At 42.3% G+C, this 288358-nt stretch overlaps 6 protein-coding genes across 10 annotated transcripts; 3 read left to right on the forward strand and 3 right to left on the reverse strand.

Moving 5' to 3' along the window:
* The first annotated feature begins 8724 nt into the window (after positions 1–8724).
* Positions 8725–47097, forward strand: LOC133424281 (palmitoyltransferase ZDHHC3-like). 4 transcript variants are annotated; one of them, XM_061714785.1, is made up of 7 exons: positions 8725–8785; positions 13720–14135; positions 14245–14369; positions 21126–21222; positions 21976–22057; positions 24935–25065; positions 43238–43580. In XM_061714785.1, exons 2-7 carry the CDS (start codon positions 13794–13796, stop codon positions 43442–43444), a joined length of 984 nt encoding a protein of 327 aa, XP_061570769.1. In that variant the 5' UTR covers positions 8725–8785; positions 13720–13793; the 3' UTR covers positions 43445–43580. The 4 variants fall into 4 exon arrangements, with proteins under 4 accessions (XP_061570769.1, XP_061570792.1, XP_061570785.1 ...); XM_061714808.1 differs by lacking the exon at positions 43238–43580 and adding an exon at positions 30324–31068; XM_061714793.1 differs by having other exon boundaries at positions 8764–8838.
* A 2059-nt stretch (positions 47098–49156) lies between these two features.
* On the reverse strand, positions 49157–57865 carry LOC133424306 (transmembrane protein 42-like). 2 transcript variants are annotated; one of them, XM_061714820.1, is made up of 4 exons: positions 57703–57865; positions 55573–55719; positions 53481–53574; positions 49157–51897 (listed from the first exon to the last, which is right to left on the reverse strand). In XM_061714820.1, the coding sequence occupies exons 1-4, from the start codon at positions 57838–57840 to the stop codon at positions 51722–51724; spliced, it is 555 nt and encodes a 184-aa protein (XP_061570804.1). In that variant the 5' UTR covers positions 57841–57865; the 3' UTR covers positions 49157–51721. The 2 variants fall into 2 exon arrangements, with proteins under 2 accessions (XP_061570804.1, XP_061570813.1); XM_061714829.1 differs by lacking the exon at positions 49157–51897 and having other exon boundaries at positions 51908–53574.
* Positions 57866–58768: 903 nt separating this feature from the next.
* On the forward strand, positions 58769–65107 carry LOC133424319 (uncharacterized protein KIAA1143 homolog). Its single transcript, XM_061714842.1, has 3 exons — positions 58769–58971; positions 61258–61405; positions 63611–65107. The coding sequence occupies exons 1-3, from the start codon at positions 58858–58860 to the stop codon at positions 63916–63918; spliced, it is 570 nt and encodes a 189-aa protein (XP_061570826.1). The 5' UTR covers positions 58769–58857; the 3' UTR covers positions 63919–65107.
* Positions 65108–65841: 734 nt separating this feature from the next.
* Positions 65842–133369, reverse strand: LOC133424328 (dolichyl-diphosphooligosaccharide--protein glycosyltransferase subunit STT3B). The gene is made up of 16 exons (XM_061714855.1): positions 132841–133369; positions 102112–102220; positions 99392–99679; positions 94353–94418; positions 90550–90649; positions 84504–84602; positions 83809–83955; positions 81340–81388; positions 79895–80049; positions 76636–76847; positions 75106–75293; positions 72675–72846; positions 71511–71684; positions 70526–70639; positions 69402–69611; positions 65842–67841 (listed from the first exon to the last, which is right to left on the reverse strand). Exons 1-16 carry the CDS (start codon positions 133074–133076, stop codon positions 67761–67763), a joined length of 2400 nt encoding a protein of 799 aa, XP_061570839.1. The 5' UTR covers positions 133077–133369; the 3' UTR covers positions 65842–67760.
* Positions 133370–171627: 38258 nt separating this feature from the next.
* On the forward strand, positions 171628–197070 carry LOC133424332 (acidic amino acid decarboxylase GADL1-like). Its single transcript, XM_061714868.1, has 15 exons — positions 171628–171735; positions 176364–176551; positions 176631–176757; positions 177999–178089; positions 178747–178856; positions 179892–180007; positions 181511–181590; positions 182113–182167; positions 183200–183316; positions 188093–188157; positions 188242–188323; positions 191155–191354; positions 193902–193953; positions 194077–194166; positions 196283–197070. Exons 1-15 carry the CDS (start codon positions 171723–171725, stop codon positions 196454–196456), a joined length of 1560 nt encoding a protein of 519 aa, XP_061570852.1. The 5' UTR covers positions 171628–171722; the 3' UTR covers positions 196457–197070.
* A 21542-nt stretch (positions 197071–218612) lies between these two features.
* On the reverse strand, positions 218613–274248 carry LOC133424374 (TGF-beta receptor type-2-like). The gene is made up of 10 exons (XM_061714928.1): positions 273998–274248; positions 257517–257661; positions 256346–256536; positions 239631–239926; positions 239294–239542; positions 239064–239177; positions 237106–237243; positions 232704–232845; positions 222021–222148; positions 218613–219786 (listed from the first exon to the last, which is right to left on the reverse strand). The coding sequence occupies exons 1-10, from the start codon at positions 274095–274097 to the stop codon at positions 219553–219555; spliced, it is 1737 nt and encodes a 578-aa protein (XP_061570912.1). The 5' UTR covers positions 274098–274248; the 3' UTR covers positions 218613–219552.
* Positions 274249–288358: the final 14110 nt, after the last annotated feature.

Genomic DNA, 288358 nt, shown 5'->3' on the forward strand with positions numbered 1-288358 from the left:
CTCCAAGCTATTACCATACAGCAACAGCTTCACATTCTCATCAATTTTCTTTCTAGTGAAGAACATAGCTTTTGTTTTCTCCACAGAGAATCTGAAGCCCCACTTCCTTCCCCACTCCTCCACTTGTGCCACAGCTTCCTGCATTTTCCTCACTATAAATGTCACATTCTTTCCCCTCTTCCATAAACTCCCATCGTCGGCAAATAACGACCTGCCAATCCCCGGCTGGACATTCAGAAAAACGTCATTTATCATTATGTTAAATAGCAGCGGGCTTATCACGCTCCCCTGGGGGGTCCCATTCTCCACCACACATCTTCTAGATATGTCCCGGCCTATTTTAACTTGGATACTTCTATTGTTCAGAAAGTTCATTATCCAGTTAAACATACTTCCTCCCACTCCTAGCATGTGTAGTTTAATTAAGAGACCCTCCACCCATAACATATCATACGCTTTTTCCACATCCAGAAAAACTGCCACCACCGTTTCCTTTCCCATTTGAGCTTTCCTTATTTCATCCTCTAAGCATATTATTGAGTCCGTCGTACTTCTCCCTTTCCTAAAACCACTCTGACAATTAACCATCAGTCCTCTCTCTTCTATAAAATGCATCAACCTTCCATTAACCAACCTTTCCATTAGTTTTCCCATATGCGATGTTAGAGCTATTGGTCTGTAGTTTCCTGGCTTGCTTGCATCCTTCCCCGGTTTCCTAATGGGAATAATAACTGCCTCCTTCCACCCTAAGGGAATTACTCCTTCTTCCCAGACTTTATTATACAGCCTCAAAAGTTTCTCCAATCCTTCGTCACTTAAGTGTCTCAACATAACATAGCAGACACTGTCTTTCCCTGGGGCTGAATTCCTACAATTAGCCAGTGCACTCTTTAGCTCCCTCATTGTAAATGATACATTATATTTATCATTTATCCTTCCTTTCTTCTGGATTGCTTCTGCATGTGCCCTTTTGGTTTCTTCTCTACTTCTTTTCTCCTCTTCTGATAAATTATCGAAACTGTGTATTCTACTCAGCGTGTTCACCATCATTTCTGCCTTCTCCTCATTTGATATGGCCACCTGTTCCCCATCTGACAGGATTGGGTAACTCCATTCTCTTCTATTTCCTTCCATTTTCCTTATCATTCCCCATACTTCAGTTATAGTGGTTGTATTCCCTATGGAGCTGCAGTAGTCCCTCCAGTATGTTCTTTTTGCTTGCCTTATAGTTCTTCTAGCTACTGCTTGCAGCTTCTTGTACTCAACCAATTGTTGAAAGTTATGGGTCCTCTTTAGTATCCTAAAGGCTCTATTTCTGTTTTTGACTGCCTTTTTACATTTGTCATTCCACCATGGAACCGCCTTCCTCTTATTTTTTCCTGAACTTTTAGGTATTGCAACCTCTGCAGCCATGCATATACTCTGTCGTACTTTCACTTCATATTCATTAATATCATTTCCTTCTTGGATTTCCCTGAGATGCTCATCACTCAGTCTCCTAAATATTTCCCAATTTGCTTTCTTAAAAATCCATCCTCCACAACCATTCTCCATTTGCAAAACCACCTCAATACCCATTTTACACATAACAGGATAGTGATCACTCCCTATAGTCCCTCTTCCATATACCTCCCATTCACACCTTGGCGCCAATCTACTGGACACCAATGTAAGATCTAACACCGACTCTTTTCCAGTTCTTACATCTATCCTCGTCTTTCTCCCATCATTCATACACACTAAATTCCTATCATTCAGCATCTCTTCCATTACCTGCCCATTATTATCTGTCTTCTCTCCTCCCCATAATGTGCTGTGTGCATTAAAATCCCCGCACCATATAACATTGTCTGCATCTTGGCCTTCTACTTTCTCCAGGTCATCTAATCTCAGCTCTTTACACGGATTATAATAATTTATTACCACCACCTTCTTTCTGTCTGCCCATATTTCCACTACTATATACTCTTGTCCCTCCCCTGTACCCACCACTCTATATGGCACTCCCCTCTTTACAAAAGTAGCACACCCCCCTCCATTCCCCTGATCTCTATCTCGTCTAACACAAATGTAGTTTAACAAAACAAAATCCAAATGAGGTTTTAGCCATGTTTCCTGGATACAAATTACATCAGGTTTCACCCTTCTGCTATCAATAAACTGTTTAAAATCTTGGCCATTCACTAACAGGCTTCTTGCATTCCACTGTAGTAACAGCATGATCAGGAGGAACATCCTGCACTACATCCTTCCTGGCTGGGTAGTGCCCCTGCACTTAACCCATCCCGTATCATCTCCCACTTTAATCCCACCATATCCAAGTGCTGGATTGCTGCTTTTGCAATAATTTGGATCCTTTCCGTCTTAGACTTAACCTCTGTTGTAGCATTGATTACCCCTGCAATAAAGATTACGAGATCCCTCTTCTTTCTCCATGCCTTCTCCTCCTTCTCTCTGAATGTTTTTTGTCTCTGATTCCACACATTTCCAGACACTACTTCCCCACGGCCATTTCCTCCTTTATCCATCACTGTTACTTCCATCCTTTTAACTGCTTCTGCATGTGAGACTTTCTCCTTCACTTTAATATTCTGTACCTCAGCCTCCTTCCTCATTACTTCACAGCCCCAATACGCTGCACTATGGGCTCCCCCACAATTACAGCATCTTGGCCTTACTCCCTCTCCACACTCCCCATAATCATGGTTTCCTCCACATTTTGCACACCGTTTGTCCCCTCTACAGAACTTTGCCACATGGCCAAATTTCTGGCATTTGAAACATCTCATAGGTTTTGGCACAAACTCTCTTACCCTATATCTCATGAATCCAAAATACAGCTCACTAGGCGGGTCCTTAACACTAAATTGTACCAAAACAGACTCAGATTCCTTTTTCTCCACTCCCTTAGTCAACCGCTTTGCACTCTGAACTTCATCACACTTCTCCTTTAAGTTTTTCACCAGCTCCTTCATATCAACAGACAAGGGAATCCCATAGATGACTCCCCTACTTCCCTGCTCCCCCACTCTCACCACCTTCGTCACCACCACTTTTCCCATACTTTGCAGCTTTTGAGCCCTTGCAACCTGTTCTTCCGACACACATCCTATTAATAAATTACCATCACTAAAGACTCTAGCAAACTTCACATCCCCTACCTGATTTTTAATAATCTTCGTTAGTTTTATTGGATCTATATTCTTCACCCCCTCCCCATCAAACCTCACCACAACTTTCCATTTTTCCTCCATCGCCTGCTCTGCCTCTACTCCTCTAAGCCTCTTAGTTCCCCTGTTCACTGTCCTTACCTCCCAACTACCACTCCCTTCCTCCTCTTCCTCAAACTCCTCCATACTCCAACTACTTTCCCCCTGAGCCCCCGCCATAGCCAGCAAAGAGAGTATACGAAAGCGAACCGTATACCGGACCTATACAGGCCGGCTTGAAGTATTTTGTCATACCAGATCATTTTATACTGATGCTTCACCTGCTCTAATTTAGGTCATTAATCACACCTGGTGGGCCACATTTTCTCCTCTGCCAGCCTTCTGCCCCACAGCTGAGTTAGTAAATGGTAAATGGCTTACACTTATATAGCACTTTTCCAGCTGTACTCTTACAGCCCCAAAGCACTTTACACTTTTGCACTTTACCACTAGAAAAACTTGTGCCTCAAGCCCCACAATACGTATATGCACGAAAATCGGTACAAACCTGTATCATGTCGCGCTTAAAGAAAAGTCTCTTGGCGCCATGGCCGAAACCGAACAGGAAGTCGGCCATAACTTTTGAACGGGTTGTGATAAAGACAAGTGGCATGAGCGTACTACAGACGCTATATAAATAAAATTGAATTGAAGAGAAGGGAGAAGAGAGAAAGTTGTGTCCAATAGGAGAGAAGGTGGTGGAGGCTTAGCCGACTCTTCTCCTTGCACATACACATGCACAACTCCATTCACATACACAATGAATGGAGTTGTGTGTGTTTCTGTGTGGATTATGTGGATTCTGTTCTCACTGCAAACGAACCGCTCCAGGTCTGGAATGGAAGCGAGCTGAGACCACCTCTCCTAGGAGATCTCAGCTCACTTGTTTTGTCCCGCATCCCAGCGCGATTGCTGTGTTCATATATACCAAACGAACCGATCTTTAGGGGGAAACGCCCTGTTTCGGAACAACTGCTCCAAACGGGACAGCTGTGAAACCACCCTTAATATAAGTCAGCCAATTCTGGGAGGAGTGGGGTCTGTTTTAAGTTAAAAAGTGTTTAGCTGCTGGCATTCCCTTGTGTTTTGTAGAGACCACTAGCTACACCAGCACACCAGCTACCTTATGTTGGTGTTGGTACACCCCTACAACAAACGGTCCAATACAATGTCAGTAGTTCTCTAAATGTTGAGTAAAAGGAGATCTGAAGTTGAGTCATTTCAGAAAGGTTCAAGAATACTGACATTGAGCACTTTCCAACTCTGCACTAAAACTGCCTCCCTCAGCACAAGGCTGCAAGACCAAGAGTTCCCTCTGCTGCAAAGGACTGTTTCAGCAACCATATTAATTAATAATTAATGCCACTCCTGGCTGCAGCCCACATCACTGCATCCCAGAGTTCATACACCAGACAAGTCTGAACTTCAACTTTTCCCTGGAGGCTGTGTGAATCCGAGCTTTAAGGTGGGAGTGCCTTAAAGAAACTACTGGTGAAGTAGAGCAATAAAGAGAAATAATCAATACTGGGGCCTCTGATGGACTGGAACTACCTCGCTGTATCCCTTCTATTGTCTTGCCTCTTAAAACCCAAGTTTAAACTTGGGCTTTTTTTAACAACCTGTGCTTTTTATTATTTTACCTCTTTTCTTATCATTTTATTTCATTTTATTTGTTATTTAAGCGTACTCTTAAATTAAATACTCGTGATTTTCAAAAACCGCGCAAAGTTATGGATAAGCCCTGAATGCAGGCATTGTGACGTAGAATTGTAAAATTGGTTTAATTCACCGCACGAATCGGCACAGATTACTTTTGTAATACTGTATTTGACCCGGTCTTTGTACGTTTTGACCGTATAAGATAAGAAATAAGATAAGAAATCCTTTAATAGTCCCACAGAGGGGAAATTTGCAATATATAGAATATATAGTATAGAATAGTATATATAGTATAGAAACGTAATTATTGCCATTGGAAGAATGACATGTGAACCTGCTGTACTCTACTCCCCTTACTTTTTAGTGCTTTTTATAATTTTACCTCTTTTCTTATCATTTTATTTCATTTTATTTGTTATTTACTGTTTAATTGTGTCTTGCCGCTTTTAATGTTGATGTAAAGCACTTTAAATTACCTTGTGTTGAATTGTGCTATACAAATAAACTTGCCTTGCCTAAACATATATCACAATTTGCTTTTAAGTAAACTGAAAACCTTGGATACAACAGATAAAAATGGCATGGACAAAAACCATGGTGCCTTTAATTTGATATCCTGTTGCACGATCTTTAGCTGAAATCGCTGTCAGCATCTTGTGAGAGGACATCTCTCATAGAGGCCTCTTTCATCTCTTTCCATGTCCCAATTCTTCCTGAGCAAAAACAGCTAGTTGATTCATTTACACACCGCAGTTTAGATCTTTCCATAGATAGTCGATAGGATTACATCTGGGCAAATAAATGGCTATTTAAGAATAATGCATTTCTTTTAAATGACCTTTTCTTGAATTATTTTACCGTAACTGCGTATTTCGGATCATTATCTTATTTGAGGACAAAAGACCTGTGACATTTACCCGTTCTAAATGAATGGGTGTATCCAAACTTTTGATTAGATTCTATCATCTATCAATGGGACAATTTTGGAAAGGTCTTGTGATTTATTAAGAAGCAGTTTTACAAACCTCAGATGCGCTTGCATGTTATTTTCAGACAGAAGAAGCTTTCTTCTGGAAACCAGACCCGTTTAGACTTCTTTAGTTGAGTCGTCATGGACTTGACCTTTTAACATATTTTTCCATTTTCATCCCGTCTGAGATGTCATTTTTAGATTTCTTAGAATTTCTCTGAAAGTTGCATGGTCTGACCTTGGAGACAACCATGATCAGAGACGCCCTGCAGGAAGGACTGCCAGCTGTCTCGAATGCTGAACTGTTGATTTTGATATAATGTCTTTTCAGAAGGAGTTCAATGCTCCAATGAGTTGAAAACCAAGACATACAAATGACTATGAGGTAACGTTTTGCGGAGGAAAGAAGAAGAAAATTTCATCAGTCATTAGACTGATCCAGGACGGTTTTCTGGTGCATGCAGATGGGAAGCAGAGCAGATGTCAGATTTTTAAGTTGTTTTTTTTCCCCCAGGTTTTTAGGATGCACAATTTCCTCTGATCTGAAGTGGACCATCCACATAGACACTGTTCGCAAGACGGTGCAGCAATTCTGAAGACCTCTTGCACATTCATTGGACACAAACTTTTCAAACTTCTCTGTCTGCACTGCAGAGCACTGCACATCACAGTTTCTTCCCTCAGTAGTCAGATTCTTGAATATATGTGGAACATCTTCATGTCTGTAAATATAAATTCCTTTTTTTGTTTGCAACAAACCTTGAAAATAAAGTAGATTTTAATTGTGATTTTGATTTGTGTTACAAAAGTGTTAAAAAGTCAAAAGGCGTTTGAAAACAGTCTATTAAAAGTGTTCATAAGTGCCTACATGTCAGAATCCAGGTTTAAGATCATCTCCAGACTTTATAGAGGACTTTAAGACATTAAAACAGCAAATACTGTATACATAAAACAAAAATGGGATAGGGAAACCAACAGCTGTCTTGTAGAAGATACCTGGGAAAAATCCAGTGAGTTTCAGTGGACGATCACAAGCTCAAATACATGGAGATCATTTGGCTGGAAGTGTCTCATTAGATATTTTATCACTGCAGCTCAACATGGTCACTATTCTGGTTCCTCCAGTTGCTGGAGGACGTGTCATTCCCAGGAAGACAATCATTACCACCTGTTCTCGGTCTGTCCAAAAATAAACATTTTCTGGCGTAACATTCACACAGAACTAGTGATTATATTTGCATTTAATTGGGACGAACTCTTCCTTGGGCTTGTACGTTCAACCACTGTAAGTTCTGAAACTAAACACATATTTGGAATACTGAGCTGAGCTGCAAGAAAAGCAATAACAAAGAAATGGCTTAAGCCAGACACCCCATCTATAGATGAATGGTATAATATAATTTATGATATATTTGTGATGGAAAGAATTACCTTCTCAATGAGGCTGCAGCAATCTAAATTCAAAGATATCTGAGAGCAATGGAAAATGTATATTTCCCTGAAACGCCCTGCTTTTGTTTAATTTTCTTTTCTTTTACCTCTTTTAAACTAGATTTGTTTAAGTATCTATTTTCTTGTATCACTTTAATATAAAACGCCCCTTGTTCATGTATTCTGTTATAACATGTTTTGTGAATGGAAAAAAAAACAAAACAAATTGAAGCACTGTGTTGAAACAAGTAACTATGCTGTAAAAATGTATGTATTGTTGACATGTGATCCCAAACAAAAATAAATAAAAACAAAAAAAAACTACAACATTTGAGCCTAGGCCTCAAATCAGGAATGAGATTCCCTCTTTTCCTATAAATATATTGTCTAGTTTGTAACTTGAAGGTTTTGTGGCATACAGACTGAAAAAATGAAAAAATACTTTTTTTAAAAATTGAAAATATCTTTATATACAAACAACAAGGATTCAAAGCTTTACGAAACAGGTGCATTTGAGAGAAAAAAAGAAGGAGAAGAAAATAAATGAAATGAAAAGGAAAATAATTAAAGGGGCTAGGGCTTATCCAATAAATTATGTTTAACAATTATGTTCAAAAGTTGTATTGCATTTCTTTTTGTCATGAGTTTAAGGGCTTTAGGAAAGTGGAGGAATTCGTTACGGAATACACAAAATCAAGGTTTCACTTTCATATACTTGGACTCGTGGATATGGAATTTACCCAGAATTATAGTATTATTAACAGAGGTGGGTAGTAACGGGTTACATTTACTCTGTTACATTTACTTGAGTAAGTTTTGGGAAATTTTGTACTTTTTTTTGTCACATTTACACAGACTCAGATACACACACAGAGTTTCTATGAGTTCATGGGCTTGTTCTAGTTCTGCCTGCGGAGCCTGGTTAAAAAAGAAAAGTACAAAGGATTGAAATTTTGTGCTACTTCTGCCTATTTTTTTTTTATTTCATTCTGTTATTATTTTATTTATTTTATTATTTATTAAAGTAAGAAAGTAAGATTATTTTAATTTAAGATATTTTTTTTATTAATTCTAATTCATTTTATTATTTTATTGATTTAATTTGCCTGACGATGATTATTTTGTACTTTTGTCTGTTTGAATGGTTGTGTTAAAAAATAAATCAGACTTTGCTCAACAGTTACTCAGTACTTTAGTAGTTTTTTTCACCAAGTACTTTTTTACTTTTACTCAAGTAATTATTTGGATGACTACTTTTTACTTCTACTTGAGTCATATTATTCTGAAGTAACAGTACTTTTACTTGAGTACAATCTTTGGCTCCTCTACCCAGCCCTGATTATTAATAAGAAAGTCATCATTGAAAGTATGAAAGGAGGAAGAGCGCAGGCCACGCCCCTCGGCGCTACGTCCTGACGTGTTGCATGTGGGCGGGGCCATCGGCCTACGTGATGACGTGTTGTTGTGGGCGGGGCCAGAGCAGCAGCAGGGAGAGGAGAGGATGCTAACCTCGCAGGTGAGATCAATAACAACCACATCTACAGGAGATACAGCATAACAATGGCCCAGGTGAGGGGGGCTTTTCCTGGCGAATGAGGGACAGAAGTGACAGAAATATGGCCGGCAGTTCAGGGCAGATGCTCCCACATGCTAGCTGAGCAGCTAGCTCGAGCTGGCGTCAAGGCTGATTTATGGTTACGCGTTTAATCGACGGCGTAGGTGACGCGTCGCCGCCTACCCACGCCGTAGGCTCTGCGTCGGTGTAACGCGGAACCATAAATCAGCCTTTAGTAGGTCAGTGTTGTGTCAGTCCGGTTTCCTGATTCATAATAATAGCTAATAAACAATCAAACAATCAAACGTGATTGACGCGGTGACGTTACAACCTAACTTGACTGTTTTTATCCTGTTTCCACCCACCTTTGATGAAAAACCTCATGGATCCCAAATGGAAGTATAGTTTATTCATTTTTTTCAATTATATTTTTATTTGTTTTTACCATTTTAAAGACATGCAGGACAAAAACAACACAGCAAAATCAAAAGAAGAATAAAAGAAGAAGTGGTTACTTAAAGTAAAAGAACAACTTGTAAACCAAATAGGCAAGGTAAGTTTACATGACTGTCTCAGAAAATTAGAATATTGTGATAATGTCCTTTATTTTCTGTAATGCAATTAAAAAAACAAAAATGTCATACATTCTGGATTCATTACAAATCAACTGAAATATTGCAAGGCTTTTATTATTTTAATATTGCTGATTATAGCTTACAGTTTAAGATTAAGATTCCCAGAATATTAACATTTTTTGAGATAGGATATTTGAGTTTTCTTAAGCTGTAAGCCATGATCAGCAATATTAGAATAATCAAAGGCTTGCAATATTTCAGTTGATTTGTAATGAATCCAGAAAGTATGACATTTTTGTTTTTGTAATTGCATTACAGAAAATCACAATATTCTAATTTTCTGAGACAGTCCTGTATTTGTATAGCAGAATTCAAAACAAGGTAATTCAAAGTGCTTTACATCAACATTAAAAGCAGCAAGACACAACTAAACAGTAAATAACAAATAAAATGAAATAAAATGTTAAGAAAAGAGGTAAAATAATAAAAAGCACAAGTTGTTAAAAAGTAAGGACAGTAAAGTACAGCAGGTACATCTCATTCTTATAATGGCAAGAATTACGTTTCTATACGGTCAAAACGTACAAAGACCGGGTCTAATACAGTATAACAAAAGTAATCTGTAACAATTTGTACGGTGAATTAAACCAATTTGACCATTCTATGCCACAATGCCTGTTTCCAGGTCGTATTTCACACAACTGACGAGAATTACGTTTCTATACGGTCAAAACGTACAAAGACCAGGTCAAATACAGTGTTAGAAAGTAATCTGTGCCGATACATAAATAATCAAATCAAATGAGCCATGGTCACAGTGCATATATGTCTCTTTTGTACACAGAATCCAGGCATGGCCAGCCATGCTGGATGAATGTCAGAGGTCCATAAGTGGTTGCCATATTCTCAGAAAAACATCCCCCTTATTTTTTAGAGTGTACGTGCGTTGTTCCAAACGCAAAGTGTCATTCAAAGTTTGTTTAAACAGGTTAAATGTAGTGGGTCTGTGCTGATTCCAGTTGAGTAGAATGCATTTCTTCGCTATGTAGGATATTATAGCAATCCTCTTCGTGTGTGTGGGATCCAGTGTCTTGTCCAGTTCTGTACCAAAACGCTAACGTATTGGTGTACTGTCTAGTGGGGTCTCTACAACCTTGACAGTTAAGTCATGTACAGCCTTCCAAAAGTGCTTTAATTTTCTGCATTCCCAAAAGATGTGTATAGTTGACCTTATACATGTTTTGCAGCGATGACATCTAGGGGATGAGTTAGGAAACATCTTACTTAGACGGAGCGGCGTGACAGGGAAATAAAGACATTCTGACACATACTATCCCACTGGTCCTCACTAGTATAGTTTATTTTAACCCTGTCTTAAATATAATGTAGTCATTTGGAGTTAGCGTCCCGAGGTTAAGGGTTAGGTAAAATCAAAAGAGCAAGGACTGAGTTATGGATGAGTACAGTTTCTTGGCAAACCCTATTCGTATTATCAATCTTTTTCATAGATTTAAAGTAGTTGGTAAAAAAATGTAAAAAATATAGTAAAGGAGGGAGTATTTCCACTCCACTTACAAGTGTGAATATGATATTTACCCAAAATAATCACCAGGTTGATGATGTTTGAATATTTAGGATCCAAGTTATCCGTATAATAAATAACATCATTGTAAGTAAAAACAGGAATTTCATCAATTTTTAAAGATAACCAAATATGAATGTCAGACCAAAAGGACTTTGTAAAAGAGCAATTGAAAAAAAGATGTTCAATGGTCTCGGCCTCAGAAGAACAAAATATGCAATATGCAATATCAACTTCCAATTTAAAACCTTCTGTGTAACAAATCATTAACAGGATATATAGCTGATGCTATTTTAAAGTGGGTTGTAAGAACTGATCACCACAGACTGAAGGTGTGGTCTCACACCATGAAGGACAGGATAACAATGTCCTGTCAGTGAATATCAGAGTATTAGGATGTTTTCCAGTTCTGTGTAATATGTTGACACATTTGTATCCTGGTTTGTGTTGAGCAAGGTTCGGTGCAGACACCAACAACAGGATTAGTTGCAGAACAGGTAGGTTGAGCGTTTCCTGTAGGAGGTTCAGAGTTGCTTATGCTGTTCTGGTGATGTTAGGAATTCAAGATGACTTATTCTGATTCAAAAGATGTATTTTGTTGTTATTTTGTATAATAGAGACACAACTGTGTGCTGTTATAGGTTATGCTTTCTTCAATATAATTTTAACCCCTAAAGGCTTTGATGCAAAGCTGTTTTAACTGTTGGGTTAAGTTTGTTGTTTTGGTGTGAGTGTTTATTTAGCTGCAGTTTGTACTCATTTCTTTCACCACACACCAACACGTCCACCACACATGTCTCAGGAAGTGCTTTATTATGATGTCTCCTGACAATGAAAAGAGTTTGGCTTTCGCACTATTATAAGCTTCTAAGAGGTTTTGTTGTAGCCTCATTATAATTTCATTTTTGAATTATATAATTCTAATTTGTCATCGTAATTTGTTTACTTTAATTTTCAAGTTACATTTGGTAATTAAAAAATATTTTAATTGATCTGTTTAATTGAATTTAATTTCGTAAATAATTTTTTTTAATTTTGATTATTTTTCTAAATATGTTTGATATTTTTCTTCTACTTTAGTCCAGAAACACATTTTTCAAGACTTTCCCTGTGATACATGCTTATAGTGCATATGCGACATGCATGAATTGCACTAATTTAAGCATCTGAAATCCAATATAATTTCTATACAGGAAACATACCTATATATAAATATATATATATATATATATATATAAACACCAAGCTTTTGCACAATATAACTGTGCAAAAGCTTGGAGTGAACATATTAATCAAGTTTGTTAGACAGCATTTTTCCATCTCCGTAATATCACAAAGATTAGGAAAATCCTCTCCCAGATTGATGCGGAAAAACTAGTTCATGCGTTTGTATCTTTTAGACTAGATTACTGTAATGTGTTATTAGCAGGATTTCCATATAATTCTCTGAATATCCTCCAGCTGATCCAAAATGCAGCAGCAGCGAGTGCTGACAGGAATCAGCAGGAGAGACCACGTCTCCAACGAGTCGCTCCATTGGCTACCCGTAAAATTCAGAATACAACTTAAAATTGTATTACTTGCGTATAAAGTCCAAAACAGCTTAGCTCCACAATATTTGCAAGACCTGATAGTGCCTTATGTTCCTAACAGAGCTCTCTGTTCTCAGAGTGCAGGTTTACTCGTAGTTCCTAGAGGATCCAAATGTAGATTTGGAGGGCGGGCGTTCTGCTATCAGGAACCGTTACTATGGAAACAACTTCCAATCTGGGTTAAGGAGGCTGAAACCACCTCCACCTTTAAAACCAAACTGAAAACCTTTCTGTTTAGTAAAGCCTATAGTTAGTGTTTAGTAAACCTCTAGTTAGTGTTCAGTAAACCTCTAGTTAGTGTTTAGTAAACCTCTAGTTAGTGTAAACTCTAGTGTGTTAGGGTTAGTAGTCGTAGCTGCAGCTGCAGGACCAGACTAGAGCAGCTGGTCTGAAACAGAAGCTGCGTCTGAAATTCCATCCTTCCACCCTAATGAGTAGCAAAAACAGTATTTGAGATTTTTTAGGGCCTCCGAAACATTAGTATGTACTCGATAGTATGTACTATCCATACTCATTCCGGAGAAATTTATTACTATGGATTGATGGACAGGACACTAGCTAAGCAGAAACTTCCCACAATGCAATGCAGCGGTGTTTGGTTGCTAAGTGCTGCGCATGACTTATGTCATAAGTATAATATTAAGTATAATAATATTATTAATATAATATTAATATCATATTAAGATTATAATATTCATATATAATATTAGTATATAATGTCATCTTGTTTGGGCCAAGATAAATGGGAAATAGCGGAGCAGTGCTGCTACTGCTGCTGTGACAGGAGTTGTTACCATGGTAACAACTCCCCCTCCCAACGGCAGGAAGTGCCGTGTGGCTCTGAGTAGTACGTCGCAATTAATGCAGACTACTGATATTTACTCAAAAGTGTGCCGAACTTAAGTATACTTTTTGAGTATATACTGTTTAATATGGCATTTTGGATGCAGTGAGAGCTTCATCCTAGACATGCTGCTATAGAGCTACGCTTGTTTGTTTGTTTTTGTTTATTTATTACTGGTCTTCAGCAGGAGGGTCCCCCCCTTATGATCCTGATCATGGTTCCCTCTTAAAGGAAATATTTTGACAACATCTCAGCAGTTGTCTGTGATTTGTGGTTAACGCGGTCCATTCCTCTTCCTGCAGCATGTGATGACTGAGTCCTGAAGACCGTGGGGGGTCTGGTGGCACTTGCAGCAGGCGCCCAGCTTAGATGAAGGATGAAGAGCCCGGTGCACAGATGCAGGGACGTGGAGCATGGACGTGGACAGAGCGGGACCGGGACGGTGTCCACCTTCCTGCAGGCTGAGCAACGCATCCCCATCTCCAAAGATGTCATCACTTCCTCCTCCGCCTCGGCAATGTGGTTCATCAGGGACACCTGCGGCATCGTGTGCGCCGTCATCACGTGGATGCTGGTGTTGTACGCCGAGTTCGTGGTGCTGTTCGTAATGTTGCTCCCCTCCAAGAATCTGACGTACAGCATCGTGAACGGGACGTTGTTCAACACGCTGGCCTTTCTCGCCCTCGCCTCACACCTCAGGGCCATGTGTACTGACCCTGTTAGTGAGACTTTTTCTTTTTTTTTGTGTGTCAAAAACTATTTTCTTATTTTTGATCAATGCCCAGCAACTTTATGCTAATTTTCCTCGTTTCTTTTTTTTCTGTTAGGGTGCCGTGCCAAAGGGGAATGCCACTAAAGAATACATAGAAAGCCTTCAACTGAAACCAGGACAGGTGGTCTACAAATGTCCAAAGTGCTGCAGCATCAAGCCTGACCGAGCGCACCACTGCAGGTAGGAGATCTGACCCTCTCACAGTGGCCACGGTTACATGATGGTTTTTAATTCGGAATAAATTATTCCGGATTAAATAATTCAGAATTAAACTATTTTCCTTCGAGTTTACATGGAAATAGTAATTCTGAATTGAGGTTTACATGGATCGGCTTTATCCAATTCCTCTACAGGTCTGGGGGTTGGGAAGGTTCTGATTGGATAGGGGGGCGGACCGGAAGTTAAACTACCGGAAGAAAAACAAATTTAGCCGATTAGCAACAACATGGAGGACCACATTATTAGATCATTATTAGCATCCTTTTGTATAGCTGCTACAACTTTGAAAAGCTCACAATTTTGATGTTTCCTGTTTCCATCTGTTCTTTTAATTATTTCCAGGTCCTCCAAGCTATTTATTAAAAAAAATGGTCTCTGCTCTTGACCAGCGTTTACTGCGTGTTGCATCTTGAAACTTTGTTTGGAAAACCAGCCCAGTGGAATATAAGTGTCATGGAGACAGACGGGCGAGGGAACGAGCAGAAAGAAAGACCGGAATTAATTTAAAGAGGAATGAGTTTATACATGATCTGGAATTATTCTATTCGGATCTAAAATCGGAACAAACCAGCCACTTACTTCGGAATTAAGTTTAATTCGGAATGGCCATTTTCATTCGAATTAGGTGTTTACATGGTCATTTTTACTTATTTTAAATCAGATTTAATTTTAATTCTGAATTAAATTGGAATTACCCATGTAAACGCACTCATTGTGGGTTAATCTGAGCTCCTGACTTTAAATAAGTTGGAATATTTAAATGAAAGGTTGAGACTATGACTGGGTTTCCATGCATCAATAACCCTTTTAAAACCCGAATATTAGCAATAACCCAAATTTGCACGGCCATGTAAACACCAATAACCCCTTTGAATAACCCGAATTTGCTCATATTCCGGTTTTTAAAAACCTGAATATGATCCCTGGGTTACTCCTTTTATAACCCGAATATTGGGTCATGTAAACGCCAAACGGAATATCCCCATCAAACGGAACATGAATTTGTTTTCTGCGCATGTTCTGTTCACAAGGAATCCTGGTCTTTTGAGTCCAGGAAGTTCTTCTAAACTTGGGGAAACGCAAGATCACGCCACACTTTTGGAGTGAGGAAGAGACTAATCACTTCATAAATGTAATGAAGGATATGAACATTTCTGCATTTGTAGACGGTAGAAAGTACCGGGAGAGAAGATTTACAAGAAGGTGAGAGAAAAGTTGCGCAAAGTAGCATTTGTTTTGAATTTGGATACAGGAAGAAGAAGCGGAAATGACGCTAATTGCGTCATCACGTTCTCCGCGCGTCGCTGGTTTGATCGGGATATCCCGAATGATTAATCACCATGTAAATGGAATATTCTGAATGTTTCAGTAACCGGAATATTAGCAATAACCTGAATTTTGACTGCATGTAAACGTAGTCAATGTCATTTAACCAAGTGTGCTGGTGCCAATTAGATAACTGGCCCAGGGATGAGCTTACACAAAAATATAACAGTTACTGTATTTTTCACACTATTATTTAACATGCTTAATTTTCTCAAAAGTCGGCAATGGGCCCATATAATCATCACCTTATGTATGAATGTGCTTACTGACCTTGAACCAGTTTTATGTGGTACACTGAACTCAAGAATCTGTGCAACTTTGGTAGCGACGAAGCCGCTCCACGTAATTCATGGTGACACATTAAAGTCTGTCCTTGGTCAGACAACGGTAGATAACGTATTATGTAGTGCTGCCAACCAACCATCATCCAATTCTAGTCAGTGTTACTTTACTGTAATTAAACGTCAAGCCAACGTCAGGTTTTTAGCGTAAACCCAATTTTCCAATCTGTCATAATCCAGTTATAATCAAATGTTGGAATACAACATTGTTCCAACCTCACACTAACTTCAGGTGTCTGCTATCCCTGGCAACGATGAACCAATCAGAAAACAGGACGTAGTACGACACTAACCTCAACCACTTATTTCTGGATTCATGGAAGACGAATGATTTAAAATGTGAGAGTATTTTTCTGTTTTAGTTACAACTGAATATCGTTCAAGTTGAATAAAGTTCAACTTACCAGACCTTTTGTTTCACTTTATATGTTTTACCGTGGTCCTTATAACCCACCTTGTGTATGAAAACAAACCCATTCGTTGATATTACACCCTATAAGGCGGTACTATGGCCTGATGGTCCACAAAAATACGCAATTTTAGGATGCAGCTAAATGCTGAACCTTTTAGGAAAAAGGTACATTCAACATTTTTGTAGTTATAGTTTTAAAATAAAGATTTAAAAACATTTTGGAGGGGAAAATAAGCAACATCTGTGTGAGACTGCGTTTCTGAATCATCCACATCCACAGTGTTTAGAACATTATGATTTATTAACACGGATAACTGCAGGACACAAGCGAGGACGCTGCAAGGAGTCTGACCTCGTCCAGACGGAAGTGCCATGTAGTCAGAAATAAAATGAAAAAGTCAACCAAAACAACTACTTAATGTCCTTTGTTCCTGATGTTGTGCCACACAGCAGGCGCTGTTTCAGTTATCAAGAGTTATTAATAATTGTCCTTCGACAATTATTAATGATTAATAAAGTAGATTATTTATCAAATTGAATTCTCAAAATGAATTAATCAAAACGGGGCACATCCTGATGTAATCAGGAAAATGATAACTACAGCAAAATCAGTCTCAGGATGAATTATTTTACAGAATAATAGTTGAAGGAAGGAATACGAACACAGGCCCTGGCAAACCAGCATTTGTAACAAAATATGTGTAAAATAAACACAAACAACTTCTCTCATTCAAATTAATCAGAATTTATTTACATAAGTGTCAAGTTGGCAAGACGACACTTCGGATAAATTCTGATGCCTAAACTACACATAAAAAAACATTAACTACATAAAAAGGGACAATAAATAGTTTTGCCACACAGCAGATAGGGGGCGCTGTTTCAGTTATCAAGAGTTATTAATAATTGTCCTTCAACAATTATTAATAATTAATAAAGTAGATTATTTATCAAATTGAATTATTCAAAATGACTTAATCAAACGGGGAACCACCTGGGCTCTAACCAGGAAAATGATAACTTTGACAGCAGAATCAGTCTCAAAATAGGGAATATTCTACCAGAATAACAGTAAAGGCTATTATATCTGCAGAATAATGTTAAAGGCTCTTACGAGTTCGGCACTGGCTTTGTCAAATCAGCCACTGTGACAAAATATGTGCAAAACAACACAAACAACTTCTCTCATTAAAATCAATCAGAATTTATTTACATTTAGGTGTCAAGCAGGTGGAAAAGCGACACCTTGGATAAATCCTGATGGCACTACATTAAAAACATAAAAAACACTAACCATAAAGTAATAATCAAAAATCAAACGTTAACTACATAAAGGAAAAGAAATCAAAGACAAAGCACGTGATGCAAATCTTCCGATCATCCGTGTCTCAAAACAACGTGGCTCAATAAAGATGGCGGCGCCCTCATCACACCACGTGCAATAAGGGAAATGGCGATCACGGTGTTTAAACCGTGAATAACTGGCGAAACGGCGCCACAAAATGAACAAACAACAGTAATATGCATAGAGTAAACAACGTTGAACACAAATTTAGCTCTAAACTGCTCTAAATTAAACTGATTGCCCAAAACCATAACCTCACGCCTTCCGGGCTCTGGATCTGGGGGGACTGCAGGCTCTTTCAGCTGCTGTTCATGTTTCTGCCAGGGTTTTTCAGTCGGAGTCTCTCGGTTTCTGTCTCCTTCTCCCTGAAACGAAACGGGACAGCAGTGGAGCCCCGTCTTGGGCCGGGCCGTGCTTTCGGATCGAACAGAGCCTCTCACGCGGCTTCGAGGCACGGCGGGGGCCGGTCACTTGTAGACGTGCGGCTCTTCTCGTCGGTCGCCGAAGCGCGGGCGTCACGGATCCAGGAAATGCAGCTCACAGCTGAGGCGGACGCCGTGCGTGCGTGTGGGTGCGTGTGTCTCAGAAGAACGTCTCGTGGACCGATAGCCAAGATGGCGGCCCAAGATTTAACCTTTTAGTGCATCTTAATTAGTGGTGGGGAAAAAAATTGATATTGCAATATATTGTTGCGCTCTCTGTCCCAATAAATAATCGATAAACTGACGGCAAATATTGATATTTTATTACAACACACATCATGGATTTACGCGGTTGTCACCGCACTATTGTTCATGCACTTTAATTTGTCCAGCTGTACAGTGTTTACATTTACAAGCCTAGGAGGCAGTGAGGAAATATACAAATGCACTTTCTTTGTACATTGTATGAAGTTTTGGCTTTGAATAAATGCATAACTACAGACGTTTTCCTTTTTATGGGTATTTTTCCTTTTTCAGTCACATATATTGTGATATATCGTTGATGAAATTTCCTACAATATATCAAATATCGTAGATATCGTGTATCGTGATATTATCGTTATCGTGGGCCACATATCGCCACAGTATTGAATTATGAATTACCCGTATCGTCCCACCCCTAATCTTAATCTCATTTTCAGAGGTGACACAGCGAGAGCAGAGACGGGGAGTTGAGGGAGTCTCTGTAGCTACGTTATAATCAGGGAGGGGATGTGATAGATAAAACTCTGCTGTGGATGCATCTACAGCCTACATGTGTGAAATACACGTGTGAAATATGTCTGACAGTCTTGTACAAGATGCATCACTTGTCCACATCAACATTGTCATTGGTGAGTCACAGTGATTGGTTTCATAGTGTCAGACTAAAGGTGAACAGCAGCAGCTTCATGTGCCACTTGTATTTAAGTGTTTCCATGTTATGTTGCCTTCTTCTTTTACTGGTATGTATTTGGGCTGAAAGATGTACTTTGTAACCCTCATATTTAAGTGTTAATAGCTAGTTTTTACATCTAGATTATTATAATTTAACATGATCTCATTAATTGTATTACGTTATTGCTTAAAGGAGCCGTGTGTAAGAAATGTCCAAAACTGGTACTGCAGTCACTTTCAAAATATTGTTGAGCGGCGTGTACCCTCCCCCTCCTCCCCCCGACCAGAGGTTGCCAGGTAGGCTGCAGAATGCAGCAGGAACGTAGGCTGCCATGGCTGCGATAATTAGAGCCGAGCTGGCAACCCGGATGCCGAAACAATACTGACTTGGTGATTGGGAGATAGGTGGAGGGTGGAGCTTCAGAAACAATACTGACTTGGTGATTGGGAGATAGGTGGAGGGTGGAGCTTGAGAAACAATACTGACTTGGTGATTGGGAGATAGGTGGAGGGTGGAGCTTCAGAAACAATACTGACTTGGTGATTGGGAGATAGGTGGAGGGTGGAGCTTCAGAAACAATACTGACTTGGTGATTGGGAGATAGGTGGAGGGTGGAGCTTCAGGCCAAAACAAAAAATGACAACATCAACATCAGTTGAGGGCTGCAACTCCTCTTTTTAAACTGGAATATCCTGGCTTGAGTGCTGTTGTCAGTGACATAAGTATCTGAAATGATCATGATTTTTAATCTGTTGACATATCGGGGTCATTTTATGATTCGTTTTATTATTGCTCTTACATACAGCTCCTTTAAGCTACTCTGAAGTTTGACTTGTTTTAACACTTTCTTCAAGATGGGCCATGCTTTGAAACTAGAGAAAACAAAGCATTCCATGAGAGGCTCTGCTAAAACCTTTTCTAAATTGTGGAACCCTTTCCTGAAACACATTAAAGATAATATCCAATTGTCTGCTGTCCCATAATCATTGAATCCTGCCTACCAATTAAAAAAAAACCCAGGCTTCATTTCTTCTGATCCTTATGCGTCTTGTTTGTTTTGTTGTTATCATACTCTGTGCTCTGACTTTACATTTTGCTGATACATACCATGTTTTATATTGTAGTTCATATATGTTCTGCCTCTACCTAGATATTGACCATAATCTTGTTTTTTGTCTTTGTACCTGTCTTTATGAAAAATTGAAAATCTTAATAAACGTAGTTAAAAAAAAAAAAAGAAGATGGGCCATGCTCCACTTTGGTAAAATCTTTACACAAATCCATCCTTCACCATTGCAGTAACACTGTTAACAGACTCGCGCCTCATGCTCTGTTGCAGTTAAAATTCAACAATATTAAGTCCAAATGATATTTTTCACCAGCTGCACTCTATCCTGTATGGCATCAAACCCCAAACCAGGAACCTCCTCTGACACTAAATGCATTAAAACAAAATCTACTTTATCCGTGGAAAATAATGGTCCTGGTTTTCAGAACAGATTCAAAATTCTTTGAATGTTTGTTTTCCAATCGCTATTTTATTTACAGCCTTTGTACGTTTTGACCGTCTAGAAACGTAATTCTCGTCAGTTGTGTGAATAAGGCCTGGAAACAGACATTGTGGCATAGAATTGTCAAATTGGTCCGATTCACCTTACGAATTGTTACAGATTACTTTTGTAATACTGTATTTAACCTGGTCTTTGTACGTTTTGACCGTATAGAAATGTAATTCTTGTCATTGTAAGAATGAGATGTACCTGCTGGATTATTTTTATATTATGATTATTTTACCTCTTTTCTTATCATTTTATTTAATTGTATTTGTTGTTTACTGTTTAATTGTGTCTTGCCGCTTTTAATGTTGATGTAAAGCACTTTGAATTACCTTGTGTTGAATTGTGCTGTACAAATAAACTTGCCTTGCCTTGTAGTGTCTGCAAAAGGTGCATACGGAAGATGGACCACCACTGTCCGTGGGTCAACAACTGCGTCGGGGAGAACAACCAAAAGTACTTTGTGCTTTTCACGGTACGTGCACTGAGAGAGTGAGGCCCTGTTTACACGTAGCAAAAACTGTGGTGTTTTCATGCGTTTTGGCCGTTCGTTTACACGAAAACGAAGCTCAAAGTCACCAAAAACCATCATTTCTGAAAACTCCGGCCAAAGTGGAGATTTGCAAAAACTCCGTCTTCACGTTTGCTTGTAAACAGAGAGAAACGGACATTTAGGCTTCAGAACGTCACATTATGAGACAGAAACGTCACCAGCGTCATGAGTGCAACCTGTGTTTACAATTAGTTTGGCCACCGTCAATATTTACTTGTATTTTACTTGTTTTATATTCTAAAGTCACACTTAAAAGTAACTCCACTTCTCTGTCACTCCAAACCAAAGACTCTCGTTCATCTTGGAAGTAACTGGAAGTTACTCGTGTCATTTGTTGATGTTTATTTCCAGGATTCTGATTGGCTTTATCTTCTCGTTACACTGCCCCCTGTAGGTTTGGCTGCTCATAGCACCTTAACAGGTCCGTGTAAATGATGGTATTTTTCAAAACGTAGATGGGGAAATATCCGTTTTTGTAAATTCACATACCCGGCTATGTGTAAACGTGGCCTGAGTCTCTAAAAACGAATACGGGCTGAGTGAACACGTTAAAACAGCTGAGAGATCAATGTTCTCCTTCTGCTGGAGTGTATCAAGGCTTGGTTAAATCCACGTCAGGTTGTTGTTGCTCTGCGCCGACAATTGTTCCACAATTTGTTCTCTGTCTCGACCCAGATGTACATCGCACTCGTCTCTCTTCATGCTCTGCTCATGGTGGTCTTCCATTTCCTCTACTGCTTTGAAGATGATTGGACCAGTGAGTATTTCTTATTTTTAGTGCTCAGTTTGACTAATCTAGAAAACAACAGTGCAGATCTGAAGTGATGACCCACCTTTGAGATGTGTTGGTCCATCGTTTTTGGAATTTAAATTTGAATTTACTTGCTCTTATGAAAGCAGCTTGTAATGTCACCATTTCATCACCAACATCATTTATTTCTCGTGTTGTCCTTCGGGTCATTCTGACTCCAAATTAAATCTTGTTTCAACTCAAAAAGCAATAGCTTACTTTTATTTATTCTTTTAATTTTAATTTTATTTTTTTTTTCCTTTTTCTTCCTACTTCCTACTTTGTCTGCATATATATTAATGGTTAATACCATGTTGGTAAAAGCCTAAGGCATATAGGCATGCTCGAAATAAATATGAATTGATATATATATATATATATATATATATATATATATATATATGCATTTTTTATATATCATATATATTTAATTTATTTATATATATATATATATATTCTTTTTTATGTATTATTTATTTTATATAATATATATGTATTTTTTTATTTTTTCTTAATTTATTATTATTTGTTTTATATATATATATATTATATATATATATATATATATATATATATATATATATATATATATATATATATATATATATATATATATTATTTATCTATATATATATCTATATATATATATCCATATATATATATTATTTTTTAATTATATTATTAAAAAATAGTTTACTTTTATATAAGCAAGGTCTGTTGGCCCTAGTTGAGAAAAACAAAGGGAGGCACAGAAATGATTGACAGCTGCAGTTATGTGCCAGTGTCTCAGTCGGGAGTGGATCAAACCATCCCAGAACGGGGACGACTCTGGGATCAAATTCAGGATACTGACATGAAATACTGAACAAAGAATATTGCTTATAAATGTACATTTGATAAAACATATTTATTATACAATAGCTTTGGCCAAAGTCAACTCCAGTTTTCAAAGTTATTCTTCTTAAATCTCACGTTACGTACCCGCCTGAAGTATTGTGTGTGTTTATATATAGTTTATATAGTGTTATATGTTATGAGTGTCAGTGAATCCCAGCAGGGTCATTTCAGACTCCAGAGGACAAAAGAGACATGGCAGTCGGGCTGACTTTATTGGCGTTTTTCCACTAGTACCTACTCAGCCTGACTCGACACGCCCTCGTTTCTTTTCAACACCCAGATGAGAAGTAGGAGGTTGGAGAGAAGCTGCAGTGACGTATTTGATTGTGTATCTAAATGAATAAGACAACACTAAAGATGTAGAACCTGGAGGAGATGATAGATGTGCTGCTGGGTCTGTGGCTTGTGTTTGATATCAAGTTAAAAAATGAGAGAGAGAGAATCTTCAAGCAGCAACGCTTTTCTTTTAGTTTGTCTCGGCGCTGCTGAAAAGTCAGCTGGAGCCGTGAGCAGCTATGAAGAGACAGAGCTCCTGGTAGATCTGGTCGTTCCTTATCGTCTAGATCCCTTTTTAATTCTCTCCTCAGCACCAGGTTTATGAACATCTGCACCTCAGAGTTGGATCATGAAACAGACTTTTGCTGCCTTTGCTGGTCGAATAAAATGAATAAAATAAAACACATAAAAAAAATACAGCCGCTTAGTTCGCTTATGCCTTGGGCCGGCTCTGTTTCAGCATGTGGCCTTTAAAATGTTGTCTGTAATTGTTTTTTTGAAGATTGGTCTATAAAAATACAATTAATACATTTCAGGTTGGAGAATTACAGTTTTTATTTGGATTACCCAGCGTGGCCAGGTGGTGGCTTCACGGTCGGGCCCTTCTGTGTGGCGCTTACACGTTTTCCCCACGTCTGCCCCGGTCTCATCCAGACTCTCCAGGGCCTGCTGATTTGGTTTATTGTCGTCTTTTGATTTTCATGTAAAAGCATCTCAGTATCATTTGGATTGTTATACTGACTGATCTCAGTGTGTGGTTGCACAGCTGTTTTCTTTTTCTTAAGTTGCATTCGTTCTTCACTACAACTAGGGCTGGGGATCCATTCAAATGTCAAGAATCGATTCGATTCCAATTCTTAAGATTCAGAATCGATTATCAAGATTTGATTTGATTCTGATATTGTTTTGGGTTAGTGTTATTAAAACTGTTTTTTCAGCTGTTGCATAATTATATGACTGTAGTTCTGCAACATATACTAGTATTATATTGAGATTCAACAGCAAGTATTGTCAGCTAATGATGCTGTAAGGACCAATCAGCTCCCAGAATGCTGATAGAACTGCTTTCAGAAACATTTTGTGGAGCAGAATTATCAAACAGATCCAGGGAGAAAACAGAGACGGATGAAATTACTTTTATTTTTCCCACATGCCGTTTAATTTTTTTTCCATTTTTGGTCTATTTCGGTTTTACATTTTTTTAAATTTGGCTTTTAGCATTTTGTAACCAAATGTAACCCCAAGACCGTATATAAAGTAATGAAATATAGACAATTTATGCAATTATAACTGAAAACTTTAATGTTTTCATACCTTTAAACATATTTAAAGGTAAAAAAAAAAACATGGCACCAGTTATTCTCGTGTCCAACCAAAATTCCTTTTTTGGGTATAAACAAAAAAATACCAAAAGTTGTAATGATGAAAAAAAAATCGATCTTTAAATATACAAATCGATTTTTGGAATTAATATGAGAATCGATTTAGAATGGGGAAAATCTATTTTTTTCAACACAGGCCTAACTGCAACAGAGGTGAAGCGGTGCACATTTCCTTCCCTGCCTCCTAGAGCTCCTTCACTGTTACATGTGCTGCTCCTAGAACCCAGTAGTCTGTAGTTTTCTCAAACTTCTTCGTGGCCTTTTACTTCGATGTCCCTCCATCCCCCAGAGTGCAGTTCCTTCTCTCCTCCAGCAACAGTCATCCTCCTCATACTCCTGTGCTTTGAAGGCCTCCTCTTCCTCATCTTCACCTCTGTGATGTTCGGCACCCAAGTCCACTCCATCTGTACCGATGAGACTGTAAGTGACCCGTTTAGTGACCTTTTGCATTGCTCCTCTACTCCTCTTTGAGTAGATCCTTTCTCTGCTCAAACCTCCCTCTGTGCTACTCATACACTTTTATTTCACTCAAACCCGTTTTAACCTTCAACCTCGGACGTCTGGCTTCCTGCAGCCAGACGAGCGGAGCGTGAAAAGAGTAGCTCACAAGTTTCTGCTCAAAACAGTGTGTAAAGTGTGTAACTGCCAGAAAGCAAACCACCTTCAGTCTGGCAGACACACCCAGGAAGCAGAAGATTGCAGTTTTTAAGAGATTGCTATGCTGTCATGCTCTGTTAGTGACTGTTTACTTCTGTAAACGCTGCTTCTAAACGGAGGTTTGGTCTGATATCAGCACTTTTACATCCATTTCCACCCAACAGCCCTTTTCCCCATCTTCCCTCCTCAAATGGGACTCTTATATATCTCTCTGTTTTTGCTTTTCTGGTGAAATTGCATTCATGTGTTCACTGTCGCCAAGGCAACGTTCCTGCCTGCATTTTTTTTAGTGCAGCAGCCAATTATTACATTTTAATTTGTAAATAACTGTAATCAATTCTAATTCATGTTCTTCTGTTCATCTGTGCAACAACTGCAATTAAAGTTAAATAATTCAGATCATTCTTATAAAGAACAACACGCTGTTTGTTATAGTCTCAGAAGGTTGACTTTATTCTGGAAATTTTGACTTTTTTCTCAATATTTCAACTTTATTCTCGAAATTGTACTTTAACATTAATTTCGACTTTTTTTTTGACTTTTCGACTTTTTTCTCGAAGTGCATAATGATAAAAAATCTTCCTCTTCTAAAATATTAGTATATACTGGTCCTAATACTCTTCCGTTTAAAGGTTATGGTTCAAAAAATTCCCATCCCCATTTATTTGTATAGCACAATTCAACACCAGGTAATTCAAAGTGCTTTACATCAACATTAAAAGCGGCAAGACGCAATTAAACAGTAAATAACAAATAAAATGAAATAAAATGATAAGAAAAGAGGTAAAATATTAAAAAGCACGAGTTGTTAAAAAGGGCTGGGTGATATGACCTCAAATCAATACCACGATAAATTAGGCAGTTTTACCTTGATAACGATAAATGCACAATAAACTTTTCTTTTATCATAACACCAAATTTACTGACATGGGAAAATTGTTGTTGGTCATCAATTTTTGTGTCGCTAACAGTAAATTTCCAGGTTTATCAACCTATGTAATTATGACATAAATATTCCTATTGTTGTGACATAGTAATGTAGAATAAGATGCAGTTGCTTGCACAGATTTGCAGTTGGCTAAATAATGGGGATATTCTGGAATGATTAAAACATTTTACAACTAATGAAGGGTTCAATTAAGGAGTAGAAGGCTGGAAGAGCACACCCCAGCCAGCGTGGCCGATTCTAGTCCCCCGTTGAAGCCTAACCCTTTGCTCGGATGTCTGCTTTGCACCCATTCTTTCATGGATATTTATGTCACACTTGATTACACTTTTGAAAATCCAGAGTTTGCAACCACGGCTTCGTTTGAATTACAGATTCACATCTGTCGTGCATGAGCATTTTCATACCTTCATTTTAACAGATAAGAGAAGACGGTAATATTTCTGATTGTGACATATTATTGTGCTGATGATGCCACTAGTGCACACCCCTGCCCGCCAGTACTGATCTTAAATGTTGTAAATACAGCCGTTTATGGAAGCTGTCAGCCCTGAACAGGGACAACCTGCCAACACCTAACCATGAGGTTTCTGTTTTCAGAGGGGTTGGTCGTGTGTGAGGACAAACTTCTGCTCTTCCTAAAGGGCAGAAATAAATCTGTTTTCAATCTAGAGATGCATTTGTTAATGAATCAGTTGGAGAACGAACCTATGGAAGAGTATTAGGACCAGGCAGGAAAAAAGATATTTGAGAGGGGAAGATTTTTTTTTTTTATTGTGCACTTCGAGAAAAAAGTCGAAATGTCGAGAAATAAGTCAAAACGTTGAGATTAATGTTGAAATACAATTTCAAGAATAAAGTCGAAATTTCGCCTTTTTATTCTCGACATTTCGACTTTATTCATGAAATTTTGACTTTTTTCTCAACATTTCGACTTTTTTCTCAAAATTGTACTTCAACATTAATCTCGATATTTTTACTTTTTTCTCGATATTTCGACTTTTATTTCCACATTTCGACTTATTCTCGACATTTCGACTTATTCTCAACATTTCGACTTTTTTCTCGACATTTTGACTTTTTTCTCGAAATTATACTTCAACATTAATCTCGACATTTCGACTTTTTTCTTGAAGTGCATAATGGCAAAAAAATCTTCCTCCTCTAAAATATTATTTTTATTTTTCTCCTGCCTGGCCCTAACACTCTTCCGTAGGAACCCCTGTCCTGAGATGTTTGGTGTTCCTTTGCGCTTGTCAACTGAAAGTCAACCAAACCAAACTCCTTTCTCTGCCTTGAACTTCTTTTTGTCTGCAACTCTAGGTCAGATGTAGAGAAAAGTTGTCACCGTGTCACTCAGTACGTGCACATGCAGCGATTCAAGCTGGTTGCAGATAGGTTTGAGACATCTGACAGACTTTTAAACTGCATGTGAACACCATAAGCTGGTCAAGTCAACCTGGTCAAACCGGATTCATCAACCCGCTTGGAGCACCTAGATAAGCCAGTCGCAACCGCCTTGTTAATGCCATGTGTACGGGACATGGATATTACAGTCTGCGCATGCTCGAGATTTTCCCCCGGGTGGGGTTTTCCCCCGGGGGAGGGGATTCACCCGGAAGTGAAAGGAGAGGACGCGACGCTGCTCAGAAGTAGCACCCTGGGGTGTCGTTTGACTGCTTCAGGGGTGTCGTCAAAATATTTCCTATTCTGACATTTCATATATAAATACTGTATTTTCGCGACCATACGGGCGCCGTGTGGAAAGGCATAGCCTCAGTCTTGTGTCATTTCTGTATTTAAAACACACACGGCGCACCGACCGAAAAGGCACACACACAAGAACACACACACAAGCGTGCATATTTAAAAATACAGCGGGAGCAAAACTTTGTTTGATTGTAGGCTACTTTATTTCAGTTTTTACATTAATCAAACCCATCGAAGTCTCATCCTCTGTTTCTGCATTAAAGACCTCCGCTAAATCAGCTGTGCCAGTCCGAATTCCTCGCTGTCAGAGTCACGTTCCGTGCCGTGCGGCGCCTCGGAAATGCACGCTTTTGCAAAAGCTCGCAAAATAGTCCCAGCAGACAAGTTAGCCCACGCATCAACAATCCATCTGCAAACTGTGGCAGAACTTGGCCGGCGCTGCCTTCCTTTCCTGGAGAAACTCTTCTCCCTCAGTCATCCGTCGCTCACACGCCGCTGCAGCCTTAAATCTGATTTATGGTTCTGCGTTAACCGACGCAGAGATTACGCCGTAGGTTATGCGGCGACGCACACGTACGGTGCGCTTTGCCGCGTACGTTACGTAGGCGTAGGCTCTGCGTCGATTTAACGCGGAACCATAAATCAGGCTTCACTTTGAACGGCCGGTTCACACCGCGGTTTTTAATTGTATTTTACTCTGGGGTGTCGTGAGATTTTATTCACTTTTGAAAGGTGTCATGACTGAAAAAAGGTTGAGAAAGGCTGTTTTAGACAGATTATTAATAGGAAAGCAGTGAGAATGCACTTTTTCCTTTCCTTGTTGTTAAGCGGAGGTCAACCGGAAGTGGCTCTTTGTTGAAATGGTTACCTTGGGTACAGCGCCACCTAGCGTCACGGAGTCAGCCATGCTCTGGTTACAGTGGCTTATTCAATCTGATTCAGTCTGATCTCAGAACAGCATGTGTGATCAGACAAGTGATCCAATCTTCTGCATGTCATTATCTGATCAGATCTGCAACCATGTTGAATCGCTGCATGTGTACGTACTGACTCAGACTTTGACGAAGTCAGAGTTGTACATCTCATTGGGGGAGGGGAGAACTAAGGCCTGCAAAAATCTATATTATCCCTGTACAGAAAACACCCACAGTTGGAATTATAGAGGGAATGCACATGACGTCACAGATGCGACTTCACAGCGGGTTACGCCCACTGAGTGTCAGAAAGACTGAGTGGCAGAAAGACTGAGTGGCAGAAAGACTGAGTGGCAGAAAGACTGAGTGGCAGAAAGACTGAGTGGCAGCGTAAACTTTCAGTTTGAGCAACTGGAAAACATCTAAAATGGGAAAGAGCTGTTGTGCGATCGACTGTACTTATAGATTTAGAAGATTGTAGTTATCGTTTTACAGGCTGCCGAAAAATAAGCTTAAGAGAGACAAATGGGTCGCTGCAATTCACAGAAACAACTGGAGGCACCGAAACGTTGATTTGTGGTTCCCATTTTGTATCAGGTAATGTTGGATTTTTGGGTAGCTAACGTTAAACGGTCAAATCATAAAGTTCGGTGTCCTCATCACTTTAATTTCACCAACAAATCCTGCCTTGAAGTCGGACCAAGCGTCAAGACTTTTGTAAGCCTTCAAGCTTTGCTTCGTGTATTTCCCCGGCGTAGAAATTAAGTACATATAAATATCAGGAAACTGGATTCATGGCCAAATATTAATGTCCGTGGACCACTGGTTCTTGGTAACTGTACCAAATATTAATGTCCATGGACCACTGGTTCTTGGTAACTGTACCAAATATTAATGTCCATGGACCACTGGTTGTTGGGGTAACTGTACCAAATATTAATGTCCATGGACCACTGGTTCTTGGTAACTGTACCAAATATTAATGTCCATGGACCACTGGTTCTTGGTAACTGTACCAAATATTAATGTCCATGGACCACTGGTTCTTGGTAACTGTACCAAATATTAATGTCCATGGACCGCTGGTTCTTGGTAACTGTACCAAATATTAATGTCCATGGACCACTGGTTCTTGGGGTAACTGTACCAAATATTAATGTCCATGGACCACTGGTTCTTAGGGTAACTGTACGGGTCACTGTCAAGTCCAACTGCCTTTAATTTATCCCGTCTTCTCCACTAGTTGCAGCCATTTTTGCTGATTTTTGCCACTCAGTGAGAGTAAGATGGCGTGGTCCAGTAGGAATGTGACGTCAATGCATTCCCTCTATCGACCCAGATTCTCTCTTGGTGTTTATTAAAAAGAACGGGCATTTGGATTTGGTTTGTGAATAACTCAGTGGGTTCAAGAAAAACAGACCAACTGAAGTTTGGTTGTCTCTCATTTTCAGGGCATAGAGCAGTTGAAAAAGGAAGAGAGAAGATGGGCTAAAAAAACTAAGTGGATGAACATGAGGGCAGTATTTGGACACCCGTTCTCCTTGTTGTGGTTTAGCCCCTTCTCCACCCCCGACCACGGGAAGGCTGAGACCTACCAGTATGTGGTGTGAGGTCTCCAGTCCAACCGCACCCAGCTCAGCTATGGAAGCCCCATTGCTCCCACTGCTCCCACTGCTCAACGGGATTCACTCTGTATATCTGACTTTAGCCATGGACCGCTTTTCACATGCTTTTATTTTTCTTCTGTGTTGCCAACTAAGTGCGCTATATGTTTATTTTGTGTTGCCTTGAGTGAGTCGAGTTGCAGAGAAAAAGAAAACACTGTCAGCCTGAGTCTTGTTTGCCAACCATGTGATGAATCTGTTTTATCTGATCCTCTTTCTTTTGTATCAAAATCTCTTATCCTTTCTTGCTTTATTGTCCAGCTTACATTCATGTAAGGGTTGCCCCCCCCCAAAAAAAAGAAAAAAAGGAAAACAACAATCACTTTGTCTTTCCTGACAGTGTCTGGCCATGCCGATTCGTTTTGTAGTATTAACAAACGTATATCCCTGGAAAATATTGTTAATTTATAACGGAGTGAGTGGAAAAAGCCCCCTACTCTGCAAAAACTCAAAATCTTACCAGGAATATTTGTCTTATTTCTAGTTAAAATTTTCAGTCCAAAAAATCTCATTACACTTAAAACAAGAGTCATTACCAGAAAAATTACTTATTTGACAATTTTCACCTGTTTCAAGTAAATTTTCACTTGAAATAAGTAGAAAAATCTGCCAGTGGAACAAGATTTATCTTCTCATTACAAGCAAAAAAATCTTGTTCCACTGGCAGATTTTTCTACTTATTTTAAGTGAAAATCTACTTGAAACAGGTGAAAATTGTTGTTTTTTTTCAGTGATGAGTCTTGTTTTAAGTGTAATGAGATTTTTTTTTGACTCAAAATTAGACATTTTAACTAGAAATAAGACAAATATTCTTGTTAAGATTTTAAGTTTTTGCAGTGTAACATGATGAAATCCCAGCTCATTTGCAGAAAAGGAGGAAAGCTTAGAGCAACAGGCTGGAGGATAATCGAATAAAGGATTAAATCAGTGAATGGACGTGCCAAACATGGGAATAGCATACTTATCCATCCATCCATCCATCCATCCATCCATCCATCCATCCATCCATCCATCCATCCATCCATCCATCCATCCATCCATCCATCCATCCATCCATCCATCCATCCATCCATCCATCCATCCATCCATCCATCCATCCATCCATCCATCCATCCATCCATCCATCCATCCATCCATCCATCCATCCATCCATCCATCCATCCATCCATTAGTCCTGTGCAGGGTCACGAGGGTCTGCTGGAGCTAGGGTTGCCAACCGTCCCTTGAAAAACGGAATCGTCCCGTATTTATAAACTAAAGTAAGTCCCGTATTAAGCTGAAAAGGGACGCACTTTGTCCCGTATTACTGTGAGAGTCAAAACATAGTCATAAGAAGGCATTGAGCTGTTGAGTTCACAAGTTATTATTTTCTGTTTTACTCCAACTGTAGCTACAGTCATGGCCTTTGAGGCACAAATATGTTTACAAGTTTTCTACACACTTTCTGTTTGCACTTTTGTTATTGCATTAAAAATGTGCACTATTACAGAATGGATGTTCTGCTTTCTTTCTATTGTTTTATATTTAAATTTTTGAAGGTATATAACAAACAAAACAAAATAGTCACAGTACCAGAACAGTTGTTGCCATGTCTTCAATAAGCCTATGTTGTAGGTTACCTAATCCCCACTCACTCCCTTACTTAACAAGAAAGCCGTCCATTTTGACCATCTTGCTGCTAATTTATACAATTTAAAGTTAAGCAGGACAGGTTTCTGTTTAAGAAAGATACTTATTTTATTCAGTTCATTTTGTTATTTTGTATTTAAGTGAATTGCTGGATAATAATTTGTTTTCCATGTGTTCATGGCATTCAAAAATATGCATCTAATTCAATTCAGGTTCGAATCAAATAGTTAAAAAATTGTTTCACTCACAAAAAAGGGGCTAAAAAAATGTACCACGCCAGGAAGGTTGAAGGCAATCTGGTTGATGAGGTGTCCCTTATTGATTGTTCAGGGAGTTGGCAACCCTAGCTGGAGCCTCTCCCAGCTCATTCCAGGGCCACATTTGTAGACAGACAACCATGCACGCTCACACACATGCCTACAATCAAGCTAACATGCACGTTTTAGGACTGTGGGACGAAGCTGGAATATTTCTGAAAAAGAGGATCGTTCTCAAACCGACCCTTTCTACGGTGCCCAATGCATCAACGGTGGTGGTTTCATCCAAACTGTTTCATGGACAGGCCAAATCTGCTGAGAATAAATTGAAGACGATGGAAACAAATTTGACGCTCAGTTTTTCACTTCAGCATGAAGATGGAACGGAAGAGTATCAGGGCCATGCAGGAGAAAAAATATTTGAGAGGGGAAGATTTTTTTTTCATTATGCACTTCGAGAAAAAAGTCGAAATGTCGAGATTAATGTTGAAATACAATTTCAAGAATAAAGTCAAAATTTTGTGAATAAAGTCGAAATTTCGCCTTTTTTCTCAACATTTCATCTTTATTCACAAAATTTTGACTTTTTTCTCAAAATTGTACTTCAACATTAATCTCGACATTTCGACTTTTTTCTCGACATTTCGACTTTTTTTTCTCGACATTTTGACTTTTTTCTCGAAGTGCATAATGAAAAACAAATCTTCCTCCTCTAAAATATTGTTTTTATTTTTCTCCTGCCTGGTCCTAATACTCTCCCGTATGTCTCCCCTCTGTCGCTGATTAGTTCTTTCAGTTTTGTGTCTTAGTATAGATGTCCATTGCTCCTTGCATGACATGCATTCCATTCATTTTCCTGCGCTAGGGATCTTGGGAAGACAGGGCGTCACAACGTTGAGCTGTGCTTTATGCAAATGAGGGCGTGGAGCGTGAGGCAGCCATCAAATCGATGTTGACATCGCTCTCTGCGTCATTGCAGTGGGAATCTCGGCCTGCTGCACATTAACGTGAATATTCTGGCTTGGTAACAGGATGGTACACGTCACATATTCCTATATTGTATCCATCAAGCCTTTGGTTGAATAATCACGAGTCACATGAGATTAAAAGTTTATTTTTCTCTGGCCATGTGCTTGAATTGATATTTATTTAGTTTTTTTGTATTGATTCATTGCATTAGAATTAGGGATGCCGCGATACCGATACTGGTACCGTTACCGATACTGCTCTCATATACTCGCAAAAATTCTCCGATACCAGGCACCGATACTTCATTGTTGCTGTAATTACTGGTTAATGACTCTAGGGGGAGATGTTGCGCTGCAGTCAGCGTGGTGATGAGAAGAGAGTGATACATGAGTGAGAAGAGAGTGATACATGAGTGAGAAGAGAGTGATACATGAGTGAGACTGGCAGCTCCGTTTCAGGCAAGTTAGCAACAATTAATGCAGTGGGACGTCAGCAGTTGGACATATTTCAGAATAAGGGACGACGACAGAAGCAAGACAGACTGAAGCTACTGCTGCTAAGGTGACAAGAGGAGGGAAGGAGAATACGTCGTTTAATACCAGCAACTTGATAAAACATCTCAAAACGCATCATAAAGCTGAGTATACAGAGTTTGCTAATAATACTGCAAGACCACAACAGTAACATTAGCTCCGGTTCTGCAAAAGAGAAGGATTTCACAGTCTTCTCGACGCAATGGAGCCTCGATATGATGTTTCATTGATATGTTATATGTTTGATATTTTCTTAAATGTGAAGACAGTTCAATTCAATTATATAGCGTCTAATACAACAGATGTCTCTAGACGCTTTCCAGAGATCCAGAACATAAACATAAACATAAACCCCCGAGCAATTATTACATAAACAATGGCAGGTAAAAACTCCCATAGTGGGATAAAAGCCTTAAGCCAAACTTAAGCCCAAAACTCCCCTTTAGGAGGGAAGAAACCTTGAGCAGGACCAGGCTCATAAGGGGGGACCCTCCTGCCGGATGCCAGACTGGGGGGTCAGGGACTTCAGCAGCGCAGCAGGCATGTGGAAGCAGCAGCGGGATGACCGGGGGTGGGGACCGCAGGCAGGCGGAAGCAGCAGACAGTGCAAGTGTGGAGACTTTTTATTTACACAGAAAGATTATTTTTTGTTTAAAATAGTTATTTTACTTATTTTATTTATTTTTATTGAATTTATCTGTTGCAAATAAAACCTGTCTTCCAATTCATTGCATTTTTAGCCTAGTTATTTTTGTGCTAGAAGTATCGTATCGGTACTCTGTATCGGCAAGTACACAAATTAAAATACTCGTACTTGGTGTGAAAAAAATGGTATCGGGGCATCCCTAATTAAAATAAATGTAAACACGGATGAGGTTGAAATATTAAAGTGCACGCCTCCACGCGACCAGATGGGGGAGCGATGCGACATCAGGCCTCGGTTGGCTTTTATTCCAGCTTTGTTCCTTCAGGCCGGCTACGTTTAGATGGACGGGTCAATGTAAGAAACGGTCAAACATTTGGGAACATGAGGTGCAGGTCTGATGATGATGATGATGATGCTTCTGCATCTTCAGAGATGTACTGTGAATGTGATCATGGGTCCGCATGGTGGTAAAACAAATGAATATTATGTCAAACTGTATACAATTATGTAATCATGTACTTATAAATTTACATTCGCTCTTGCTAGTTGAAATTCCATTGACTGATTCTTTAAATATTTCCCTCCACCAACTTCTAATTCTGACCTCTATGCTGCAATATCATGGTAGTTGTAGTGTGTAGACACTACAACTAATATGTAATATCTGGCAACATGAAATCTTTGTATCGGACTGGAATGTGAAAAGGACAACAGATGGGTAGGGAGGGTAAGTTGGGACGGTATGGACATCCAGCTGCAACCAACAGAAACTCCTTAAATCTTTAATTTGTTTATTTATTCCATGACAGCCCAAACCCAATATGTTCCCCGTTACTTAATAAAGGTGGGAGGGTAAAGTTTAACCCGTCAGTAATGACGTCAGGGATTTCAGGTAGGCTCGGGTACTACGGGAAAGAAAAATGATATTTAGACATACGGTCATATTATATTAGTATTTTTCTGAATGTTTGCTTCGTCAGAGCTGATGATGATCTAAGGAAGACTGATTGTTTGGGGTTTTGAGGGTTTGGTGTGGAGGCCCAGAGATCCAGGTTCAGGAAACACGTTTATTTATAAAAAAAACTCAAAGTGAAATAGTTGCAAAGGACTTTTGTTTCCAATTAAATATCATTTTGTTTACATTTACAACCCTGAGTTGGGACGTCTTTCCTGAAGCAAAGTCCTGGCTAACTTTGTCAGAGCATTTACTGTCGAGTAAATAACCTCCGTCTGTCCCGGTCCTTTACCTGATAAATAACCTCACACCACCCTCGGCCCAGGAGTAGTAGCCCAGGACTAGTAGCCCAGGACTAGTAGCCCAGGACTAGTAGCCCAGGACTAGCAGCCCAGGACTAGTAGTTCAGGACTAGTAGCCCGGGACTAGTAGTTCAGGACTAGTAGCCCGGGACTAGTAGCCCAGGACTAGTAGTTCAGGACTAGTAGCCCAGGACTAGCAGCCCAGGACTAGTAGTTCAGGACTAGTAGCCCAGGACTAGCAGCCCAGGACTAGTAGTTCAGGACTAGTAGCCCGGGACTAGTAGCCCAGGACTAGTAGTTCAGGACTAGTAGCCCGGGACTAGCAGCCCGGGACTAGCAGCCCAGGACTAGTAGCCCAGGACTAGTAGCCCAGGACTAGTACCCCAGGACTAGCAGCCCAGGACTAGTAGCCCAGGACTAGCAGCCCAGGACTAGTAGTCCAGGACTAGTAGCCCAGGACTAGCAGCCCAGGACTAGTAGTCCAGGACTAGTAGCCCAGGACTAGTAGTTCAGGACTAGTAGCCCAGGACTAGTACCCCAGGACTAGCAGCCCAGGACTAGCAGCCCAGGACTAGTAGCCCAGGACTAGCAGCCCAGGAATAGCAGTCCAGGACTAGTATCCCAGGACTAGCAGCCCATGACTAGTAGCCCAGGACTAGTAGTCCAGGACTAGTAGCCCAGGACTAGTAGCCCAGGACTAGCAGCCCAGGACTAGCAGCCCAGGACTAGTAGTCCAGGACTAGTAGCCCAGGACTAGTAGCCCAGGACTAATAGCCCAGGACTAGTAACCCAGGACTAGCAGTCCATAACTAGTAGCCCAGGACTAGCAGTCCATAACTAGTAGCCCAGGACTAGCAGTCCATAACTAGTAGCCCAGGACTAGCAGCCCAGGACAAGTACCCCAGGTATAGCTGCCCAGGACTAGCAGTCGAGGACTAGTAGCCCAGGACTAGCAGCCCAGGACCAGTAGCCCAGGACTAGCAGGCCAGGACTAGGAGCCCAGAACTAGCAGCGGAGGTCTAGTAGCCCAGGACTTGTAGTTCAGGACTAGCAGCCCAGGACTAGCAGCGGAGGTCTAGTAGCCCACGACTTGTAGCCCAGGACTAGCAGCCCAGGATTAGCAGCCCAGGACTAGCAGCCCAGGACTAGCAGCCCAGGATTAGCAGCCCAGGACTAGTAGCCCAGGACTAGCAGCCCAGGATTAGCAGCCCAGGACTAGCAGCCCAGGACTAGTAGCCCAGGACTACCAGCCCAGGACTAGTAGCCCAGGACTAGCAGCCCAGGATTAGCAGCGCAGGACTAGTAGCCCAGGACTAGTAGCCCTGGACTAGCAGCCCAGGACTAGTAGCCCGGGACTAGTAGCCCTGGACTAGTAGCCCAGGACTAGCAGCCCGGGACTAGTAGCCCGGGACTAGTAGCCTGGGACTAGCAGCCCAGGACTAGCAGCCCAGGATTAGCAGCCCAGGACTAGCAGCCCAGGACTAGCAGCCCAGGATTAGCAGCCCAGGACTAGTAGCCCAGGACTAGCAGCCCAGGATTAGCAGCCCAGGACTAGCAGACCAGGACTAGTAGCCCAGGACTACCAGCCCAGGACTAGTAGCCCAGGACTAGCAGCCCAGGACTAGCAGCCCGGGACTAGTAGCCCGGGACTAGTAGCCCTGGACTAGTAGCCCAGGACTAGCAGCCCAGGACTAGCAGCCCAGGACTAGTAGCCCAGGACTAGTCACTGTCACCTTGTCTTCTTCGACGGTGTGAGTCATGGTAACGTTTCACGTTTCTGTCTGTTGTCATGGCAACAGTGGCCGTGGTCTACTGTGTTTCTATTTTGTTTCTATGAATGTTGGACAACGTTGACCGGTGACAACAAACGTAATTTTCTGCTCTGTGCTGATTTTACCATCTTTAAGTAGCTTTGAAATCCTTTGTTGTTTTGGTGTCGGATTTACTTTTACTTGCTGACTATTTTATATATTAAGGTGATTCAGGATTGTTTTCCTCTCTTCCTCAATGATCTTTCTTTACCTGTATTTTAATACACATTCATTCCTTAAAAAAAGATTTTATTTACATGTTTCTTCTGAACTGCACATGGGCTAACGACATGAGAGGATGACAGAAAACACCAAAATTTGAGGTTTATACCTTCTGCAATGAATAATTTGAATAAATCTGTAAACTAATTATAAATCCATACTGTCCTAACATTTCTGTTGCGTATTTCTTGGGAGACTTTGTTTGAAGTGTTGAGACGTAAGTTTGGTTCAGAGGAGCTTTGACCGCATGTGGTTGTCAAAGTCTTTTATTTACACCAACTTCTTTTTCCTTCCAATTGTACATTTTGGATTACATTTTTTATATATATATATATATATATATATATATATATATATATATATATTCATCTTTGCACTGCAGATATGAATCCTGTTGTTTTTCCTATATATCTGCATTTGATTTTACGGCATTTCTACCTTAATACCAGCACTCCCTGCTTTAGTGTGACGGCTGCGTGTCGTCCGAGCGTTCCTCTCTGTTCAGCAGCTCCAACGCCTCTGGGAGAACACAAACATTTAAATTCCCATCAGAACAGATTCAGCCGGCTCGTCATAAACTTTTTTCTAAATTATTCAGCTGAGAGTAAAGGCCATCGGTGAACTTGAGCCCCTGTGAGCGGCAGAAGGAGCGCGTTGCGACGCCGCGCTCCAGTGCGGGAAGGAAGGCCTCGGCCCGTCGGCTCTGTACGGACGAGTATTACGGCTGAAAATATTGGAGAGAGGAAGATTTATTTTTATTGTGCACTTCGAGAAAAAAGTCGAAATGTTGAGAAAAAAGTCGAAATTTCGAGATTAATGTTGCAATACAATTTCAAGAATAAAGTTGAAATTTCGTGAATAAAGTCAAAGTTTCGCCTTTTTTCTCAACATTTCAACATTCACGAAATTTTTACTTTTTTTTCAACATTTCAACTTTTTTCTCGAAGTTGTACTTCAACATTAATCTCGACATTTCGACTTTTTCTCGACATTTCGACTTTTTTCTCGACATTTCGACTTTTTTCTCGACATTTCGACTTTTTTCTCGAAATTGTACTTCAACATTAGTCTCGACATTTCGACTTTTTTCTCGACATTTCGACTTTTTTCTCGAAATTGTACTTCAACATTAATCTCGACATTTCGACTTTTTTTTCGACATTTCGACATTTTTCTCAAAATTGTACTTCAACATTAGTCTCGACATTTCGACTTTTTTCTCGACATTTCGACTTTTTTCTCGAAATTGTACTTCAACATTAATCTCGACATTTCTACTTTTTTTCGACATTTCGACTTTTTTTCGACATTTCAACCTTTTTCTCAAAACTGTACTTCAACATTAGTCTCGACATTTTGACTTTTTTCTGGACATTTCGACTTTTTTCTAGACTTTTCGACTTTTTTTCTCGAAGTGCATAATGAAAAAGAAATCTTCCTCGTCTAAAATATTTTATTTTTGTCCTGCTTGGCCCTAACACTCTTCCGTAGCTCTGGGCCCTGAGGCTGCTGTCACGTTGAGAGCGCGGGCTAGGACCGGGCCAGGATCAGGCCAGCGGTGACTACTTGATATGAAATCCTGCCGGGAGCTCGGTTTGAAACGTTTCCTCACGAATTCAAAGCATTTAGTGAAGCGTACAACGTTCATATTTACACAAGTACGAAGAGGGAAAAGTTGCACTTTGATTTTTATTCTTGAAGAACTTCTTCTGTGTGACCTGCTCTGCTCCAAATGTGCATTTTGTTCTCCTAACTTTGTTTACATGATATTGTACATATCCTTTGTTCTCTGAATGCATGGCCACGGTTGGTTTAACCATGTTTGTGAAAATGCTGCAGGTTTATTGTTGTTGCTGGTGCGTGTGACAGTGGACCTTCTTCTTTTCAGTATTGTTATTTATTTCATTTTATTTTTACAGAAATTTGAATTCTTTTTAAAAGTTCAGCAGATATTTCAGCACATGCAGAGAATAAAAACTTCTCAGCTGCAAAGCCAAACTGTTGTTGCCTTTTTTTCTGGGGCTGCTTTCACTCTTTTCTGTACGGAAGAGTATTAGGGCCATGCAGGAGAAAGAAGATTTGAGGAGAAGATATTTTTTTATTGTGCAAAAAAGTCGAAATGTCGAGAAAAAAGTCGAAATATGGAGAAAAAAGTTGAAATGTCGAGAATAATGTTGAAGTACAATTTCGAGAAAAAAGTCGAAATGTCGAGAGAAAAATCAAAATGTCGAGATTACGGTAATTTGAAATACAATTTTGAGAAAAAAGTCAAAATGTCAAAATTTAATGTTGAAATACAATTTCAAGAATAAAGTCAAAATTTCATGAATTACGTCGAAATTTCGCCTTTTTTCTCAATATTTCAACGTTATTCATGAAATTGTGACTTTTTTCATGAAATTGTATTTCAACATTAATGTTGACATTTCGACTTTTTTCTCAAAATTGTATTTCAACATTATTCTCGACATTTTGGAATTTTTTCTCGACATTTCGACAAGAGGGGAAGATTTTTTTTTATAGTGCACTTCGAGAAAAAAGTTAGTGTTGTAGATTAGTGTTGAAATACAATTTCAAGAATAAAGTCGACATTTTGACTTTTTTCTCGATTTTTTTCTCGAAATTGTACTTCAACATTATTCTCGACATTTCAACTTTTTTCTTCATATTTGGACTTTTTTCTCAACATTTCGACTTTTTTGCACAATAAAAAAAAAATCTCTCAAATATTTTTTCTCCTGCATGGCCCTAACACTCTTCCGTACTTCTGACTCGAGCCTGATGATCGTCAACGGTGTAGAACTCTCCCTGAATGCAGCTCTGTTCACTTGACCTCATGTCCTCTACTGTCCCTCCATCCCTGTCTTCTATTCTACTCCTGGTTGTCTGTAATCTGCCTCTTTCCTATGCAGTGTCCTCTCCACACTCATGCATTCTGCTTTGGTTGATAACTCACTCTGCCAAAAGCTTTCCTAGGCAGGCGACTCATTGTAATCTGGACAGAGGTAAGCCTGCGACAGAGCCCCCGCTAGCCCCCGCTAGCCGTCCCGTCCGGCTTCACGCGTCCCCAGCATGCAGGTTTCAGCCAGAGACCCGACGCGTCTCACTTCTTTTGCTCCAAAGTCTGAGTCAACCAAACATTGTGAATGAATGGATGAGTGAGCTGCGTGCAGCCTCATGCATGCATGCATGCAACCTTCCTTTACCTGAAATGCATGTCACAGTTTCATGTTCATAAATAAATGGCATGTTTCACTGCAAACTAGGGGTGTAACGATACACTAATCTCATGGTACGGTACGATACACGATATTGAGGTCACGATAACGATAAGATATTATATTATAGCAGTATTTTTTTAACAACCTTGAATGAGGACAGGAAAAAATTGTCTTTTATTTGAAAGACACAAAATACAAAACAATGCTGTGCGTTTGCCCTATTGTTACAGTTTGTAATGCTTTATAACTGTTTAAGTTTTAAAGAGAAAGCCAGGCCAACCATTTTCCACAAACTGAACTAAAAGTAAATGTCAGGTTTGCATTATGCATCTTCAGTTTCATACAAGTACAAATATTTTGCCACAAACTGAATAGTTTCTCTCATGTCTGACTTGACTTTTTTCTTTTCCAGAAATTTAACAACTAAAATTTAATAAATAAATAAAAGTAAATAAATAAACTATGAAAATTCCCAAACTCCAAATGCAACATGACTGTTATTGATCTTGTGCCAGAGCTCAGAGCTTCACCTGCTCCAGCCTGAGGCCGTAAGGTGAACCCCGGTATCGTTTCATCTTCTCGCCTTTGGGGACGACACAATCTTTACATCATAAAAAACATTGATTCATGCTCACCTTAGGAGTAAAAGTTCAGATTTATTCATGCTCACCTTAGAAGTAAAAATCCGGATCTCAAAACCCCCCTAGAGTCCCGTGATCGGGACCAAAACGGTACTAGTTTCTTCTGAGCGTAGTCAGATTTTGGTCCGCGGGTCGAGGTCGTCACGCGATCCCGCTGCACCAATAGGATGTTACTAGTAAACACAATATATTCATATTATAACCCAATATCACGCTACAGTTTGTCACCTCCACGACACGTATCGTGACGTTTCTGTATCACCAAATTTCGTGGCACGATATATTGTTACACCCCTACTGCAAACCCAAATTGATAACGTGTTAAACTGATGAAACAACGATCTCCTGTCCGTACTGGCCATGAGGTGACTGGTCCACAACCAGGTCCGGTCCTGGGACCAGGCCGAGTCCAGCCGAGCTGTCAGACTCCAGCTGCTGGGGCCAGACAGTCGAAGGAAAACTCAATTAAATTTTTCACTAATTCAGTTTTTGACTATAGCTGGGAGGGAATATGTCAAGAATCATAAAGATTGTGCACTTGGTGACAAGATTTTGATATTTGGCATGGTGTTAGTTATGGACATAAGGTTTTCAAAAACCACCGCAAACAAATTGGGACGGCCCCCTAGTGGCCGGTTTGCAGAAAATTCAAAATAGCTCTCGCCGAAAACACCAAAGGTCATATCTCAGCTTCTCTTAGTCCTAGATTGTTGTATATTGTCACTTTCTCTACTTTTTTGGTGCTAGGAATTCAATTCTGAGATAAATTTCCTATTTCAAGGTCATGTTGAAGGTCAAATTTAATTTTCAAGGTCATTTTTTGCCTCCATATCTCTAGAATTAAGTCACATAAAAATTTTGTATAGGGCTCTAGACCCATATTTGCACCCCCAAGGAATGCAATTTTCTGTTTATTGGACAGGTCACTATCGCTGTAGTGTCAATCTCATCGGGTGAGAACAGTGGCCTTCATTCAGGTTTAAGAGTCACAGTCAAAGTGAAAGAATAGGATTTTATTAAAATAACACACAAAAAACATCAGCTGTGCATATTTAAACTCACTCAACACCTAAAATGCTGCCTCTATCGCCTTATTGCTTATTGATGCATTTTGATTTTTCTGCAAATCGGCCACTAGGGGACCATTTTCCCAATTTGTTTGCGGTGGTTTTTGAAAACCTTATGTCCATAACTATGCCAAATATCAAAAACTTGTCCCCAGGTGCACGGTTTTCATGAATTCCCTACCAGCTACTAAAAGAATCATTAAAGTGTATCTCAGGCCAGTGTGAACAGCTGCTCCAAACATCCAACCCCTCCTTCCTGTTCCATGTCGGGGCTTCTCCTTGTCTTCAGAGAGGTGTGTAGTGTGACGTAGCTGCCAGGTGAAGCTGCTTCCTGCTGCTGCCGTGTTGGTGCTCATCAGTGCCGTGACGTTGCTTTGGTGCAGTAGCTAGTGCATGACCCCCGTCCCACCTGTCCGTCCTCAGAACCTGACTTTCCTGTCCTCCCCAGGGCATCGAGCGGCTGAAGGGGGAGACGGGGAAGTGGGGGAAGGTTCCCTGCTGGGAGGCCATGAGGACGGCGTTCGGCGGGCCCCTCTCCCTGTCCTGGTGCAGCCCCTTCTCAGGCCTGAGCTGCCGGCGCGGCCCCCCGGACCACGTCCCCGTCCCGCAGGGGGACATCGTGGAGGAGGACGTCATCACCATCCCGCTGGACTGACCGGTCCGGGTCCGGACCCGGGTCTCCTTCTGGATCTCCGTCAGGTCACGATCACTGACCAGAAACCACCGAAGAACTCGTGGTATCTTTCCTCCGTCTGCAGGATCTGCAGATATTAACCAAACTTTAGTGTCTTTGTTTTCTACGGAAGAGTATTAGGGCCAGGCAGGAGAAAAATAAAAATAATATTGGAGAGGAGGAAGATTTTTTTTTTTTATTATGCACTTCAAGAAAAAAGTCAAAATGTCGAGATTAATGTTGAAGTACAATTTTGAGAAAAAAGTCAAAATGTATTTCAACTTTATTCTCCAAATTATATTTATTCACGAAATTTTGACTTTATTCACGAAATTTCAACATTCACAAAATTGTATTTCAACATTATTCTCGACATTTCTATTTTTTTCTCGAAATTTCGACTTTACTCACGAAATTTTGACTTTATTCACGAAATTTCGACTTTTTTCTCGAAATTGTATTTCAACATTAATCTCGACATTTCGACTTTTTTCTCGACATTTCGACTTTTTTCTCGAAGTGCACAATAAAAGCAAATCTTCCCCTCTCAAATATTCTTTCTCCTGCATGGCCCTAATACTCTTCTGTAGTTTTCATGAACATCCAATGAGGGAATGTAAATGTGCGTGGAGAGCAGTGACCCCTGAACCCCGGTTCATGGGGGTAGACACCACAGCGGAGATCCCATCCACCTGAAGGGTTGGTTCAGCAGCCGTCCAGGTTACTGTCTTCCAGACGGCAACAACACGTGTGTCGGCCTCTGTACCCGGCAGCTGTTCAGTCTCCTGCTGAAGAGGAGTCCCAACCAGAACAATGCAGACGACATGGCGGCTCTAGTGGCGCTTTTCCACTAATACCTACTCACCCTGACTCGCTTCCACTCGGTTTGGTTCTTTTCCAAAAGATTGGTCGGGGGGTTGGAGTCAGACGTCTGAGTCAGGAGGAGGAAATCAGAGAAAGAGACTCTGACGGATTCTTGTTCATTTTATTCCACAGGCAAAGGCAGCAAAAGTCTGTTTCATGATCCAACTCGGCTCCAGCTGACTTTTCAGCAGCGCAGAGACAAACAAACAAAGAAAATTAAAAAGCGTTGCCACTTGAAGTTTCTCTCACTCTCATTTTTTAACTTGATATCAAACACAAGCCACAGACCCAGCAGCACATCTATCATCTCCTCCAGGTTCTACATCTTTAGTGTTATTGTCTTCTTCGTTTGGATACACAATCAAATACGTCACAGCAGCTTCATTCCAACCTCCTACTTCTGCTCCAGGTGCTTAATTGTAGTGGAAAAGAAACCAGGCAGAGTTGAGTAGAGCCGAGTAGGTGCTGGTGGAAAAGTGCCACTATTGGCGCTTTTCCACCAGTACCTACTCAGCCCGACTCGACTTGCCTTGCCCTCGTTTTCAATACGCAGATCAGAAGTAGGATGTTGGAGCGAAGCTGCTGTGACGTATTTGATTGTGTGACACAAACGAAGAAGTAAAGGCGCTAAAGACATAGAACATGGATGAGTTGATATATCTGCAGCGTTTTCTGTGGCATTTATTTGATATAAATTTAAAACAATGCCATTGGTCTTCGAAAAGAATGAACAAGAAGCCGTCAGAGTAGGGCTGGACGATATGGCAAAAAAAGTGATCACGATTTTTTTTTCCCATATTGAACGATCTCGATTTTTAATCACGATTTTTTTTAAATCAGAAGATCCCCCCTCCCTTCTGGAATAAAATAGAAAGAAACCAGAGATTAGTTTTTTTTTCTATTAACAAATAAAGCAAATAGCATGTTTTAACAAGAGCCATATAGAAAATGGCACAACAAACAGGTAGTTTTAAGCAGTTTAAAAAGGTTTCAAGTAGTTTTAGCAGACAAAAAAAAATGTCATGATCATTTAAAATGTAAACCAACCAAAAAATGCGGTTGTTCACAGTTTTTCATTTATTTTGCCTTTTTTTTTTTCACAATTGCATAGATAAAATTACAATGACATTATTAACAACAAAAACAGTAAACTCATGAGTTGAGCCACTGTCAAGCAGCTAGCGATGCTGTTGCTTAAATTGACCAAAAGGTGGCTCTTTAACATCACAGTTTGTGCACTGTGCGTGACTCTGACGCTGGTTAGTAATTAAGAAGTTAAAACTCACTTAGCCAGCAGAAACGGCAGTAGGAGCATTTATTACATTTATTAACTGTACACCGCTATTATGAGAGGTTATTTCTCACAGTATTAGCCTAAAGGGACTTAAGGCTGATTTATGGTCCCGCGTTACACCAACGCAGAGCCTACGGCGTAGGGTACGCGGCGACGCACACCGTACGGCGCGCGTCGCAACGCGGTTGGGCTTTCTTTTTAATACGAACTGATTAAACTGATTACATTCTGTAGTGGATAGCCTGAGTAATAAGGACGTACCGTTTTTATGGTGACAAAAGAATCATCTGCTGAGCTCTGCTTGTTGCCTCCGACACATTCACTCCGCTGAGCGCGCACACACACACGCACACACACACACGCACACACACACCCATGTCGGGGCCGCGGAGTTTCTCCCGGTGATCAGTAATTTGTGTACAAGCAGAGCGAATCACAACTTTAATGAGTGCGGTTCAGTTTGACATTATTGTCAGTCTATGAGAAAAACATTTCATTTTATTAAAATCGAAAAAATAATATTTATAGGCTAAAAAAATAAGCGTCATTAAAGTAGCCGGCTGGAACTAATCGAGTAGTCGGCTATATGGCCGGCAGCCGGCGCTTGTGGAAAGCCCTGCTTTAAGGAACGGACCAGAATTATGCATGGAATGGTGAATAAACGTAAAACACAGAGCTACGTACGTCTCCCGTCTGGATCCTTACCGACTGCCGCGGCATGTCATGCGCATGATCAATTAATGCAGACAGCGCGGTGCCAGGAAAGCGGGTTGCGATTGGTTGTCGTGCACTTTGCTGCAGCATGTTTTGCACGTGATCGAGAAAGTAGACCCACAGCTGATCACCGTGATCGAACTTGATTTGATCGCAATCACAAATCGAGATCGTATAATCGCCCAGCCCTACGTCAGAGTCTCTTTCTCTGATTTCCTCCTCCTGACTCAGACGTCTGACTCCAACCCCCCGACCAATCGGTGGCCTGTAGTGTGATGATGTCAGATACAGCCGACTCAGCAGCTTAGAACCTCGGCAGAATAGATACAGAAAAGTATCTACTCGGCACGTTAGACCCCTAGTGGGAAAGAACCAAACCGAATAGAGGAGAGTCGGGCTGAGTAGATACTAGTGGAAAAGCACCATATATGTGTTCCGACTGCTTTCTCCAGGACGACACCAACACCTGGCTCTTCAACTCACCCAGTGCCTTATCCTCCTCGTTAGTGTAGTTTGTGATGTCTCATTCCCCCGACCGTATTCAAGTAGTCACTTTTATGACATCGTACCAAGGGACCGTGTACGTGTGCAGGACCTGGTGGTGATTAACTCTGAACCGTTGGAGCTGCTGGGAGCAGCAGGACCAACCGTTTAACAAACCGCCTCCTTGTTTGGCTTCTGTTCTTCTTTGTATTTTTACGTTTATATATATATTTTTTCCCATCTGTACTTTTTTTTAACTACTGTTCTTAACTAAGGAAATTACACAATAAAATGTTATTTTAGTAATCTTGGTGTTTTGTATCATGAGGGATGGATGATGGCGCCACTTCATCAGTGACCTGTGATCTAATTGGTTTGCTGGTGTTTTTAACAAAGAAAACAAGGATCCAGAAACTGCTCCTTTTCTCTCTCCTGGGTGGAGAAGTGGGTCATTTCAGTCTCTTTCTCAACAACAGCAATAGTTTTTGTTTCATGAATACAAACCTGATTCCCGTCAAACATCAACAAAAATAGATTGCAAATCTTAGAAACCCTTAAGGCAAGTTTATTTGCATAGCACAATTCAACACAAGGTAATTCAAAGTGCTTTACATCAACATTAAAAGCGGCAAGACACAATTAAAGAGTAAGTAACAAATAAAATGATAAGAAAAGAGGTAAAATAATAGAAAGCACAACTTGTTAAATAGTAAGGGCAGTAGAGTACAGCAGGTACATCTCATTCTTACAATGGCATGAATGACGTTTCTATACGGTCAAAATGTACAAAGACCGGGTCAAATACAGTATTACAAAAGTAATCTGTAACAATTTGTAAGGTGAATTAAACCAATTTGACAATTCTACGTCACAATACCTGCATTCAGGGGTTATCCATCACTAGTGTAACTTTGCGCGGTTTTCAAAAATCATAAGTATTTAATTTAAGAGTACGCTTAAATAACTAATAAAATGATAAGACAAGAGGTAAAATAATAAAAAGCACAAGTTATTAAAAAGTAAGGGCAGTAGAGTACAGCAGGTAAGTATTTAATTAAACAGTAATGTTTTTAGGCCTGATTTAAAGGATCTACAGTTGGAGCAGACCTCAGGTCTACAGGAAGTTTGTCCTTAAATTATATACAAAAAACATAACACATCACGTTTAAACCAATCAGAAATATCAGAATGAACGTGACGGCATCATCGCATGTTGAAGTTGAAGTTGGACTCCGGTACTGGAGTCCAGAAGAGAAATGTCATCGATCCGTCTTTGCTGCAGTTTTCCTCTCAGGGTTTTTAGCAGACAGACTTCTCCGGGTGCTCCGGTCTCACGCTCTCATGTCTCGTTATGGACCGGGGCCGGACCCTGAACCCGCCACCCGGAGGTCATGGTCGCGTTACTAAAATACCTCACTTTTAACATTTTATAAAATTTATAAGAAACCAGGTTTAAGAGATTTGCTCAGCAGTGCTTTCTAGTTTCTACTTACATTTTACAGATTACACATCAACTGGGGTCTTGGCCAAAACGGGCCGATTTTGATTTTTAAATTTGGCTCCAACTTGCCTTGTTTGGCATCATTTTCAACACCACCTCACGTGTGAATGTAGTTATCTTTTAAATTCCAATAAACTGTATTAGCATTGGACCAAAAATGACACAAAAACTTAAAATCAAGAGAATGAAAACTTGATTTATGTTTTACTGTGAAAATATATAACGAGTAATTTTTCAGATTCAGATGACTTTATTAATCCCTTTGGGAGGTTCCCTCGGGGAAATGGACATCTCCATCTCCCACACAACACGGTCATTTACAACTCAAACACCCATATAAAGATAAAAAGATAAGAAAATTACAAATAAAGATAAAAGTAAAAGGTAAAAATAAAATAGAAAGTGCAGTGCCATAAAAAGCTTAGCTTTTATAGCTAAGTATGAAAATATCAATTATACATTTAGCAAAGAGCAAAGTTAGACTATTCAATTCAATTCAATTCAATTTTATTTATATAGCGTCTAATACAACAGAGTTGTCTCTAGACGCTTTCCAGAGACCCATACCCAGAACATGAGCCCCGAGCAGTTATTACATAAACAATGGCAGGTAAAAACTCCCCTAGTGGGAGAAAAACCTTAAGCCAAACAGTGGCAAGGAAAAACTCCCCTTTAGGAGGGAAGAAACCTTGAGCAGGACCAGGCTCATAAGGGGGGACCCTCCTGCCGAGGGCCAGACTGGTGGGTCAGGGACGGCAACAGCACAGCAGGCAGGTGGAAGCAGCAACGGGATGACCAGGGGTGGGGACCGCAGGCCAGCACGCAGCTCCCGAAGCTCCGGCCCAATCAGCAAGTCCCAGGTTGGGGTGCAGGGTCAGGGAAAGACTTGTGCTCCGTAATGCAAGCTACAAGCCACCCACGACCACCTGCAGAGAGAGACCTTTTACATTAAAATGCAGGCATTCTCTGGTTTTCTGGCTTTCCAAACAAATCAAGTGTCCAAATAAAACGCCACTCAAACTATTTTTGCCACAATAAAAATATTTTTATCGTCCAAAACACAGATGCACATTCTGTCCTGACACCTCCAGGGAGGGGCGGATCTAGGGGTGGGGCCATGGGGGCCGAGGCCCCACCTGTAATCTGATTGGCCCCTGTTCTGTCAATCAACGGGCAAGCTGAGAATTTGATGATCATTGCTGCAGTTCCACCCCCAAACTAGTGGTGACGCCTGTTGCGTCAATACAAGTGAATAGAAGAAGAAACAGCTCGGTGCAGTCTAGGTGGGACGCCAGGGGGACGCCCTGGAGGCTCCAGGGCGTCGTGTCTCCCATCCACCCGGGGCATCCGTCTACTTCACTCTGCTCTCCCCAGCCGCCGATGGCTGCAGCTGCAGGAGAATATTTTAATCTAAACATGATGGCAATGTGCCGAAAACACCAGCTGTATAGCAGTTATTAGAACTCGGGTTTTACTTGACCTTAGGGTTGCCAACGGGTTTTTTTTTCTGTTTTACTCCAACTGTAACCTACAGTCATGGCCTTTGAGGCACAAATATGTTTACAAGTTTTCTACAGACTTTCTGTTTGCACTTTTGTTATTGTACTAAAAATGTGCACTATTACAGAATGGATGTTCTGCTTTCTCTCTATTGTTTTTTATTAATTTATACAATTTAAAGTTAAGCAGGACAGGTTTCTGTTTAAGAAAGATACTTATTTTATTCATTTTGTATTAAAGTGAATTGCTGGATAATAATTTGTTTTCCATGTGTTCATGGCATTCAAAAATATGTATCTACCGGTAATTCAATTCAGGTTCGAGTCAAATAGTAAAAAAATCGTTTCACTCAAAAAAAGGGGCTAAAAAAATTAAATTAAATAAAACCACGCCAGGAAGGGTGAAGGCAATCGGGTTGATGAGGTGTTCCTTATTATATATTATAAAATATATTATAAAATGAAGTACTTTTTTGGGAATGGAACTGAATTTTTTTTTTTTTAAATGTAAAAACTGACTTCAGAATAGTTTAAGTAGCATATTTCTGAAGGAACGACGGTGCATCCTAATATCCAGCACAACAGTTAGCAACAATAACCGTCGTCTCAGATAAAACATTATAATCTTGGCCTAATGTGACACATTCTGGACCCATCAGTGATGAAGGGACATTTCCAGCTCTTCATGGTTTTGGAGGTGAAGTCTACTATGATGTCATACCTGAAACTACCACCAGATGGAGCCAAAGAAAAAACCCAAACAAAGGTAATTTAAGCTTATGCTCAATGTTCTGGTTCCACCACTTTTTCTGCATTAAATTCAGGTGGAGTTGATTAGTACAGATATAAATTGTCCTGTTACAGGTGTCATGGAAATAATCAACCATGCCGGGATTATGAAATGCATTTTTGTCATTTTATTCATGAATGTCTGTTAGCAACAATATTTGTTTAGGCTATAAGAAAACTGGTGATAATCAACGTATGAAAAGTTACTTTGACAATTTTGAAGATCCCAAATCATTTTGAGTGCATGGAAAGAATTCAAAGTGGAAAAAATAAGAAACTAAATCACATTCAATTCAGCAATGGTAAGTGTTTAGAATTTGATTTGATTTGATGAGAAGATTTTATTTTGAACATGCAGAAAGTGTACAAATAAGTAATAAAACAGAATACAAATATATAATAAATATATATATGTACAGCACTTGGGCAGACCTTACGGATCCACCAAGATTAGACTTGACTGTATTCTCATACCAAAGTTTAACCATCAGTGTAACATACTGGTGCATATAGGGCATATTAGAACATTGTGATTTTCTGTAATGCAATTACAAAAACAAAAATGTCATACATTCTGGATTCATTACAAATCAACTGAAATATTGCAAGCCTTTTATTATTTTAATATTGCTGATCATGGCTTACAGCTTCAGAAAACTCTCCTATCTCAAAAAATATATATCCTATCTCAAAAAAGTTAGAATATTCTGGGAATCTTAATCTTAAACTGTAAGCCATAATCAGCAATATTAAAATAATCAAAGGCTTGCAATATTTCAGTTGATTTGTAATGAATCCAGAATGTATGACATTTTTTTTTTTTTTTTTTTTTTTTTTAAATTGCATTACAGAAAAAGAACTTCACAATATTCTAATTTTCTGAGACAGTCCTGTATAGTTTGATATGTGTATATTGTTCCCTGTTATAAAGGCAAAACTCTGACAGTCAAAATAATGATTTAAAAAAGGGACATTTGCTAAGGAATGAGAAGATTTCCATCGAAGGATGAGTCAATAGTGATAATAAACGTCCATTACGGTAACGTAACCATCCACAGGCCCTAGTGAACAACCAGCCAGTGGAAAAGCTGCACCTGAGTCCAGGGTTTTTCTTTTTAACCCGACAGTAAGAGCCCGGCTTGAGACGTCACTGTTCCTTTTTGCTGTGCACTTGTGGAGGAGTCTGCGGCGTTGTACCGTGAAGCACCAGCAGACCACAGAGCGTGAGGGCGATGCCGGCCCACCACAGAGCAGCGTGGGTCTCCCCGAAGATCAGCCTCCCCAGGACGCCCTGCACAAGCAGCACAGAGGGGACGCTGAGTGGACGGTACGTTGTACAGAAGCAAGGAAATGATCTCATCATAGTGGGTCTCAGTAGTAAGGAAGAGTATCAGGGCCAGGCAGGAAAAACAATATTTGAGAGGGGAAGATTTTTTTTTATTGTGCACTTTAAGAAAAAAGTTAAAATGTCGAGAAAAAGGTCGAAATGTCGAGATTAATGTTGGAATACAATTTCAGGAATAAAGTCGAAATTATGAGAATAGAATTGAAATACAATTTGGTGAATAAAGTGTAAATGTCTCCTCTGGTCCATCAAATCCAGTTAGCAGAGCAACTGACAGCTCTGCAGCAGCAGCCGTAACTAACTAACTAACTTACTGTACTTCCTTGGAGTGGAATGTAACGGTACGTGTCTGAAGTTATGCAACGGCATATGTGTGATTCCCGAAATTTCAACTTTTTTCTCAACTTTTCGACTATTTTCTCAAAATTGTACCGGGATTATGAAATGCATTTTTGTCATTTTATTCATGAATGTCTGTTAGCAACAATATTTGTTTAGGCTATAAGAAAACTGGTGATAATCAACGTATGAAAAGTTACTTTGACAATTTTGAAGATCCCAAATCATTTTGAGTGCATGGAAAGAATTCAAAGTGGAAAAAATAAGAAACTAAATCACATTCAATTCAGCAATGGTAAGTGTTTAGAATTTGATTTGATTTGATGAGAAGATTTTATTTTGAACATGCAGAAAGTGTACAAATAAGTAATAAAACAGAATACAAATATATAATAAATATATATATGTACAGCACTTGGGCAGACCTTACGGATCCACCAAGATTAGACTTGACTGTATTCTCATACCAAAGTTTAACCATCAGTGTAACATACTGGTGCATATAGGGCATATTAGAACATTGTGATTTTCTGTAATGCAATTACAAAAACAAAAATGTCATACATTCTGGATTCATTACAAATCAACTGAAATATTGCAAGCCTTTTATTATTTTAATATTGCTGATCATGGCTTACAGCTTCAGAAAACTCTCCTATCTCAAAAAATATATATCCTATCTCAAAAAAGTTAGAATATTCTGGGAATCTTAATCTTAAACTGTAAGCCATAATCAGCAATATTAAAATAATCAAAGGCTTGCAATATTTCAGTTGATTTGTAATGAATCCAGAATGTATGACATTTTTTTTTTTTTTTTTTTTTTTTTTAAATTGCATTACAGAAAAAGAACTTCACAATATTCTAATTTTCTGAGACAGTCCTGTATAGTTTGATATGTGTATATTGTTCCCTGTTATAAAGGCAAAACTCTGACAGTCAAAATAATGATTTAAAAAAGGGACATTTGCTAAGGAATGAGAAGATTTCCATCGAAGGATGAGTCAATAGTGATAATAAACGTCCATTACGGTAACGTAACCATCCACAGGCCCTAGTGAACAACCAGCCAGTGGAAAAGCTGCACCTGAGTCCAGGGTTTTTCTTTTTAACCCGACAGTAAGAGCCCGGCTTGAGACGTCACTGTTCCTTTTTGCTGTGCACTTGTGGAGGAGTCTGCGGCGTTGTACCGTGAAGCACCAGCAGACCACAGAGCGTGAGGGCGATGCCGGCCCACCACAGAGCAGCGTGGGTCTCCCCGAAGATCAGCCTCCCCAGGACGCCCTGCACAAGCAGCACAGAGGGGACGCTGAGTGGACGGTACGTTGTACAGAAGCAAGGAAATGATCTCATCATAGTGGGTCTCAGTAGTAAGGAAGAGTATCAGGGCCAGGCAGGAAAAACAATATTTGAGAGGGGAAGATTTTTTTTTATTGTGCACTTTAAGAAAAAAGTTAAAATGTCGAGAAAAAGGTCGAAATGTCGAGATTAATGTTGGAATACAATTTCAGGAATAAAGTCGAAATTATGAGAATAGAATTGAAATACAATTTGGTGAATAAAGTGTAAATGTCTCCTCTGGTCCATCAAATCCAGTTAGCAGAGCAACTGACAGCTCTGCAGCAGCAGCCGTAACTAACTAACTAACTTACTGTACTTCCTTGGAGTGGAATGTAACGGTACGTGTCTGAAGTTATGCAACGGCATATGTGTGATTCCCGAAATTTCAACTTTTTTCTCAACTTTTCGACTATTTTCTCAAAATTGTACTTCAACATTAATCTCGACATTTCAACTTTTTTCCTCGACATTTCAACTTTTTTCTTGAAGTGCATAATGAAAAAAAAAAATCTTCCTCCTCTAAAATATTATTTTTATTTGTCTCCTGCCAACATAACCAAAGGATTCAAGCCAAAATGTGGTTAAACTTTGGTCGTGCAGCTAACCTGGAAATGTGGACGTACCTGCAAAGCAGGTTAAACTTGCTATGCCGGTACGTCTCGCTACCGTCCGTTGGAGCTCGTTAACTATGTCCAAAAGTCATTTCCAGACCCTACATCTCTCTAGATCAGTCAGCAGGACACCAATCCAAAGTACCCCAGCAAATATACTACAAAAATGGATTAAAAAAAATACGAGTTTCTAGTCCAATCCCAGACCTGTTTCCACCAGAGCTGCTCTGGCAGGACCCTAAAGGACACGGGGGTGGCCAACATTCCTCCAAAAACATGGGAGAAAAGATAAAGTCACGACTTGAGGTTACTCCTGCTGGGAATTAGACCTTTGCTAGTTCCAGAAAACTCATGAACAGGCGGATTACGAGCCTTTTTCTGGTACATGCACATACATGCTTCTGCCAACTTGATGTTTTCTCACTTTTGTCTAATAAACAATGACACGATGAGAAGGTTGTGTGTTACTGTCCAGGCTGTATTTGCCAAACTGAGATCCCCTTAGGTCTGATGTATTTTCAAAATGAAAAGTTACTTATCGTGTGTAGTGATGCACCGAATGTTCAGTAACCGAAATTGTTCGGCCGAAAATAGCAAAAAAACACTTTCGGTGTTCGGTGGAATAAGTGGGGAAAAAAACAAACAATTAGTAACGGCGTGTTTAGATGACGCAATCAAACAGTGAACAGCGGGGAGTGAGGGGTGTGTGGTGTTAAATGCAGCAAACATGTCAGCAGTGTGGAAGTATTTCAAAGTGGCTGAGAATGATACTAGAATGGCTGTTTGCAATCAATGCCCAGGACAATTATTCATTTGTTGTGGGTTTATCCACTTCTTTTGCGCTTTTTTTTTTACAATGCACTTTAATGCATTCAATGCATTTTTTTTTTGTTTTAAGGCCTATGTTACAATTTTTCAGCAGCCAGCTCAAAAATGGCCAAAAAATGTATTTTGCTAATTTATTTATTTTAAGTTATTGTGCTTTGTTGGTATAATGTCTGCTGGAAAATTTTAAAAAATGCTGGGAAATTAAAAAATGTTCAGTTGTTCATGTTCAATAAATATTTCTACCTTGTAATTTAGTAAAAGATGTTTTTCTTTGAAAGGCATGCCTGAAGCACATTTATTTGATTTATGCAATGGTGAAAAAATTGGGAAAATAAATGAAAAACTGCGAAGAACCATGTTCGATATGTTATTCGACAAAGTGTTTATTATCATTTTTGGTTTCGGCCACAAATTTTCATTTCAGTGCATCACTAATCGTGTGCATGTTGCATGTCAAGCACCCGTGCTTCCGTGCAACAGAAGGGAGGCTGCAGAGGCTCACCGAGCAGATGAAGGTGGAGGCGGTGGTGGTGACGGTGGCTCTGGCTGAGGAGGAGCAGTGATGGAGAGCTCTGGAGAAGAAGGTCCACATGACGGTGTTGCAGGTGAGCAGCACACCTGCACACAGCAGCCGCAAGGGGACGTGCAGCTGCAGGACAAGCTCTGTCACAGCGGGAACTCCTCACATTACTGCACAGCTTCAACAAGCACCACTTACCCCCAACCCCAACCCCAAACCCTGAACCCCGAACCTCAAACCCCTAACCCGGGACTAGGGGCTGTGGGGGAGGCGGTAGTTACCCGGTGTTCTGTCGATTTCTGCTGCTTTGCCAAAAAATGCTACCTAATGGTTTTTTCTACCTTTGTAGAGCTACAATGTTACTGTTTTACTCCCTAGCCCTCTTCCTTTCCCCACAAGTGATCCTTGTCTCTTGCCAGGCCGTTATTGTAAATAAGAATGTTCTTAATGACCTGCCTGGTTAAATAAAGACGAATGACTGAATGAATATCAAATAAAGCCATATAATAGTTTTTTCCCTCTTTATCGTATAATGTTCACAAAGTGTAATGCAATTCATGTCATGGGTCGTGTATTTTGAAGGATCAAATACTCAACATCCCATATTATCAATTTTAAATCAATATTTCAGGGGTAGCATCATTTGATAGTCCAGTAACGTCCTATCAAATAATGCTCCCGTCACTTAATGCATTCAGGTAAGATACTAATCACCTCACTGCCACTGCAGGAGGAATGTCAGCTTACTTATACCTCAATTTATCCATTTTGTAATCACTATTTTTGGATTGATAATAAGTATAAAGTAATAAGAAATAAAAGTAAAGGCAAAACAAACAAACAAAGTGTCTCAATTTCTCATTTCAAAAAACATTTAAAACAGTAGATGAACAGAGGGCAAAATCTAACATCACAATATTTTTCAGCGTGGACTGAAGGGATGCAAGAAAAGATGGGCAATCAAACTTTGAAAATCAACTGTGCGCATGCGCAGAACCACAAAGTAGCAGTTCTCGGCGGGTAGCATGGATCGACAGAACACCGGGGCTGCGTCCGAAATTGCATCCTTCCACCCTAATGAGTATGCAAAATTAGTATGCGAGATTTTTTAGTGTGTCTGAAACATTAGAACGTACTCAATAGTATGTACTATCCATACTCATTCTGGAGAAATTTATTAGTATGGATTAGTATGGACACTAGCTGAGCAGAGACTTCCCACAATGCAATGCAGCGGTGTTTGGTTGCCAAGTGATACGTATATGTCATAAGTATAATATTAATTATAATAATATTCATATATAATATTACCGTAATATTATAATATTCATATATAATAATATTATATAATGTCATCTTGTTTAGGCCAGGATAAACAGGAAAGAGCGGAGCGGTGCTGCTACCGCTGCTGTGACACGTTACCATGGTAACAACTCCCCAACAACTAGGAAAATCTGCCAGTGGAACAAGATTTATCTTCTCATTACAAGCAAACAAATCTTGTTCCACTGGCAGATTTTTCTACTTATTTTAAGTGAAAATCTACTTGAAACAGGTGAAAATTGTTGTTTTTTCCAGTGATGAGTCTTGTTTTAAGTGTAATGAGATTTTTTTTTACTAAAATGAGACATTTTAACTAGAAATAAGACAAATATTCTTGTTAAGATTGTGAGTTTTTGCAGTGATCCATGTTACTTATCCTGTGAAGGACAGAGTCATATTGATAAGTTCAGAAAAGTGTTTTTTATTGTTGTGTTTTGATGTATTTGATGTAAGCCCAGTGGATATTTAAAGCTTACAGAAGGCTGCATTTAACTGCTGCTATGTCATTCCTGCAGTATTTCTGCAGGTGTTTTGGTCACTGCTATTATTTGTAATATACTATATCATTTGTAATCAACACAAATTATCTGTCCCCATATGATAAAATCCACCATCCCCACTGATTTTTCTTTTTTTTACAGCTCGAGTACTGCTCTTAAAAGTACGTCCGAATTAATGCATACTACTGATATTTACTCAAAAGTGTGCCAAATTTAAGTATACTTTTTAGTATGGCATTTGGGACGCACCGCGGGACTCGGAGCCGTGGTGGAGGCGGTAGTTAGTTACCCAGTCGCAGGCGGGTCCTCCGTGCCAGGACTGGCACATGTCCCGCAGGTGGTCCGGGCCCAGAGACAGCTTGGCCGCCAGAGAGGCCGCGGCCCCCAGGAACCCCGCCAGACACGCGTACACGGACCCCGGAACCATGTCCACCACAACCACGGTGATCCACGGTGGATCAGCTGGAGCCGCCGGAAACACACGGGGCACCTTCACAATAAAAGCTCCCTCTACCAACTCGGGACGTAATTATTGAACATGCAGAGAGGTGGGTAGAGCAGCCAAAAATTGTACTCAAGTAAAAGTACTGTTACTTCAGAATAATATGACTCAAGTAGCAGTAAAAAGTAGTCATCCAAATAACTACTTGAGTAAAAGTAAAAAAGTACTTGGTGAAAAAACTACTCAAGTACTGAGTAACTGTTGAGTAACGTCTGATTTATTTTTTTAACACAACCATTCAAACAGACAAAAGTACAAAATAATCATCTTCAGGCAAATTAAATCAATAAAATAATAAAATGAATTAAAATTAATAAATAAATAAAAAAAATAATTAAAATAATCTTGAAGTAAATTCAAGTACTTTAATAAATAATAAAATAATAACAGAATAAAAAAAATTAAGCACAAGTAGCACAAAATTGCAAGCCTTTGTACTTTTCTTTTTTAACCAGAAATATGGAACACGATTTTTTTGCGTGTAATGAGAAGATAAATCTTGTCCCACTGGCAGATTTTCCTACTTATTTCAAGTGAAAATTTACTTGAAACAGGTGAAAATTGTCAAATAAGTTATTTTTCTGGTGTTATTTTTCTGGTGATGACTCTAAATATTGAAATAGCAGTAAAACCACATTCATTGATGACATGACATAAGGGATGGAAAGGGGGGATGGCAGTTTTACAGGGGGGATGATTTGGACCGTTTTTATTTCAGGAGGGGATGCCATCCCTCCTCATCCCCCCTCAACTCCAGTACTGATTACAGTTGTATTTTCCACGACGAATTTGAAAGGCTTTTATTTTGAAGACGATCTCATTTCAACCAATGAGAGCAGCCGCTTCAGTCACGTGACTCTGCGCGGCTGCTGTGTGTTGTGCTCGTTGTTCCAGCTCGTTGTTCCAGCTCTTTGGACTGTTGTGTGTCGTGTTTTCCTCGCCATGAGTAAGAGCAAGGCGAGCGGCGTGGCCTGGGTCAAGCCGGCGGAGCCCACCTTCCTCAAGAAGTTTAAAAGCGATGTTGGCTACAAGGAGGGGCCCAATGTGGACACCAAGGTGAGCTGGGGCCGCGCCGGAGCACAAGCCTGATTTATGGTTCCGCGTTACATCGACGGCGTACCCTACGGCGTAGGCTACGCGTTGGTGTAACGCGGACCATAAATCAGGCTTTACAGCGGCTACATGAGCAGAACTGATGATCGACTCATCGATATCCAGTTAACCAGAAACACCAGAGCCCAGTCCGCCTCGCAGGTCAATAGTAGTTACTTCCCGGTCAGGATGGAGATGAGCTGCTGCCGTATCGGAACATAAACTGATCAGTTTGTGAAATCGAGCTCATCCATCCGCGTTTTGAGATTTGTCAATAGAATAGAAATAGAATAGAAATCCTTTATTATCATTAAAATAGTATAATGAGATTAGGCAGAAGCTCCATAAAAGTGCACACATGTAAAGACTATGTAAAAAAACAAAATAAGAAACAGGAAACATAAATATATATATACTATGAAAATGAATGAATGAGAGAATATTGCACATGAATGAATGGAAGAATATTGCACATGAATGGATGGATGAAAGAATGTTGCACATGAATGAGTGAAAGAATATTGCACATGAATGAGTGAAGAATATTACACATGAATGAATGGGTGAAAGAATGTTGCACATGAATGAGTGAAAGAGTATTGCACATGAATGAGTGAAAGAATATTGTACATAAATGAATGGAAGAATATTGCACATGAATGAATGGATGAAAGAATGTTGCACATGAATAGATGGAAGAATATTGCACATGAATGAATGGATGAAAGAATGTTGCACATGAATGAGTGAAAGAATATTGCACATGAATGAATGAGTGAAAGAATATTGCACATGAATGAGTGAAGAATATTACACATGAATGAATGGATGAAAGAATGTTGCACATGAATGAGCAATGACCTGCAGTCCCACCCTCTGACCACCTCAGTCTGACCTCCGGCAGGAGGTTCCCCCTTATGATCCAGGTCCTGGTCCAGGTTTCTTCCTCCTAAAGGGGGGTTTTTCTTGCCACTGTCTCTTTTTCTCCTTTCATCTTTGATGCACACAGCAGCCCCCCTGCACAGAGACCCCCAACCCCCTGGTAATGACACCGTACCAGGAAAGTGTGAGCAGGTCCGTTTGCAGGATTAATGCACACAAAGCTCTGGGTCCTGACCACATACCGGCTCATGTATTGAGACAGTCAGTACGTTTACATGGAGCAGTTCAATCAGGTTTCTGATCATATAAGACACAATTCAGACTTTTAAACTGCATGTAAACACCTCTCTCCGATCTATTTCGGACCTATATCGGACATTTAATAATCGGATAGCAACACCTAGATTACCCGTTCACAGTTGGAATTGGCAGAGCATGCTGGAGAATTTCCTCTGGGACTTCACCCGGAAGTGAAAGGAGACGGCGTGTGTTAAATAGTTGTTTAAACACCAACATGGCTTCAGCAAGTTCAACTCACTTTTGGACGGACGAGGAGACCCGGTTCATGCTCCATCAAATACAAGAGCTAAACATTTTAAAATATATGGATGGGCGCAAAACTAGTAACGCGAACTGGAAGTGGCTCTTTGTTGAAATGGTTACCATGGTTACAGCGCCACATAGCGTCACGGAGTCAGCCATGCTCTGGACATTTATCCCATTCTCTGAACAGCAGGTAAACTCAGACAAGTGATTGGGTCTTCTGGATGTTTATCTGATACCATCAGAAATCCCATTTCTTTGCTGCATGTAAACGTACTGACTGTGCAGGGGAACTCAAAGATGTCTTCACGGACATCTTCAACACCTTCCTGGGTCCGGCTGTTGTCCACACGGCTCAGAGCCGCCACCTTCATTCCTCATTCCTGTCCTGAACAGCCGTCTCCCTCATGTTTAAGCGACTAGCGTCCGGGTGCCCGTACCCCCCGCCCTAAGGAAGAGCTGCAACAGCCAGTCCTGCAGCTCATCTACTCTGACCCTTATTGCCTCATGGACATATCTGCACTGCACTCCGGGGGTTTATACCCACTTAGTTTCATATAGTTTGTATATGTCGATTTGTTTGTTTTGTTTTTATATTGCACTGTGGGCCGAAGGAAATGCTATTCAATTTCTCCGTAACTGCTGGATGTAAAGTTGAAATGACGGTAAAGTGGACTTAGATATACAGTACAGACCAAAGGTTTGGACACCCTTCCCCATTTGTTTGAATGAGAAGGCGTGTCCAAACTTTTGGTCTGTACTGTACTTGCGAGATAAATGAATTTGAAACATCTGAAAACTTGTGTGTTGCTTGTGTCTTGTCAGCGCCAGCTGATGCCGACGCTGGACGACGACAGCGGCAGCGACCGAGAGGACGAGCTCCCTCAGGTGGTGGTGCTGAAGAGTGGAGACCTGACTGCAGAGGAGGTGAAGAAGGTGAAGGGGGAGACGGGAGCAGGAGGAGCAGAGAAAGGTCAGTGGGAGCACTAACGTTTACCGGTAATTAGCTCAAGGTCTGTTCAGGAACAAGGCAAAGAGCCCATATTTTGGGATTTATTTGAGTTGGCAGTAAATTCCCAAACGTACCCGTCTACTCAATCAGTTTTTTTAATGTATTTATTTCATTCATTAAAAGAAAAACAAAACAGTTCAATATAATTATAACAAATCTCTTTCCTTGAATGAAAGGGAACAGAAAGAAGACTAAGGCCCAGTCCCAATCCCCCCCTAGTCCTACTTTTCAGCCCTACCCCTAAATGTTGCGCGTTCCCGTGAGGGTAGTGGTGTCCCAATTCCTCTTTTCATCTCGGGGGAGTGCGGAAAACGAGGGCGAGTGGGTATCAATCTAGCCCTTCATAGCTAGAAAAATATCCCAGAATGCTTTTCGTCGTCATTTGCGGCCTGAATAAAAAAAAATCAAAAAAACAACATGGCGGACATTTCTTATTTTTTAGTGAATAAAATCAATATTTTGAGTTAGTTTCTGCATAAAAATGCGTTTTGATTACATTTCTAGCAAGAAATTTATATTTTACTTTCATAATATTCACTCAGGGAATGTATATAATCACTCGTTTGGCCGTTGTTGCAAAGTCTTTTTCAAACCTCGCCAGAATAAAGGTTGATTTATGGTTCCGCGTTACACCAACGCAGAGCCTACGCCGTAGGTTACGTGGCGACGTGCCGTACGCCGTACCCTACGCCGTACCCTACGCCGTAGGCTCTGCGTCGATTTAACGCGGAACCATAAATCAGCTCCCAAGCCGGCAGGCAGGCATCATCATCCCGAAATTTTTGGAGCAAATTTCTTCTTCAGGCGTAGCTACAACTGTTAGATTTCATCTATTAAACCAACATTTATCTTCCTAAATGATTTATTTCAGCCAGTGGTGATGCTCCACAGAGCTGCAGGTTTCTCCCCGGGCCGACGGCGCAGGTTGACCCGGCTGTGAGCTGCTGCTGCTCCGGGCCGACGGCTCTTCTCCGAAAACATCGGATCAAATTTCTTAACAGTGTTATTTGAAAGAAGAAAAAAAAAAGAAAAAAAAAGTATTCACATTCATAAAAAAAAACAAAAAAAAAAACAGCGTTATTTGGATAAACTGAGCTCAGGTTGGGGATCTTAACGGTTACTTTTACGCCTGAAAAAATATTAAAACTTAATAAAGTGGCATATTAACAGCGCTAACGCTGAAATTAAAACAGCTTTTAGCTCTCAGCTTCCTGATATGGTGTGACGTATGTGCAAACGTAACTACGCAGTCGCTTACGTACCCCAACGTAAACCATGCAGTGACGTAGCAAGCAAAATTTAGGGGTGGTGCTGAAAAGTAGGGGTAGGGGGAGTATTGGCACAGGGCCCTGGGAAGATTACAAGTGCCCTAAAATCTGTCCCTTCTTTTTTAGGGCTAGTGGTAGAAAATAGGGCTAATGGTAGAAAGTAGGGGGTGTATTGGGATTGGCCCTAAGCTTATTTTATCTGTCCCTTTTTCCTAAGAAATCAAATTTCAATTGATGTAATAATAAAAAAACTAATTGTGCAATTTTAATAAAAAAACACTTTCCAATAAATGTAATAAAAAACAAAAACAAAAAAAAGCAATAAACAAACAAAAAAATCCAAAACCAAAACTACAACAAAGTTATAAAATAACACAAAATAGCTGTCGTCAAACACAGATAGTCGTATTCTTTTTTGATTCAAAGAAAAAAATATGACAATGTTGCTAATGAGAAAATAAAACTACCTAACTTAACAATTATCATGATATTTCTTCATCAAACTGGCTTTTATTTTATTCTTTTAAATGTAATGTTTGATTTGCATTCTTTGGCTTCTGTATCCTACCGAAGAGTATTAGGGCCAGGCAGGAGAAAAAATACTTGAGAAGGGAAGTTTTTTTTTTTTTATTGTGCACTTTGAGAAAAAAGTTGAAATTTTTGCCTTTTTTCTCAACATTTCAACTTTATTCACGAAATTTCAACTTTTTCCTCGACATTGACTTTTTTTCCGAAGTGCATAATGAAAAAAAATCTTCCTCCTCTAAAATATTATTTTTATTTTTCTCCTGCCTTGGCCCTAATACTCTTCTGTAGTATCCCGATTGTTCCATAAACTGATACCTTTTCCAGAAACAACGTTCCTTTAATTGACCTCATGCTTCTCTCCGGTTCACAGACAAAGAAGCCGACGGTAAAATCCTGTTCAAGAAACCGGCCAAGCGCTCCTCCTCAGACAAGTTCCAGGGCATCACGGCCAGCTCCAGCAAAAAGAAGAAGAGCCACGACAGAGAGAAGGAGGACGTAGAGAAGGAGGAGGGGGAGAAGAAGGAGGACAGGGAGAAGAAGGACGGGGAAAAGAAGGACGGGGAAAAGAAGGAAGGGGAGAAGAAGGATGGGGAAAAGAAGGAGCCGAAGTCGGGGAAGAAAGTGAAGAACAACAGCCTGCTGTCGTTCGGAGGAGACGAGGACGAGGACGACGACTAAACCTCCCCGTCGTTCCTAGAGTAGTGTGTGTATCACGGTAACGTTTGAGAGGATTGGTCAGAGAGAGAGAGGCCTGAAGTCATGTGGCATCATTCAGTCTTTCTGCTGTTTCACCCGACAACAGGACAGACGTCATACATTCATCCTACACCGTTCCCACGGAGACACAGACTCCTAGTCCGAGCAGAGCTCGAAAAACTAGCAACGGTCCAGCGTTTGATCTGCTGGAGTCAGAATCACTGGTGACGCGTCAGAGTCAGTCCTTCCAACACACACGTATTCTAACAGACGCTTATTTTGATTTGCAAAGACCATAGTTTCCAGCTGACACACACACACACACACGGGTAACAGTTCCTGCTTCCTGCCGAGTTGCAGCTTCTCGTAACACGCCGTCCGTCAGTTTTTCCCATCAGAGCAGGTTATAAGTGTAATTTGTTTTTTTTTAATTATTATTACATTAATTAAAATTTGATTTCTTAGGAAAAAGGGACAGATAAAATAAGCTTAGTCTTCTTTCTGTTCCCTTTCATTCAAGGATTTGTCGTAATTATATTGAACTGTTTTGTTTTTCTTTAAATAAATGAAATGAAATAAAGAACAATAAATAATAATGTACATTTCCAGTAAAAGCAGCGCAGCGTCAGCCTCGTACGAGCCGTTGTCTTCAGGATACGAGGGTGCAGCTCCCTCTCACCTCACGCCCAGTTTAGACCAACAGATCCAAGTACATCCTACATAGCATGTTGTAAATAACTGGCTGTTTGTACTTAATGGGCTCCCACTAACTCCCTAAGTGTCATTTCTGAGGTTTTCTGGGGAATGTGTCTCTTTTCATATCAGACATTTGTATGATAACGTGCTTTTGTTTAACTCCTCGTGTCGCCCGGCCGTCCGCCCCAAACCGAGCTCCGGTTCCTCTGGTCACTCCGGCGTTGCTCTCCTCCGAGTCCTAGACTTGTTTCTATCTGTGATGGAGCTGAACGTGCAGAGAACTCACCGGTTTATTATTATTAAACACTTTGACATTCAGTCCTAAACTGAATGTTTGAATATATTCTGGCTTCGACGACGGAGCTGTATAACGTTTCATGTTGGAAGTGGTGCATTGTGGTCAATGTCATTGTGTATTTGATGTGACTTTCTTTTTGGGATTTGCCATTAAAGTTGTTTTTACTCTGAAAAGGGATCTGGGTTCTTGTCCTTTTATCTCTGCTGCTGCTCCGGGGAATCAGACATCCCGCTCCTTCCTCGTCCACGACCAGCGCAGATCAGAATCAGGGCTGGGGATTCAAATGTCAGGAACCGATTGAATTCTGATTCTTAAGATTCAGAATCGATTATCAAGATTTGATTAGATTCTGATATTGATTTGGGTTAGTGTTATTAAAACTGTTTTTTTGAGCTGTTGCAGTAAGTATTGCAGCTAATGATGCTGTAAGGACCAATCAGCTCCCAGAATGCTGATAGAACTGCTTTCAGAAACATCGTGGGTCAGAATTACCAAACAGATCCAGGGAGGAAACGGAGACGGAGGAAATTGTTTTTATTTTTTCCATTTTCTGTATTTCGGTTTTTAATTTTTGAGAATTTGGTTTTTAGCATTTTATGCAAATTTAACCCCAAGACAGTATATAAAGTAATGAAATATAACTGAAAACTTTAATGTTTTCATACCTTTAAACATATTTCACAAGTTATTCTCGTGTCCAACAAATCATTCCTTTAACAAAAAAATACCAAAAGTTGTAATGTAATGATGAAAAAAAATCAATCTTTACACATACGAACGAATACATATGATTTTTAAGAATTAATATGAGAATCGATTTAGATTTTTTCAACACAGGCCTAGTGCGTTGTGCTGATAAGGACGTCATCGTCTCGCTGCCAAATATGGAAAAAAAGACAAGAAGAAGCGTGTTTTATTTCAACCTCTTTATTCAAAAAGGCATGTTTCACTCTCACACCTGCATCCAGATCATTACAATTGATGGAAGAGCATTGACATTGTTTAAATATTCCCAACCAAATCAAATCCCGGGATTTCGGCTGTGCTGGTTTCATAAATACACCCACTGACTGCAGCTCTGGAGCACGAGGGCTTTTATTTCTGTCAGGCCTCCGCTGTCTTCACCAGCCGGATCCTCGGATAATCTCTGAAAGGCAGAGTGTTTTCAGGAATATTTACAACAAACTGAATGAGAACTATTATTAAAGGGAAGTCTTGTTATGAAAAGTGAATATTTAGGGATCCAATCTTAAAAAGAAAGAAAAAAAACATAAGAGCAAAGTGTGATGCTCCCGTAACCGTGGCGACTCTAAGCCTCCTGCCGAAGATGCTCTGGGTCTAGAGGGTTCTGGAGGGGATGGACCAGGAGAGCAGGTCCTGGTCCTGGTTCTGGACCAGGAGGACGTGGTCCTGGTTCTGGACTAGGACCAGCAGGTTCTGGTTCTGGACCCTCCGAGCTGCAGTCAGGGCGGGTATTTCCTGGGGAAGCCCGGCTCTGGGGTGCTGACACCAGCAGCTTTACGGCTCGGGTTTTTCTCTTCTCTTCTCTTATTTTATGTTTTGGAAACCGTCTTTACCGGTTCTGACACTCGTTCAGAACCGTAATTAGTAGTTGTGAGGAGTCACACAGGCAGTAGCTGACGGGATGTAAACAAACCGGATCAGAGCGGCTCTCTCCATTACTGATCATTAGTGATGTTAGTTTGCATTATGGGAAATGGAGGCTCCAGTGTAGTCAGAATAGAGTCAGAATAACCCCCTGATGCAGCAGAAACTACGGAAGAGTATTAGGGCCAGGCGGGAGAAAAATACAAATATTTTAGAGGAGGAAGATCTTTTCCCATTATGCATTTCGAGAAAAAAGGCGAAATGTTATGAAAAAAGGCGAAATTTCGAGATAAATGTTGAAATATAATTGAGAAAAAAGTCGAAATGTTGAGAAAAAGGTCAAAGTTTCGTGAATAAAGTCGAAATATTGAGAAAAAATGTATTTGAAATGTTGAGATTAATGTTGAAGTACAATTTCAAGAAAAAAGTCGAAATGTTGAGAAAAAAGTCAAAATTTCAAGATAAATGTTGAAATGTTGAGAAAAAAGGCAAAATTTCGACTTATTCTTGAAATTGTATTTCAACATTATTGTCAACATTTCGACTTTTTTCTCAACATTTCAACTTTATTCACGAAATTTTGACAAATTTTTCCTGAAGTGCACAATAAAAAAAATTCTTCCCCTCTCAAATATCGTTTCTCCTGCCTGGCCCTAACACTCTTCTGTAAGTAACAGCATGAAGAGGTTATTGGACCACTTTGTGGACGTCGTTGCCACGTTACCAGCAGAGTTTATGATCTGTCTGCTAACCGTTGCTTCTCCCGGTGAAACCTGGAGGTTTGTTTACACCCTGTCTCATGAATCTAGCTGCGTTACCGTGACAACAGCAGCCACGCAGTCACAAACACCCGTCCCGTCAGACCCGGACTGACCCGAGGGACGTTGGTCACCTCAGGTGGGGTGTGAGGGCCGGCAGAGGGGCAGGTCTCCTGGATTCATGCAGAGAGCAGCCTCAGCAGAGTTCTGGGTGCAGGACGGCTGGTCTCTGACGCCTCCGCATGTTCAAGTACAAAAAGAAAAGTCAAAGGTCACAGTTCGTCAGGTTCAAACTGGCCTCCTGATCTCCGTCTCCTCTCCTCCAGGGCTCCTGGTACCACTGGAGATCAGTTCATCGTTCATCTGGATGGGTGTGTTTGGACTCTTGCTGCGTGTGTGTAGAAAGTTTGTGTAAAATGTCCCTCCCTCCCGTCCACAGTCTGCCTGCGTGGGTGCTGGACTCCCTATAAAGACTTCTTGCTCAGTTTCCTGCCCTTCTTGAGGAGCATCTTGTTCTTGACGTGCCCCCGCTTCCTTTTGGCCGTCTGCGGACGCAAAAACACACAAGACACGTCAACGATGAGCACTTGAACTGACCAAACATGTCTCTCAACGTGCTGCTGATGAAGACCTTCTTAATGGACATGGATGGAAATTAAAACCTGATCCCACCCGTCCTCAGCAGCTCCACGTAAATGTCTGATAAGCTGGGAAACATTAGCGCGTCGGGTCTTTATGACACATTGGACTTTGGTCTTTGGTAGATTGAAGGAAACTATATGGATTATTGATTATTGAGGCTGTCTAACTGTAATCTTGTTCAGTTTATACATGCAGCCATTGGGAAGTATAATCCAGAATCACGGCATCAATGTTCATTGCTATGCTGATGATACGCAGCTCTACTTGTCTATGAAGTCGGATGAAACAGAACCGTTAGTTAAACTTCAGGCATGTTTTAGGGACATCAAGGACTGGATGTCGGGACATTTTTTGCTTATTATTTTTGGTCCAAAGCATTTTAGGAAGGGATTAGATGGTGTTGCGATGGCTTCCAGTGCAACTGTGAGAAACTTTGGTGTTGTTTTCGACCAGGATTTGTCGTTTAAACTGTATATTAATCAGGTTTGTAAAATACATGTTTCATCTCCGTAATATCGCAAATTCAAAATGTTATTACTAGCGTATGAAGCCCAAAACGGCTTGGCTCTGCCATATTTGCTAGACCTGATAGTGCCTTATGTTCCTGGCAGAGCTCTCCGCTGTCACAGTGCAGGTTTCCTAGAGTATCTAAATGTAGATTTGGAGGGCGGGCGTTCTGCTATCAGGCACCGTTACTATGGAACCAACTTCCAATCTGGGTTAAGGAGGCTGACACCACCTCCACCTTTAAAACTAAACTTAAAACCTTTCTGTTTAGTAAAGCCTATAGTTAGTGTTAGTAAACCTCTAGTTAGTGTTTAGTAAACCTCTAGTTAGTGTTAGTAAACCTCTAGTTAGTGTTAGTAAACTTGTAGTTAGTGTTAGTAAACCTCTAGTTAGTGTTAGTAAACCTCTAGTTAGTGTTCGTAAACCTCTAGTTAGTGTTCGTAAACCTCTAGTTAGTGTTAGTAAACTTGTAGTTAGTGTTAGTAAACCTCTAGTTAGTGTTCGTAAACCTCTAGTCAGTGTTAGTAAACCTCTAGTTAGTGTTTAATAAACCTCTAGTTAGTGTTTAGTAAACCTCTAGTTAGTGTTTAGTAAACCTCTAGTCAGTGTTTAGTAAACCTCTAGTTAGTGTTAGTAAACCTCTAGTTAGTGTTAGTAAACCTCTAGTTAGTGTTAGTAAACCTCTAGTTACTGTCAGTAAACCTCTAGTCAGTGTTTAGTGAACCTGTAGTTAAGATGCAGGACTTATTCATCCGTGCACAAACTCAAACATTCCTCAACTATCTTCTAGCTCGACCGTCATCTACTTAACTTGTGAGTTCTTGTATTTACTGGAGCCCCTTTCAAAGAGTTAAACTCAGGGTACACTACAAAAGTCCAGAGTTTATCTCCCCGGCAGTCCTCCAGCTTCCTCGGGGTCTTTGCTAAACGGGCCGTGGTTGGAGACGTCAGCTCACCTTTTTAGACGTGTACTTCTGTCTGGTGGCGTCGGTGCTGCGCAGCTTGTGCTCCAGGCGGTCCCTGTTCTCCAGCTTTTTGACCTTGTAGATCCTGACCAGCCAGTGCTCCGACGTGAAGGCTTCCTCCAGGTGCTTCAGCTTGATGTCCTTGTTGCCGATCTCTGCGTTACGGGTCCGGTCGAAGCCTGGGGGCGTCCGGAAGTCCAGCTTAGCAGATGGAAAAAAGAAAACATAGCAAGTTCATATATTTGAGAGGGGTCTGGCTCCAACGCGGCAGCAGAGAACAACCCTCCATATACGGAGGTAGATTTGTGTCTTAATTATTCAATCAAAAAAAGATTGCTTCAATCGAAAAAAAATACTTTCAATGAGAAAAACAACACTTAAAACCTTTTATTTTTTATTCATATTTTTCTGTTTGAATGAAAATATTTTTTTTTGATTGAAGCAACTTTCTTGGGATTGAATAATAAAGAAAAATGTCCTACCCATAATATGGCCCAAATACAAAAACTTCACTTCAATGAAAGAAAAGACTTTCAATCCAAAAAAAGTTTTCAAATGGAAGTTTTTGGGTCTGAAATATTTTTTTTGCATTCAAACACTTTTATTTTGATTGAAAAAGTTTTTTTTTTATTGAAAATATTTTTTTTTTTGAAGCAACTTCTTTTTTGATTAAATGATAAAGACACAAATGTCCTACCTATAATATGGTCCTAACACAAAACAACACTACTTCAATCCAAAAAGTTGATTCAAACAAAAAAACTTCTATCAAAGAAAACATTTCCAATCAAAGAAAAACAGTGTTGAAATGCATTTTTCTGAGTCTCAAATTCTTCTTTGATTGAAAATATATTTTTTGATTGAAGCAATCTTTTCTTTGATTGAATAATTAAGACATAAATCTACCTCCATAGTAAATAGTGGGCCAAAATTCCTCCCAAACAATATCATGCTGATCACAACTACTTCAAGTTGCTGCTGCTGTTGTTTCTACTTTGAGTTGGTTGGATGACGACGGCTTCAGATGTTTGTACTGTTCCTCTGAGGCGAACAGAACTTTAAAAGACCCGCTGATACGTGATCTGCAAACCTGTCAGTGATGATGAGTGTCTTACCTGCATCTCGCCGAAGCGGTAGTACGACATTTTGTACATAAGGCAGTTGAGCAGAGTGGGGGAACCGGCTTTGTCCACTCTGAACTCTCCCTGAGGGGTGAAGTAGTCGCTTTCCTGGAGAGGAGGAGAGGAGGAGACTGTCACGGGGGAGCCGGGGTTTCATTCAACAGCCACAAATACACAGCAGGTTGAACTCAACACAGACTACGTTTCCATGCAGTCAAAATTCAGGTTAAGGTCAATATTCCAGTTACTGAAACATTGGGAATAATCTGTTTCCATGCGTGAGCAAACAAGGTTATCCCTGTTTACATGGTGATTAATCATTTGGGATATCTGGATCAAACCAGCGACGCACGGAGAACGTCATGACGTAATTCCGGTCATTTCCTCTTCTTCTTCCTGTATCCAAATCCAAACAACAACAATAACAGCAGCACGGTGGATAATCAACAGCCCAGTAGAAGTGGTTTTGTTTCTTGTCCCTGTAGTTTTCCTTTTCCAGCGTCTTCCAGCGGAGCTTGATCTGGTCTGGTGTTCCTACAAATGCTGCTTCGCGCAACTTTTCTCTCACCTTCTTGTAAATCTTCTATCCCGGTACTTTGTACCGTCTACAAATGCAGAAATGTTCATATCCTTCATTACATTTATGAAGTGATTAGTCTCCTCCTGGTCTTGGTTTCTCCGTGTTTATAAGAACTTCCTGGACTCAAAAGACCAGGATTCCTTGTGAAAAGAAGACGTGCATAGAACAAATTCATGTTCCTTTTTTCCTTATACACGACCAAATATTCAGTTAGAAAAGGAGTAACCCAGGAGTCATTTTTGGGTTTTTAAAAACCGGAATATGTGCAAATTGCGGTTTTCAAAAGGGGTTATTGGTGTTTATATGGCCGTGCAAAACCAGGTTATTCCTTATATTCCGGTTAGAAAAGGGTTATTGATGCATGGAGACATAGTCACAGAGAGGAGATGTCTTGCTCACCCTGATGTCCTTGGGGTGCTCCCCCTCCGCGATGCGCACCATCCACAGGAACTTGTTGATGTCGTCTCCTGAGTAGCCGATCACCCCTCCGAAGATGATCAGGACGTAGTCCACGTCCAGGGACTTCATGATCTCGAAGGCTGCCGTCTCATTGGAGGACATGGCCTTGCCCACCTGGACCGGGACACACGGTTCAGAGCGTTAGGAGGACCGGAGGCAACACCTAGGACCTTTTACTAACGGCTCGTCTGCAAGTGGAACCAACCCACAGTTAGGGCTGGAGATCCATTCAAATGTCAAGAATCCAATCGATTCGATTCCGATTCTTAAGGTTCAGAATCGATGATAAAGATTTGATTCCGATATTTATTTGGGTTAGTGTTATTAAAACCGTTTTTTCAGCTGTTGCATGAATTATATGACTGTGTAATTATGCAACATATTAATACTAGTATCATATTGAGATTCAACAGCAAGTATTGCAGCTAATGATGCTGTAAGGACCAATCAGCTCCCAGAATGCTGATAGAACTGCTTTCAGAAACATGGTGGGTCAGAATTATCAAACAGATCCAGGGAGGAAACAGAGACGGATGAAATCGGTTTAAATTTTTTCCACATTCTGTTTTAATTTTTTCCATTTTCGGTCTATTTCGGTTTTTAGTTTTTGAGAATTTGGTTTTTTAGCATTTTATGCAAATGTAACCCCAAGACAGTATGTAAAGCAAAGAAATAGACAATTTATGCAATTTATGCAATTATAACTGAAAACTTTAATGTTTTCATACCTTTAAACATATTTAAAGGCAAAAACATGGCACCAGTTATTCTCGTGTCCAACAAAACATTCCTTTTTTGGGCATAAACTAAAAAATACCAAAAGTTGTAATGACGAAAAAAAAAAAAAAAATCAATCTTTAGACATACGAATCGATTTAGAATTGGAAAATCGATAGAGGTGTTTCCTCTACCAGAGGAGGCAAAGGAAGCTCTTGGAGCAGCTCTTATCAGACAAGCAATCTTTCCTGAGCAAAGGTACTATTTAAGGATGGCAGGATGGGCACTAGCGACCAGCCAGACACCAACAGAGGAGTCTCAGGGACCCCCACCACTCCTGACCAGGCCCAGCCCTGACCCTGACAGGTGGAGGGAGAGGGCTCTCACCAGAGCGATGTGGCTGTTATTCCACGTGTTGTTGTCCACCAGCGTGGTCCGGTTGGCCATGCCTGCTATCTGGTAGCCGTAGTCCCACCAGGACATGACTCTGGCGTGCTCGTCCGTGTTCTGCCTCAGCCAGTAGTACGCCTCCCTGAAGTCGTCCAGGATGTTCCGGGAGCTGTGGAGACACGGATCCTCGTTAGTACAGCCCTGCTGTAGCCAGATTGTTTTCTTCATCCCACTCCCGCAAGAGAAATGTCCTGGACAAATCCATCTGATTTAATGTTAACATGATCATTGTGGAGCTGCCTCAGCAAATCAAACAGGCCTCCTCTCTGTCTCTTTTTAAATCCCTTGTCAAAACCCACCTCTTCTCCTTGGCTTTTAACACCTAGCAACAAGACAGTTGAGTTTATTTTATCCTTTATTTTATTCTTTTATCTTCTATTCTATCCTATTTTATTCACTTAACTTATCATGATTGTTTTATTTATGCGTCTTGTGTTTTACAGTGTTTTGTCTTTGTTTTCCATTCGCCTGTCCAGCACTTTGGACCATGTTGGTGTTTTTAAAGTGCTTTATAAATAAAATTGACTTGACTTGACCTGACCGAAAGTTAGATGCCTCATTGTCATCATCACACAAGCTATTTCACCTTTCACGCACGCATCAATTATGTGATTGAGGTTATAGCTGACGGGGATGAGGAGCAAATTGAGAAACAGATTTGTCCTCCCCAGTCAGACCACAGAGAGATTTGGACAGTCTTTTATTCCAGCTGCACTCCGACTCTCCAACCAGGCCCTGCAGGCCCAGGGAGACCTGGACCTGGACCTGGACCTGGACCTGGACAGGTAGCTGACTTGGACTTTTATCTGCACATGTTGCACTTTGGCAAACAACTACCAGCACTTGGTGTTTGTTGGACCAGCAGGGTGTTTATATGTATTGTTGCATTGTCGGCTCTGTTTTTCTGTTTGTCTTCCTCTTTTTGAATGAGCTGTTTGGCAACTGATTTTCCCCAGAGGGGACAATAAAGGTTTTAATCAAATCAAATCAAATCGAGAGTAGCTGTGAGTGGCTCAAATAACACTAATAAATAACATGAAATAAACAAAGTTAACGAAGGAAACAAATTCATTTAACAAATTAATCTCTTGGCCATTACATATCCGTGGAGGAAGAGAATGTTGCTGACCGACTGCTGGTCCCAATCCCTCGTCTCTTCCAAGATGCTCCACAGACACTAAACGCAGTTTCTCCAAGTATCTGACTGGCCTTGCTTTGTCTGTTTTGTAAAGACCTTGTTTGAGGTTCTTTCCCACGTCATTGGCTGCATTTACATGGGAAGTTTAATTCCTCTTTAATTCAGAATTAAAATTAAATCCGATTTAAAATGAGTAAAAATTATCATGTAAACACCTAATTCTGAATGAAAATGGCCATTCTGAATTAAACTTAATTACGAAGTAAGTGGCTGGTTTATCCCGATTTTAAATCCAAATATAATAATTCCAGATCATGTATTCACTTATTCCTCTTTAAATTAATTCCAGTCTTTCTTTCTGCTCGTTCCCTCGCCCGTCTGTCTCCATGACGCTTATATTCCGCGCTGGGCTGGTTTTCCAAACAAAGTTTCAAGATGGCAGCACGCAGTAAACGCTGGTCAAGAGCAGAGACCATTTATTTAATAAATAGCTTGGAGGACCTGGAAATAATTAAAAGAACAGATGGAAACAGGAAACATAAAAATAGTGAGTTTTTCAAAGTTGTAGCAGCTAAGTTCTAAGTTTCTTCCGGTAGTTTAACTTCCGGTCCCCCCCCCTATCCAATCAGAACCTTCCCAACCCCCAGACCTTAAGAGGAATTGGAGAAAGACCATCAAACGTGTTTTCCATGTAAACCTCAATTCAGAATTACTATTTCCATGTAAACTCGAAGGAAAATAGTTTAATTCTGAATTATTTAATTCGGAATAATTAATTCTGAATTAAAAAACATCATGTAACTGTGGCCAATGATTTCCATCTTGTCGCTAGACTACATTCCGATCCTGCAGTGTTTTTTTTAAACCGCCCGCTCCCACCAGATCTGCGTGGAGTCCCAGTGCAGCCCTGTACTGGTCAGCATGCATCACCATAGTCCCTGAGGGAGGTTGGGTGGAGCCTCTCTGCTCAGCTCACCCGTCGTGTAGGAGGCCAGAACCAGAACCAGCACCAGAACCAGCACCAGAACCAGCACCAGAACCAGCACCAGAACCAGCACCAGAACCAGCACCAGAACCAGCACCTACCCGTCGTGGTTGTAGGAGGCCAGCACCAGAACCAGAACCTACCCGTCGTGGTTGTAGGAGGCCAGCACCAGAACCAGAACCAGAACCAGAACCTACCCGTCGTGGTTGTAGGAGGCCAGCACCAGCACCAGAACCAGAACCTACCCGTCGTGGTTGTAGGAGGCCAGCACCACGCTGGGGCTGGAGTAGGCGTTGCTGGTCACCCAGGTGCAGTGAACAGCAAACATCATGAGCAGCATCAGCATCAGCATGGTGACGATGGACTTGATGTTGGGACCCAGACCCTCCTCAGCCTTCTCCTGCTCAGACACGTGTTTACGCACCTTCCCCGCCTGCAGGGGAGACAGGTACACTTCTGTTAGTTTATTTTATTTTTATTTTATTATTACACACACCCAAATAACAAGGAAATCATTAAAAAAACATAAGAGGTGCAGGTTGCAGCAAAAGCTTATTTTACCTACTCTTTATACAAAACAGCAGAAAACCTGAATGTGAGGTTTCCAACCTTCCTTAAAACAAAAGGCTCATGACTGAAAAGAAGACGTTTACTACACTTGACACCCAAACACTTTTGAATAGTTGTCTGATCATCAGAGAAGAGAGAGACTCTCAGTCCATTTATCTTTATCCATTTTCTGTTTCTTGTTTACAGAAGGTTGGTGCTCTGAAAAGCAGTCTTTGCAGTCTTGGAACCACTTTAGCACACATCTAAAGTTGTCTTTCACATATTTGACCCTCTTTTTGTTCTCTTTGACCTCTCGGCAAGGACAACTGACTCTTAAGCTGTCAAGTGTCTGTCTTTGTTCCCTGTCGCGGCGTCAGGCGGAGGCTGATCAGGGTTAAACGGGCCGTTACGGCTGTAAGCCGGCCAGCCTGTGAGGGTTTACCTGCAGCTGTTATCGTTGCGTTGGGCCTGAGGCCTGAGTTGAAAAAAAAAACGATTTTCCGATTCTAAATCGATTCTCATATTAATTCCTAAAAATCGATTCGTAGGTCTAAAGATCAATTTTTTTTTCATCATTTCATTACAACTTTTGGTATTTTTTTTGTTTATGCCAAAAAAAGGAATGTTTTGTTGGACACCAGAATAACTACAGCCATGTTTTTGCCTTTAAATATGTTTAAAGGTATGAAAACATTAAAGTTTTCAGTTATAATTGCATAAATTGTCTATATTTCATTACTTTATAAACTGTCTTGGGGTTACATCTGCATAAAATGCTAAAAAAAAAATTCTCAAAAATTTAAAACCAAAATAGACTGAAAATGGAAAAAATGAAAAAGGAATGTGGGAAAAAAAACAATTTCATCCGTCTCTGTTTCCTCCCTGGATCTGTTTGGTAATTCTGCCCACGATGTTTCTGAAAGCAGTTCTATCAGCATTCTGGGAGCTGATTGGTCCTTACAGCATCATTAGCTGCAATACTTGCTGTTGAATCTCAATATAATACTAGTATTAATATGTTGCAGAACTACAGTCATAATTCATGCAACAACTCAAAAAACAGTTTTAATAACACTAACCCAAATTAATATTGGAATCTAATCAAATCTTGATAATCGATTGTGAATCTTAAGAATCAGAATTGATTCTTGACATGTTAATGTCCCTGGTTCCCTGGTTCTAAGTGTGTCCCCCCAGACCAGAGGTGGCCCCTGGCGGCCCCTGACCTTGTCGTAGAGGTTTCCTGCGTTCTTCCGGTCGTCCTCGTCGCTGCTGTCCTCGGCCGGCGGGCCCTGCTTCTTCAGGTCGTCCCCCAGGTAGTGCTCGAACACGCTGGAGAAGGCCACGGCCGACAGCATGCACACCACGGGCGTGAGCGTCAGCATGAGCCGCACCATGACGCCGGCGAAGTACACGGCGCTGATGGCGTACAGGGCCACTAGGGGGCAGCAGAGACAGGGGGGAGTTAGAGGAGGCCAATGTTCTGGGGGACAGATAACCGCAGTAGTCTAGCTGTGATTCAGTCTCAGGGACCTGGAACGGTTGCTGCTTGTGTCTCTGTTTGTTCTCATGTCTGTTTGGTTTTTCTCTTACAGATCTCCAAGGCTTGTCAGGGTTCCTACACATTTTTCAAGGTCAAATTCAAGCACTTTCAAGGGTGATTTTCAAAATCTTCAAGCACCTTATCTCTGGGGTAAAATATCTACAGGAACAAATACAGGACTGTCTCAGAAAATTAGAATATTGTGATTTTCTGTAATGCAATTACAAAAACAAAAATGTCATACATTCTGGATTCATTACAAATCAACTGAAATATTGCAAGCCTTTTATTATTTTAATATTGCTGATCAAGAAAACTCAAATATTCTATCTAAAAAAATTTGAATATTCTGGGAATCTTAAACTGTATACCATAATCAGCAATATTAAAATAATAAAAGGCTTGCAATATTTCAGTTGATTTGTAATGAATCCAGAATGTATGACATTTTAGTTTTTTTAATTGCATTACAGAAAATAAAGAACTAAAGATCATAATATTCTAATTTTCTGAGACAGTCCTGTATATACTCATAATTCTTTTTTCCACTTTTTGTCACCATTATGTACATGGTATCGTGCTGTAAACATCTAGTTATGTTTCATCTTACTGATTTTATTCCTCCTTGTAATACCTAAACTATACAGTCTGATCCCAATTTTGTGAAAGACAGAGTCATAATTTCAAGCACTTAAAACTAAAATTCAAGCACTTTTCAGGCCTTGAAAACGCAACATTGAAATTCAAGCACTTTCATATATATGCAGACAAAGTAAAAAAAAAAAAAGAAAAAAAGAGCCACTTCCAGGTGCTCAACACGATCCAGAAGTGCATGTTCAGCTCTGCTCGGGGAGTCTTGTTGATGAGAATCAGATCAGAGAGACTCAGCGGGATAATGAGGAGCAACAGGCGCAGGAAACTAAAGAGTGTTGAGACCAGAAGCAGGTGGAGTAGAGAGAGAGAGAGAGAGAGTGAGTGACCAGAAAGCTCTCAGGCTCTCTGTCAGGAAGCACTCAGCCGACCGACAAGCATCATCCTGCCCCGTCAGGAGAGATGCATTTCACTCCATCAATTATTCATCAGCTGCAGAACCAAGGAGGACGAGACAAGAGGACGTTACTGACATTAACCACAAGTTCTGGTGGAGGATCTGCAGGTGCTCCGGTCTCCTGATGCAGGACCGGAACCACCACCATCCCTTTACCCCTCTCTCCTGTAACAACTTCTACACCACACCACCGTCAATTCTGTTCACTGCTCTGTTCACTCACACAAACACCAGTCAGGGTTCGGACTAAAGATACACTGAATATACAAATAACAATTATGGTAAAAGTCTGGATTAATTTACACGTGAGATGGAGAGAGAGATGGAGAGAGAGATAGCTAGCTGTGCAGGCAGACGGAGGAGAAGGACGACCAGCGATGCTACTATGTTTAGTTAACCAAATGACAGATGCTAATCAGTCAGATAGGATGCAAAAACCCAACGGTCAGCCGACACCACTGACCGCAGACGGAGGGAGAGAGAGACAGAAGAACTCGCTGCATAAGAGCAGAGAGAAACCCCCGAGGAAACGATCACGTTCTCAGTTTCACTACGAATCTCAACTGATGTGATTTTGCTGAGCGTGTAATTGTCTGTTTGCTCCTCAACCCTTTTTTATGTGAAAATATGGAAATTTGTCCTTTGAAAGATATAAAATAATCACTAATTAAAACGTTGCATAAAAACCTAATTACCGTAGACTAAAACTAATGATTGCATGTTGAACTGGGAGCCGCTGTTATCTGAGGTTACAGCTAACGTATGCTCAGGCCTCATCTAATTGGACTGGTTCTGAACTCTGGGGGAGTTGAACCGACAACTTCACCCGACAGGTCACAGTTAGATGGACGTGAACGGCTCGGCCCTCGTCTGCATCACTCTTGGGAGAGAGAGAAGGAAAGGAAGAGGAAATACTGCGAGGACTCTCACTTCAAAAAAAGGAAACCTTATCAAGTCTTCCCGTATTTACTAACATTCAGACGAAGAAACACTGAAAACATGAAAGAACAAAGAATCAACCAACGTTTGGCATCAGCAGGAGAGAAACGTGACCCCCCGGAGGACAACAGTACCGTCACTGCCGCTAGTGAGGCTAAACACACCAGCACTCTGAGCCCAGAGCTCATCTCTTTCAGCTACAAGAACCAAACTCACCACCAAGGAGCAGCACAACTTACCGTATTTTCTGGACTATAAGCTGCTACTTTTTTCATAGATTTTGAACCGTGCGGATTATACAAAGGTTCTATTCTGTGGATTTTTCTTCCACTGCTCGGGGCGCTCTAACCGGAATTACAATCAAAACTAAGACAAAATAAATGCAAAGAAGAATACGCTACTACTTCTTTAGCAGATACAAGTAGGTAGAAACAGATTTCAAACAGATAAATAGATACATAAATACCGGTTATTTTCTCTTGGTTCTGTCCCGTTTTAATCAGTAAAGTTACTGCCGTGTTAAAAGACACTGTTAGGAAAGGATCTATTTAGGTACAAACATGTACATCATTTACAGTTCAAAATCCTTCTGTACATGTAGTAAATATCTAATCTAACAACAGAAATATCTGCGGCTTGCAGATCTTTTCTTTTTTTTTAAATAGAGCGGATGCGGCTTGTATGCAGGTGCAGCTTATAGTCCAGAAAATACAGTATTTATTTATTTATTTATTTATTGGCTCTTCGGAATAAGTGATCTCATGCATTATTAACTGCTCCCAGGTCTTGGTGGGGCTGCAGTGGTGAATGGTGACGCTACGCCAGGAACGGCACTATAACGGCACTATAACGGCACCAGGACGCTCTAGCGCGGCACCGCCGGGCTCATCAGTACCGGGCTGCAGAACAGCAGCTTCTTCTTCTTCCTAGAGAGAAAGATGAAGTCCAGGCTCACCGAAGACGCGCTCGTCGTTGATGTTCTTGATGCAGAACCACAGGCCTGCTGGGAAGGTGCAGACCAGGATGTGCAGGTCGAAGAAGAAGGAGACCCAGGTGGTGGGCTGGTGCTCCGACACCGACGCGATGATGGGGATGTGGATCTTGGCGTAGCTGCGGAGGACGAGACCAAGGTCAGGGGAACAGCAGTGCTGTTAAACACTTAAACCTGAACGTCTGCTATGACGACTCTCTGACAGCAATCAAACCAACCACTCGTCGGTGGGGAAACTGTAAAAACATAGTTAGACTTCTGAAAATGTCAGATGTTCCAGCTGACGGAGCAGCTCAGACTGGGAGCAGTTCCATCACTGACGACCTTTATCTGAATAAATCTACACTTCAGCTTAAATCCTTTCCCCCTCGTTGCTCTTCAGCTTCACACATCTTTGTACAGCCGCCCCGTTAATCACCAGAGCTACACTCTCGTACATCAACTACCAGGACTCCTACTCTCTCACCCATGTGCCTTAAATGCAAGAGAGAAATTGGTTCCCTAACTCATTGTTTTTGGTCGTGTTGTAAACTGCAAGTGTATTGGTCTGATGTGCCTTCTGAAATAGAAAAGATATTGGGTTTAAAACTGGAGATGGACCCGTATCTCTCATATTGGGCCTCCCAAGACAACACTTAACATCCAAACATAATCTGAGGCTGTATTGTATTCTTACTCATGCAGTGAGGAAGAATATTTTATTGCAGTGGATCAATGAAAAGGTACCAGGTGTTAAAGGCTGGCAAAGAATGGTGTTTGATCTGGGGCCGTTAGAGAACCTTACATGTATATTACATTCAAAAACAGACCAATTCTATAAAGTTTGGGAGCCCTACTTGAACTATGTAGAGTCGGGGCTAATTTGCACCAATTATGGTCAAGGACTCAAAACAGAGTACCATGACACCACCCACGACTCTTTTGAACAATCAGAAGAAGGTGTGATAAAATCCCTAGGACTAGTTTGTTCAAATACGATGTGTGACAATGGCCAACAATCGGTCATTTGATTCAAGAGGGCCGACTTCCTGTTGGTGTTAGGGTTTTGGTCCAAGAGACTTTTTGGTTCGTCTTGACATGTTGTACATGTGTAGCAAATTTTGTTTTTTCTAAGTCAATCTGGGGCGACGGGCTCGATTGTATACATTTTCAAGGGGGCGCTACAGAGCCATTTTGCCACGCCCATTAATGTAAACCATTAAATATCAAATTTTTGGCCAGGACTGACTTGTGTGCAAAATTTGGTGACTTTTTGGGCACGTTTAGGGGGAAAAAAGGCCTTCCTTTCATCGGAAGAAGGGAAAAAAACAAAACAATTCCTACAGATACAATAAGGCCTTCGCGCTGTCAGTGCTGGGGCCCTAATAAAAATATTGTTAAAAAAAAAAACAACAACTAGCAGGACTTACCCGGTATCCCAGAGGGAGTAGAAGCGTCCGCTCCACGGAGCGATGTACCCTGGAGACACACACACACACACATTATTATGATGATGAGCTGCAACAATAGATGAGGACGTGAAACTCTGCCATTAGAGAGGCCGTAGTAACTTCCAGACTGTTGCACGGCCAGCTCGCACAACAAGACGCATCGATCACGGTCAACGCGTTGGACCAGGGCAGCAGTGGATTTGCTCAAACTTATTCGCACATACGAAACTGAAGAATGAGAAGTTTCTGTCATTTCCAAGCTGAAAAAGTGAACCACGAGACATCTCGCGTCTAAAAAACCTCATCTTGGGCCGCTGGGTGGTGCAGTGGGTTAAGCAGCGGTTCATATACAGGACTGTCTCAGAAAATTAGAATATTCTAGTTGTAGTAGTTGATATAGTTCTTTATTTTCTGTAATGCAATTAGAAAAACAAAAATGTCATACTTTCTGGATTCATTACAAATCAACTGAAATATTGCAAGCCTTTTATTATTTTAATATTGCTGATTATGGCTTACAGTTTAAGATTAAGATAGATATTGAAAATATTCAAATTTTTTGAGATAGGACATTTGAGTTTTCTTAAACTGTAAGCCAAGATTAGCAATATTAGAATAATAAAAGGCTTGCAATATTTCAGTTGATTTGTAATGAATCCAGAATGTATGACATTTTTGTTTTTGTAATTGCATTACAGAAAATCACAATATTCTAATTTTCTGAGACAGTCCTGTACTGAGACTACAGTCCTGCAGTGGTCACAGGTTCCAATCCCGGCCTGCGCGCCTTTGCTGCATGTCATCCCCATTCTCTATCTCTACCCCCTTCCTGTCTGCAACTTCAATAAAAGGTCCACTATAGCCCAACAAAAAAATCTTTAAAAAAAAAGAAAAAAGCCTCATCTTCTCAAGCAGATTTATTATTTTCAAGCTAAACTAAGAGATGTTGAAAACACCCAAATCCCAGGACCGGCCCCAGGCCCTCCGGGACCAGACCTGGACCAGACCTGGCCCCCCTCCTCTCTAGTCTTCAGCAGCCCTGGCCCTGCTCTGACTGGACCTCCAGGTGCCGGCAGAGCAGAGCTGTTTCTGCTGGGGGGGCAGCGAGGGCCAGCTGGGACTGGAACGGCCCGGTTTGAGCTCAGCGTTTGATCAGAGGCTGAGGAAGCAGCGCAGAGATCACAGAGCAGTACAGACGTTGCTTTCATCAAAGTGCTTCTGATCATCCTGAACCCCCGCTGGACCAATCAATAAGTCAGCCTGCTAATCAGGCTGATGGGAAACTCTGTGAGAGGCAGCTGTGGACCAGATCTTTCCCTCACTTGAGGATGTTGCAGATGATGCAGACCCGCCAGCTTGTCTCTTTTACTCCACCTGCACCGTGTAGATGTCTCTTATGGTGCTTTTCCACTAGCACCTATTCAGACCGACTCGACTTTACGCTATTCCACCAGGGGTCTAACGTGCCGAGTAGATACTTTTCTGGCGCTACTCTGCCGAGGTTCTAATGGCACTTTTCCACTAGTACCTAGTCAGCGCGCCTCCACTCGCCTCGTCCTGTTTTTAAACACCCAGATCAGAAGTATGAGGTTGGAGTGAAGCTGCTGTGACGTATTTGATTGTGTATCCAAATGAAGAAGACAACAACACTAAAGATGTAGAACCTGGAGGAGATGATAGATGTGCTGCTGGATCTGTGGCTTGTGTTCAAGTTAAAAAATGAGAGTGACAGAAGCTTCAAGTGACGCTTTTTAAATTTGTGTTTGTTTGTCTCGGCGCTGCTGAACAGTCAGCTGGAGCCGTGAGCAGCTATGAAGAGACAGAGCTCCTGGTAGATCTGGTCGTTCCTTATCTCCGTCTAGATCCTTTTTAATTCTCTCCTCAGCACCAGGTTTATGAACATCTGACCCTCAGAGTTGGATCATGAAACAGACTTTTGCTGCCATTGATGGTTGAATAAAATGAACAAGAATCCGTCAGAGTCTCTTTCTCTGATTTCCTCCTCCTGACTCAGACGTCTGACTCCAACCCCGCGACCAATCGGTGGCCTGTAGTGTGATGATGTCAGATACAGCCGACTCAGCAGCTTAGAACCTCGGCAGAATAGATACAGAAAAGTATCTACTCTTAATTAAATTAAAAGCGTTGCTGCTTGAAGCTTCTCTCTCCCTCATTTTTTAACTTGATATCAAACACAAGCCACAGATCCAGCAGCACATCTATCATCTCCTCCAGGTTCTACATCTTTAGTGTTGTTGTCTTCTTCCTTTAGATACACAATCAAATACGTCACAGCAGCTTCTCTCCAACCTCCTACTTCTGATCTGGGTGAATTGTAGTGGAAAAGAAACCAGGCAGAGTTGAGTTCATTAGAGCCGAGTAGGTTCTAGTGGAAAGGCGCCTTTACATTCCATTTTTAGATAAACTAGCAGTCACACTTCAACCCACCTGTGTATGTCAGATAGATGACGGAGAGGAAAACCACTCCGGCGGCCAGAGAGACTCCCAGGAAGAAGAGCGTCTGGAACTCCTGCCTGGTGAGGCGATCCTTCAGGTACTGCAGGAAGGCGTAGACCTGCAGCAGCACGAACACACCTGCACAGAAATGAGAGGACCAGAGGACCAGGTCAGCATCCTCACGTCAGAGGCTCCTGCCAAAGAAACTATCAGTTCACCCCTAGGGGATTCTGGAGGGGAATTTCACCCGAACAGGCCTATCCAAATTAAATCAACAATATCTCCACAATTATAAGGACAATAGTCATAATCTTGGTCTCAATGGATAGCTAAGACCTCCCAGCATACATTTATACTGTCAGAAGAATTGTGAATGTTCACATGCCTGAGCAAATTGTGATAAACCAAAGAAAAAAAATGAAATTTTTATTCTCGTCTAATTTATTTTTAGTTTGCACAGTGGAAAACACCATGATAGCAATGCATATAATTATAAAGACACCACTGCCTGGATTCAGCAACTCCTTGACTACAACTGTACCAAGTTACATGAGAATAGCTTAAAGCACATAGATTTTGACATGATGAGTTCTGCTCTGTGAGGTTTGTGGTGTAAAGGTGTAGAGATCTAAGACAAACATCATTTGTGCTGTTATTTCCCATCTGGTGGTGTGTGTCTCACTGACCTGCGGCTGCCATGTGCTCGCTGGTCCTGATGGGCTGGAAGCCTACGAAGGGGATCTGCATGGACAGGATCAGGCCCACGATGTAGAAGGTGCTGTAGGCTGCAGGAGAAACGCTGGTTACAAACACATACTGGTGCAGCATACACCTGGAAATGCAGATATGGATCAAAGAAACCAACCACGCTGCTTTCACACCTCAGGAGGAGTGTTAGGGCCAGGCAGGAGAAAAATACAAATAATATTCTAGAGGAGGAACTTTTTTTTTTCATTATGAGCTTCAAGAAAAAAGTCAAAATGTCGAGATTAATGTTGAAATGTCGAGAATAATGTTGAAGTACAATTTTGAGAAAAAAGTTGGAATATCGAGAGAAAAAAGTTGAAATTTCAAGAAAAAAGTAGAAATGTTGAGATTAATGTTGAAGTACAATTTCGAGAAAAAAGTCGAAATGTTGAGAAAAAAAGTAAAAAGTGTGAATAAAGTTGAAATGTTGAGAAAAAAAGTAAAAATTGTGTGAATAAAGTTGAAATGTTGAGAAAAAAGGCGAAATTTAGACTTTATTCTTGAAATTATATTTCAACATTAATCTCGACATTTCAACTTTTTTCTCAACATTTCAACTTTATTCACACAATTTTTAAGTGCACAATAAAAAAAATCTGAGAAAAAAAGTCGAAATGTCGAGAAAAAAGTAGAAATGTCGAGATTAATGTTGAAGTACAATTTCAAGAAAAAAGTCAATATGTTGAGAAAAAAAGTCAAAATGTGTAGAATAATGTTGAAGTAAAATTTTGAGAAAAAAGTTGAAATGTTGGGGGAAAAAAAAGCAAAATTTGGACTTTATTCTTGAAATTGTATTTCAACATTAATCTCGACATTTCAACTTTTTTCTCGAAGTACACAATAAAAAAAAATCTTCCCCTCTCAAATATTTCTTCTCCTGCATGGCCCTAATACTGTTCCGTACCACAGGCCTGTGCATGTGAGCGTTAAAATGAAATGGATTATAGCAGAATAAAGTGGTGTGGATGAGTGCAGTAACTACGCCGTCGGTACTAAACGGATCTGCAGCGGCCCCGGCTGGGAGAACAGGTACAGAACCAGTACATGCTCCTAGGAGGGTTTCTGAGGAATTCAAGTATTCCCCCCCTTAAAACGGTATTCAGCATTTACAGACTGGTGCAGAAACACTCAAATAACAGAATACATGAACCCCAAGGAAAGCTGACAGTTGTGTTACTGCTGGTGATGCAGCAACACTGACGCTGATGTTTCATTTTAACTGCACACATTCAACTTCAAACGGGTTGGATCAATGCAGAGCTGATGAAAAAAGAACCAAGGAGATATCTGACGTGTAGCTTGTGACCTTGACGTTACGCCAGCAGACTTGCAGATCTGACTTGTGCACACGTGCATCAAGTATCAAGTATCTGCTGGTTCCAGTGCCGTGCAGCGGATCTAAAAGCTACCAGGCTTGTTAATACAGTGTCAGTGCGACTGGGGCCATTTTGTTGCACAAAACCGCATAATAATGAAATTCTAGGAGTCAGATCCATCTTTTCCTCCGTTCATGGAGGGCTGTGTGGAGTCCTGCAGGATGTTAGGAAAGCATCAGTCCTGAAGTACTCACACGATCACATGACAAATACTTCAGCATATGGTTTAATAAAAAAGAAAAAACCTTAAATATCTTGGGGTCGAGATCACTCCTGCTTTTTTGTCCGTCTTTACAAAGAATTTTGGTATTTTGTTTGAAAAATGTAAAAAAAGACATGGCTAGATGGATGAACCTCCCACTGTCCGTATCCAGCCGAATTAATCTCATTAAAATGATTATATTACCTAAATGTTTTTACCTTTTTCAGAATATCCCGATCCTCATTAAGAAAAACATTCTTTAACTCATTAGAAAGGAGCATATCATCGTTTATTTGGAACGGTAAACCTCACAGAATTAAAAGAAGTGCCCTCCAAAGACCTAAAAAGCCTGCTGGCCTAGCTTAACCTAACTTTATTTATTACTATTGGGCATGTAATATGCCCAATAGTCGGCCATGATGCGTACGCCTTCTGAACTGCAAGTTTATCCCAGGATTAACGGGATATCCCCATCAAAAGGAACAGGAATTAGTTTTCTGCTCATGTTCTGTTCACAAGGAATCCTGGTCTTTTGAGTCCAGGAAGTTCTTATAAACACGGAGAAACACAAGACCAGGAGGAGACTAATCATTTCATAAATGTAATGAAAGATATGAACATTTCTGCATTTGTAGACGGTAGAAAGTACCGGGATAGAAGATTTACAAGAAGGAGAGCGAAAAGTTGCGCGAAGCAGGATTTGTAGGAACGCCAGACCAGATCAAGCTCTGGTGGAAGACGCTGGAAAAGGAGAACTACAGGGACAAGAAACAAAACCTCTTCTACTGGGCTGTTGATTATCCACCGTGCTGCTGTTATTGTTGTTTAGGATTTGGATACAGGAAGAAGAAGTGGAAATGACGGGAATTGCGTCATAACGTTCTCCGTGCGTCTCTGGTTTGATCCAGATATCCCAATGATCAATTACCATGTAAACAGGAATAACCCTGTTTGCTCACGCATTAAAACACATTATTCCCAATGTTTCAGTAACCGGAATATTGACATTAACCCCAATTTTGACTGTATGGAAATGTAGTCAGTTATAACTTCCAACCCTCTCTCTCTGCAATCAGGGCAATCATTCTATTTCTAACCTATATGTGTGATTGCAAGTTGGATCTTTCGCACAACTCTCGCAACTATTTGATCTTCCAAAATCCCACTTCTTTAGATTCCTTCAAATTAAACATTTTGTTCAGAAAAGGATCACTTCCTTTCCAAATTTTCCAGCGAACAGCACGATTGATAATATTCTGTCATTATCCCTTTCCCCAAGGCTCTAATTTCTGCTCTGTAACACTATATGTGACATCAGCCCTCACTCTGCAGGATGTTAGAGACTGGGAGGACGACCTTGGTGAGGAGATGACAGACAATCAATGGGAGACAGCACTTGACCTGGTATAAACCTCTTCCCCTTCCGCCACGCACAGACTGATACAACTTTAAATTGTTTTGAGGGCACCATACATTTACAGTCATTTTTATGTATATAATTGGGGGTAAATATATTAACCAATATATATAACAAATCTACTTTTATATAGTTAGTCAAGTATATTGTTATACCATTGCTGTCTATTGTTCTATATTATATTATTGTATAGTATTATAGTATTATAGTAAAGTAATGATGATGTAATACTATACATTACTTCTATTACATTTCTTTAATACATACTATGTATGTATTATTACATACATACATACATACATACATACATACATACATACATACATACATACATACATACATACATACATACATACATACATACATACATACATACATACATACATACATAGTAGCACAACTAAATGCTGGGCGTTTGTTTTGTTTTTGTTTGCTTTGTTTTGATTTTGACTATATTTATATATACATATAATTGAGTATTATATCACTGTATTGAACAGTTATTAAAGTATGGGTGTTTGGTTATGTGTGTTTTATAAGTAAGCTTATTGAAACTCTTATTATATGTAAGAATGTATGTAAGATTCAGGGGTAGGACTGGATAAGTGTTTACTTCAATCCTACTCCGTTTTGAACACACATTTGTATTTTTTTTACTTTTTTTAATATGAATGTTCAAAATAAATTCCTCAAACTCAAACACGTGACCAAGGCAAGACTAGCCCAGATCTTCCCTACTGTTGACCCTTCATGTCCTCGCTGTAAAGGTCAAGCAGCAGATTATAAACACATGTTCTGCCCCAAATCAACACATTCTGGACCAACGTTTTTTAACGCCTATTCCACGATGCTTCAAAAAGTCATCAACCCCAACCCTGTATGAGCCCTATTTGGACTCACTCCTGAAACTCCCTTAAAGGCAAAGCTCAGGTAATTATAGCTTTCTCCTCCATGATTGCCAGACGTCTCATCCTTCTTTCCTGGAAAGAACAAGCTCCACCTACTGTAACTTCACCAGGTGGATTAGAGATGTCAGGCACTTTTTTAAAGCTGGAGAAAATCAGATACACCCTTAAAGGCTATTAGTATCTGAGAGTATTCAGAGAGTTTACAAACACCACTGAATGACAACTAGAATATTATTCTTAGAGTGAGGCGGCGGCTTCCCCTCATAATATCCTTCATTATTGTTTTTGCAATTTAATAGTAAGGGAGGGAGAAAAAAGTAAGTAAGGATAAGGGAAAAAAAAGAAAAAACCCAACAAATCCCATTATTTTGTGACAAACAGAAACAGCTACAGAAGCGATGAAGCAGCCAGCTCTAAACAAAAGCATCCCTTGTTTACGAGGCTTTCTGAAATGACCAAATAATCTGAGAAAAAGGTAAATAATTCAAACTAAATGTGAAGGTTAAATGTAGAATTCAAAAGCAGGGTCTCGGGGTTGGAACATGAGGCGACTGCAGCATCGGGGAGAGATTCAATTAGTGGAGAGCAACAAACGGGGAGAAAATGACAAAAAAACAGCTTTGTAATATGTAATATTACAGTGAAACCAGGGCTGGGGATCCATTCAAATTTCAAGAATCAATGCGATTCCAATTCTTAAGATTCAGAATTCATTATCAAGATTTGATTCGATTCTGATATTGATTTGAGTTAGTGTTATTAAAACTGTTTTTTGAGCTGTTGCATGAATTATTTGACTGTAGTTCTGCAACATATGAATACTAGTATCATATTGAGATTAAACAGCAAGTATTGCAGCTAATGATGCTGTAAGGACCAATCAGCTCCCAGAATGCTGATAGAACTGCTTTCAGAAACATCGTGGGGCAGAATTACCAAACAGATCCAGGGCAGCAAAAAAAGGACGAATGAAATCAGTTTTAGTTTTTCCCACATTCCGTTTTTATTTTCTCCATTTTTGGTCTATTTCGGTTTTTAATTTTTGAGAATTTAGTTTTTAGCATTTTATGCAAATGTAACCCCAAGACAGTATATAAAGTAATGAAATATAGACAATTTATGCAATTATAAGTGAAAACTTTAATGTTTTTATACCTTTAAACATATTTAAAGGCAAAAACATGGCACCAGTTATTCTCGTGTCCAACAAAACATTCCTTTTTTGGGGAATAAACAAAAAAAATACCAAAAGTTGTAATGTAATGATAAATAAAAAATGTAGAATCGGAAAATCGATTTTTTCCATTTTGTAATAGTGCACATTTTTTAGTGCAATAACAAAAGTGCAAACAAAGTCTGTATAAAACATTTGTTCCTCAAAAGGCCATGACTGTAGCTACAGTTGGAGTAAAACAGAACAAAATAACTTATGAACTCAACAGCTCAATTCCATTTTCCATTGGTATTTTATGACTATTTTCTGACTCACAGTAATACGGGACAAAGTGCGATTCTTTTCAGCTCAATACGGGACGTACTTTAGATTATAAATACGGGACGATTCCGTTTTTCAAGGGACAGTTGGCAACCCTAGGTGGAGATGATGCTGAATGGAAGATGTGTGGAGGATGCAGAGCTCACCGGTACCAGTACCAGCACCACCCCCGGCCCCCTCTCCTCCTCACTCAACACTTCAGAGCTGCTCTCTTTCTCCATGTTTTGATATCTAGGACTCAGTATGGCTGTACCGGAGAACTGAGTGGATAAATCTGAAATGTTCCTTCAGATTTGTCTCAGATTTACCTCGAACTCCTCTAAGGATCCATGGCTGAATATCAGCTGATGATGGATCGTCTCCCCAGATCCAGACCTGAGGGGGTCTTGATCTATCGTGTGGTTCCCCCCACCAGCTCTGACTCCCCCAGGCAGAGAAAACACAAGTCTAGAGCCAGAAGCTGCAGGCCGAGCAGCTACCAGGCCCTCTCCGTTTCTCCTGCTGGTGTTACACTGAATGCCAGATAAGCAGCACCCCCAGGCGGCAGCCTGCGTCCCTGAGTTGAGGTGAACAGAAGAAGGGCTTACCGATGTAGACTCTCTTGCTGAAGCGCTGCATGAGCAGCAGCACAAACACATGGAGAGGAATCAGGTTGATGATGAACACGTAACCGCCCCAGGCTGACACCTGTAGAACGAGAGGACAGTCACTTAGAGGCTGAGCTGAGCTCACGTTCATGCATGCACACGTCGACAGAGCTGCACGGGCCAGAGCTCGCTGCTCCCTGGCCTCAAGTTTGGGCAGATAAGTAGTATTACACCCCAACAATAACTAGAGGTGAAGCGTGCCGCTACTCCGGCTTACCCTGGATTCACACTGAAAGCGCCACAGGCGTCCGGTTGCCATTCATTGTCTGCACTGCAAAAACTCAAAATCTTACCAGGAATATTTGTCTTATTTCTAGTTAAAATGTCTCATTTTTTGTCAAAAAATCTCATTACACTTAAAACAAGAGTCATTAACAGAAAAATAACTTATTTGACTATTTCACCTGTTTCAAGTACATTTTCACTTGAAATAAGTAGGAAAATCTGCCAGTGGGACAAGATTTATCTTCTTGTTACAAGCAAAAAAAGATTTTTCTACTTATTTCAAGTTTAAATCTACTTGAAACAGGTGAAAATTGTTGTTTTTTTCCAGTGATGAGTCTTGTTTTAAGTGTAGTGAGATTTTTTATGACTAAAAATGAGACATTTTAACTAGAAATAAGACAAATATTCTTGTTAAGATTTTAAGTTTTTGCAGTGTATGAAAGCACTGCGAGAGGCGCCTGAGGCCCCGGAGGTGTTGGAGGCGTCCAGAGCATCAATTTGAAGTTGAAAAATCTCAACTTTATGCAAATGAGCAGCGGCGACACCAAGGCAGCGTCCAATCACAGACCGGGATTCCCGAAGCAAGAAGCCTCAATGCAGATTGTACTTTCATGTACACACAAACGTACACTCATTCACATGCACTCATGAGCAGAGCTGTCACTAAAACACTTATTTTATCAGGAATTAATATATTTCATCCAGCAAACTGACTGTCTGCAGTGTTCACCACAGACAGACTGCAGCTTCACTGGGACCAACGATGATGGTTGCTGTTGATCCAGGACCAACCTGGTTAAGGAGCATCAAACTCTCTCTTATCTACGCAGAAATAACACTGAAATATAAAGAAGGCTTCCCAAAGTGTGATCCATGGTGAAATATGAAACTGAAGATGTGCAGCTATATATAGATATGTGTAGACTATATGCACTTTGTTCCTCCAGTTCTGCAGCTTTAGCCCCGCCCACTGCAGGCGTCCACAGACTTTGACCAGCAACACCATGCAGGCGACCTGAGTCTCACCAGGCGATTTTTGATGCTTTCAGTGTGAATCCAGGATTACTGGTGCAACGTGCACACTGCCTTAGAGGAGTAGAGAAGGTGCACAGCTGCACAGCCATCAGAGCTGTGAGGTCATTATGACGGGACCCTGCTCCTACTAGGGGGGGCGTCCCTAAACTCAGACACATCATGCTCAATCAAATATTAAAATATCCTGAATTTAACACCTCTAAATAACTGCATTACTGGAGAAAAACAATATGGAATTTTCTAAGACGAAGACTGTACAGGACTGTCTCAGAAAATTAGAATATTGTGATTTTCTGTAATGCAATTACAAAAACTAAAATGTCATACATTCTGGATTCATTACAAATCAACTGAAATATTGCAAGCTTTTTATTATTTTAATATTGCTGATCATGGTTTACAGCAGGGGTCGGCAACCTTTTTGACATGGAGTGCCAGTGTGAAATTTTCTTGTGAATGAATGTGCCATAATCAACGGCAGGCTAAAACAAAGTTACATTAAGGTATGACACAAAATACAAAAACATTTCCAACACACCTGGAATTATATTCTATACAGGCCACATGCAAGCATATTTTACAAGCATCAGAACAGCTTGTCCTAAAAAAAGATGAAAATTCTTGACGCGGATGAGTGAGGGCGCATCGCGCCCAAACCCTCTAGGGGGGTCCGGGGGCATGCCCCCCCGAAAAATTTTGAAAAATAGACTCAAAATGGTGCATTCTGGTGGTCTCAAAGCTCCATAATCACATCTTTTATCAATGCAAGAATACACACAAAAAATCTGAATTTTTGCAAAGAATGATGCATTTTGATAACATAATAACACGCATTCATCATCATGGGTAATTCTTCATGCATGAATAAATCTTGAAATCAAGATAATCATATCTTAAACTTCTACAATGGCCAGAATCCCCCTTTCACACCTAAATGAATTGACAAAACTACAAAAGACAAGCAGCTCCTTGTCTTTCAGAACTGTAGTGTGGAACTCCGAACAGATCTGCTCAAAGTTCAGTGATGAGGAGCTCCACTGAACTATTTGTTATAATTTTGATTATTTAATTCTTTATTGATTTCATAAAATATTCAAATTTTTTGAGATTTTTTATTTGGGGTTTTCATTAGCTGTGGGCCATAATCATCAAAATTATAACAAATAAAGGCTTGAAATATCTCACTTTGCATGTAGTGGGAAATAATATATTTGTTTCACCTTTAGTTGAATTTATTGAAACTAATTAAGTTTAGCAATATATTCTAATTTTCCGACCTTCACTTGTATATTATGACCAATAAATAAGAGCATAATAAATGTCCCGTATCACACCATATCAAGCTCAGGGGATGTTTCAGGTATGAGGAACTGTGCAACAGATGCCTGGCTCCTCTGTGACGTTATATTACGTTTGTGGAGGTTCCTTCAGCATGCTGTCTGACATACCTCCGGGAGACCTCTGTTTCCTCTTTTAGGACGAGGTGGGGTGTCTGGAGCCTCTGGAGACATCTTGACTTGACTTTTTTTTTTGTTTAAAGCCGCGCGTGTCGGTGCAGTTAGCAGCAGTGAGAGGTAAAGGCTGATTTATGGTTCTGCGTCAGACCAACGCAGAACCTACGCCGTACGTTGCGGGTCGCCGCGTACTCTACGCCGTAGGCTCTGCGTCGATTTAACGCGGAACCATAAATGAGGCTTAACTAGGCGACGGAGCGCAAAGGGGTTCCGTATTGGTTCAATACGGAACGCAACTTTTAATTCCCAATTACGTAACAATTCCGTATTTCAAGGGGCGGGTGGCAAGCCCACACTCATCTCTGCACAGCCTACCTGCTGCAAAAAAGCAGTGCTGCTGCTTTTTTGTCCCGCTGCAAAAATGTGTTTTAAACTGAGCTGCCGCTCCTCTTCATTTCTGCTGCTGCCGCGTCCTGGCTGTCTGTCTGTGAAGGCTGATTTATGGTCCTGCGTTAAATCGACGCAGAACCTACGCCGTACCCTACTTTTTTATTTTTTTTTTCCCGTTCCGCGGAAACCGCGGACATTTTTCGCTGAGACCAACCGAGCGGGCCTTTTCCAGTGTGCCAATGATTATGCCGCCGCGTGCCAATCATGGCACGCGTGCCTGAGGTTGCCGACCCCTGGTTTACAGCTTAAGAAAACTCAAATATCCTATCTCAAAAAATTAGAATATTCTGGGAATCTTAATCTTTAACTGTGTTAAAGTTCAGTATCTGGGACCTGGTTTAAATAATCAGCTGTTTTCTTAGAAACACGCATCAGCTAACGCTTGAGGATACAACGGGAGGGCGGATCAGAGGCCAGACTCCCTCATCGTAACCACGGCAACGCAGACATCTACCTGAGACTTTTTGAGTGGTTTCTTTACGTTTGTAAGTTCAAACGGAGGCTTCAGTCAGTTTAGGACGCTACAATCCCCAGCAGAGGCCTCACAACAACCACCTGGGTGCATTAGAGAGTCCTCACCATGTAGAAGTAGGAGAGACAGCAGCCGATGGCCCAGAACACTGATCCCGTCTTCACCGACTTCACCTGGAGTTGAAACAGGAGAGCATTAATCTCACACACACAATCAAGTTACCATCACCGGCTCCATTAGGACGGTTATTGTTGTTTATTCTAAACTCTGGGTCTGTGCTCTGCAGCACGGCAGCCAGCAGGATTCCTCATGGTTTCCTCTAGTGATGCACCGAATGTTCGGTAACCGAAATTGTTCGGCCGAAAATAGCAAAAGAACACTTTCGGTGTTCGGTGGAATAAGTGGGGAAAAAACTGAACAATTAATAAGGGGCGTGTTTAGATGACGCAATCAAACAGTGAACAGTGTGGAGTGAGGGGTGTGTGGTGTTAAATGCAGCAAACATGTCAGCAGTGTGGAAGTATTTCAAAAGTGGCTGAGAATGATACTAGAATGGCTGTTTGCAATCAATGCCCAGGACAATTATTCATTTGTTGTGGGTTTATCCACTTCTTTTGCGCTTTTTTTACAATGCACTTTTGCATTTTTGTATTTCAAGGTCCATGTTACAATTTTACAGCAGTCAGTTATAGGCCTAATGTAAGCTCAAATATAGCCAAAAAATTGTTTTTGCTAATTTATATTTCATTTTAAGTTATTGTACTTTGTTGGCATAATGTCTGCTGGAATATTAAAAAAATCCTGGGAAATTAAAAAATGTTCAGTTGTTCATGTTCAATAAATATTTCTACCTTGTAATTTTGTAAAAGATTTTTTTCTTTTGAAAAGCATACCTGAAGCACATTTATTTGATTTATGCAATTGGTGAAAAAATGGGCAAAATAAATGAAAAACTGCGAAGAACCATGTTCGGTATGTTATTCGGCATCAGCCAAGTGTTTATTATTACTGTATTTTCTGTTTGGGTGCATCACTATTTTCCTCTCTTCCAGCTCTTCACCGTTCCCAGCACTAATGAGGACGAGCCGGGACCGCTGAGCCCCGACCCGACAGAGCTCCGCTGGGAGCAACAGTTATGAGCAGCTCCGCTGCAGGGGATTGTGGGACGCAGAGATAGAGGACGAGGAGGACAAGGCCATCGTGGTTCACTCGGGGTTCACTTCATCAAGCCATTGTCCTTTTACACGTCCAATAGACAGATTTAAATAAATCACAATCTTACAGCTGCTCATGTTCTCCATCTCTGATTTGTTTTGGGTCCAGGTTTATAGCTTAGGCTCCAGCAGAGCTCTTTATTTCAGTTTCTTTTTTAAGTCTGGATCTCTTCAGTGCAGTCAAAGTAAATAAAAATGTGTTCTTGACGTGCTGACGTGTGCTGTGGTTCTTGGCTTGTTCTTGCCAAGTGGATGTAAATGGCTGCATCTGTTCAAGTCTGTTAAAAATATTAATAAATTATGAATTTATGAACGGGCCCTCGCACCCATGTGCACGTTCAGGCTGCAGTGGAAGCTTGTATGACTTGATGTAGATTCTTCAGGCCTGGACATTTAGCGGATGAAACACCCACGACTGTCTATATCAAACCATTCAAAAGTTATGGCAGAAAATAGGAACTATCAGATATGGACCAATCAGATGAAGGGGGGGCGTGCTTTTTGTGCGTCTAGCGTCACTACGGTAACGCTTTTGAATGAGAAAAGTAATGTGCGTCGTCGCAGGATAGAGACGCACATTTTGATGTATAACACACCTGGGTGCACGTTACGGTTCGGGTGAAGAAGCGGCTGAAGAAATGGCATAAATTGCGGCAAAATTAATTCAAAATAGCCGACTTCCTGTTCGGTTTCGGCCATGGCGCCAAGAGACTTTTCTTTAAGTTGTGACATGATACAGGTGTGTAGCGATTTTCGTGCATGTACGTCAAACGGTATTGTGGGGCTTGAGGCACAAAGTTTTCTAGGGGGCGCTGTTGAGCCGTTAGGCCACGCCCATTAATGCAAACCATTAAATATCAAAATGTATCGCCAGGCCTGGTTTGGTGCAAAATTTGGTGACTTTTGGGTCACGTTTAGGGGGAAAAAAGGCCCTCATTTCGTCGGAAAAATCAACAACGAGAAGAAATAAAAACAAGAAAAAAAAAATTTCCTACAGATACCATAGGGCCTTCGCACTGTAAGTGCGAAGGCCCTAATGACTTTATATATTATATATAAATCTTTTGATCTGCCACAATAATGTAATGAGAGGAAAACACCTCAAGTTGCTTTTCTCGTTGCAGCTTTTCTCAGCAAGCAGACACACACAACAGATCAGTGTTGACAGTGTTGGTTCTCCAGGAGCAACTACTTTTAAAGAGTAGTAGGGTGGAGACGGGATGCTCTGAAGGAGAAGACTGCCTGGCTAAAGGCACTGATTCTAACTGGGCATGTGCAGTCAGCCCTAGCGGCACCTCTAGTAACCCTGGTGGATGTAGATTTGAGTTCCATGAAGCCAGATAGAGGAGGAGGAGCTAATCCGTGCATGATTTTAAAAACCAAGCAGAGATTTTTGTATTTAATAAGATTTTCCCCGCTAAACAGATTATACTTTTTTCAGATCTGGCAGTGATGATAAGTGAATGGCTTCTTATCTAGGGTTTTGAGTGCTTGTTTATATAGTGACTCCAGGGGTTTTAAATCAGTAATGTGTGCATTTGACCAACTTATCAGGCAGTAAGTAATGTGGGAAAGAACCATTGAACGAAGGTAAAGCTTTGCTGCTTCAGTTGAAAGAAAGTCTCGGGTAAACCTGAAATTTGATCAACTAAACTTGACCTTATTGCAGACTTTTTTGATGTGGGTTTTGAATTTGAGATTAATGTGTGCTCCTAAATACTTGTACTCTGAGACAACCTGTAGTCTCTCTCCGAAGATGAGAACATCCTGTTCTACAACACGACTATGAACCTTGGAGAGGAACATACAAACTGTCTTAGAAACATTCAGTTGTAAACAACAGTTGTTAAACCAGGATGTAACATTTACCATAACATCTGTTAGTTTGGTTGCAACCTCTTCTGCAGTTTTGCCATGTGTACCTTTGAATTGCGATTAGCATTTTCAATAATCGTGATGAGGAAGCCAGCCTTTGCTTACAGATCTTAATTAATCTCTCAATTTTTTTTAAAAATTGCATGACAGCACTACTGTTCAGTTCTAGCTAACATCCTTCTGCGTACTGATACTGAAACACAGCAGGAAGCTTAACACCTCCGTCCTCTGATTGTATCAGAACCACTCAAGGTGACAAAACTTGCATATAATATCTATGTCTGTAGCTGATATTTCGGTATAATAACCTTCCTGAGTGGCAGCTGGATCAGAGTTATCAGCTCATGAAGTTCAGAAAATTACATTTTGTATGCTGGTGCATATCCTGGTTTAGACTCATGTACAGGAAATCTGTCAATGTTTCACTATATTGTCTTTGGTATCATTTTAAAGGGGACCTTTTAAGCATTCATTCAAGCTAAGATGTGAATCTTTCTGACCAACATACAGGTCACTGCAGCTCTTTAAACTATAAACAACACACATTTTTACACAAGTTTCACTTAAATGATATATTATCTTTCATCCCTGTGTCATCTAGGAACAACAGAGACACAAAATACAAAAACTGGAATACTCACAGGACCATAAGGATTCAGGAAATGTATAATATACCCATACTATATCATTGTTACAGGTCATTGTGAGCCTTAAACTAGAAGAGCATCATTAGGCTCCTATGAAACTATAACAGCCACTAATGTCACAAACTGGTCTTTATCTGCAAATACAGGACATAAAGGAACCAGCGTAGTTTTATAAACAACATTATAAACATAATATTGTAAACAAAATTAACGTTGTTATTAATGGGGATATGTCAAGATCTGATTATAGTTGGGCTATCAAGTTCTGTGTGTACTTAAGATAGTGTTAAGAAGGTTAACCAAGTACAGAATCATCACATAATGTCACTCAAACTCTGATCCAGCTGCCACTCAGGAAGGTTATCATACCAAATTATCATCTACAAACATGGATCTTTTCAAAAATCATAAGCAAGTTTTGTCACCTTGAGTGGTATTGACAAGTGAACTGTGGACTAAGGGCCAATCCCAATACACCCCCTACTTTCTACCACTAGCCCTCCCTCACTACCACCACCCCTAAAAAAGAAGGGACAGATTTTAGGGCACTTGTGGAGAATTACCGCTGGCTGAAATAAATCATTTAGGAAGATAAATGTTGGTTTAATAGATGAAATCTAACAGTTGTAGCTACGCCTGTTAAGAAATTTGTTCCGAAAATTTCGGGATTTCTGCCTGCCGGCTCTGGAGCTGATTTATGGTTCCGCGTTAAATCGACGCAGAGCCTACGGCGTAGGGTACGGCGTAGGGTACGGTGTAGGGTACGGCGTAGGGTACGGCGTAGGGTACGGCGTAGGGTACGGCGTAGGGTACGGCGTACGGAACGGTGTAGGGTACGGCGTACGGCGCTGCGTAACCTACGCCGTAGGCTCTGCGTTGGTGTAACGCGGAACCATAAATCAGCCTTTATTCTGGCGAGGTTTGAAAAAGACTTCGCAACAACGGGAGAGTAATTATGTACATTCACTGAGTGAATATCATGAAAGTAAAATATATATTTCTCGCTAGAAATGTAATCAAAACGCATTTTTATGCAGAAACTAACTCAAAATATCGATTTTATTCACTAAAAAATAAGAAATGTCTGCCATGTTGTTTTTCTTTATTCAGTCTGCAAATGATGATGTAAAGCATTCTGGGTAATCTTTCTGGCCCTAGTTTAGCTAGTCAGCATCCAAAATCCCTCCATCCGTAGGGACAGATTCATAGCAACTACACTAGTTTTCTTCACTACCACTAGGTGAAAAGAGGAATTGGGACACCACTACCCTCACGGGAACGCGCAAAATTTAGGGGTAGGACTGAAAACTAGGGGTAGGGGGAGTATTGGGACATGGCCTAAATAGATCCCTCAGGTCACTGCAGAGAAAGACTTCCTCCTGCAACCGGAGGACTGTGTGTAGGACGTACCCAGAGGTAGTAGGTGAACTGCAGGGCGAAGATGGCGATGCCCTCGTTGTCGAAGGAGCCGGCCACGGAGCGGGAGATGTATCCCGGCACGATGGCGATGAAGCAGGCGGCCAGCAGCGCCGCGCCCTGGTTCCACAGCTCCCGGGTCAGCAGGAAGGTGGAGATGGAGGTCAGGCCGCTGAACACCGGCGCCAGGAACACGCACACGTCCCGGATGTGCACGGTGATGTGCAGCAGGTTCAGCACGTAGTGGATGAGTCCTGCAGTCACCATGAGGCCGGGGTACACCTGCGGGAGGAGGAGGGGGGTCAGACACAGGGATTCATTTCTCCTTTAAAAGGTTAACATTTCCTTCTTCACACGTGGAAAACACCCGTGTTATATATAAGACTGATGTGAGAGCTAAAAGAGCTGGTTTCAGTCCACAACAGCGATATATAAATGAGGAATCTAACAGCATTTCAAAATAATCAACAATTAGTGGACAGAAATTGTGTTTATGTTTCTATTAAAAACAGCAGAGATTTTACTTAAAACAAGATTTAATGTTGTTAGTTTATCCCTCTTAGAGGGGCATGTGTGCATTTCCAGCCTCCTAATTGGAATCGGCGGCGTTTCTAGAGCAGCTTTGTTAGAGATGCACCGATCAATCGACAACCGGTCAGTATCAGCCGATAATGCCGATCGGTTTTGATCGGCGTTATGAAAATAATAGTTCAAAGCTGATCAGATGACGTTTACAACAACAAACCACCTGTGTGTGTTCCCACATCTCAGACCCAGGTCTGCTGAGGAGATGTGACCAGCGTTGAGTTTTACAATGTCTGAAAAGGACAAATATTTGCAGTTTGCAAAGTGCAAAGGAGACACCCTGAGGAGGAATGTTATAACTATATATATATATATATATATATATAATTTCAACACAAAGAAGCTGATAAAACATTTGAAAGTTTTTCCACACAAAGGAGTATATTGAGTTTTTAAACTTAGCTGCCGCTAAGGCAGAGAAAGAAAAGGAGGTGCAGCAGCGCCACTAATCACCTGTAACAGACACCTATAAACGACAGCAACAACAGCAAGAAAAATAAAGAACTACATCATAAGGTAATTAATTCATACGTCTTGATCATCATTTCTGTTGTCCTTTCTCGGGTTTAAACGCTGTTTACTGCTCCGATCCCGGTACGAGCTGCTGCGTTGTAATTATTTCACTGATGAATGTCCGCCGGAGTTTTACCAGACTATATACAGTTACATCCAAACCCTCACACAGGACGACAGTTGTGTCAGTCGCTTCACGAGTGACATCTGTAGTTTTAGTGTGAAAAGTTTTGCTTCACTCACAAGAGTTTCCTCACACACGGCAGATGCTATCGCTAAAGCTTTAGCAAACCTTAATATTTCATAATTCATTTTTATCTTAAGATTTAATTCCTCTTTCCACAGGAAAACTAAGGTTTATAGTTTACAACTTGTATCAACCTTTAGAGAGTGACATGTCTACTGTTGTCTGTGTTGCTGCACATAGTGTTGTACACATTTATTACCACAGGAAAGCTTAAGTTAATAAGCTACATGAGTCTAAATCGTCTCTAATAGTCTTTAATGTGAAATATTGCTCATTGCCTCAGCCTGCAATAAAACAGACAATTCATGATACTTTCTCATCTCCTAATTTTTAGACCTAATAATACAATGTCAGTGTTGTACATGAGACAACAATATTGAAGAATTGATGGATTTCACACTGTGATCGTAGATCAGCAATACCGGGATCTGCAGATACTGATTTTGGTGATCGGCCCTTAAAATCCTGATCGGTGAATCTCTACACAGAAGCGTTCAACATATCAACAGGATCCACAGTGGAGCGACAGCGAGATTCAGACAGAACTTATTGCTGCTCCAGTGAACACTAAAGGAGCTTCTCAGTGAAAGATTGTTTTCTAGTTTGCATGTTTGTGGTTGCAGCGTGAGACGGACAAAAGGGGAGAGACTCTCCAGCTATGATCGCTGTGGCTTCACACTAAAACGCAGAAACACGCCAGCTGCTGACACAAGACAGGAAGTTAACGTAACACTTGTGGTGGAGCCTTTTAAACCGTCTCGCAGCTCTCAGCCCGTCTACAGACCCAGCGGCACGCTGGGCCTCGCTCACTTAACAGTCCGTGAACTCCGATTTCTTTGGAGACGTCTTGAAAGCTACAGACATAATGCTGAGTGAATAAAAGCTTAGCAGATCCTTGGATTCAAAACATTGTCGGTCCTTGCTGAGAGCTGAAAACCTTCCAAGGTAATTCTGCCGTTGCAGCGAGGAGGAGGCGATCCCTCTGATCACGGCCATGATGATGATGATGATAATTGGCCAGTTTTATGTCTATGATCTCTATACGCCGTAACAAACCCCTCTATTACCAATTAACATAAACTTCTTAACACCCCCCCCGAGGTCTCCTGCTTTCAGCTCCATGCAAAGCCCTGTCTTTACCAGGGATTTCAATGCAGAGATGTATATTATTCTCTTTCCTCCGAGACCATCTGCTGGATGATGCAAAGTCAGAACAGTCAAGCGGTTGTTTTAGAAGCGGAGCAGAATGTGCTGAAGTGTCTCTGGGGACGGATTAAAACAGCGACATACAGAAGAGGAGATGGGATGTGTGCTGAAGCGACGCCTGTACTTTTGCCCGACACACACGGAGGGAACAGGAGATACTTACTGTGCCCCCGACGATCCGGCCCAGAGGGTACCAGGCCCTCTCGTCAAACCAGTTGAGGAACTCGTAGAAGCCGTTGGTGGTGAGGTGGTGAGTTGACCTGTAGTTGAACCTGCACACAGACGGAGAGCTGTTAGCCGTGGCGCGGCTCCAGGAGCAACAGAGCAGTCACACATACCGGGATCAACCTCTGTCCGCTTTCTGGTCTGACCTGAACCACCGACCGCTTTCAAAAATAAATACACAAATGTAAACTGATAGTTTTAAAAGAGAAAATTACATTACATTAAGAGCCGCAACCCTCCACAGGTTCATGTGTGACATCAGTAATGTTTTTTAAAATTTTTATCTTTTATTTGGAAAAGCCTTAATTTCACAGATGCAGATTTACATAGCGTCTATAAATTGTCTATATTCCATTACTTTATATACTGTCTTGGGGTCACATTTGTATAAATTGCAATAAAAAAAATTAAATAAAAACCAAATTCTCAAAAATGAAAAACCGAAATAGACCGAAAATGGAAAAAATTAAAACAGAATGTGGGAAAAAATAAAACCAATTTCATCCGTCTCTGTTTGCTGCCCTGGATCTGTTTGGTAATTCTGACCGACACAATGTTTCTGTTGAATCTCAATATAATACCAGTATTAATATGTTGCAGAACTACAGTCATATAATTCATGCAACAGCTCAAAAAACAGTTTTAATAACACTGACCCAGATCAATATCGGAATCGAATCTTGATAATCGATTCTGAATCTTAAGAATCGGAATTGAATCTTGACATGTGAATGGATCCCCAGCCCAACCCTCAGCGTGACCATCTCAGCCTCCTCATGTGATCTTGTACAGCTATTATACCGTTTCTAAGTATTTCCTCATTGTTGGCTCAGCTTTGTGAGCTCTGTCAAAAACGCTATATAACAGACGTTAAACATATGTAGTTTAATCCAGTTTAACAAACAAAAGAAGGTTTGCACTTGATAAATGGTAGTAAGTAGTTATGCAGCATGTGAGCAGGTGGCCAGCAGCCCTGGAGCACCACAGGGTAATGTACTCTCACCACTCCTCTTCTCTGTACACCTCAGACTCCCAGTACAAGTCCTTCTGCAGAAATACTCTGATTACTCCGCAGATGGGGGTGTATCAGTGATGGACAAGAGACTGAGGACAGAGAAGTGGTGGACCTCTTCGTGGGAACAATCATGTCATTTTAAGGGGGGGATTAACAAAAAGGAGATAACTGTGGAGTTGAGGAGGAGCAGGAAACCTTTCCTACACTGGACAGACCATTTCTCTTCCTCTATATCCTCACAAAATGCTGCAATCTCATGTTACACCCAAAACCTTCTCACTTAGCTCTGTCTACCTGGATTTTACCTCTCAGCCTCTCTTTTTCAACCTCATCTTCCTGTCTTGTGTACAGCTGTGCAGGCTGAGATGTATCACTCTAAATCCAGCCGCCTGACGGCCTGCTGCCGTACAAATCCAGGGTGTAGCCCACAGCCTCCGCTTTAGACTACTGATACACTAAAGTTAGTCAGCTTATCTGATCAGCTTCTCCTCCAGTATTAAAATGCTCAACAAAAACGGTTCCTCCGTGAGACGGGAATGAGGGGTTTCAGAGTACGGCCTGCTCAGCCCCCGGAGACGTGAGCCAGCATTTACACCAACTAACTGGATGAAGGGAGGGAGAGAGAAGAGGCAGACGACCCCCAGCATCTCTGACGCTCTCGTTTCTGCCCAGTCCTTTCTCTCCTTACAGTTAAAGTCAATGACTACGTTTACATGCATCAATAATCCTTTTCTACCCGGAATATTAGCAATAACCCGGTTACACGGCCATGTAAACACCAATAACCCCTTTGAATAACCAGAATTTGCTCATATTCTGGTTTTTAAAAACACGAATATGAGCCCTTGGTTCCTCCTTTTCTAACTGAATATTTGGTCACGTAAACGCCTAACGGGATATCCCCATCAAAAGGAACATGAATTTGTTTTCTGCACATGTTCTTTTTGCAAGGAATCTTGAATCCAGGAAGTTCTTATAAACATGGAGAAACACAAGACCAGGAGGAGACTAATCACTTCATAAATGTAATGAAGGATATGAACATTTTCGCATTTGTAGACGGTAGAAAGTACCGGGATAGAAGATTTACAAAAAGGTGAGTGAAAAGTTGCGCAAAGCACGATTTGTAGGAACGCCAGATCCAGATATCCCAAATGATTACAATCACCATGTAAACAGGGATAACCCTGTTTGCTCACGCATGGAAACAGATTATTCCCAATGTTTCAGTAACTGGAATATTGACTGCATGTAAACGTAGTCAATGGGAACAAAGGGTTTCCTGATGCTTTCAGAGGAGCCCTCACCGCCCACTTCTCCACTCTCTGGACCGGCTCTTCAAACGCGCTTCTGCCCGTGATGAAGTCAAATCCTGTCCTGCCCATGGGATCCAAACTCATTAAGAGATAGAGAGGCTTTTAAGGCACAGATTTACTAGAAAGAGGCCACCGAGCTCCTCGCAGCAGAAAAGGACATGAAATGAACCTCAACTGCTTGAAAGAAAATAAATATGCAAGTGTTGATACTTTCTTTGTTGTTTTTTTACCCAAGGCAGTGAGAAAATGCACCTGTGCTACAGCCTGAACTACAGCCTGAGCTACAGCCTGAGCTACAGCCTGAGCTACAGCCTGAGCCACGCTGTTCGGTTCAGGTGGAGATCTGCTGCTAACCTCAGCTAACACGGGTCCTTTTCTGGCAGGACCCGATGCACCGGGTTCAGAGGACAGAAACATGCGTAGTCTACCTCGGTAGCAGCTTAGTTTCTGCTTGTGCTCGCAGGTTGAGCCTCTTGTTTGAGGGCTTGGACCCACGGCATGTCCACATATACATTTGTGAGGTAGACATCATGTTTCCTGTTTTTTGTTGGACCGTTCAAACACTTAAATCAGCCCTGGACATTTGTATTCGTGTAAACGCTCGGTGACACGAGCTGCGTCCGACATCCCATCCTTCCACTCTAATGAGTAGCAAAAACGGTATGTGAGATTTTTTAGTGCGTCCGAAACATTAGTTATGCTCTTGGTAAAGAAACTTGAATGTTATGGTTTTGGACCACTGGCATTAATGTGGATCCATAATTATTTGTCTTCTCGATCAAAAACAGGTGCATTTGAATGGTGGCATATGGAACAGTAGGGATCTAGAGTGTGGTGTGCCTCAGGGCAGCTGCCTCGGACCGTTACTGTTCACTGTGTTTATTAATGATCTAGCTTGGGCTACTGAAAGTGCAAAAGTTGTGTTTTATGCAGATGATTCAACTTTGTATTATGCTGCGCCCTCATGCAGCGAATTAAATGATGTCCTTAATAAGGAGTTCTGCAAGTTCTACATGATTGGATTTCTTGTAATAAGTTAGTCCTCAATATTCCTAAAACAAAAAGCATTTTATTAGGTTATTAGGTGCACCGACTGCGTACGACGGAGCCTTGACCCTAGTGGGGCTGAAATGTACACCGTAATGTCTAAACTTATGTGGCTAGGAGCTTTATTCGGCTGATGCCATTTATTACAGTCACCCAAAACTTTAATACAAGTATGAAAGACAGAAACCAGTCATTCATAAAAGCAACAGTTCAACCAACATTATCTCCACTAAGTGTGATAAAGCTGGTGTGGAATCTGGGAGGCAGCTCAGACTGCAGTGTAATAGTCGGCCGGCGCTGCAGATAACCTCCATCGTACACAAACGCGGCCCTGCGCCTGGCAGATAAACTCCTAAAACAAATAAAGGACTTATCAAACCTGCGCTGCTGGATGAACTCGGTGCATTACCCGCTCGGGACTGATATTTTCTCAAGAACATCTTGGAGATGGCGGGTTCATCAGCTGTATCAGTACAGCCAGTGAGCCGTTTGGATTATTATTATTCAGTGTTCTGGGGTAAATCTATCTCATCACAGACCACACGTCTGCCCGTGCTCCCAGGGTGACGGCAGTGAAGCAACAATCAAAACTCAAAATCATTCAGACAGATCACCATGGCAACACCTGCTCCTGCACATTTAAAATCATTCTTAGTGCGACAAGGACATCTGAAGTTAAACTTCTAAACCAGCTGCCTGTATCGTAGCAGCAGCCACAGAGTCTCCTGTGGACAATATCTTTTGACTAAAAACTCCTGCAGAAAAAAAAACAGAAAAAAAATATAAGAAAAATATATTTAAAAAAAAATTGTGTATATATATATATATATATATATATATATATATATATATATATATATATATATATATATATATATACATACACATATATATATATATACATATATATACACCTTAGGTTTTTACTAACATGGTATTAACCTTTTAATATATTTGCAGACAAAGAGAAAAAAATAAATAAAATAAAAACCCCTGCAGACCAAAGGCAGAAGATTATACGGAGTTAGCATCTGCTGAAGGATCCCTCAAACAAACATTGCAGGTCTTGGGCCGTGTTAAGGCTGAATGTTGTCAAATAAGGGGCTTGCCGCTCCGCTTCATCAGCTCTGCCAGGCTGCTCTATTCACACGCACATTTGCTACGCAGCATCTTTAAAATCTGGCTGGTTTCCAGAGATGAAACAGAGAGGGTGGCTGGGAGAGCAGTGTCCCCTTTAATGAGCCGTGCTACAGCGCTTTCCAAGGACACGCAGGGCCGCGGCCGCCCCGGCGGGGGCTCCTGCGGCCCTGGCGGGGGCTCCTGCCCCCCGCTGCTCTCATGCTGCGTGTCGGAGCTCCAACGGCGCAAGTGAACACACACCTCTGGAGGAAAGACGGGAGGTGACTTCAAAGAGACTGACACACGACTGTACACTTCTACAGCATGTACAGATGTACCGTATTGGCCCGAATATAACAAACTGTTTTTTATATTGAAATAAGACTGAAAAAGTGCGGGTTGTCTTAGGCCCCGTTTACATGTAGCAAAAACGGTGGTGTTTTCATGTGTTTTGGACGTTCGTTTACACGAAAACGAAGCTCAAAGTCTCCAAAAACAATCAGTTCTGAAAACTCCGGCTGAAGTGGAGATTTGCAAAACCTCCGTCTTCACGTTTGCTTGTAAAGAGAGAGAAACACACTAACTAGAGGTTTACTAAACACTAACTAACTAGAGGTTTACTAAACACTAACTATAGGCTTTACTAAACAGAGGTTTTAAGTTTGGTTTTAAAGGGGGAAGTTGGTTCCATAGTAACAGTGATTGTATTCAGACTCACAAAGATAAACGTTTTCATTGGTTGCTTTTATTAACAGTATGAAAATGGCATCCTGAAGTTGCAAAAGCACAAACCACAAAGTGTCTCTCTGTCAGGAAACAAATGCGAGACAAAGATCCGCCTGTACTCGCCTCCCTGCAAGGACACAAACAGCTGCAGAACCAGTGCAGATGTTTGGATCGCTGACGGTTTCATTCACAAAACATCTCTCATGTCCCTCATCTGTGACGTGGAGTTACTGACAAGCTGAAAATGACTGGGACATTAACGCTGTCCTGGATCCCCGATCTTGATTGGTTTGAAAAAAGTTTTGCATGCCAGTCAAATGCAGAAAGTTGATAAGAAAGTTTGTTTAAACAAAATAATCATTAACTAGAGGAGGACGTGCCTTTACTTCCTGGTGGCTCATGCTTCAGTCGTAACATGGATGCAGTCCAACATTTCCCGTGTCGGCCATGTCTTCACAGTCCAGCTCACAGCGGTAGGTTGCTGCTCTCTCTCCCCCTCTCACCGTCTTACAGATTTGGGTTTCCATCCAAATGTACTGGACACCTTTTGTTTTTTTTTGTGGCACCACTTGGTTCATATTAGATATAAAGCTTTGTATAATATGTTTTGCTGAGATTTTCACACTCAGTTAACATTAAAACAAAAATTGCAAATGAATCTCCAAATGTATTTTGGGTAAAATCATCATCATGGATCACTTGTCAACAGAGCAGTAATCCTATGGCCTAAACATGAGCGGGAGTTAGAAACACAAAAGTGGAGCGATAAAACGCAAAGAAAAAGAAAAAAGGGAGCAAAAAAAAGCCAAATTGCCCAAGCTAGAGGCATATTTTGTTCTCCCTAATCCTCCTCCTGTGGGAGATGAACCTGACCTGTTAGCAGAGATTCATCCCCAGGTCCGGGTCCCCAGAAGCTGCATCCTGGTCAGGGAGCAGGTTTACAGGTAGATACTGTTAGAACAATCACACACACACACTGGCAGCAAGAAAATGGGAGTTTGTGGTAAATTGTTGATACAGTAGCTAGGCCTGTGTTGAAAAAAAAATCAATTTTCCAATTCTAAATCGATTCTCATATTAATTTCTAAAAATCCAGTAGTATGTCATAAGATCGATTTTTTTTTTTTCATCTTTACAATTACACAATTTTTGGTATTTTTGTGTTTATGCCCAAAAAAGGATGTTTTGTTGGACACAATGTTTTTGCCTTTCAGTTATAACTGCATAAATTGTCTATATTTCATTACTTTATATACTGCCTTGGGGTTACATTTGCTAAATGCTAAAAACCAAATTCTCAAAAATTAAAAGCCCATCCATCCATCCATCCATCCATCCATCCATCCATCCATCCATCCATCCATCCATCGCCAGGCCAGCCGAGAAACATAGTCTCTCCAGCGTGTCCTGGGTCTTCCCCGGGGTCTCCTCCCGGTGGGACATGCCTGGAACACCTCCCTAGGGAGGCGTCTAGGACGATCCGGTACAGATGCCCAAGCCACCTCAGCTGACTCCTCTCAATGTGAAGGAGCAGCGGCTCGACTCCGAGCTCCTCCCGGGTGACCGAACTCCTCACCCTATCTCTAAGGGAGCGTCCAGCCACCCTGCGGAGGAAGCTCATCTCTAAAGGAGCGTCCAGCCACCCTGCGGAGGAAACTCATCTTGGCCACTCGAGAATGGAAAAAATAAAACTGGAATCTGGGAAAGAATCAAACCGATTTCAGGGCTGTACAGTGCGACAGTTTTCATCGCATTTGCGAATAAAAATCATCCGGTGCGAAGAGAAATATGTATCCACTCGCATTTGTGCGAGTGAGTTGCGCTGGGGTCATGTAAAAAAAAGTGTGAAAATCAATATGAATGTCTCTTGACCTACATCAGCCTTTTTCAACCGGGGTGTCGTCAAAAAAATTACCTATTCTGACATTTCATATATAAATACCGTATTTTCGCGACCATACGGCCGGGGCGCCGTGTGGAAAGGCTATTAATACTATTAATACATCCATGATCCGACCGCGCGTGGCGACTGCGCCTCGACACGCGGACCAAAATCTTACTCCGCTCAGAAGAAAGTAGTACCTTTTGCGGTCCCGATCACGGGACTCTAGCGGGGTTTTGAGCTCTGAACTTTTAAGTCTGGTGTAGAGTTAAGCCTTACCTTATTAAATTAAACCTTTTTCGGGTCGTGAGTAGGATAAACAGAGGACAACTTCTGCTGAGTTTGAGTGTACTTTAATGTCCGCTCAACAGCGTAGGATTTTAGAACATCAACACAGCACCTAGTGCTGTATCACTCCGCCCAATCTAAAACATATTAACAACTACAGATAAACTGATTAGTGTCATTATAGTCCCTGATTTACATCAGAATATAAAGAATATATTTATAAAATAATGAACCCTGAATTACCAAAATAACCTTAACAAAAATAAATCTCCTCTTACACTTATAAGGTGAGCATGAATCAATCTTTTTTTATGATGTAAAATTGTATGTATTTATTTACTTTTATTTATTTATTTAATTTTAGTTGTTAAATTTCTGGAAAATAAAAAAGTCAAATCATACATGAGAGAAACTATTCAGTTTGTGGCAAAATATTTTTATTGTATGAAACTGAAGATGCATAATGCAAACCTGACATTTACTTTTAGTTCAGTTTGTGGAAAATGGTTGGCCTGGCTTTCTCTTTAAAACTTAAACAGTTATAAAGCATTACAAACTGGAACAATAGGGCAAACGTACAGTATTGTTTTGTATTTTGTGTCTTTCAAATAAAAGACAATTTTTTCCAGTCATATGTTCCTCATTCAAGGTTGTTAAAAAAATACTGCTATCGTATCGTATCGTGACCTCAGTATCGTGTATCGTATCGTGAGATTAGTGTATCGTTACACCCCTACTAACTGTCCACCCGGGTGTGCTAGTAAATTTTAATTTGTGCTACTAAAATTTTTAACTTGCTAGCACCAGTGCTACCATTCAAAAAAGTAAGCGTACAGCCCTGGATTTAATCCGTCTCTGTTTCCTCCCTGGATCTGTTTGATAATTCTGCCCCACGATGTTTCTGAAAGCAGTTCTATCAGCATTCTGGGAGCTGATTGGTCCTTACAGCATCATTAGCTGCAATACTTGCTGTTGAATCTCAATATAATACTAGTATTAATATGTTGCAAAACTACACAATCATTATAATTCATGCAACAGCTGAAAAAACAGTTTTAATAACACTAACCCAAATAAATATCGGAATTGAATTGGATTGAACCAAATCTTGATAATCGATTCTGAATCTTAAGAATTGGAATCGAATTGATTCTTGACATTTGAATGGATCCCCAGCCCTGATAGTAACCCGGCCGCCTAGCTTATGTCCTTCTCCGTTTCTCGGCTGTAGCGATGAAAATAGGGACCTGTGTACGGTAGAGTCATGAGCAGGAAAACACTCCAGTTCCAGTGAAATCCTCAGCTTTCAGCAGCTATTTAAAGGTTCCTCTGCACCTCAGTGAGGACTTTGCATTGTGCCTTTGGGAATTATCTCAGCTGGCTGCCGTTTCTTAGGAAGAGTAGAAACCCTCCCCACTTAAGGATAATTTGTCTGACTGTGGACTGATGGATGCTTTGAAATCTTTTTTTTTTTATCCCTTTCAAGCCTTAAGCAGCTCAATTACTCTCCACTTTGTCAGGGATCTCTTTTTCTGAAATACGCGGTTCACGTTAGCCTCTTATGAACAGCAAATGTCGAGCACGTCTTTTATCTCCTGCTGCCTCCAAACCGCAGGAAACCAGGTCTATAAACGACTTCAGAGCTGACTGATTACTATCGTATAGGTTTATCTAATATTTCTACCAGCACAACATTTCTAATGGGAGTGTTCAATAAAAAACTGTTATCAGATCGCCTGGAATTGTGACATTAAATGGCAAATTATCATTTGAAAGAAAAAGTTAATTCCCAAAATGTCACTTTTTTTTTCGTTCTTGGCGCTGTAGCAACTAATTATTACATTAAATGACCTATAAGTTTGTAAGTCAGAGATAGCAGCTGACCCTCTGAAGCCGGGGTCAAGATAAAGAAGGGGAGTGAAGATGACCACAGCAGGTAGCGTGTTATTCTGTCATTTCCCTCAAAAATGAGGCGAAAATGGGACGTCAAACACCTCTGAAAAAGGCCAGGGAAGTTTTTAGGTCTGTAAAAGAACTGTCAAGTCATACTACAGAAAAGTGGAGCTCGTTAGATCGTAGCTTCAGAGCCCAGCGACGAGCAACAAGCAACCAAGGCTTGGCTTTTTTTCTTTCCTCCTTCAAACAGTCGCTTTTGACTGCAGCCAAGAACGCCACAAAATCCTATTTCTTCTATTTAAGAAAGTTATTTGAGTTAGCGGCCTATTTCATGGTCTGATCGCCGGCTCCTTCAGTCAATGTCAGAAGCTGAAGAGGAAGAAGGAAACCTACAAAAAGAAGCATAATAGTTCCTGACATCCCAATCATTAGTCTGATTTCTTACATGGGAGCTTGTTGGCACGGTATCCCCGTATGCTGCATCAGCGCCATCATTTCCATTTATGACGGAATAGATCCGTTTTAAAGAGGGTTTTTATCCACATTACATTTCCCAGGATGACCTTTGTGATACGGACATAAACCTATGATGCAATGAACCAGGACTTGGATGTGAGGAAGAGCAAACAAAAATCTGTCCACCGGGTCTGTTGCTTCCAATGTGATGGAAATATTGGCTGAAATTAAACAGCTTCCAAGTCTTTTTCCCTGGCGTTTATGTTCCTGTGCAATTTCAGAGAGTGAGAAGAGGTTTTGAAAGGTGTAAAAAGACAACGGAAACTCCTACAGGGCATTATTTCATCTTTGAAGTCAAGGTGGCGAGTTTCTGGTGCATGTACACGATATTATCAAATAACATCTCTTTTTCAGAAAGTTAATTTACATTTCTAATAAGCTCCAGCAAATTTACTCTTCAACCATACGAAGTTTAAAACTGCGTCATTTGTCCATATTTTTAATAAAATCTGAGTCTCCGGGGCTGGTTGGAGGTCATCCCAGCAGTAACGGTTGCTCAGTCAGAAGCATTAACACAATAATTCCACAGCTCCTGGTCAACAAACTGGCCTTATTGGGTCATGGATTTTGGACCTTCTCACCAACAGGCCCCAGTTTGTACGCGTGGGCAACACCACCTCCGACACCCTTTGCCTGAGCACAGGCGCCCCCCAGGGCTGTGTATTAAGCCCACTGCTCTACACACTGATGACACATTACTGTGTTGCTCGCTCCGCTACTAACCACATCATCAAGTACGCGGACGATTGGTGAGCTGGAACACTGGGAGTAACCTGGATCTGAATGTCAACAAGACCATAGAGGTCATCATGGACCCCAGAAAGAACCAGCCTACACTCACCCCTACTCCTCATAGGTGGATCTGCTCTGGAGCCCAGAGTACAAAGTTTCTGGGGATTCACATTTCCAGTGACTTGTCCTGGTCCACACATACAGCCTCACTGTCAAAGAGAGCCAACCAGAGGCTGCACTTCCGACGTGGGCTGAGGAGAGCTCATCTACCACCGCCCATCTTCACCTACCACCGCCTATCCTCAGCACCTTCTATAGGGGCACGATCGAGAGCAGACTGACCAACTGCATCTCCGTCTGGCATGAAAGCTGTACGGCAGCCGATGGAAAAGCCCTGCAGAGAGCGGTGGATGCTGCAGCCAAAGTCACCGTCACTTCCCTCACATCCATCCAGGACATCGTGCACAGTCGTTGTCTATCAAGGGCAAACAAAATCCTGGTGGATCCCACCCATCCTGACCGTGGAAAGTTCCCCCTCCTGCCCTCAGGCAGAAGGTTTCTGAGCGACAGGTGCAGAACCATGACAGTTTTTTCCCCCACTCCATAAGACTTTTAAATAAACAGAACCCGTTCCCTGTCTACCCTCCACAATGACTGTCTACAGTACTGCACGCAGCGTTTTAGTTTATAGCCTAGTGTCTTTATCTTTTAGTCTTTAGAGTGAATTGTTTTTATTGCTTGCTTTGAGCCAGTGGCAACAAAATTAGTACTTCGTCTTTTGGAATGACAATAAAGTGGACCTTGAACATTGAATTAGCAGGGGTCAGCAGGGGTCAGCAGGGGTCAGTGGGGGTCAGGGTCAACGCATTTAAGTCCTCATCATGTGCAGATCACAGATAATCATTTACTGCATGTGTGCCACAAACAGGATCGAGGAACGGTTTCATACAGCGACTGGAAACAGGATTAAAGACGAATGACCATGACCCAACAATGAATGACAGCAACTGCAGTCAGCTAAAAACGTGGCAATGAGGTTAGTTTAGTTTGTTTAATTTACTCAACTTAGATTCAGGTGTGATTTCCAGCCTCCTGCACAACTTTCAAAGCCACGTGCTTAGTTTAACAGCACCGGGCTCGTTAGTGACATTGCAGAAAGTCATGCAGTGCAGAGGAACGCTGCAGTAAGAGACCCTGCAGAACAACCTGCCGTCAGAGGCTCGTTAGCAGTGACCCCGGTAGTCTCCGTGCAGCCGTGGCCGGGGGGGGTACAGGTGTGTCACCTCTGTAAACCAGCTGCTCTGCAGCAGCTTCGTGGGATTAGGAGCTGGATTAACAACACAGCAGGCATGTCTGTGTATCTCAGCGTTTTGTTTGCTCGATTACTTCGTGAGCGCCGACCTTGAAAAGTCAACATAACAAGCACTTGGCTCAAGTTGTCCAAAGTGCTGCATCTACCTGCCAAACTCTGTTCGAGCTGAAAATAACAGCAGGTGTGTAGCCACATGTGCACATTACCGGGCACGCCTTGATAAGGAATTTTAGAGGTTTATTTATTTATAACGCGTAATGGTTAAGCATCCTCCCTCCCTGATGAGACGGGGAACTGAGAAAGTCCTGCAGGGAACCTCAAGCTTTACAACTTTCCCAGAGCCTACCGCAGCGCAGCATGGACGAGGAAGCAGCCTCACTCATGACAACAAAATAAAGGTGCAAAGACGGTTCTTTTCTGGAGTAGTTGGATGTCAGGATCATTAAAATTTGGAACCAGGAAAAAAAAAATCAGCCAATTAAACCAAGAAAAAGCACACCGTTTGTCAACATTCGAACGCTGTGGTACAGAATAGCTGCAGTTACTGGTGTCAATTGTGGCTTTGACTAAATAACATTATCAGGATAATCATTTAAGAAAGAAGAAGTGTGAAAGACTTTCCCTGAAAGACATTTTAAGGGTCACATTAAACTTCAGTCCGCGTTGAAATTGTGTGGGTGTCATGAAAACGCCAAGGAGAAAGAGGCAATTAGGTGCTAAATGAAAAAGGTGGTTGCCTGGTAACAGAAGGAAGGAAGCTGAGACTAGATAAGCAGCCGCACTTTTTTGTCAAGAGTTAGAGCTTGGCAGCTCTGCAGCTGAAGTTGGAAAAGTGTAACAGTTTTGTGAGTAGGTACAGATTCATAAATAAGATTATATAATATCCATGTCAGGGGTAAAAAAAAAGTGTAGCTAAATGCATTTTTGTGTGTTTACCAGGCACCTTTTCCTGTGCCTCTTCTCTAACTCCCCAAACCTTCCTTCATAATAAAGTTAATTACCTCATGATAATTTACACAGCAGTGAAAATGGCCGTTGTTCACGTCGTCATTTGAAAAACAAAACCGCCGAGCCATTGACACTAATTCAAGCTGCTATGTGACAGTTAACCATTAGAGTTGAGTGCAAAGCAACACTTAATGTAATAAAGCACGAAGTGGGAGTTGAGGCGTGATGCACGCACATCTGACGCAGCTTGTAACCCGGAGCATCATTTCTTAAATCTAAAGGTCTCGGGCTCATCTGTGGTGGGTGGATGCCCACATGATGGGAGAAGAGGTGCTTCCATGACTTTTAAAGCCTCTGCTGATCCTCAGCCACTGGAAATCAGACAAGTAAAATGCCAGAATGTGCTTCGAGGTTTTACTGCGTGGTGCGTGCACTTTATGCCACGTTGGGTGGCCCTGAAGGCTCGATGACAGATCACACAAAGAAAACACTTCAATGATGCAAGTTTCTGTCTCTTCTAAAGACCCCTCTAAAGTTTTGGGCCTGTCCAAAAGTAAATGCTTTCTGGCATAAAATCCATTCAGAGTTAGTGATGATTTTTGGGTCAGATGTTGCTTTTAACTGGGACCAACGTCTTTTTGGGTTTGATCACTCTGTATCTCTGGTTGTGGAATCAAGATACCTGTTTGGTTTGCTAAGTGTAGCTGCGCGAAAAGCTGTTACCAAGAAGTGGCTTAAGCCAGATGTTCCTTCACTAGATGATTGGTACGACATAATCTACGATATCTTTGTAATGGAGAGGATAAAGTTCTCTATGGAGGCTGCAACAATCCAAATCTGAAGCAATCTGGGAAGATTGGAAAAGTTATCTCTCTGAGACGCCCTGCTTTTGTTTGAGATGTATTTCATTTACCCATTTGTCTTTATATAAAGTTTTTATTTTTTTTCTCTTTATCTTAATGAAAACACCCCATGTTTATGTTTTTGTTCTTTTTTCTTTTGCAAGGAAAAAAATAAGTAAAAAATGGATCGCAGTAGAGATATGTCGGTATGCTTATGTTATGCTGCTGTAATGCTTGTGTGATTCCGAATAATTTAAAAAAAAAAAAAAAGGACTACAAATATTGTCATTTGGATTACCCACAAATATGTACTTGTACACCTGTGGTGATTTTGTGAATGATTGTTATTTGAACAGCCATCAAACAATCAGAAGGCACGTTGTTCACAATTAAAATATACACCACGTAAAATGTCGATCTATGATCAATTCAGCTTTTTTGGAAAGCTGGAATTTCAACACTCTCCCATTGAGACACTGTTTTAAGATCTAATTAGCTGAATTTACTGAGTGATATGAAACTACAGTTCACTGCTGCCACCAGAGGTGAGAAACATTTCAAACCTGTGCATCAACTTTATTTTTGTCCTCTTTTGCATATTGCAAAGTTAAACGGCACAGCGCAAACAAGCTATTTTGTCAGCCTCCAAACTGGGACAAATAATTATCAGTGAAAAGCATGGAGATTGTGTTTGTTGTCACATTAAAATATTAATCAGCTGTGAAAAGGCGGCAAGCCCATTATGGTAATTTCAAGTTTTGTTTGTGCATTTCATTTGGGTAACAGCCTTTCTCTGATGGAAAATTAGCAATGTAGAAACTGTTGAATACGTTATTCAGCTGGATCAAAGGTGAGGACAAGTTCAGAGGAAAGGAAAGGAAGCTCCACAGAGGAAATCCTGTGGAGCCGATCACTTCTCTCTCTCTGGGTCTGCCTTGCTTTTCTGCCGGAGCGACATCTCCAACTGCAGTGGACTGCTGGTTCCACACTCGTCATGGACAGGTCATCACAGGATGATACAGATACTTAGCCAAAAAGTTGTATTAATATATACTAGGAGTGTGAAAAAATATCCATGCAGCGATATATTGCACCATATTAAAACATAGATTTATCATATCCTAATATCTTTATAGGTTTTTTTTTTTTTTTACTTGATCTACAAAGCACCTAGCAGCAATCCAGTTAAGTAAAATGAAGCAGTTGTTTAAAAATTACATTTTGACTCAGTTTGTCCTCTGATCAATATCCCCCCAGTGTACATGTACAGCAACTCGTGTTTTTAAAGTAAAAAGTAAAGTTAAAGTAAAATACTTTGATATAGCACAATGTTACAATAGGTAACGGGACACACGTATCGGGACACGCATCGTATCGGGACACGCATCGTATCGGGACACACGTATCGGAATACGCATCGTATCGGGACACACGTATCGGAATACGCATCGTATCGAGACACACGTATCGGGACACGTATGGTATCGGGATGTGCATCGTATCGGGACACGTATGGTATCGGGATGTGCATCGTATCGGGACACGTATGGTATCGGGATGTGCATCGTATCGGGACACGTATCGGGATGTGCATCGTATCGGGACACGTATCGTATCGGGATGTGCATCGTATCGGGACACGTATGGTATCGGGATGTGCATCGTATCGGGACACGTATCGGGATGTGCATCGTATCGGGACACGTATCGGGATGTGCATCGTATCGGGACACGTATGGTATCGGGATGTGCATCGTATCGGGACACGTATCGGGATGTGCATCGTATCGGGACACGTATCGTATCGGGATGTGCATCGTATCGGGACACGTATCGGGATGTGCATCGTATCGGGACACGTATCGGGATGTGCATCGTATCGGGACACACGTATCGGGATGTGCATCGTATCGGGACACACGTATCGGGATACGCATCGTATCGGGATACGCATCGTATCAGGACACGTATCGGGATGTGCATCGTATCGGGACACGTATCGGGATGTGCATCGTATCGGGACACACGTATCGGGATACGCATCGTATCGGGACACACGTATCGGGATACGCATCGTATCGGGACACGCATCGGGATACGCATCGTATCGGGATACCTATCGTATCGGGATACCTATCGTATCGGGATACGCATAGGGACACACGTATCGGGACACGCATCGTAACACATGTAATGGGATACATGTATCGGGACACATGTACCGGGATACGTATCGTATCGGGACACATGTATCGGGATACGCCTCGTTTCTTGGTAAATATAAAAGAGTGCAACAGCAGTGCGACTACTCACTGTGCCATCTAGGTTTAGGGAACTTGTTTCCACCTGAAACTTAATCACTGCAGCACTTTTCCAGGGTGAGGTTCTTAATTGACCTGCCTTATTTGCTGGCTTGGTTAAATGCAGGTGGTGATTTTTTAATGGCCATGCCATCTATAATGTAGTTGGAAAGAACCCCCCAGCTGGGATTCTCCCAGGCCGCAATAGAAGCGCTCAGAGTAGCTTGTGCGAGATATTTACTCAATGCAGCAATACGAGCAGCTTTCTTTGTTGTCACCTTTCGTCTATGTACGTGGTAGCATGGTCAAAAACTTCTGCTTTTTATTCACACAGACTCGTCCTAGATGCCAGTCTGGTGCTGAACCAGCGTATCAGCCCACTCATGGCTGCAGAGACGTCAAGAAAACAGATAAAAAAAACGAACACAAACTGACAGCCACACTGAATCTTTCCAGTTTTTTTTCCTTGATGGCATTTAAATCAGCAGCTGATGTGACCTCCTGCTAAAATGTATCTTGTAGCTAAAATGAGGATGCTGCAGCCTGAATTACTTGTACATAGATCTGGGGGGGTGACAGATAGCAAACCTATGTATTTTGGCAGAGTTCCTCTCCCAAGCAGCCTTTCACTACGTTGTACCATAAAATGTTGCACTGTGGAGCCGACTGTCGGAAAAACAAGAAAATGTCATGTCTATATCCTCTTTTCCTTCAAGGAGAGGAATGAGGCCCAATGTTTACAGGATGGGATATCACACTCTTGCACGTGGTGACTGAAAACACATCTAATATTGGTTTTAGGAAAATGGAAGGCGATGACAAGTGATGACAAGTGAGAGACCCCGCCCACACTTAAACAAACCTGTCATCACAGCGAGTGTTGGACCTCGTTCCTCTCCTTCAGGGAACAGAAGTTACAGACGGAACATTTCCTTCCCACAATTTTTGGAACCCCTTCTGTTAAGTTAGCTCTTAACCTTAAACAAAAACAAATTATTGCATTTACTTCCCTATTAGCCAGACGTGTAATACTACTACACTGGAAGTCCACCAGGAGCCCTACCATAGCCCAATGCCTTAAGGATGTCATGTTCTTTTTGAAAGTGGAGAAAATAAAATATACTATGAGAGGCTCAAGGAAGAAATTCTATGACATATGGCAGCCCTTTCCAGTATGTACCCATCCCCAGCCAGTAGTAGGTGCTACAAACTTGGATGAAAGCTGTGTGTGTGTGTGTGTGTGTGTGTGTGTGTGTGTGTGTGTGTGTGTAGGGAGGGGTGCTTTTTTCTAGTTTTTCAATTATTTTATTTTAGTTCTTTTGTGGTAATATTGTTTATTACAGTTCTCTGTTTTTTTAGGACATGTAGTGTGGGACATATATACAGCCACCGAACCGAGGTCCACACCGGCACTTCAGTGCTGAACGGGCCCAGCAGACAGAGCAGAGTGAGCTACAGAAGGTACCGTCCCATCCAGCCAGCTGGCCACAGCACATACAGCCCCCACAGGAGCTCCCCTAGCCGGCCCAGGATGCTGGTTGAAGCCAGGGAGAGAGACTCTGCTTAGGAGACTGGATGAGCCAGACAGACACACAGCTGATCACAGAAACACTTGTGGCGCTTTTCCACCAGCACCTACTCAGCTCAACTCGGCCTGGTTTCTTTTCCACTACAATTCAGCACCTGGAGCAGAAGTAGGAGGTTGGAGAAGCTGCTGTGACGTATTTGATTGTGTATCTAAATGAAGAAGACAACAACACTAAAGATGTAGAACCTGGAGGAGATGATAGATGTGCTGCTGGATCTGTGGCTTGTGTTTGATGTCAAGTTAAAAAATTAGAGAGAGAGAGAGAGAGAGAGAGAGAGAGAGAGAGAGAGAGAAGCTGTCTCGGCGCTGCTGAACAGTCAGCTGGAGCCGTGAGCAGCTATGAAGTGACAGAGCTCCTGGTAGATCTGGTCGTTCCTTATCTCCGTCTAGATCCCTTTTTAATTCTCTCCTCAGCACCAGGTTTATGAACATCTGACCCTCAGAGTTGGATCATGAAACAGACTTTTGCTGCCGTTGATGGTTGAATAAAATGAACAAGAATCTGTCAGTCTCTTTCTCTGATTTCCTCCTCCTGACTCAGACGTCTGACTCCAACCCCCCGACCAATCAGTGGTCTGTAGTGTGATGATGTCAGATACAGCCGACTCAGCAGCTTAGAACCTCAGCAGAATAGTTACAGAAAAAGTATCTACTCTGCACGTTAGACCCCTAGTGGGAAAGAACCAAACCGAGTGGAGGAGAGTCGGGCTGAGTAGGTACTAGTGGAAAAGCGGCATTGCTCTGTGCTCAACGTGAAGCACCGACCGGCCACCGGGGGAGCAGGGGCCTCCTTGGTTACTCAGATGCAAACGGAGAAGGGTGGAAACTTGTCAGCCCAGCTGACACGGAGCAACCTTCGAGTCGTCTGATGCAAACAAAGGACACGAGCAAAGAGCCTACAGAGAGCGCATGAAAGTCGTCGCCCTCTTGGCGAGGAACAAAGCAATAGTGGAGCCGTCTCGTATGAAAGGAATTTCACATCCACAGACTGTAGTTGCTCAAACGGAGGACTACAAAGACCTTCCAGCATGAAAGTCAGGTCCCACGAGGGCACACTCTTTTCAAAGACACTCGGCAAGAGGGTGAGCACCTGGTGTTGGCGTTTTGTTGGTGTTTTAAGATTTCTTGTGGCTCTAGTCTTATTTTTGCTACTGCATGTGTTGGGCAAAGCAGGCAAAAGGGGACATTTGTGTTATAAAATAGAAAAAAAACATGTTCTTACAGCAAGTGTAATCTCAGTGATCAAAATCATGTTCTTCATCGTCTAACGTCGTCCACATTCATTGTGAGAATGATCAGCCGGACAGACAGGATGCTCCCGGATCCACTTTACTAATTATCCTGTGAACATGCTAGGTTGTTAACGGGGGGACAACAGTCTCTCTCATGACCAGTGACACCCAGAATAAATTCATCCCATGAGGAGAAGACTAGACGCGGTTACTCAAGTGGCCGGGTTCAGCCCATTTGCTCTGTCCTTCAAGTCAAATGAGGCCCATAAAAGGTTTGACTTCAGGTACGGAGTTTGACTGGAGCTACTTTGATTTACACTTATACATCTTGATTTATCTCAAATCCATCAGGGTGGTTTATGAAGCCAAAACCGTAAAAGCTGTCGGCTCAAATATGAGCGAACGTGACTGTAGTATAATTATTCAATCAGGTTTCCATAATGTTTTATACTTTTCAAATGAACATTTTTAAAACCCCACTTCCTGATGACGTCACATCACAAACTGCTTAGGGGGGTTTTCCACTAAAGAATGATCCAATGAAGGTAGATAAGACAAAAGAAGAAGAAAATGCGAACAGCCGTCGCCGTGGTTACAGTGTCCATCATAATCCGCCTTCACTAACCCTTGCTGAGTAGTTAAAATGATTCAAATAAATGAATACGTTATTTTCAAATGAACAAACATGCAGATAAATGAGGCCGTCCTTTACTGGCGCCGGCCGCCATGTAGGATGAAGCTGCAGCTGTAAATCACAGGGAAGGGAATAACATCCAGTTGGCCTCTGGTTGAACAAATTAAGAGCTCTAATTTGCTTTTGTATCAGAGGCAAAGTCAAACATTTTTCCCCTCCAGAGAAGTAAAAACAACCAAGGTAACATCAGATAAACCTGAAGCATTAGCGTCATATCAGGGAACCGGTTCAGCTATGCAGAAGTCATGACTCATCGTCACCCCGACTGTTACGTAATGAAATAACTAAATTGTTATTAGGTAAGTCCAATGTTTGAATTGTTGGCTCTACTGAAGGTTTTTTTTTTATTTTTTTTTTTCAGAGAAAGTAGGAGAAACCTGAACTGCCCCATCAACGTTATTCACGACTTCAAGTCAGTCGTGCAGCTATTCTTCATCTTGAGCAATGGAGTCGTCTTCTTGTGTGAGCATGCAAGTAAATCCCGTGTTAATTAATCTAACGGCCGTCTGATGATGTTGGTACAAGCAGCAGGAGGTAAATGTCAACCGTAACGCAGTACTGATGCGCTGTTATTCAGAGAGCTGAAGCAGATAAAGTAAACACACAACTATTTCCACGACCGAACCTTCATCACCAGCTTCATAGTTTCAAGTGATAATACGTGTAAAAACAATGGAGACAGTGAGCCTGAAGTTACGTCCACACTAGGGGCCCAACCCACACCCACCACGTAACCCCACATCACATGACCCTGCTGACCCTTTTCTTTTTTTAAACATAGGATACGATGGCTTTCCTCCTTTCCTCAGAGGAGGACACAGCTACTAGGGATGGGCGGTATGGACTAAAACATTTATCACGGTAATTTATGGCATTTATCCCAATAACGATAAAAGAAATACCAATTCAACTCCACCTTTGTAACTATAAATCTATCACCACATTCAGTCTTTGGAGCCCCCAAATCACTGCTCTAAAAGAATACTAAATGCTACTAAACTACACCAATTAAATTGAATGAATAAAAACCAATTAAATTAGTACACCTGTACTGCAAAACCGTAATGACTCAAATTAAAAACAAGTTTGAAATGTAAGAACAGATTCAACATTTATTCAAACTGTATGGCTTGTGGGATAACAGTGCAAACAGCAAAAGTACCATTGTCCTTCAAGTTTTCCTAGCTTATAAAATCAAAGTAGAAAAAAATACAACCTGATAAATAAAGAAACAGGACAAATAAATTAAAGTTCACTGAAAATAAAATCCTATCAGTGATGACCTTTTCTAATATAAATAAAATGTGCAAATTAACCTGTGGTTGGAACATGCCACAAATTAGATACTATTGCAATTGTTTTTCGTAATAGCCAAACGTTATATCACAATGTAACAACCATTTCCTTCTGTTTTTGCAGACTCTGCACATAATAGATGATGTTTGTTCCTCGTCACTGTTTTTAAATCCAAACCAGTTCCAGATAACGGAGCTGGAGCCTCGTTTAACAACGAGCTCCTCGCTCTCAGATCCACCTTCAAACATGTTTGTTACACAAAAACATCATCAACGGGAATTTATCCTTTTTACCGCGAGATGACAAATTCTTACCGTGGGGAATTTTTTTGACGGTATATCGTGAACGGTAAAATATCGCCCATTCCTAGCAGCTACATGACTGCATTTAATGGCGTTTTTACACTAGTACCTACTCAGCCCGACTCGACTTGCCCTTGTTTCTTTTCAATACCCAGATCAGAAGTAATCAGAGTTGGAGCGAAGCTGCTGTGACGTACTCGATTGTGCGATTGGGCCGACCCCCGGACCAATCGGTGGCCTGTAGTGTGATGACGTCAGATGCGGCCCAACTCGGCCCGCTTAGAACCTCGGCAGAATAGATACAGAAAAAGTATCGACTTGGCACGTTAGACCGCTAGTGGGAAAGGCGCCAAACCGAGTGGAGGCGAGTCGAGTCGGGGTGAATAGGTACTAGTGGAAAAGCGCCATAAATGTTTTCAGGTTTGTACTTTCACAGGAAGCTGAGACATCACAACTGTCCTGTTTTGAAGGTCAAACTCAGCGGAGTGTGTTGATGTCAGGCATAGACACAATAAAAGTGTCAGGTTTTAAAATCGTAGCCCAGATAACTGAACTCTATTAGCTGCTGATGCACTTGCTAACATCATCAACGTGACAAACAACCGATGGGGGAGCGTTTTGAGCAGTTGCAGCTGAACACTGGGTGTCGCGTTGGTGTTTAGCTCAAAAAACTGATTTAGATTTTAACAAAAAGCTCATCTAGAACAACAACAATTGTTAAAAACACAAGAAGAGAGAACAGGACAGAAAGAGATTTGAAGCATTGGTGGTCTGTTAGAAGAAGGGACAAACAACTTATTAACACAGTCGAAACACGTTACAATGGTCTTACACAACAAAAAAAAAACTACATGTAGGCCATAAAAAAAAGTAGCAAATAATGCTGCGGGACAAGTAACAGGCTATGAAACAGCTTTGGAGGACAACTGAAGGGCGTCACAGATCATCTCCTGTACCGTTGCTCTGAGCTACTTTTGACAGAAATTATTCTCACAATGAAACTCCAAAACAGGTACTAAACATTCAACATGCATTTCCTTCTTATTTAACCACAAACGGCCTTTCCATTGCAACTGCTTTTTACTGTACTTCCTGGTGGAGTAAACACCACGAGGTTACCGCAGAGCCAAGTCCACGTCACGCCTCGCACCATTTGAAGTAACTCTCCATTGTAAATTATTACACTCTCCATTGTAAATTATTACAATAAAGCTAGAAGGAAACAGGTAGCAGGGAATGATTACTGTGCTGTTGGCCAAAACGGAGGGGAAAAGTCACGCTGTGACAGTAACAGGCTCCAAGTTGCAGTTTAATTCTTCATATTTTGGCCACGCTGCCAAGTGTTGCAGTAAAATCGGCCGTTTTTCATCTAGAAAGATGACATGTTAGAAAAAGCTTTCAACATAATGCAATTTAACCTCAACATTGTGTCTCTCCCTGTCACAATCCGATTGAATTGAAACATAGTTGTTTTTTTAATATCCCATTTCCATCTGCATTATTTCCATTAAATGTTAGAGGCTGAAAGAAGCAGCTGGGAGTGTTGCAGTGCTGACGGATGAGCTGAACTCAGCGGTCGGCATCAGGTTACTGCAGTAATGCAGACCTTCGTCTCACGCTACTGTCAGAGACTGAACATGATGGGCATCAGAAAGGAGGGGAAAGCAGCGGTGTGAATGTGTCCTTAAATGTGAAGAATGAGGTGTAAACGTGTTAGCTAGGCCTGTGTTGAAAAGAAATCGATTTTCCGATTCTAAATCGATTCTCATATTAACTCCTAAAAATCAATTCGTATGTCTAAAGATAGGATTTTTTTTTTCATCATTTCATTACAACTTTTGTTGTTTTTTTTGTTTATGCCCAAAAAGGAATGTTTTGTTGGACACGAGAATAACTAGTGCCATGTTTTTGCCTTTAAATATGTTAAAAGGTATGAAAACATTAAAGTTTTCAGTTAAAATTCCATAAATTGTCTATATTTTATTACTTTATATACTGTCTTGGGGTTATATTTGCATAAAAATGCTTAAAACCAAATTCTCAAAAATCAAAAACCGAAATAGACCGAAAATTGAAAAAATTCAAACCGATTTCATCCGTCTCTGTTTCCTCCCTGGATCTGTTTGGTAATTCTGCCCCACATGATGTTTCTGAAAGCAGTTCTATCAGCATTCTGGGAGCTGATTGGTCCTTACAGCATCATTAGCTACAATACTTGCTTTTGAATATCAATATAATACTAGTATTAATATGTTACAGAACTACAGTCATATAATTCATGCAACAGCTCAAAAAACAGTTTTAATAACACTAACCCAAATCAATATCGGAATCAAATAGAACCAAATCTTGATTATCGATTCTGAATCTTAAGAATGGGAATCGAATCGATTCTTGATATTTGAATTGATCCCCAGCCCTAGTGTTAGCCGCCCGTGAGGCCTCCTGTCTGGCTCCTCGCCCCCCCCGTCCGTAGTGGTGCTTGGCGGCGTCACGGCTGCTGAAAAATCCCGTGCCAGGTGGACCGGCTCAAGGAGAACCAAACAAACCCACACAGCTGATCAGAGGCACAAACTGGGAGGACGCTCGTATGAAAGCAAGATCACTACTGAGCGCTCCATCCGCACAGATGGAGCCCCCTTCCTTGAAGAGGAAACAAAACCCCAACCTGCGACTGAAAACTTGAAACTGCAGAGCTTGACGGCGTTATTCACACACACTATTCTGTTTTCTACTCAGCTTGGTATGTAGCACAACAAATTAAAACGGCATGAACAAGAACACTCATGACTCCTTTATTCTACTGCGCTTCCACATAAATGACAACGTAAAGACGAGGAGGAGAAATAAAAGGAGGCAGCCACTGGACCTCGATGGGAGCAGAGATAAAAGCAGAAAAACGAGAGACAAGAGGCCGATCTGAAGAGTAAATGAAGCCAGCGGGGCTAAACGGACGCTTCGCTGATTCTGCTTCAGGCACTTACTTATTTCTCCATTTCAAACCTTTTCTTGCAGAACATAGAGGAAGTGCTTAACCTTCTGAGGCAGATGTACACCAGCAACGCCGTATCGGTCTGATACCTGTGAGCTCTAACGCGGCGGCGATAACCGCTCTGGCAGCGATAACCGCTGCGGCAGCTTGGCGTGACGGGGACACGCAGGTCATCGCCTCCACCCGCAATAAACGTCACGCTGTTCAGCGGCCTCTTGTCTGTGGATGTGAAGGACAGCACCGCTACATCGGACACGGGAGCATGTGCTGGCAGCCCAAGTCATGGAGTCCACTTTGTCCTTCAACTATGGTTTGAATAACGTGTAAATTATTGGGAAGTAATGGCGCTTTTCCACTAGTTCCTACTCAGCCCGACTCGACTCGGTTTGGTTCTTTTCCACCAGGGGTCTAACGTGCTGAGTAGATACTTTTCTGTAACTATTCTGCCGAGGTTCTAAGGTGCTGAGTCGGCTGTATCTGACGTCATCACACTACAGGCCACCGATTGGTCGGGGGGTTGGAGTCAGACGTCTGAGTCAGGAGGAGGAAATCAGAGAAAGAGAGACTCTCGACGGCGGCTTGTTATTCTTTTTATTCGACAGGCTCAAAAGTCTGTTTGCTGATCCAACTTTGAGGTGCAGATGTTCATAAACCTGGTGCTGAGGAGAGAATTAAAAAGGGATCTAGATGGAGATAAGGAACGACCAGATCTACCAGGAGCTCTGTCTCTTCATAGCTGCTCACGGCTCCAGCTGACTTTTCAGCAGCGCAGAGACAAACAAAAAAAGAAGTGTCGCCGCTTGAATCTTCTCTCACTCTCATTTTTTAACTTGATATCAAACACAAGCCACAGACCCAGCAGCACATCTATCATCTCCTCCAGGTTCTACATCATTAGTGTTGTTGTCTTCTTCGTTTAGATACACAATCAAATACGTCACAGCAGCTTCTCTCCAACCTCCTACTTCTGATCTGAGTATTGAAAATAAACGAGGGCAAGGCGAGTCGAGTCGGGCTGAGTAGGTACTAGTGGAAAAGCGCCATAACTGATTGATAAGGCAGACTGGTTGTCCTTCAGCCAGAGGGTTGCTGGTTTTAGCCCCAGTTTCCCTCGTCTACATGTCAAAGCATCACGCCGAGTCATGGGGATGTGGTGGTGTTATGTTATTACAGCTAAATACAATGAAATCCACCGTCCAATCAGGTGCAAGGACACTTCAGTACATTAAAGTCCGTCCAAAACATTGCTTTTAATTAAATCTGAATGATTCCAACTAGAAGTGACGTCACCTGGTGTCGCAATGGACGTGGGGACAAACGCTACCGTTGTGAGTCTTGACGGGTCAATTCAGGCAACAGCTCAAAAAACAGTTTTAATAACACTAACCTAAATCAATATGGGAATGTTTTTTATTGTCCTCAGTTACCAGTCGCACACACGTACTAGTTAGAGCCGTTACAATCTTCTACCCGGGAAGTCTGGGTTTCAAATAGTCTCAAACTGTGCACCAGCGGCAAAAACATGATCCAAAATCTGAAATACTAACAAAATTAATGAAATGAAATAGAGAAGGAAGAAAAAGAAATGAGTCAGAAATGTTTTTCCGCAGGTTTCAGTACTTTCAGTTTTGTCAGATTTGAATAGCGCCACACCCTACTGGTATACTGCAGTCTTCTGGGGGTCAGCGTGGAAATCTGGGATTTCACAGATAAAAATGTGCCTGCATAAGAATTATTCTTGTAAACTTGAAAAAAAAAAAACACATATTCATGGATTTGGTACCAAAAAAGAAATCTCAATAACTGCAGAATTATGTGTTTTCATACATATCCGTCATTTGTAGCCATGAATGGATGCAGACACTCCCTTACTTCATAAATGGTATATATAAAAACACTGTTGACACCACAAATAAACACACGCGAATGAAACTAACGGTAGTAGAACCAGATTTCACTGCATGTGAAACTGAGACAGTCGTCAGTGAAGCGAAGAAAAGGAAATCCGTCTCATTCGCTGGTCTCATCTTTGGATCTGTGAACAGAACTAAAAATCGCTGAATGAAAAAGGTGATGGAAGGGATCAAATCTGTAAGTTCAGAACAAAGAAAAACAAAGAACGGAGAAAAGAGCTCATTAGAAACCAGAGACCAGACGACTTATCGGGAACCAGGGGTTTGGGAGCAGAACCGACAACTTTTCAGATTCAACGTAACCGATTATGTCGCCAACTAAATATCCAGCAAGACATTATTCATAAATAGGCCTGTGTTGAAAAAAAATCGATTTTCCAATTATAAATCGATTCTCATATTAATTCCTAAAAATCGATTCGTATGTCTAAAGATCGATTTTTTTTCTTTTACTTTTGGTATTTTTTTGTTTATGCCCAGAAAAAGGATGTTTTGTTGGACACAATGTTTTTGCCTTTAAATATGTTTAAAAGGTATGAAAACAATAAAGTTTTCAGTTATAATTGCATAAATTATCTATTGTCTATATTTCATTACGTTATATACTGTCTTGGGGTTACATTTGCATAAAATGCTAAAAACCAAATTCTCAAAAAATGTTAAACTTGAAAAACACTGAAAATGGAAAAAATAAAACCAATTTCATTCGTCCTCTGTTTCCTCCCTGGATCTGTTTGATAATTCTGACCCACACGATGTTTCTGAAAGCAGTTCTATCAGCATTCTGGGAGCTGATTGGTCCTTACAGCATCATTAGCTGCAATACTTGCTGTTGAATCTCAATATAATACTAGTATTAATATGCTGCATAACTACAGTCATATAATTCATGCAACAGCTGAAAAAACAGTTTTAATAACACTAACCCAAATCAATATTGGAATCTAATCAAATCTTGATAATCGATTCTGAATCTTAAGAATCGGAATCGAATCGGTTCTTGACATTTGAATGGATCCCCAGTCCTAAACCTTACATGTCTCAGATGGAGACAGGAGTACGCAGTAAGCTGGTTTTCCTCTGCTCTGATGCTGCTCTGGGCATGTTTAACACGGCCCAGACATAAAGCATCACTAACCATCTTATAGGCAGAAATGACCTCCTTTGCTCTCGGATCTAATGGCTCCATCTAAGTTCTGAAAGAACGTTAACTAGCCACATCAAAGGGCCACATCAGAGAGGGTGTGCGAGGGAGAGACGTGAGGAGGATTATAGGGGGACGCTCCACTGCGATGCTCTTTCAAAGATGATCTGAACGATGGAAACCTCCTAATGAGGCCGTGGGGCTGCATTGGCGGGGGTTCTGGCAACAAACGGCCGTTTTGGGGTGCCGGCAAAATCACCCGCTTTGCTCCTCAGAGAGTCTGACAGCCTTCAAGTTTCCTCAGTATGACTTTAACACACAAAAAAAAGCAAAAAAGCAAAGAAAACCTCCACCACGGAGACAAAAAGTGCACAAAACAGTAAACACACACCTGATTAGGGGTGGGACAATACGGGTAACCCACGATTCAATACTGTGGCGATATGTGGCCCACGATAGCGATAATGTCACGATACGATATTCGATATATTGTAAGAAATTTCATCAACGATATATGTGACTGAAAAATAAAAACTACCCATGAAAAGGAAAACGTCTGTAGTTGTGCATTTATTCAATGCAAAAAACTTCATACGATGTACAAGGAAAGTGCATTTGTATGTTTCCTCACTGTCTCCTAGTCTTGTAAATGTAAACACTGTACAGATGGACAAATTGAAGTGCATGAACATTAATAACATGTTTTATATCAACCAGGACAGTGCACTGTTTCTAATACTGAAAAGTCAGTAAGCAACTTAATTTTGCATTGTACCTCACTGCCTCCTAGTCTTTAAATAAATAAATGTAAACACTGTACAGCTGGACGAATTGAAATGCATGAACAATAGTGCGATGACAACCGCGTAAATCCATTATGTGAGTTGTAATAAAATATTGATATTTGCCGTCAGTTTGTCGATTATTTATTGCGACAGAGAGCGCAACAATATATTGTAATATCGATTTTTTCCCCCACCACTACACCTGATACAAGAGTCTGAACTCTCTCTGAATCATATAAATACAGTTTTACATTATGTGTGAAATGTTCAACGATTACCGCCATAGTTGTATCCCATTATCTGCTCACAACCTTCAGGAGACTCTTTGTCAAGCACTCGAACGAGGACGCACAACTCCTTTGCTTTCCAAATATCTAGTTTGCATAATGCTGCCGGTCTGGCCGTGAAGGGAGCGCTAGAACAATGAAGTGCTGTATGAATACATTTCACTGTGTCATGCCATGTTAGGCTTTCAGACGGCGACACCACACAATCTGAAGGATTCTCACCCAGCCAGAGCTTTCAAGTCTCCGTGTTGAGCTAGCAGGCAGACGCGGAGCTGGCCATTTAGCCCACGCTGCACACTTCTCAGAATAATCATCCAATGCTTTCAGTGATGCAACCCGGGCTCGGACCAGGCAACAGTCACCCGGAGTACAAGTAAAAAAAGCTCGGACAATTTCAGACGGGACACGCGGGTCAATAAATGGGAAATGGACTGTATTTTTACACCGCTTTTCCAGTCTTTTAACCCTCCAAAGTGCTTTACACGACCATCCAAACACACATAGGCTCATCTTACAGACATCTCCTCTGTTGAGTCTACAAACGGCTTTATTCCCGTCACACACCCGTGAATGCATCAGAGGCAGTGGGGGGGGTTCAATGCCTTGCCCAAAGACACTTCCACAAGGAATCAAACTTCTCTAGACAAAGTCGGGTAGATGTAAACACAATGAGAAGGAGTTTGCATCACTTCTGCTGAGGTAGCAGAGCGCTCGCCTGTTCAGTTTCGACAAACATCGAGATTCAAATCTGTCCGTTCGCCACGCTTTGTCACCCTTTATCTTGGATCAACATCTGCTCCACTGACTAGGCAACTGCCAGCAGGAGGAAGTCGTGTTCATACTTGAAAGAAATACACTGTTTCTTGATGCTGGCAAAGCATTACATTCAGGTGAATAAAAGCCAGATTAAGCTGCACGGTGAAAGTGTTGAGGACATTAATCAGCGTAGTGCACAAAGGAGTGTTTTTAAAACAGGGCCAGTTGTGAACTCAGGAGGATCCTGTGCAAGTGTCAAAGTCTGCATGTGGAGGGAGGAAGCACTTGTTTGAGTGATGACGCTGCAGCTGAAGCAGGACTGTGGCGCGCTGCTGGCTCATAAACCACGTTAGAGCCTGTAATCAGTGCTGGTTTTCTGCACCAAAACCAGAGGTGTTGCGTAAACAACGGGACACGGACTTGAGCCACAGCTGCTAACTTCTGCTTTCAACCCAAGATGACGAATTAAATCAATTAATACTTAAATTCATTAACATTCCCAAAACATATACATGACAACTTATTAATTCCAGGACAAATTATTCCATAACCGAATATTTATTTATTTATTTCACGACACTTTCATTACATATTGGTATATTTTGATTAGTAAAAAGACATTTATTTTGTAATGCCAAGTTAACGTATTTCATGGCACTTATTTTGCATTGCTGCTTTTATTTCAGGGCTCTTTTTATTTCATTTTCTTACATTCAAATGAGCGTGGTTTGGCCGGTCGTGAACTTGAGTGGTTCGTCATGAGAGCCGAGAGAAAAAAAACGGTAGATCGATAAGAGACATCAAGGAAGAGGAAGAACAAACCCCAGTTCAATTTTGGGGCAAGGTCAAATTCAAGCACTTTCAAAATCTTATGTATAATTGTATATGTTATTTTATTCAGAGCCGTCATTTTTTTTTTCTACCTCTTACTGCTGCACCTTAGTTCTTTAATTGTATATATGTCAATAAGTGCCACATTTGTTTATTTACTGTTTGATATTCTAAATCTAAAGAGCGAAATAACCGGAGTCAAATTCCTTGTTGGACAATGTTCGAACCTGGCCAATAAAGACGATTCTGATTCTGACATTAAAAATGCATGTGTATATATATATATATATATATATATATATATATATATATATATATATATATATATAAAATAAATATATATGATACATTAAAATATATATGATATATATTATATATTTCTGAGCCTAATAATAATAATAATACAAAAAAAATTTTATATATATATATATATATATATATATATATATATATATATGTATTAATAAACTAAATATATGCAGACAAGTTAGAAAGTGACAAACAAAAAAAAAAAAAGGATTTCTGAGCCTGTATACTACAACAGGTAAAATAAATAAATAAAGTCCTGTAATGATGGCTTTTAGTTTAGGTTCCACCCCAAGAATTAAAGTGGCCCCATCTGGCCCCCCTAGGAGACATGTTTGGAGGCGCCCCTGGTCCGAAACGACCATCAATCTTTGTGATTTATGAGTTATTGGTACAGAAGCACGGAGCTATCCCCCCCACCACCACCTTACGCTGGTGCATGACAATAAAGCCGGATTTATGGTTCCGCGTTAAACCGACGGCGTAGCCTACGGCGTAGGGTACGCGGAGTACGCACACCGTGCGTACCCTACGCCGTAGGCTCTGCGTCGGTGTGACGCGGAACCATAAATCATCCTTCACGTGTGGGCCCCGTGACTCACCAGGGGTCGAACTCGTGGATGATGCTCTCGAAGCGGATGACGGCGAACAGCCGGGAGCTGAAGCCGGCCAGCCAGGCCAGCACCAGCACGGTGCAGGACAGCAGCGACTGCCAGCCGGCGGGGTGGGCCAGGCCGCCGGCTGCGGGGACGGCCGGGGCCGGGGCCGGGGTCCCGTTCCCTGCGTTGAGCGCGGACTTGGTCCTGCTGCCGTCGGGAGCCGGGTGATGCTCCGCCATGTTTCTGGTCGCTCCCGTCGTGGCAGCAGCAGCAGCGGCAGGGGAAGCTGTCTCTCTGCGCCTGCGCAGTACCGTCTCCCAGCGGCCCCCCTGCAGGAGCCCGACACGGGGACGCGGGGCAGCAGCGACCCCCGAGCCTGAGCCTGCGAGCTTGGTTCCCGGAGACAGTGAGCGGGGCTAGACGGTCCCGGGGGGGAGACTCATAGCAGCGGCAGCAGCAGCAGCGGCCAGGGCCCAGTGACAAGCGCGGCTCGCTCCCGCGGCTCCTGCTCGCTCCCGAGGCTCGTGCCCGCGACGCTCGGCCCTCCTCCCGAACAGGGGCGAAGGGAAGTGTTTCCTAGGGGGGGGGGGGCACGGAAATTCTTGGGCTGGACAACAAAACTAAAATAAAAAAGTAAAAATAAAATAAAAGCCTTCATTACAGGATTTTATTATACTGGTGTAGTATACAGGCTCAGAAATACTTTATATTTGTATTTTTATTTGAATGAATGAATAAATGAATGAATGAATTAATTTTTATTTCGAACATGTATATAAAATGAAAGTAAAAATAAAAAGATAAACATTTACATCTTCATATTCACATATTTTCGAAAAAAAGGAGTAGGAAGAAGTGTACACTTTTTCCCAGTTCCTACCCCTTTATAACTATGGATTTACATTATTGCTATTATTATATATATTATATATATATTATGTTTAATTTATTCTTTTTTTACTTTCTAACTTGCCTACATATATATTAATGGTTAATACCATGTTGGTAAAAATCTAAGGCATATATATATATATATATATATATATATATATATATATATATATATATATATATATATGTATATGTATATATATATGTATATATATATATATATATATATATATATATATATATATATATATATATATATATATATATATATATATATATATATGCTATTTCAATATATAATATATATCATATATATTTATTTTATTAATATATACTTATATATATATATATTCATTTTTATTTTATTTTTTTATATATATTTTTTATTAGTCTCAGAAATACCTAAGGCATATATATATGCATTTTAATATATCATATATATTTATGTTATTAATATATGTATATTTATTTATTTTTATTTATTTATTTTTTATATATTTTTTATTATTAGGCTCAGAAATACTTTTTTTTACTTTCTAACTTGCTTACATATATATTAATTAATACCATGTTGGTAAATATATATATATATATATATGCATGTTTAATATATAATATATATCATATATATTTTAATGTGTCATATATTTATTTTATTAATACATATATATGTATATATATATACTTTTGTATATATATATATATATATATATATATATATATATATATATATATATATATATATATATATATATATATATATATATATATATATGCATTTTTAATATATAATTTATATCATATATATTTTAATATATCATATATATAGTTTATTAATACATATATATAATCCTTTTAAATCTTTTTTAAATATATACATATATATATATATATATATATATATATATATATATATGTATATTATTAGGCTCAGAAATACTTTTTTTTACTTTCTAACTTGTCTGCATATATATTAATGGTTAATACCATGTTGGTAAAAACCTAAGGGATATATATATGCATTTTTTTATATAAAATATATATACATCATATATATTTTAATATATCATATATATATATTTTATATATTTATTTTTTTATTATTATGTATTAGGCTGAGAAATACTTAAAGAAACTGAACCGGCTCGTCCCCGCTGCCCCCCCTCACTCCTCCGGGGGGGACAGCGGGCAGGAAGCGCCAGCAGCCTCTCACAGCCAGACAGGTAGAGCCGCGAGCACGCGGCCCCGGGGGGGGCCAATCCCGCGGAGACGCGCCTGACGGACGGCCGGGACCGCCAATGAGAGCCCGGCAGCGAGGCCGGTGCAGAGACGACTCGGTGCGGGGACGAGCGCGGGGGGAGCGGCGGCGGGAAGGACGGACGGCAGATGCGCTGCAGCCGCGCAGCCAATCACGGACATCCAGGTCCCACACCGGGAAGTGCTGGATAAAGAGACAGTAGCGGCTGCAGTACCGGCTCCAGCACCGGTGTTCTGCCAATTTCTGCTGCTTTGCCAAAAAATGCTCCCTAATGGTTTTATACATACATTTATATATATAGTGTTTTAAACCACTTCCTTTTCTCCCAAGTGGTCCTTGTCTCTTGCCAGGCCGTCATTGTAAATAATAATGTGTTTTTAATGACCTGCCTGGTTAAATAAAGGCGAATGACTGAATGAATATCAAATAAAGCGACAGAATTGTTTTTTTTTTCTCTTTATCGTGTAATGTTCACAAAGTGTAATGCAATTCATGTCATGGGTAGTGTATTTTGAAGGATCAAATACTCAACATCCCATATTATCAAATTTACATCGTTCAAGAAATGATGGACGTGGCAATTAAACTTTGAAAATCGACTGTGCGCGTGCGCAGAACCACAAAGTAGCATTTCTCGGCAGGTAGCAAGGATTGGCAGAACACCAGCTCGAGTACCGGCTCCGGTACCAGCTCCGGTAACAGGCCCGTTGGCGGTCATCCACACTGCTACTGTGATCAATTGTATTGATCTCCCTTTCTGATCAGTGAAGCAGACCGGGCTGGTTCCAGGATCGGAGGACCTAGTGGTCCTGAGCCTCGAATGAGAACATGACTTGCAAAGGTGTCCTGCAAAAGTCTTCAGTGTCCTTACGACAGTACAGTATTTAACTTGATAATAGTCAAATAAATAAATACATTCTACACGTGATAGTGTCATTTACAACCCTGATTGCTTTGATCTATTCTCTGCTTTTACAAGGCAAGGCAAGTTTATTTGTATAGCACAAGACACAATTAGACAGTAAATAACAAATATAATGAAATAAAATGATAAGAAAAGAGGTAAAATAATTAAAAGCACAAGTTGTTAAAAAGTAAGGGCAGTAGAATACAGCAGGTACATCTCATTCTTACAATGGCAAGAATTGCGTTTCTATACGGTCAAAACATACAAAGACCGGGTCAAATACAGTATTACAAAAGTAATCTGTAACAATTCGTACAGTGAATTAAACCAATTTGCCAATTTTATGCCACAATGCCTTTTTCCAGGTCTAATTTCACACAACTGATGAGAATTACGTTTCTATACGGTCAAAACGTACAAAGACCGGGTCAAATACAGTATTTACAAAAGTAATCTGTGCCGATTCGTGCAGTGAATTAAACCAATTTATTCTACGTCACAATGCCTGCATTCAGGGCACTATTTTGCTGAAAGTTAGTGGAATAATGTTTGCAGAGAGATGAGTCTCTTCCACAGTGTTGTGTCCTGGCATGGACTTGATGGCAGATGGAAATGATGAAAGCGTTTTCCTCCCTAAAAACCTCCCATCATAATCTGAATGGCCAGTGACGTTTTTAGAAAAAGACTGAGGAAACCCCCGCCGAGCTGACTCCACCAGGCATCATGCTGTGCCCCAGACACGCCAGTGAACGGGTTCATCATTGTCATGGTGAAGCACTTCAAAAGCTTCAGGTGTGTTAACACCATCATTATTCTATCATTAGAAAAGCAAATACATTCATTTCTGTGTGAAAACCATGCAGTGGCATCCACGCGTAGTGTCTGTGTAACTTCTTTTTGCTGCTCCTTGGAGGGTTTGGGGGAAGGTCTTTAAGTGAGGTTGCACTGGTGCCCCCCTACGGGAGGGTACCAGGACCACTGAAGGAGATAATACGGTTCTGACTTTTTTCTCAGAATTCTACGGAAGAGTATCACGGCCATGCAGGAGAAAAAATATTTGAGTGGGGAAGATTTTTTTATTGTGCACTTCGAGAAAAATGGCAAAATGTTGAGAAAAAAGTCTAAATGTCGAGATTAGTGTTGAAATACAATTTCGAGAATAAAGTCGAAATTTCAAGAATAATGTTCAAATACAATTTTAATTTTTTTTTATATCTTTTTATCCCGTTTTTTTCCGCCATTTTATCACCCAGTGCTCCTACCTGAGTAACAGTCCTGGGCATTGCTCCATCTACCAACCCCGGGAGTTCCTGCACTGAGCTCAGGTCTCCTCCTTGACCTGAGGAGTGAGCAGGCCGCATCTTTTCACCAGGCAGGGTGGGGTTTCTCCGGCCGGACGTAGCGCGTGGAAGGATCACGTTATTCCGGCCAGACCCCCCCCCCCCCCCCAAAAAAAAAAAAGAAATACAATTTTAAGAATAAAGTCGAAATTTTGTGAATAAAGTCAAAATTTCGAGAATAAAGTTGAAATACAATTATGTGAATAAAGTGTAAATGTCTCCTCCATCAAATCCAGATGGCAGAGTGACTGACAGCTCTGCAGCAGCAGCCGTAACTAACTCACTAACTTACATCCTTGGAGTGGAACGTTAAGGGGACGTTTCTGAAGTTATGCAACTGCATATGTGTGATACGTGTTTCAAATCAATATCGTCATCAAATTTTGACTTTTTTCTCAACATTTCAACTTTTTTCTCGAAATTATACTTCAACATTAATCTCGACATTTCGACTTTTTTCTTGATATTTCGACTTTTTTCTCGAAGTGCATAATGAAAAAAAAATCTTCCTCCTCTAAAATATTATCTTTATTTTTCTCCTGCCTGGCCCTAATACTCTTCGTACCCAGAAGGCTTCTTAACTCATCAAGTATCTGCTTGAGCGAAGGGTTCAGAACAAAGAGAAGCGCCTGGAGACGCCGACTCCCATGCAACAAAAGACCGCTGTTTTGGGGGAGATAACGAAGGATTAAATAGAGACTTGTCCTGGGGGCCAGCATGACTGCAGTATGCTGGTTTCAATATCTGCATGCAGATTATCAGATTATCTTGCATTATTGTTGTCTCTGACTGTGAATGCTTCTAAAGATGCTTGGTTGTGAACTGAGGGAAGATGGAAGACGGACTTGGACGGATGAGTTCAGGGTTTCATTGTAGAAATCCATCTCTCACGTTGCTTGATGACGAACAGCAGTCGCACACAAATAAACGTGCGTGTCCCTGGACTTGGGAGAACCTGTAGATGAATCCTGCTGAAGGATCTTCCACCATTTTCTTGTTTTTCCTGAAAGGTCACATTTCTGTGCATCGCTGACAAGCTTGTATTGACCAGTCGGATCAGCTCATCATCTTAACCAGCATTGATAGAGGTTTGTAGTTAGAGTTTCCAACTCCCTGTAAAATAAATAAGGGACATCTTATCTTCAGGGCCGACCAACCTGATTGCCTTCACCTTTCCTGGCGTGGTGAATTTTTTTAGCCCCTTTTTTTGTGAGTGAAACAATTTTTTAACTATTTGACTCAAACCTGAATTGAATTAGATGTATATTTTTGAATGCCATGAACACATGGAAAACTAATTATTATCCAGCAATTCACTTTAAAGTTGACCTATTATGGCATTTAATGTATATTTTAAACAGGCCTTGAATGTCTTAAAAACAATCAAAAGCTTGTTTTTTCTACATTAATCAGAAATTCAGCCTGTGGGCCATGTCTCTAGTTTTACCGCTTCTAGCCTCCTTCTCTATGAGGGACTCTGAGGGGCGGGGCTATGATAATGAGGCTCTGTGCTGATTGGCTGCCTGAATGACGTGTAGCAGGGGAGGGAACAAAGCCTCAAAGAAGAGCAGCGGCTCCGCACACTATTAAAGCGTGTCCCATGCGGTGCAAGCTTCGGCGACAAAATCAATTCCATTGCTTTATTTTCTATTGGACTGTCCTAACTGGCCGCGAGTTTAACGGTTTCAGTGTGGACAGAGAGCGTCTGTTACAGTTAATGTAGAAAAACGGCTATTTTGCAAAATAGCCGACTAATGTGGAAAATAACCGGCAGGGAGGTGAATATGTAAAATAGCCGGCCAAAGGGGGAATGTGTAAAATAGCCGGCTAATGTGCAAAATAACCGTCAGGGCGGCTAATGTACATTTGTAATGTAATACATTTTTAAGCTCATGGTGCGCAGACATCACATTTTGAATCATCTCTCCAGTCTCGATGCTCCGGTCAGCTCCAGACAATTGTCTGGAGCTGACCGTGGCATGCCATGGCAATTATAGCAATTATTCCGAGTCCAAATCCCATGCTGTATATTCCTAAATTGAGTATTCCAAAACGAATAATGCAAACTACAGATCACGTCATTGGCCCCAGAATAGAGCTTTACCACCGAGCAGTGGAGTGCACTCACCTCTACCAGCCTTATAAGTCTGGGAAATGTACTGTAAATATCCAGTGTGACAGTCTTTGTGAGGAAAGATCTATTCCACCTTCTCTTTGCACCTCCAAAACAGACAAACAGTTGTTGCGTCTCTCTCATGGAAGGTGAAGCTCCTAAACCCGAATCATGATGAGATGAGGTCTCTCCTCCTCCTTCATTTGCACAAATTGATGAAACCAAAACAAACTAAGCAAACGTAATTCATTTGGTAGATAGAGTCCAGTTACTACAGAATAGCCTACAGTTCAGTTGAATGGATGAAATTCACACTTCAAACCAGTCACTTACAGTCTCCAATCAGAGCAGTTGCTGCGTAGCAGCCAATGAAAGAAGCCCATATGCTGCACATGCTTGTTGTTGACAAGGATATTTATGGCTGTTGGAGAATCCTAACGTTACACTCCCCGAAAAAGTGTTGGGTCCGACTGCCGTTTTTCTACATTAGCCGCCCTGACGGTTATTTTGCACATTAGCCAGCTATTTTGCAAGATAGCCATTTTTCTACATTAACTGTAACACGTCCGATGTCACGCAGCTCGACGCGGTAGTTGGACGCTCGCATGCATTTATTACACGGTGTAAACGACTCCCTGGGATCTTAAGCCTGAATTACGGTTCAGCGTTAAATCGACGCCTACCCTACGCCGTAGGCTCTGCGTTGGTGTAACGCGGAATCATAAATCAGCCTTTAGTTACCTGAAGAGGGAACGGGCAGTACTCGAATTGAGGGGGGATGAGGGGGGGTGGCATCCCCCCGGAAATAAAAACGGTCAAAATCATCCCCCCTGTAAAACTGCCATCCCCCCTTTCCATCTGTAGCACGGCGAGTGCTACTGGGGCCGACCGACAGGACAGAGGACACAGGTTTTCAGTGCAGGAACTCTTTATTTTCTCCAGAACACACAGGACACATGTGCTTCAGCTCCTTCACAGCAGACGAGAGCCCCTTTCTGCTGTGAAGCCATGCCTTATCAAGGCTGGCAGGGTGGAGAGGTTGATTGGGGCCACCTGTGCCCCAATCAACCTGAGTGGCTGCAGCTCCTCCACCCTGCCACACACCCCCATCGCCAACCTCAGGCCGAGGACCATCCAGCCGAGCCAACTCCCCCCGCCCCCCTCGGAGCGGGAGAGGAAGCCAGGAACCGCAGACTGCACCTCCGGGCCTTCCCGGTTCGGCCGGCTGACGAGGCCGGTTGGGAGGTCGCCCTCGTCGACGGGCCGACCACAGAAACCGGTCGGGAGGTCGCTCTCGGCGACGGGCCGACCGCAGAGAACGCCGCTCTCGGGACTGGGCCCAGGGTGGCCTCGGGCCAGACGGCATCCGCGGCCGTGGTGTGTCCAGGACCGCCTCCGTGACCTCCGCGACCGCCTCCTCCAGGACCGCGTCCTCCAGGACCGCCTCCTCCAGGACCGCCTCCTGGACCGGCGCCTCCAGGACCGCCTCCTGGACCGGCGCCTCCAGGACCGCCTCCTGCACCGGCGCCTCCAGGACCGGTGCCTCCAGGACCGCCGGGGGCCTCTCCACATGGTCCCGCGCCGCTCGCCTCACGTACGGGCACGGGAAAGAGAAGGGGTCGTTCTCCGAGGACCGCCCTGGACAGTCCAGCACCCCTCGCCGCACGTCCGGGTAGCTGAAGGTGAAGGGGCGGTCCTCTGCGAGCAGAGTAGGCGGCGACCCCACCCTCCCGGCTGCTGCGCTGCCAGCGTCTCCAGGGCTGCAGTCTGCCGCTCCGCCTGGCTCCGGATCAGGGCTGCCAGGTCTGCCAGTTCCTGTGCCAGTGCCTCCATCCTGTCGGGCCCCACGTTGGGTGCCAGTGTAGCACGGCGAGTGCTACGGGGGCCGACCGACAGGACAGAGGACACAGGTTTTCAGTGCAGGAACTCTTTATTTTCTCCAGAACACACAGGACACACGTGCTTCAGCTCCTTCACAGCAGACGAGAGCCCCTTTCTGCTGTGAAGCCATGCCTTATCAAGGCTGGCAGGGTGGAGAGGTTGATTGGGGCCACCTGTGCCTCAATCAACCTGAGTGGCTGCAGCTCCTCCACCCTGCCACACCATCCCTTATGTCATTTCATCAATGAATGTGGTTTTACTGCTATTTCAACATTTAGAGTCATCACCAGAAAAATAACACCAGAAAAATAACTTATATGACAATTTTCACCTGTTTCAAGTACATTTTCACTTGAAATAAGTAGGAAAATCTGCCAGTGGGACAAGATTTATCTTCTTATTACAAGCAAAAAAATCTTGTTCCACCGGCAGATTTTTCTTCTTATTTTAAGTGAAAATCTACTTGAAACAAGTTAAAATTGTTGTTTTTTCCAGTGATGAATCTAGTTTTAAGTCTAATGAGATTTTTTTTTACTAAAATGAGACATTTTAACTAGAAATAAGACAAATATTCTTGTTAAGATTGTGAGTTTTTGCAGTGATCCATGTTACTTATCCTGTGAAGGACAGAGTCATATTGATAAGTTCAGAAAACAGTTTTTTATTGTTGTGTTTTGATGTATTTGATGTAAGCCCAGTGGATATTTAAAGCTTACAGAAGGCTGCATTTAACTGCTGCTATGTCATTCCTGCAGTATTTCTGCAGGTGTTTTGGTCACTGCTATTATTTGTAATATATTATATTATTTGTAATCAGCACAAATTATCTGTCCCCATATGATAAAATCCACCATCCCCCTGATTTATTTTTTTACAACTCGAGTACTGGGAACGGGTCACCTCGTCTTCACACTAATTCACACAGGAAACTTTAATTGAATTCTAAACAGGTACACCACAGTTATTTACTTAGATTCCTCATCATTTAATTTCTTAGGTTACAAGACAAATGAATCATGTTAACTGTAAAAGAAATCACAACACTGAATGTTCACAAATGGCAACCCGAGTTGTTCAAACAGCTACCGCTTCGAAACAACGGCAGAAGCTCCAGCCGGCGGAGTTAGTTGTGGACGTGGTTTCAGCAGCGGAGGCCAAACTATGGAAATCTGCTCACGTCGTTACGTAACGACGGGAGCAGAATCTGAACGGCTCGTAGATCCACATGACACTGGAAGGATCCTCCGGGTGGGGTGTGCAGACCCTGCAGAAATCTGTTGCTTTCTCCTTCTCTGAGTTGGCAGGGTGAGGGGAGACCACTTTATATATGTTAAAGCAAGAAAAAACCTGTTTTTCATAATAGGTCCCCTTTAATACGAAATAACAAAATGAACGGAATAAAATAAGTATCTTTCTTAAACAGAAACCTGTCCTGCTTAACTTAAAATTGTATTAAATTAAAATAAAACAATAGAAAGAAAGCAGAACATCCATTCTGTAATAGCGCAATTTTTTTAGTGCAATAACCAAAGTGCAAACAGAAAGTCTGTAGAAAACTTGTAAACATATTTGTGCCTCAAAGGCCATGACTGTAGACTACAGTTGGAGTAAAACAGAAAAAAATAACTTATTAACTCAACAGCTCAATGCGCACACTATTAAAGCGTGTCCCATGCGATGCGAGCTTCGGCGACAAAATCAATTCCATTGCTTTATTTTCTATTGGACTGTCCTAACTGGCCGCGAGTTTAACGGTTTCAGTGTGGACAGAGAGCGTCTGTTACAGTTAATGTAGAAAAACGGCTATTTTGCAAAATAGCCGACTAATGTGGAAAATAACCGGCAGGGAGGTGAATATGTAAAATAGCCGGCCAAACGGTGAATGTGTAAAATAGCCGGCTAATGTACAAAATAACCGTCAGGGCGGCTAATGTAGAAAAACTGCTATTTTTCAAAGTACATACATTTTTAAGCTCATGGTGCGCGGACATCACATTTTTAATCATCTCTCCAGTCTCGATGCTCCGGTCAGCTCGAGCACAGCTGACCGTGGCAATTATAGCAATTATTCTGAGTCCAAATCCCATGCAGTATATTCCTCAATTGAGTATTCCAAAACGAATAATGCAAACTACAGATCACGTCATTGGCTCCCCAGAATAGCTTTACCACCGAGCAGTGGAGTCACTCACCTCTACCAGCCTTATAGGTCTGGGAAATGTACTGTAAATATCCAGCGTGACAGTCTTTGTGAGGAAAGATCTATTTCCACCTTCTATTCCATTTTCCATTGGAATTTTTTGACTATTTTTTGACTCCAAGACCGGACTGGGAAACTTTTTCAGACCAGGAGTCAGTCATGTAACCGGGCCACCTTGGCCTTGCCCACACGCGCACACTAGTATGTTTTTGGCTGATTTAAAACAAAATACACTCCAATATAAGAACAATAGCCACTAAAACACTCACCCTAATGTCACATGGACATTTTCATGCCAGGACTCAACTGTGGAGATGTTGACCCACCAAAGAAGTCCACATATGGACCTACTGGGATTTCTAAGGTTGGAATATACAGTAACTTTACTGCTGTATTTGTGATGTTACTACTTTAATAGAAGAGAATAAAGGTTTTATATAATAAGTAGTGTCAAGGTTAGAGCTATACATAAATAGCCATGTCTTGTAGAATATCAACTTCCTCAGTGGCACATCGTCATACTAATGAACCCCAGCAGCCTACGGTAAATCCAAGGTTTCATGTTGGTGCTGGGATACATAACAGCAAGTCAGCAACCGACAGAACAATTCAACAACACAATCGCTTACCGGTAATAGAATAATGCTGTAGTGTCAAGAAAGCTATTATTACTAATGAGAGCCGTTTATGTCAAAAGGCCGTGTCTGGTGGTGTTCATATGTCTGCAACTTTTGCATGTTGTTGCTCTACTGTAGAAATGCTTCTGTACCTTCTGCCAATTGCTCTGCAATTTCTCCTGAAGCAGCAGCAGGACTGGTGTCATCACCATCACCACCTTTGAATAGCAAACATGTGCTTACAGTGTTCATGTTCATGTTCACACTCAGTGGCGAAACAACTCACCACCGGGCCCCGATGCAAGATCATTAAACCGGGCCCTGCCCATCACAATGCAAAACAGACACGCTGTGATTGACGCAATCTCACAGCAGATGCATCACCATTTAAATGACAACGGGCACTACTGACAGCTTTAACTCTTAACACAACCACAGCGCAGATAGATATGTTTTAAAAAAAATCCCATATATTAATATAGCACATATAACCAACAGCATAACACACACAGTGCGCCGGTGTGCGACAGAACACCGGCAGTGCAACAGCTGAGAATAAACCGACACAGCGCACAGATTGAAATTTGGTGGCACGGCGGCACACCACAAATGAAAACATCATAAACACGCATAAACACAAACAAACTAGTGATACACTATCACTATAACAAATATTAATAATAATGGGTCATTACTTACAATTACAGTTTGACTTTCCGGGCCTTCCGCTGGGCAAAGTCATTAATTCATTCCTGACAACAGTTCAACTCTCAAGCCTGAATTATGGTTCTGCGTTAAATCGACGCCGTAGGGTACGCCGTACGGTGCGCGTCGCCGCGTACCCTACGCCGTAATCTGCGTTGGTGTAACGCGGAACCATAAATCAGCCTTAACTCCTTTCCTCTCCTCACTCGCCAACTCTTCCTCTCTCACGTTACACATGCGCACCTCACCGGCATCATCCGAGATCATCTATAAATTACAATTTTTATTTAAACTAGATATATCTTTATAAGCAGCCCATAACATTGATGTAAACTCAAAAAAAAAAAAAAGTCCAAGCCCGCACGTCCCCAGGTCCTGCGCGTGCGGGCCCTGGACACGTGCGGGCCCCTATGCAGTCGCATTGTCTGCATATATGGTAGTTTCGCCACTGTTCACACTATAGTTCATACAGGAAGATAGTGTAGCCTATGTCTCACTTGATTTGGCCTTGTATTCATATACAGTACATACTAATGGAATGATTATATCCAGTACTGGAGTTGAGGGGGGATGAGGGGGGATGGCATCCCCCCTGAAATAAAACGGTCAAAATCATCTCCCCTGTAAAACTGCCATCCCTCCTTTCCATCCCTTATGTCATTTCATCAATGAATGTGGTTTTACTGCTATTTCAACATTTAGAGTCATCACCAGAAAAATAACTTATTTGACAATTTTCACCTGTTTCAAGTCAATTTTCACTTGAAATAAGTAGAAAAATCTGCCAGTGGGACAAGATTTATCTTCTTATTATAAGCAAAAAAATCTTGTTCCACTGGCAGATTTTTCTACTTATTTCAAGTGAAAATCTACTTGAAACAGGTGAAAATTGTTGTTTTTTCCAGTGATGAGTTTTGTTTTAAGTGTAATAAGATTTTTTTTACTAAAATGAGACATTTTAACTAGAAATAAGACAAATATTCTTGTTAAGATTATGAGTTTTTGCAGTGATCCATGTTACTTATCCTGTGAAGGACAGAGTCATATTGATAAGTTCAGAAAAGTGTTTTTTATTGTTGTGTTTTGATGTATTTGATGTAAGCCCAGTGGATATTTAAAGCTTACAGAAGGCTGCATTTAACTGCTGCTATGTCATTCCTGCAGTATTTCTGCAGGTGTTTTGGTCACTGCTATTATTTGTAATATATTATATTATTTGTAATCAGCACAAATTATCTGTCCCCATATGATAAAATCCACCACCCCCCCTGATTTTTTTTTTACAACTCGAGTACTGATTATATCCCATTTGTTGCACAAATAAATAATTTCAAAATCAGTAAATAATAATTACAATACACACACACACACACACACACACACACACACACACACACACACACACACACACACACACACACACACACACACACACACACACACACACACACACACACACACACATACACCTTCCTCCACACGCTGTCTGTTCGGTGATACGGACTGTTGGGGCGGGTGTTAGTCCAAACAAACCAATCATCTTGCCCTCCTCACATGCTACTGGCCTGAGTGGCCTCTGATTGGCCGGACCTGACTCTCTAACTTAGAAAAACAGTGAGATAGCCGGCGCTTCGGCACACCAGCAGCCTGTAAAATAAAAGAGAGAGAGGCCAATCCTAGACCGGTGCATCAGGAATACTCCCGGTTCTCCCTATGGCCAGTCCGGGCCTGTTTGACTCTCACAGTAATACGGGTCAAAGTGCGTCCCTTTTCAGCTCAATACTTTAGATTATAAATAGGGGACGATTCCGTTTTTCAAGGGACGGGTGGCAACCCTATTTGTAGTTGCTACTGAGGATTTATTCTTGTATTTGTTAGCATGTGTGTAGTAGAGATGCAGTTCTGTTGTCTTGTACTGATGTTTGTAGATGCAGATTTTTGTGAATTCCACTTTCCTCTCTTGGAACTGATCACGTATCCCACGGTAACATCCTCCACCGGTGAACGACGGCTGCAGGCTGTGAGCTCTCGCTGCAGGTTTTAACCACTTCTTGACACCTAGGATTCTCAGCAGGGTGACGCTTATGTTTGTTGCCCCAAACGTTTCGCTTGTTTTCTTCCCCAGGTTATGTACGTATTTGTTTGTTTCACCCACTACAAATGTCTTTCTTTAGGGTTTCTGCACTTACAGTAAATCCACCCCGATGCATTTAGTTATGCCCTAACTCTCGGTACAGGGGTCAAATAGGGGTCAAATGTTTTATTTTTTATTTTATATTAATATTAATTAACGGAACTGAAATCCTTCAAGTATCACACACAAAATTTCTGGGTGTTGTTTTGGATGAAGGTCTAAATTGGAATAATCATATTAATCAAGTTTGCAAAAGATCAATGAAAATGCTTGGCATACTGAAAAAGGTTTGTCCCTCTGCTCACTTGACTGTATTATAGTTTCCTATTTCCATATATGAATTACTGCAATATTGTTTAGTCTGCAATTTATCCACCTTTTCTCAACAAATTACTGATAATCCCAAAAAGATTTTTAAGAACGATCTCTCAGTCTGGTAGACACGAACCATCTGCACCTCTTTTTATGAAATATTCCCTATTATCCTTCATAAACTTCATGTTTTTCACTCATGCTTGTTTGTGCATAAGTTTATCAATAGAAAACAAGATTTTCCTGTCACTTTCCAGCAGTTTTTTACTTTTTCATCTGATTTTAATTCATATCCAACTAGACACATAACAGTGGCAATCTTCATTTACCCTTCTGTCAAACATCTGGTCATCAATTTAATATTACATTTAGATCCAAAACTCTGGAATGACTTGAACATTATCTTTTATCTCCTTCAGAAAGTTATTAGAAAAACCTCTTATTCTGTCTTAACCTTCAATGTCTTTATCTTTAATGTAATCCAGACCTTGTATCCATGTTCTCTTTTACGTTTATATTTGTAATTTTTTTTAATTTGTTGTACATTATCTTTGTTATTTCATCACAGTTGTTGATGGGAGTGGAACTCTGTACAAGCCCTTTGGGCTTCGTTCCCTCCATGCACTGTTTTAATAAAAATTGTATAAAATACATAAATAAAAATAAATAAAAAAATGTCATTTAAAGGAGCTTGAGGCTCCTTTTAAGAAATGAGACTATCTAGCGCCACCCTTCACCACGACGGCCGTCGGGGGTACTGCAGCCAACAGTGAAGCCGGCACGGGAGAACGGGGAAAACGCACATGCAGCGTCATGTGACGTCACATCCTCCACCCAGCGCGGGAAATTTGGGCCCGAATTGCAGCACATTTTGCAGCACACAGCCTGTTCAAGGCAAAGGAGAGATACACTAGAGGAATCATTCTTTTGGGTTTGGAACGCTTCATCTGACATTATTACTAGAAAACTTAAAACGTATACAAATGTTTTTCATAAATCCTGCCTCAATCCTGCCTCAAGCTCCTTTAAGGGCGTAAGCCTGAGATTAGACCGGTATTTCAGTGCACGGATGAAAAAGTTCATGTCATGCGCATAAACAGGTGACAAAACAATCCAGAAACTTCTGCTCCATTTGGAAAATACATTTAAAAGAGGCACAAATGAATTACACAACACGGGGTGCAAAGCGCAATTAAAAGGCACTAAACATTAAGACACAAAGCAACGGCATCGGGACCAAAGTAAATCAGGCCAAGACTGCTGACAACTAACCAAATAATCCCGCTGTCCCAAACAGACAAACATATCAAGCGTTTTTAATGGATGTCAGAAGAGAAACTGGTTAAAGGGACAAAACAACCAGTAGGGTGTGACGGGGTGGCCTGCTCCAACAAACACGCTATTCAAATCTGCCAAAACTGAAAGTACTGAAACCTGCGGAAACATTTCGGACTCATTTTTTTTTCTCCCTTTTCTATTTAATTTAGTTAATTTGGTTAGTATTTCAGATTTTGGATCATGTTTTTGCCCGCTGGTGCACAGTTTGAGACTATTAGAAACCCAGACTTCCCGGGTAGAAGCATGTATTGGCAGCTAATGATGCTGTAAGGTCCAATCAGCTCCCAGAATGCTGATAGAACTGCTTTCAGAAACATCGTGTGTGGCAGAATTACCAAACAGATCCAGGGAGGAAACAGAGAACGTAAGAAATCGGTTTTATTTTTTCCCACATTCCATTTTAATTTTTTCCATTTTCAGTCTATTTCGGTTTTACATTTTTGAGAATTTGGTTTTTAGCATTTTATGCAAATGTAACCCCAAGACAGTATATAAAGTAATGAAATATAGACAATTTATGCAATTTTTTTTTTTTTTTTTTTTTTACCTTGTCTGCACACATATTATTGATTGATACCATGACGGTAGAAACCAAAAGTGTATATATGTGCATTATTACTATATGTAATATATACATATATATACGCACACATATGCGTACACATACATAAATATACACATACAAACCCAGTGTTTTTTTTTTTTTTTTTTTTTTTGGGGGAGGGGGAGGGGGTGGGGGGGGGGTGACGACATCCACTGCCAATCCAGGAAGCAGGAACACACGGAGACACACGTCAAGCACTGGAAATCTGCAACAAAAAACCACAAACAAAGCACGAAACCGGCACGGAGCCATCCAAAACACGAACAGCAATCGACCTAAATCTTGAGATCTGATCGCAGTCTGAGCTAAGCTATCGCTACCGCTACTTAAACCCAAAAACTAGAGAGCCAGCATGCAGGTGAACACAATTTATGCAATTATAACTAAAACTATTAATGTTAATGTTATTAACTATTATAACTAAAACTTTAATGTTTTCATACCTTTAAACATATTTAAAGGCAAAAACATGGCAGTAGTTATTCTCGTGTCCAACAAAACATTCCTTTTTTGGGCATAAACAAAAAAATACCAAAAGTTGTAAAGTCTTAAGACATACAAATCGATTTTTAGGAATTAAGATGAGAATCGATTTAGAATCGGAAAATCGATTTTTTTCAACACAGGCCTACAGACGGGTAAAGTCCAGTAAAGTCCAACAAGTCCCGGGTGAATTGACCTGTCAAGACTCACAACGTTAGCGTGGACGAAATGACGTTGCAGCTGAGAGCCAGAGGTCAGGCACATTGGCAGTGATGCCCAGCGTGTCTTCAAACTTACTTTGCATGATGTGGAAGATGTGAAAGTAAGACTGAGAGACATGTGCCAATGCTCATGACACAGGTGAGGAAACTGAGAGCAGCGCTGCACCCTCTGAAAGCGTTATTGGGTTCCCACCATCAGTAACCTGAGACGAGGCAGAGGGCAGCCTCATGCTCAGTGTGTGTTCATGAACATGGAGGTCATACTCACACACTCATTACTGCCTCTGTAGGCTATTTGTCTCCAGCATCAAATACATAATGATGCTTGTACTTTGGAGTATGACTCAGCTCATCGTAGCTTACAGAGCCATTCCTGGTAACTCGCTCATGAAAAGAGAGATCGCATGCTTAAAGGAGCATTTCATTCATCAGCATTAATCCCAGCTCCTGTGCATGTTATAATTCAATTTTCAATTCAATTTTATTTATATAGCGTCTAATACAACAGATGTTGTCTCTAGACGCTTTCCAGAGATCCAGAACATGAACATAAACATAAACATAAACATAAACATAAACCCCCGAGCAATTATTATATAAACAATGGCAGGTAAAAACTCCCCTAGTGGGAGAAAAGCCTTAAGCCAAACAGTGGCAAGAAAAACTCCCCTTTAGAAGGGAAGAAACCTTGAGCAGGACCAGGCTCATAAGGGGGGACCCTCCTGCCGAAGGCCAGACTGGGGGAGTCAGGGACGTCGACAGCACACAGCAGGCAGGTGGAAGCAGCAACGGGATGACCAGAGGGGGGGGGGGGGGGGCGTCAGCAGCACACAACAGTCATGTGGAAGCAGCAGCGGGATGACCAGAGGGGGGGGGGGGGGCGTCAGCAGCACACAACAGTCATGTGGAAGGAGTAGCGGGATGACCAGAGGGGGGGGGGGGTGCAGGCAGGCGGAAGCAGCAACAGCGGACATCCACGTAGGCAGGTGGAAGAAGCAATGGGATGACCAGAGGGGGGGGGGGGGCCGGGAACGCAGGCCAGAACGCAGCTCCCGAGGCTCCGGCCTGCAAACATACACAAAAGAGAAAAAAGGGGGGCCGGCACAAGAAACTACAGGAACGATGGACAAAAATGATAGCTATGAGATATTTATAATAAATAAAAATGGTAATGGAGAAGAGAGGCAGGGAAAAGGAGAGGAGAAGAAGGGTGAGAGGCACCGCCCAGCGGATCATGTCGGTCCCCCCTGCAGCATAAGCCTATAGCAGCATATCTACCGCGAAGCTATATTTGAGACTAACTATTAGAGTCTTGTTCTATAGCTGCAACTATGACTACTGACTCTAACACACTAGAGTTTACACTACCTAGAGATTTACCAACACCAGCTAGAGGTTTACTAAACACTAACTATAGGCTTTACTAAACAGAAAGGTTTTAAATAGGTTTTAAGGTTTTAATAACAGCGCAGGCTGTTAAACTAATGAATGAAGAAGAGGATGAGCTTTCCAACTATGCCCAATCCATTCATCCGCCACGTTCGTGCACCAGCCACCTGAAGAATCTGTGAAACTTCCCTTCTGAAACACAGGAAGCGGTTTGTGGTGAGCTGTCTTCCTGTTGTATCGTCAAACCATAAACACACGCTACACAAATGAAGGTGTGATAACATGTTGATGCTTTCACTTGCATGAGATCAATCAAGGTGAAGACGCAGCAGGAACAGATTTAGCGGGTTCGCATGTGTTCATTTGTTGTGCACGTACTGACACATCTCCCACCGCTTTTTTATTTTATTAAAGAAAGAAATAAAAATGCTTGTGTGCTTGTTACCTCCACCAATAAGTTCTCTCACTCTGCGACGCTCGTGTTTGTGGAGCAGCTGCATGAAAGGATGTTTCCACACTAAATTGCAACATCACTTGACTTCAGTTCCCGCTTTATTCACCTGAAACAAACGAGTTCAGGAACCTATGGGTGGTAGTGATGGGATGTTATTCTGTCCTAGCAATTGCGTGCATCCTTGCAAGGCATAGTAGACAGATAGCTAACTAATGATGCAGAATGAATGATGCTCCAGAATGTTTCGTTGATGAACTTTACTCCTTAGATGTTCACTCTTGTTACGTCCCTGTAAATTTACTATTTTTATTTATTATTTGTATCTGGTACTGGGGTGCAGAGGTTTAGTTGGATGAGTGTATTCCCTGTTGGAGGTGTCCACCACTAAATCACCTGTCAGCTCAGGTCCTCTGGTGTGGGAGGAGCTGGAGCTGCTGCAGGTGTGCTGATGGAGAGCGACGCCCACCTCTACCGGAAGCCAACCAGAGGGAACCTCTCCCCCTACAAAGGCAGGTTTTACTCGCAAAACCTGCCTTTCATTTGCGGATTCTGTGATCCCTAGTAACAGAGTACGTAATATGGGGGCTGCCGTCTGATTTAGCCTGTAATAGACAGGGAGAGCTCCACGGACTCGAACTCGACCGCGCCTCAAACCGCTTACCTCAAATGAAAGGCAGGTTTTGCGAGTAAAGATATGTTTTATTTTGACCGATGGTTCTTTTGTTCAGGTTGAAAAATGCAATTGATTATTTACAGCAGTATGGAAAGCGGACAGCACGTCTTCACACATGGGTTGAGTGAGACGACTGCCAACGAGCACTGCTCCAGCAGCAGCTTTGTAGGGGGAGAGGTTCCCTCTGGTTGGCTTCCGGTAGAGGTGGGCGTCGCTCTCCATCAGCACACCTGCAGCAGCTCCAGCTCCTCCCACACCAGAGGACCTGAGCTCACAGGTGATTTAGTAAAGGCCACCTCCAACAGGGAATACACTCATCCAACTAAACCTCTGCACCCCAGTACCAGATACAAATAATAAATAAAAATGGTAAACAAAAATAGTAAATTTACAAGGACGTAACAACTCTTTACAGAAATCTTTTTGCTCTCATTCCACCATTTTCGATGCACACAGCTCTATGAACACATTAGAACTGAATTCTCGCGAGCGAGACAAAACAAAGGCACTTGAGGTGCAGTACCGGAATACACCAGTAGGTGTCCTTCTTGGACAAATATAAACAATAAAGGGAGCAAACACCGTAAATTAAGTCAGAACACTCCCCGTCTGGTGTGATTAATATTATACCACTACATTACTACATTTTACTCAATTATTATCCCTGGAAAGTAGCAAAACAACATCATTGATGGGTCTCAGATATTCTTTTACAGTCCCTTGATTTGCAGTCTTGACCATGACCTTATGAATTCTGTTGTCACTGCTCGGTATGGCCTTTGTGATAAGTCCTACTGGTCATTTTTTGCATTTCACCTGACAGACTTTGAGTAGGACAATGTCCCCTTCGGTTCGGCCTGTTCTCTGACCATTTCCTTCGAGGCTGTAGAGTTGTTAAATATTCCTGCCTCCTGGGGGGGCACGGTGGCGCAGCTGGTAGTGCAGCCGTCTCACAGCAAGAAGGTCCTGGGTTCGATTCCCACCGGGGACGCTGTGGGTGCTGAAGTGTGTGTTTCCCCATGACTTCAGCACCCACACCCTGGGTGGGGTTGGCGAAAGGATCTTTCTGTGTGGAGTTTGCATGTTCTCCCCATGTTCCCCTCACAAAAACATGTCCTGGGCATAAGTGTGGTCAACACTTCGTGTGTGAGTCGTGTGGCGCTGTTTATCAACAAAAGTCCATCGAGAATGTGCCGTGCGACGCCAATCATTATCTCCCATGCTCTTCCCATGTGGGAGGAATGCGGTGCGCTCTGACTGCTGATGTTGAACTGGTAGCCAGGAAACGATGGAAGGCATTGATGAAGCTTGACGTCAACATTGACTGCTGCTTACCCTGCATTCACACTGAAAGCGTCAAAAATCTCCAGAACATCGAAAGAGCTGGAGGGAACAGTGTATATAGTCTACACACATATACCGTACACATCTTCAGTTTCCTATTTCACCATAGATCACACTTTGGGACGCCTTCTTTATATTTTAACGTTATTAGATAGATAAGAGTGAGTTTGATGCTCCTGAACAAGTTTGGTCCGCGGATCAACATCAACCGCCAGCGAGTCCTTGCTCCTGGTGAGCGTCACACCAACGCAGAACCGACGGCGTAGGGTTCGCGGCGACGCACACTGTACCGCGACCCTACGCCGTCGGCTACCCCGTCGATTTAACGCAGAAACATGACACTTCTCGTGACACTCTGAATGTGAAGCAGTCTGTTGTTAGTAGGGCTGCAACGATTCGTCGACGTTGTCGACAAAAATCGATAATCAAAATTGTCCACAATGAATTCCATTGTCGACAATAGTCGCCAGATGTGTTGTTCCAACGGAGTGAGGCTTCAATACAATCTCTGCCGAGAGTCGCGCATGCACGATAGCGTCTCTGCCGAGCGGTAGCGGGTAAACAATAATGACGGCGTCCCGTCCTGTAGCAGCTGCATGTAGCAAAGCCTTTTAGCCTGGATATGGTAAATAAAAAGATGACTTGCAAGGTTTGCAAAGCCGACTTTGCTTATCACGGGAGCACGTTGGTAATGCGAGCATTTGAAGAGAAAGCACGTCGGGTCTGGGTAACGGGTTTCAACAAATGATACACCAGTTCAACCCAGAGAACGTCCTGCCATCCAGAACCGATTTCACCCACTTGACAGAGAAAAAATATGAGACGTTTTATTTTATTTTTTATATAACACATTTGCCTGTTCTTAAAAAATGAAAAATAATGGACAGAGGTTTATTTATTCATGGATTTATGTCTGACTGATCACTGTGCCTGTCCTTGGTTTTAAATAGGACATTTTATTAATTTTCTGTATGAACAGGGGCAAAGTTGAATAAAATATCTACAGGACTGTCTCAGAAAATTAGAATAAACGTTCTTTATTTTCTGTAATGCAATTAAAACAACAATGTCATACATTCTGGATTCATTACAAATCAACTGAAATATTGCAAGACTTTTATTATTTTAATATTGCTGATTATGGCTTACAGCTTAAGATTCCCAGAATATTCAATTTTTTTTAGATAGTATATTTGAGTTTTCTTAAGCTGTAAGCCATGATCAGCGATATTAAAATAATAAAAGGCTTGCAATATTTCAGTTGATTTGTAATGAATCCAGAATGTATGACATTTTTGCATTACAGAAAATAAAGGACTTTGCGACATACGAAATTTAAGAAAAAATTACTAATTATCCGATTAGTCGACTAATCGTTTCAATAGTCGGTGACTAGTCGACTATTGAAATAGTCGTTAGTTGCAGCCCTAGTTGTTAGATCCCAGCTAATGCCAAGACTCTGCTGAAGAGGTAATGTGTCGGCACTCAAGCCAAGTCCTTAAGTTCCTTTGCTCTCTTCTCAGTTGGGAAAGCCTCCATGACTGTGGTGCTGTTAAACGCCACCTTGTGGAGTCTCAGGTGTGCGTGTGCCAGCATTCTTTGTGTCCTTCTCAGAAGATCAACAGCCAGGCTTTCGCTGGAGACAGAAGTAATCCTGTCGTCAACATAAAGGTTGCGCAGAACAAATTGTTTGGCGTCTGTGCCATATTCTGCTTCACCATGTTCTGCTGTGCGCTGCAGCCCATATATGGATACAGCTGGGGAAGGGCTGTTCCCGAACACATGTACAGTCATTCTGTAGTCAATGATTTCCTTGCTGGGACAGTTGTCTTTGTGTCACAGGAAGCGAAGATAGTTGCAGTGGTCTTCTCTAACCTTGAAACTGTAAAACTCATCAAAGTCTTAAATTACATTCATCTGAATAAAGATGCATGCAAATCCTCTGTTCTGGTAGTACTGGATCTCAGTGCTGCATTCGACACAGTTGATCATAACATGCTACTCAGCAGAATGGAAAAGTGGGTGGGACTTACCGGCACTGTGCTTCAATGGTTCAAATCTTACTTGCAAGATAGGGCCTTTTTTTTTTTTAGGGCCGTCAATTGGAAACCACGAATCTGAGAGAACCAAGATCACATGTGGGATTCCTCAAGGGTCCATTCTCGGACCGCTTCTATTCAACATCTATATGTTACCCCTAGCTCAGATTATGGAACATCACAACATTTCCTACCATACTTATGCGGATGACACAGCTCTATATTTCAGTGTCACCACGTGACTACAGTCCCCTACTCTCATTGAGTAACTGTAGTCACCAAATCAATGAGTGGATGTGCCAGAATTTTCTCCAGCTAAATGCAGAAAAGACAGAGGTGATCATAGGCGGCCTTAGGGCAAGAGGTATGGGGAAGCTACAGGACAAAGGTGGATAGGCTACATTATTATTATTATTATTATTATTATTATTATTGTTATTACACTAAAATCGTATCATACTAATTTTCCTGTTAATTAATTTATCTTTTCTTTTTCTCTTTTTACCTTAATGAAGCAGCATTCGCCGCAGGGCCTTTGCGTCAAACTTCTCCACGATTTCCTCAGGTTTAATCCTCTTTGTTATGTCACTCTCGATGTACAGAAGGGACAGAGATGACAGTCTCTGCTGGGCCATAGTTGTCCTCATTGCGGACCGGGCGCATCGCAGAAAATGAGCGCTCACAAGTCTCTGTCCCAACTGGAAGCGACAGTGCCAATTTAAGCACTTTAGTGAAGTTTGGGTAAAACCCAGTCAAGGCAGCAGCTTTTAGATTTTCCAAAGTTACTCCACCTGAACTCATTTTCACCATGGACATTTCGGCGTGGGCAAGACCAGTGTTGATGGAGAGTGTGGAAGCATATTGTTTAATCAGTCCTGAAGCGCCATCTACACTTTTTGCAACTTGCATTGCCTCTTCTGAGAAGCGTTTGTTACAGGCCCCAACAAGTGTGTCAATAACGGGATAGAAGACATGTTTTGCCCATCTGTCTTTGGGATTCTCTGAAATGGACGTGTACAGCTCCCTTTGCCAAATCCAAGGAAGCGCTCTTGTATTTCCATATTGTTTGTGTAGCGAACACAGACAGTCATTTGTTCAGCTTCAAGCTTCATCAACCATGAGAGTGAAAAAAACATTTGCCTCGATTTCTCTGATCATTTCTTTCATCACCATTTCAGAGGCTATTTGTATGAACTTGTTTTGGATGTCATGACGCTGATTTCTGCTGCATCATACTGAATGATGCATCTGGTTTGGCAAAAGGTAGCTTCACATTTCCAAAACATTCCCACGGTTGCTTGAGCCTTCAGTCTCATCGTGTCCTCTAAAAGCAAGCCCTTGTTTTGCCAGAAACAGGACGATTTCAGCGATGGATGTTGCATATGATCAGTTTTCTTTTACAGTTTTCGTGTGAGCTGTGCTCATTTGCGCAATAATAGAGCCGGTTTGTTTGGACTGCTGATAACTGTGCCACTTTTCCACACTTTACTCGTGTTGAGCTGATTCCGTGTGTTTAATCATTTTTTCTCTTAATATTTCTCCAATCTCTGACCCCACTAACAATAAAAGCCTGGTCCCTAACACTCGCACAGAAACTGTCAGCAAGGGAAACAGAATATGGCATCTACTTGCTTGCTGTACTCAATCCATGAATAAGCTTTGAAATATTCAGAGCTAAAAGCTCTGGTCTGTTTACCAAATTCGGTTTTGGGATACTCTGGTAAAATCGGCTGCGCAGGACCACTATACTTAGCCCTAAATCTGATGGGCAGCATGTATCTGGAGGGAGGCCGGAGACTGTAGAGCGGTATCCGGTATCCGGAGATGAACAGGCGGCGTCAAGAGGGAGGCTGAGGCCGGTGACTGAAGGGAGACAGCAGGTGTTTGCATGTAGGCCGGTGACTGGAAGGTGGTGGTCGTTACCTGGAGAGAGGGGGTCGTCGTCGTGAGGTAGGCTTGTGACTGGAGGATCGGAGTGTAAAGAGAGGCTGTAGGTGCCTGGAGGGCCGTGGGTGGAGGCGGGAAGGCGGCAGGTCGTGGAAGCATTTTTGTCTGCTTCATCGTCCTCCTGGATGGGACTCTCTGACTCCTTCATTTTGACATTGAAATTTTTTTTTTAATGTCCGTTGTACTAGGCTGTTTTCGTTTCATTGTTGTGACAAGGGTAAGCTTGATGTAAAGTACTTTGAATTACCTTGTGTTGAATTGTGCTATACACATAAACTTGCCTTGCCTTGCCTAAAACATTTGCTCAATGTCGGCGATAATGGCAATCTTTTCTTTGCGGTAGCGTTATTGAGGTCAGGCCCCATGAGTAGTACATCATCATTTCTAGTTAGTGTAAAGTATGTTAGAGTCAGTAGTCATATGTTATAGGCCTATGCTGCAGGGGGGCACCAACATCCACTGGGCGGTGCCTCTCACCCTTCTTCTTTTCTCTTCTTCCCTTCCTCTCTTCTCCTTTTCCATTTTTATTTATTATAAGTATATCATTTTTGTCCATCGTTCCTGTAGTTTCTTGTGCTTGCCCCCTTTTTCCTCTTTTGTGCATGTTTGCAGGCCGGAGCTTCAGGAGCTGCGGGCTGGCCTGCGGTCCTCGGCGAGCCGAATGGCAATGGCGCCACCCAGTTGTTGTCTTCGTTGCGATACACACCCCTCTCCATCACCTTCAGGAAGAAGTTTGTCTTCAATTGAGAGGGCAAGTTTTTCGTCATTTGCGTTTCTCCTGAAAACGCTCTTTCCAAGGCGGTCTTGGTCGATGAGGGGAGTGCATGAGTGACGAGCTTCACGTGGTGAATCAGGGCGGCGCAGCAGGTAACGAAGGCCCCCTCGCTCTCTGACTTGGATGCTTTTTATGCAGGGTGTGAAGAATGAGGTTCTGCCATTGGAGAGTATGTTCGTCTTGTAGACATTAACTTCAGCTGGTTGATGGGGCCCTGTCGAGGCAGATCTCGCCTACGATGACCCAGCCCAAAACTAATCGCTATGCATACGGTGTGTTGTGAGGTCCATTGTACTTCTCACGTACCATGTGCACACTCAGGATGTCTCTCCCCAGGAGAAGAAGTATCTGAGCATCCGGATCTAGAGGTGGTATCTTGTCTTGCACTGGAAAGAGGTGAGCAAAGTGTTGTGTGATGTCTGCCGTTGGAATTTCTGGATTTGTCATCTGGCATTGTGTGTGCTACTGTAGATTTCCCATCGAGTGACTCCACTGTGAAGCTACATGCTCTTCTCCCCGCCATCTCAACTTTGTCCTCAGAGTGTAGGGAGAAGAGTCACCTTCAATACGGAACAGATCGCAGAACTGTGTCTTGGCCAATACTGCATAAACATGTTGGGCTCTTTCACGATGTTTTGAAGGATAAACTTTCACCAGGCATACTTTGGAGCACGACCTGGTCTGGGGAGAAGTGACACATATTTATAGGCATTTCATAGTGACATGAAGTTGCTGTTCGCTCGGCTCTGATTCACTCTTGGTCTTTTCAGATGACCACGCGGCGGGACCAGGATGTAGGGCAGACACATGCTTGTCACTGCCACATTCTCTGCACTTTACAGACAGTTTGCAGTCTTTTGCAACATGTTTAGTGGAGGCACAGCAACAATAACAAATACAATTTTCTCTAAGATAAGCCTTATGGTCATCCAGGTGCTTAATCCTAAAGGCCCGACACTTGAAGGGGGGGTGAGGCTTGTTATGGATGGCACAATGTTTGTCTGGCTCATTGTTTTGATTGTCTGCTTGGCAGCTGGGAAAGTTTCGAATTCCTGCTGACAATTTAGTTTTCTTAACAAAGACGGATGGTTTGCTACTCACATTTACTGCTCTGCCTGTTTTCATGCTATTTGAGCAATTTGATGAGGAGAAGACAAAACTCCGGTCATTTCGAGTCTTTGCTTGATTGCAGATAAACTTTACGAAAAAACTGAAAGATGGAAAGGATACCTTGAACTTTCTACCTGGAGCCTTGTATGACCCATTTTTCTTGAAGGCTGTATGGGAGTTTTCAACTATGGGTTTCACACCTCTAGCCGTGTCGAGATATGCAAACCCTGATGTTAGGCCACTCCACTTCGCAGACTCCAGTTCTTGCAGCAGGTCTTCCAGCTCTCTCAATTGGCGAGGGTCTTTGTTTGAGATGCGCGGGAAATCTTCAAGCCGTTTCAGTAGAGCATGTCCGATCACCTCTGGGCAGCCGTAGCAGTCCTCTAGACGCTGCCATATGATCTGCACTGCTTTATCTGGACTTGTGACATGGACTGACCTGATTCGCTTGGCTTGGCTAGCTGACTCCGGACCAAGCCATCTGACGAGTAGGCCAAGTTCTCTGTGTGTCAGGTTGAGGTATGATGCTTTGGGAAAGACGTTTTCCATGCCCAATAGTTCTCCGGGCGATCGTCGAATTGCGTCAATCTTGAGCTCACCATCTCTTTCCTTATCAAGTACGTGGCTAAGTCTGGCATCGGAGGCGGCGCACCAGTGTAGTGGTCCGATCTTGCATGAGAAGGGGGCGCTAGGGGGTACCTACTTGGCGTTGGATTGTTGTGTGGGCTCACGTAGTCGGTCTACGAGGCAGTGGGAGGATGGCTGTGTGAGAAGGGGGCATTGGAGGGGGCCTGCTTGGCATTGAATCCTCATGGAAGCCCGCATAGTCAGCTCTGCTCAGCTATGGGTGGTTCATTGCCTATGGACACAATCGAGCAGGGTGTTGCATCTGCAACTGAGCAGTTGCTTGAAGAGGACAGCTTGGTTCTCCGTGCGTCTGCTGGGATGCAAGGAGTGGCTGTGGAGCATGTTGCACTGGAGTGTTCTGCACATATTCCCTGGTGCGCTGAGCTCGGTTTTCATCTCCTAAATCCAGCAGCTGGTCGTCTTCCCACTCAACTGCAGCCTGGTAGATGTCTGCTTCTCTGGACGCGGCTTTTGCCTCCTTCTCTAACTGTAGCATATGAAGATCAGCCTCTACCTCTGCTTTGCGGCGTGTTGCTTCGGCTATTATTTTCTGCTTTTGTTCTTCAATGGGAGCTTTCTCCGTAAGCATAGCGGCTTCTTTCTCTGCATAGGCAAATTTCCCTTTCGATGCTTCAGTCCTGGCTCTTGCTAGCTGTTGATGCACTAGATCTACTGCTTACGTGTGACCTTGTTTCTAAAGTCGCTTGTTCTTTGTCTTCTTGCAAGGTCGCCATTTTGTAGCTGTGCGTTTCTGACAAGTTGAGTGATATGAGGTTGCCTCTTTGTCTTCAACCGCTGTGCATTCGTCCTTTTACTATTCTGTCCTAGCAATTGCGTGCGTCCTTGCAAGGCATAGACAGATAGCAAACTAAGGATGCAGAATGAATGATGCTCCAGGATGTTTCGTTGATGAACTTTACTCCTTAGATGTTCACTCTTCACAGAAATCTTTGTTGCTCTCATTCCACCATTTTTTATGTAAAAATATATAATAAAAAGAAAGAACGCATATTACCATATGATTACATATCATTCAACAGTTGTCTTGTAAACAAACAAAACGCTAATCATATCGGACGAAAACCACGAGCTACATACTTAGCAAAATATGAGTTGGAGTTAGCAAGCTAGTCATACCAGCATGTGTTCTTAATCAAAGGTAAAATTCCGCTAATTTATTTTTTTTTAGAATTATTACAGAGGTATTTTTATGAGTGTTTACATTTCATGTCTTGAACAATAACTGCATACAATGTATCTGCGCCAAGGATCTGACCGGTAGAAACAGCTTCGATGCACACAGCCCTTCGAACACATGAGAACTGAATTCTCGCGAGCGAGACAAAACAAAGGCACTTGAGGTGCAGTACCAGAATACACCAGTAGGTGTCCTCCTTGGACAAACTTAAACAATAAAGGGATAAAAAAAAAGGATCAAACAGATGTAGTGCGTAATCCCCTGTGCTGCAATTCAGTCTGGATCCACTAGATGACCTACATCTGCTTTGTGCATTTGCATCCATCCATCCATCCATCCATCCATCCATCCATCCATCCATCCATCCATCCATCCATCCATCCATCCATCCATCCATCCATCCATCCATCCATCCATCCATCCATCCATCCAGCAGATCCACTGGTTTACTTCAAATATATGGTTTTTTTTTCTATGTAAGGAGGCTGGAGTGAAAAGATAAAAAAAGAAATTCCAACTGGTGTTAGACAACAGTGCTAACCATTGTATAATCCACAATCTGATGGGGGTGGGGGGGGTAATATGCCAAAACCAATGAGTGTCACAGCAGCCGCATGCCTAGAAGAACAATGAGTAGGTGATGAGCGAGGGATCAAACCTGTCTGTGTCATCTGAGCGGAATAAAATCATCTTGTTTGCATGCAAGGGGACTATTATAAACGGGGGTCAAAGTGTGGAAAAACACCAGTCAATTCTTTCACGCCTCACACTCATAAACTCATAAATTTTTCAATAATAGTTGTTGCTCCTGGCCTGTCAATCAAGTGCATTTTCACACGTTGTGAAGCATGCCTTTCATTTTTTTCCCATCAACTCGCAGCAGCTCGTGGAATGCAGATGAAGGGTGATTAACATACAGACACCTGAAGGCGATCGTTTGTGAACAGACAACTTTGCTCAAATGCTGTGGTTTTAAATGTTGGTTAGTTTATTTCAGGGTCCCTGGTCTAATGTGACGGGTCTGTCCTAACTGCTCCTGTCCTGACACATAAACCACAGATCATCCATAGATGTTGTTCTCATATATGGAACAGCATCTTCAGCTAATCCCGAAGGCATGTCCCAACAGATACCCTTCTGTAACACATCACGTTAGGTGGAGCCTGAGGCGGACAAAGAGACAGGATGTTCCAACTAAGACCTCGTACACGTCGTCGTGTCAGCTGACACCTTTCTATTGAAGAAAGAACATCCAATAACGCTCACTGAACTAGCCTTGAGCCTTGATCCTAAATGCACAACTAAAAACCGCCGAAAGGGCTAAGATCAGAACATCGGACTATTCTGGAGGGGCGTTATATGAACCCTGTGACTGTGAGAAGTGGAGCAAAATACCTGTTCACCACAGGTGCAGAAGTCTTGGAAGTCGTGGAAATCCTCGAAAGGTTGTGCAGCAAAATATTAACCTATTACCAGGCAAATAAACATGTTTGGTAACTTCAGTACACCCGAGGGAAAAAAGTTACGGATTAAATGAATGTCTTCTCCAATGTCCCCCTATGGCTATGGCTATTAAGTTACTTTACTCACCTTTATGTTGAGTTCAGCTCAAACAGACTAATGCAAACCAACTGAATTAAAGTCATTGGCTATTAAAATTAAGGAACGAATTTAAAAAATTGACAGTTGAAAGTTGCTATGGAATAGCAAACCAACATTTGACACTGAAGATGAATATTGTAGTGAAAACGTTTGATTAGGAGTCATGCAAATGAATAAGGAACTGGATCAGTGGATGCAGGAGATCGCTACACATATGTTTCTGCAGATACTGGACGGTTAGCTGAGACTTTCCGTCCTTACTATTAAGTAAGAGAGTTCACCAGTGTTGTTGCCGTCAGCCAGGACAGACTCTGGTGTGACGCCCTCAGCTCTGCTGTTGCTAAGCCACAGACACAACAAACCCGCGTGTCTTTAGCCATCACTGGTGGTGGCAATCACGTCTCTCTGTCAAGTGAGGACATCATCATCCCACCAGGAGCTTCCTCAGATATAAGCCCTGGATCACCAGTGACCTGAAAGACCTCAGCAAGATAAAAAGAGCTTTCAGGGAAGGAGACAGAACATTATTGAGTTCAGTACAAAAACAACTGAAAGTCCAGATCAGAGACAACAAGGAGGTGTCCAGGAGGAAGCTGCAGAACAAGGTCCAGCAGAACATGCAAGGGATGTGTGATCAGCAGTGTTGGGAATAACGGTGTTAAAAATAACTAATTACTATTTCAAACGTGACTCAACAGACTCACCTCAACCTGACTCACTCAGAATGAGTCAGTCATGAGTCTGAATATCCTCCAGCTGATCCAAAATGCAGCAGCGCGAGTGCTGACAGGAATCAGCAGGAGGGACCAAGTCTCTCCAGTGTTAGTTTCGCTCCATTGGTTACCCGTAAAATTCAGAATCCAATTCAAAATGTTATTACTTGCGTATAAAGCCCAAAACGGCTTAGCTCCACAATATTTGCAAGACCTGATAGTTCCTTATGTTCCTAACAGAGTTCTCAGTTCTCAGAGTGCAGGTTTACTCATAGTTCCTAGAGTATCCAAATGTAGATTTGGAGGGCGGGCGTTCTGCTATCAGGCACCATTACTATGGAACCAACTTCAAATCTGGGTTAAGGAGGCTGACACCAGCTCCACCTTTAAAACCAAACTTAAAACCCTTCTGTTTAGTAAAGTATAATACTTGTAGTTTGGTGTGCTGGCCGGAGCTTTGGAAGCTGCATGCTGACCTGCAGTCCCCCCCTCTGATCATCCCACTGCTTGTTTCCACCTGTCTGTATGGATATCTGGTAGATACCTGGATCACAGCCGGCCCAAGAGATAAGCGAACTAAGCAGCTGCTTAGGGCCCCGTGACCACTAGGGGGCCCCCAAGAGTTAAAAAAAAAAATGTAAATTTTTTTTTTAATGTGTGAGTGATGATTCATACATTATCAAAGGTATGTTATTGTACGAAAACACAATAATTAATTACATACATAATTACATTACATAAACAATATTATGTTAACAGACTAGAGTACTGCTGGCATATTGACTGCTGCCTCTATTGACTGACTCTAAGTTGATTGATTTTAATTATAGTTCTAGTTTTTGTAGTACTTTGTTGTTGCACTTAATTGTTGTTGTTCCACTTCAAATTGTTGTTGCACATTGCTGTTGCAGTTTATTTAAAACCAAAAATAAAGTAGATAACATGTTTACAGTAAATGGTTTATAAATTATCTGTGTGATTATTTTGTTTCTTTTAGTCGGCCTACACTGTAGATGACACTCAGTATCACACTTAGTACTATATCACTTTAAATATTAAGTGTAAATCAACCCCAGGCTCTTGTAGCTGAATTTGCTCCATTTCAGATTAAAAATCATAGATGGTAAAAACCTGCCAGGCTGACAGTAGGATGATGGAAACAACACTGCTGCAACTGTGCAGCTCTTTGACCTTTGACCTGTTGATTCTCTGTGTGGCCAGTAGGGGCAGTTGCTGACTTTGATCAATATTCATTGAAAGATTTTCCTGCAAATTTGTTAATCTGTTTTCTGCTTCCATGGTCTTAATCACTGGATTACAATCTATCTATATAAATCTAGTTTTACAAGTGTATTTGTAATGACAGGGAAGAACATGAAATACGTTTATAGTGGGTGTGTGAATGATCAATAATCAGTATTATTTGGAGTAATAGAGGGCCCCAAAATCACATTTAGTTTAAGGCCCCATGGAGGCTGGTGATCCAGGGCCGGCCCTGCCCTGGATCACCAGTGAACCTATGATGAAAATTACACGCCTTTCTCATCTTTTTAAGTAGGAGAACTTGCACAATTGGAGCCTCGCTCTGTGAAAGGTGCCGTACAAATAAAGTTTACTTAATGACCAAGGTCCATCACAGCTGAACGAGCTCATAGTTCCATATTCTCCAAGCAGGAGACTTCCGTCTCAGATGGCAGGTTCCTTGTGGTTCCTAGAGGTTCTAATTCAATTCAATTCAATTCAATTTTATTTATATAGCGTCTAATACAACAGAGTTGTCTCTAGACGCTTTACAGAGACCCATACCCAGAACATGACCCCCGAGCAGTTATTACATAAACAATGGCAGGTAAAAACTCCCCTAGTGGGAGAAAAACCTTAAGCCAAACAGTGGCAAGGAAAAACTCCCCTTTAGGAGGGAAGAAACCTTGAGCAGGACCAGGCTCATCAGGGGGGACCCTCCTGCCGAGGGCCAGACTGGTGGGTCAGGGACGGCAACAGCACAGCAGGCAGGTGGAAGCAGCAACGGGATGACCAGGGGTGGGGACCGCAGGCCAGCACGCAGCTCCCGAAGCTCCGGCCCAATCAGCAAGTCCCAGGTTGGGGTGCAGGGTCGGGGAAAGACTTGTGCTCCGTAATGCAAGCTACAAGCCACCCACGACCACCTGCAGGTTCCGGTGTCCGGCAAAGGATGCTGCAACATGGACAAAAGAGAGAAAAGGGAGGAGAAGGGGGGGCCAGCACAAGAAACTACAGGAGCGACTCTGATACACTAAAGTTTACACTACCTAGAGATTTACCAACACCAGCTAGAGGTTTACTAAACACTAACTATAGGCTTTACTAAACAGAAATGTTTTAAGTTTAGTTTTAAAGGTGGAGGTGGTGTCAGCCCCCTTAACCCAGATTGGAAGTTGGTTCCATAGTAGTGGTGCCTGATAGCAGAACGCCCGCCCTCCAAATCTACATTTAGATACTCTAGGAACTACGAGTAAACCTGCACTCTGAGAACGGAGAGCTCTGACAGGAACATAAGGCACTATCAGGTCTTGCAAATAATGCGGAGCTAAGCCGTTTTGGGCTTTATACGCAAGTAATAAAATTTTAAATTGGATTCTGAATTTTACGGGTAACCAATTGAGCGACGCTAACACTTCCTCCTATTCTAAAAGTAGAATAGGAGGAAGAACCTTCAGTCATCATGTACTGTACATGAGCGTCTCTGTTTTTGGGGCCAGTGGGGCCAGTGGGGCCAGTGGGGCCAGGCCCCGCCAGATATCGCTATGAAACAATACTGTAATTTACATTTGTTACATCTTAAAAAAAAAAATCATAATTTTGAAGGCATGGACGCTTTTATTTTGGCGTGGAGGTGTGCCAGGATCATTTAAAGGTAGCGGAAACTCTGCATTTAATACTGAACAAATCTGGGTTGTGGACAGCGTCACAGAAAAATGAGAGGCCGCGTACACCTGTAGAGTCTGTTGAGAGGCTACGTACAACCTGGAACACCCTCTGCTTATGTAAGGGATAATGCCCGACGAGGAGCCCATTAACATAAACATATGGACGCCGCGGGGGCGAAGTCCATATATTTATGTTAATGTTCACCTGGAAGGGCGTTATCCCGCTTATACCACGGTCACTTACCAAAAAACATAAATATTAAATCAGTTATTCATGCTTTAATGTGTTTTCAGTGTAAATCATTAGTTTTATAAGAAGCCACAGCTGAGCGGCTGAGCGACTATTTAATCTCTCGTCTGCAGCCGTTGGAACCTAGTAAGATACAAAGTTTTTTAACAAGCCATAACTCAGTTTCCTTGGTAACACCTGAGGGTCTGACTAATACCTGGAACAATCACTACCGTCCCATAAAGTCTTTATGCAACGTACACAGTGTTGATTCTCCAGTAACTAGGACGGACCAGAGATACGACTTAGCAACAGGAGATATTCTAGTCCACTCAGCTCGCTCAGCTATGCTACAGTAACAAACAGGAAATAGATTTGTTTCAAACAATCAAGTCCACAGATAGTTTCCTAAATCGTTTTATGAAGCTACATATATGATATATATATATATATATTAAGAGTTGCCGGACTTTTGCTCTTTACCGTCCTGCGGTAGCCGGCTCTTCTTCTCTGAATCTCCGTTGCCGTGGTTACCACCTGGCAGTTGATCCAGCGTAATGATATAAAAGATATCAGGCAATTTGACCAAACTTGTTTTCTAGGTGTATGTTATCACTTTTAATGTACACCTGCCAGCCAATCAGAATGGAGTATTCACACAGACATTGGTATAAGATGCTATAGGTCTCGACTGCTGGGAGACCTCCCATCGTGCACATTTCCTTACTCCTCTCTCTTCTTCTCCGTCTGTTGATGACACCACTGTCGTGGTTATTAACCTGCTCTCCTTCTTCTCAGCAGGATGTGGTGTTCCTGTCCTCTCAAGCCCCGACCGGTCGAGGCGGATGGACGTCCCTCCGGAGTCTGGTTCTGCCGGACCTTCTTCCTGTTAAAGCGGAGGTTTTCCTTCCCACGGTCGCCTGGTGCTGCATCAGGACGGGGGATTGGATCCAAGACACGCTTTGATGCAAGCTGTTGGTTTACTTGGCAAAGCAAAAATGATGATCGTCATTTTATTGGCTTTGTAGTAATTGGACTCATTTGGAACCAGCTGAATAAATATAAACTGTATCAATCAATCTTTATCAATGTCACACCGTGGTGAGGTTGTCTTGTCTTGGGTTTGTTTTGTCCTGTCATTTCCTGTTTTATTTTGAAAAGTAATTCTCCTCTGGTTTCAGGTCCCTTGCCCTTCCTCATGTGTCTCAGTCTGATTGTCCTAAGTGTTTCCACCTGTCTCCTATTTCCCTCCATGTGTTTGAATAGTCTGTGTTCCCCTTGTCTTGTGCCAGAGTGTCTTTGTCCTTGTCCTGCACCAGAGCCTTGGTCCATGTCCACAGCCGTAGTAATCGCTCTAGCCGTATGTTCCGCAGCTGGACCTGGACCAGCAGCTGGAGCAGAAGTAGGAGGTTGGAGAGAAGCTGCTGTGACGTATTTGATTGTGTATCTAAATGAAGAAGACAACAACACTAAAGATGTAGAACCTGGAGGAGATGATAGATGTGCTGCTGGATCTGTGGCTTGTGTTTGATGTCAAGTTAAAATATGACAGTGAGAGAAGCTTTTTAATGTTTGTTAGTTTGTCTCTGCTCTGCTGAAAAGTCAGCTGGAGCCGTGAGCAGCTATGAAGTGACAGATCTCCTGCCGTTGCTGGTTGAATAAAATGAATAAGAATCCGTCAGAGTCTCTTTCTCTGATTTCCTCCTCCTGACTCAGACGTCTGACTCCAACCCCCCGACCAATCGGTGGCCTGTAGTGTGATGATGTCAGATACAGCCGACTCAGCAGCTTAGAACCTCGGCAGAATAGATACAGAAAAGTATCTACTCGGCACGTTAGACCGCTAGTGGAAAAGAACCAAACCGAGGCGAGTCGGGCTGAGTAGGTACTAGTGGAAAAGCACCATATGTGGAAAATTTTGCTGAATGAAACTGAATCACATTTGTTGATCTTTAGAAACAGGTCTGACTCTGCTGTGGTTGCTACGTGAGAAATAAAACGTGTAAAGTAATACCATGGAAAAATGCTTATTTTAGCAGTAATACCAGTCACACTGGGTAATCTGCCGGAAAATAAAGAAATGAACATGTAGTTTTAGACTTCCAGTACTGCAAACTTGTATTGTATTGAATAATAGATTCTTGTGAGACGAGCCCAGGTTGTTGAGTTGCTGACTCAAAAGCAGTTTTCTTATGATCGTATTTACAGTATTTCACATCCTGTTGACGTAATAGAGTTATGCATCACTGACACCAGTTATATGAGTCAGGTCCATCAGAGTGACGACACAAACCTGCAGATCAGCGTTTGAACTGGTTAGTCAGCTCCTCTGTTATGACACAGGATTATAAGATCGCCCTGTATTGCGCAAATGCAAAATGGCACAATCAATTTATGAGTAAAGGGGAGTTTTATAGGAAGTGATGATAATCAAACCGTATATTATATATAGTGTTAGAAGGGGATGGTTTATGTAGGTCTGTCTCTGAAGTCATCTCCCAGAAACTTATCACAATTTAAAAGAAGATACAAAGAAACATTCTATTCAAAATACAGATGCGAATAAACATGTAGATATGTACATTTATTAATATATGTAGATATATAGATTTATATTATGGATATAGATATGTATATGGATATATTGAGTTATATTATACGTACAGTATTTGTGTATATATATCTCTATCAATATATATTGATCTATAGTTATATGTAGATATGTCGATATATAGATTTATAGTAATTTTTATGTATGTAATTGGAGGTAAATGTATGAACCAGTGTATATAGCATATCTACTCTTATAAAGTTAATCAAGTATATTGTTATATCATTGCTGTCTATTGTTCTCGATTATATTGTAGTATTATAGTAAAGTAATGATAATGTAATACTATGCATTATAATCCTATTATTACATTCATACATAGTAGCACAACTAAATGATGGGCGTTTGTTTTGTTTTCTTTTGTTTGCTTTGATTTGTTTTGATTTTGACTATATTTATATATACATATAATTGAGTATTATATCACGGTATTGAACAGTTATCGAAACTCTGTTATAACTGTCTCTGTTGTAACTTGTTATATGTGAGAATGTTATATGTAAGAATGTATGTAAGATTCAAGGGCAGGACTCGATAAGTGGTTACTTATCCTACTCCGTTTCGAGCATGTTGGTGGATCTGTGAACTATTATTATATGAAGCGCTGTATATATATATATATATATATATATATATATATATATATATATATATATATATATATATATATATATATTCTGTTCTTTTACTTTTTTCAGATCGGGGAGGCCGTTCCTCCCAATCAGTTTTTTGTACTATTTTTTATCATGCATGTTCGAAATAAAATATTCAAATCAAATCAATAATCAAACTTCTTTTTAATGTGAATGAATTAATGAATTAATTAAGTTTATTCAATCATGACAACACAAAAACAACACAACACCAAAAAACATTGTGCACAGCATTAACATTTCACACAAAACCAATAATCATGTGTTTAACAATGACTGAAAAGGCTGAAGCAAACTGCTATCCTATATTATCAACTTTCTTTTTTTGGCTACCGACCTCCAGAAAACCAAAAAGAGAATAGAAAAGCAAAGAAACAACAGAAAAGCAAAGAAACAACAGAAAAGCAAAGAAACATTAACAGATAGTCAATCGCACTTCTAAGCTTCAAAAATAGCTTTACAAATCATTTTCTTATTTTCGTATGTTGGCATCATTCCAGAATTTACCTCCAGTAATGGAGACACGTCTCCTTTTCATCCCTTTTTTAGCTTTTCGTTCAGTAAAATTGCAGACACCTCTAAGATTGTAACGAGTCTCCTGAATTGAAAAAAAACCTCTGTATTGAGTCAGGGAGCATTTTTGATTTTGCTCTGAACATAATTTGCATGATTTTATAATAAAACAAATCATAAAATTTCATAACATGAGACTTTAGAAAAAGTGGTTCTGTGTGAGCGTAGTAATCAGCCTTATTGATGATTGATTGAATTTAAGGTGGTTTTAAAGGTGGATCCCCACAATTCCACACAGTAAGATAAATAGGGAACAATCAATGAGTGGTAAATCAAATTCAAAGCCTTGGAATTCAGTACATTTCTGGATTTATACAGGATTGCAAGTGATTTTGAAATTTTCCCTTTAATATATTCAATATGTTGTTTCCATGTTAACTTTTGGTCAATGACAACCCCAAGAAATTTAGTCTCAAAAACCCTTTCAATGTCAACATTACAGATTTTTAATTTAATATTACCATCACTTTCATTTTGATTCCCAAAAACCATAGATTTTGTTTTCTTAATATTTAAAGATAATTCATTAACATCAAACCAAGTCTTGATATTTTCCAGCTCCCTTTCTTCACAACACAAAAGTTCCCTTAAATGTCAATGTGTTTTCCAGACTCCTCAGTGGGATCAGCTGTGAGTTCCGTGCATTTACAGCTGTTTTTTGGGGGGGCCCTGCTCCTGAAAGTCCTCTTCCAGTAAGTTAAAAAGTCTGGACGTGAAGAGCCGCCGGCGCTTTGCTGAAAAACGGCGTCGTGCAGAACGAAACACGCGGTGGAATTTTCCCTGAGTTTCAGTGGAAATGTACTGGAGGCTGGTCGAAGGTTCCGTAACGCGTACAGGCTGATTTATGGTTCCACGTTACACCGACGCAGAACCTACGGCGTAGGTACCGTACGCTGCCCGTCGCCGCGTAACTTACGCCGTAGGCTCTGCGTCGATGTAACGCGGAACCATAACTCAGTCTTAAATAAGCCGTGATGTAAGCGCGGAGAGCCAGACCAGGGAAGAGCAGAGATCTCCAGACCCGCATTAAGCTGCAAGATGATGACCGCAGGTGAGCTCCACACTTTCACCTGCTTCTGCAGGAAAATGATCATTAAAATCATACACCAGGCTTTATAGACTCACATAGATGCTTTATAGCTCAATTATTGTGTGTGGTAATAAAGGCAAGGCAAGTTTATTTGTATAGCACAATTCAACACAAGGTAATTCAAAGTGCTTTACATCAACATTAAAAGCAGCAAGGCACAATTAATTAAACAGTAAATAACAAATAAAATGAAATAAAATGATAAGAAAAGAGGTAAAATAATAAAAAGCACAAGTTGTTAAAAAGTAAGGGCAGTAGAAAATACAGCAGGTTCATCTCATTCTTACAATGGCAAGAATTACGTTTCTATACGGTCTAAACGTACAAAGACCAGGTCAAATACAGTATTACAAAAGTAATCTGTAAAAATTTGTAAAGTGAATTAAAACAATTTGACAATTCTATGCCACAATTCCTGTTTCCAGGTGTTATTTCACAAAACTGAGGAGGATTACGTTTCTATACTGTCAAAACGTACAAAGAAAATGATACACCAGGCTTTATAGACTCACATAGATGGTTTATAGCTCGATTATTGTGTTTAGTTTTTTCTAATGGGTCATTTAGTGTTTCTTTTTCCAGCAGTAATTCACAACTTTAAATATCAGCGGCCCTGATCATTCTCAGGAAATGTAATTACTGAAAAATTTAATTAATTGTCCTTACGCGACAGATCAGCTTTTTTGGCTTTTAGAGTCACCTGGAGGAAGAAATAATTACCAATCAACTAATCAACTACGATCAAGAAAGTCATACAGTTGCACAACAGATTTGGTATGATGATGTAATTGATGATTTTGCTGCAAAGAAGGCTAGAAAAGTGAAGTTCTAGATTGCACTTTACCACTTTACACTTATTGTGAAAGGGTGAAAGAGCCAGGTTAAAAATCTGCTACAGTCAGATTATGTGAATAAACCTAATTTTTTTATTCATTCATTTTATTTTATTCACTATTTATACATTTGAATGTGTGAAGGATTAGTGTAATTTACACACAGGTTTTTTTTTATACAGACTATATTTCATTTTTTTGTTTTATTATTCATTTATTAAAGATACATGGCTGTGCATTGATTGGATGTTGGGTTTTTTTCTTCACTGGCGGACAGTTTGCCCAGGGTGCAAAAGTAGCCAGAACCGACTCTGAAAGAAAGTCAAAAACTAACTTAAACAAACAAAAAAAAACAAACAACTGCTGTTAGTTCCTCCTTAAATCAGCTGCCATTTTGAATTAATCGTGTCATATTGGCGCAATTTATGCCATTTCTTTGGCCGTTAATGCGGACCCGAACCGTAACGTGCACCCAGGTGTGTTATACATCAAAATGTGCGTCTCCATCCTGCGACGACACGCACACTTTTCTCAGTCAAAAGCGTTACCGTGGCGACGCTAGACGCCAAAAAGCGCACCCCCCTTCATCTGGTTGGTCGATATTTGATAGTTCCTACTTTATGCTATAACTTTTGAATGATTTGACATAAAGAGTTGTGGGTGGTGTCATCGGACTCAGTTTTGAGTCCTTGACTTTCATTGGCATGAATTAGCCCTGCCCCTTCTTCTGATTGGTCGATATTTGATAGTTCCTATTTTCTGCCATAACTTTTGAATGGTTTGACATAAAGAGTCGTGGGCGGTGTCATCAGACTTAGTTTTGAGTCCTTGACCTTTATTGCTGAAAATTGCACTTACGAGGGCCCGTTCATCTCTGCTTGCCGGCTTCACTGTTGGCTGCAGTACCCCCGACGGCCGTCGTGGTGAAGGGTGGCGCTAGAGAGTCTCATTTCTTAAAAGGAGCCTCATGCTCCTTTAATTGTAATTATAACTTTTTTCCTTCGTAAAATTACTAGGGCTGTCAGTTTAGCGCATGAATTAGATTAATAATTACACTGCTAATTAACGCGTTTTTAACGAAATTAATTATGAGTGTCAAAATGCGCGAACATTTTAAATGTGTCCCATTGAGGGACCCGTAGGCCGCTACTTCCCTCCTGCTGCTAGTCAAACTAACAAAGCAGTGACAGACCTGGACGACTCAGGGGAGACTCAGCAAATCTTTGCTGGGCCTTTGAACGGCAAGTTTATGTATAAAAAGAAAGAAGACGGGACTATCAACAACAACGCGGTGATTTGTACATTTTATGAATGTTCCTATCAGCGGAGCTGCTCCAGCCTGAATTATCATTTAAACACTAAACATGTCCGGCAGGTTCCACTGTAAATGTTACAGCTACTAGTACTTGAATTGCTGTATTGAGTCAGCTTTAGTTTTAATTTTGAATTGAGTCTGCTTAAGTGCCTATTTGAGACTCTGCCTTATTTTATTTCTGAATTTTATTTATTTAACTGTATTTGTATTGCATTTTTGAATAATGCACCTGGCCTAATTGGTTTGCTGATGTGCTTGAGCTTTTTCTTTTGAATTTCATTTATGAAACACACTTCACCAATAAAAATGTGGATTTCAAATCTTCTCTTCTTAGTGGATTCAATTGATCAGTCATGCACTGCAATTTCGTAATGTCCTAGAATTCAAATTCTTTATTTAGGGACCTTTAGCAGATATGAGATTAAAATGCGATTTATTAGATTAATTCATTATAAATCCTGTAATTAATTACATAATTTTTTTAATTGCCTGACTGTATAACAAACATGCCATTTAACTTGAAAACCTTTATCGATAACAACAAATGTACTGTAAGTATATATATACAGTAGTTTGACTGTATGGGTCAAAAAAAAAAATCAACCTTAAATAAATAAATATTAAATTAAAAAAATCAACTCGAAATAATAAATTAATATTAAATAAAAAAACTAAAACTGAAATAAATAAACAAATCCGAGCCACAGATAGCTATCAATTACTCATCAAAAGTAAGTTTCCTCCACCACCTCAATCCCCCACAAATAACTGAAAGCCGGTCTAGCAGGTCTGAAATCGGAGCTAAACATGCACATGCGCCTCTCACAGATTACCACTCTTTTCAACAGAGGTTAATGCATGGGGCGTTAACAAGGCTTTCATTAAATGTTCATCAGAGCTGCTGGAAAAACACAATCCTCCAGTCTAGACAGAGATTCCTGTTTAATGAGCAGAAGCTAAAGTTTGTGCTAAAGTTTTATTTCAACAACATCCCCACCTTCAAGTGAAGCACCAGTTTCCTCGTGTTTTGCCTTTTTTGCTTCTCTTGCTCGCTCCTGATTCATGATGTCTTTTGGACGACATGTTGAAATCTGCAAGAGCCCCCCACAGTAGCACACATGCGCCTCCATTGCACATATCCGCTGCCATGCAAACACGTCCCCTCGCGTAAAATGTGGCCCCCGTTGGAAGATGAGCCCTACACACAGCATGTTCTGCGTTTAGGGAAGGCAGCCCTGGGTATATGATAATAAAGTTAAGGTTCCTGGGGGCAACTAAACCAACATCTAAAGTCCTATATGCGTTTTGTTACTGGTGCACCTTAACTGGTGCACCTTGACTGTTGCACCTTAACTGTTGCACCTTAACTGGTGCACCTTAACTGACGCACCTTAACTGGTGCACCTTAACTGACGCACCTTAACTGGTGCACCTTAACTGGTGCACCTTGACTGTTGCACCTTAACTGGTGCACCTTAACTGACGCACCTTAACTGGTGCACCTTAACTGACGCACCTTAACTGGTGCACCTTAACTGGTGCACCTTAACTGTTGCACCTTAACTGTTGCACCTTAAAGGAGCTTGAGGCTCCTTTTAAGAAATGAGACTCTCTAGCGCCACCCTTCACCACGACGGCCGTTGGGGGTACTGCAGCCAACAGTGAAGCCGGCACGGGAGAACGGGGAGAACGCACATGCAGCGTCATGTGACGTCACATCTGCAGCCCAGCGCGGGAAATTCGGGACCGAATTGCAGCACATTTTGCAGCACACAGCCTGTTCAAGGCAAAGGAGAGATACACTAGAGGGCTCATTCTTTTGGGTTTGGAACGCTTCATCTGACATTATTACTAGAAAACTTAAAATGTATACGGATTTTTTTCATAAATCCTGCCACAATCCGGCCTCAAGCTCCTTTTAACTGGTGCACCTTAACTGTTGCACCTTAACTGTTGCACCTTAACTGTTGCACCTTAACTGGTGCACCTTAACTGTTGCACCTTAACTGTTGCACCTTAACTGAGTGTTGCACCTTAACTGAGTGTTGCACCTTAACTGACTGGTGCACCTTAACTGTTGCACCTTAACTGTTGCACCTTAACTGAGTGTTGCACCTTAACTGACTGTTGCACCTTAACTGACTGGTGCACCTTAACTGGTGCACCTTAACTGTTGCACCTTAACTGGTGCACCTTAACTGTTGCACCTTAACTGACTGTTGCACCTTAACTGTTGCACCTTAACTGGTGCACCTTAACTGTTGCACCTTAACTGTTGCACCTTAACTGGTGCACCTTAACTGTTGCACCTTAACTGTTGCACCTTAACTGGTGCACCTTAACTGGTGCACCTTAACTGGTGCACCACATTTCTTCGGTTATTTACGTAGTTTTTGTAAAGTCACTTCCATCAGATCAAATGACATTTCTGTCTTTTGCAGAAGAGAATTCGAGTCAAAGCCCCGTGGCACGTCCTGGGCGTCCAGAGAAATGTTGTCCGGTTGTCATTGACGACGTCCCCCTGAACGGCCCCTCCCTGAACATCCCCGACGCAGAGGAGTTCATTCAGCGGTCGCTGGCCGTTATCATGGAAGATGCGGTGAAAAAGGCCACGGATGTCAGAGAGAAGGTAAACCTGTAACTCTTTACCTGCCGGTGTCTGTATTTCCACGGCCTCGGCCCGATCCTGACCCTGAGCCCTTGAGCAGGTGTGCGAGTGGAAGTCTCCCGAGCAGCTGAAGGAGCTGCTGGATCTGGAGCTGAGAGAGCAGGGAGAGACGGAGTCCAAGACCCTCCAGCGGTGCAGAGATGCCATCAGATACAGCGTCAAGACCAGTAAGTCCACCGTAAATGAACCGAGCTCAAAGCTCAAGGATGTCAGCTGCTCTGCTGCTCCGTATAGCTGCCCTTCTGCACGACCGCTAACCGCCCATGTCCCAACCATTGATGGAGCTGATTCTCCAGAGGATTGTGGGTGGCACTTATCTGCTCAGCTGTGTTTTAACATCGGAGGGAGATGGTCGCGAGATGAATACAAGCAGCCGCCTAGTTGCATCTTCTTACGGAGTGTTAGGGCCAGGCAGGAGAAAAATAAAAATAATATTTTAGAGGAGGAAGATTTTTTTTTTATTATGCACTTCGAGAAAAAAGTCGAAATGTCGAGAAAAAAGTCAAAATGTCAAGATTAATGTTGAAGTACAATTTTGAGAAAAAAGTCGAAATGTATTTTAACTTTATTCTTTATTCACAGACTTTATTCACAGAATATCGACTTTATTCTTGAAATTGTATTTCAACATTAATCTCGACATTTCAACTTTTTTCTTGACATTTTTAATTTTTTCTTGAAATGCACAATAAAAAAATCTTCCCCTCTCAAATATTTTTTCTCGTGCATGGCCCTAATACTCTTCCGTATACTCCATTCCATTTTTTGACTATTTAAAAACCAATAACATCTTTAAAAAGATGTTTTTTCTGTCTTTCTGTTCGCTGTAATTGCTGGTAAATAAAGGTACTCGCCATCAACCTTTTTGCGTTTTGCATTTCTTTGAGTTCATTTAAATCTTTATAACCATTTTCTCTCTGTAGTTTATCAATTTGATATTTTTGAGCTCAGTTTTTATTTAGTTTTATTTATGTAGCGGCAAATCGCAGCAAATGTCGTCTCAAACAAGTAATTTTATTCCAATTCACCTACCTGATGCCACGTAGCGTCCTGAACAAGCACCACGCCCCCGGGGAAAGTTTAACCGTAACACTATGATGAAAATTTTCCATGTCATGTTGTGGTTTAGTCATTTTGAAATTCTCTCTGTTGTGTTGCATGAACTTTATTGCTCAATAATTGATCTTATCAGTCCACTCTTACATATTTCCTATAGTTCATTTTCAGCTTGTCGCATATAAAAAGATGTGTATTATTAAAATGTGTGCCAGTGCAGAAATTGTTCTGCAAAATTTGATTTCAAACTGAAATAAATCAATAAATACATAAACCGATGAGGCCTCATTCATTAGTTTGTGACGGCACATTTCAAATGGACGTGGATCTGACTGTTTCCTGTTATTTCTAGCACATCCCCGTTTCTTCAACCAGCTGTACGCCGGCATGGAGCCCTACTCCATGGTGGCCAGCTTCATCGTGGAGGCCCTCAAGCCCAGTCTGTGAGTCCTGCCTGTGGGGGTTCAGGACCAGACCGGTCTGTCCTGGTTTGCCTCCCCCCCTTTTTTTCTCTTTTGTGCATGTTTGCAGGCCGGAGCTTCAGGAGCTGCATGCTCCCCTGCAGTCCCCCCTCTGATCATCCCACTGCTGCTTCCACCTGCCTGTGTCTGCTATATGCTTGCTGACATCTTTCTTTATTCTTTATTTCATTCATTGGCCACGGTTACATGATGTTTTTTAATTTGGATTTAATTATTCCGAATTAAATAATTCCGAATTAAACTATCTTCCTTCCAGTTTACATGGAAATAGTAATTCCGAATTAAGGTTTACATGGAAAACAAGGTTCTGATTTATCTTTTTTCTCTTTTTTTTAATTCTTTTTTAAAATTTTTTTCCTTTTTTTTCTTCTTTTTTTCCTTTTTTTCTTTTTTTCCTTTTTTTCTCTTTTTTTCTTCCTTTTTCCTTTCCTTTTTAATCTCGACATTACGACTTTTTTCTTGACATTTCGACTTTTTCCGCGACATTTTGACTATTTTCTCGAGATTTTGACTTTTTTCTCAACATTTTGGGTTGCTGACCCCTGTAATAGACGCTATATAAATAGAATTGAATATAATTGAATTGTCCTGTAACCAGAGTGTGCATGTTTCTGTCAGGTACACGTATGAGGTGTCCCCGGTGTTCACCCTGGTGGAGGAGGCTGTGCTGAGGAAGATGATGGAGATCGTCGGCTGGGCGGAGGGAGGAGACGGGATCTTCAACGCAGGTACCGTCACGTACGCCCACGTCATCCTGTTTGACCCTGTTAGTCGTGGGAGTGGTGAACCTTCCATGGACCGGTCCCAGACAGCGCAGCGGCATCCAGGGATGAGCGTGCACGTGAGCGTGCTGGAGGATGGGTGTGGCCAGGGCTGCCTCTGGCCAAATTGGGGCCCTAAGGGAAATGTAATTTGGAGGCCCCACCACCCTCACACCTCTCCCCATCACAAATGTATCATTGCTACAAAATCACCGTACCACAACATGCTATTTAACAAATGTATAGATAAAGTAGTTTGACTGTATGAGTCAAATGAAATTAAAAAAAAAAAATCAACCTGAAATAAAAAATAAAAAACTTAAATGGGACCTATTATGGATCTAATACCTATTTTAAACAGGCCTTGAATGTCTTAAAAACAAGCTTTTGGTTGTTTTTGCTAAATAAATTAGAAATTCAGCCTCTAAACCATGTCTTTATCTTCCCATTCTCTAACCTCATTATCTATGCAGGATTCTGAGTGGGCGGGGCTATGATATTGAGGAACTGTGTCAATTGGCTGCTTGAATGACGCGATACACCGCTACGGAAAAATGGCGGAAGCTCCGGCCGGCGGAGTTAGTTGTGGGCGTGGTTTCACACATCGGAGGCCAACCTATGTAAATAGCTCCTGTCGTTACGTAACGACGGGAGCAGAATCTGAACGGCTCGTGGGTCCACATCACACTGGACGGCTCATCCAGGCGGCTGTACAAACACTGCAGAATTTGGTTGCTTTCCTCCTTCTCTGAGTTGGCAGGCTGAGGGGAGACCACTTTATATATGTTAAAGCAAGAAAAAACCTGTTTTTCATAATAGGTCCCCTTTAAGTTCAAATAATTTAGCAACATTTAGCCCCGACATCTGGCCCCCAGGTATGAGCCGTCCCAGAACTCTATACAGCGTGATGTTGCTCAGATCCCTTCCTTTCCCACGTGTGGTACATGTAGCGTGAGTCAGCTGTTATTGACCTGCACATGTTGTGTCCTACTTATCTTCCAGGGGGCTCCATGTCCAACATGTACGCCATGAACTTGGCCCGGTACCAGCACTGCCCCGACCTGAAGGAGCTGGGTCTCTCCGCCGCTCCGCGGCTGGCTGCCTTCACGTCGCAGGAGGTAGGTGTCACAGCGGCCCCGTGCTGGTTAGGTGCTGGTTAAGCCGGGCATACACTGTGTGATACTTTAAATCGTGTGATTCAGCCCCATCTCACACTGCACGACTAGATCCCTGAGTTCAAAAGTTGGCAGCCCACGATTTATGGTCTCACACTGTACGACCCGATGCTCTGATCGACCCGTCTGCTCACACTATACGATCATAATCCTCACGTCGGACTTCTGTTACTGGAACTACAACGTCAAAAAGAAGTGGAAGAGGAGGAACCCCGAAGTGGGAGACACCAAAGATGCTCAGCAAAAACAAACACGCTGCCTTAAACCTGAATTATGGTTCCGCGTTAAATCGACTGCGTAGCCTACAGCGTAGGGTACACGGCGACGCGTACCCTACGCCGTAGGCTCTGCGTTGGTGTAACGCGGAACCATAAATCAGCTTTTAGCAATTTGTGCCATTCTGTGTGGCGATAAATGAAAAAAGATTAGACAACGTCGTGATTGGACAAGGAATTGGCTGGGCAGACGTGGGAAATGTTAAGGGAAAAGGGATCCGCTTTGGGAACCACAGGATTTCGTCTCTGCTTTTTGCTGATGATGTTGTCCTGTTGGCTTCATCGGACCGGGACCTTCAGCATGTGCTGGGGCGGTTTGAGGCTGAGTGCGAGTGTGGTCAGGTGCTGGTTAGGTGCTGGTTAGGTGCTGGTTAGGTACTGGTTAGGTGCTGGTTAGGTGCTGGTTAGGTACTGGTTAGGTGCTGGTTAGGGGCTGGTTAGGTGCTGGTTAGGTGCTGGTTAGGTACTGGTTAGGTGCTGGTTAGGGGCTGGTTAGGTGCTGGTTAGGTACTGGTTAGGTGCTGGTTAGGGGCTGGTTAGGTGCTGGTTAGGTACTGGTTAGGCACTGGTTAGGTGCTGGTTAGGTACTGGTTAGGTGCTGGTTAGGGGCTGGTTAGGTGCTGGTTAGGTACTGGTTAGGTACTGGTTAGGTGCTGGTTAGGTGCTGGTTAGGGGCTGGTTAGGTGCTGGTTAGGGGCTGATTAGGTGCTGGTTAGGTACTGGTTAGGTGCTGGTTAGGTGCTGGTTAGGTGCTGGTTAGGTACTGGTTAGGTGCTAGTTAGGTACTGGTTAGGTGCTGGTTAGGTACTGGTTAGGTACTGGTTAGGTGCTGGTTAGGTACTGGTTAGGTACTGGTTAGGTGCTGGTTAGGTGCTGGTTAGGTGCTGGTTAGGGGCTGGTTAGGGGCTGGTTAGGGGCTGGTTAGGTGCTGGTTAGGTACTGGTTAGGTACTGGTTAGGTGCTGGTTAGGTACTGGTTAGGTACTGGTTAGGTGCTGCTGGGATGGTGAAGGTCAACCTCCTGGATTGACTGAACCGGGCCGGCCACCTGCACCTCCTCAGTGCTGACTCTCCCGTGCTGAAAGTCTGGTCTTCTGGCTTTTTTCTTGTCAGCGCTTTTCCAGTTTGTGTAAAATGACTTTCCTTTTGCATTCTTTCCTCATCTGTTTCAGTGTCATTATTCAATTTCCAAAGCTGCTGCTTTCCTGGGAGTCGGTACGAAGAACGTCTACGTGGTGCCAGCTGATAAGAGGTGAACTGCTGCACGCCTTTTATAACCTTTCTCACACTCATTCCTCTTCCTTGAGCAAACGACTATTGACAATTCCAACCACAGTGGTACAATACGCTGGGTTTAATGTAACTGAGAAATCAGCAGTGCTGCACGAGGCCCCACCTGCAGCAAATGCTCTTGATTGCATTTCCAAATGTTGTGCAGTCCCACTCCGAGTACACATGAAACTGTGTTGAAAAAAATCGATTTTCCGATTCTAAATCAATTCTCATATTAATTCCTAAAAATCGATTCATATGTCTAAAGATTTTTTTTTCATCATTACAACTTTTGGTATTTTTTTGTTTATGCCCAAAAAAGGAATATTTTGTTGGACACCAGAATAACTACTGCCATGTTTTTGCCTTTAAATATGTTTAAAGTTATGAAAACATTAAAGTTTTCATTAATAATTTCATAAATTGTCTATATTTCATTACTTTATATAGTGTCTTGGGGTTACATTTGCATAAAACTGTCAACTTCTCTGTGGTCTATCAGAGGGAAGATGATTCCTGCGGCTCTCCGGGAGCAAATAGAGTTGGCTAAGAGTGAGGTAAGTGAAGACCCATGTTTTGTTTGGAGGGATATTGAAATTGAGATGTACGGAAGAGTATTAGGGCCACTTAAAAAAAAATAATAAATTCTGAGAAAAAAGTCAGAATTCTGACTTTAATCTCAGAATTCTGAGATTAAAGTCAGAATTCTGACTTTTTTCTCAGAATTCTGACTTTTTTCTCAGAATTCTGACTTTTTTTTTTTTTTTTTTTTTTCTTCTGAGAAAAAAGTCAGAATTCTGACTTTAATCTCAGAATTCTGACTTTTTTTTTTTTTCTTCTGAGAAAAAAGTCAGAATTCTGACTTTAATCTCAGAATTCTGACTTTTTTCTCAGAATTCTGACTTTTTTCTCAGAATTCTGACTTTTTTCTCAGAATTCTGAGATTAAAGTCAGAATTCTGACTTTTTTCTCAGAATTTTTTATTTTTTTTTTAAGTGGCCCTAATACTCTTCCGTAGAGATGAGATGTATTTGTAAAAAGATAAAATAAGTATAACAGAGATCTTTAAAAAAGGTATCAGTTTATGAAACAATCTGGATACAGAAGCCAAAGAATGCAAATCAAACATTACATTTAAAAGAATAATAAAAGCCAGTTTGATGAAGAAATATCATGATAATTGTTAAGTTAGGTGGGTTTTCTTTTTTCTCTCTCTCTTTTTAGCACCATTGTCATATTTTCTTTCTTTGAATCAAAAAAGAATATGATCTATCTGTGTTTGACGACAGCTATTTTGTCTTATTTTATAACTTTGTTGTAGTTTTGGTTTGGTTTTTTGTCTTTTTTAAATTACGTTTATTGGAAAGTGTTTTTTTATTATAACATTAATTGAAATTTGATTTCTTAGAATAAAATAAGATAAAATAAGCTTAGTCTTCTTTCTGTTCCCTTTCATTCAAGAGAGGAGATTTGTTGTAATGATATTGAACTGTTTAGTTTTTCTTTTAATGAATGAAATAAAGAAATAAAGAAGAAAGAAAGATGCTCCAGAAGTGCAGAGCTAATCTTGTGCGTGTGTGTGTGTTCAGGGCGCGGCTCCCTTCATGGTGAACGCCACGGCGGGGACCACGGTGTTGGGAGCGTTCGACCCCATCGACGAGATCGCCGACGTCTGCGAGGAGCACGGGCTGTGGCTGCACGTGGACGTGAGTGCCGCCGTCAACCAACTCACCATTGGATACGTTTACATGCAGCAAAGAGATCAGATTTCTGATCGTATCAGATAAACATCCAGAAGACCCAATCACTTCTGAGTTTACATGCTGTTCAAAGAATGGGATAAAGGTCCAGAGCATGGCTGACTCCGTGACGCTATGTGGCGCTGTAACCATGGTAACCATTTCAACAAAGAGCCACTTCTGGTTGACGGTTGTTTTGTTTGGCGCTAATCTTACGCCTTCCGTATATTTTTCCATTAAGGAGTTTAAAAGTCCGAACAATGTCTTATACGATCAGAAACCCTATTGAACTGCTGCATGTAAACGTACTGAGTGTTGTGGAATTTTATAAATTGCACAAAGTAAAGTAAAGATCCTTAACAAACTACAACATCGGTGAGCTCGAGATTACCAAAGTTTATTTGAACTGATGCGCAATCAGGAGAGTCGAGTCTGAGGCAACATGTTGGACCTGACAGACCACTGGAAGCTAGTAACATGAAAAACAGGAAACCTGACAAGTCATTCAAGGGACACTGTGTCCCCCTGCACCCGACACATAGATGCTAGTTCTCTTAGAGGAAGGTATACATTACAAAAGAGATGTGGCCCTTCATATGCATCTACATCTTCTATATAGGGAATGCATGGACGTCACTTCCCCACTGGACCAGCCCCCTTACTCTCACTGAGTGGCAGAAACAGCTGCAACTAGTGGAGAAGACGGGATAACGGCCGATTATCAGCTTAAATTAAAGTCAGTTGGGTTTGACAGTGACCTGTACAGTTACCCCAAGAACCAGTGGTCCATGGACATTAATATTTGGTACAGTTACCAAGAACCAGTGGTCCATGGACATTAATATTTGGTACAGTTACCAAGAACCAGTGGTCCATGGACATTAATATTTGGCCACGAATCCATCATCATCATCTTCCCCGCTTCATCCGTTACCGGGTCGCGGGGGCAGCAGCCTCAGCAGGGATGCCCAGACTTCCCTCACCCCAGACACTTCCTCCAGCTCTTCCGGGGGGAGTCCGAGGCGTTCCCAGGCCAGCCGAGAGACATAGTCTCTCCAGCGTGTCCTGGGTCTTCCCCGGGGTCTCCTCCCGGTGGGACATGCCTGGAACACCTCCCTAGGGAGGCGTCCAGGAGACATCCGGTACAGATGCCCAAGCCACCTCAGCTGACTCCTCTCAATGTGGAGGAGTAGCGGCTCGACTCCGAGCTCCTCCCGGGTGACCGAACTCCTCACCCTATCTCTAAGGGAGCGTCCAGCCACCCTGCGGAGGAAACTCATCTCGGCCGCTTGTATCCGCGATCTTGTCCTTTCGGTCACTACCCAAAGTTCATGACCATAGGTGAGGGTAGGTGCGTAGATTGACCGGTAAATCGAGAGCTTCGCCTTTCGACTCAGCTCCCTCTTCACCACGACGGTCCAGTACATCGACCGCATTACTGCGGACGCTGCACCGATCCGCCTGTCAATCTCACGCTCCATTGTTCCCTCACTCGTGAACAAGATCCCGAGATACTTGAACTCCTCCACCTGAGGCAGGACTTCTCCACCCACCCGGAGAAGGCATGCCACCCTTTTCCGGTCGAGAACCATGGCCTCGGTCTTGGAGGTGCTGATTCTCTTCCCTGCCGCGTCGCACTCGGCCGCAAACCGCCCCAGCACATGCTGATGGTCCCGGTCTGATGAAGCCAACAGGACAACATCATCTGCAAAAAGCAGAGATGAAATCCTGAGGTTCCCAAACCGGATCCCCTCCGGCCCCTGGCTGCGCCTAGAAATCCTGTCCATAAAAATTATGAACAGGACCGATGACAAAGGGCAGCCCTGCCGGAGTCCAACATGCACTGGGAACAAGTCTGACTTACTGCCGGCAATGCGAACCAGACTCCTGCTTCGATCATACAGAGACCGGACAGCCCTTAGTAGAGGGCCCCGGACTCCATACTCACTCAGCACCCCCCACAGAATGGCACGAGGGACACGGTCAAATGCCTTCTCCAGATCCACAAAACACATGTAGACTGGTTGGGCAAATTCCCATGAACCCTCGAGCACCCTGCGGAGGGTATAGAGCTGGTCCAGTGTTCCACGACCGGGACGAAAACCGCATTGTTCCTCCTGAATCCGAGGTTCGACTATCGGCCGTAATCTCCTCTCCAGTACCCTGGCGTAGACTTTCCCCGGGAGGCTGAGAAGTGTGATCCCCCTGTAGTTGGAACACACTCTCCGGTCCCCCTTTTTAAACAGAGGGACCACCACCCCGGTTTGCCACCCCAGCGGTACTGTCCCCTTCCTCCATGCAATGTCGCAGAGGCGTGTCAGCCAAGACAGCCCTACGACATCCAGAGACTTGAGGTACTCAGGGCGAATCTCATCCACCCCCGGTGCCCTGCCACCGAGGAGCTTACGAACCACCTCGGTGACCTCGGCTTGGGTGATGGATGAGCACGCCTCCGAGCCCCAACCCTCTGCTTCCTCAGTGGAAGGCATGTCAGTCGGGTTAAGGAGATCCTCAAAGTATTCCTTCCACCGTCCGACAATGTCCCCAGTCGAGGTCAACAGCTCCCCACCAGCACCATAAACGGTGCCGGCAGAGTACTGCTTCCCCCTTCTGAGGCGCCGAACGGTCCTCCAGAATTTCCTCGAGGCCGACCGAAAGTCCTCCTCCATGGCCTCCCCAAACTCCTCCCAGACCCGAGTTTTTGCCTCCAAGACTGCCCGAGCCGCGGCCCGCTTGGCCTGCCGGTACCTATCTACTGCGCCAGGAGTCCCACCGGCCAACATAGCCCGGTAGGACTCCTTCTTCAGTCTGACGGCATCCTGTACTTCCGGTGTCCACCACCGGGTTCTAGGATTGCCGCCACGACAGGCACCGGAGACCTTGCGTCCACAGCTTCGAGCCGCCCCGTCGACAATGGAGGCAGAGAACATGGTCCACTCGGACTCGATGTCCCCCGCCTCCCCCGGGATCCGAGAGAAGCTCTCCCGGAGGTGGGAGTTGAAGATGTCCCTGACAGAGGGCTCAGCCAGACGTTCCCAACAGACCCTCACAATCCGTTTGGGTCTGCCCGGTCTGTCCAACCTCCTCCTCCGCCAGCGCATCCAACTCACCACCAGGTGGTGATCAGTTGACAGCTCAGCCCCTCTCTTCACCCGAGTGTCCAAGACATGCGGCCGAAGGTCAGATGAAACGACAACAAAGTCGATCATTGACCTCCGGCCTAGGGTGTCCTGGTGCCACGTGCACTGATGGACACCCTTATGCCTGAACATGGTGTTCGTGATGGACAAACTGTGACTCGCACAGAAGTCCAACAACAAAACACCGCTCGGGTTCAGATCGGGGAGGCCGTTCCTCCCAATCACGCCTCTCCAGGTATCACTGTCATTACCCACGTGAGCGTTGAAGTCCCCCAGTAGACCAATGGAGTCCCCAGTTGGAGCACCATCAAGTACTCCTCCCAGGGACCCCAAGAAGGCCGGGTACTCCGCACTGCTGTTCGGCCCGTAGGCACAAACAACAGTGAGAGACCTTTTCCCGACCCGAAGGCGCAGGGAAGCGACCCTCTCGTTCACCGGGGTGAACTCCAATACATGGCGGCTGAGCTGGGGGGCTATAACCAAGCCCACACCAGCCCGCCGCCTCTCACCCTGGGCAACTCCAGAGTAGTGGAGGGTCCAGCCCCCTTCAAGGAGCTGGGTTCCAGAGCCCAAGCTATGTGTGGAGGTGAGCCCGACTATCTCTAGCCGGTATCTCTCAACCTCACGCACAAGCTCCGGCTTCTTCCCCCCCAGCGAGGTGACATTCCATGTTCCCACTGTGAGGGTTTTGGTCCAGGGATTGGGTCGTCGAGGCACCCCGCCACGACTGCTACCCAGTCCACAATGCACCGGCCTGCCATGGTCCTTCCTGCGGGTGGTGGGCCTACGGGAAGGCGGACCCGCGTCGCCGTTTCGGGCTGAGCCCGGCCGGGTTCCACGGGCAAAGACCCGGCCACCAGGCGCTCGCCTACGAGCCCCAACCCCAGGCCTGGCTCCAGGGCGGGGCCCCGGTGACGCCGATCCGGGCGACGTTACGGTCCTTGATTTAACTTTATCCATGGTAGGCTTTGTGAACCGCTCTTAGTCTGGCCCGTCACCCAGGACCTGTTTGCCATGGGAGTCCCTACCAGGGGCGAAAGTGCCCCCGACAACATAGCTCCTAGGATCACTCGGGCACACAAACCCCTCCACCACAGTAAGGTGGCGGTTCAAGGAGGGGGCCACGAATCCAGTTTCCTGATATTTATATGTACTTAATTTCTACGCCGGGGAAATACACGAAGCAAAGCTTGAAGGCTTACAAAAGTCTTGACGCTTGGTCCGACTTCAAGGCAGGATTTGTTGTAGAAATTAAAGTGATGAGGACACCGAACTTTATGATTTGACCGTTTAACGTTAGCTACGCTGCCACTCAGTCTTTCTGACACTCAGTCTTTCTGCCACTCAGTGGGCGTAACCCGCTGTGAAGTCGCATCTGTGACGTCATGCACATTCCCTCTATTGTTTTTTTCAATGTTTCAACAGTTTTTCAGTTATTTTTGAGAACTGAGAAAGCAAGGATACAGGTCTACAGTTGGTGAAATGGTGTTTGGCACCATCTTTATACAACAGAATTACTTTAGCCACTTTAATTTTTTATGGAAATGAAGCTGAAGGTGTCTCGTTCAGCACGTGTCAACTATACCTTGTCTCTTCTCCTCAGGCGTGCTGGGGAGGGGCAGCTCTCATGTCCAGGAAGCACAAGCACCTGCTGAAGGGTGTCCAGAGGTAAATGATCATCTGCAGCACACTGGTTATGTCTCAGTGAAGCCGTGCCAGACCATAATCTCTCTGCTCTGTTCCCCTGATCAGAGCCAACTCCGTTGCCTGGAACCCTCACAAGATGCTGATGGCGTGCTTGCAGTGCTCCGCGTTCCTGGTCAGAGACAAGACGGTGAGGAAAGCTACACTACTGCACCTACATGACGCAGGGCTTGGTTTCCCCCCAATGTGCTTCAGTAACTAAAGAACCAGCAACGATGTACTGTAGTCCTCTCACTGTGGGACCGAGGTCCCAACTAGGGCTGGGGATCCATTCAAATGTCAAGAATCCATTCGATTCTTAAGATTCAGAATCGATTATCACGCTTTGATTTGATTCGATTTGATTCCGATATTGATTTGGGTTAGTGTTATTAAAACTGTTTTTTGAGCTGTTGCATGAATTATATGACTGTAGTTCTGCAACATATTAATACTAGTATTATATTGAGATTCAACAGCAAGTACTGCAGCTAATGATGCTGTAAGGACCAATCAGCTCACAGAATGCTGATAGAACTGCTTTCAGAAACATCGTGGGTCAGAATTATCAAACAGATCCAGGGAGGAAACAGAGATGGATGAAATCAGTTTTATTTTTTCACATTTATGAGAATTTGGCTTTAAGCATTTTATGCAAATGTAACCCCAAGACAGTACAGGACTGTCTCAGAAAATTAGAATATTGTGATAAAGTTCTTTCTGTAATGCAATTAAAAAAAAAAAATGTCATACATTCTGGATTCATTACAAATCAACTGAAATATTGCAAGCCTTTTATTATTTTAATATTGCTGATTATGGCTTACCTGATCATGATCAGCAATATTAAAATAATAAAAGGCTTGCAATATTTCAGTTGATTTGTAATGAATCCAGAATGTCCATTTTTGTTTTTGTAATTGCATTACAGAAAATCACAATATTCAAATTTTCTGAGACAGTCCTGTATATAAAGCACATAAATATGGACAATTAATGTAATTATAACTGAAAACTTATATTTAAAGGCAAAAACATGGCACTAGTTATTTTTGTGTCCAACAAAACATTCCTTTTTAGGACATAAACACAAAAATACCAAAAGCTGTAATGTAATGATGAAAAAAAAAAATCGATCTTTAGACATATGAATCGATTTTTAGGAATTAATATGAGAATCGATTTAGAATTGGAAAATAGATTTTTTCAACACAGGCCTAGTCCCCACAGCACAGACGTGGGGGGCTTGTGTCGGCTCGGCGGGCGGGGTCACAGAAACACAGGTTTAACAGCCCATTTCAAGGATAAACAAAGCAGTGTGAGGATCTATGCAAAGTAGAGAGAGTTGCTGATAATCAGGTGCAGTCTGTTTCCTGTTTCCTGTCCCAGCAGAACCCCCTGCTGGTCCGGCCGTAGCGGCTGCTGCAGCCTCACTAGTGCTGGTGGACGCTGCACAAGGATCTCATCCAGCAGGGACTTTCTTTTCTTTTTTCTTTTCATTATCTTTATCTGGTTTTTCAAAATCCTTCCAATGATACACAAAAATAAGTGTAAACATCAAGGGCAGCTGAATTATTGTCCAGCATTCCAATCATATTTCCTTACAAGTCAGGTATTTATGAGATATCATAAAGCAACACTCAGTTTAGTTTTATATGAGAAAAGGAAAGAGAAAAAAGAAAGAAAGACAATCAATCAAAACAACAAAGAAAAGGAAAGAGAAAAAAGAAAGAAAGACAATCAATCAAAACAACAAAGATTTCTCTATTTTTCAAGGGTTAGCCCAAATTATTTCAGCGTGCAAAGTTCAGAAATACAAACTCGAATGTACAATTCACACAGAATAAAGAAATCAAGTATCAAAAGAAAGGAAATGATTTTAGAACTGCAGAGGATCGTCCGCCCCACTCCCCAGACCGCTTAAATCCTCCATATATTCCATGAAAGGACCACAAATGTTTTGAAATAATGATAGTTTGCCCTTTGTAATATAAGTAATGTTTTCCATAGGTAAAGTTCTAGACATTTCCTTAATCTAGTTATTGAATGTTGGTTTACTGGTTCTCTTCCGTGAGAGTGCTATGACTGTTTTTGAGCAGTGCCTTTCTGTCAGAAATCATAAAAACAAATAAAAAAAAATCTGACATGAACACTTTCCTGCTTTGATATGGTCATGCAGGAGAAAAAATATTTGAGAGGGGAAGATTTGTTTTTATTGTGCACTTTGAGAAAAAAGTTGAAATGTCGAGAAAAAAGTCGAAATGTTGAGATTAATGTTGAAATACAATTTTGAGAAAAAAGTCGAAATTTCGTGAATAAAGTTGAAATTTCGAGAATAAAGTTGAAATACAATTTGGTGAATAAAGTGTAAATGTCTCCTCCTCCATCAAATCCAGTTAGAGCGACTGACAGCTCTGCAGCAGCAGCCGTAACTAACTAACTAACTAACTAACTAACTTACATCCTTGGAGTGGAACGTTAAGGTACGTTTCTGAAGTTATGCAACTGCATATGTGTGATATGTGTTTACAATCAATATCCTCACATTTTGACTTTTTTCTCAACATTTCGACTTTATTCTCGAATTTGTAATTCAACATTAATCTCAATTCAATTCAATTCAATTTTATTTATATAGCGTCTAATACAACAGATGTTGTCTCTAGACGCTTTCCAGAGATCCAGAACATGAACATAACATCTCGACATTTCCACTTTTTTCTCGACATTTCCACTTTTTTCTCGAAGTGGATAATGAAAAAAAAATCTTCCTCCTCTAAAATATTATTTTTATTTTTCTCCTGCCTGGCCCTAACACTCTTCCGTACATCCCAGCAGCAGCTCTAGACTCACATTAAAGCCGGCTGGTTCCAGGGCAGCTAAACTGTTTCCTGCTGCAGTTCCACCTCAGATCAGTTCTGTGCAGTTTCCCGTCTGTTTGCTTCACTCATGTAAGAACTTCTCTCCCCCGTCCCTCCTCAGAGCCTCCTGCAGCGCTGCCACTCCGCCCAGGCCTCCTACCTCTTCCAGCAGGACAAGTTCTACGACGTCAGCTACGACACGGGGGACAAGTCGGTCCAGTGCAGCCGGAAGCCCGACGCCTTCAAGTTCTGGCTGATGTGGAAGGCCCTGGGGACCCGGGAGCTGGAGCAGAGGGTGGACCGAGCCCTCGCCATGGCCAGGTCAGGCTGGACACACACACACACACCCAGCAGGCTGGACACACACACACCCAGCAGGCTGGACACACACACACACCCAGCAGGCTGGACACACACACACCCTGCAGTACACTGGAACTCTAGGGCTGCCAACCGTCCCCTGAAAAACGGAATCGGCCCGTATTTATAAACTAAAGTACATGTCCCGTATAGAGGGTCTGCATTGACGTCACTTCCTCACTGGACCAGCTCCCTTAATCTCACTGAGTGACAAAACATCAGCAAAAATGTCTGCAACTAGTGGAGAAGACGGGATAACAGCTGATTATCAGATTAAATTAGCGTCAGTTGGACTTGACAGTGACCCGTACAGTTACCCCATGAACCAGTGGTCCATGGACATTAATATTTGGTACAGTTACCCCAAGAACCAGTGGTCCATGGACATTAATATTTGGTACAGTTACCCCAAGAACCAGTGGTCCATGGACATTAATATTTGGTACAGTTACCCCAAGAACCAGTGGTCCATGGACATTAATATTTGGTACAGTTACCCCAAGAACCAGTGGTCCATGGACATTAATATTTGGTACAGTTACCCCAAGAACCAGTGGTCCATGGACATTAATATTTGGTACAGTTACCAAGAACCAGTGGTCCATGGACATTAATATTTGGTACAGTTACCAAGAACCAGTGGTCCATGACATTAATATTTGGTACAGTTACCAAGAACCAGTGGTCCATGGACATTAATATTTGGTACAGTTACCAAGAACCAGTGGTCCATGGACATTAATATTTGGTACAGTTACCAAGAACCAGTGGTCCATGGACATTAATATTTGTCCACGAATCCAGTTTCCTGATATTTATATGAACTTAATTTCTACGCCGGGGAAACACACGAAGCAAAGCTTGAAGGCTTACAAAAGTCTTGACGCTTGGTCCGACTTCAAGGCAGGATTTGTTGTAGAAATTAAAGTGATGAGGACACCGAACTTTATGATTTGACCGTTTAACGTTAGCTACCCAAAAATACAACATTACCTGATACAAATTGGGAACCACAAATCCACGTTTCGGTGCCTGGAATCCAGTTGTTTCTGTGAATTGCAGCGATCCATTTGTCTCTCTTAAGCTTATTTTTCGGCAGTCTGTAAAACGATAACTCAGATTTCTTGCTAAATCTATGAATCTTTCTGCCACTCAGTGGGCGTAACCCGCTGTGAAGTCGCATCTGTGACTTCATGCACATTCCCTCTATTGAGCTGAAAAGGGACGCACTTTGTCCCGTATTACTGTGAGAGTCAAAAAATAGTCATAAAATGCCAATGGAAAATGGCATTGAGCTGTTGAGTTCATAAGTAATTTTGTTCTGTTTTACTCCAACTGTAGCTACAGTCATGGCCTTTGAGGCACAAATATGTTTACAAGTTTTCTACACACTTTCTGTTTGCACTTTTGTTATTGCACTAAAAATGTGCACTATTACAGGATGGATGTTCTGCTTTCTTTCTATTGTTTTATATTAATTTTTTAAGTTAAGCAGGACAGGTTTCTGTTTAAGAAAGATACTTATTTTATTCCGTTCATCTTGTTATTTCGTATTAAAGGGGACCTATTCTGAAAAACAGGTATTTTCTTGCTTTAACATATATAAAGTGGTCTCCCCTCAGCCTGACAGGTTTCTGTTGAAGAAAGATACTTATTTTATTCAGTTCATTGTGTTATTTCGTATTAAACTGAATTGCTGGATAATAATTTGTTAAACAGTTAAACAGTTAAAAAATTGTTTCACTCACAAAAAAAGGGGCTAAAAAAATTCACCACGCCAGGAAAGGTGAAGGTAATCAGGTTGAAGAGGTGTCCCTTATTTATTTCTCAGTGAGTTGGCAACCCTACTGTATGTAACTCATGTTATCAAGTCATGCCACACATGCTGATTCAGTGACAGCGGTTGGTGTGCGGCGCCCCCTGGTGGTGGAGAGCAGGGAAGACAACAGTTCTGAGAATGAACACTCTGAGAACTTATAAAAACTACTTTTAAAATGTATTTATTATGATTATTATTTATTGTGTTTATTTCTCAGCTTTCTGAATGTCCCTGCTAGGGAAGAGTATTAGGGCCAGGCAGGAGAAAAATAAAAATAATATTTTAGAGGAGGAAGATTTTTTTTTCATTATGCACTTTGAGAAAAAAGTCGAAATGTCAAGAAAAAAGTCGAAATGTCGAGAATAATATTGAAGTACAATTTTGAGAAAAAAGTCGAAATGTATTTCAACTTTATTCTCGAAATTTCGACTTTATTCACTAAATTTCGACTTTATTCTTGAAATTGTATTTCAACATTAATCTCGACATTTCAACTTTTTTCTCGAAGTGCTCAATAATAAAAAAATCTTCCCCTCTCAAAAATATTTTTTCTCCTGCATGGCCCTAATACTCTTCCGTACCCTGCTCTGTATTTGAGATGATATTTGTATAAAGCGTGATTGGTGTTGTTCAGTGGTACTTGTATTTTGATCCTGACTATAACTATTGTTGTCTTCACTTTGTTGCAGGTATCTGGCACTTCAAGTCAAAGAGAGAGAAGGGTTTCGTCTGCTGATGGAGGCGAGTGCACGCAGAGCCTCACACTGAACATCAATATCTAACACCGTCTGTTTACGTCATAATTAAACAAAAGTAAGGAGGTACACTTTCTTGACATGTGTTTTTTCTTTTTTTTCTCTGCAGCCTGAATATTCAAATATTTGCTTCTGGTACATCCCACCGAGTCTGAGGAACCTGCCAGAAGACGCCGACTTCTGGAAGAAGCTGCACAACGTAAGGAGCTCGCTTCAGCGGGTTTCACCGTGAAGCCTTCTTCTTTATTTCTTTATTTCATTCATTAAAAGAAAAACAAAACAGTTCAATATAATTACAACAAATCTTTTTCCTTGAATGAAAGGAAACAGAAAGAAGACTAGGCTTATTTTATCTGCCCCTTTTTCCCAAGAAATCCAATTTCAATTAATGTAATAATAATAAAAAAAAAAACAAATGACAAATTACGCAAAAAAAACACTTTCCAATAAATGTAATTAAAAAAAAGAAGAAAAAAAAATCAAAACTACGACAAAGTTATAAAATAAGACAAAATAGCTGTTGTCAAACACAGATAGTCGTATTCTTTTTTGATTCAAAGAAAAAAATTATGATAATGGTGCTAAAAAGAGAGAGAGAGAGAAAAAAACCCACCTAACTAAACCCACCTATTTTCTTCATCAAACTGGCTTTTATTATTATTTTAAATGTAATGTTTGATTTGCATTCTTTGGCTTCTGTATCCAGATTGTTCCATAAACTGATACCTTTTACAGAAACACAAGTTCCATTAATTTTGTCCTGAATTTTGTTTTTTTTTAAGATCTCTGTTCGTTTTAACTTAAAACTTTTAAGTTATACTTATTTTCTCTTTTTTCATTTTTTTTCTGTATATTGATTGGCAACATTTTCTTATGAGCTTTCCACATAATTTGCAGAATTCTGTGGTCCACTAATTCAAGAAATGTCAACTTTTTTTTATTGGGTTTTACAGATGTACGGTATACAATTATATCAAAACATTTAGTGAATTAAGCACACATTTTTCTTTTAGGAAAAAACAACAGAAAAATACAGTGCTCACTTACGTATTGCAGCATACCCGAACAACCTATTTAAAACTAGAACAATAAAAAAAATAAAAAATTAATAAAACTAAGACAGAAATGGACAATTGCAAAAAATAAGTATACAATAAAAAATTGTAATGAGAATTATTAAAGGTATTGTGACATGAAAAACACATTTTTCTTGATTTTTTTGTGTTTTGTTGGGTGTCTTGACATCAATTACACCCAAAAAACAACGAACTTTTAACATTCAGTGTATTGTGTGCTGTCTGGGATTTTCCGCATAACTGTGCAAAAACGGCGCACCTGGTTTGGTGGCGGGCCGTTACGTAACGATCCGCTAAATCACCACCCCCTCCACCCAGCTCCCTGCCTCCTCTCCTCTCCAGCGCACCATAAAGGCTGATTTATGGTTCCGCGTTACACCGACGCAGAGCCTACGGCGACGCGCACCGTACGCTGAACCCTACGGCGTAAGCTCTGCGTCGATTTAACGCAGAACCATAAATCAGGCTTAACACGGAGCTGTTAGAGCCTCTTTTGTTCTAATCACCGGAGGAAAACTGCTAAGAAGACCCGCGGCCGCGACTGGACTTAAGATAAGAGGACACTGCTGCTTGCATGCCTTTATTTTTATGATTGTTTGCTGTGGACTGTCTGCTTCGCCCTGCTGCTTTTCCGTGCATGCTTCGCCTGTCGCTCCCGGCTTAACTCTCCGACGCCGCTGTGAGTGTATTGCTCGCGGGGAGCTGCGGTCCCGGTCCTCTGGTCCCGGTTGGACTTCATCCCTGGGCTGTAATCGCCCTGTCTGGGCTGTGTGTCGGTGTTTGTGGTTCGGTGTGCGCGCGTTTGTGTGGAGACGCCGGCAGAAGTGTGTAGCGGTTGGTTGGAGGAGGAGCGGCGCAATGATTGACAGGAAAGGGGGAAAAAGGAAGCGTTTTTCACGGCGCAAAAAAACACTGTAATAAAAAGCCAGGAATGGAGTACTAGAGTGAAGTTTTTCTTGTTACACTCTTTTAGGCACATTTGAGGGATGTTGGCCAAGACTTTTAATAGTGTTAAAAGCATGTTAAAAATGATGTCACAATCCCTTTAATTAAATAAAAAATAAAAAGGCATAGGCATAGAGATAGCAAAAGACATCCCAAGTTAAAGTGGCATACAACCCTCATCCCAACAGAAATAGCATATCTGCAGGACTCACTAAGCTGCTTCAGTCACATCAGTCAGAAATGTCAACAGTTTTACCTGAAGGAATGATGGATAATGACTCTCTGCTCCTGCAGGTGGCGCCAGTGATCAAGGAGCGCATGATGAAGCGGGGCAGCATGATGGTGGGCTACCAGCCCCACGGGGGCAAGGCCAACTTCTTCAGGATGATCGTCATCAGCCCGCAGGTCAGCCGGCAGGACATGGACTTCGTGCTGGACGAGATTCACGACCTGGGGAAGGACTTGTGATGAGAGGCCGGGTCTCCAGCTGGGGAAGAGGGACCCGTCTGACCCGTCTGACCGTCTGACCCGTCTGACCGTCTGACCGTCTGACCCGTCTGACCGTCTGACCCGTCTGACCGTCTGACCCGTCTGACCGTCTGACCGTCTGACCCGTCTGACCGTCTGACCGTCTGACCCATCTGACCGTCTGACCGTCTGACCGTCTGACCGTCTGACCCGTCTGACCGTCTGACCGTCTGACCCGTCTGACCGTCTGACCGTCTGACCGTCTGACCCGTCTGACCGTCTGACCGTCTGACCCGTCTGACCGTCTGACCGTCTGACCCGTCTGACCGTCTGACCGTCTGACCGTCTGACCGTCTGACCGTCTGACCCGTCTGACTGACCCGTCTGACCGTCTGACCGTCTGACCCGTCTGACTGACCCGTCTGACCGTCTGACCGTCTGACCCCTCTCACTACCACCACACACTTTCTTCCACAGGGAACTTCCTCTGTGGTTGAAAAAGGGACATTTTCTTTACCTTGAAACCTCCTGGATGTAATATAACGTTTGCATTTGTTTTTATAACTGTGTTTATTTTCAAATTCCACACTCATTAAAATGTTGTTTACTTGTAATTCCTGCAGAGCAGCTGTTTATATTGATCTGTGTTAGGGCTGGGGATCCATTCAAATGTCAAGAATCGATTCGATTCTGATTCTTAAGATTCAGAATGGATTATCACGCTATTTGATTCCAATATTGATTTTGGTTAATGTTATTAAAAATGTGGCAATAGTTATTCTGGTGTCCAACAAAACATTCCTTTTTTGGGCATAAACAAAAAAATACCAAAAGTTGTAATGTAATGACGAAGACAGAAACGTCACCAGCGTCATGAGTGACACCTGTGTTTACAATTAGTTTGGCCACCGTCAATATTTTCTTCTATTTTACTTGTTTTATATTCTAAAGTCACACTTAAAACTCCACTTCTCTGTCACTCCAAACGAAAGACTCTCGTTCATCTTGGACGTAACTGGAAGTTACTCGTGTCATTTGTTGATGTTTTTTTCCAGGATTCTGATTGGCTAGCATGACTTTATCTTCTCGTTACACTGCCCCCTGTAGGTTTGGCTGCTCTTAGCACCTTAACAGATATTTATGCAGGTTCGTGTAAATGATGGTATTTTTCAAAACGTAGAGGGGGAAATATCAGTTTTTGTAAATACGTAAATAGTCCTTTGTGGAAACGTGGACTAATACATTTCTCCAGAATGAGTATGGATGGCGCATACTATTGAGTACGTACTAATGTTTCGGACGCACTAAAAAATCTCACATACTGTTTTTGCTACTCATTAGAGTGGAAGTGTGGGATTTCGGATGCAGCTGTGGTTTCAGTTGTGTTACTAAAGAGAGAGAGAGCTCTTAGCTGCTGCCTGACGGAGAGAAAGCATCAGCCGGAGGCGCCTTAACCCTCCTCAGTGACCCGTCCCGAGGCCCGGACCTCAACAAGCCTTCATTATCTCTGTTCCTGCTCCTGCTGTGACGGGGAGGGACGGCTGCAGGACAGGCAGCACTCCTGATGCCGTCTCCACCGCATCACGAGTCCAGGTCCGGAGACCCTTCCTGCTCTTTCCTGAGAAGCAAAATCCCCTGACAGTCCAGCCGGCCAGGGGGAGAAACATCCCTTCACACGCAAATGTCATGCTAGGCCGGCTCAGACTCTAAAAGAGCCTAAATGTCAGCTGTGGGAACTCGTGCTACATCAACAGGCCGTGCAGCGGACAAAAACATGCTGAAACATCCCCAAATACCACAATCATCCATGCAGGAATGCTCTGCCAGTTCGTCCCGTCACCACGTCCTTCACTGGTGAAGAGCACGGTTATTCACTTTTTTTTGTGATCAATTTTTTATTAAGAATACTTTTTATTAAGAATCTCGTGGTAACAAGATGATCATGGTACTTTCATACATGGCATAGAGATTGGAAGCAGTCCGGTCAGAGATTCTCTCCTCTTCCTATGCAAAAAATAAATAAATATATATATATATAAAAAAAAAAAAAAAGACTACAGCAACAATAATAAAACAGCAAAAAAAAACCCAAGCAAACAGCAGAAACAAAACAAAACAGAAAATAAACTATTCTTGACTACCCCAACCCTTCCCCCTGTTACCCAGGAAACCCAGTATCTCTACAAACTAGAGAATGAACAAAAAGTGTACATAAAGTATATATAATTTATATACAAAGTAGGGCTGGGGATCCATTCAAATGTCAAGAATCGATTCGATTCTGATTCTTAAGATTCAGAATCGATTATCAAGATTTGATTAGATCCGATTCAATCCAATATTGATTTGGGTTAGTGTTATTAAAACTGTTTTTTGAGCTGTTGCGTGAATTATATGACTGTGTAGTTATACAACATATTACTACTAGTATTATATTGAGATTCAACAGCAAGTATTGCAGCTAATGATGCTGTAAGGACCAATCAGCTCCCAGAATGCTGATAGAACTGCTTTCAGAAACATCGTGGGGCAGAATTACCAAACAGATCCAGGGAGGAAACAGAGACGGATTAAATCGGTTTTAATTGTTTTTTTGGTCTATTTCGGTTTTAATTTTTGAGATATTTATGCAATTATAACTGAAAACTTTAATGTTTTCATACCTTTAAACATATTTAAAGGCAAAAACATGGCAGTAGTTATTCTCGTGTCCAACAAAACATTCCTTTTTTTTGGACATAAACAAAAAAAATATAAATTGATTTTTAGGAATTAATATGAGAATCGCTTTAGAATCGGAAATTTGATTTTTTCAACACAGGCCTAATACAAAGTATTCTAAACATACAAGCAGAATAACAAAACACCTAGAACCATGGGTAAAAGACAGTTGACGACACTGATTTTCTTAAGTTAATTCGACAACAAATAATATTTTGTGCTTTGGCATAATGTAAACGTGCTGTGGCAAGTTCCAAACCACGGTTATTAACTTTAACTGCCATAGCGAGGTTCCCAGGGGGATTAGTGAAAGTGTCATGGTGGACCGGCTGGACCGGCTCCAGCAGACGCCTGTGATGCTGAAGTGTAATAGTTTCAGCTAGAGAGGATCACATTTCAGGTTCACGCTCAGTTTCCTCCTGTTTGCCTTTTATGTGTACACATAAATCAGCTGCAGGTATTTTGGAGAAGCTTGTCAGTAAAGTGATCCATCATTCCAGCGTTGAAACACCATAAAACAAAACAAAACTAGTGGTTGAGTGCTTTCACAGAAGTGTAAAAATGACCCATATGTCATTGAAAAACAGTCAACATCCAGAATGATAGAGATGGTGAACACGTATATCTAGTAATAAGAGGAATCCATCTCTCGCCTTGATCGCTTCTGCAAGACGCCTGAAAGTTGAGCAACGGGGAGCGAAGACAGTTGCCACAATCTTTACATCCTTTACCGGAGTTCACTTTATCAGTTGCCATGGTTACTTTACAGCAAAGGGCAACAGAAATGTTTTCATTTCAACATTATCTCATTCAAATGTTTTTAATTGCATTTTAAAGTTCAATAAAATAAGTAATCAGAATACTTTAGTGATCCTCAAGGAGGAATAGCTCCTGGAACAGTTGCTCTGCTCCAGGAATCCTGCCAAAAGGAGCAACAAGTAGACCATATTATTCAATCATCTGAAGAACCACCTGTAGCAGTAATAACTTCGATTTTAACGTTTAACTCTTGGACACATTGTCCCTGTAATAGTTTGATTGATTGGTGACTCAGTGACGACAAGCTGTCCAGGTCCTGGTTCCAAATCAGTCCAAATCACCACCCCTCCTCCACCGTGCTTATATACAACGTTTGTTTTCAGCCAAATGTTGGCTAAATGCTGGCTGAATGTAGGCTGAATGTTGGCTCAATATTGACTAAATGTTGGTGGAATGTTGGCTCAATATTGACTAAATGTTGGTGGAATATTGGCTCAATATTGACTAAATGTTGGTGGAATATTGGCTCAATATTGACTAAATGTTGGCTGAATGTTGGCTGAATGTTGGCTCAATATTGACTGAGTGTTGGCTCAATGTTGGCCGAATATTGGCTCAATATTGACTGAATGTTGGCTCAATGTTGGCCGAATGTTGGCTGAATGTTGGCTGAATGTTGGCTGAATGTTGGCTGAATGTTGGCTGAATGTTGGCTGAATGTTGGCATTATGGCCGAGCATGTCCAGCTTGTTCTCATCCATCCACAAACATTGCTGCAGAAGTCTTGCGGTTCGTCCAGATGCGACCGGATGCCCACATAAGCTGTGCCACCATGTTATTTTCTGCAGTCTTTCATACATTTGAACATTTTCCATAAATACTGGGGCCTGCAGCTGTTTTTAGTACTTTCTCTGAGCATGGAACAGCTTTACCGTCTGCCGAATTTATCAGGACGTCCACTCCCAGAAAGATCACTTTGCTTACCTCTGGATGCCTTTTAGCAGGTGTCTGTGCTTCTGAGACATGAGAGCTGGTCCTCCCCAACATGCCAGAGGAGATGAAAGAGAAGATGATGACACTGAGGGTTGCTGGTGGCGAGACATCGGGGGAATGAACTGGTGAATTAATAATGGCACTCACGTCCATGTGCAGCCACAGGCTGGCAATCTCGGCAATGGGATCAAACGCTCCCAGCACTGTGCTCCCTGCTATGGCGTTCCCCATGAAGGGAACTGCCCCCTGAGCACACACACACACACACACACATAAACATGCGCTTACGGTATATTGCTATCGTATGTGTTATTAACTTGAACACCGATGATCCCATTTCCCCTGGAGAACAAAACACGAAAACACACGCTGTACTCCAACAGAAAACTATAAGGAGTTTAAAACATGTCATAACTTTCATCTCCACACAAACACCACGATTATTCTGGAATAGATAATTTGTGAGAAATGGCATTAGAATTAATTCTACTCTACTCTACTGTTTATATTCCAGCATGTGTGCAGGAGGATCATGGGATCAAGTCTACAACCCTGTGACTCCTCCGCAGCCTGACCTCCACTGGAGGAGCCACATTTGCCCCAACATTGTTTCATTATGTACATACTGTACAGTGTATGTCTGCAGTGAAGCTGAATGGCCAACAGAGGACACAAAAACACAGCAAATAACTGTAACTTAGGCTCAACCGACTCTCACTAGGAACAATGGTAGCAACATCAGCTCTCCTTTCCACAGTGGGAGGCCGTGACTTACTCTTCCGGATAGTGACAGTTGCAGACATCTTCCCACTTCATTAAAGAAAAGTGTGTTTGTAATAGAAAGAGGTTTTCTGTGCGTGAGAATATCTAACATGTCATTTATACCAGCTGATTCCTGCTCAGGGTCACAGTGATGTCCAGCGTGAAGCTTAAATAGATGTATGATGACATGGTCAGCTCCTAGGGTTAGATAAACTGAGCTAAGCCGACATTTCCACACGATGGAATAATCTCAAAAAAGTTACATCAGCTAAAGTCATAGAACAACTGTCTCGAACATAAATCGATAAACTTAAATTCTAGCACTGGAGCAACTTTCCAAGCTGCAGGCATCAAAGGAAAGAGAGGCACAGAATCATTTTCAGGAAATAAAAGTTTCATCATATCACAGAAGTGTAACGTTGACACATGATGAAACCAATGAAATGAGGCCTCACTTCTTCAGGTGGGATGAGGAAATGTTAGAGGCAATTTACTTCTCATCAGATGACACCACGTGCACACTCTTGGTGCCTAAGCCCAGCAAAGCCACTTCCTTGGAGATTCAATTCAATTCACTCACTCATCTCACTCATCTTCTCCCGCTTGTCCGTTTCCGGGTCGCGGGGGCAGCAGCCTCAGCAGGGATGCCCAGACTTCCTTCACCCCAGACGCTTCCTCCAGCTCTTCCGGGGGGAGTCCGAGGCGTTCCCAGGCCAGCCGAGAGACATAGTCTCTCCAGCCTGTCCTGGGTCTTCCCCGGGGTCTCCTCCCGGTGGGACATGCCTGGAACACCTCCCTAGGGAGGCGTCCAGAAGGCATCCGGTACAGATGCCCAAGCCACCTCAGCTGACTCCTCTCAATGTGAAGGAGTAGCGGCTCGACTCCGAGCTCCTCCCGGGTGACCGAACTCCTCACCCTATCTCTAAGGGAGCGTCCAGCCACCCTGCTTGTATCCGCGATCTTGTCCTTTCGGTCACTACCCAAAGTTCAATTCAATTCACTTCAATTTTATTTATATAGCTTCTATTAGAACAGAAGACCCAGAACATGACCTCCGGGCAATTATTACATAAACAGTGTCGAGGAAAGACTTCCCTTGAGCAGGACCTGGCTCATAAGGGGGGACCCTCCTGCTGGAGACCAGCAGAGCAGGAAAAGAGATAACAGACACAGACACAATGGCTAATTGGTGCACTACGGGATAACTATATAAGCAGATGTAGACAGCAGACACGGAGGTGATCAGAGAGAGGGAGGGGAGGGGGGGGGGTCAGGTCCTGAGGTCAGGATGGCAGCAGGTATCTACCAGACATCCATACAGACAGGAGGAAGCAGTAGTGGGATTATCAGAGGGTGGGACTGCAGGGCAGCATGCAGCTCCTGAAGCTCCGGCCTGCAAACATGCACAAAAGAGCAGAACAAACTACAAGAACAATGGAGAACAATGATGGTTATGATATACTTATTTTTTATTTTTTTTCCCTTGTCTGCACACATATTAATGATTGATACCATGACGGTAGAAACCAAAAGTATATATATGTGCATTATTACTATATTTAATATATATACATATACGCATACATATGCGTACACATACATAAATATACACATACAAACCCAGTGATTATTTTTTGTTTTTTTTTGGGGGGGGGGGGGGGGGGGGGGGGGTGACGACATCCACTGCCAATCCAGGAAGCAGGAACACACGGAAACACACGTCAAGCACTGGAAATCTGCAACAAAAAACCACAAACAAAGCACAAAACCGGCACGGAGCCAACCAAAACAATAACAGCAATCGACCTAAATCTTGAGATCTGATTGCAGTCTGAGCTAAGCTATCGCTACCGCTACCTAAACCCAAAAACTAGAGAGCCAGCATGCAGGTGAACAAGCCAGTGTGTATGTCTATGTGTGTGTGTGTGTATGTATATGATCATGTGTGTGTGTGTGTGTGTGTGTGTGTATATGCGTGTGACTAAGTGACTATGTGTGTGTGTGCGTGTGTGTGTGTGTGGGTGTGTGTGTGTGTGTGTGTGTGTGTGTGTGTGTGTGTGTGTGTGTGTGTGTGTGTGTGTGTGTGTGTGTGTAATAAACCAAACAAAGTTCCACCTGAAGTGCATCTATAGTGGGGGAGTGGGGGGAGCAACCCCGCCACCCGCGAGACCAGAGGCCGACACGGAAGAGCCCGGAACCCAGGCCACCGGCAACCCCACAGAGGGTAGAAGTAGGAGGGAGGCAACCCACCTCCTGCCAGGCTGCACGGCGAGCCCCGCCAGGCCCGGGTATCCCGACCCACCTATCCCAGGCCGGTGAGGGAACGCGGGTGATGTGGGACCCCCTCCCGCCCTTGGTGTTGAGTGCATGTGATTAATGCCATAAAAACAGGGAGGGGGGAGGGCCAAGTATCGATTTGACACCGACCCCCCCCCTCCCGAACTATGTGTCCTTGTCACATGTATTTATTAAGTGTTGAATGTGCAGTGTCTATTTTGCTGTTAAAACCGTGAGGCGGGGAGTGCCGGGCCACGCGGGACAATGCCCCCCACGCCCCGGACCCCCCGCCCTTCGCCTATGTGCGTATGAATTGTGTAGGGGGGGAAGGAGGGGGAGCGGAGGCCGAAGCCAGGAAGCAGGACCAGCAAAGCCGGCCCTGATAAGACACCCGCGTCCCCCCACCGGCCATCCAGTAGACGGGGCCGGTTATGATATACTTATAATTAATAACTAAAAGAGGAAAGAGACAATGGGGAGATTGGCACTGCTCAGTGGATCACGTTGGGGTACCCGGCAGTGTAGCTCTATAGCAGCATATCTACAACAAAGCTATGTTTGGGACAAACTATTTTAATCTTGTCCTGTAGCTGCAGCTATTATTACTGGCCATAACACACTAGAGTTTACGCTAACTAGAGGTTTACTAACACTTACTAGAGGCTTTACTAAACAGAAACGTTTTAAATTTGGTTTTAAAGGTGGAGGTGGTGTCAGCCTCCTTAACCCAGATTACCCATCTAATCCCTTGTTAAAATGGTTTGGACCAAAAATAATATCTGTTTTATCGGAATTTGGAAGCAAACAATTAGAGGACATCCAGTCCTTGATGTCCCTAAAACATGCCTGAAGTTTAACTAACGGTTCTGTTTCATCCGGCTTCATAGACAAATAGAGCTGCGTATCATCAGCATAGCAATGAAAGTGTATGCCGTGATTCTGGATCATACTTCCCAAGGGCTGCATGTATAAACTGAACAAGATTGGCCCTAGCACTGAACCTTGCGGAACACCATAACAGACCCTCGACTGGTCTGAAGAAACTTCATGTACATGAACAAACTGGAAACTGTCAGATAGATATGATTTAAACCAACGTAGAGCTGTCCCTTTAATCCCAACAACATGCTCTAACCTGTGCAGTAAAATGCTGATCTACATTGTCAAAAGCAGCACTGAGGTCCAGTAGAACCAGTATGGACACTAATCCCTTATCTGAGGTCCAGTAGAACCAGTATGGACACTAATCCCTTATCTGAGGTCCAGTAGAACCAGTATGGACACTAATCCCTTATCTAAGGTCCAGTAGAACCAGTATGGACACTAATCCCTTATCTGAGGTCCAGTAGAACCAGTATGGACACTATTCCCTTATCTATCCATAAGAAGGTCATTCGTGACTCGAACCAGTGCTGTCTGTGTGCTATGATGCATTCTGAACCCTGACTGAAAGACTTTGTAGATACAAATGGAAGGTTGGAAATTAGTCTATAATTATCTAAAATGTCTGGGTCAACAGAAGGTTTTTTAAGTAAAGGTTTAATTACTGCAACTTTAAAACCATGTGGTAAATATCATAAGTTTAGCGATAAGTTGATATAGTCCAGAATTGTCATACCAATATTATTTTTGAGTAGTGGAGTTGGGATGGGGTCTAGATGTTTTAGCTCTATTGACGAGTGAGGTCAGCTCAGGGAGGTCTACAGGATCGAAACAGTCTAGAGCAGGGGTCGGCAACCTTTTTGACATGGAGTGCCAGTGGGAAAATTTCTTGTCAATGAATGTGCCATAATCAACAGTAGGCTAAAACAAAGTTACATTACGGTATGACACAAAATACAAAAACATTTCCAACACACCTGGAATTATATTCTATACAGGCCACATGCAAGCATATTTTACAGGCATCAGAACAGCTTGTCCTAAAAAAAGAGGACAATTCTTAATGCCGACGAGTGAGGGCGCAACGCGCCCGACCCCTCTAGGGGGGTCCGGGGGCATGCCCCCCCGAAAAATTTTGAAAAATAGACTCAAAATGGTGCATTCTGGTGGTCTCAAAGCTCCATAATCACATCTTTTATCAATGCAAGAATACACACAAAAAATCTGAATTTTTGCAAAGAATGAAGCATTTTGATAACATAATAACACGTTCATCATCATGGCTAATTCTTCATGCATGAATAAATCTTGAAATCAAGATAATCATATCTTAAACTTCTACAATGGCCAGAATCCCCCTTTCACACCTAAATTAATTGACAAAACGACAAAAGACAAGCAGCTCCTTGTCTTTCAGAACTGTGGTGTGGAACTCCGAACAGGTCTGCTCAAAGTTCAGTGCGAGGAGCTCCACTGAACTATTTGTTATAATTTTGATTATTTAATTCTTTATTGATTTCATAAAATATTCAAATTTTTTGAGATTTTTTATTTGGGGTTTTCATAAGCTGTGGGCCATAATCATTAAAATTATAACAAATAAAGGCTTGAAATATCTCACTTTGCATGTAGTGGGAAATAATATATTTGTTTCACCTTTAGTTGAATTTACTGAAACTAATTAAGTTTAGCAATATATTCTTATTTTCCGACCTTCACTTGTATATTATGACCAATAAATAAGAGCATAATATATGTCCCGTATCACACCACATCAAGCTCAGGGGATGTTTCAGGTATGAGGAACTCTGCAACAGATGCCTGGTTCCTCTGGGATGTTATATTATGTTTATGGAGGTTCCTGCAGCATGCTGTCTGACACACCTCAGAGAGACCTGTTTCCTCTTTAGGACGAGGTGGGGTGTCTGGAGCCTCTGGAGACATCTTGACTTGACTTTTTTTTTGTTTAAAGTCGCGCGTGTCGGTGCAGTTAGCAGCAGTGAGAGGTAAAGGCTGATTTATGGTTCTGCGTCAGACCAACGCAGAACCTACGCCGTACATTGCGGGTCGCCGCGTACCCTACGGCGTAGGCTCTGCGTCGATTTAACGCGGAACCATAAATGAGGCTTAACTAGGCAACGGAGCGCAAAGGGGTTCCGTATTGGTTCAATACGGAACGCAACTTTTAATTCCCAATTACGTAACAATTCCGTATTTCAAGGGGCGGGTGGCAAGCCCATACTCATCTCTGCACAGCCTACCTGCAACACAGCAGGGCTGCTGCTTTTTTGTCCCGCTGCAAAAATGTATTTTAAACTGAGCTGCCGGCTCCTCTTCATTTCTGCTGCTGCCGCGTCCTGGCTGTCTGTCTGTGAAGGCTGATTTATGGTACTGCGTTAAATCGACGTTTTTTTCCCCACTTACAGGACCTTTTCTCTCCCTCCCGATGTTCCGGAACCTATATGATAATAGGATAGTATTTCTTTCTGCCACTTTATTGAGGTTTTTGTGCTGAAATGAGGAGGAATCATAGAGATAACTTCTCATTTCAACTAACTGGATCAGCCGTTCCTCATCATGACTGTTTCCTACAGCGCTTTCCCCCGGCTTTCAATGCGAGCGGCAGGATGAAAATAGAAGAACATTTAAATATCACAATATCAAGCTTGTTTTCTGTTTAGAAACTACAAACGTAGGAAAATTACAAGTAATCCCCCATCTTTTACTTGTCTTTTTACTCTTTATTTTAGGAGTTTCTTTCATGAGCGCACGGGCGGGTAGTGCGGTGAATAAAGGCTGATTTAGTGTGCCAATGATTATGCCGCCGCGTGCCAATCATGGCACGCGTGCCTGAGGTTGCCGACCCCTGGTCTAGAGTCAAGTCAGAGCCTAGGGAAGTCGCTAAAGCTGAAGAAACGCCCACAACCGGCTGGTTGATTTCTTCTCTAATTCTCGTGATTTTACTGTTAAAGAAGCTCATAAAATCTTCACTACTGAGAGCTGCAGGAATGCAAGGCTCAACAGAGTTGTGACTCTTTGTCAGCCTGGCTACAGTGCTGAACAGAAAACGTTGGTTACTTTTGTTATCCTCCATCAACGATGAATAATAAGCTGTTGTGGCTCTGCGAATGGCTTTTTTATATACTATTAGAATATCTTTCCATTCACGATAGAAGTCTACAGACTTACAAGAGTACCACTTCCTTTCCATTTTACGCATGTTTTGTTTCAACGTGCAAATATCTGAATTATACAAGGGAGTTAAGCTCCTATGGTTGGAAATCATCCTTCTCAAAGGAGCAACTGCATCTAAAGCTGAATGCAACAAATCAGCATTGTTACTAGCAAGGAAATCAACATCTGCAGAGGTAGAACCCAGGTCACTGGCCTCGACTACATCACTATTTTCCACTATCGTAAGGTGAGCGATAGCTTCATTGGACAAACATCTGCTAAAATAATACCTCCTATTTTGCGCTTGAACATCGACAATGTTAAATTCAAAGGTTAATAAATAGTGGTTGGATAAGAGGGAGTTTACAGGTGACACCAACGGATCATCTGTTTCAACACCGTAGCTGAGGACGAGGTCGAGGGTATGATTAAAACAGTGCGTCGGTTTGTCCACTTTTTGTGAGATGCCCAATGATTCTAGAAGAGAATTGAAAGCTAATTTAAGATTATTGCTTTCAACATCCATATGAATGATAAAGTCACCCACTATGATGAATTTATCTGTAGTGGTCAATAAACCAGATAGGAAATCTGAAAATTCAGATAGAAGCTCTAGATAAGCACCAGCAGGGGGCCGGTACACTACCACTAACAAAACTGGCTTCTATGATTTCCAGCTTGGGAATTTCAGACTAAGCGTGAGGCTTTTGAACGTATTATAATCGCATTTAGGTTTAGATTGTATTTGAAGACTGGAGTCTCTAGCCGCTACTCTTCCACCTCGGCCTGTGCTTCGAGGAATATGATGATTTAGGTAGCCGGGAGATGATGGATTCAATGACCTTGAAAGATATTAAACAAGTGCTTAATCACGTGCATGTTGTCCAAGTTAATCACCACTCAGCGAAAGGTGCCGATGCAGAAATGTAAATCTTTCATTTATTGATTTATTTTGATGACGTACAGAATGGTTTTGATTGCTTCAGTGATGAAGCTTGCCAGCATGGAATAAGGCTCAATCCCTGCAAAGAGCTGATTGAAGAAAACAGAAGAAGAAATAGAACATCATCAAATGCAATTCGGGTTAAGTCAGACTTGCAGGGCTGGTAATAAAATATATGTATTAGTGTCCCACTTTGATTAAACAGACAAACTGAACTTTTAAAACTAACTTTTGCCCTGAGTTGCAGTAGCCTATAGTTCCCCCTGGACTCTGTTGGGTTACGTGTATTCAAACGGACCAATCAGAGAAGGCCGCTTCAGTTACAGGCATTTAATACTACATAGTTCGGTCTAGTTAAAAACACATACGGACAGAGTTACAAAAACAGCATTTTACATTTTCCCCACGTGCAGATCACACTACTCAGCCTCCCTGCGAATATTCATGCTCGGGTGGGTGGTAGCGAAAAGAGCTCGATAGTTAGATGACCTTTGATTTAGTGTTAAAAACAAGCTCTCTACCTTCATGCGACTGAGGCTTGCTCAGAGGAAGAACATGAGTGGACTGGTTTACTCCAGTAATACGTATATGAGCAGCCAAGGTAAGTGAAGCATTGTGTAAAACATTAATAAAAACAACACACAGTGATAGTATTTGTCAGTTAAGGCAACACCCAGAAACGCCACCGGTTGCTCTGGGCCCGGGCTCATTTGAGATGGACTGATGTGTGTGCTGTGGTCTGATGAGTACAAATTTCAAACTGTTTTTGGAAATGGTGGTTGTCGTGTCCTCTGGGCTAAAGAGGAAATGGACCATTCAGACTGTTGGATGTTGAATGCCAGCATCTGGCAGCAGCAGCGGAAAGTAGATGCAGAGTGTAGAGACCCCGGACTGTTGAGTAACTGAAGCTGTACGAGTAAAAATGGGAAATAATGTGTTGCAACAAGTCTCTCAGTCTCTGTTCAGATTATGTGAGTTTCAGCTTGACTGTTTAGGTCCAATTATTACGGAATATATTTCACCAGCGGGCGGCGCGCACATTTAAAATCCTTGACAAGACGACGACTTCACAATACATTACCCACAATGCAGCACACACACTAGCATAGCAACGGGCACCAGCTCGCATGACAACGGTGGTCCGAGCCCGGTGCAGTCTTGAAAACAATGAAAAGCGAAGAGACAGACGTTGCGGATGCAGCTTCAGCGAGCCCGTCAGATGATGCGCCCATTTATGATTATCTGCGAGAATTTTACAAATATTCTCCCACAGAGTCTGACGGTAAAAATCTCAGCTTTCTATGCCAATTATGTCCACCTGCGCTGAAAAAACAAGTGTGAACTTCGACCTCATCCAGTTCAAATTTGAGACGTCATGTGGAGTCAAAGCATCCGTCCAGTGTTAGGAAGTATCTCCAAGTCCTTGAACATCAAAAAAAGTCTTCAGGAAAGGCCAAGAAGACCCCCTGCCAACAGCCCCAAATGAACCAAGTCACACTGCTGCTCCTTCAGGGGGTTGATTTACCTGCAACAGGTAGATAAACTAATACTGGACTACATTATTGGAGATTTACAGCCTCTTAGTAAGGTTGAAAAGCCCTCGTTCATCAAACTAGTGACTGGTTTGCAACCAAGCAGACGTGTGCCGTCAAGAAGGCAGGTGCAGGGACTGTTAAAGAATATAATGAGGTTATCACTGACCTAAAAGCTGAACTTGCTGATATTGACTGCGTATGCACAACAGTAGACTGTTGGTCAGCTGTCAACAAGGGATTTATGGGCATCACCATACATTGGCTTGACAAAAATGATGTATCACACAGGAGATCAGCAGCCCTTGCATGCCGTCGTGTCAGAGGAGCACACACACATGATGTGCTGGCAAAGGTGTTGGCAGATGTGTATAAGGAATTTAAATTTCAAAACAAGATTGTGTGCACAGTGACTGACAATGCCTCAAAATTTGTTAAGGCATTACAGGCAGTACATGCTCCTGCCCAAACTGAAACAGCTGTTCATCAAATACAACACAGCACTCCCTTCAAGCGCTCCAGTAGAGAGGCTCTTCAGTCCTGGAGGCCAGATATTTAGGCCCAGGCGAAACAGATTGGGAGATGCCATCTTTGAGAAGCAACTGCTTTTAAATGCAAACAAAAAAAAGTAGTCTAACTGGACTTTACTGGAAACAGTAGGCCTAGTCTGTGGACTTAAGAGTGGACTGCTTATCCAACATTGTGACTTTTGTCAGGACTTTTAATTGCATTCATTCATTTTAGAAAAATAATAGGCTTTTTCTTCATATTTGTTTTTTTGGAAACTAATGTAAAGAGTGAGTGACACAGAGCACCACCTAGTTCTACGAGGGTGATTCATTTAATTAAGAGTTTTAAAAAGAAGCATCCTGGAGACCATAAATATATTTTCTGTTGTTCAAATGCAGTATGATACTAGTTTTTGTCAAAGTGTCTAAACAATATTTCAGGACTTTGGAACATTTTCTTTTTCCTTGCTGGTGAACATAGAAAAATAAGAACACATGTATTTTATGTTTGTTTTGGGGAAGTGTTCACATTCCCATTACAGATGAATACCTACTCTAGTTCTATAGGGGTTATTTTAGTTGCTAAAGAGTAAAAACAACATTCTGGTGACTCAAACATTTTTTTATGTTGTTGGAATGACACCAAAGCACATTTGTCAAGCTGTCTAAGCAATATATCAGCACTTTAGAGTATTTTTTCCCCTTTTTTAAAACATTTAATGGAAGAGGTAATCCATCCATCCATCCATCCATCCATCCATCCATCCATCCATCCATCCATTATCTATACCCACTTTATCCTCTGCAGGGTCAAGGGGGTCTGCTGGAGCCTATCCCAGCTCATTTGAGGTGAGAGGCAGGGGTTCACCCTGGACAGGTCACCAGTGGTGAATCAACCCTTCAGCTGCCACTGACATAATAAATAAAAAAATAATAGATTTTATTTATAGAGCACTCTTCATTCAGGGAATCTCTTACTGTGAGTGCTTACACGATTAAAACGAGTTAAAACAAGTACAAGAAAAGGTCAGTATCAATAATAATTAAAAAACTCAGAGATGGCGAAGCAGCGAACAAACACAGCAGTGTCCTCTCTACTCTCCTTAACAGTGAAATGCTTTCCTGAATAGGAAGGTTTTTTAGGCCTGTGTTGAAAGTGTCCAAGTTCTGTGGAGCCCTCAACTGGGCGGGGAGACTGTTCCACAGGTGCTGATGAGCAGAAGGCTCGGTCCCCCATGGTGTGGAGTCTTGTTTTTGGGACTCGGAGGAGCAGGCTGCCTGTAGATATGAGGGAACGGGTGGAGGTTTGTGGAGTGATGAGGTCTTGTAGGTATTGTAGGTGGTGCGTGTCCATTGATGCATTTATGGGTGAGTAGCAGGATTTTGTAGTTGATCCGGAAAGAGACAGGGTGCCAGTGTAGTGTGTAAAGATTGGGGGTTATGTGTTTGTATTTACGGACACTCATCAGGACCCTGGCAGCGCTGTTCTGAATGTATTGCAACCTCTGGATGTTCTTGCAAGAGATCCCGAAAAAGAGTCCGTTGCAGTAGATAAAGGCATGTACCAGTTTCTCTGCATCTGGTAGGGTTAGAGTGGGGCGGAGTTTGGAGATGTTCCGGAGGTGGTAGAATGAAGTTATGCACAGTTGTTGTATGTGGTTGTTGAAAGTGAGGTGGGGGTCAAATCAAACCCCCAAATTTGTGACTGAGTTGCTGTCCAACTCAGTCCGGATGACCTGGCCGTCAAAGGTGAGTTGGGATATGGGGGAAGTCTGGATCTGATGTGGTGTGCCAAGAAGGAAAGCCTCAGTTTTGTTGCTGTTCAGCTCTAGGAGGTTGTTACTCATCCATGTCTTTATCTCCTTGAGACAGATGGTCAGAGATGACAGGGCTGCACAGGGAGTGGGGGCAGTTCTTATGTAGAGTTGCGTGTCATCGGCATAACAATGGAAGGATATCCCATGTCTGCTGATGACACGGCCGAGTGGGAGCATGTAGGTGATAAAAAGGATCGGGCCGAAGACCGACCCCTGTGGGACGCCACAGGTGACAGGGAGCAGCCTGGGCTTACAGCCTCCCAGTGACACATATTCAGGCCCGTGTGAGAGGTAGGAGTGCGAAATACGGAGGGGTTCGACCCCCCCCCGATTAACCCTTGAGCCCCCCTGAAGGACTCAAAAGCCAAATTTAGGGGGGGTCTCAATGTTGTCAAAAAAATAAATAAATTAGGCTATATAATATAATATGATAATTTGATTGGCACTAATGGTCAATTAAATATGTTTAAGAGATCGCCATAGATTCAATATGTTTAAGAGATCGTGCAAGTCGCACGTTTCTTCCCACTTCAGCTGAGTGCGAACGTGGCTTTTCCGCAGTTAATAACACGGACAGCCAGGTGCGCAACAGGTTGTGCAAAGAAAGCCTTGCTGCACTCCTGTTTGTGACCTCAACGGACCTCCTCTGGACAAATTCGACCCGGTTCCATTTGTCAGAGGCTGGATTAAAGCAGGACATCGCCTCTCTTCTTCCTGGAAACCAGGACGGAAAGCACAAGAAGTCTATTTTAACTTAAGGTAAGAGGCCAGCCTGCTTAATATGGCCTGAACCCACCTGAGAGCTAATGTTTTTTTTTTAAATTATTATTATTATTATTTTGTGTTATGGCCTGTTATGAGTGTGATTTGTGAATGTGTAAGCTGCGTGAACCCACCTGTTGAGAGCCATCATGTTGTTTTTTTTATTTTGCGTGATGACCTGTTATGAGTGGAGTTTGTGAATGTGTTCACACAGCTGTGTTAAAACATAATTTCCTGGATGGTTACATAATGTTAAATAATCAGTCATCATTGTGCAGGCTGAGGATCTGTTTAAGTGTACTGATTGCACGTCTCCGATAGTGGCATTTGTTGTTATTACTGTTATTTGAATGTACAATTCATTTTCATTGTATTTTTTATTTATTTGTCTAAAAAAATACATTAAATTATTTGTTTAATCGTTTCTTCAATGCACTGGTCGTGCGCCAGTGTCTTATACCTGGCATTTATTCATTAAGTGCACCAGTGTGGTGCCAATTAATGTCTTTTATTTATTTTAATTATCAGATTTAATTTGTAAATAACATTCTGCATCGTAATGCACAATTTTGCCTCCTGTTAAAAAAACGCGAGTTAGGGACCCCCCCGAATATGGATGGGTATTTCGCACACTGACCGGAACCACTGCAGAGCACTGCCTGAAAGTCCAGTGGTGTTTTGAGGGTGCTCCAGGAGGATGGTTTGGTCCAGTGTCGAATGCTGCTCTCAAGTCGAGGAGGATAAGTAATGATGGTGATCCTGTGTCAGCTGTCAAGAGTATGTCATTTGTCACCTTCAGCAAGGCTGTCTCTGTGCTGTGGGCTGAACGAAAGCCTGACTGAATTTTTTCAGATTATTGTGTTTGAGATGGTCCTGGAGCTGAGAGGCAACTACTTTTTCTAGTACCTTGGACAGAAGGGTGAGGTTTGAGATGGGCCCATTGCTTTATTAAACTTTCAAGGAAGGCATTATTCAGGGATAAGCAAACCACCAGCCATGATGCCATTACCAAGAACCACTATAGTTACCGGGGGGGGGGGTTGCCCTGAAGAGTAAAAGAATGTCGTGATAGTTATAGTTATTTCAGTGATTACACATTGAAGTGGAGACATAAAACATGAGTTTGGAGGTGCGTACATAAGTTTACAGAGTTCACACTGGGCAGAACATAAAGCTCCAACCTCATATCCACAGTTTCAGGCAGGTGTACAGCAGCTGGAAGTAATCGGTATAAATAATGATGGTGTGAGACCAGCTGATGCAGCCTGGTGTTTGTAGCGCGGCGAGCAGACGGAGGGAGGAGGGAGGCCTCTGGTATATACAAGAGTCCTGCCACAGCGTAAAAGAGTGGAAAAAAGGCCAGGAGTTAATTCTAGACGCAGGATGTTTGCTCCTGATGAGAGTCACTGATGCCAGGAATACATCAACAAAGACTGCCATGAGCTTTATGATGGAAAGACCAGGACCGGGCCAAGGAGGAGGGGAACGCGGGAGGAAGGAGAGAGTGGTAGCTACATCTGCAGCAGAAGTTAGACAAATTACATCTTTTGCTTATTTTTGAAGTGGAAAAACAAACACAACTCCTTTTTCCTTCCTTTTGAAACCGTGCTGCAGACAGACAAGGTCCACCTGGGGCTCTTTGGCCACGAGACAGAAAAGAAATCAGCGGGGTTTTGTAAATGGAAAAGCTTGCAAGTTGTTCAGCGCAGAGGAGGACATATTCTGCTTGGTGGGAGGGGGGGCTGTCAGTGGCCAAGGAAAGATGGTTTGGACGGAGGGTGTAGGTGGCAGAGCAACGATGTCATCAAGGAGACATGTTACACCTTCATTTTTCTTGGGTATTAGGGACACGTCTGTCCAGTATACCACAAAGACACTACGTAAATGATGTTTTCTCAACCATACATTTACAGCCCAGTCCACAGCAGCCACCCTGTGGTCAGACCCTTCTGGGGGGGGGCTGAGGTGTGATCGGTCACTCCTGCCGGCCCAGGATGCAAGCTACAAACTAAAGGAGAGCGTGCTTTTGCACGTGCTGCTCCGAAGCTGTGGAACAACTTACCCGCCCACATCAGATGGCCTCAAGCCCGGGGCTCTCAACTCTGCACTGGAAACCCATCTCTTCTCACCAGCTTTTTAGTTAGTTACGTGTGTAAGTATGTGTTTCTTTACAGCACTTTTTTTAAATGTGCGTTATAAGTAAATTTGACAAAGAGATGGCACCACCAGGAGTCAGAACAGTGAAGCAGCATGTTAGGACGTCAACCAACAAGGTAGCGCGTGTCTGGAGGGTCTGAAGAACAAGATAAATCCATTCAGGAGACTGCATGCTGATGATAACTATGGGTTAGGGTGAGGCGAGGCTTTTTAAGCAGGATGTATTTATTTTTAATAAATGTAGAAGCCTGGAAAATAAACAAACTGTTTCCCGCCAAACCATCCAACCTCAACTTCCAGTGTTTTAGGGTAACAAGATGAAAATAGTCTATGAGACTAAACAAAACTGGAGAAGCATATGGATGACAGATGCTACAGCAGCGGTGCGTCTTGGGAGAGGCTTTGAGAGCCGACCCGAGGCCCGGCTCCTTGGGCGACAACCAGCAACCATCTCCATGGCACATATGGTGAAGGAGTCTCAAGGATGAGGGGGCGTACTGCACCGGGCCCTGATGTGGTTCACTGCATACAGGTGGGATTGTCGGTGTGATCTATGTGCATAGTTTCCCTCATCTAAAGTACTCCCGTTCAACCGCTCTGCCGTCGCTCTTTCAGTGGTGTACAGCAGAGGTTTTCAACTGGTTTTGTCCCAGGAACCACCAATATAACCAAGAAGCAACTCGGGGACCAACTGCTTTTGGGGATGTTTGTTTTATTTTGCACCTTGCTTTTAAATAAGAGTATGGGCCTATATAGGCTATTTATTTGCATCAATGTATATTTTTATTGGCACCTTTTACTATAAAAAAAAACAAAACAAAAAACTGTCAATGAAAAATGACCAATAGGAAGCCAAGAGCGCTTATAATATTACAAAGTTCACTCTCACTCATTTGACATCATTTGGATGGATAAATAATTCACAAAAAATGAATAGTAAATGGAAAATAAATTGAGTCTAAAGAATAAATATATATTTTTTAAATTATTATTGTTTTCCATTTACAATTTCACGGACCACCTGCAATACCGCCACAGACCACCAGAGGGCCACGGACCACCAGAGGGCCGCGAACCACAATCCCTGGTGTACAGTTTAATTTTCATCCACTGTTTAAAAAGAGGCTCTCCTTTCACATACACATACACAGATGCAAGAGAAAATGGACAGACTCTCACAAACTGCAATAAAACTCGGTCTCAAACCCAATATAGCAAAAACACAGCCATGCCAAAACCACCAACCCTATCCTTATGAACGACACTGCTCTAGAGGAGGTACAATCTTTCACCCACCTAGGCAGCGTTGTGGACAACACCAGAGGGACAGATGCCGACATCAAAAGCAGAACCAACAAGGCTAGAGTGAAGATTTTGAGCTCAAATAAAATCTCCTTAAACCCCAAAATGCGCATCTTCAACTCCAGTGTGAAACAGGTGTTGTATGGAGCCGAGACCTGGAGGACAACAACACTGACAATGCACAAGTTGCAGACTTTTATAAACACCTGCCTCGGGAGAATCCCGAGGCAGGTGTTTATCCACATCTGGTGGAGGGACAAAGTAATCAATGTGGACCTGTGGAAAAGAACAAGCCTGGATCCCATTGACTTACAAATCTGGAAGAGAAAGTGGAATTGGATTGGCCACACTCTCAGAAAACCACCAGACAAGCCTTGAAGTGGAACCCCCGAGGAAAGAGGAAACGAGGTCGCCCCAGGAACAGCTGGAGGAGAAGCACCGCGGCAGAAATGGTAGAGAGTGCGCTCAACTGGGGAGATCTCCAAAGAACAGCTAAAAGCAGAGTGAAATGGAGGACATTTGTCATTTGTCTCTATGCCCCCTAGAGGAGCAAAGGGCTTAAGTCAAGTAAGTCAAGTTTAAAAAGAGGACTGAAGAGAGTCACGGATGTGTCAAGTGTGAGTGGAAATGGTTACAACACTGTTGACACCACAATCTAATCATGCAGCACTGACTGGCCAAGCACAGTACTGGCTGCAGCGTTGGCCCGGGTTCTCCAGGAGAACCTCTCCTGAGGTTTCGATCAGACAAGGATTCTGATCTACCTCCCTAACCAAAGCACCGATAGCCCTGATCTCCTCGGCCCCTTCTCTCTCAACTCCCGTCTCAATCGCCGCCCTTAACCTGACCGAAGCCAGGTCTGGAGGTGGATGAGGCGAGGACTGTTCCACCGGTGGATCGAGCGTGCTTGTCTCGTCCACTGCTATATCTGGGCTATCGTTTGCCATATCGATACACAGGAGCCTCCTCTTACAGTACTCCTCACCTGTTCGGCCGTCTTGCCGTTTCCCAACTTATCCGCTATAAGTTTGTTCGAGGCTTTTGACTCTCAATACTCCCTCATGAGTTAGGATTAGTGCCCGTACCTCGTGCACACTCCAGAGCTTGGTACGCTTGATTCCTCCTCTCGGGGGCCCCACCTTAGCCCGCCTCAGTTCGTTCCACTCCGCTACGTGGGCGTGTCGCTTGGGCTGGGAGACACCAACCTCCGATGTGTACCGGGCTTCACAGAGATCACAGGTGAACCCGTGAGTGTCACTCATCTCATGCACCCCCCCCCCCCCCGCACTTGGGGACACGGCACATGATGGAGTGGCTGTTCGTGTTGCTTCTCCCGCACTTACAACACACGTAAACGACGGCAATTCCACTGTGTCGGATTGCAAAATGCTTTCCGAGCATGCGGATACCAGCGACGTGCACCCCACACAGCGGGCAGTCCTGGTCGAGGACGAGAACATTGGACGTTGGTGAGGGAGAGACGTTCTCCGTATAACTCCTAATACGAGATGTTACGTGATTAAATCATTTAACACTCAGTGGGTGGAAGAACAACCTAGAACAGAATCAGTATACAGAAATATCTTTAATTTGTAAAACATTTACAATATCTTACATATGACACATAAAGTATTGTTAAGGCAGGGTAACATTTCTTTGGCACACTGCTTGTTGATACAGACCAAACAAACACTGTTAAGATATACATCTTTATGAAATCGTTTGCATTCAAAAACAAACAAAAAGCACTGTAGTAGGATTACGTTCCCTTTTGGCTGATTTCACACATATATTTACACTTATTGTCTGTATATACATTGCTTGTTTATTCTGAAAACAAGATGAACATAAGTATAAACAGGATTAGCACCCATATTCCCATTCTGATACTCGCTCAGACACAGTGGCAGGCTGGTGCTCTGAGGAGCCGCTGGTGGGGATGGAGTCTGCAGCATCCGTAGTGTCCATGGGGCCTCTCTGCTGACACTTTGGCTCAAATATGAAAACATTAAGGCACTTCAGGCGAAAGCATGTTAGAATAAAAAAAAAGTGGAAATGATAAAAACATGTGTAATGTGTAAGTATGTCATGGTAAAGTGCACGTCAAACATCTTTGGTTTAGTAAGTATTGCCCTGGTTACGCCTCATACTGAGACCTGATGTCCAGAGAAAGGCTTGTGTGACTGTTATGCTCAACACATCTTTAGAAGCTTCCAGTTAACTTTGTTTGTTTGTCTGTTTTTTTTACCTCGATAGCTTTTCTGCTGATAATTTCTGCCGTTGCACTTTGGAAGCGGTGGAGACCAAAAAGCACCAATCCAGAGTTGATCTTTGCTGGGCTACGAGTAGACGGTGACTGACGCTCAGTCTGGCTCAAAGTCCTGCGAGAGCTCAGCTCCTCGACGTCCCGTCCTCAACCCCATACAACCAGAACCAGCGGCGCAGCTGTGGAAGAGTATTCGTGGAGAGCTCGCACAGATAACGTGCTTCCTCTCCCAGAGCAGTCCTAAGCTATGATGTCCTGTATTTCACTGATTTTGACTTCCTCTTCCGGGATCTCCACTGATGTCGGGATCTTCATCTCCTCCAGTATTTTCTCTGCCGAGGAGCTGCGGCTGGACAGTTTGTCCAACTCATCCTCCATTTCCGCGATGCGTTCTGCGACGCAGTGGGCGGTGAGGCGGGCCTCGGGGTCGTGGTCCCAGCACTCCTTGATCGTGGCGCAGATCACCGCGATGCCCTGCAGGAAGAGGAAGAGATACGAGATGACCACACGCTTGAATGCTGCTGCAGGCTAGGGAGGCCACGGCCGATACTGCTCTCATAAACTCGTACTTGTACTCGCAAAAACTCTCTGATACCACGCACCGATACCACTTCATTGTTGTTGTAGTTACTGATTAGTGACTCTAGGGGGAGATGTTGAGCTGCAGTCAGCGTGGTGATGAGAAGAGAGTGATACATGAGTGAGACTGGCAGCGCCGTTTCAGGCAAGATAGCAACAATTAATGCAGCGGGACGTCAGCAGTGTGGACATATTTCAAAATAAGGGACGACGACAGAAGCAAGGCAGACTGAAGCTACGTGCTGCTAAGTTGTCAAGAGGAGGAAAGGAGAATACGTTGTTTAATACCAGCCCCGTCTCAGTGTATGCAATGTTAACTGGTACACCAACACTGTTGTCTTGTGAATTCAGTTTACAGATCATTGATATTACTGTGCAAGATAAGGTCATATTATCCGGTCTGATGTGCAAGTCGCATCAATGACTTGCAAAAAGCTGTTATTTCATAGCTGATAACCTATATTTTATTGGCCCTTTTGCATTAGTCCCGCTTCACCTCGGTTCTACCCGCCACCGCCCCGCTTTGCGCTTTTTCTCTAGGGGCTGAGACGGGTAGAGCCGCTCCAAGCAGATACTATTTCTGTAACCATTCTGGCGAGGTTCTAACCGGGCTGAGCCGGGACTATTTCTGAGGTCACAACCCTCCTCACTACCGATTGGTCAGGGGGCGGGGCCGTCATCAAACTACAGGCCCCTGATTGGTCGGGGGGCGGGGCCGTCAGACGTTTGAATCAGGAAGTGGGAGTCAGCGCGAGGCGACTCGCGGCGATTTTATTATACAGCATTAACGTCTGTTTGGTGATCCAACTCTGAGGTGCAGATGTTCATAAACCTGGTGGCTGTCGAGAAAATTAAAAAAGGGATGTAGACGGGCTGTTTTTTTCTCCGCCGCTCGCGGCTCCAGCTGATTTCTCATCTGCGCCGACACAAACAAAGCGGTTGCGCAATCGAGTAAGTCACAGCAGCTTCACCCCAACCTGCCCACTTCTCACCAGGCTGTGGAAAAACAAACGAGGACAAGGACGGGTGGAGCCGCGACGAGCCGCACCGAGCCGAGCCGGGCGGAGGCGGGACTAGTGCAAAAGCGCCAAAAGTGAACTGAAATTTTACTCAGGCTTTTTGAAATAGCCACATTATTAGATTGAGTTATTTTCATTCATACTGGATTTTCAGATTTTTTCCATTTTCTAAAGGTGGTTTTACAGATGAATCAATAAGTATACTCATACTCTATGTCAGTGTTATATAGTTTGAATATATTTAATATTTTGCCCATATCCAACTGTTTTGCACTGGTTTTATTGCCTCTTGCATGCTGCACATGCTGATAAATGTTGAACATGCTGAATCTACAGTTAGAGTGTCCAGTACTCGAGCTGTAAAAGAAAATCAGGGGGGATGGTGGATTTGATCATATGGGGACAGATAATTTGTGCTGATTACAAATAATATAATATATTACAAATAATAGCAGTGACCAAAACACCTGCAGAAATACTGCAGGAATGACATAGCAGCAGTTAAATGCAGCCTTCTGTAAGCTTTAAATATCCACTGGGCTTACATCAAATACATCAAAACACAACAATAAAAAAAACACTTTTCTGAACTTATCAATATGACTCTGTCCTTCACAGGATAAGTAAAATGGATCACTGCAAAAACTCAAAATCTTAACAAGAATATTTGTCTTATTTCTAGTTAAAAAGTCTAATTTTAGTAAGAAAATCTCATTACACTTAAAACAAGACTCATCACTGGAAAAAACAACAATTTTCACCTTTTTCAAGTAGATTTTCACTTGAAATAAGTAGAAAAATCTGCCAGTGGAACAAGTTTTTTTTTCTTGTAACAAGAAGATAAATCTTGTCCCACTGGCAGATTTTCCTACTTATTTCAAGTGAAAATTGACTTGAAACAGGTGAAAATTGTCAAATAAGTTATTTTTCTGGTGATGACTCTAAATGTTGAAATAGCAGTAAAACCACATTCATTGATTAAATGACATAAGGGATGGAAAGGGGGGATGTCAGTTTTACAGGGGGGGTGATTTCGACCGTATTTATTTCAGGGGGGGGGATGGCACCCCCCCTCATCCCCCCTCAACTCCAGTACTGAGTGTATCTGACCTGATGCTTGATCCAGCTGTCGGGGATCTCGGGTCGGCCTCGGTCTCTCAGCACATTGTCCTTCATGCTCTCCACACAGGGGTGCTCTCGCACCTTAGAACCGAACGCAGGCTCGTACTCTTTCACTTCTGAAAGATACAAAACAAGACCCGCAAGATCAGACACAGGCCATTCATCCTCTTCTGAGCTGCGAGTGAGGAAACATCAAACCAAATGTATTTAAAGCAATTTCAAGGAAACAGTTTTTGATAAAAAAAATCATGAAAACAGAGGAGTGCAACAGGTGGCCTGTTGAGTTAACGTGATTAGAAAGTGTAAAAGGATACTGGTATGAGGTTATTTCCCTGCAAAAGCCACTGAGCTGTTATTTCCACTCAAGCTTTATACACTGGCACAAACAATGCTGACAGCAGGAAATGAAATCTTTATTCTAGCATAGAAAGGAAAATGTCAGATCTGGCACTTGAGTCATATTTGCTTCTAAAAACAACACATCTGCTTCTGCTGCCAAGTAATTAATTGCGACCTAAGACCAAACAATACCAAAATCAGTATTTGTCCCCTTTTTTTTCAGTTTTGTAATTATTGTTTCTATGGGTAAAAATGCTTGGAGTTGAAACCATAAAAAAAAAAAAAAAAATGAAAAAGTTCCGGGATTGTGTCCAAACCTCATAAAAATGATCTCACAACAGCTGCAGCCCGTCTTCAGCCCTGGAGAGAGGGCTCTCCGGCCTGCACAGTTGCTGTGAAATGGGACACTAGCTGCTGCAAAGTTATCCTTGTTTACACACCAGAGTCGAATAATAACGTGTCAACATCAAAAGTATCAAGAACTACGGCTCCAAATCAAACCGACCAGGGACGCATGGCTTTCAGTTTAACACTTTAATGCCGTACGGAATAATACAAAAAAAAAATGGAAGTGTTTGTTATATAATCAAATTTCAAAACTTTTTCAATTTTGTCTTTAACTATTTCATCCATGGAGCTTTGTCTTCAACTATGGAAGAGTATTAGGGCCAGGCAGGAGAAAAATAAAAATAATATTTTAGAGGAGGAAGATTTTTTTTTTCATTATGCACTTCGAGAAAAAAGTCGAAATGTGGAGAAACATGACAAAATTTCGTGATTAAAGTTGAAATGTTGAGAAAAAAGGCGAAATTTCGACTTTATTCTTGAAATTGTATTTCAACATTAATCTCGACATTTCCACTTTTTTCTCGAGTGCACAATAAGTGCACAATAAAAAAAATTCCCCTCTCAAATATTTTTGAGAGGGGAATTTTGCATTTTAATACTCTTCCATACTTCAACAGATCATTGTATCTTTCAGGGGTGAAATGTTAACATAACATTTTTCACCTTTTTAACTGAAAGGTTCTACTGAGGAACTTGAGGACATTTTCTCGGGCAGTATAGGGGTCAGACCCAGCCTACATCATTCTATATTTATTCAAATATGGATATATTCGGTTAGCTGGTCAGCTCTTCCAAGGACAACTTCTGTCCTAAACTGGACCCTCTTTTTAACTCAAAACTGCATTTGAACGTTGTCTTTGCTGCACTTATCTGAACGCTGACTTTGTGATCCACCATGTTGCCTTCTCTGATAAATGTAATGTCATGTAATTCAGCACTATTGTTGATAATATAACATTTTTCTTTTATGAGTCACGATTGCTTTGATTATCTATATGTATATTGAAGTTCCCTAAAATGATTAAGTAATCAAAGTGTGGACAGTTTAGATAAGGACTCAGAGGAAGGGGGACTTGTCAGTGGATGGAGGATGACGATTTAGAGAACAGAAGCTGAGGGAAATAATCTTATAAGGACGCGTTTCAAAAATTGAGACTTGGTCTTATCTGAAATGTCCTTTTTTGTCCGTCTAAAAAACTCAAATGACACAAAATTAGATTCTTTCCTATCAGACCTGGGTCACCTTAAAATGTGGTCCTAAATTTCATCCGTCATTGACGTCACTTTTATGTGATCAATGTCAGTTATGTGTTGGTGGGATGTTTCTTTTTGGGAAAAAATCTGCTTCATTGAAGCTGGTCATGTCTGGGTCCAGCACGCTTGGCTCCGATCCCTCACCCATACAGTCATCCATCAACACATGTTCAAAAAATTTGCTCAGTCTTTTTCTTATTATGCTTATGAAGTCGTGAACTTCCGCTGCACAAAAACTTCAAAAAGAAACCATACAGGCTCCCTGCTGCACCCATCTTAACATCCGCACACCGGACATTCTGCGTTTGACGTCATTTTGTTGTCAAGACTTGCAGTGTGAGCATAGCCTGAGAAACAGTCGTGAGAGGGGTTGTTGTGGTGGGGCTTTACGCGGTAAATGTCATGCGGGGTGGAGTGGATGCATGATCAACAGCATATTGGACAAATATCTTAGTTTCATGGATTAAAAGTTGGCATTTTGCATTGGAGATGGTGAAGGATCCAGAAGATTTCCTCGCCTAAATTACCGTATTTTCTGGACTATAAGCCGCACCTGTATATAAGCCGCACCCGCTCTATTTTTAAAAAAACAATAAAAAAAAGATATACAAGCCGCACCTGTATATAAGCCGCATCCACTTTATTTAAAAAAAAATATATGCAAGCCGCAGATATTTATGTTGTTAGATTAGATATTTACTACATGTACAGAACAATTTTGAACTGTAAATGATGTACATGTTTGTACCTAAATAGATCCTTTCCTAACAGTGTCTTTTAACACGGCAGCAACTTTGCTGATTAAAACGGGACTGAACCAAGAGAAAATAACCGGTATTTATTTATCTATTTATCTGTTTGAATTCTGCTTCTACCTACTTCTATCTGCTAAACAAGAAGTAGCGTATTCTTCTTTGCATTTATTTTGTCTTAGTTTTAATTCTAATTCCGGTTAGAGCGCCCCGAGCGGTGGAAGAAAAATCCACAGAATAGCTGCACCTTTGTATAAGCCGCATGGTTCAAAACCTAGGAAAAAAGTAGCGGCTTATAGTCCAGAAAATACGGTAGTAAGATACCAAACCCAAACCCTCGTCTTCAACCAAACCATGAAAATAATGTCAGTTTAATGATCTTACTAGCCAATTTCCCATTCTGATCAAAACTAGATGGAATTTTACTGAATTTTAATTGGACTTAAACATGTGATGGTTGAAATTTCCCAAGCTGGATTTTATGATGAAATGCATTAAAACTTGTTTTTTCAACGTGAATCTCTCTCTTATGCGTCTGCGTCTCAGCTGCCAGGTACTCAAATAGAGGAGAGAGAAGGTTTGGGAGAACCCCTGGTCAGGAAGTCAGAGGCCTGGGATCGGGGCTATGAGCAAAAAAGCTGACTGTACAGGCCCACACTTCCTGTTTTGACATGTGGAACTTCCCTCGTTTCCAGTATTTTAAAAGAGGCCTGGCCCGGTCCGGCCCCATTCCCCAGGAGGTTATTTATGCCAGAGCTGGTATTGTCCTCAGGTCTCTGCTGTTTAGATCTCCTACTGCGGAGCTGGTAAAAATACCACACATTTTCCCGGACTGCATACAGGCTAAGCACAGACCAGAAGAGAGCAAACTGGCCTAAGCTGAGAAGGCTGGAAACAGAAATAAAAAGAGGTGGAGTGCACTTTGAACATTAAGACGTTGTACAGTAGAAAAAAAAAAAGGTCTGATTTCATGCTACATTACTGATTTGGCTCGTATACACTTGTCCACATATTTCTATGAGAGAGACTTGAAGGCTATCAGTGCAGTCTGTAGTACGAGGTGCGGTCTGCTTTCCTTCTCAGGACATTTCAGAGCTATGAGAAGAATTTCATCCGTGGTTTGAGACCAGATTTCACAAGAGACTGCAACCAGACCCTCGGTCTCACTTTCCCCTTGCTGTCTGGGACCTGCAGTTAAAAAACTAGTAGAGTCTGTCTGAGGGGCGGAAAGCGGTTTACGACAGTTTCCTTTTCAGATTATCTGTCTGAAACCTTTGTGGCCTGGAGGTTAGCAGAAACCCAAGCAACTGGCTACACTGTCTGGGATTTGCTATCTTCAGACAAACACGGATTCATGTTTCCCATTTAGAAGAAGGCAGATCCTGCACTTGTGCAAAGCAAACTACATCCCAACAAATGGACCAGCGTAAACGCTAATGAACCACACTTTCACTTAAACTAAATTTCCTTCCAAAGAAAGCATCCACCCATATCTAAAGGAAGCTGTGGTTTAGATTCCTGTGGCGGTTTTGTGGTTGAGACATTAAGGCTGCGAGAAGCTCAAATGTCAGTACAGCTAATCGCGTTCTGAAAGATGGTTGAGGCCTCTGAATAGGCAGGTGAATTTAGTACCATCTGTATCCAGATGAGGTGTGTTTGCTTTTCCAATAAAAGAAATTAATTAATTAATTGATTAAAATAAAAAAGAAAGTTTTGTGAAAAGCAATCAACTATAGTATCTGGACTCATTTAGACCTGCTTGAATGTTGCAAGTATTGCGGGGTGCATACTTTACAATTATTTAAGGGGAATTTAACATCTGACACATGAGCCACTTGGTTATCAGTGGCAGAAGTAGGAGAGAATAACATAATGGTACATTTGTAAAAGTTGAGGGTATCAAAGGAATACACTATAATTCTTAGCATAATATAAGCCATTTGACTATTCAAAAATCTTCTTTCTCTTATTGGCACGACAATACTGGACCAGATCAACTTTTCCCTAAACTTAGGATGTGTATCACAGGTTTTCGAAGTTGCAGTAATTAAACCTTTAATTAAAAAACCTTCTCTTGACCCAGACATCTTAGTTAATTATAGACCAATTTCTAACATTCCATTTCTATCTAAAATTCTGGAAAAGGTAGTTGCAAGCCAGTTATGTGACTATTTGTATAGAAATGATCTGTTTGAAGTTTTTCAGTCAGGGTTCAGAATGCATCATAGCACAGAGACAGCACTGGTTCGAGTCACGAATGACCTTCTTATGGCCTCAGATAAGGGATTAGTGTCCATACTGGTTCTACTGGACCTCAGATAAGGGATTAGTGTCCATACTGGTTCTACTGGACCTCAGATAAGGGATTAGTTTCCATACTGGTTCTACTGGACCTCAGTGTTGCTTTTGACACTATAGATCATGGCATTTTACTGCACAGGTTAGAGCATGTTGTTGGGATTAAAGGGACAGCTCTACGTTGGTTTAAATCATATCTATCTGACAGGTTCCAGTTTGTTCATGTACATGAGGTTTCTTCAGAACAGTCAAGGGTCTGTTATGGTGTTCCGCAGGGTTCAGTCCTAGGGCCAATCTTGTTCAGTTTATACATGCAGCTGTTGGGAAGTATAATCCAGAATCACAGCATACACTTTCATTGCTATGCTGATGATACGCAGCTCTATTTGTCTATGAAGCCAGGACCGTTAGCTATCTGTGTAAAATGGATTGACATGGCTTGAGATAGCTTTGAAGGGCTTGAAATTGCTTGGGTGGGCTTAGGAGGGCTTGATATGGCTTGAGATGGCTTGGGCTGGCCTGAGAGGGCTTGATATGGCTTGGGCTGGCCTGAGAGGGCTTGAAATGGCTTGGGAGGGCTTAAGATGTCTTGAAAAGGCTTGAGATAGCTTTGAAGGGCTTGCAATTGCTTGGGAGGGCTTAGGAGGGCTTGATATGGCTTTGGCTGAACTGAGAGGGCTTGATATGGCTTGGGCTGGCCTGAGAGGGCTTGAAATGGCTTGGGAGGGCTTAAGATGTATTGAAAAGGCTTGAGATGGCTTGAGAGGGCTTGAGATATCTTGAAATGGCTTGAGGTGTCTTGAAATGGCTCGAGATGGCTTGAGATGGCTTGGGAACACTTGGGAGGACTTGAGATGACTTGAGATTGCTTGGGTTGGCTTGAGATGACTTGAAATGGCTTGGGAGGGCTTGACAGGGTTTGAGATGGCTTGGGAGGGCTTGAAGTGGATTGAGAGGGCTTGAGATACCTTAAAATGTCACTGTACAACTGAACTGAACTGAACGCCTTTCAAGCTTTTTATCAGTGAAGCCAAGGAGGAGGCTTATGAAAGTAAAACACGTAGATATGCAGAATTAGGGGCAGAACCTGAGCAGCGAGGAGGGAAAGTCAGGGTTCATCTAGTAGAAGTGGGCCGTGGGGGTTTCATAGCTAGATCAGCAGTCACATTACTGTGGGCGGACAGGGAGAACGGTGAGGAAGAGAGTGAAAGAAATGTCAGATGAGTCAGTAGATGTAGTCAGTGAATTTGCATTAGGTGATATGATGTCAACTGGGGGCCAAAATAGAAATGGGAGTTGGTAATATTTCTTTTGTTCATTAAGATTAGGGAGTGAAGAGATCAACCAGTCAGACCTCCTGGAGGTAATCCTCAGAAGGGAGGACTAGGGCGTATGGCCGTGCCTCCTCTTCCCTGCTTCCCTGCACTCTCTGGTGCCAATGCTATTTTGGTTTTGGTGGCCATTTTGCAGGTTAGGTAATGGAGGTTGTTGTGTTGGTGAGGAGCATGGGGGTAACTAAACAAAACACTGGCAAAATGAGGTTCCCACATGAAGACCCCAAAGAAATGTCACAGGTTTATAGTCCAGTTGTGGAAAGGCTTTTACCCTGTGCTAAAATCATACTCTGTGATCAAAAGTAGCATTACACGCCCTGCTATGTAAAGATGTACAGTAACAGTTATTCTACTGCCAACATTTTGCTCGTCCCCATCTTGATCGTTTAATGGAGAAGGTTAGTAAGTGACGACTCCGCATGTCCTGCTCTACGACGATCGGCCTCTTTAGCAACCACTGCATTGTCCCCTGCTGGCCAAATGATGGCATGTAAGTTGAAGGAAGCAGGTTATTATCGTCAAGCCCTCACTAGCTGTTACCAAGAGCGGTCATCCTCCCTGGACCACAAGTCTTTTGCTTGGCCTAGTGAGCGCTCTTTGCCACACTCCATTTACCCTGCATACCCTTCGCTCAGACAGAACATGCAGGCCCTGCCGCACCCTGCAGGCTAAATCAGGATATGTAAATAAAATGCTTGGAGACACATGGAGAACGCACTATAACTGACGACAACAACAATGCCAGTTCAGGGTAGTATTTCGGCTCACTATTTTGTCTCCTGTTGTTGCGGTGCAGACAGAGGAAACCCACACACACATAAACACAATTCCAGATTAAGATATAGAGGCAGGGTTAGATGAGGGCATTTGTCTAGTACCTCCAATCTCTCTTCCTCTGTCTCCCTCTGCATAAAATACACACACAAACGCACACGCTGGAATGTGACCGTCTCATTCTAAATGTGTCAGACTGTCTCGAAAAAGCTGTTACGGAAAGGAAGGTGGACAGCAAAGACTCGCTCTCCGCTCTCTGCAGAGTAGAGTAAAAACAGACGAAACAAATGCATGAGTGCATGAAATTCTGTCTGTCAAATGCAGTTTCAGATTCAGGCAGCAAGACTTGTTCAAAAGTATCGAGACAAGACTGAATTCAATACAGTCCTGATACAATTTCAAGTGAACATCCCAGAACGTCATACGTTTCTGTCACATGATTGCATTTGCAGCTCAACACTGCAAAACAAAGACAGAATACAGTCTTGTATGGGAAAAAAGTCATTATGTTTACGGTTCTCAAATGCAACTCTAACTCCATCCCTGGGAGGAAAGTACCTTGGAATGGGGATGAGTGCTGCTCTGCTTGTTGCAGATTATGTTGTTTCCGTCATCATGAGAATCAGCCCCTCCAAACCTCCAAGAGGCTATATTCTCTCTGGCAAGTGCGTATCACAGGCTTCAGCTGAAGGACTCCAACAATCTAGGAGGTTTTGGTCAGCCTTTGAGTGAGCAGCTCTCACACATGAAAGTACCCACGAGTATTCTTGGTGCTTGCTCCTTCTTGCCAAGATTATCCAGTTAACGGTGTTTGTCCAACTAAAGCCAACAGGGTGGATCTTAAAAAAACCCACAGAGATTATGGGCCAGTTTCCCCACTGGTTAGTTGATATGAAGCTTTTGCAAGCCAATGACGATTAAGGGCCAGTCCCAATCCTCCCCTAGTCCTACTTTTCAGTCCTACCCCTAAATTCTGCGCGTTCCCGTGAGGGTAGTGGTGTCCCAATTCCTCTTTGCATGTAGGGGTAGTGGACATAACGAGGGCTAGGGGATATGAATCTAACCCTTCACAGCGAGGGATTTCAGATGCTGACTTCACGACCGAGGGCCAGAAAAATGCTTTACGTCATCATTTGCAGACTGAATCAAACAAAAAAACATGGCAGACATTTCACATTTTTTGTCAATAAAATCAATATTTTGAGTTTGTTTCTGCATAAAAATGCGTTTTGATTACATTTCTAGCGAGAAATATATATTTTACTTTCATAATATTCACTCAGTGAATTTACGTAATCACTGGCTTGCTCGTTGTTGCGTTCTATCTTCAGATCTCGCCAGAATAAAGGCTGATTTACGGTTCTGCGTTACACCAACGCAGCGCCTACGGCATAGGTTAAGCGGCGGCGCGCGCCGTGCGGTGCGCATCGCCGCGTAACCTACGCCGTAGGTTCTGCGTCGATTTAACGCGGAACCATAAATCGCCGGCGGCTCTTCTCATCCCCGAAAACATTGGAACAAATTTCTTAACAGGCGTTATTTGGATAAACTGAGCCCAGGTTGGGGATCTTAACGGTTACTTTTACGCCTGAAAAAATATTAAAACTTAAAAAGTGGCATGTTAACATCGCTAGAGCGGAAATTAAAACAGCTTTTATCTCTCAGCTTCCTGATATGGTGTGACGTATGTGCAAACGTAACTACGCAGTCGCTTACGTACCCGAACGTAAACCACGCAGTGACGTAGCAAGTGGTGTCCCAATCCCTAGGGAACATTACAAGGGACCTACGCCTGTGGCCTCATTTTTATGGTGAAGTGGTAGTGGGTGAGGGCTAGTGGTAGAAAGTAGGGTGAACATTGGGATTGGCCCAAAGTTTAAACCACAGGCGCTAATGACAATCCTTTGGGTGGCAGTGGCTCAGGCGATAGAGCGAGTCGTCCAATGATCGAAGGATTGGCGGTTTGAACCCGGCTGCTCCAAGTCATCTGTCGTTGTGTCCTTGGGCACGACACATCCCCCTCCTTGCCCCCAATGAGAGTATCTCTGGTGTGTGAATGTTTTGGTGGTGGGCGCAGAGGCCATTGGTGTGGATTGGCCACCATGTTTCTGCAGCTGTGGCTACATATCATGAAGTGAATGAATAATATGACCATTGTGAAGGGTCTTTGGGTACCTAGAAAAGCGCTCTTTAAAACCTGTGTATTATTATGACTCTCTTATCTGACATAATGATGTAACACTTTAACAGTTTAACTCTGGACACCAAGTAAGATAGCAACAGTGGGTCTAATCGGCCGCCGGGAAAGGCTAAGTATCCCCATAATCTATCCGTAAATAACCATGATGAGCAGTGTAAAAGGATAGCTAGGTCTTCCTCATGGCTCTCACATGCTGACAATGTACATGGAAGAGGACACATCCTTTAATATGAGAACAAAAAGTCCTCTTGGTATCCTTGTGTTTGAGTTTCATCATGTACAAACACTCTTCGCACACACGTATACATAGTCCAGCTGAAAAAGGGTACAGTTAGCACTACAGCGCTCTCTTGCTGATTTTCTGCCCAAAGAAGGGCAAGACCACAGTTCAGATTGTCTCCCTCACACATCAGACATTCCTCAGATTCCTGCAGCAGACCTGAAGCTGAGGTTGAGGTGCAGTCTGACAGACATGACCATCAGCCTGCTGACACTCAAAGGCTTCCTCGCTCAATACCGGCAAACAGTGTTCGACTAGGCTGCAAAGACGCACCGTTGCTGTGTCTCTGAGGCCATAAAACTGCTTGTATCTGTTTTTTTATAGTAGCAGTTTTATGATCAAGTGTTTGTTGTTGCTGGTAGAATTTGTACAGTATGAACAAAAAAAAAGAAGACAATAGAGATGGCTAATTTCTCCTCTCAAACCTTTTCTATATCCTGATTTTCTTTATCAAACAGAAGCATTTTTGAGATTAAATGTCTGCATATCCTTTGTTGTCCCTTGTGGATATTAGTACAGCATTCAGTCCACAGGTACACAGACATGTTTTAATTTATAAAACACAACACCAGAGCTTCTTTCAGCACAAAGAAATGTGAAACTATACAGGACTGTATGACATTTTTGTTTTTGTAATTGCATTACAGAAAATCACAATATTCTAATTTTCTGAGACAGTCCTGTATCTGTGTTTGATAAAAGAGTGTCCCAAAATGACAACCTTACCCTCCATGTGAAAGAAAATTTTGTTTTGCCCCTCTGTGACCGCCAGGGCTCCAGGTTGACAGGGGCACTTACTTTTTCTTTGCAGCGTGGGTCATGCAAACCATGTCCCGGCAGTGTATTTTCTTTAATACAAGAACGAACAAACGCCATCATTGTGTAATAAAAACACGATGACATCATTAGCAGCCAACTTGCTCTCCCGCTGACCATGTTATGATAACCTGAACCTCGCAGCGCGTGCTGCTGCTGCGATATCTCAGTGGTCCACACTTATCTGCTCATGAGTTTCATGACATCATACTTGCAACAGACTGAAATAAGTTATGCGCTTGTTTGCGGTGTGGGTGTACGTGTGCGCGCTCAGACCTCCGATGGCTTCACATCTCGATGTCATCTCCCACAGGACCAGGGCCAGGGAGTAAATGTCGGTCTGCTTGAAGGACTCCACGTTCTCCAGATTCAGTCGCGCCTCCAGCACCTCGGGGGCCATATAGCGTGCAGTACCCACCTGCAGAACGGAGGCACAGCCCAGGGTTAACACAGATAATATAAACTAATAAGAGCAGAACTCGTACACGTCTCGCGGGTTACACAATAAGGGGTAGATTTATTGCGGCTCTGCACCTGGCGCAAAGTTTTTGCGTTGAAAAAAGGGAAATGACTGTTTGCATTCGTTATCCAAGCACAATAAATCAGCTCTTAGACGCAGGGGAGACGAGGTGATCTTTGTGTCTGGCTGTGATATGCGCACATACAGATGAGGATCATTAAAATGAACGTGTGTCGGCTGATTTAGAACGCTTTGCACCGACAGCTCGCGGCTGACGGTGCCATCATTTACATCTCTGCACAAAATCACACTGTGTGACATCTTGCCCTCGACTTAGCTGCTATTATTTGCCGCGTGGATGAGACTGTGTAAAGCACGTGTACATTTAATTACATTAGATTTTACTTTTATGTTTCTTTAAAGGACACCCCACAAATGTGAAACACTTTTTATAAACACTGCTCCCGAGTGCAGAAGACCACACAGTGAGGATATTACGGAAGAGTATTAGGGCCAGACAGGAGAAAAATAAAAATATTTTAGAGGAGCAAAATTTTTTATGCACTTCGAGAAAAAAGTCGAAATGTCGAGAAAAAAATCGAAATGTCGAGATTAATGTTGAAGTACAATTTTGAGAAAAAAGTCGAAATGTCGAGAAAAAAGTCGAAATGTCAAGAAAAAGTCGAAATTTCTAGATTAATGTTGAAGTACAATTTTGAGAAAAAAGTCGAAATGTTGAGAAAAAAAGTCAAAATTTCGTGAATAAAGTTGAAATGTTGAGAAAAAAGGCGAAATTTCGACTTTATTCACGTAATTTCAACTTTATTCTTGAAACTGTATTTCAACATTAATCTCGACATTTCAACTTTTTTCTCGACATTTTGACTTTTTTCTCAAAGTGCACATTAAAAAAAAAATCTTCCCCTCTCAAATATTTTTTCTCCTGCATGGCCCTGATACTCTTCCGTAGGATATAGCCATGCACAGGCAGGTTTATGACATTACAGGTGTTGAAAGATTTCCCAGGGTTCCCAGGGATGGAAAGCAGACTTCAGTTATAGCTATTCAACACAGCAGCTTTAATAAAACTAATCATCCTTACTCTCCAATCCTGAACCAAAAAATAACATATTTGACTATCTTTGACTTTAACACACAAAAATATATTTTCTTCTTCTTATTATTTTCAATCTTTGCCAAAGAGCACAACTGAAGTATTTCAAGTAAACAGGTTTATGCTTTTATGGCCTCTTGAAACAAAACAAACAGCTTTGCTTGTGTCATCGGGGGGTTATGAGCGCCTGATCATCGAGAGATAAACTTGTTTGTGACTTTTCTCTAATTTGCTCCACTCTGGGAGCACGACTTTGATCGGTATCGAGCTGATTGCACCCTTGTTTGTAGGACTGTTACATTTTGCAACTGGACACTCTCATGGACGTCATTTCTGATTTGTGACTGACCGTAAACTAACGCGTAAATCATCGTTTCCACTTGACCTTCCTGCACCGTCTGGAGCCTGACTGACAATCAGCTGCTGGACTCTGCAAACGTGACTCATCTCCCTCCACCGACAGGCAGACGGAGTACTGGACAAGATGTTGGAGGAAGAGACACTTGCATGATCGTTTAAGGCTTTCTATAATCGTAACTATTTGTCTGTAACCAAATGAATGCAGATGCAGGTTTCCGTGCTGTTGTCACGTTACGGATTTAGACAAGCACAAGTCAATGTTGTTCTTTTACAGCTCTGCCTCTGAAGTCACGCAGGAGGTCGCAGGTATCAGGCGGGTCCAGGGTCGAACACTGGCGTCCATCCTTGCAGCTGCTTATCATCGGCACCGTTTCATTTTTCTAAATTTCGTTTTTTTCTTTGTTTAAATTGTATCAAATCTGGGTTGTGTAAATCCTGTATTGACATTTCTTTAACACACCAATTTGAACTGATCTGTTGTTTCATGCTCCACGCGCTCATTTATTTATTTATTTAGAGCTAAGAGAAAATTAACCCCACGCACAAGTTATAATTATAGCTGGAAATTTCCCATTTCTAATTATGTGTGGAACATTTTAGTGACAAAAATCCATATTTGGACATGTGAATGAGTGCGTTTACATGCAAAGTTTAATTCCTCTTTAATTCAGAATTAAAATGAAATCCGATTAAAAATGAGTAAAAATTACCATGTAAACACCTAATTCCGAATGAAAATGGCCATTCCGAATTAAACTTAATTCCGAAGTAAGTGGTTGGTTTATTCCGATTGGTTTATTCCGATTTTAAATCCTAATAGAATAATTCCGCGATCATTCCTCTTTAAATTAATTCTGGTCTTTCTTTCTGCTCGTTCCCTCGCCCGTCTGTCTCCATGACGATTATATTCCACGCTGGGCTGGTTTTCCAAACAAAGTTTCAAGATGGCAGCACGCAGTAAACGCTGGTCAAGAGCAGAGACCATTTATTTAATAAATAGCTTGGAGGATCTGGAAATAATTAAAAGAACAGATGGCAGGAAACATAAAAATCGTGAGTTTTCAAAGCTGTAGTGGCTAAGTTAGTTTTTCTTCCGGTAGACGTAACTTCCGGTCCGCCCCCCTATCCAATCAGAACCTTCTCAACCCCCCAGACCTTAAGAGGAATTGGGTAAAGCCGATCAAATGTGTTTTCCATGTAAACCTCAATTCGGAATTACTATTTCCATGTAAACTCGAAGCAAAATAGTTTAATTTGGAATTATTTAATTCGGAATAATTAATTCCAAAATAAAAAACATCATATAACCGTGGCCAATGGATCGAACGGCGACAGCTACAGCAGACAAATCCTCATTCTGGTGGAAGAGACTGAAGAGCAGCAGGTGAACGTGCGGCGAGCTTGACAGTTACAACAAAGCTGTTACCGCTCCCTTTATTCCCAGACTGTCTCTGTCAGATTCCTCCTGTCAACAAAGACTTATCCCATCAAAACAAGCCCCAAGAGAAGGACTTAGTGAAAAGAAAACTACACAAGCACACCTCCACAAACACCAAACCCAAGCTGGTGCACTGCAGAGCTTCGACAGCAGTCGCAATACCTGCGGAGGATGAGTAGCATCTGACTACTTCCAGTTGTTCTGAAGGATTTTTGCTCAGACACAAAGTTCTGGACATAACCATGCTCAAAGCATATTTACAGACTGCACTGGACTAGATACGGTATATGAAACTGAACTGCTATCAATGTTTCAGTTTTAACATCAGTTACAGAGACTATCTGTTGTTGATGTGATCATGAATCTTACATAGAATGGGGCGGGACTTTGATAAGCGTCAGCTTCTCCCGTACCCTTTTCGTCATGTGTTGAGTATGCAATGTATAATGTTCTGGAGATGAAATGTGTCTATATAAACATGCCGAAATAAACGAAATAAATAAAAAAATAAATAAATATCCTTGTTATGTTCAGCTCTTTAAGTGTTATCCATGAAAAAAGGAAATGTTCAGTGCTTGCAAGCATGTATTTGGGTGAAATATCAAACCGAGCTCCGTATTTTTCTTCACCCGTGTCGCATTTGCTGTAGTACAGAATTGGGTGGTGCAAAACCGTAACGTAAGTTTCAAGAGACCTCGTGGAAGAGGGGGTCGGAGTGGAGTAGCTGACTACACCCAATCAAAAAGGCTTCAACGGACACAGCTCCAGAGACTGTTTCTCTGTGTTATGCCACAAACATTTCACTAGATAGTACAATCCCTAAGATAATCGGAACTTGGCATCGAGTGGGTAGGGGTAAAAGCTTCACTGAGGTCACCAGGTGGGCAACCTCCTTCCTACAGTAGGTGTTTCGTTGATAGGCCCATGACAGGTGTGCCCCTCTCGGCTTTCACCCCTAAATGTTCATCTAGGAGCCCAGTTGGGGTCCTTCCTCCTGATCCATAGCCATCTGCTGCTTCGTTCGGCAGCCTCTGGCAGCGCCTTGACGGCTTTGCCTGGAATGCCTGTCCTCGCACTCCCACCCCCTTCAGAAGCTTGGTTATGGACGTAGCAACAAAACCGGTCAATAATGCATCAGGACATTGTTTGAACTTGTACTAAAAGGGTATACTGCATCTCCTTTAAGTAGAGCACTTCGTGTAGCCCATGTGAATGTAGAAATCACATGACCTCAGACAGTAACAAGGAATTGTGGACTTTCCCGCAGTAAAACAACAATCCATGAAACAGGAGGACGCCATCGTACCTGTCCACTGTTGGCCAGGTCGTCCACTGACAGGCTGCTGTCCAGGCAGAGGGCCAGTCCGAAGTCACACACGCAGCAGGTCAGGTCGTTCTTCACCAGGATGTTGGAACTCTTCAGGTCTCGGTGAACTATGGGCAGCTGTGGACACGACAAAAGGTTTAAGGAAAAATGCATCAAAAACCATTGAAATAGACAAACGTGGTCAGACACAAATGTTCATAAAGATCATTTCCTGTATTTACTCTGAAGCCTGACAGGTCAAGTTCATCCTGGTGGTCACCAGTCCATCACAGCACGCCACAAAGACAACCCATCATGCACACTAAGGGATGGTGTGTCAGGCCGTTCAACCAGAGCCGTCAGGAGACTGTCGTCTGTCTGATGCAGGCAATTGATGATGAGAAACAGCTGCAATATATCCACATGTCCTCCGCTTCATTTTACGACTTGTTACATGGGATTGTCCCGCTGATTCAGCACAAAATCACACACGGGAGTCCGAGACCGCAGCAGAGCGGCTGGCTGTCACCCTGCGTTACTTGACGTCAGGGACGAGCTATTGAGCTCAGTTACGAGCTTGGAGCATGCAACATCCATGTCGTCAGGAGAGTAACTTACGAAATATCTGGAGCAAAGGAATGATGACTGTGTATCCAGCTCAGACGTTCAATCCTCGGTGGACAAAACAGCCCACCAGCACCATCACCTGTGTTTGCCCAACATCTTCCGATGAGCAGGGACATAACGAGCAGGACTCTGTATCTGCACCCAGGACTGTACCAAATTCATACGCATGTTTGTCACTGTGCAGTGTCACATCATAAATGTGTGGATAACAGCTGCTCAGCCGACTCTCTTCAAAACAGTCTGCAAGTTACCGACCTCCGCGTCCAGTCACTCTTGGTCAGCTGGTGCTCTGACCTACACCAGCGCCACTGACCTGGACCAGCGGTCGCATCATGGCCGACACGAACAGCAAGTATATTCTTCCCTTCAGGCCTTTTAAGGTCACCTGTCAACCCAACTGACCTTATTTGAATGCAAATGTTTCATCTGTGAAAGATGTCTACGAATATCAGCTCTCTCTGGATTAACGTCGACGTTCAAACTACATAAACTCTGTGGATATGTTTCCTGGTACCACGAGTTATCCCAACATGGCCTGAAATGCTCCACAGGGCCTCGTGTGATACCACAATCTCTTTTTAAATCTTCAAGTGCCCCGTAAACATCTTTTGGACTAGAAATCAATGCTTTCATACACTGCACAAGATGGTTAGGTCTCATACTGATTTACATCTGCCTGTCAAGATTAGTATGTGCTGCGTATTTAATGATGAGACTCCCTGAACCCCAGGCTGCGATGGATGGAGAACAGCATCGTCAACATACAGTGATAACTCTACTCTAGTAGATGAAATATGTGCTTAAAATACTAAAAAGTGAAGAAGGAGAATGTGGTCCGGCTCATGGTTTGGGTGACCAAATGTCAATGAGATTAATTTATGACCCTAATCCTTCATCTGCGACGGATCAAAATCAAGCCGTGAATAACAGGGAGGTCAGGATGTGGAGGAGCGTCTTCGACAGTCTGAACAGCCTGACCTTCTTTGGTCTGCTAGTAGTTCTTGCAAATCTTTGAAATTGAGCACTGGGCTCAATTTCAAAGTTAGATCTCAGTGAAGCCTTATATGGGGGTTTTCTTGTTCCACCATCCTTGTGAAATGCTGGCGTGTCTTCACCCTCCACAGGTGTTTGATCTTGATTTCCCTCCAGAGGAGTAGTCTACAGAGGCAAGTCTTCTTTAGACCTTTACACCACAACAATCATTTGACCGGACCTTTGCTGATTGTAGTCTTCGGTTCTTGTATTGAAGCATTTATTTTTTCCATGTCTTGATGATGTTAAGCTTTGGCATGGTGATGAGGTGTAACATGCATGTGTTCGCGTAGCCTCACCTTAGGGCGCCCGCAGGCTAGGCGATCACTGTGGAGGTGGGCGACACCGCGGGCCAGGGAGCTGCTCAACACGTGCAGCTCCTCCCAGCTAATCACATGATGGGTCAGGTGCTCCTGTGGGACAGGAGGTTGTTGAGCTTGGTTAACATTTCTACAAGTACTTAACATACATCATTCAAAGAACACCCATCATGGTGGCAGACTGGGGAACCAGACACCGGGGGTCTCACCTGCAGGTTTCCTCTGGGGTGGAAGGCAGTTATGAGCCAATACTGTCTCTCCACCTTTCGCTCCTCGGCTGTCAGGAAGTGGAGGACGTGCTCGTGCCTGAGGTCTGTGTTGGAGAAGACGTCCTTCTCGTTCTTCCAGGACGCGTACTCTTCGTAGGGGAAGATCTTCACAGCCACCGTTTCAAACTGGTCAGAGGTGGTCTGCTTGAGTTTAGCTTTGTATACCTGAGCAAAGCGACCCTTCCCCACCTGGGATGTGATGGAAAGGCTTCGTTAGGACTGGACTTGAGAGCAGAGAAGCTCAAAGGAACTGTGGAATACTACCATTCATGCTTACCAGCTGATCCAGCTCAATGGGCAGAGGCTCAGTGTTGTGGTTCAGGTTGTTAGCGTGAGTCGAGCTGCTGTCTGAGCCGTCATCATCCACCATTATGGTGCAGACATCGCTGCAGTCCAGCCCGCTTGCTCTTGGCTTGCGTTTCTTCATGCTGCTCTCCCACTGATGGAGCTGGCGTTGTCGATGAACTCGGTACCAGTAGAACATGCCAACAACCACAACCACCATTACCAGCAGTGGCAGCAGGCTCACCAGGATTACAGACATTAAAGGATCATCAGGAGCTGGATCCACGACTGGAAAGAAAGAGATGAAACACATCACAAGTGGAAGATGGAGCATGTGTTAGACTAACTGCCACGGTCTGGCAAGGTCTAAAGAAACTGGATCAGCACATAGAGTATAGAGGTCTGCAACCCGGCCTGGGCCCGACAGAACCCACAGCCCCACCTTGGGTTTATTTATTCAGTCAGACAACTCTGGCAGTAAGTTTGAAACACTTTATTGTAAAAGATATTTGGCTTTGGCATTAAGCTCCATTCATGCAAAGTTTATCAGGCGTACACATAAAATACAGGGGTGTAGGACTAACCCCCCCCTTCTGAATTGGAGCCCACAGGTGAAAGCTGGGATTGACAGCAAGCTTGGTAGGTGAGACATCCAAAGGCATCTAAGAATGCATACTTCACGTTCCTTAAATAGGTCAAGGAACAAATTGAGTAATTGGAACAAACCATTCAGAGGGGTGGATGAGCAGGTGCACACGCTGCAGAGATTTCTTGCCTGAAATAACTCCCAGGGTCGTATCATTTTAGTTATGTGATCTTATTTTCTTTTTACACTGGTGTTGAAGCATTGATCAAGCATGCTGGCAAAGAACTTGCACGCTCAGTCTTCTGCATTCCTGCGACCCTGAACCCACCGACCCTGAACCCACAAACCCTGGACCCACCGACCCTGAACCCCCCAACCCTGGAGTCCAGCGACCCTGAACCCACTGACCCTGAACCCACTGACCCTGAACCCCCCAACCCTGGACTCCACTGACCCTGAATTCCCCAACCCTGGACTCCACTGACCCTGAATCCCCCAACCCTGGACTCCACCGACCCTGAACCCACTGACCCTGAATTCCCCAACCCTGGACTCCACTGACCCTGAATCCCCCAACCCTGGACTCCACCAACCCTGAACCACCCAACCCTGGACTCCACTGATCCTGGAGTCCACCAACCCTGGACTCCACCCTTTTTCTCTACAACGGATTTCAAGGTTCGAAATGAGTTAGGTGACTGTAATAGTTCACAAGAGACAGCCCAAGTTGGACAATCATCACAGTTGCCCTTTTCACTAGCGGAGAAGCTGTTCTTCAATTGGGTTGGCTCAGGTAGTTATTCTTATTGTAATATTGAAATAATTGATATAAGACATACACCGCTCTGAAGGGTGCCATTTCGTTGCATAACAATACGCAGAAATGATGCTCTCCATCCATAGCTACTTGCTTCACCATAACTATTCATTTATTAGGATTCTGATTGGCTTTGCTAACCTTTAGAACTTGTCAGCAAGGGGGTTTGAATCAGTCTCGAGTTCAAATTGGGATGCAAAACATGCCCAAATCATCATGCTCCCACCACCATGCTTGACTGTTTGTGCCTACATACTTCCAAGCAGCCCAACTTTTGCACTCTATTTCTAGATGCCTTAAACTTTACCGTACTGACTGAGGCCTAAGGTGTCTGAGAGTAGCTACTGGGTTTTGTGCAGTTTATCTGGCATTGCACACACTGATATGGGGGAAACCTGAAAACTACCCAAAAAAAAAATTGGTAGTTTTCTTAATGTTTTGTAAATGGTCTCTCGGTGTAGAGTTCAAGTTGTTTGGTAAATACCAGTCCGATCTATCTCTGATTAATGCATGGCAACAATAGCTTGTCTAAATGTCTTCCTTCCTTCCTTGTCAATGTCAATGTCACATCTGAATGGTCCAAATCAGTAAATTGTGCTCCTGCCTTTACCTTGGACTTTTTTAATGAAATAAATTATCTTGATATAATCTAATAACTGTGACCTTATATGGAGCAGGTTTTTTTTTTGATATGGGCAGATAAAACCTGGGAGGGTATACTTTTTTGTGTTTCCGTCACACACCTGAGTCAGAATGGCATCTCGAGTATCCCGGATGGACCCGCTGGTGGGAGGCTGATGAGACGGGGACTAGCTGAACTGGGCCGTCAGCTGTTTGCGGTGAATACTTCTCAAAATGAGTCACGATTGCTTGCGGTCGTGACTTTAACTTCTTCTCTATCTGTTTTTTGTCTTCTTTTTTGTCATCAGCAGCGTTCAACACCTACGGGATACTTCCTTCCTACACCTACAACACCTATATGGAGCGTTTCTACATCTTATCTGAAAAAGCAGTGGGTGGATATATGTGTTATCTCACATTTTAGTAGCGCATGAAGATTATTAAAAAAAGGATAGCTTCATTGGTTTCTGTCTTACGTAAAACAACTGACGGCAGATGGGCAAGAGTTGCAGTTTGACAGAGAAAATAACACGGTCCAAGCTGATGATGTTTAACCAGTAAAGTTTGGTCTAAATCTTCATTTAAACATCTTTCGTTGCTCATTTTGTTGCAAAAACCTTTTAGCAGCAGCCTTTAGTACACCTTCACACCATTTCTGAAAAGTCATTAAAAAAAGAGGGTTTTCATGTGCAGGAAGGTTTTTGGAGGATACACAGCCTTCTTTGTGTGTTAACAGAAGCACACTACAGTTTCCTCCCCTCGTGGCGTAGTAGCCCAACACACGCAAGGCCACGGGGAAGTCAGTCTTTAAAACTGTGCAATGAAAACATTGTGCTACTTTCTAATCAAGTAAATGATGTAAACAACATGATAAATGCTTGAAAAGATTCCTGCCCCCTGGATCTGCATCTCAGCAAGGAGCTGCCTCTCAAACTCTGTCCATATGTCTGCAGTGGACATTACCACGAAAGAGTGTGTTTGCAGACTTCTGAACTACATCATTAACTTCATCCTCCGGCTCTGAGGACCGGGCCGGACAGAACGCCGGCCAACCCTCAGAGCTGCCGCGGCCAGGAGAAAACAGTCGAACCACTGTCTGCCTCGGCCCGGCCCGGTCCAGCTCGGTCTGTGCTGGCCCGGTGCCGCTTCAGACACCGTCCAACTCACTCGCTCAGAGGACCGTCACCTTCTTGAATGAAAGGGCTACATTGGCAAGCTGAAGGTAAAATGAGAATTTATCTGAGGCCCTGTTTACACGTGGCAAAAACAGTGGTGTTTTCATGCGTTTTGGCCATCGTTTACACGAAAACGAAGCTCAAAGTCTCCAAAAACCATAATTTCTGAGAACTCCGACCAACGTGGAGATTTTTAAAAACTCCGTCTTCACCTTTGCTTGTAAACGGAGGGAAACGGACATTTAGGCTTCAGAACGTCACATTATGTGACAGAAACCAGCGTCATATGTGTGACCTGTGTTTACAATTTGTTTGGCCACCGTCAATATTTTCTTGTATTTTACCTGTTTTATATTCTAATGTCACACTTAAAAGTAACTCCACTTCTCTGTCACTCCAAACCAAAGACTCTCGTTCATCTTGGAAGTAACTGGAAGTTACTCGTGTCATTTGTTGATGTTTCTTTCCAGGATTCTGATTGGCTAGCATGACTTTATCTTCTCGTTACACTGCCCCCTGTAGGTTTGGCTGCTCATAGCACCTTAACAGCTATTTATGCGGGATTGTGTAAATGATGGTATTTTTCAAAAAGTAGAGGGGGAAATATCCGTTTTTGTAAATACCCGGCTATGTGGAAACGTGGCCTTAGAGGACTCGCACATTTGAATGTTTCAATCCAGTTTTCACTTGCATATCCCCAATTCACGACATAGTCGTCTCTAAGTGCTTGATACAGAAAACAAACAAAGCTACAAAACTATCCTGTAGTTTCACCATCCTCTATTTTCAATACCAATTACTGGCCAATTAGAAATAGGGTGTTATGTTGGCAAAGGAGTAATGATCTGTCATTTTTATATATATTAATATATTAGACATTGTTGAAACCCCGAAGGCTTCAGCAGTAATCAATACCAGGCCAATTGTCCCAGACTGAATGAAGTGTCACACAGGGTTAGAGTTTCTCCTGAATCTGGAATCCATTTCCCCTATCAGACCTAAGACTGGACGTGACTGGGGCCAAAGCAGCTGGAGCTACTGCTGCATGGCTTCATCACGTCGCTTCATACGAGTCAGTGTCAGGAGGAGGCCGCTGAAGAGTCTGGCAGTCCCACAAGCGTCTGTTTAAACACCAGTATTTTTAGTCATGCCAGCTAAACGCAGAGTAAACCTGCACCATTTGATATATTTTTGTTGCATCTCACCACTCTCAAAGCTCTGCAGAAAGGCAGAGCACCTGCAGGCCGCTAAGCAATTACGTTCAATTTTACAACGGTGCCTTGAAAGAGCCAAGACTAAACTACTATGTGAAATAAACAGAGAGTACTAAGTGTATTTGTCATGCTACCACTTGTTTTAACCTGGGTTTTAGTGTGCGGGAAGACAGCGGCAGGCAGCGTGTTTGAAGTACTGTGCCAATAAAGCTGTCATGCAGGCTCATTAGTTGTATGATTCATGCATTAAACTGTCTGATCAGCACACCTCACACTCACTTTCACTTCAGATAAATGTGGGATACGTTCATTTTGCGGTTGAGGGGTTGTCTGTGTGTAAGAAAATCGGAGATTTCCTTCTGCAAAGCCGCAGATACAGCGGATCAAAAGTACTGAGCTGATTTAAAACAACTTGAGAGGTCCAACAGTAAGTGCAAAACGACACTGCCAGACATGCAGACACTTCCAGTCCAGCTCTGTATGTTTGTACATGCGTTTTATGTTTTAAATTGCTTGGAGTTTTGGTTGGTTTAACCCTTGCAGGGCACTGAGACTCGGGTCAAAGCGGCCAAAGCCGGAGCGAAGGCCCCTCGGTTGCTCAGAGGGGTTGCGAGGGTTAAACTTTATTTCCCCGCTGTCCTGCTTGCCATGATGAGAATGCAAGTGTGTAAGTGTGAGTCGGGTTTAAGCGTGTGTAGGGCGCAGCGCGGAAATGTGTGTATTTGAGGTATAAACACAGCCAAGGCCGAGTAGTAGTGGGACTCGCGCTGCCTTTTCCAACCAGGATGCCAGAGTGCTCTCATGCTCTTTCTGAGAGGTTTGACGCAAAACTCAGCAAATGGAAGGGTCCTCTCTCCCTCCGCCCTGCAGGAACTTTCATCTGTGTGCTGCCAGACTGTGAAATGTGGGATTTTGAACCCAGCCTTCTCTGACTCACTCCCGATCCTCCAACCAGTTGTTAATTACTTGGATTCTCAAAGCATTTTGTAGAGTTACAAGTTGGATGTTTTAAAGGAACTATTTTGCTCAGAAAATGACAGAGCCAGACATGATTTCATGTTAGAAACAAGTGATGGCAGCCATTACAAACACACTTCCAACAGGCCTCCGCTGTGCAAGAATGTCTCGTGTGCAGACTTCGTGTTTACCCTATCAATCCTTTCCAAACAATTTAATTGCGTTTGAAAAACTGAAAGTTTTCAGTCACAGTCACGTCTTAGCCTTTTCTAAAAAATGAATGTAATCGATTACTGTTCCTTAAAGTCTCCTTTCAAGTTTAAATGACAACTGAACCACCTGTCCCTTTTACTGGTATCAGCAAACTGGATAAGGAGAGTTTAACAAGTGAGGGATGGTGTAATGTTTAGCAAACGATAGCTTTATGACGCTGTCCAGAAATAGCAGCTGTGTGCCGATAAGACCTGTGACTGGATATCAAGTACTTTAAATTCCTGTAAAGTCAATAACGAAGTGCATGAATACAATAGTCAAAATCTTTGTACACCCAAACAGGTCCGGACCTCCTATGTGGTGTTCATGTTTTCCCAGTGTGGGTTTTCTCCAGGTTCTCCACCACCCTCCTCCGCTGTGCCCCAAAAGCAGACATGGTTGGTGATTGTGCATTGACCACAGGTGCAAATGTGAGCAAAAACAAGGTTGTTTTCTTCTCATTTGTGTCCGTTTGGTTCTGTGATCACCTCCTGCGCAATCCAGGGTTTTCCCAGCGTTCACAAAAACAAGAGTGCCACAAGTGTGTCTCACTGACTATGTTTCCATGCAGTCAATAACCCTTTTCTAACCCGAATATTAGCAATAACCCGGTTGCCATGTAAACACCAATAACCCCTTTGAATAACCGGAATTTGCTCGTATTCCGGTTTTTAAAAACCCTAAAATGACCCCTGGTTTACTCCTTTTCTAACCCGAATATTTGGTCCCCATCAAAAGGAACAGGAATTTGTTTTCTGACCATGTTCTTTTCACAAGGAATCTTGGTCTTTTGAGTCCAGAAAGTTCTTATAAACATGGCGAAACGCAAGACCAGGAGGAGACTAATCACTTCATAAATGTAATGAAGGATATGAACATTTCTGCATTTGTAGACGGTAAAAAGTACAGGGATAGCCAGATTTACAAAAAGGTGAGCGAAAAGTTGCACGAAGCAGGATTTGTAGGAACGCCAGACCAGATCAAGCTCCGCTGGAAGACGCTGAAAAATGCCTATTACTGGGCCAAATAACAAAACGGTACCAGCGGGTCCGACCCATCTACCTTCCCCCAATTCGACATAATGGATGAGATTTTGGGGCAAAGACCCATTACTACTGCCGGTCATTATCCGCCGTGCTGCTGTTATTGTTATTGTTGTGGATTTGGATTCAGAAAGAAGAAACGGAAATGACGGGAATTGCGTCATGACGTTCTCCGTGTGTCGCTGGTTTGATCCAGATATCCCAAATGATTAATCCCCATGTAAACAGGGATAACCCTGTTAGCTCACGCATGGAAACACATTATTCCCAATGTTTCAGTAACCGGAATATTGACCTTAACCCCAATTTTGACTGCATGTAAACGTAGTCAATGTTGTCAAAATGTGATTTAATCCTGACGTAGATGTCCACAAGTAAAGCTCTCAAAGCTAAAACAATGTTCAATGTTTGAATGTGCCAGTGAATGAGTTAATGAGAAGTAGTGAGGGGATCGCTGGTGTATGAATGTTCCGGTGGTGGTCGGAGCGTTGGGTTGGCCGCCACATAAGGTAAAGGGAAAGCAATATGTAAGGGGTGATATGTTTGGTTTATTTGGATCCTTGTTTGAATTTTGTTCACCCTCGCAAGGCGCTAAGGGATAGCAAGCCCTCTGAGGGGCCCGAGGGCCTTCGCTCTGGCTTGGGTCTGGCTTGACCCGAGCCGTAGTGCCTTGCAAGGGTTAATCATGGTTCGGTATTGTGTTTTTTCTTGTTTGTCATCCGTCTGTTTCAGTAGTAATGCTTTTGCACCCATGTTCTGCTAGCTCCTGTGAAGAAAAAGTAGCCTACATGTTGGAAAATAACAAAAGTAACCCATGTTTTCTATTCGGCACTGTAGCCAGGCTGACAATGAGTCACAACTCTGTTGAGCCATGCATTCCTGCAGCTCTCAGTAGTGAAAACTTTAGGAGCTTCTTTCACAGTAAAATCATGAGAATTAGAGAAGAAATCAACCAGGCCCACCTGTAAGCGGCTGTGGGCGTTATTACTTGCGTATAAAGCCCAACAGCTTAGCTCCACGATATTTGCTAGACCTGATAGTGCCTTATGTTCCTGGCAGAGCTCTCCGTTCTCAGAGTGTAGGTTTACTTGTAGTTCCTAGACTATCTAAATGTAGATTTGGAGGACTGGCCTTCTGGTACCAGGAACCGTTACTATGGAACCAACTTACAATCTGGGATAAGGAGGCTGACACCACCTCCACCTTTAAAACAAACTTAAAACCTTTCTGTTTAGTAAAGCTTATAGTTAGTGTTTAGTAAACCTCTAGTTAGTGTTAGTAAACCTCTAGTTAGTGTTTAGTAAACCTCTAGTTAGTGTTAGTAAACCTCTAGTTAGTGTTAGTAAACCTCTAGTTAGTGTAAACTCTAGTGTGTTAGAGTCAGTAGTCATAGCTGCAGCTATAGAACAAGACTATAATAGTTAGTCTCAAACATAGCTTGGTCGTAGATATGCTGCTATAGGCTTATGCTGCTGGGGGGCACCGAGATGATCCACTGGGCGGTGCCCATCACCCCTCCTTCTTTCCTCTTCTTCTTTTCCTTTCTCATTTATTTATTATAAGCATCTCATAACCATCATTGTTGTCCATTGCTCTTGTAGTTTGTTGTGCGGGCCCCACCCCCTCAACCCTTCATTTTCTCCTCTGTGCATGTTTGCAGGCCGGAGCTTCAGGAGCTGCATGCTGACCTGCAGTCCCCCCTCTGATCATCCCACTGCTGCTTCCACCTGTCTGTATGGATGTCTGCCAGATGCCCCTCTGACCACCTCAGTGTCTGCTGTACATCTGCTTGTCATCCCTGTACTGCACCAGTTAGCCATTGTGTCTGTGTCTCTCCTTTCTCTGTTCTTCATTCTCTCTGTTCTCTCTTTTCATGCTCTGTCCAGCTGGTCTTCAGCAGGAGGTTCCCCTTTATGATCCAGGTCCTGGTCCAGGTTTCTCCCCCCTTATGATCCAGGTCCTGGTCCAGGTTTCTCCCCCCTTATGATCCAGGTCCTGGTCCAGGTTTCTACCCCCTTATGATCCAGGTCCTGGTCCAGGTTTCTCCCCCCTTATGATCCAGGTCCTGGTCCAGGTTTCTACCCCCTTATGATCCAGGTCCTGGTCCAGGTTTCTACCCTCCTTATGATCCAGGTCATGGTCCAGGTTTCTACCCCCTTATGATCCAGGTCCTGGTCCAGGTTTCTTCCTCCTAAAGGGGAGTTTTTCTTGCCACTGTTTGGCTTAAGGTTTTTCTCCCACTAGGGGGGATTTTACCTGCTATTGTTTATTTAATAACTGCTCGGGGGTTCATGTTCTGGGTCTCGCTATATAAATAAAATTGAATTGAATGGCCATGTCCACCACTGCAGCCCAATAAAACAGATTTTCATGTTCACGTCATTTCAACATTTAAATGAATGTGTTTGTGCAGACTGCTAAGTGTGGTGTTGTATTGATACCATAGTTGTACCATTTAAAATGTGTTGCTATCGTTTAAATATATGGAGCTAAATAAAGTTGTTTACAAACTTTGTCAGTGGACTTTGTACCCCACTAAAAGTATATAAATAACCCGGCGAGTGTCAGATGTTGGTGTAGTGTGGAGGAATCAAACCGCAGACAGGCCGGTAACACCTACCAAAAGTGCATATCATCCTCACTATTTACATGTTATGGTAACAACATACGGCTCATGTATCTCCAGCTCCCCGTGTCCTTCGTGCATCATCTCTCCCTGACTGTTTCTGTCTCTCCGTGTCATCCCTCTTGTCATTTATATCTTCTCTGGCCTGTCCACCGGTCCGTCTTCTTCCTCAGCAACGCTTCTCCTTTCTGTGCGTCTAAAAGAAGGTCTGCTTGAGTCATTTCTCTATAAAGCAGTCTGCTGCGTGACCGAATGACTGATGTGCTCAACGAGCAGCCAAGATTCCACAGTTGACTATAAAAATATGAATAAAAAAAAAAAAAGAGAATCCAATCTTGGAACGTCCACAAAGCCACTTTTATATGTGCTCTTCTTCTCTTCCACTTTGTGGGCCAAATAAAGAAGTCATTGTTATTTTTTCCCAGTCCTTATTTCTTTTTCTTCCCTATCTTAAAAAAAGGAACACCCCCACCGGCATCAGAAATTCCAATTCGATGCCACGAACAAGATTGCATTCATCCCGAGCGCTGCCAAGCTGACCCCTGAACCGACCTGGAAGAGATCAGGTGACATGGGAGCAAAAAAACATGGAACTCACAAATAAATCTATTCTACCTTCATCTCTCTGCTCGGATCGTGTACTTCCAGCGCGTAAAACTGACATTCACAAGCGCACAGCTGTAAGCATGAGACTAAAATAAATGGCATGTTAATATGACAAGGCTGTATTTACTATCAGTGCCTCCCGTCCCACTCAAGCTGGTTCACAAGCTCCAAAACACATGTGTAACTGATGCTGTCTGAAAGGCGGCATTAGAGCGCCCTGAATCATTTTTACAGCGTCTTAATCAGAAGCATCTGCTGTGTCAGAGATGTCCGGGTCTTTCGGGACAGTCGGGAATCATCTTTGACCAGTTTTTATGCTCTTGGCCCCCGGAACTGGGAGCGCAGAGGAAGTCAAACTGGGGATTTGAAAGAGTGGTTATGATGGCTTTTAGAGGGTTTTGGGTGGAAACAAGACTTCCAATAAGGTCGGAGAATCTATATAGTATTGGTCTAACAGTAAATATGCTTGTTCATCTGTCACGACCCTGAAAAGAAAAGACGTGTGTGTTGAGCCACAGATCCAACACTGGTCTCCACTATCTGCAGATATTGAGGCTGCAACTCGCAAGACTCGAAGACTAAAGGCCGTCCTGAGAAGAGACGGGACTTCAAACCAAATGTTTTCGTCTATAATAAGGGAGAGTATTCTATTCACATTAAAAGTCAAAGGCAAAGTTCCGTTTTCTTTTGGTAAAATATATGGATTTTTTTTGATAAGGGAGAGAAAAACCCTCTTCCTCTCATGAGTTAGAACCAGGTCTTCCAGAATGTTAAGTGAAAATTAATTAGTATCATGAATCTTATTGCAACTAAAAGAGAGCTTTTCCTTTGTAGTCATGTTTATATAACTTATAGACAAGTATATCTCCCAATGTAACAGCCATAAAACAAAGGAAACCTAATTAAAGCCAACATGTTTGCTCCCGTTCAGTCTGCAGAGAAAACTAAAGCCTTTAATAGTCATAAAATATGTTGTAAATTCAGAAAAACAGAGCATGAAGCATGTTTTAAGGAAATAAAATATGTTTTCAGAAAAATGACGTCAATTCAGAAAAACCTAGTAAAAACAAATAAAATGAAAACTTATTTTCTTACAACTGAATTTAAATAGCTTCCAGACTAGGAGTCATTGTTATTTTATAAGGCTGGAGGTTTCAGACACTCAATTCGAAGTCAAAGTACATTTTGCATAAATTAAATGATTCCAGAACAAGACGTCATATGAATCTGGATCAGCAGCGTCATCCAAGGAAATGGTCCTCCGTCTGAAGTAATGAAACGTCAAAGTCACGAAGCAGCAGAGACACGACGAAGCACCGCCATTCTCTTTCCTTTGTTCTCTCCTGTCAGCGGACGCGTTGCTAAATAGCACGTACAGTCGCTGCTCCGGGCTTTGGAAAGGTGTGACGCCATTCGCAGCTCGAAGGTTTGTATCCACCGCTGAGGGTTTTACCAGTGTCGTGCATGAACGAGTTCAAATGAACACGTTCATTTCTGTGAGAACGTTGAACTGAACGCAACATATTTGCAAATAAAGAACTTGAACGTGAACTTGTTCATTCTGCAGATCAAGAACTGGAATCTGAACTGTTCAGATTATGTGAGTTTCAGCTTCACTGTTTAGGTCCAATTATTACGAATACATTTCAGCACATTTAAAATACTCGACTAGACCAGTGGTTCCCAACCTTTTCCAACTCAGGGCCCACTTTTACGTCTCAAAAATGTTCGCGGCCGACTTCCAAACTTTTTAATTCCCCCTGTTGCTAGCCAGCTATCCATCTTTATACTCCAGTTTCAGGTATCAGCATCAAATGTCAATAAGTCAAGTGTAATGCAGTCCCGCTGCAAAGTGGTCCGACCGATAACAACAAAAGTTCCTATCGCTCATTTGCTTGTCACATGTCTAATACTTGAAGGAAAACAAAACAAAATAATGAAAATAATATTTAAACATTTTCAATATCATTTTAAACATAACTGAGTTTTAACATTTAAAGCATTATTCTGTATATTTTTATATAATTATACCCCCCCCCAAAAAAAATATCATACTTTTTTGGAAATGATTTGGCGGCCCACTTGCAATACCTCTGCGGCCCACCAGGGGGCCGCGGCCCACAGGCTGGGAATCCCTGGACTAGACCACGACTTCACACTACATTACCCACAATGCAGTGCACACTAGCGTAGCAACGGGCACCAGCTCCATGGCAACGGTGGTCTGAGTCCGGTGCATCTTTACATGACCAGAGAACAGAGAGACGTTGCAGACGCAGCGTCAGCGAGACATAGATGATGATCCTTATCATTATCTGCAGGAATTTTACACATCGTCATTCGTACTTCTCACCTAAAAATGTTGAAATAAACTGAGTTCAAATGAAAATGGTGAACTATGAACGTGAACTGTTCATTTTTAAACTATGTGAACTGAACTTTGAACTAGTTCATGAGAAGTATGAACTTGCGCAACACTGGGATTTACAATATCCATCCTTTACACATCCCAGTACTTCAGCACACACTTGACAATCCACAAGCGACTCTCAAGCAAAGAAGCACATGTGCATTAAAACCCTTCTGCAATCACGTCACAAGAATGTAACTCTGGGGAAAAACAATGTGAGGCATTTGTGGAGGCATGGCCCGTGGCAGTGGTCCAACAACCAAACAAGCACTTCCTGCCACATTTGTCCTCAATTGGAGGAAGGAACCACAACCCTTGGCCTGAGGCGTCTCAGCGAGAGCATGTGTCTTACAGCGAGAGATCAAGCTGGGAGACACAAAGATAGAAATTGAATTACAAAAACTACTGTACTCTTCTCCGACTACTGAACCTAATGAATCCAGTATGAGCGGGCTTACTTCCCATAGACTCGTCATCCCAAACAGCCAATAATGATACGGACTAAAGTGCACACTCACTCGCTGGACAGAAGCCCGACTTGTTTACTGAAGGAGTGTAGTAAATGAGAAAACAAAAGCAGATCAAACTCATGGCCAATGTGGCTACATGGAGCGCGCAGCATCAACAGATTCTGTGTTGGACTCATCACAGAAAGAAACATCACAGACTACGTTTACATGCAGTCAAAATTGGGGTTAAGGTCAATATTCCGGTTACTGAAACATTGGGAATAATCTGTTTCCATGCGTGAGTAAACAGGGTTATCCCTGTAAACATGGTAATTAATCATTTGGGATATCTGGATCAAACCAGCGACGCACGGAGAACGTGATGACGCAATTCCCGTCATTTCCGCTTCTTCTTCTTGTATCCAAATCCTAAACAACAACAATCAAAAATCTCATCCATTATGTCGAATTGGGGGAAGCTAGATGGGTTGGACCTGCTGGTACCATTTTGTTTCTTGACCCTGTAGTTCGCCTTTCTATCTGGTCTGGCGTTCATACAAATCCTGTTTCGCGCAACTTTTCTCTCACCTTCTTGTAAATCTGGCTACCCCGGTACTTTCTACCGTCTACAAATGCAGAAATGTTCATATCTTTCATTACATTTATGAAGTGATTAGTCTCCTCCTGGTCTTGCATTTCTCTGTGTTTATAAGAACTTCCTGGACTCAAAAGACCAAGACTCTTTGCGAAAAGAACATGTGCAGAAAACAAATTCCTGTTCCTTTTGATGGGGATATCCCGTTTGGCATTTACATGACCAAATATTCGGGTTAGAAAAGCAGTAACCCAGGGGTCATTTTCGGGTTTTTAAAAACCGGAATATGAGCAAATTCCGGTTATTCAAAGGGGTTATTGTTTGGTGTACATGGCCATGCGAAACCGGGCTATTTCTAATATTCCGGTTAGAAAAGGGTTATTGACTGCATGTAAACGTAGTCACAGTTAAAGGTGGTGTGGGCATAATAACAGCTGAGGGGAGAGTAAACCCGAAGAACAGTTTTATACGTCTTCTCATTTCAGCATCATTCAGGTCCAACTACTCAACACTGATGAGTGTCTATGAACATTTTGCCTCCATGACATTAAAATAGAGACGACTTAAGTCTTGACTGGAGACTTTACAGCGCTGCAATAATGAGAGTAGTGAGAGTATTTCTGTATCGGAGCACCGTTGCTCTCAAAGCTGCTCCCGGCAGCCAGACCTACCGGCACATGTGATGAACCTTTAACTCCATCCGTCTATGTCCATCCTCAAAAACTGCGTGACCTTTAGAGGTTAATAGTGAGTGATGCTGATTATTGTACGTTGCTGGTCATCAAGAAGATTGAATAACTCAAAGAGAACATATCTGAGTCAGTATGGCACCCAGCTCCTTTGGGTTATTTGTGTTGTGGAAATTGAAAGGACCAATGAACTAAACTAAACTAAACAATGTTTACATCCTGCATTGGTGAAGGAATGTATGGAAAAGGTGATGATGTGTCTGTAGCTGTGTCCAGTAATGTTGGCAGGTTTTGGGCATTTTCAAAGGCTGTGATGGGATCCCTGGGAGACAAGTTCACTGCTCAGAAAGGTTGGTAAACTAAACCTTGGTATAGTTCAAACAAGGCTAAATGTAGGGAACCGTGTTTACTGCAGCCCTGGTGAAACAGCCACTGTTTCAATAACAGCATCATAGGAGGAACATAAAAGGGTACCTCGGCGTTACCGCAGAGCAGTTTTCTTTGAGGCCTGTTCACCATGTGCTGAAGATGTTTCTGATTTGAGTTAAACACAGACAGGAAACCACATGTTTGAGCTCGGCAGGGCGGCCAGCCTGCACACCTAGTTACTCTTCTCAGCGCTGCTAGAGGCTACGCATTTCAACTGAGGATTCCCCGATCGTTGTTTACATGTGAAGCAAAGGCTGCCTTTTCCACTTCCTGTTTACGATGACGTGCGTTAATTGTTGTTCAACAACACAGCAGTAACCACAATGAGACTCAGACAAAAATCCCAATATATTTCTGAGAACCTTTAGATGTTGTGATAAAAAAAAGTTTCCATGTCAGTGGCTGTAGCAAAGGCCCAGAGGAGGAGGAAGAGGTGGAGGAAGGGAGGGAGGGGTGGAGGAAAAGGGTGGGGGTGGTGGTGGAATTATGGGGGAATGATGACTTACCAATACAGATTACACACGTCACTGAACACAACTTAGAAAGAGAAACAAATAAGTACCAGTACAGTCATTTGGTTACTCATTGACAAGTGAAATATGACGAGCAGATGTGTCTGATAACATCTTGATTCCACAGTTCAGTTGTTTACAGCTGTGTAAACACTGTCAAACAAATCTCACTTTCTAACGTGCTTCCATGAACGTCTTGAGCTAATGTATGGTACTGTATGGTACTGTATGGTATGGTATGGTATGGTATGGTATGGTATGGTATGGTATGGTATGGTATGGTATGGTATGGTACTGTATGGTATGGTATGGTACTGTATGGTATGGTAGTGTGGTACTGTATGGTACTGTATGGTATGGTACTGTACTGTATGGTATGGTATGGTATGGTATGGTATGGTACTGTATGGTATGGTATGGTAGTGTGGTACTGTATGGTATGGTACTGTATGGTATGGTATGGTATGGTACTGTATGGTATGGTACTGTACTGTATGGTATGGTATGGTACTGTATGGTATGGTATGGTATGGTATGGTACTGTATGGTATGGTATGGTAGTGTGGTACTGTATGGTATGGTACTGTATGGTATGGTATGGTACTGTATGGTATGGTACTGTACTGTATGGTATGGTACTGTATGGTATGGTATGGTATGGTATGGTACTGTATGGTATGGTATGGTACTGTATGGTATGGTATGGTATGGTATGGTATGGTACTGTATGGTATGGTATGGTACTGTATGGTATGGTATGGTATGGTATGGTATGGTAGTGTGGTACTGTATGGTATGGTATGGTACTGTATGGTATGGTATGGTATGGTAGTGTGGTACTGTATGGTATGGTATGGTACTGTATGGTATGGTATGGTATGGTAGTGTGGTACTGTATGGTATGGTATGGTACTGTATGGTATGGTATGGTATGGTATGGTACTGTATGGTATGGTATGGTAGTGTGGTACTGTATGGTATGGTATGGTACTTTATGGTATGGTATGGTATGGTACTGTATGGTACTGTATGGTATGGTACTGTATGGTACTGTATGGTATGGTATGGTACTGTATGGTACTGTATGGTATGGTACTGTATGGTACTGTATGGTACTGTATGGTATGGTACTGTATGGTATGATACTGTATGGTACTGTATGGTACTGTATGGTATGGTATGGTACTGTATGGTACTGTATGGTCTGTATGGTATGGTACTATATGGTACTGTATGGTATGGTATGGTACTGTATGGTATGGTAGTGTGGTACTCCAGGTCTGGAATGGAAGCGAGCCGAGACCACCTCTCCTAGGAGATCTTGGCTCGCTTGTTTTGTTCCGCATCCGAGCATGATTGCTGTGTTCACATATACCAAACCAACCGATCTTTAGGGGGAAACGCTCCCTGTTTCGGAACAACAGCTCCAAACGGGACAGGTGTGAAAGCACCCTTAGAGTCGAGGGGTGAAAGGTGGCCGGGCCGCTTTTCTTTAATAAGTTGTGGGATCCTACTCGGAAGTGTAATGATTCATCAAAACGTTTTCAGAGTAAATGTTCTCCTTGTTTTCCAGAAGTCAGCTTTCTGCGAGTGGAAACCAAAAACCAGCAAAGCTGCCATGTGAAAACAAAAAAGCCTAAATACGGAAACTTGAGGACGCAGGAATCGTTTTCACAGGGTTCATCAGACCACATGCAACCGGATCATGCTGGTGTTGTGTACTCACTGGGGGAGAATACCAGCTCGTCGTTGCACTCTTCCTTTGAACAGGAGCAGAAATGTGCAAAGCCCCTCGTCGAGTTCTTCTCCTTCATCACGCAGGTGGAGCTGTTGGAGTCATCCAGCATAACCCCATAGAGAGGCATGGACGGGTCGTGACAGAGAGTTTCGATAGAGAAGCCTGTCCCATTCGTCCTCCTGAAAGACAGGGTCAGAATAGAGGTGCCCTTCTCTCAAAACTGACACAATTCCCAATAGTCTTATTGTAATGTCTGGAGCAGGTTTTGGTCAGAATACCACAGCAACAGTACAAAAGCAGGGGTGGGTGGAGTTAGCATCTTCACTCCTGAGATACACTAGTGTTATACCACGGTCTGTGTGAATACTCGATTCTGATTGGCTGGAAGGTGTAGGTTAAAAGTGGTAATGGACACCTAGAAAACAAGTTTGGTCAAATTGCCTGATATCTTTAATATCATTGCGCTGGATCAACTGCCAGGTGGTAACCACGGAGATTATTATTATTATGTTTTCGAATGGTTGACATTATATGTAGCTTCATAAAACAATTTAGGAAACTATCTGTGGACTTTGATTCTTTGAAACAAATATATTTCCTGTTTGTTAGCATAGCCGAGCGGAGCTGAGCGGACTAGAATATCTCCCGTTGCTGAGTCGTATCTCAGGTCCGTCCTAGTTACTGGAGAATCAACACTGTGTCCTTTGCATAAGGACCTTATGGGACGGTAGTGATTGTTCCAGGTATTAGTCAAACCCTCAGGTGTTACCAAGGAAACTGAGTTATGGCTTGTTAAAAAACTTTGTAACTTACCAGGTTCCAACGGCTGCAGACGAGAGATTAAATAGCCGCTCAGCCGCTCAGCTGTGGCTTGTTATAAAACTAATGATTTCAACTGAAAACACATTAAAGCATGAATAACTGATTTAATGTTTATTTATTTTTTTGGTAAGTGACCGTGGTATAAGCGGGATAATGCCCTTCGAGGTGTCTATTAACATTTATATATGGACTTTGCCCCCGCGTCGTCCATATATTAATGTTAATGGACACCTCGTCGGGCATTATCCCTTACATATTTGCCTTTGAACAGCTGTGAGGGTAACAGATAAATCAGTGACACAAGGGTTGGGGTAGTCCTCTGCTCTTCGATACCTACCAGATAGCAACACAGACCTCATTGACGTCAGCACAGATGGAGGTGATGGAGCAGTTGGATGTGCAGGTCCCTGTGCCATCGCAGGGGGAAAACTCCAGGTCACAGAACTTACAGAGCTGGCTGACGGGGTACATGAACGACATACCTGCAGATCACACACAAATACATACATTCATGGTTCCATCAAGCAACACTCACACGTAATGTTCACCACAACATGTTTACTAAGCTCAGTAGTACAAAACATGACAACATGTTGTCGTAGAAAACATCCGTGCACAGCTGATTCCTTGCTTGGACACAACATGGTTTGCTAAACCCGGCACTTTTTTTTTCTCAGTAACAATTAGTACAAAATTTTCACTGGAAATTCACAAAGTTGAATGAAAAGCGGTCCTTATTCCTCATTGGAGGAAAGTTTGGGACCAAATCTGATTGTTGTCAAGGTCAGAGGTCAGAGCATGTGCACTATTAAGGGGTGGATGGATGGATAGATGGATGGATAGATGGATAGATGGATGGATGGATGGATGGATGGATGGATGGATGGATGGATGGATGGATGGATGGATGGATGGATGGATGATGGATGGATGGATAATGGATGGATGGATGGATGGATGGATGGAAGGATGGATGGATGATGGATGGATGGATGGATTGATGGACAGATGGATGATTGGATGGATGGATGGATGGATTGATGGACGGATGGATGATTGGATGGACGGATGGATGGATGGATGGATGGATGATGGATGGATGATGGATGATGGATGGATGATGGATGGATGGATGGATGGATGGGTGGATGGATGGATTGATGGATGGATGGATGGATGGATGATGGATGGATGGATGGATGGATGGATGATGGATGATGGATGATGGATGGATGATGGATGGATGGATGGATGGATGGATGGATGGATGGATGGATGGATGGATGGATGGACGGATGGATGGATGGATGGATGGATGGATGGACGGACGGACAGATGGATGGACAGGCAGATGGATGGGTGGATGGATGGATGGGTGGATGGATGGATGGATGGACAGGCAGATGGATGGATGGGTGGATGGATTGATGGACGGATGGATGATGGATGGATAATGGATGGATGGATGGATGGATGGATGGATGGATGGATGGATGGGTGGATGGATGGACGGACAGATGGATGATGGATGTAAGTAAGTAAGTAAGTAAATTTTATTTATATAGCACCTCTCACAGAGAGAAACTCACGAAGTGCTTTACATACAGAAAAAACAGTAAAAACATGAGGTAATTAAAAAGCTGCACAATGTGTCTCTAAGGAAAATAACAAACAGAAAAGAAAGAAAGAAAAAGACAAAAAGAAAAGAAACAAAAATCATAATACATCAATAAATACCTGCTCAAAAAATAGCGTTTTTTAATTTGTTTTTAAAAATGTCCACAGATGTTGCATCTCTCAGGGCTTGTGGGAGCATGTTCCAAAGATGTGGAGCAACTGCTTGGAAAGCCCTGTCACCTTTGGTTTTTAGATTTGTTTTTGGCGTTGTTATAAGGCCCTGATCAGCCGACCTTAAGGCTCTTTGTGGCTCATAGCGTGGGACCAGATCTATGAGGTACTGAGGAGCCTGACCATGCAGTGCTCTGTAGGTAATAACTAAAATTTTAAAATGGACCCTGAACTTGACAGGGAGCCAGTGCAAGGAGGCCAGGATGGGAGTGATATGGCACTTCCTGCTGGATCTGGTGAGTAATCTGGCTGCTGCATTTTGGATAAGCTGAAGACGTCCCATGTCAGTTTTGTTGAGGCAGGTGAAGAGTGAATTACAGTAGTCCAAACGTGATGATATGAATGCGTGAATGATCATTTCTAGCTCTGGGTATGAGACAACAGATCTGAGCTTGGCAATATTTCTGAGATGGAAAAAGCAGGTGCGGGTTATTGAGCTGATGTGAGTGTTGAGTTGCATGGTCTGGTTGAAGTTGACACCTAGGTTCCTGATATTTGGACGGACATAGTCTTTAAGGGGCCCGATGCAGTCCACCACCTTTGGAATGAGGCTATCAGGTGCCACAATGAGCACCTCGGTTTTCGTCTCATTCAGGGATAAAAAATTGTCCGACATCCAGGCCTTTATAGCTGACAAGCACTCATGTAAAATGTTGAAATTAAAATCAGTTGGGCTCTTTGGGTTAAAAGAATAATAAAGCTGGATGTCATCTGCATAAAAGTGATAAGATATACCTTTAAAAGTGCTGATAAGGTGTCCTAGTGGTAGCATGTAAAGTGCAAATAGCGTTGGCCCAAGAACGGAGCCCTGGGGGACCCCATAGGAAAGGGGGGCAGATGCTGACACATGTGTGCCAACAGCCACATTAAAACTCCTACCCGTGAGGTAGGAGGAAAACCAATTAAGAGCCTTTCCTGTGATCCCTACCTGTTTATTGAGTCTATTTATTAAAATAGAGTAGTCTAGCGTGTCGAAAGCAGCACTCATGTCAAGTAAAACCAGGATTGAACAATTTCCAACATCAGATGCCATCATTAAGTCACTTGAAACTTTTAAAAGGGCTGTCTCTGTAGAGTGCAACTGTCTAAAACCGGACTGGAACTTATCTAAAATGCTGTGGTCATTTAAAACTGTTAAAAGTTGGGTGGCAACGACTTTTTCTAGAATTTTGGAGATAAAAGGGAGCTTTGAGATTGGGCGGTAGCTGCTGTGGGATTCGGGATCCAATCCAGGCTTTTTTAAAAGTGGATGGACAGTAGCTGTTTTAAAATAGGAGGGGACTTGACCAGAGGACAGAGAGAGGTTGATGATATTGACTAGAGTTGGGCCTATGGAGCTAAAAACATCTTTTAAAATAGTGGTTGGGATGATGTCTAGTGGACTGGAGGAGGTTTTCATGCTGCTGACGAGCTCTGAAAGATGATGGAGGGAAACGGGTGCAAAAGAGTCGAGGATAGACTGGTGATTTGAAGGTGGGTGATGAGCAGAAGTGGAGGGGATAATGGATGCTCTGATGGATTCCACCTTGTTTATAAAAAATGACAGGAAGTTGTTACAGTCGGTGGCGGAAAAAACAGGGGGGTCAGGTGATGGTGGACAGACAATGTTGTTAATGGTATCAAAAAGTACTTTGGGATTTCGTCGGCTGGAGGAGATTAGCTTTGCAAAGTATGCTGCCCTTGCTGCTTTGACCACGGAGTTAAAACTAATTAAAAGAGCTTTAAGCTGTAGCCGGTGGGACTCGAGTTTAGAGGACTTCCACCGGCGCTCGACCTTTCTGCACTCACGGCGGAGGGAACGAGTTTCCTCGTTTAAACATGGGGCTTTATTTAAAGTGCGAATAGTGCAAGATTTAAAAGGAGCAACTACATCTAGATGGATGGATGATGGATGGATGGATGGGTGGGTGGATGGATGGATGATGGATGGATGGATGGATGATGGATGGATGGATGGATGATGGAGGGATGGATGGGTGGATGGATGGATGGATGGATGGATTGATGGATGGATGGATGGATGATGGATGATGGATGATGGATGGATGGATGGATGGATGATGGATGATGGATGATGGATGATGGATGATGGATGGATGGATGGATGGACAGGCAGATGGATGGATGGATGGATGGGTGGATGGATGGATGATGGATGATGGATGATGGATGGGTGGATGGATGGGTGGATGGATGGATGGATGAATGGATGATGGATGATGGATGATGGATGATGGATGGATGGATGGATGGATGGATGATGGATGGATGGATGGATGATGGATGGATGGGTGGATGGATGGATGGATGGATGGACAGATGGATGGACGGATGGATGGATGGATGGATGGACGGATGGATGGATGGATGGATGGACAGGCAGATGGATGGACAGGCAGATGGATGGATGGGTGGATGGACAGATGGGTGGATGAGTGGATGGATGGATGGATGGATGGATGGATGGATGGATGGATGGATGGATGGATGGCCAGCTTGGGGTGACAGCTTGGACCTGGCAGGCCAGTGTCTTCACCCCAACCTCACAGCTTGGACTGACAACACTGCTTCTCTATTGCTTTCTTCAATAAAAAGTGTCACCACGAAACATGAGGCAGCCCCTGCTGGTGTTGGGGAGACCCCAGAGCAGCTCCCTCTCCCCTGACCAGCACCGGTGGTGGGGGAGACCCCAGAGCAGCTCCCTCTCCCCTGACCAGCACCGGTGGTGGGGGAGACCCCAGAGCAGCTCCCTCTCCCCTGACCGTCAATGGAAGGTGATCCAGGGAGAGAAACGATGCTCTGCCTGCAGTGTGGAGGGTTCCAGCTGGCTTCGGTGCAGTAGGGAATGCACAGTAACTGTTTTGGTATTTTTGGGTGGGACATGAACTAAAGAGGGATGCCAGAATTCTCCACCACATCCTGTTCACATATGTCCATTTAGTGTCTTTCTCTTTTTATACTGTTAGCTTCTGAAAAGCATAAAGTAATGAAATGCTTTACATTTTAAAATATAATGACGTTTTTTGTCATACTTTAACGACAACTTTTGTTCCCAAGAAGAGTAAGAAAATCCATAAGTATCAGTATCGATAAGTGCCATTAATATTAATAAATTCCCAACGATACCATCCCTAGTTGTGATCAGCTAAGGTTTTTCTCCAAAAACAGTTGAACAGGTGTCATAAATCTGCATGAAAAGATGAACAAGAATCAGTGTTGAGGTTCCAGATTGAGGAACCACCAGTTTGTGCTCTGGTTTCTGGCTCACAAGAAACGAACAATCAGCTTTCAGATATGGTTATGGTTGATAGCAGATCTCTGACTGACTGAGTGGAAGGCAGCTCACGCTGTACAGTCATACGCTGGTAGGACTGGTGGTGTTATCAGTAAAATCCAGTCCCTGCCATTCTGCTTTCCACTGTTCTCCTTTAACCTGTCGAGACCTGCCTCTCCAAATGCATGACAGGTAAATGTTTTTGACCTGTGATGTTTACTGTGATTAAAGATGCCCTTTTAAGCTTTATTTTGGAATATAAAAAAAAGGGGGGGGGACTGTCTGTGTGGCTCTTTTGTTGAAATAGACTCAACGTGGGTGGGACAGAAGCTCTGTGTGCGCTGTTCACGTCTTGTGGTGGACAAAAGCGGTTTTGGAATCATGACGGCTCAGCTACAAATTTGTACAAACACATGCAACCACCAGCAAAAACTGCTGCAACACATACAGTACAACCACTGGTAAGGAATATGGCAAGGCATACAACAATAGAAAAAATGACAGCAACGCATAATCACTGGCAAGAAATACAGCAACACAGGATGGCAACATAGACTACGTTTACATGCTAAATAACCCTTTTTTAACCGGAATATTAGCAATAACCCGGTTTTGCACGGCCATGTAAACACCAATAACCCCTTTGAATAACCCGAATTTGCTCATATTCCGGTTTTTAAAAACCCCAATATGAGCCCTGGGTTACTCCTTTTAAAACCTGAATATTGGGTCATGTAAACGCTAAACGGAATATCCCCATCAAACGGAACAGGAATCTGTTTTCTGCACATGTTCTGTTCACAAGGAATCCTGGTCTTTTGAGTCCAGGAAGTTCTTATAAACACGGAGAAACGCAAGACCAGGAGGAGACTTCAAAAAATCACTTCATAAGTGAATCACTTCATAAATGTAATGAAAGATATGAACATTTCTGCATTTGTAGACGGTAGAAAGTACAGGGATAGAAGATTTACAAAAAGGTGAGTGAAAAGTTGCGCAAAGCAGCATTTGTATGAACGCCAGACCAGATCAAGCTCCGCTGGAAGACGCTGAAAAAGGAGAACTACAGGGACAAGAAACAAAACTTCTACTGGGCTGTTGCTTATCCTCCGTGCTGCTGTTATTGTTGTTCTCCGTGCGTTGCTGGTTTGATCCAGATATCCCAAATGATTAATCACCATGTATACAGGGATAACCCAGATTATTCTGAATGTTTCAGTAACCGGAATATTGACCTTAACCCCAATTTTGAGTGTATGTAAACGTAGTCACTGGCAAAAATATGGAAAAACATACAACCACTTTGCGCTATGGCAAGGTGCATTAGCATCCTGAAAACTGACCTAATAATGGCCAAACTCACTTTGAAATGAGAAAAATGTAAAGATGTCAACACACACCTGCACATTTTCCATAGAGTTAACAATCATCTCTCCAAAGGGCCAGATCTCTTTGGTGGTCCTGCACCAAATAAAAGTTCAGACATCATCCGTTCACCTAGTGAAGATGTGTATTCATCACTGCATCAGCAGTAAATGAGTGCTTCTCTTCAGCCCTCTATAATCTTGTTTTCTTTGTTCTTCTATGTAAATCATTTTCCTTCATCATTCTCACAGCTTGATGGGAAACACTGACTCCTGTTCTTGTCCGTTTGTTTTGCTCAGCGTTTTCTTTTTCATTTTTCATTTCCTTGTCCTGAGTTTTCCATCTTGACACGCCGACAGTTTCGCAAGCCCACCTGTACGCTTCCCTTTTCTATAACTGCCGGTTTGTTTGTAGCCGTTCCAGATGTTCCAGATGCATATCGTCTGTTGGCTGCCAACATACGATATGTTTTAACACAGTCAGTGCTGGATTATCTTCTTAAAGAAGTTGGAAAAACCTTTACATTCTTTCACCCCGGCTTGTCGGTAAACACTCTTTCGTAAGTGCTCACTCGTGCAGGTCTTTCTTTTAGAAATGCACATTAAAGGGTGATTCCATGTGTTATACATACATACATACATACATACATACATACATACATACATACATACATACATACATACATACATACATACATACATACATACATACATACATACACACACACACACACACACACACACACACACACACACACACACACACACACACACACACACACACACACACACACACACACACACACACACACACACACACACACACATACATACATACATACATACAGTACGTACATATACATACACTTTAAGTTTTAACTTTCGCTGGTTCAACAGCTGTGGCTCAAATGCAAAAATGCCTCTCCTGCCAGTTCTGACGCTATGAATTCGTTCTGCCGTAGATCCCACTTGCGATATTCAGTTATCAACAGCGGCATCAACCTCTGCGGTGGAAAGAGCTTTTGACGAGTGCGTCTTTGGACTTATGAGAATACTTTATGGCGTGAGACGATATCTGATGCAACAGAAAAGCCACTTCACTGTGGTGAAAAGGGTTCCCCTCATGCAAACAACAACAGAAGAAAAATCCCCTCACGCATCTGAAAGGCAAGACAAAACAACTGGAGTCCTGCTATCATGAGATCAGCTGACCCAGCAGCGTGTCTGTGGAATCCAGCCAGAACAACGACGACTGCAGTTTTTAAACTTCAAGGATCTTATTTATCGTTCTGTGCATGTCATCACATCCCGCCAGTCATCCGTGGGGACTTTATTTAACTGCACTGACTGTAACTTGGGGGGGGGGGGGGTTTGATTTGATTTTGATTTGAAGATTTTATTTTGAACATACATGTTAAAAAAGAGTACAAAAAAGTAAAAAAATAGAATATATATAAATATACAACAACAAACGGCCAGCATTTAGTTGTGCTACTATGTATGTATGTACTAATAGAAGTAATTATAATGTATAGTATTACATTATCATTACTTTACTATAATACTACAATATAATAGAGAACAATAGACAGCAATGGTATAACAATATACTTGAATAACTATATCAGAATCAGAATCAGAATCGTCTTTATTGGCCAGGTTCGAACATTGTCCAACAAGGAATTTGACTCCGGTTATTTCGCTCTTTAGATTTAGAATATCAAACAGTAAATAAACAAATGTGGCACTTATTGACATATATACAATTAAAGAACCGAAGGTGCAGCAGTTTGATAGAAAAAAAATGGCGGCTCTGAATAAAATAACATATATACAATTATACAAAAAAGTGAGAGGCGCAGCAGAGTGAGGCAGACATGATTATTGCCGGAAGGTGCATTGTTATAGCATGTAACTGCTATTATTGTTATTGCACGTGATTGGCACTCTTTTATTATTAATTGTGAGAGTTCATCAGAGCAACAGCTCGGGGGAAGAAACTGTCCTTTTCCTTGTATATAAGAGTAGATATGCTACTGTATATATACACTGGTTCATATATTTACCTCCGATTATATACATAACATTTTTTTATAAATCTATATATCAACATATCTACATATAACTATAAATGAATATATATTAATAGAGATATAGATACACAAATACTGTACGGGTGGGCACACGTCTGTGATAAGCAACCATAGCCTGTAACTACTGGGTTATCCATTTAACAGAAAACCCAGTTAATATACTTTCAAGGCACATTCCATTACCCAGACTTTGGTCTGAGCAGCGAGAGTGGAGCGGCAGTCCAACACCCACACGCACTCTGAGAGACAAATAAAAGCTGCTGATTTAGTGCGGCCGAGTGCCACAGCGGCGACGCACAAGTGAGTAAGAGTGTTACGACATCAGCGCCGCTTCTACGCTGCTGATTAACCACCGGGACGCTGATTATTCATCAAGAGCTTTTACACTTCAGTGATGCGTTACGAGTCACTGTTTATTTACCCATTCTAACCCTTTAGCCTTTCAGCAAACACGCACCAGGGTGCTTTGAGAGGGCAGGGAAACACTCAAATAGAAAAGAACTTGTGGCTAAAGAGAAATACCCCCCTAAATATGACTGCTTTTCCTGATTTCCGATTAAATGATAGCCCTTCTTGGGTTACATGTTGAAACTGGAGTGAGACAGTTTTAGACCCTGAGCTTCCAGCAGCTCGTGTGAGGGTGAAAAGTTAAAGTATAACTGATGGTGAAGGTCGGTGCTGTTATGTGGTTCACTACTCCAGCTGTCAAAGGGTTTAAATGTATATTTTCTTTTCCTGAACTCTGCACTTTTTCCTGCTCTAAGATTATTGTGTAGGAACGGTGGTCTGGAGACGCCGGGGACCTCGGTGCGTCACAGGGAAGTGGAGGAGGAGAGCGCGGACCGTCATTAACTCTGCTCCTGATGGCTCCTGAAGGGGCCGTAACTGAAATGTGAGATCTCTTTGTGCTCCTGTTACTGAAGAGGGAAAGTCACGCTCCTGTGACCCGCTTCCATCTGGCGCTCCGGCCAGCGGATAACCTCCATAAATACCAGCTTCTTGGAGCTGGAGGCAGATGACCACATGAAGAAGATTCAGGCTCCACCGATGAAAATATTGGAAACAGTTTGTGTAGCACAAAGTAGAAACTCTGCAAAATGATTTAATTCATTACGTCTGTTAAGCAGAAATAGTTCTGATTTCTACGGCTAAGTCTAAATAACCGATTCGGCCAATCTCTACGTCTAATATTGACGTTTTAGTAAGTTTATCCATGTAAATGATACGATTTGGTTTTAAATAATGATGGATGGAAGTACTTTGAGTTACAACTGAGTGAGAGGTGTTCACTCCTTCAAACTGATGTAGGGAAAACAAGTGATGGAGTGACTCTTCCTGCATGTCTCTGTTTCTTCCAGAAAATATACAATTTCTACTGCTGCAAAATGACAGACCACTCAGATCCCTCTTCTCTGGCTAAACGATGGTCGTCCGAACCAATCGCTGACGTGATGGAAGCTGATACCTCCAGAGAAGGGCCATGACCAGGTGGGTCCGTGTTTCAGCAACATAAAACAGAGCCGTATTATATACATCCATCCATCCATCCATCCATCCATCCATCCATCCATCCATCCATCCATCCATCCATCCATCCATCCATCCATCCATCCATCCATCCATTATCTGTACCCACTTTCTCCTTTGCAGGGTCACAGGGGTCTACTGGAGTCTATCCCAGCTATTTTCAGGCGAGAGGCAGGTACAACCTGGACAGGTCGCGAGTCCATCGCAGGGCCACATACATCCACATAGTGGTGGGGAAAACATTTATATTGCAATATATTGTTGCGCTCTCTGTCGCAATAAATAATCGACAAACGGCAAATATCGCTATTTTAGTACAATACACATAATGGATTTACGCGGTTGTCACCGCACTATTGTTCATGCACTTCAATTTGTCCAGCTGTACAGTGTTTACATTTACAAGACTAGCAGGCAGTGAGGTACTATGCAAAATTAAGTTGCTTACTGACTTTTCAGTATTAGAAACAAAGCAGTGCACTGTCCTGGTTTATATAAAACATGTTATTAATGTTCATGCACTTTAATTTGTCCAGCTGTACAGTTTACATTTACAAGACTAGGAGGCAGTGAGGAAATATACAAATGCACTTTCTTTGTACATTGTATGAAGTTTTGGCATTGAATAAATGCATAACTACAGACGTTTTCCTTTTTATGGGTATTTTTTCTTTTTCAGTCACATATATCGTGATATATCGTTGATGAAATTTCTTACGATATATCGAATATTGTAGATATTGTGTATCGTGATATTATCGTTATCGTGGGCCACATATCGCCACAGTATTGAATTGTGAGTTACCCGTATCGTCCCACCCCTACATACACACAACCAGACACACTCACTCACACCTACGGGCAATTTAGAATCACCAATTAACCTAGCATGCATGTTTTTGGACTGTGGGAGGAAGCCGGAGTAACTGGAGGGAACCCACGCAAGCACGGGGAGAACATGCAAACCTTCTCGCTGTGAGGCAACAGTGCTAATCACCAAGCCACCATGCTGCCCTGTATTATATCCTGACTGGATATTTCTATTTAGAAATACTCAGAGAGGACGTATTGATCACTCTTCTGCTCATGTGTGTCTGAAGTGATGATCACCTCTAATAAGTCTGGCTTCATGCAGGTCTCCACGTATGTCACTGAGGGCCATTTTCAGCCTCAGGGTTCATGACAGTAAACACATGCATGCTAACACTAGCCCATTTAAGGGTGCTTTCAGACCTGTGGCCCGTTTGTTTTGTTTCCGATTCAGGGGCTAAATCGATACAGTTGTTTCGTTTTTCGTTCGTGCCGTTTGTGTTCACAAGGCAGCCGTCTGTAGCGGTTCAAAGCTGATAACAAATGCCATGCGCAACTGTTCTCTCATTGGTCAGAATTGAATGTGGAAGGAGTTTCCTCTTCTGTACCCTGGGAAAAACAACAACTATGGAGCATTGAACCACAGTTATGAGTGAGTTGTGTCGGTTGCTGCGTGGATTCTGTTCTCACTGCAAACGAACCGCTCCAGGTCTGGAATGGAAGCGAGCCAAGATCGCCTAGGAGGGGTGGTTTGTTTTATCCCGCATCCGAGCAGGATTGCTGTGTTCACATATACCAAACGAACCGATCTTTAGGGGGAAACGCTCCCTCGTTTCGGAACAACTCCAAACGTGACAGGTGTGAAAGCACCCTAAGACACCCTCCTCTCTGCTCCTCTTCCACTTCCTTGTTTTCCCAGCTCACTGAGGATGTGAGTGTCAAGGAGGACAGATGGATCCCTGATCCTCCTCTCTAGTAGCAGTTCATATACAGGAAAGATGCTCAAATGTGTACACCAGGCAAACAGCACGGCCGGCACCACATTAAAGCCATCAAACCTAGGTTTACATGAACAGAGACATTATCTCTGAGGATTATTCACAAGTTTGCGTTTGTGTCTCGTGCACTTGTTTGTCCTGGTGGTTTGCCATCACAGAAAGTTGACTGTTCTGTGCACGCACAAGGATTTAGCGTCATTATATCGAAGGCTTTTTGAAGCTCTGAAGCTTTATCGTGTTAGCAGTTCTCTGTCAATCAAACCCAATGAAACCACACCTTGTGAGTTTGTTTTTTTTCCTAATTTACTGTATGTCCTTTCGCTTTTATGTATGAAAACGAAACAAAAAACTACTGGAAAGCAGGTTTTTCAAGTCCATAAAACACGTTCAGGTTGAGGTGTGTGCATGCAAAGTTGTTCACTGGGAGTCTGGGAAACTAATGCAATACATTTTATTATTGAGCCTTTTGTGGAGCGGTGGAAATGGCAGCACATCTACTCTTCTGTCCAGTCCTGTCACTGAAATGAGCGGAGACAACTGGCAAGAGGCCGCTCAGGGCTACATAACTGCCTCAGCAGGCGGCTGGGCTCTCCCACTCTGCTCCTGAAAGTTATCCTCCCAGATCTTTCAGGCAACCTCTCTCTTTTACTTGGCCCTAATCCTCTCATTCCTCCCTGTCTTAAGTGTCCTCCCCTTTAACTCTGTCCAGTTTCCTCGACCATTATCCCTCCTTCTGTTTGACCCGGAGGATCCGGCGGAGCAAGTTAAGGCTCCGAAGTCGACTTATATGGTAAAGATAAAAGTGAAATGTCGGAGAGGTTAAAGAAGTGGGTAACCCTTTCCCTTCTTTCTTCTCTTCTGTCTGAGATACGTGCTCGCCGAGCTATGGAGACACAAGCTGATTCCAACTGGATCCAACGTAATGACAAACGTTCACAGAGGTCAGGAAGGATGATTTGTCTGTGTCTCCTCGCCGGCACCTTCAATACAACCTCCTTGGCTGAACACAAGTATCAAGAAATGCTCAGGCACTGAGCGGCTCCTGCCCCGACATGACAAAGATTCTCTCGGAAGGAAGGAAGCGGGATCCTTCCTGTGCAAGCGTACCGAGGGGATGGCTATCAGCATCATCTGAAAGCAAACCAAGAAAAAAACAACAACAGCCCCATGCTGTTGTTGGAATGTCAAGCTGTTCTGGCGCTGAGCAAGGGATGAGGAGCTCCCTGCAGCCCGAGGTGCTCTGGTGAGGTCAGAGGGCCAGGAGAAAGAGCGCATGGGCGGACGCTTCGATGCCTTGTGTACCGGTATGTGTGTTTGTGACACATAATGCCATAGGACCCCACAGTCCTTCTGGTATGTGGGATTTCCAGGTTCAAAATAGGCCCGTTGTGGGAGGAGGGCAGAAGGGAACAGCAGCAACGGGGGGAGAAGGGACAGAGGGTTATTCACGGCTACGTTGTTCTTATTTCTCACATAAACGTGGGCTTTTCCTCATCTGCATTGTGTGGTCAGTCTTAGCAAGGATGACATAGGCCGAGCTGGTTGAGGTGCTACTAAGAATGTGAGGGGAAAGCAGCGCTGGTGTCAAGAAGTTACCACAGGTTACAAGCACAACTACAACCAGTTACGAGCACATCTAAACAAGTTACAAGCACAACTAAACAAGTTGCAAGCACAACTACCACAAGTTACAAGTACATCTAAACAAGTTACAAGCACAACTAAACAAGTTGCAAGCACAACTACCACAAGTTACAAGCACAACTACCACAAGTTACAAGCACAACTACCACAAATTACAAGCACAACTACCACAAGTTACAAGCACAACTACAACAAGTTACAAGCACAACTACCACAAGTTACAAGCACAACTACAACAAGTTACAAGCACAACTACACAAGTTACGAGCACAATTACAACAAGTTACGAGCACAACTACACAAGTTACGATTACAACTACAACAAGTTACAATCACAACTACAAGTTACAAGCACAACTACAACAAGTTACAAGCACAACTACACAAGTTACGAGCACAATTACAACAAGTTACGAGCACAACTACACAAGTTACGATTACAACTACAACAAGTTACAATCACAACTACAAGTTACAAGCACAACTACAACAAGTTACAAGCACAACTACACAAGTTACGATTACAACTACGACAAGTTACGAGCACAACTACAACAAGTTACCAGCACAACTAAACAAGTTACGAGCCCAACTAAACAAGTTACGAGCCCAACTACACAAGTTACAAACACAACTACACAAGTTACAGGCACAACTACAAGTTACGAGCCCAACTACAACAAGTTACAAGCACAACTACACAAGTTACGAGCACAACTAAACAAGTTACAAGCACAACTAAACAAGTTACGAGCCCAACTAAACAAGTTACGAGCCCAACTACACAAGTTACAAACACAACTACACAAGTTACAGGCACAACTACAACAAGTTACGAGCCCAACTACAACAAGTTACAAGCACAACTACACAAGTTACGATTACAACTACGACAAGTTACGAGCACAACTACAACAAGTTACGAGCACAACTAAACAAGTTACGAGCCCAACTACACAAGTTACAAGCACAAGTACACAAGTTACGAGCACAACTAAACAAGTTACAAGCACAACTACAACAAGTTACGAGCACAACTACACAAGTTGCAGGCAAAATTACACAAGTTACACAAAGACTTAAAACAAGTTACAACAAGGTAAAAGGAAAGTGAAGTTGTGCGTAAGTGTGTGTGTAATTGTGTGTGTAAGTGTGTGTGTAAGTGCGTGTGTAAGTGCGTGTGTAAGTGCGTGTGTAAGTGCATGTGTAAGTGCGTGTGTAAGTGTGTGTGTAAGTGTGTGTGTAAGTGCGTGTGTAAGTGCATGTGTAAGTGCATGTGTAAGTGCATGTGTAAGTGCGTGTGTAAGTGTGTGTGTGTAAGTGTGTGTGTAAGTGCGTGTGTAAGTGCATGTGTATGTGCGTGTGTAAGTGTGTGTGTGTAAGTGTGTGTGTAAGTGTGTGCGGGTCAGTTGGTGAGCGACAGAAAACGAGAGGGAGAGAAATCCAACTCTGCATCAGCTGCAATGCTGCATTGTAAATAACATAAATATGCAGAATGAGTGTAAATCCGGTGTAGCTTCCACACACAACTGTAAGGAGGTATTATACATCCCTCCACCTTCAGGAGGCAGTCATGTGACTTCACTTGGAGACGACTTAGACGCTGGCTGAGATCAGTGTGAGTGCAGGCTCTCCAGCCTTTTCCTCTCCATTCAGCCATCGAGCTCCTCCGCCTCTGAAAACATCTTAATCCTTCCTGCTGCAGCCTGCACCTCTCTGACTCCCCGTCTGAAGAACATCTGCTAAGAACATCTTCTGGTCCCGCTTTTACCTGGGATGACCTGCTCTCCAGCAGGAAAGGGCCCTTTAGAGCACCTTTATATTAAGACTAAGACATTCCCGATGGTGGAACGACCTACCAAACTCTGTCTGATCTGTAGGGTCTGCACCACTTTTAAGAGCAAGCAAAAGACATCGGCATCTCGTAAGATCCATGCACTTACGACAATTTAAATGTAGAAACGACACTAGATGGGAGACGGGATTGGTTGGAACAAAGATGTTTGTAGTTGTCAACTTGACTGAAGAACCTCTGTATCCTGTGCCATAATGTAGAGATCTGTTGTGAGATGGTTTTTACCCACTGTTCACTAAGAAATCATTTTATCTGCACTTTTCTTTCTTTTAGCTTCAGCTCCACTGTTAGGGCCTGTGGGATATGTGTACTCATTACAAAAAAAGGAAAAAAAAACTTTCCTGTTTGCAGATTTTCTTTTTTCTTTTTCCCTCATCTTTTTTTCATACATCTGGGATACAGTCTTTAATGCAATCTGATTTCATAAGCATAAACCAATAAATGCCATACATTGTTTATCACCTTGTTTATAGATCAAATAAATGTATCCCAGCAACAAAAAGGTGGTGTCTTCTTAGACGTAGCTTTCTTATTTAAAAAACAAACCAAAAAAAACCTGTCCAACTGGACTCGTCTGTCCGTCTGACCAGTCTGACTAGCACTCATACAGCCCTACCCTCCTATGCGATTTTGTGATTTTGATTCTACCATATGTCATATGTTGTCTTCCTGTTTGTGTCCTTTTAGAGATGATTTATTTTTTATAGTTGTTGTTGTTTTAATATATCTATTTTTTTTCAAATGCACCTTAAAGAAGATTGCATCCAATTTCGTTGTACATGTACAAATGACAATAAAGACATTCTATTCTATTCTATTCTATTCTATTCTATTGTGCTTGTGTTGATGTATCTCAGATGTAAGTCGCTTTAGATAAAAGCGTCTGCTAAATGACAGTAGTATAGTATAGTATAGTATAGTATAGTATAGTATAGTATAGTATAGTATAGTATAGTATAGTATAGTATAGTATAGTATGGTAAGACTAATTGTAGGTGTAGGGACTGCAATGTTTCATCCTCTCCTCCTTTACTTTGCATCACTTTCACTTACTTTTAGAAATATGACGTCATATAATCTTGTTTGACTTTGTTTCGATGATAGTGATTGATTTCATGTGTCCTTCAGCAACACTAGTTTTCTCAGCTCTGGAAGAGAAGACTCCGTGTGCGCAGCGCGCACCATAGCGCCGCATAGCTGGAGCGGATCAGCGCAGTGACTCACCTGTTGCGCCTGACAGTCCCCGGCTCTCCGGAGGGAGAAAACAAAAAACATCCCCTCCAGTCCTCACTAAACCGTCCCGATGTGGCTTTGAAAAGGAGTCCGTCGCGCAGAGCGACCGCTGCGGATGAGCTCACGGCGCAAAACGGTTTGTGGAAAAAGTTTGTGTTGGAAAGTCACTCACCGGCGGTCCCGGACAGCAGCGCCGGCACCAGCAGCACCAGGACGGGGACGAGGAGCGGTCCCCGCGGCGGCGGGGGCGAGGAGCGGGCATGAGCCGGCATGTTTCCGCGGCCTCCGGCCCGAGATGGTCATCAAGAGAGGAAAAGAGAGGAAAAGAGAGGAGGAGAGAGGAGAGGAAGGAGAGAGGAGGAGAGGAGCTGGGAACGAGTCTGGTGCGTCTCTGCTGCGCTGCGCTGCGCAGCTGTGGAGTCACTGACACACACACACACACACACACACACACACACACACACACACACACACACACAAACACACACACACACACACACACACACACACACACACACACACACTGCTCAGACACACACACACACACACACACACACACACACACACACACACACACACACACACACACACACACACACACACACACACACACACACACACACACACACACACACACACACACACAGGAAAGGAGGTGGGACTCTCTCTCTCTCTGTCTCTCTCTCTCTCTCTCTCTCTCTCTCTCTTTATATATATATATTCAATTCTATTCAAATTGGCTTTATTGGCATGAATGGTAACCATTGTTGCCGAAAGCATACAATATACATACAATTAAAATACAATTAATACATGAAATTATAAGACAATTACAATAAATATTTAACATTAAATAACTAACACATGCATACAATATATACAGAATACATTACAGTAATAGGCAGGGCTATAGGGAGACTGTGTTGTGTTTCTCTCCATCTATGACATGCGCTGATGTATTTAGCTGCTTCTAAAGCACTTTCCTTTTTTTCTCCAATTAAATGTTGGATTTTGTCCTGATGTGAGAGGGAATCAAAATCCTGGACTTGTTGTTTAATTTTAGGAAAGAACTTAGATCTAATGTCTCTCTCTCTCTCTCTCTCTCTCCCAGTGTATTAGTGTGCGTGATGTTGTGCCTGCGCCCTGCCGACAACATAAATACTGGAAGTGGGACAGTAAACAGCTCTTTACACACACACACACACACACACATGCGCGCGCACACACGCACGCACACACGGACACACACACACGCACGCAGGCCTCCAGTGAAGGCAGCACGTTTCCTGCGCGCTTCCAGGAATACCGCGGTGTTCCTGCAGAGCTCCAGAGGACCTGGAGAGACTCCCTGCCCGAGGAAGTGACATATTCACACTGAGGAAAAGTGAGACTTAAGTGTAGCAGTGTAAAAAAATAAAAAAATAAAGTGTGGCAGTGTTCATCAGTCTCTGACACAAGATTCAGAAAGGAATTAAGTGACTTCATGTTATAAAAGTACAGTTGAAGCCTGAAGTGAAACCTCGCAAGCGTTTTGCTGTGTAAGGACTCCTCATAATAATAATAATAATAATAATGATGATAATAATAATAATGAAAGCTGCAAGCAGCGATGAACGGGCCCTCGCGCGTGCAATTTTCACCGATAAAAGTCAAGGACTCAAAACAAATTCCGATGACACCACCCACGACTATTTATATCAAACCATTAAAAAGTTATTGCAGAAAAAAGGAAGTATCAAATATCGACCAATCAGAAAAAGGGGCGGGGCTAATTCATGCCATTGAAGGTCAAGTACTCAAAACTAAGTCCGATGACACCACCAACGAGTCTCTATGTAAAACCATTCAAAAGTTATAGCAGAAAATAGGGACTATCAAATATTAACCAATCTTTCTGCCAGAATAAGGGGCGGGGCTAATTCAGGCCAATGAAGGTCAAAGACTCAATACCGAGTCCGATGACACCGTCCACTTGTCTTTATCACAACCCGTTCAAAAGGTATGCCAGAGAATAGGGACTATCAAATATTGACCAATCAGAAGAAGGGACGGGGCTAATTTGCACCAATTATGTTCAAGTACTCAAAACCGAGTCCGATGACACCACCCACGACTCTTTATGTCAAACCATTCAAAAGTTATGGCAGAAAGTAGGAACTATCAAAAACGGACCAATCAGATGATGGGTGGGCGCGCTTCTTCGCGTCTATCGTCGCCACAGTAACGCTTTTGACTGAGAAAAGTAATGCACGTTGTCGCAGGATCGAGACGCACATTTTTTTATAACACACCTGGGTGCACGTTACGGTTAGGGTTGCATTAACTGCCGAAGGAATGGCATAAATTTTGCCAAAATTACACGATTAATTCAAAATGGCCGACTTCCTGTTCAGTTTCGGCCATGACTTCAAGAGACTTTTCTTTAAATGGCGACATGATACAGGTGTGTACCGATTTCCGTGCATGTACGTCAAACCGTATTGTGGGGCTTGAGGCACGAAGTTTTCTAGGGGGCGCTGTTGAGCCGTTAGGCCACGCCCATTAATGCAAACCATGTAATATCAAATTTTTCACCAGGCCTGGCTTGCGTGCAAAATTTGGTGAATTTTGGGGCACGTTTAGGAGGAAAAAAGGCCCTCATTTTCGAGAAAAAAAATTCCTACAGATACAATAGGGCCTTCGCACTGTCAGTGCTCGGGCCCTAATAATGATAATAATTGTTATTTCTCCTGTTCGTGTAAATCATGTTGAGATCTGGACCTTTCGTCTCTAGTGAAACCAAAGGACTTCCTCTGTTTTGGGTGATGTAGTTTGCTACAAATATGGGTAATAAATGAGTTAATAAACTTAACTCATGTTGAAGGTTCTGCAGCAAGCTGTAAAAACTAAAGCTTCACTGAGTGGATCGTCCTCATCATCCTATATGGATTTTGCTGGCACATTTCTTCAGGCCGTAGCCACCTTTCATCCAGCTGAAGCAGACAACCTGACAACCCAGAGATGCTCAGCATGCACACACAGCCAGTTAGCTTCCCATCCATCCATCACCTCTACCCATTCATTCCCATAACCGGGTCATGGGGATCTGCTGGAGCCTATTCCAGCTCTTTTTGGGCAAATGGCAGGGACAAGTCACCAGGCACTAATCCCCTTTTGAACTGACCTGACACACACTGCTCTAGAGGAGGTACAATCTTTCAACTACTTAGTTAGTGTTGTGGACAACACTGGAGGGACAGATGCTGACATCAAAAGCAGAACCAACAAGGCTAGAGTGGTGTTCAACATGCTCAGGAAGATCCCATCCATCCATCACCTCTACCCATTCATTCCCATAACCGGGTCATGGGGATCTGCTGGAGCCTATTCCAGCTCTTTTTGGGCAAATGGCAGGGACAAGTCACCAGGCACTAATCCCCTTTTGAACTGACCTGACACACACTTCTCTAGAGGAGGTACAATCTTTCAACTACCTAGTTAGGGTTGTGGACAACACTGGAGGGACAGATGCTGACATCAAAAGCAGAACCAACAAGGCTAGAGTGGTGTTCAACATGCTCAGGAAGATCGGGAGCTCAAATAACATCTCCATAAACACCAAAATGTGAATCTTCAACTCCAGTGTGAAACAAGTGCTGCTGTATGGAGGACAACAACACTCACAACGCACAAGTTGCAGACCTTTATTCAATTCAGACAGGGATTGTACATATTAATGGACACAAGTGTAAATATGTATGGTTGTAGCCAGAGGCTAATTTCCACCATTTGTCACCATTTGCAAATTAACGCCAGACACAGAATCGGACATCAGCAGACAAAGTAGACAAGATATGACATTCATACAAACAAAAACACAACATTAAAAGATACGACAGAAATAGATAAAAATCATTAAGCAATAAACACAACAATTGATAAACCAGTAGGTGACCGTAAAGTTAAAGTGCTAAGTGCTTAAGTGCAAGAATTTGTAAAGTGCCGATGCAGATTACACATCGCCCCATTGCTTCTTAAAGTGCTTTAATTGTCAGATCTATGAAGTGCTAATGCCTATTGCACATCGCCATTATTGCACTTATAAACACCTGCCTTAGGAGAATCCTCCATCTGGTGGAGGGACAAAGTAAGCAATGTGGACCTGTGGAAAAGAACCAGCCAGGATCCCATTGATTTACTAATCTACTAATCTGGAAGAGAAAGTGGAATTGGATTGGCCACACCCTCAGAAAACCGGCGACAAACACCACCAGACAAGCCTTGAAGTGGAACCCCCAAGGAAAGAGGAAGCGAGGCCCCAGGAACAGCTGGAGAAGAAGCACTGAGGCAGAAATGGTAGAGAGCGCGCTAAACTGGGGAGATCTCCAAAGAACAGCTAAAAGCCGAGTGAAATGGAGGACATTTGTCAACCACCTATGTACCCTAGAGCAGTTTCTCCCAACCTGGGGGAGCGCCAGAGATCTCTGGGGGTGCGCGAAACTTTGTCTGCTTTGAGGATATGCAGTTGTACAAGTTATATTTGCGCATGTTAAATAAATAAAAAAATCATAATAACACACCTAATGGAATACTGTAATCCAAGTCTGTATAAACCCACTTACAGTATTTTTGCGACCATTAGGCACATATAAGCGTCTTATTTGTTTTTTAAATGTGTCGCGGGCCCAATGACGCAATGCGCCCATTGTATTATTGTAAAGGCTGATTTATGGTTCCGCGTTACACCAACACAGAGCCTACGGCGTAGGGTACGTGGCGACGCACACCGTACGGCATAGGCTCTGCGTCACTTTAACGCGGAACCATAATTCAGGTTTAAGGCGGACGTAGTTGAGGCCACCATGAGAAGTTAAAGGGGGAAGTGGGGCGTGTGAATTGCGCGTGATTGCCCGGCGGCGGCTCCGTGGCGGGACACCTGGAGCGGACGGGGCGACTCGGCCTTGCTACCGAGAAGGAGACGGGGCTCCCGGGGGAGCTGCGCCGCAGAGGCGGGCCAGGTTGGTTCCTCCCTGCGGTCCAGCTGATCGGACTCCCGCTCCCGGTTAGCAGCCCTGGTTTTCCACTCCACTCATTGTTCACTGTATTCGTTGGGAACAGGATCTCTGGGCATCTTTCTGGTGTTGCTGTAAATGCTTCATCACTTACTGCTGCCAGGCTCCAGCTCCACATCAACGCTCCACACCCTCCAGGTTTCCACAGGCCTCTCAATAAACTCATTCACACGCTACAGTACAGTGTGACTTGAGCAAAAAATGCATATTACAATAATGAAATACCAGCGAAGGTAATATTATGGTACTGAGAGTATCCAAGTTGTGTGACATACAGTAAAAAGTGTGTGTTGCACATTGCCCTAGTACGTACCAATTAAAACAGATAATTAACATTAAGACAAACTACACAAGTTTAAGCCTAGTTGTGATAACAGTGCTGTTCCTCCAATAGCCATGGTTTCAAATGTTTGGTGAAAGAGGTCAGAGTGGGAAGTTCACGTATCGTGCTTGGTATTGCATTCCAGGTGTGATTTGATTTGATTTGATTTGATTTATTTTATTTTTGTACATGTAAAAAAAAAAAACAACACTTCATGAGGAGTTTAAGAAAACAAAACAACAAAAGAAAGAATTTCATCCTTTAACACTATCTTAACGCTATCTTAATTTACATTTACGTGAGAGGCACAAACCGAAAAAGTGGCTTGAATAAAAGCACTTTTTCTAAAAGGAACTATAGTCGCCTCTAACACCAGTTCTGTTAATCTGTTTGGATTTCTTTTCACAGATTCTTGTAGTGGGGGTGGTGCCTGGCCATGAAACATTTTATAGATCAAAATAGCGCCATTTCAGCACGTGCATCTCTGTTTCAAACTCCTGCGGGTATACCAACGCTCATGGAAGGATGTGAACCGTGAAACAACACGTGTGTACACCTGTGTGTGGATGAGAGTCACGGCGGCTGGCGTGGGAGTCGTCGGGGATCCTGTCACATTCTCACGGCGGCACGAGCAAACCCCAGGGACAGAGGGGTAACAGAGTCATGTGACCCAGCGGGTCTGAAGGCCCTGGAACCGAGCCCAGCACCAGCGAGTCTCACAGCCCCCCAACGACCCCTCTTCTCAGCCACTCCTCCAGGGTTCGGTTCATCCAGCCAAAGGTCAGGGCCTGGCCGCTCCAGGCTCTGCTGGGGTTTGAATCCCTCATGGCAGCAACAGTAGAGTCCGTTTGTACTTTGTTTATTTAATTTTCTTTTTTTTTGTCATTTACTTTTTATTGGTTTTAATTTTACATGTAAACAAACAAAAAGTCAAACAATCAACATGAAGACCTATAAATCCGAACAAAAGTATCAAGCGGAAAGCAAAAGCGTACATAAGGGGACTGGTAAACACCTCCAGAATAAAGAAAAAAAGTACGTACATAAAAAATATTCTGATATTCCAGTCTGAAATTACCTGAAGTCCGGTCTTGTGGTAGAGACAGATGTAATCCACTTTTGCCTATTATCAATAAATGCCTCTTTTTGTGTCCTTAAATTAAAAGTAATTATTTCCATTACATAGATGCTGTACACAATATCAATCCATTCATCTACACCAGGCTCCTCCCTCTTCAGCCATTTCTTTGTTATTGATTTCTTACAAGCCACCAGTAATATTCTCAGTAAATATTTATCTTTATTCCTCCATTCCAGTTCCTCTATATCCATCAAATATAACAAATTAGGTAACCCTTTCTTTTACAGTACAGTAATAACCAGGTAATACCATGGTAATTACACTGTAATTACCTAGTAGTACCTTGTATTTACAAGGTAATTACATGGTAACTACTAGGTCATTATTATTACATTATCAGGTTAATTACAAGGTCAATAGAGTCATTTACACCCCTCGGGGGTACATGCACCAATCCATTGATAATACATAAATCAGTAATGAATGGGTAAATACCCGGTAGTTATCCATGAAATGTATAGTAAATACAAGGTAACTACATGGTCAGTGAAGTGTAATTAGCTGGTAACTACCTTAAATATAGGTTATAATTTCCTGGTAGTTTGCAGAAAAATACTTAGTAATTACCTGGTACTTACTTAGAAACAATTCATGTAATTCCAGAGTAATTACTTGGTAAATTGACTGGTAGTTACCAATATTAACCTAGTAAATACCTGTAATTTACTCATAGTTCCCATCTAATGTCTTTGTAATTACCAGGTATTTACCATGTTATTACATGGTAAATACACATAATTACATGGTACAAGAAAATACGTAATAATTACCTAGTACTTACTGGGTAAATTACCCGGTAGTTACCATGTAATTACCTTGTAAATGCAAGGTACTACTAGGTAATTACAGTGTAATTACCATGGTATTACCTGGTTATTACTGTACTGTAAAAGAAAGGGTTACCACAAATTAAAGCAAAAAGTTATTTTTGTTGAAAACACAGTCTCAAGAATTTGATGTACTCTCAACCAAAATGGGCTCACAACAGGGCAACACCACAATATGTGATATAGTGATTCGCCTCTTTGCTTCTGCAACATCTCCAACATTCTGTCTGATTAGACGTTTGTACTTTGACCTGACGTGTACGATACACAGTTTTTCATGAAGCTGTGCTGTGTGAAACCGGGATGGTACAGATTTGTGTTTATTTCACCTCAATCAATCAATCATTATTTGCATAGGGATTTTCATACAAATAAAAAATGCAACACAAAGCGCTTTACATAAAACATAAAACTTAATAATGCCACCCCCATGTACTTCATACATGTTTCTCTTGAGCCTGTCGTTCAGGACGTGGTGTGACAGTACCAGCGTTTAACGTGCTCTGGTTTTAGCTGCTGATCGCCTCTTAATGGAGACGAATCTTTGAAAACGCAGGAAATAAAGAGACACATCATCAATAGATGACGAAGAGAGGAAGAGGTGTCGTGTTGGAGCGTGTTTTCTAGATTTGAGTGCTTCAGTTTCACAATGACCACTTACAATCACACTAAGACCTCTGAATGAAACGCTCGAGGAGTTGCTGGTGAATCCTAAATCCATGTCATTTATGGTAACTGCTGTTGGAGGAACAGGAACTGGGAGTTCCAGGAAAAGTGCATCTGCCGGGACTCGGGAGGGTCCGGCAGCAGATCGGCTGAGGTCAGCGATGACTGAGATGATGAGAGCTCTGAGACGCCCGGGGCGTTCAGATGCACGCGCTTTCAGACAGCAGGATCTCCAGCAGTCCCAGCAACGTATAGGAGATGTTGGCATGTGTGAACACATGATCCATCCCTTCATTATCAGGTCCAGCATCTGAGCCGCTGCCACCGGCCCGACGACATCCGCTCGCGACATCAAAGACATGAGATGAGATTTCAATGAATATAAACCCGCTTCGTCCCTCAGAACAATTTGTTCATGTTTGTTATGTTTTCCTAAATATGATGGTTACCATCCTGAAGTTCTTGAGACCGCAGAGCATTTCAGCCTAATGGAAACTTGGACGCAGATGGGTTGGACCTTTGGCTGTTATGCTGACTCACAGCGCCATTAAAATAATATTCTATTTTGATTCATGTGGTATTTGCTTTGTTTCTTTGTCCCCCAGAGACGTTTAAACAGATAAACCAAGGTCTGGCCCCGGGACAGAAATCATCTATAAACCCTGCTGTATTTTATTTGCAGTCCTGAAGGTTGCTTTATCCCGTACGTGGAGATTTTGCAATCAGCATAATTCGGACCAGCTGAACGTGCAAGTGTTTACAAGGCCTCTCCGGCGAGCATCACGCATCACACTCGTACGGAGCCAATCGCATGATTAAACACGCTGTTATGAAGTTGTGTCATCATCCTTCAGCCTCTGTCCTACACAACCACGCTGAACGAGTCAATAATAATGATAATAATACACTTTTTTTTATTTATATAGCACCTTTCTTACCAAAGTGCTTCCCAAGAACAATAAAATACATCAAGATAGAAATACAGTGCATAGTGGATAAGAACACAAGACAGCAATAACCAAGTCTAAAATGAATAGCAATATTCACACCACAATAAAAGCTTTTCTAAGAAGGAATGTTTTTAGTAAAGATTTAAAAGCAGTGGGGGATTTAGCTGACCTGATCTCAGCAGGTAAAGAGTTCCAAAGTTTGGGGGATGATCAGAAGGCCTTGATGATCTGAGGGAGGCCCTGGCAGGTAGGGGGTTAACAGTTCTTTAAAATAACTAGGGGCTTGGTTATTTAGGGTTATTTTGATTTAAAATCAATGCGATATTGAAATATTGATATTGAGGAAAGGGACGACAGAACATTTTCTTGAGGCAGTGATCAGACGAGCAGTTGCGTTTTGTACAAACTGAAGGCGGTGGAGTGATGATTGAGAAATACCGGTGTAAAGGGCGTTACAATAATCCAGGCCAGACAGAATAAAAGCATGGACAACTTTGTGGAGCTTTGTAGCACCCTATAATGTAATAATTTCCTGAAAATGTAATAACGCCCAACTCTCAAAAATCACAAGTTTAAACGCTGTTTCAGTGAGGTTTTTACCAGCTGAAGCTAATTTCCAAAATCAAATGTTTTTTTTTTTATCTCATGATAAGCTTGTAGCACCCTATAATGTAATAATTTCCTGAAAATGTAATAAAATTTGCACTTAACTCAGTCGAAAATGTAATAAAACCCAATAATGTAATAACTTCACCAATAATGTAATAAAATATCCTGACTGATATTGTACATTTTTACCGATAATGTAATACCTTATTACATTATTGGGAATTTATTACATTTTCAGGTGGGTCTTTTTTTTTTTTCTCCAAAACTGATAAGGTAATACTTGACAGATAATGTAATTTATATGTTCATTTTCAGTCCAGACTTTTACATTTTGTGTTTTAAGTATCTAAGGGCCCGATTTACTAAGATCCTAAATAAAGAGTACTAAATTGCGTGTGCACTGAAAAAGTTTGCGCGTGCTGTTGTTGTGTGTTTTGCGGGTGATCAACTAAGATTGCGTGCGCAATTGATAACAGGTGCAAACAGCAGTATTTAAATGAGGTGTTGCGCGTCTTACGGTTTGCGGCGCAAGCTTTGCGCCATGGAGAGTCTGGATGGAAAGCAGGATATAGTCGCAAGCGCAAAATGAAATTTGACGAGTTGGAGTTAGAGATATTAGTGGAAGAGGCAAATTGTTGTATTCAGCACCCCTGCCGTGAAAAGCACCCCCTCGTATATTCAATGATAAGTAGACCAAGAAAAAAAACAACACACTGACACTTCAATATATTTATATATAACACTCACACAAACACATACTTAGGAGTTTATATTATATATATTTACAAATATTATGGAAGACAACACAGTAAGCAGGCTATTAATTAATGACATCAATAACCATTTACCTGATTTTTTTTTTTTTACCCGAATCCATGAGCGCATTTAAACATGAATCATTAACACAAAAATGGACGCTAAACAGAACATGGACAACAGAACATGAACAGAACACGGAATGAGAATATCATTTTTGTCAGACGAGGGGGTGCTTTTCACGGCAGGGGTGCTGAATACGGCACAACACCGGGGTATGACTGCAGAACAAGTATAGGCGCACAATGAGAAACACTTTTTTCTCCATGAAAACACGTGATTTATTTATTATCACAAATAAAAAAATGAATGTGCCTCCTGTGGCAACCTTTTTGCTGAATAATACTCGATTTAACATTCAAATAAAATATTTCTCCTTTTGCATGTGGAGACCTTCCTTTCGAACGTATTAAATACAGACGCAATCACAATCCACGCAAAAAACTTTCAGACTTGGTAAATCTCATTGCGGGTGGTAAATGGACATATTTGCATTTTCCCCTCCCAGTATTTAGGATTTCTGGCGGGTACGCCCCATATTGATTATTCATCAGGGCAGAAGTACTAAATGAATAGCGTGTGCTATTTTGCGCATTTGAGAGACGCAGTCCTCTTTGCACGCTGTTAGTAGATCAGCTGGCACTTTGGTTTGCGGGTGCTGTCAAGTTTACAAACGTTTTTACACACGCAAACCTTTAGTAAATCGGGCCCTAAGAATGCACATTTTCTTAGGGCCCGGACGTAAGAAAATGTTAATGAAAACGTTTTTTCATTAACTGGTAAAGTGTATCCAGTGTATCACAGATACACTGGATACACACAAATCCAGTGTATCTGTGATACACTGGATTTGAAACACCAGAATGACTATTGGGTTAAATTGCAGACTTTGAGTACCATGTAATAAATTCCCAATAACGTAAGGTATTACATTTTTGCTAAAAATGCTATTACAATATCCGTCAGGATATTTTATTACATTATTGGTGAAGTTATTACATTATTGGGTTTTATTACATTTTCTACTGAGTTAAGTGCAAATTTTATTACATTTTCAGGCGTTATTATATTTTCACGAAATTATTACATTATAGGGTGCTACAAGCTTATCATGAGATAAAAAAAGATTTGATTTTGGAAATTAGCTTCAGCTGGTAAAAACCTCACTGAACTTGTGATTTTTGAGAGTTGGGCTTCCAGGAGAAGTGCTTGGTGTTATCACGCTGAAATGCAAAGGTCCTGGCACAACAGAAACCCCCTGGGCCGAGGAGGGGGTGTCCCGTTTCTCCGAGGGAAGACTGCTGGAGGCGACAGCTGAGGAGAACCTGGGTGCAGCCCGGCAGGAGCTTGCTAGCCGCGAACACGCTCGCGAGCACGGCTGCACCTTCCACGCACTTCTGTGTCTTGTATTATGGTAACTAAGTGGCCTCCTTAGCTTTTGGACGTGAATGCCATTTGTAGTCGAAAAACGCTTGGCAAGACAACAAGCAGCTTTGTGGTAACTTTGCTTTTTCTTGGATCTCCTTGCTGGAGGATAATGCACCACATTTCCACTTAGGGGAATATAGTTAGCTGCAAGTCCTCTGTAAGAAACCCGAGTTCATTTCCTCGCAGCAATCACTCCGGCAGTTGTAGCAATTTTCATCGGTAATTTGTAGGCTATTGTTGCTGTTGTGTTTATGTTTTCAACTCCTTGGTCAGCCGTCCAGGCGTTGTGTTTTTACTGTCACCCTCCGTCTGGGTTTGTTTCCACCTTTTTAACCCTTGTGCTGTCTTCGGGTCAAGGAAGGAGGAAGAGAAGAAGGGAGGAAAGAAGGAAGGAAGGAAGGGTGAAAAGAAGCGAGGAAAGAAGGAAGGAAGAAAAGAAGGGTGAAAAGAAGGATGGAAGGAAGGAAAGAAGGAAGGAAGGAAGGAAAGAAGGGAGAAAAGAAGGATAGAAGGAAGGGTGAAAAGAAGGATGCATGAAGGAAGGAAGGAAGGAAGGAAGGGAGAAAAGAAGGATGGAAGGAAGGGAGAAAAGAAGGATGGAAGGAAGAAAGGAAGGAAGGAAGGAAGGAAGGGAGAAAAGAGGAAGGGAAGAAGGAAGGAGAGGGCAGGAGGAAAGAAGGAAGGAAGAAAGGAAAGAAGGAAGGAAGGAAGGAAGGAAGGAAGGAAGGAAGGAAGGAAGGAAGGAAGGAAGGAAGGAAGGAAGGAAGGAAGGAAGGAAGGAAGGAAGGAAGGAAGGAAGGAAGGAAGGAAGGAAGGAAGGGAGAAAAGAAAGATGGAAGGAAGGGTGAAAAGAAGGATGGAAGGAAGGAAGGAAGGAAGGAAGGCAGAAAAAAATGAAGAAAGGAAGGAAGGGAGGAAAGAAGGGAGAAAAGAAGGATGGAAGGAAGAAAGGAAGGAAGGAAGGAAGGAAGAAAGAAAAAAAAGAAGGGAGAAAAGAAGGATGGAAGGAAGAAAGGTAGGAAGGAAGAAAGAAAAGAAGGGAGGAAAGAAGGGAGAAAAGAAGGATGGAAGGAAGAAAGGAAGGAAGGAAGGAAGGAAGGAAGGAAGAAAGAAAAAAAGAAGGGAGAAAAGAAGGATGGAAGGAAGAAAGGTAGGAAGGAAGGAAGGAAGGAAGGAAGGAAGGAAGGAAGGAAGAAAAGAGGAAGGGAAGAAGGAAGGAGAGAGCAGGAGGAAAGAAGGAAGGAAGAAAGGAAAGAAGGAAGGAAGGAAGGAAGGAAGGAAGGAAGGAAGGAAGGAAGGAAGGAAGGGAGAACACAAGGAAAGAAGGAAGGAAGGAAGGAAGGAAGGAAGGAAGGGAGAAAAGAGGAAGGGAAGAAGGAAGGAGAGAGCAGGAGGAAAGAACGAAGGAAGAAAGGAAAGAAGGAAGGAAGGAAGGAAGGAAGGAAGGAAGGAAGGAAGGAAGGAAGGAAGGAAGGAAGGAAGGAAGGAAGGAAGGGAGAAAAGAGGAAGGGAAGAAGGAAGGAGAGAGCAGGAGGAAAGAAGGAAGGAAGAAAGGAAAGAAGGAAGGAAGGAAGGAAGGAAGGAAGGAAGGAAGGAAGGAAGGAAGGAAGGAAGGAAGGAAGGAAGGAAGGAAGGAAGGAAGGAAGGAAGGAAAGAAGGAAAGAAGGGAAGAAGGAAGGAGAGAGCAGGAGGAAGGAAAGAAGGAGAATTAGGTCATTTTGACCCGAAGACATCACAAGGGTTAAGGAAGCAGCCTGGAGCCAAACTGATGACCATGGCAACCGAATCAATACAGCGGGGTGAGCAGCTTTCCGTCATCTGTCATCTCATATACAGTTTATCTGTTAGCCCAGCCTGTAACATGCGGTCAGGTTCTTATGCAACATCTTTATCTGCTCTGAATGTCAACACTTAAACCTCTGTGATGACCCTGGACCATGTTTGTGTTGACATTGTTTCTCCCCCCCTGCTCGCTCTTTCCTCTTCAACAAGCGCGTGTGTGCAGATCCAGCCCACGATTTACAGCCCGCAAGCTGCGCAAGACCCACCAAAACACACACAAACCGTGCTGGATCAACATAGTCCAGTATTTCGAGCACCTCGCTTGGCTCGTGTTCGGGTCTCACTAAAAGAAGTGCAGTCGCAGCATGTGAGGAAAATACAAAAACAAACCACAACAGAAAATCACCACATCCCACATCCACCGGGGCAGACGAATGGACAGCCACAAGGACTCATGGCTAGGTGACTAACAGCGGTGTTTGTTGCTTTGTTTGTCAGCGGGCAGATGTGGGGCAGATGTGGGGCAGATGCGGGGCGGAGGGTCCCAGGGACCTGAACGGGAGGATGCTACCCTGTATAGGAGCAGAGATAACTCAAGTGGTTTTGATTGTGGCCTAGAGAGACTTCCTATAGTACTCTAGAGTAGAGGGCTGCATTGGGATTGGGTCCCGCCGGGTCCCGCGGGACCCAACGCAAATCTGGAGGGAGCGGGCGGGTTGAACTTTGCTGCAGGCGGCGAAAAAAAACACTGCGGGATCGGGATGTAGTCTAGCGACAAGATGGAAATCAATGAGGTAGAAAAGAACCTCAAACAAGGTCTTTACAAAACAAAGACGAAGCAAGGCCAGTCAGATATTTGGAGAAACTGCGTTTAGTGTCTGTGCAGCATCTTGGAAGAGAGACGAGGGATTGGGACCTCAGTCGGTCAGCAAAATTCTCTC

Source organism: Cololabis saira, chromosome 3 (genome assembly GCF_033807715.1).
Source record: "Cololabis saira isolate AMF1-May2022 chromosome 3, fColSai1.1, whole genome shotgun sequence".
Classification (NCBI taxonomy): Eukaryota; Metazoa; Chordata; class Actinopteri; order Beloniformes; family Belonidae; genus Cololabis; species Cololabis saira.

What these genes read in the sequence shown, in the direction of transcription:
- LOC133424332 (XM_061714868.1), top strand. An exon ending in CTGCTGAAGGGTGTCCAGAG is followed by an intron (nt 188,158 to 188,241) that starts GTAAATGATCAT and finishes TCCCCTGATCAG; the next exon opens with AGCCAACTCCGTTGCCTGGA. An exon ending in TCCTGGTCAGAGACAAGACG is followed by an intron (nt 188,324 to 191,154) that starts GTGAGGAAAGCT and finishes GTCCCTCCTCAG; the next exon opens with AGCCTCCTGCAGCGCTGCCA.
- LOC133424374 (XM_061714928.1), bottom strand. Translation starts at nt 274,097, where the DNA reads ATGCCGGCTCATGCCCGCTCCTCGCCCCCGCCGCCGCGGGGACCGCTC. An exon ending in CGAGCTGGTATTCTCCCCCA is followed by an intron (nt 239,927 to 256,345) that starts GTGAGTACACAA and finishes CTTTCTTTCCAG; the next exon opens with TCGTGGATCCAGCTCCTGAT. An exon ending in ACCCCAGAGGAAACCTGCAG is followed by an intron (nt 239,178 to 239,293) that starts GTGAGACCCCCG and finishes CCTGTCCCACAG; the next exon opens with GAGCACCTGACCCATCATGT.
- LOC133424281 (XM_061714785.1), top strand. Translation starts at nt 13,794, where the DNA reads ATGAAGAGCCCGGTGCACAGATGCAGGGACGTGGAGCATGGACGTGGA. An exon ending in AGTACTTTGTGCTTTTCACG is followed by an intron (nt 21,223 to 21,975) that starts GTACGTGCACTG and finishes GTCTCGACCCAG; the next exon opens with ATGTACATCGCACTCGTCTC. An exon ending in CTTTGAAGATGATTGGACCA is followed by an intron (nt 22,058 to 24,934) that starts GTGAGTATTTCT and finishes TCCATCCCCCAG; the next exon opens with AGTGCAGTTCCTTCTCTCCT.
- LOC133424328 (XM_061714855.1), bottom strand. Translation starts at nt 133,076, where the DNA reads ATGGCGGAGCATCACCCGGCTCCCGACGGCAGCAGGACCAAGTCCGCG. An exon ending in CAGCAAGAGAGTCTACATCG is followed by an intron (nt 84,603 to 90,549) that starts GTAAGCCCTTCT and finishes TTTCTCCTGCAG; the next exon opens with CCTACAGCACCTTCTACATC. An exon ending in ACCGCTTCGGCGAGATGCAG is followed by an intron (nt 69,612 to 70,525) that starts GTAAGACACTCA and finishes CCATCTGCTAAG; the next exon opens with CTGGACTTCCGGACGCCCCC.
- LOC133424306 (XM_061714820.1), bottom strand. Translation starts at nt 57,840, where the DNA reads ATGGTTCCGGGGTCCGTGTACGCGTGTCTGGCGGGGTTCCTGGGGGCC. An exon ending in GAGGACCCGCCTGCGACTGG is followed by an intron (nt 55,720 to 57,702) that starts GTAACTAACTAC and finishes CTTGTCCTGCAG; the next exon opens with CTGCACGTCCCCTTGCGGCT. An exon ending in CCTCCACCTTCATCTGCTCG is followed by an intron (nt 53,575 to 55,572) that starts GTGAGCCTCTGC and finishes CTGCTTGTGCAG; the next exon opens with GGCGTCCTGGGGAGGCTGAT.
- LOC133424319 (XM_061714842.1), top strand. Translation starts at nt 58,858, where the DNA reads ATGAGTAAGAGCAAGGCGAGCGGCGTGGCCTGGGTCAAGCCGGCGGAG. An exon ending in GGCCCAATGTGGACACCAAG is followed by an intron (nt 58,972 to 61,257) that starts GTGAGCTGGGGC and finishes GTGTCTTGTCAG; the next exon opens with CGCCAGCTGATGCCGACGCT. An exon ending in AGCAGGAGGAGCAGAGAAAG is followed by an intron (nt 61,406 to 63,610) that starts GTCAGTGGGAGC and finishes TCCGGTTCACAG; the next exon opens with ACAAAGAAGCCGACGGTAAA.